Here is a 288,358-nt window from a genome sequence, read left to right as displayed (position 1 = left end):
AGGTGGGATTTTTCACTTCCTGCTCCACCGTTGACATAGAAGTAAAATGGATGAGGGTTCAAAGCACAGAAACACTGAATACACCAGTCTCTTACTGCACAGTTTGGTGTCTCCATTGGTGGATTGATGGGAAAACTGAGAGCATCAATTTACTGGACTGAACTGGAGATTGATAAAACACGGAGTGGAGTTTTCTTCTGTGCATTTTTGTGCCATAAATATATTGGAATCCAAATCTGGAAAGAGTTTGACTGGAAAGTAAAAACCAGATTTAATAGAACTCTATTAAAAAGTTTCATTTCCAGGATTCCAACCACAGATAGATGTTGGAGGAATTTGTGGAATGGTCGGTCATCACACACGTCTTCTGGGACTGACCACAAATAAAGACCTTCTGGGAGGAAATGAAACAGGAGATTGAGGACATTCTAAGGACAGATCTCCCCATGGAGCCTCTTCTATTTCTGCTGGACATAAACACCAAGGATTTACTCACTAAAGATCAATGTTACATATTGTTGCACCTTCTGCTACTAGTAGCAAGAAAGACAATTACACTAAACTGGATTAAATCCTGTTCACCAACTGTTGCTGAGTGGAGAAAAACTGGAACATGACAACATGATGGAGCGTCTGACTGAACAACTAGACATGAAGATAGATCATTAAATATGAAGTTTAGAAAATAAATATTGGATTTGAAAATTAAATGTTTAGTTTGCAAAATAAATATTTATTTTGAAGGTAAATATTTAGTTAAAGTTTTATTTCCACATTTTTATCAGAACTTCTCTCCTTCCTCATGAAGATTTTATCAACCTGCCTCTGATTTCACCTCAGAGCTTCTACTTCCTGGTTCTGTTGCTCTGAAGGAAAAAACTACAAACCAGGTGAGCTGTGATGTCATAAGTTATGCAACATCCATCACATTTACTTTCGGTTTGAATTTACCTGTTCAGGTGCGGCTCCAGACCGTTAGTTGGGTCTCAGTCTGTTGTTTAAATTTTCTTCTTTAACTCTTTGGATCGTTTGAACAAACTGTAAGTTTAATTTGTTTATTTCTTGAATTTTTCATCACTTTAACTTTTCCTGATTGTTTCTAATCTCTGACGTTTGGAGAAAAGTTTCACTTCTGATTTCAGCTGAAACTTTAATATCTCTGCTGTTTGAAGGCTAATCTACAGGATTATTAGATTATTGATGAACTGGAATCAAACAACATGATGAACAGCTGATGTTTCACTGTTTTCTTCTCCGAACTGATTCATGTTTTTATTTCCTGGTACCGAACTCTAGTCTCCACCATTAACGTCAGCAACAGTTTCCTGTTGCTTCCTTTCAAAATAAAATATTATTAAAATGGGTTTGATTCGGTCAGATGATTAAATAGTTCATCTTTAATGGAGCGAATAATCCACTTGTAGAAATTAATAATTGTGAACTATAAGACTTGTTCAGGTTGAATCAGTGAATGTAAATGTTGCTCCATGTCTCCATCTAGTGGACTGATAGTAGAAGTGCAGCAGCTGATGGCAGCTTCCTCTGCCTCTCTGCTGTCTGACTGCATTCACCTGACACTGATATGAAGCAGAGAAGAAGAGCCAATCAGAGGAGGAGCAGCTGATCTTTTTCCAGCTCTAATGATGTAAAGGATGATCAGAGTTGATGTGCAGATGAATGATGTGTGTTTCCTCTGCAGGTGAAGGTAGAAAGTGTGTGTGAGCTGATGTGAATTCAGCAGCATGGATCAGTGTGAGGACAGAGAGGAGGGAGTCCCTCCCTCTAAAACCACTCTGTGTGGGGAAGATGAGAGCCAGAGCAAAGGTCAGAGGTGAGGTCACCATCTCTAACTGTCCACAGCCCTTTTCACACAGCGTTCACTATATCAGGCCAGAACAGACGTGGTGATGAAGCTGCTGCTGCTCCTCTTTGCTGATTAAGTTTTAATCATCATGTTTCTGTCAGGATCCATCAGAGACTCAAACCAGAACCAGAACCAGAACCCAGCTGTGTGTCCTTTAAGAGCGACAGGTCAAAGGATGATTTCATTTTCTTTAAATCTCCTGGATCTCCACCATCAGAGAGGTGAGCTGTTTCTAACTGCTGCAACTGTTCTGTTTATATCTGTTATTATGACAGATACAAACACACATATGCAAATATGTGTGTTTGTGTGTTAAATATTAATTTAACAGGCAAACACAAAAGGCAGAAGTGAGTTTAATTTCTAGATTGATATTTGGATTGTCCTCTAAATCTAAATTTTATTTATTTTCTAGACAGAGTAATGCTGAAAGAAAAAGGCTTTTATGAATTAATTTTATGAATCCAGTTTCATCTCTGTGGTTCAAACATCATCCAACATAGTGGATTATTAACCATTTCCACAGTTAAGCTAAAATAAATATCTCATGTAGATATCTTTCAGAACCAGATGGTCTCTAACTGACCATCTGGTTCTGATTGAAGCTCCATCAGATCCTCCTTGGATGGTGTTGCTGCGCAACCCCCCCACCCCCCTTCTTTCTCTACTCTCTCACTCTCTACTTCCTCTTCTGAGAGGGGAGATGTGCTACCAGCTCTCCATCTAACGGGTGAATTGGTTTTCTAAATCTGCTGGGATTTACCCTGTGCAGAACTGAAGTAAACTCTGTTTAAGCTGGTTTCGAGAAACGATTCGCCTGGTTTCTGACGGCTTACATCCAGGTGTCCCAACCTTCTTCCCCCTGTGAATTAGCCAGACTGATCAGCCTGCAGCCAACTAGTTTCACAGAGCACACCTGTTAACGGTCGCTCATTCTCTATATTACAACTTGCATTTGTTATTGAACCAGGTAGGTTTTAGTGACTCGGCGAGTCCCAAGGATGATGTTGTACATATGGGCTACCAGCAACCTAAAAACATTTTCCACTTTTTCCTCTCCAGAATCAAACATCATAGCTATTTTACAACCATCAAAGAACTTTAAGGTGACTCATTAACTGAATGTCCACAACATCTTTTAGATTTTCTTTATGCTAAATATTTTATTAGTAAAGCATTTTTGCAAGGGTCAGTACAGCTTAATTCAGTAGCAGAAATAATCAAATAAGTAAAATTAATCATCTAGTCTGTCTTTCCCTACTGCTGACACTGAGAACTAAAAAGGGAACCTTTGAGAGAGACGGACGGAGTTTGACGTTTTAAACCCCAGACCTGGCCTGATGATGAAGAAGGTGCTGCAGCAGGAGGAGGAAGTTGATCGGCGAAGGCAGGAATCTCTGTAGGTCTGATGAGCTTCTTCTCCGCATGGATGGTGAGGTCACACAGGACTTGGGTGCTGGCAGGAAGGAAGACACCAGTTCTTCTTCTTTGCCTTGGTCTTTGTCTTTATCTTCATCTTTGTCTTTGGGGTCTGAACCCAGCTGATGAGAGAAGTGCGATTTGAAGCCACAGGTTGCGGGCCTGACGGGTTGGTCCCCATGCGCAGGACAGTCTTTGGCTCTGTCAGCTAGTTGAACCGTGAATCCAGATCTCATAACACATAAAGCAGATAAACTTCTAACTTTTTCTCCGCAGTGATAAAAACCACTGACTGTGGCCTCAATAACTTATAATAAATTAAATCAAACGACTTCACTGAAAATACCAGCAGTTCAGCTGCTGGGATCTGAACATGCAGCCTCACAAATTCCTCCTGGTCGCATCTGCAGAGAAATCTGCGCAAGTTCTTCAGTCATTTGGATCTGTCTGCAGGGGCGCCGCCAGGAATCTTGGGCCCCATGACAAAAAATTGAATTGGGGCCCCGTGAAGCTGCTGTTAAATTTTTTTGAGTCTATTGGACCCATAAAAAGTGTCACAATTTTAAAGGCTTGCTACTGCCTTGCTTTCTTTGGTCCAATACTGATACTAGCACAATATTTACTGCTCATGAATTTTACATGCAACAGTCCACATACAATATGCAAGTAGGTTGCTTAAATGTTTTCTGTTAGTTTTAGATACTGAAATGTCTCTCTCCACCAGCAACAGTGAAACACAATGTGCAAAATATACATAAAACAATCCAGACTTCTCAAAAAATGCTATGTAGTTGCATTTTACTCAAGCTGCAGTATATAACTTTAATATAAAATGTGTTTTCTCCATATTTATTAAAGTTGTCACCATGTCGTGACAGTTTGTTATGAAACAGATAATCTGTGAAAAAAGATCCATCTCCTCCCTGACCTGCTACTGTTAGCCGTTCTGACCAAAAACAACCAATCAGAACCAGGAGGAGGGTCTTAGTGCTGTCAATCAATCTCATTCATTCACTGCTAAATGTGCTAATGGTGGAGAAACATCTTATCGTTACCGGAAAAATGTTTTACTGCTGTCATTGGTAGCTATGCTAACTAGACTGAGCATTCACAACAGGCTATGCTAGCTGCAGCATAGCACAGAGCGAGAGGAGGGAGGATGAGCAGCACCACATGAGATTGTGATTGACAGCAATAAAACTCACCTGCCACTGATTGGTTGTTTCTAGATAGCAATGGGAAAAGTCAGAGGAAATAGATTTTTTGCAGATCATCTTTCATACATATTATTACCTAGGCCTGTCACGATAACAAATTTTGCTGAGCGATTAATTGTCTCAGAAATTATTGTGATAAACAATAATATTGTTTGAAGACCTTTTTACACTGATTTAATGGACATGACAAAATAATGCCTGTGATTTCCTGCCAAAGATAGATACACATTATTTTCTATAGAACACTTAACACGGGAACTGATAAACAAATTAAACAAAAAAAACAAAAACAAAAATAAAATGGATTCTCAGTCTCCATTAACAAACGCACTTGAAAAAAAAAACTAAACAGCATGAAGCCAAAATTGGAAATAAATACTGCATTCAACCAAAAAAGTGCAGATTATGAAGTCTGTATATTATGTTGCCCTTCAGTAATAATTAGATTTAAATAGAGAAGATGGGCACATCGACTACCTGATGCAATAGTTCACACTACACGATTTTTTGCTCCTATTTTTCCCCTTACGACAATCTTAGAACGTTGGTCGTTCTAAGATTGTGTCTCATTAGAAGACCATGATTTTTATGCAGGACAATGCTCTATTGTGTGCATCAAAGTACTCCACTGTGTCTAGCCAGTAAAGGCCTTAAAGATGAAAGAATAATGAAGTAGTCCCCTTCTTCACCAGACCTAAACACCATTGACAACACCTTCATATCGCCATGTTTGGGTGTTGATGATGATAATCTGCTGCTTCCTAGCTCCATGTCAGATTAACGGTGGACACATTTCCACAACCCACTGGGAAATACCTGGTAAAGCAGTCTGGTCCATCAGGACTTGGTTCCTGTGTGCATTGTGAGAGCAGTTCAGCAGGGAAGGAACGCTTCATGATGTGGTTGGTGAGATCTGCTGGAACTCAACCAAACTGAGCTGATGTGGACCATCAGAGGTTCTTCTAGTTCGTAGATCATCTTACTCTTTCTGACTTTAAATTGTGTTTATGTGATGCTGTTTTTCTATATTAAGGTCTTTTAATGTTAAACTCCTGGTGACTTCATCTGTGAATACTGCTGGATGAATATTTCCTGACTTCCTAATTGTTCCTGGTTCCTCCACAGAGTGGACCAGCAGAGCTCAGAGGTCCCCAGTGGTTCATCTGCCCAGCAGCATCAAACACAACTGGACTCCATATTTATGGTCTGTACATGAACAACAACTTTTCCATGGGTTCTGTTCAAAGTCACCTTCATGCTGCACTTTGTAGACCAGAGGACTGTCAGTCTGTCCAACATCCATCTGGTGTTTGGCTTATGATGTTTCCTTCATCTATTTTTCTGTTCCAGCTGCTGGAGGACAATATTGTCACTTTTGTGAAGAAAGAACTGAAGAATATCCAGAAAGCTCTGAGTCCAGATTGCCCAGAATGCTCAGAGACTCAGAGAGATGATGAGGTGTTGGAAGGTGAAGATGAAGAACAGAGGAGGAGCAGCAGAGAGGCAGTGATGAAGATCACACTGAACTTCCTGCGGAGGATGAAACAGGAAAAGCTGGCTGACCGTCTGGAGAACAGTAAGAGGATTTCTTCAGAGAATTGAAATGATAGATAAATTACATATTTGCTGAAGTGATGTAATGAAATTCAAAAGATGATTTTCTTTCATCTCTGATTTTTGTTATTGTGTTAATTTAGAACAATTTGCTCCAGTTTGTCAACCTCAACTTAAATCTGGTCTGAAGAAGAAGTTCCAGTCTGTGTTTGAGGGGATTGCTAAAGCAGGAAGTCCAACCCTTCTGAACCAGATCTACACAGAGCTCTACATCACAGAGGGAGGGACTGGAGAGGTCAATGATGAACATGAGGTCAGACAGATTGAAACAGCATCCAGGAAAACACACAGACCAGAAACAACAATCAGACAAGAAGACATCTTTAAAGTCCCACCTGGAAGAGATCAACCAATCAGAACAGTGATGACAAAGGGAGTGGCTGGCATTGGGAAAACAGTCCTAACACAGAAGTTCACTCTGGACTGGGCTGAAGACAAAGCCCACCAGAACATCCAGTTCATATTTCCATTTACCTTCAGAGAGCTGAATGTGCTGAAAATGAAAAAGTTCAGCTTGGTGGAACTTGTTCATTATTTCTTTAGTGAAGCCAAAGAAATCTGCAGCTTTGAACACTTCCAGGTTCTGTTCATTTTTGATGGACTGGATGAGAGTCGACTTCCTCTGGACTTCCACAACAAGGAGATCCTGACTGATGCTACAGAGTCCACCTCAGTGGACGTTCTGCTGACAAACCTCATCAGGGGGAAACTGCTTCCCACTGCTCTCCTCTGGATAACCACACGACCTGCAGCAGCCAATCAGATCCCTCCTCAGTGTGTTGGCATGGTAACAGAGGTCAGAGGGTTCAATGACCCACAGAAGGAGGAGTACTTCAGGAAGAGATTCAGAGATAAGGAGCAGGACAGCAGGATCATCTCCCACATGAAGACATCACGAAGCCTCCACATCATGTGCCACATCCCAGTCTTCTGCTGGATCACTGCTACAGTTCTGGAGGATGTGTTGGAGACCAGAGAGGGAGGAGAGCTGCCCAGAACCCTGACTGATATGTACATCCACTTCCTGGTGGTTCAGACCAAAGTGAAGAAGGTCAAGTATGATGGAGGAGCTGAAACAGATCCACACTGGAGTCCAGAGAGCAAGAAGATGATTGAGTCTCTGGGAAAACTAGCTTTTGATCAGCTGCAGAAAGGAAACCTGATCTTCTATGAATCAGACCTGACAGAGTGTGGCATCGATATCAGAGCAGCCTCAGTGTACTCAGGCGTGTTCACACAGATCTTTAAAGAGGAGAGAGGGCTGTACCAGGACAAGGTGTTCTGCTTCGTCCATCTGAGTGTTCAGGAGTTTCTGGCTGCTCTTCATGTTCATCTGACCTTCATCAAATCTGGTTCTGATGTGATGAAAGAAACACAAAGATCTAAGAAGTCTTCATTATTTTATAAATCTGACCTAAAATCTCTCCATCAGAGAGCTGTTGACCAGGCCTTACAGAGTCCAAATGGACACCTGGATTTGTTCCTCCGCTTCCTCCTGGGACTTTCACTGCAGACCAATCAGAGACTCCTAAAAGGTCTGCTCACGAAGACAGGAAGTAGCTCACAGACCAATCAGGAAACAGTTCAGTACATCAAGGAGAAGATCAATGAAAATGTGTCTGCAGAGAAAAGCATCAATCTGTTCCACTGTCTGAATGAACTGAATGATTGTTCTCTAGTGAAGGAGATCCAACAGTCTCTGAGTTCAGGAAGTCTCTCCACAGATAAACTGTCTCCTGCTCAATGGTCAGCTCTGGGTTTCATCTTAGTGTCATCAGGAAAAGATCTGGATGTGTTTGACCTGAAGAAATACTCTGCTTCAGAGGAGGCTCTTCTGAGGCTGCTGCCAGTGGTTAAAGCCTCCAACAAAGCTCTGTAAGGACACAGATTGTTTAGGCAGTTATTTTTGATAGAAATATGCTAATGATGAGGTAAATATATATATTAGTGTTTCAGTTTAGGGCTGCACATTGGTGCAGTTGGTAGCACTGTTGTCTTGCAGCAAGAAGGTCCTGCGTTCGATTCTCAGCCGGGGTCTTTCTGCACGGAGTTTGCATGTTCTCCCTGTGCATGTGTGGGTTCTTTCCGGGTTCTCCAGCTTCCTCCCACAGTCCAAAAACATGACTGTTAGGTTAATTGGTCTCTCCAATTTCTCCCTAGGTGTGTGTGTGTGTGAATGTTTGTTTGTCCTGTGTGTCTCTGTGTTGCCCTGCGACAGGCTGGCGACCTGTCCAGGGTGACCCCGCCTCTCGCCTGGAACGTTAGCTGGAGATAGACACCAGCACCTCCTGACCCCATTAGGGACAAGGGTGTAAGAAAATGGATGGATTGATGTTTCAGTTTATATATTGGTGCATTGTCTCTCCAAATTGTCTCACTGGGGGGGATGTGTAAAGGAGACAGAGACTTACTTCAGCACCTGAACATTAATATTACATATAAAAGCAGCAAAACTTCTCCTCTTTATGTTAAAATATAAATTGTACTAATTTAGCTAATTGTGGAATTTTATAATTCTATTTCTAGCCTCCTTGTTGCCTGTAGTTCTGTCCTTTAAGGCTGGAGGACTAAGTATAGAATGAACCATTTCACAACAAAAGGCAACGTAAATATGTGTAAAATAAGATAGTTCCTTCTCTGTCCAAGAAAAACATAGAAAAATACTATTTTTTAAGAATTGTTTAATAACAGATTTTCTCTCTGTCTCCTCAGACTGAGTGGCTGTAACCTCTCAGAGAGAAGCTGTGAAGCTCTGTCCTCAGTTCTCAGCTCCCAGTCCTCCAGTCTCAGAGAACTGGACCTGAGTAACAACAAACTGCAGGATTCAGGAGTGAAGCTTCTCTCTGCTGGACTGAAGAGTCCAAACTGCAACCTGGAAACTCTCAGGTAAAATGTTCTCAATCCTGGTGAAACCAGATTTCTGTCTACTAGCTCCTAGCAGCAGTGATGGCATAGTTACTTTGAAAAAGTAACTTTAATCGGATTACTGATTACTCCTTGAAAAAGTAGCTCAGTTAGATTACTGATTACTTGATTTGGAAAGTAACTAAGTTACATTAAAACTAACTTTTTTAGTTACTTTCAGCAGCTGCTAACAACAACGCTGTGAAAATTACATTGATCTTTACCAATACTTAATTGTAAGCTATTTTATAATGGTAACATCAACAATGTGTCTCCACTTATAAGGTTGAACTGAAGGGGAGATTTTTTAATGGTTATAGTACAAAAAAAACGTTAGTAATTTGTGCATGTTTTTGTGTGGTCCACTATTGTCTGGAAAACTCTAAGAAGGATTTTAACCCCCCTCCACCCCACCAGCCTCCAGGTTGTGCGTTACGGCCCTGAGTTTGGTGTCAGAGCACAGAGCTCCTCCTGCAACTCCACAACTCAGATGGCTCCTGCAAAGATTTGTGACACTTATCTTATTATTAATAATTATAATGGCGTTTAGTTGCACAACCCATTCATTCGTGGCTGTTTTCACGTTTATTGCGCTGTTCAGATTAGTCTCGATGTTTCCAATGTTCTGGATAGTTCAACGTGATTGACAGGTAATATATTAACTTGACATTAACAAAGACACAGCGGGACGGATCATCCAGGAAATGATGGACAGGGAGAGCCTGACTAAAACTAATTGGAGGTCGGACACATTCTGGGGTTTATTTCTGCTTATTTCCAAGCCCAAATGAGCAACTTCACGTTAAAAAATGAGCCCAAAAAGCGCAACCCACGACTCAATAAATTTCTATGCGACTTTAAAAAAAAAAGGCCACAGCCGCTTATAATAATTGGACTTGGCGACAGAAACTCAAAATAGTTCCTGTTTTTCTACCAACAAAATGCGCGTCTCCCTCTTCCCTCCATTGTTTACATTTCTGTCGCTGCTGATACTGTCGCATAAAAACGGCAATGACTTGACAAGACGCGTAGAGGAAATAAAATTAAATTCCAAAAGAAAATAGTAACACACAGTAACGCAAAGTGATTTCGATACATAACTGTAGTCTGACTACTGGATATGAAATAGCAACTCGTTAGATTACTCGCTACTGAAAAAAGTGGTCCGACGTCAGTAACACGTTACTGACATCACTGCCTAGCAGAGATACATTATACTGTCAAAAGTATTTGACCACCCATCCAGATGATCAGAATCAGATGCTCCAATAACCAGTGTTGTATAGTAACGAAGTAAAAATACTTTACTTAAGTATATTTTGGAGTACTTCATACTTTCCTCGAGTATGAAAATTTTTGATGACTTTCACTTTTACTTCACTATATTTCCGAACTTAATTGCGTACTTTTACTCCGATACATTTTCAATGTGTGGTTTAGTTACTCGTTACAAAAAAGCGAGAGAGAGAAACAAAGTGTTTTGATCCCACCTACTGATTAGCAAGTAGCAAGTAGCAAGTAGGCTACCGAACAAAGTCGGTAGCCTACTTGCCTGGGCTTGTTCATCACCTCCAATAGGATACACCTGTTTCGCTTCTCCCATTAAACACAAAGCAAGTCTCTCAATCAGCAGCAGCCACATGGAGGAGGAGACAGAGACCACAACACGGCTCCAGGGGAACCACCAGCTGGTGATGAGAGCCCATGGCCTTATTTAAACACAATATACTCTTTCATGGGTGTTAAAGATTCGTCGTACCGCATGCAGTTTATGTTATTCCTGCCCGAAGATGTGGAAATTCTATCTTACAAAAACTCCCCGTCCAACTTGAAGAAACACATCGAGGTAACTTCTTATGAAATGGTTATAATCCTCCTGTTTCAGTAACTATAGCTTGGTCACTAGGCACTATTGTGAAATCTTGAGCATAACGTTACCTGTATAAATGAACTTTGTTTGGCATTGTTTCAGTTCCACACATGGTGTATTTAGCTTAGGCTTAATGTTGACTGTAGCAGGCTACCTAGACTCCTCTGTTCAAGGGGGGACAGAAGCCATAGCGATAGCAATTTAGACTAAATTTAACAAATATAGGAAAGGCATGCAAGTTCAAAACCACAAACCATTAACATGTGCTACTCTTTAAAACTGGAACAATTTATTAGCAGGTTTAATTTTGCCTGCACTTGGTTGTGTACATTATTTTAAGTGTATTTGACAAGTTTACCAAAATATAAAAAATGTCATTCAAACTGCATTTGCCTTGTTTTACTTTTTACTTGTACTTTTCATTACATTACTTGAGTACATCCATTTTTACAGTAATTTCCATACTTAAGTACAAGAAGTTTCAGATACTTTAAGACTTTAACTCAAGTAACATTTCAGTCAGTGACTTGGACTTTTACCAAAGTCGTATTTTGGAGAGTTACTTATACTTTTACTTGACTCTGAGATTTCAGTACTTTATACAACACTGCCAATAACTTCCATGGCCTCTAGACATGCAGCCTATTTTTACAAACAATTGTGAAAGAATGGGTTACCCTCAGGAACTCAGTGAATACCATCAACAGGATGTGCAACAAGTGGCATCCTATCACTAACATGTGGCTAACAAATCTCTACACATAAACGTTGCTGGTTTTCATTTACTCCAGGCTGAAAGGACCAAGAAGAGAGGTATTTAGAAAGGCTGCGGTCATTCTTCCATTGATAGTGGAGCTCTGGATAGATGACAGATTGCTGCATCCTAGGTGCACAAATGAGCATTATTGCAGATCCTTCATCCTGCAGTTAGACTTTCTAACCAGAACTGCTCCTAACAAACTCAATAATTATTACATCCTGGCTGTTATATGGTATAACTTTAACTGTTGTAACTTTTTACATTTCTTTTAAATTGACTGATGGACAGGAAGTTAGACTGTTCAGATAAATTACATTAACAGATATTATTGGCATTGAAGAGATATGGCTGAGAGTCATTGTAGATTCTAGAATAAGTGGAAATGTTTCAGTAACAGGAAGAGGATGAGCAACATGTTAAAATAAACCTCTACTTGTTCAGAGAAACAAGTAGAGGAATTTATCTAGAATATATATAATATATAAAGTCAGAACCTTCTTGAAATTCACTGTTATACAGACCACAAGAGATCTTTTAAGCTAAACAGTCATTAATATCTAAAATAACCTGTTGTGTCTACCACTAGGTGGTGTACGAGAATAGGATAGAGAGGAGAGAAAAGAAGAAGAGATAAGATGGAGGAAAGGAATACTTGATGTTACTGTACTGCTGAGCGAGTTATGAATAAAAGCTGTTAAGGGTTCTTTGTCTACTTGAGCTTCTACCTCGTCCTAGCTTCCAAACATAACATAACCCTTTGAAGAATTTGAATTAATATGAGTCACAAGAAGATTTTATTTCCTTTTGGGATCAATAAGCTGTTTTTTAATTTAAATTTGAGTGTACAGCGAACCCTCGTCATTTGCGGGGATTGTGTTCCGAAAAGAACCCGTGATAGGCGAAATCCGTGAAGTAGTTATCTTTATTTTTTACAATTATTATACAGCATAATTAAATACTCTACTTTGAAACCAAGCCTACGCATTTTTTTAACAAATAGAACTCTTTCTTACTAATAAGTACAGTAAAATAATCATTTTAATCACCAATACGAAGTACAGTAATACAAATTGTGACTCGCGTATTTCACTGTTCCTCTGACTGTGACGCTGCGACCTGACTCCGCTCTCTAGTGTCTTTTTCTTCTAAAGCCTGCGGTGCAGGTGTGTTTTTTCAAGAGAAGAACATAGTTATCGGTACTTGTTGTCGCTCCTTTTTCTTCTGGGCAAAAACATTTGCCAATATTTCCCAAGCTGTATTACGTACATTTAAATGCCGTAACGTTATTAACGTTACAGGTAGAGAAGAAACGCGGAGACTGTTTAGCCAATCAGGACGCAGAACACAATGCAGTGTGAAAAAAAATAACTGCACAATAAACTCTGCGAAGCATCGAGGCCGTGAAAGGTGAACCACGTTATAGCGAGGGTTCACTGTATCAGTAGAAAGAACAATAAATAATTAGAAATGAAAGAAGAGATAACTATTATGAACGTTAGATTAGAATCAGTATGAGCCCCATCAGCGGCCTGAATCCGACGGCCAACTGCTGCCTTATTTGTTCGTTCTCTCACTCTTTTATTTTACCAAGACTGCCAGAACCACTTTGTGTCCAGACTTGGGTTTAATAAAACCTCTTTGTTAAAAACATCATCTGGTCTGGACTTTGTATTTTGTGAGTTCTGTGTGATGACATGAGGATCGTAACATATTGGTGGCCCATCCTATTCCAACAAAATGTTTAAAAATATTTGGAAGGCCGTTCAATGTTGTGATATTTATGAATGCAGTTTTAATTGTGGTGACTTCTGAAAGTGTGTTTTCTATGTGTTTAGTGACCTTTAGTGTCAGGTTGGTGGGGTGTTTTCAGAACTCTTTAATTTAAGTACTGGGTTAAATTTCCCTATATTTAATGTTTGGCTAGTGCTTGTTTTTGGATTGTTTTAGGAGCAAATTTGTTTCTATTTGTTTCTATTTTTTCCCACATTAGTTTTGTTGTAATTTTTTTCTCAAATAAAAAAAGGATTTTTTTTAATACAAACCTTTTATTCAGCAATTTGATTCTCAGGCTTCATTGGACTCTTTCTGTTAAAACTGATATGGGATTAATTTAGTTCATAGAGGAATTTAATATTTCTCTTGCCAGCCTCCTTGTTGCCTTTAGTTCAGTCCTTCATGGCTGGAGGCCCATCTATAGACTGAACCAGTTCACAACAAAAGGCAACATAATTATATATAAAACAGTCCCTTAGATCAGTAAAGAGGAACATTGTTGACTGGAAAAAAGACACATTTTGAAGAATTGTTTAATAACAGATTTTTCTCCCTGTCTCCTCAGACTGAGTGGCTGTAACCTCTCAGAGAGAAGCTGTGAAGCTCTGTCCTCAGTTCTCAGCTCCCAGTCCTCCAGTCTCAGAGAACTGGACCTGAGTAACAACAACCTGCAGGATTCAGGAGTGAAGCTTCTCTCTGCTGGACTGAAGAGTCCAAACTGCAACCTGGAAACTCTCAGGTAACTCTGGGCACTTGACAAATTGCTGCATCTTAGGAGCAAAAAGAAACATTATTACAGATCCCAGCAGTTGCTTGGCTTTCTTATTTATTCCACATGTTACAAATCCATCCATCCATCCATCCATCCATCCATCCATCCATCCATCCATCCATCCATCAGTTCATTCCTTGGGTTCTACCTCAATGTTCTCATCATTTGATGAATTGTGTGCCTGCAGCTTAGGTTTTTGTTTGTGCTGCAGAGCCACAGCTAACAGCTAGCTCCTCACTTCAGCGGCTCTAATGGAGCCTGTGATGTTCAGCTGCTGTTGCTCCTCCTACACTTTGGACTGAACCATTGTTCTAAGACTGGTGGGGGGGTTCCTTAAAATTAATTCTTGTTCTTTTCTTAGATGAATGGCAGATTTACTTCTTTCTTTGTTTCTATTACATTTTTATATTGATATTGTTTAAATGCAAAGGTTTCTTTCATGATTTATTTGGGGGGACAATTCCAAGATTGCAAGGGTCCGGACCCCCCGACCCACCTGGGATTTACGCCCATGTCCATACAGGTCAGCCTGTGTCCAGTTTGAGTGAAAAGAGGTGCAGGTGATCCAGGCTTCAGAGATCAAGCAGTGGCAGCACGAGGCAACATGTAGAGGCAACAGCTGTGTGATTGGTCCACTCTCCTGGTTTTAAATGCATCAACTATAAACCTATCTATAGAAATAAATCTGCTCCACCAGGCCAGTGAAACGCTCAGAGCAACAAAGACTCTTGCAATCCAGCTTTGTAAGAAAAAAGAGCATTATTGCAGATCCTTCCTCCTAGCAGTTGTTAGACTTTCTAACCAGAACTGCTCCCAAAAACTCTTACATATGATTATAAATTGCTCTACTCAGCTGCGCATTTTTTTAAACTGATTATGATGTTTTTATTAAATGTACAGCATTATTATTCCTCTATTATAAATGTGTCCTTACTCTACAGCCTCCTATTATTTTTTATTTTTATCTTTTCTTCAATGTTTTATTTTTCCATTTACCTTAAAATTATTGCTGGTAAACCTGAACTTCCTGCTGTGGAAAAATGAAGGATGTTTCTATTGTGATCCGTTCTATAAGTGACAATTGTTGATTTTTATTACTCATTTAACGGAATTAGAGTTTTATTATGATTTCATCTTATTGACAAGGTAATTTATTGACTTTTTTCCTCTTGTGAAAATGATCAGTTCAGACCTTGGGTTCTACCTCAATGTTCTCATCATGTGATGAATTGTGTGTCTGCAGCTTATCAGGCTGTTTGGTCTCAGAGGAAGGCTGTGCTTCTCTGGCCTCAGCTCTGACCTCCAACCCCTCCCATCTGAAAGAGTTGGACCTGAGCTACAATCATCCAGGAGACTCAGGAGTGAAGCTGCTGTCGGCTGGACTGAAGGATCCACACTGGAGACTGGAAGCTCTCAGGTATGGAGGAACCTGCTGCAGGAGCAGAGAAGGTCTGATAGAGGAGGAAGAGGGAGAAATGTCTTTAGTCAGTCTGCTGGGAAACATTTAGTTTGAAGCTGAATGTTTAATTTGATAATTAAATATTTAGACGCCTCATCTGGAGGCAGAGATCATTACCCAGTTTTCTGGAATATTCTCCAGACTAAGAACGGCTCACAAGGAAAATTAAAGAGTGGGATGGGTTTAATAGTTTAATAGGGACTCTGACTAAATTAATAAAAGAAGTTCAGTTAGATTTCCGTGATGATCTACTGATGGCAGAAAGGACTTTAAAACAATATTTGATGGAGCTCCAGACCAATCAGCCCCAAGAAGCAAAGATGAGAAGAAAAGTAACTCCATGTTGGTCAGATGGATGTTTAAAAGTTATGGGAGAGAAAAATAAAGAACTTTAGATTTTAAACAAAACTCAACTTTCAGGATTTAATAAAATATAAATTACATAAAAAGTGGAGAAAACTATTCATGAGGCAAAGAAAGAAAGTGAGAATTTTAACAGTTTCATCCATTTAGTAGTTTGATCTCCACCAGGGGGCGACATCTGGAAAATGATCCAAAGAATGAAAGGAATCAGGAGAGAATGGAAATCCCTTGTTTTCCAGAGGAAATGAAGAATTGCAGTGAATGATGGTGAAAAAGTAGAATTGTGCTCTGTTGACTGTGGTAGAAATGAAAAAACAATAATAAGACCTTTTAGACAGATCCAAGAAAAGACTAATGTGTTTAGGTTTTCAGTAGTTGGGAAAGCTTTTGGGATTGTTCAATAAAGTTTGGGAAAAATTCCCAACGTCTTGGAAAAAGGCAGAGACCCTTCATGTTGGAAAACCAGGGAAATAAAAATGGAGCTGCAGCTCTAAGATATTTCAGTCATCATGTTTTCTATCAATGAATCCACTGATTAAAGCAGGAATCTCATCTCCATGTTCTCCTCCAGAGGTTCCCAAGGTTTGTTCCTGGAAGCTGCTGCTGGTTCCTCCAATCCAGGCTCCGCCCCCTTTAGAGGAAATCTGTCCATATATGGCGCTAAGAGTCACCTTGATGATGCAAAGCTTTGTACAGGGATGAGATGTCAGGATGTTAGTGTCAGTCTGTCCCAGGCTTTAGTTGTTCTCCTCATGAGGAGCTGAAGTCTCTGACAGGAACGTAGAGCTGAACAGGAGAAGAACTTGAAGCTTCTTCTTGGCCTCTGATTGCAACAGCAGGACAATCCAACATTTTAGTCTGACTTCATCTGGAAATATTTCTTTGACCCTGAATCAGTTTGAAGGCAGGCCAGCTCCTCATCAGAGCTGAGATCTTCTCTGTCCTCCATGCTGGAAATGTACAAGTCCAGCAGCTCCTGATCAGTGACATCACAGCGTGACATCATCAGTAGAGTGATGATGTCATTTCCCTCTCAGAGCAGCTTGGAAATCTGAGAGGAAAGATGCAAACAAAGACTCTCTGGACTGTTGGATCTGCTGGTTCTGGTTCCAGATGCTCCTTGGACACTTTCACAAGCCATTACTGCAGCTGCTGGATTCAGGATGCTGCTTCTTCTTCTTGGTCTCATTGTAAATGTGTGCAGCAGCGCCACCTGGTGGTGTTGGTTGGTAGAGGAAGTGCTGAAAGGTTGGAGGTGTTTGTCAGAGGTGTGTGATGATGGAAGCCTCTCCCTGGTTTGTGAGTCTGAGCTCAGAGATCAAATCTTTGATTCTTGTTGAACTCTTTGTTGAATGTGATGCAGCTTCTCCTTTTTAATGTTTGTATTTCTGGATATTACAGTGAGGCCACAGCAGGTTTTCAGCAGCAGGGCTGTTTAGTGTTTCATTCCTTCAACTGTGTGTGGGAGTGTGGATGGAACAGGTATCCAGGTGTTGTGTCAGAGTTTAGATTGATTGTATTTTAATGCTGATTATTAAATCAGGTTGAGCTTCCAGAAATGTTTCCTTAGTTTCCTGATGTCCTTTTAGGCTTCAGTGAGTTTCTTCAGGTTGTTACTGAGGGATTTCCTTTCTCCTCTCTGTTGGAGCTTTTCCTGTGTTTGGAGAAATGAGTTGTGCTGCAGCAGCACCAACTGTCCTTCCTACATCCACTGCAGTTTGCAATCCAAATGTTGGACTGTTCCTGTCTCAGTGGAGGACAATGTGTGTCTGAGAGACATGTAATGTCCATGTTTGCTGCTGAAAGAGACTGATGGTCTGACCCCCCTCCTCCTTTCAGGGTGAAGCCTGCTGGAGTCCCATTCTTGACACCAGGTGTGAGGAAGTGTAAGTGTGTTTTTCATCTGATTCATGACAACAAAGCAGCTCACATTCAACCATCTTCAAACTGTCACATCACTCATTCAGGAGTCATCATCAAAGTGTCAATAAATGATCAATAACTGCAGCTGGATTGTGTTTGTTCTCTCCATCAGATTCCTGTCAACTCACCATCGACACAAACACAGTGAGCAGAAAACTCAAACTGTCTGAAGACAACAGGAAGGTGACACGTGTGGAGGAGCTTCAGTCATATCCTGATCATCCAGACAGATTTGATTTTCCTCAGCTGCTGTGTAGAACTGGTCTGACTGGTCGCTGTTACTGGGAGGTCGAGTGGAGAGGAGATGTTTATATATCAGTGAGTTACAGAAGAATCAGGAGGAAACGAGACAGTAGAGACTGTCGGTTTGGAGGGAATAATCATTCCTGGAGTCTGAGCTGCTCTGATGATGTTGGTTACTCTGTCTGGCACAATAACATAAAAACTCCTCTCTCCTCCTCCTCTGTCTCTAACAGAGTAGCAGTGTATGTGGACTGTCCTGCTGGCATTCTGTCCTTCTACAGAGTTTCCTCTGACTCACTGATCCTCCTCCACACCTTCAACACCACATTCACTGACCCTCTGATTCCTGGATTTACAGTCTGGCCCAGTTCTGGTTCCTCAGTGTTTCTGTGTTGAGTTGAGTCTAAAGAGTCTAAAGAGTCTAAAGATTTTCCTCCTGTCAGAGAAACTCTCTCACTGTTGAACAGATAGTTCAGTCTCTACAATCTATTTCTTGGTGAAACAATTCTGATTGAGTCCTTGGAAACTTTTTCTTCTTCCAGTCCTTTAAAGATGGAAGCTGGGATTATTCCAGGATTATTCCAGGATCCTCATGTCTTTCTGTTTGTTTCCAGTCAAAGCTTCACACTGAATATCAAGATGTTGTTTCTCTTATTTTTTCCTTTCATTCATCAGATTTCATTGAAATGTTGATCAGTTTTTCTCAATCACTGATCATTTTCTGTTTCTATTGGCTCCTATTTTTCTCAACATGTCAGATTTGAATATTAAATCTTCCTTTTGTAAATTTGCTGCAGTTTTTCTTCATGTGTTTTAAATAAAAACATTTTTCTTCTGCATTTGGTTCATTTGCTGCTCATTCTGTTCTTTTCCTGTTCAAATTTAAATATTTGCGTTAAAAAGATTTTTTCATCAACTCTGCCTTTCAGAAAGTCCTGATTTAAAGTAAAACATTCCCATCCCATGAAGGTCAGAGGTCAATGCTTTGAAGCCTAAAGTGGGAAAATCTTCATATTTTCTGTTTCATTCAGAACTTCTACCTGAAACTCAGAACCTGCAGAACACTTTGTAGTTCCAGAGCTTCCTCTGAAAATCCTTCATCATGACCCAGTCACCTGGTCTGATGGATGCAACAGGCCTTTGGCAGGAAATGGCAGGAAGGTTTTCACTGTCTGTGAGGCTCGACAAAGCCTAGTGGGCAGGTTTTAACAATAAGACAACACAGGAACAATCTACAATTGTTTTTTCATTTTCATTTTTAACTTAAGTTGGTGAAATTTGACAAAAATATAATATTAAGTGGTCAAAAGGTTTGTCAGGTAGAGAACGTGCAAAGGATTGAACCATCTTAACATCAGCAACTGTGAAAGAAGCGGCAGTTTACTGCCTGAGGTCTCTGGGCAGCTAGCTTAGCAGCAGCAGCAGCTCTTCTGTCGTCATTGGCAACCGAGTCATCAGAAGCATCAGAAACCAGCCATCTGCTAAGTAATATGTTTAATTTCAATGGTTTGTGTCGTATGAGCTCAGCAGTGTGGGCCTCACTTCCACACAGAGTCTTCAAATCTAATTTGAAGTTTGAATGTAGGTTGATTTATGTTTTTATCCTCGTCTAAAACTGTAAATTTAGTCTCATTAGGCTAAAATGTTGTATTCATACTTTTAAGGATTTGCAGCATTTTGGAAAATCCAATCATTTCAGCAAACAGAACCTCTATTCATTATTTTACCCATCTACACTGTAAATTATAACATACATGATACATCCACAGGGAGAGGCAGGCACCGGAGGTTCATCAGGAATCCCTGGACAGTTTGGACCTGGAGGCAAAACTGGAGCAGCAGGGGCCAAAGGGCAGAAGGGGACCCAGGGACAGGCTGTCAGTGTGATGATTTATGTTGTCAGAAACACTGAGAGAGAGAGAGAGCATTGCAAACCCTACTGTTACATTTAGCATGATCTGTCACAATGTAAAGCATAAATGCATGCTTGGTTGTGAAACAGCAGAGAATAATAACTAGAATAGAAAGCAGTCTCTTTCTAGAACTAAATTCAACTGAATTTAGTTTAACATCAACTAAATTCAGTTGATGTTGAATCAACTGAATTTAGTCAAGATTTATTTGTGTGTTAACTCTCCAATTAAAGGAAACCTAGTAAAGGTTTATGTTTATTGTAAAGTCCAATTTTAAGTTTAGTTTAAAAAAGTAAATGTTAAATCAGTTTTCAATTAATTTAATCAATCCAAAACATTGTGTAACATATTATGTGACATTGGGGATCAACCAGCAAAGCATCCCATGATGCATTTCATCAAAAGGTTCATACATTATATTGTGCATTATTTCATAACAGAAGCCATTAGCTATTTCCATTAAGTAATTCCCAAAGAAAGAATTTAAAGAGTTTCAGAAGCTTTGAGTTTGATTGTTTTGTTTTTTAAGTAAAGAGGAAGGAATGGAATCTAAAGCTGCTAAAATATTACATTGATTTTCTTAAAAGTGTTATATGTCATTATGAAAAGTTATTTATACAAATAAATCCCTTATTATTCTACAAAGTAAAGAAAATATTTAAAAACCATTTAAACTGTTTTATTAATCTTTAATATGTAAATACTAACTATATAATTTCATGCTCAGTTATTATATAAACATCCATTCATTCTATCAAGCATGGCAGGTTTTTTCTTTCTTCCTAAACTCTGTGAAACTCAAAGGGAGCGTTGCTATGGAAACTGAAGGCGGGAACAAATCCAGTAGGTGGGAGGAGCTAGGAGGGGTCAGTCTCAGACAGTTCAAAGGTCGACTGTAGGCAGTCCTACTTCCTCCTTACACTGTTAGAATTAACAGAGCAAAATATAATTTTGGTTGTCAAAGTATAAAAATAAAAATTACCATCCTGAAGACAAACTAAGATCTCAGATCATCTCATGCAATTTTCCTTTAGAAACTTAAGTTGCTTCATCAAACTCTAACTAATTTTAGTTTAGTAAACAATATTTATCAAACACAAAACACACAAACATTCAACATGAAACAGACAAACAGTCAGAATTTGGAATCAGTTAAATTTTCATCACAGTCAATAATTTCCAGTCAGTCCTCATTTTGTCTATTTTATCAAATTGTAATTATCAAATTTACTGAAGCTTCAAGATTCTCTAATTTTTCTCCTTTTAACATATTTTAATGTTTGAATTGAACTCTAATCTACAGGATCCTGTTTTAAGTTATGTGTTCACAGTCAAACAAGAAATCTCAATATAATTTAGGATCACAGCAACAAATTGATCAAGTTTCTGCTGAAGCTTCACTAATTTTAGGTTTTGTTATAACAAATATTTCCAGGAAAACAAAAAGTCTTTTTAACCTCTTAGTTCAAATGTATCACAGCTTTATTTTATAATAATTTCCTTCTATTCAATTTCAATACAGCAAATATTATATGGTATACCAAGATGTTCTAAACACTGCAGTATTAATGATCTCTAATTCTTAACCCTGAAAGATGTTTTGTTTATTCCCATACTAATATGTAACTACAGCATAGATCTTCAAAAAGGAGAACAAAATAAATCTCAACCATCTGAGTGTCAGAAGTTTTCAAAACATTTAGAATCCAGGAGAAACTTTGACTTTATTCCTATTCAACATTAAATTTACTGTCTTTGTCTAAAACTATTCAGTTTTTTATTTATTGATTTTAAAACATTTATTTCAAACCATTTTTTATTTAGAATGTTCTCTATCTGTTTTACTTGCTATAATTCAATGGCATAATTTTGTTAGTTCATTGCAGAACTAAAGTGATTGCAGTTTCCCTTCAGAGTTTCTCAATCTATGGTTCATGGACCCTTAGAGGGTCATTAGTGTTGGTCCTTCTGTTCAGGACTTAGAATTAACAGGAACAATTGAAAGAGTTTCTCTATTTATTGAGCATAAAAACTCTATTGAAGTCATTCTTTTCTTTCTAAAGAATTTCTAAGTATGAACAGGGTTAGTAAGCCAGCAGTCTTCGTTGTAGTGTGTGTGTGTGTGTGTGTGTGTGTGTTGGTGTGTGTGTGTGCGTGTGTGTGTGTGTGTGTATGTGTGTGTGTGTAACTCATCTTAAATGTCTCCTTTCTCTTCTCTCTCTCCCTCCTGCTGTCGGCGTCGCTGCAGTGAAATCCTCCCCGTCTCTCTCCTCCGGCTCCCTGTCAGTCCAACTGGTTCTGGTCTTGGATCTCTGGCTGGTCCAGATCGTCCCTCAGTCAATGTCCATGTTGTCCACAGATGAAACAAGCATCACCAGTTCAGAGTGGTGTCTTCTCCTCTCACAGCTTTGAATCATGTTTATCTTTTCTTTCTCTGCGCTGATACTGGACAGCAGACCAGCGGAGGTTGTTAAAGCTCAGTCACACACAGTTTCAGTCCAAATGTCCAACAGGAGACCTGACAGTCGTCCCCTGAATGGAAATGTTTCATCAGTTCTCTGGTGTCAAAAATAAAAATCAGGATCAACAGACACTTCAGTGGCTGGAGGTGATGAAGGTTTTCTTCATCTTCCTGATCTTCTTGATCCACTGGATCCACTGGATCTACTTTCATCAGCTGGTGGTGTGAGAGGGACATCATCTGGTCCATGGGAGGACAGGGTTGAGGAGTTGAGGTCAGAGGTCAGATGCACCTTATCAAGGCTCAGATAGAGGAAAAAAGAAGCAAATAGAAATCGATTTGGTTTATTTTGTTTTAGTCACTTATTATTCATCCTTTTAAGGAATAAAATCATTTGCTTATTCAAACACACAAAAACATAAAACATATTAAGGCCTGTAATTTATTGACAAAAGATTTATGTTCAGTAATAGAAGCATTTCCATTTGTTTATCATTTTTCTGTCTTTCTCTTCATTCTCTCTCTTTCATCCAAACTTTCCTCGTGTTTCTCCAGATGAACTAAACTCTTTGTTTCTGATTTCTTTGCCTCAGTTCACTTCCTCTGCTTCTAATTCTCTTTCTCTTCCTTTCAAAACGATCAGCTTCAATGAACCACCTGCAAGAAAAATGACACTTTTTATCCATTCATTCACACCATGCAGACTTTTTTCTGAATATTTCATTATTATATCGTGAAACAATTCACCCTGAGGAGGAGAAAAGACCCTGGAACCACTCAGGCCAATTCTTCTGAATAGGTGGGATTTCCTCTTTAGGCTGCAAACGTCTTCACAGAATCAAACCAATCAGCTTTGTGGTCGCTCTGCCTCTTAATCCTCTAAGAGGGTCTTTATTTCTGATAAACGTCTTTAGGATTCTCTAAAGATTTGGTTTCCTGAATTTAAAAACCAAAACTGTAGTAAATACCTGCCTTATTCTCCAATAAGGACTTTAACTAGGACCCATCCTAGAACCTGTGGTTCCATCAAAACTCTATCAAGGTTTTTTCTTCAGCTTTCCAAGAAAACCAATAAAATCTCTGTAAGTTCTCAATTTCTTAGACAGACACCCTTACAGGTAACTTCAAGAAAATAATCTTTCATTTTTACAAAGATCTGTCTTCTCTTCTTCTCTTACTTTTCTTCTTTTTTAAACTCTTTTCCTTTGTAATCTCTATTAATCTGGTTAATCTCAATCCTCAGGGAGAAAGGTTTATCAGATCCTTTACTATTTTAGATTCTGTAATTTAGAGTTTTTAAGTTAATTTATTACCTGAGTGAGAGTCTCACCAGATATCAGTGGATTGAGTTTGTTGATCTCAGCGTTGGAGCCGTGGAGCCGACCAGCAGCCCTCGTCTCTCTTTAATCCTAATCCAGGTTTGAGGCTGGAGCCGAGTGTCCAGGTTGGCACCAAGTTGTTGTGGAAGAAATTAATTTCCAAGCTCTGTTAGATGAAATCACTCAATCAGGTTTATCTGTATATTGTGCACAATACAGAGAGCTTGTAAGACAATCAATAATGAAGCAGTTCAGAGTGAAAAGCTCTAACAGGCAGAGTCAACATGCAGGTTTTATATCAAGGATAAGGATCCAAAACATGGAGAGACAGTCTGGTTCCCAAGCAGCTGCAGGAAAACAACTTCCTACCTTGTGTGTTTAACCCAAACAGGTTCTGTTGGTGAGATTCACAAGCATTTAATGTAACATGATCTGCAGATGTTAAAACTTAGAATAATATTCCCACCAAACAGACACTTACTTTGTAATTTTATTTGTATACTTTTCCTTAATGTGGCCCTAAAACTCTGTTATAGCAAATAAAACTGGACATAAATATATAATTTTCTATATATATTTAATCTAAAAATTACAATCTTTATATATGTATAATACAAGATGTTAGCTTTGTTAGCTTATGTGTTTATGGTGATAATTATGATATAAATGGTGATTATCTTGACTGAGGCATGTTTGTTCCTCCATATATCAGTTTAAGTTTATATTAGTTTGCCAATAACATAATCAATACATTAAACTAATGGTTGTTGCTTCAAAATAATAAGTCTAATCAATTTGATTTGTTAAAAAGAGAAACAATTTTTAAAATACAAGATGGCGACTTTACTAAATTAACAGCAGAAGTGTTTGGTTTTATTATTATCACTATTAGTGGACAAAATTCCTGATGTTTCCAATTGATTCTAGTTTTTAAAGTTCAGAACCTGAACATTACTGAATGGGAGGAGGGCAGATTTCCCAGCATTCAGTCTAAAGAAGCTCAGCTCTTCTCAGCTCTGAGACATTTTCTGAATAAATCCCAGTCAGTGGAATCTGCAGACCTGCTCAGATCCAAACATCCCATTTTTCAGGAGTCACTGGTTTCATCTGTGTCATTGTTCCAGCTGCTGAGGTCAGAATCCAGCTGTGAAACCTGGAGGCTGAATGTTCAGGTTCTCTCCTCCCAAACATCCCCCCTCCCTCCAGCTGTGGAGAACAGCTGGAAAACAGCTGCATGTGTAAATAATGAGTCTGGAACAAGCTGCCACCTCTCTGCTGCTTGATCTGACTCTGACTTTAAATTCAGGTTGATGATTGAAATGAAATCAGGGTTTCAACCTGGATCAGCAGAACCTCCTCAGCTGATCCTGGTTTTAAACAGAGACTGTCCTCACTCTGCTCACCACACTAACATAATGATCAATGATTATATAGGAGCTTTAGGAATAATCTACATTAAAACAATGTGTGGTTTTAGCTGCAGTACTGTGGTGATGTTAAGAATTATAGTTTAGTTTAATTTTTCTGATTATTTTCTGCTTGTAATTATATTCTGACCAGTTACAGCAGCAGCAGGAAGCAACCAGCTGTTCTTTTCTCTGGGCTCATTTCTCCTCATGACTCCATCATGAAACATTTTCATCAGAACTTCTCTCCTGTCTCATGAAGATTTATCAACCTGCCTCTGATTTCACTGCAGACCTTCTACTTCCTGGTTCTGCTGCTCTGAAAAAAGAAACTACAAACCAGGTGAGCTGTCATATAATCACTTATGCAACATTTATAACACTTTGACTTTGAACTCATGTTGTTTATGTCAGATAAAAGTCCAGTTCTGTTGTGTCTCTGTACAGGTGTGGCATTAGTCTGGTTCTCCTGCTGTTCTGTTGGGTTTCAGTCTGTTGTTCAGATGTTCGTCTTCAACTCTTTGGACAGTTTGAACAAACTGTAAGTCTGTTTTGTTTTCTACTTGAAGTTTATCTACAGAAACTTTCTGATTGTTTCAGTTCTATGACATTTAGATAAAATGTTCCCTTTTAAATTCAGCTCAAAGTTTCATCTCTGCTGTTTGAAAGCTAATCTACAGGATTATTAAATTAGTGATGAGTTGGAAGAAAAACATGATGAAAGTTGATGTTTCTTTATTTTATTCTCTAAACAAAATCATTCATCATTTTATTTCCAGGAATCAAACTCCAGTCTCAACCATTCATGTCAAACAAAAGAGTTTCGTTTCTGATCTGTTTCAAATTGAAATATTATTCTTAAAATGTCTTTGATTCAGTCAGATTATTAAAACTTTGATGGAGCAGATAATCCACTTGTTCAGGTCACACTTGTTGTAGAGATTACTAATTAACTAACTAAAATACTTCCTGTTCAGGTTGAATCAGTGAATGTAAATGTTGCTCCATGTCTCCATCTAGTGGACTGATAGTAGAAGTGCAGCAGCTGATGGCAGCTTCCTCTGCCTCTCTGCTGTCTGACTGCATTCACCTGACACTGATATGAAGCAGAGAAGAAGAGCCAATCAGAGGAGGAGCAGCTGATCTTTTTCCAGCTCTAATGATGTAAAAGATGATCAGAGTTGATGTGCAGATGAATGATGTGTGTTTCCTCTGCAGGTGAAGGTAGAAAGTGTGTGTGAGCTGATGTGAATTCAGCAGCATGGATCAGTGTGAGGACAGAGAGGAGGGAGTCCCTCCCTCTGAAACCACTCTGTGTGGGGAAGATGAGAGCCAGAGCAAAGGTCAGAGGTGAGGTCACCATCTCTAACTGTCCACAGCCCTTTTCACACAGCGTTCACTATATCAGGCCAGAACAGACGTGGTGATGAAGCTGCTGCTGCTCCTCTTTGCTGATTAAGTTTTAATCATCATGTTTCTGTCAGGATCCATCAGAGACTCAAACCAGAACCAGAACCAAAACCAGAACCCAGCTGTGTGTCCTTTAAGAGTGACTGGTCAAAGGATGAGAACATTAACTTTAAATCTCCTGGATCTCCACCATCAGAGAGGTGAGCTGTTTCTAACTGCTGTAACTGTTCAGTTTATATCTGTTATTGTGGCCATTGTGATGATGACAAGTTTTGTTGGGTTCTGTTGTCATGAAAATATTGGTCTAAATTTCAGGTTATTTTTCTTTTCATACGTATTACTTCAAAGATGTAATACGTATGATGTCTCCATGGCAACATGCTCCAATAAGGACCATGTTACTATGAACACAATAAAGTTCAACTGGCTCCTTTGTACAAAAATCAAACAGGTCCGTTTAGATCCACAGTCTCTACCCAGAGCTTCACTAGTTAACAGGAGTCTCAAAATCTGATCTGATGTTTACCTGACATCAATTTAACCATCATTCATTGGTCAGTTATTGACACCATACAGAAAGAAACTTAAAAATCCTCAGTCAGGACACACTCTTATAAACTATTATGCTGACATGACATTTGAACCAGAAACATTTAACTGTGTTTTACTCTGTTTTCTATAAGCCTAATTTTTCCAAATGAAACTCATTTATTTTGTCCGATATTAATATTAACACAAGAACAAATTGACAGAAGTGAATTTTATTTCTAGGTTGATATTTGCATCTTTCTCTAAAATCTGACAAAAGACAGATTCATTCTGAAATAAAATAAATTCTATGAATTATTTTAATTATTCCACCTCTGAAGTTCAAACATAATCCAACATGGCAGATTATCAACCATTTCTACAGTTAAACTAAATATGTTGTGGATCTGATTCAGCAGTGGGCTTCAGTGTCTCTAACGGACCATCTGGTTCTGATTGAAGCTCCATCAGATCCTCCTTGGATGGTCAGAGTGGAAATGATTCCTGGTTCTTCTCCATGTCAGAGCTCAACACTAAGATCACCAAACTTCTCTCAGTCATTTCAAACCAACATGTTGGTCTCAGAAACAAATCTTTCTGCTCTTTAAAGAAGGCTGGACATTATTCAGGAGGATCAATGATCAGGAACATGTTGGAGGATTGGACCGGTTCTGATAGGAATCATTTAGAACATCAGGTTGATGATCTGTCTGGTTCTGTTTTTGTCTCACAGCTCTTTATTTTATAATGAACCACATTAAAAATATCTTCAAAGCAAAACTCAAAGGAAAGATTTTAATGAGTTTCTTTTTTTAGCAAAATCCATCAGATTTTCACACAAGAAGAATCAGAACCCAGCTGTGTGTCGTTTAAGAGCGACAGTTCAATGGATCGTCCCATTGACTTTAAATCTCCTGGACCTCCATCATCAGAGAGGTGAGCTGTTTCTAACTGCTGTAACTATGGAAACTGAACCAGTAAGAACTCAGATGTTTCCAGTTATATTTACAGAGAGGTTTGATCCATTATCTACAGAAATCAGCTGATCTGTTCTCATGAAAACACCTTCATATCTTCATCTCTGGGATGTTGATGATGATGTTCTGTTGCTTCCTGGCTCCATGTCAGACTAACAGTGGAACACATTCCCACTGGGAAATACCTGGTAAAGCCAGTCTGGTCCATCAGGACTTGGTTCCTGTGTGCATTGTGAGAGCAGTTCAGCAGGGAAGGAAAGCTTCATGATGTGGTTGGTGAGATCTGCTGGATCTCAACCAAACTGAGCTGATGTGGACCATCAGAGGTTCTGCTGGTTCTTAGTGGGATAAGCAGGAACATTAAATTTTTATAACTACTTGGATCACCTGGTTCACTGCTCACATCCAGATATTACTTCATGGACCTTTACCTTCTGATAGTCTCTGTGTGGACAGATACAATGTGATCTCACTGGCTTCCAGGGATCTACAGGATCCATTTTAAAATCCTCTTTATAACATCCAGCAGAGGACCCCACATGGACACACACCCACATATCTCAAACCTCCTCCATGTCCACATCACCTCAGATCTAGTCATCAGAACCTGATGGATGTCCCACACTGTCCTGAAGACCTGTGTGGACAAAACCTTCACTTTCACTGTCCCCAAGCTCTGGGAAACTGTCTCCACCAGCATCAGATCTGCTGACAGTGTGGACTGTTAGAAGTCCAAGTTCAGCATCAACCTTTTAAAATGTCTTCTAGGTGATTTTGGTGTTACTGCTCTTCATCCTCGTAGTTCATCTTCCTCTTTTTAACTTCACTCCATTTTGTTCATATGATGCTCTGTTTTTCTGCCTCAAGTACATTTAATGTAAAAGTCTTGGTGATTTCATTTCTGAATACTGCTGGATGAATATTTTCTGACTTCCTAATTGTTCCTGGTTCCTCCACAGAGTGGACCAGCAGAGCTCAGAGGTTCCCAGTGTTTCATCTGCCCAGCAGCATCAAACACAGCTGGACTCCATATTTATGGTCTGTACATGAACAACAACTTTTCCAAGCGTTCCGTTCACAGTCATCTCCATGCTGCACTTTGTAGACCAGAGGACTGTCAGTCTGTCAAACATCCATCTGGTGTTTGGCTCCACGATTTCAGTCTGATGTTTCCTTCATCTATTATTCTATTCCAGACGCTGGAGGACAATATTGTCACTTTTCTGAAGAACGAACTTAAGAAGATCCATAAGATTCTGAGTCCAAATGACCCAGAACATTCAGAGGGTCAGAGAGATGATGAAGTGTTGGAAGGTGATGATGAAGAACAGAGGAGGAGCAGCAGAGAGGCAGTGATGAAGATCACACTGAACTTCCTGCGGAGGATGAAGCAGGAGGAGCTGGCTGACCATCTGGAGAGCAGTAAGAGGATTTCTACAAAGGTTTAACCTGATGGATAAATCACACATTTACTGAAATTTGAAGAGATGGAATCACATTTATGCAAAACATCTTCAGAAGTGATGTAATCAAATTCAGCAATGATTTTTTTCATATCTGATTTTTGTTATTGTATTAATTTAGGATATTTTGCTCCAGTTTCTCAACAACAACTCAAATCTGGTCTGAAGAAGAAGTTCCAGTCTGTGTTTGAGGGGATTGCTAAAGCAGGAAGTCCAACCCTTCTGAACCAGATCTACACAGAGCTCTACATCACAGAGGGAAGGACTGGAGAGGTCAATGATGAACATGAGGTCAGACAGATTGAAACAGCATCCAGGAAAACACACAGACCAGAAACAACAGTCAGACAAGAAGACATCTTTAAAGTCCCACCTGGAAGAGATCAACCAATCAGAACAGTGATGACAAAGGGAGTGGCTGGCATTGGGAAAACAGTCCTAACACAAAAGTTCACTCTGGACTGGGCTGAAGACAAAGCCCACCAGAACATCCAGTTCATATTTCCATTCACGTTCAGAGAGCTGAATGTGCTGAAAGAGAAAATGTTCAGCTTGGTGGAACTTGTTCATCACTTCTTTAGTGAAACCAAAGAAATCTGCAGCTTTGAACACTTCCAGGTTCTGTTCATCTTTGATGGTCTGGATGAGAGTCGACTTCCTCTGGACTTCCACAACAAGGAGATCCTGACTGATGCTACAGAGTCCACCTCAGTGGACGTTCTGCTGACAAACCTCATCAGGGGGAAACTGCTTCCCTCTGCTCTCCTCTGGATAACCACAAGACCTGCAGCAGCCAATCAGATCCCTCCTCAGTGTGTTGGCATGGTAACAGAGGTCAGAGGGTTCAATGACCCACAGAAGGAGGAGTACTTCAGGAAGAGATTCAGAGATAAAGAGCAGGCCAGCAGGATCATCTCCCACATGAAGACATCACGAAGCCTCCACATCATGTGCCACATCCCAGTCTTCTGCTGGATCACAGCTACAGTTCTGGAGGATGTGTTGGAGACCAGAGAGGGAGGAGAGCTGCCCAGAACCCTGACAGAGATGTACATCCACTTCCTGGTGGTTCAGACCAAAGTGAAGAAGGTCAAGTATGATGGAGGAGCTGAAACAGATCCACACTGGAGTCCAGAGAGCAGGAAGATGATCAAGTCTCTGGGAAAACTGGCTTTTGATCAGCTGCAGAAAGGAAACCTGATCTTCTATGAATCAGACCTGACAGAGTGTGGCATCGATATCAGAGCAGCCTCAGTGTACTCAGGAGTGTTCACACAGATCTTTAAAGAGGAGAGAGGTCTGTACCAGGACAAGGTGTTCTGCTTCGTCCATCTGAGTGTTCAGGAGTTTCTGGCTGCTTTTCATGTTCATCTGACCTTTATCAACTCTGGTGTCAACCTGATGGAAGAATCATTTACACTTCAGACAGCCTCGTTATTTAATAAACCTGAACTAAAATCTCTCCATCATAGAGCTGTTGACCAGGCCTTACAGAGTCCAAATGGACATCTGGACTTGTTCCTCCGCTTCCTCCTAGGACTTTCACTGCAGACCAATCAGAGACTCCTACAAGGTCTGCTGACAAAGACAAGAAGTAGCTCACAGACCAATCAGGAAACAGTTCAGTACATCAAGGAGAAGATCAGTGAGAATGTGTCTGCAGAGAAAAGCATCAATCTGTTCCACTGTCTGAATGAACTGAATGATCGTTCTCTAGTGGAGGAGATCCAACAGTCTCTGAGTTCAGGAGGTCTCTCCACAGATAAACTGTCTCCTGCTCAGTGGTTAGCTCTGGGTTTCATCTTAGTGTCATCAGGAAAAGATCTGGATGTGTTTGACCTGAAGAAATACTCTGCTTCAGAGGAGGTTCTTCTGAGGCTGCTGCCAGTGGTTAAAGCCTCCAACAAAGCTCTGTAAGGACACAGATTGTTACTGTATTTTTTATAGATGGGAATATGCTAATTATGAGGTAAACATAAAATCATGTTTCAGTTTATATATTGGTGCATTTTCTTTTCACAGTGTCCCAATGTGGGTGGACACGCAAAAGAGAAACAGACTTTCTTTAGCAGCTGGAAAGAATGTTGAAAATTACAGCAGCAAAATTCATCTTTGTTAAAATTGAAATTGGATTAAATTTGTTTGTTGTGTAATTTTATAATTATCTTTCCAATCACCTTGTTTCCTGTAATTCTGTCCTTTAAGGTTGCATGCCCAATTATAAAATTAATCAGTTCACACCAAACACATGAGCATGTGTAAAATAAGATAGTACCTTCCTTGTCTAAGAGAAACATTGTTGATTGGAAAAAAATGTAATTTTGTAGAATTCTTTAATAACAGATTTTTCTCTCTGTCTCCTCAGACTGAGTGGCTGTAACCTCTCAGAGAGAAGCTGTGAAGCTCTGTCCTCAGTTCTCAGCTCCCAGTCCTCCAGTCTCAGAGAACTGGACCTGAGTAACAACAAGCTGCAGGATTCAGGAGTGAAGCTTCTCTCTGCTGGACTGAAGAGTCCAAACTGCAACCTGGAAACTCTCAGGTAACTCTGGGCACTTCACAAATTGCTGCATCTTAGGTGCAAAAAGAAACATTATTACAGATCCCAGCAGTTGCTTGGCTTTCTTATTTATTCCACATGTTACAAATCCATCCATCCATCCATCCATCTGTTCAGACCTTGGGTTCTACCTCAATGTTCTCATATTCTCATCATGTGATAAATTGTGTGTCTGCAGCTTATCAGGCTGTTTGGTCTCAGAGGAAGGCTGTGCTTCTCTGGCCTCAGCTCTGACCTCCAACCCCTCCCATCTGAAAGAGTTGGACCTGAGCTACAATCATCCAGGAGACTCAGGAGTGAAGCTGCTGTCGGCTGGACTGAAGGATCCACACTGGAGACTGGAAGCTCTCAGGTATGGAGGAACCTGCTGCAGGAGCAGAGAAGGTCTGACAGAGGAGGAAGAGGGAGAAATGTCTTTAGTCAGTCTGCTGGGAAACATTTAGTTTGAAGCTGAATGTTTAATTTGATAATTAAATATTTAGACGCCTCATCTGGAGGCAGAGATCATTACCCAGTTTTCTGGAATATTCTCCAGACTAAGAACGGCTCACAAGGAAATTAAAGAGTGGGATGGGTTTAATAGTTTAATAGGGACTCTGACTAAATTAATAAAAGAAGTTCAGTTAGATTTCCATGATGATCTACTGATGGCAGAAAGGACTTTAAAACAATATTTGATGGAGCTCCAGACCAATCAGCCCCAAGAAGCAAAGATGAGAAGAAAAGTAACTCCATGTTGGTCAGATGGATGTTTAAAAGTTATGGGAGAGAAAAATAAAGAACATCATCAGTAGAATGATGATGTCATTTCTCTCTCAGAGCAGCTTGGAAATCTGAGAGGAAAGATGCAAACAAAGACTCTCTGGACTGTTGGATCTGCTGGTTCTGGTTCCAGATGCTCCTTGGACACTTTCACAAGCCTTTACTGCAGCTGCTGGATTCAGGATGCTTCTTCTTCTTCTTGGTCTCATTGTAAATGTGTGCAGCAGCGCCACCTGGTGGTGTTGGTTGGTAGAGGAAGTGCTGAAAGGTTGGAGGTGTTTGTCAGAGGTGTGTGATGATGGAAGCCTCTCCCTGGTTTGTCAGTCTGAGCTCAGAGATCAAATCTTTGATTCTTGTTGAACTCTTTGTTGAATGTGATGCAGCTTCTCCTTTTTAATGTTTGTATTTCTGGATATTACAGTGAGGCCACAGCAGGTTTTCAGCAGCAGGGCTGTTTAGTGTTTCATTCCTTCATCTGTGTGTGGGAGTGTGGATGGAACAGGTATCCAGGTGTTGTGTCAGAGTTTAGATTGATTGTATTTTAATGCTGATTATTAAATCAGATTGAGCTTCCAGAAATGTTTCCTTAGTTTCCTGATGTCCTTTTAGGCTTCAGTGAGTTTCTTCAGGTTGTTACTGAGGGATTTCCTTTCTCCTCTCTGTTGGAGCTTTTCCTGTGTTTGGAGAAATGAGTTGTGCTGCAGCAGCACCAACTGTCCTTCCTACATCCACTGCAGTTTGCAATCCAAATGTTGGACTGTTCCTGTCTCAGTGGAGGACAATGTGTGTCTGAGAGACATGTAATGTCCATGTTTGCTGCTGAAAGGGACTGATGGTCTGACCCCCCTCCTCCTTTCAGGGTGGAGCCTGCTGGAGGCCGATTCTTGACACCAGGTCTGAGGAAGTGTAAGTGTGTTTTTCATCTTATTCATGACAACAAAGCAGCTCACATTCAACCATCTTCAAACTGTCACATCACTCATTCAGGAGTCATCATCAAAGTGTCAATAAATGATCAATAACTGCAGCTGGATTGTGTTTGTTCTCTCCATCAGATTCCTGTCAACTCACCATCGACACAAACACAGTGAACAGAAACCTCAAACTGTCTGAAGACAACAGGAAGGTGACATGTGTGATGAAGCTTCAGTCATATCCTGATCATCCAGACAGATTTGATTTTCTTCAGCTGCTGTGTAGAACTGGTCTGACTGGTCGCTGTTACTGGGAGGTCGAGTGGAGAGGATATGTTTATATATCAGTGAGTTACAGAAGAATCAGGAGGAAAGGAAACAGTGAAGACTGTTGGTTTGGATGGAATGATCATTCCTGGAGTCTGAGATGCTATGATGATGGTTACTCTGTCTGTCACAATAAGATAGAAACTCGTCTCTCCTCCTCCTCTGTCTCTAACAGAGTAGCAGTGTATGTGGACTGTCCTGCTGGCATTCTGTCCTTCTACAGAGTTTCCTCTGACTCACTGATCCTCCTCCACACCTTCAACACCACATTCACTGAACCTCTGATTCCTGGGTTTTTGGTCCGTTTTTATGGTTCTTCAGTGTTTCTGTGCTGAGTTGAGTCTAAAGAGTCTAAAGATTTTCCTCCTGTCAGAGAAACTCTCTCACTGTTGGACAGATAGTTCAGTCTCTACAATCTATTTCTTGGTGAAACAATTCTGATTGAGTCCTTGGAAACTTTTTCTTCTTCCAGTCCTTTAAATATGGAAGCTGAGATTATTCCAGGGTTATTGCAGGATTATTCCATGATTATTCCAGGATTATTCCAGGATCCTCATGTTTTTCTGTCTGTTTCCAGTCAAAGCTTCACACTGAATATCAAGATGTTGTTTCTCTTATTTTTTCCTTTCATCCATCAGATTTCATTGAAATGTTGATCAGTTTTTCTCAATCACTGATCATTTTCTGTTTCTATCGGCTCCTATTTTTCTCAACATGTCAGATTTGAATATTAAATCTTCCTTTTGTAAATTTGCTGCAGTTTTTCTTCATGTGTTTTAAATAAAAACATTTTTCTTCTGCATTTGGTTTATTTGCTGCTCATTCTGTTCTTTTCCTGTTCAAATTTAAATATTTGCATTAAAAAGATTTTTTCATCAACTCTGCCTTTCAGAAAGTCCTGATTTAAAGTAAAACATTCCCATCCCATGAAGGTCAGAGGTCAATGCTTTGAAGCCTAAAGTGGGAAAATCTTCATATTTTCTGTTTCATTCAGAACTTCTACCTGAAACTCAGAACCTGCAGAACATTTTTCTCTTTGGAGGAAAAATCCCAGGAACTGGAAGATCAGAGCAGAATGAAAACTGGAGATCAGTGTTGGACAGAAAAGGTCTGATCGCTGCATCTCTGCTATATTTTACATTTAAACCTGATAACAGAAAGTAAACCTGTTTTTAGTGAATAAACCAACATGGATATGACCCGCCACAGCGCCAACGTGGGCCACACCTGATTCAACCCAAACCGGAAAATAAAGGATTTAACTGGAAAAAGCAAAACCCAGTAAAATCAGCAGCTGGTTGTGATTAAAATGCAGTTTGTTGCAGAGGTTCAAACTTCCTGATGGTGACCTCTCCTCCGTCCCTCACCTTGTCTGGCCGGTTTTAATCCTCACTGCAGTGTTAGACTGGAGCTCATCTCTCAGATTAACCAGATTAACACTGAGCTGCAACAGGAACCAAACGTCTCTCCTCCAACTTATTTCACTGATTAATAACAAGGTTGGATAAAAACATTGAGCTGAGCTTCTCATTCCTTAAAGAGTCATGAAGAAAGACTCACCCTGGAACTGCAGAAAAGAAGTTAGAAAGTTTAAAAATAGATGGAAAAAACTTTGTAAATATATTCTAACAAGTGATTTAATTATCTGGTTATTTTTGTATCTTTTAATGTATAAAACTGTATAAAAAAGGTGTAAATGGTTAAAAATCTTCAGAATGAGCCAATTTTTAACCTGATTAATCATCACAATAATTCTTTGTTGGACCATCACTACGCGGTACTGAGGAGGAAACTTTAAAAAAGTTTTAATGTAACTTTCTCTATGTCCTAACATGAGATAATCTGAGAGAACAAATGGAGTTCCTCTGCCTCCTCCCTGTGTTCTGCTGAATTACTCTACTGGGTCAGAAACAAGCCATCAGAACCAGAACAATTAGCCATGAGCCTGCAAGTATTGGACATGTTTTTGTCTAAATGAGGTGATTTTATGGCTCCATTTTGCCAGATCACATAGTAGCATTTCTACCTAAAGCCAAAAATTAACAGCCAATCCATGTGATCGGTATCTGTGATCGGCAGTGATCGGACCTCATGGTGATCAGAACCGGCAGGAAAAACCCTGATGGGAGCGTCTCTACCCAGGAGTAATATGATGGTTTAGAAGTTCATTGAAATCTTTTCCGTTTTGAAAGAAGCTCACATTTGGGGAACTTGTGAATGATTACATTATTTATCATACTTGGTTCTGATTAAAATAATTAAATTCAACTGAATTATTCTATTGTCATTATTGTTCTTACATTTGGGAGATTGAACATTTCTGATTTTATTCAGTTTTTAAAATAAAACTTTAAAAAGTTCAGAAAATAAAATCAATCTACTGAACTTTCTGATTTTATGAGGATCTGTTTGAAATGTTTGTTACAAAGTTGATTACTGCATTAATTTTGATGTGAATTAAATTGGTGTCTTTAATTTGTGTTTTTTGTAATGTACTGTTACTGGATGTAATACTATTTTTATTTTTTAAAGGATTTTGACCCGTTTACTGGCCGACATTTATTCTATAAATCATTTGGTGACCAATTAAAAAGTAAATGTATTGAACTAAAAATGGAATATCTAATTTCTGGAGCAGAAATATTAATCAATAATACAGTTTCCTCAAGTGACTGGAGATTATTTATTTTTAACACAGTTTGATGAAATGGTGAAGAAAAATATAAGACAATTATAAATGGAACTGGTTCATTTTTGGGGAAAAACTGTCATAATTGTCAGAAAAATACAAAGAAAATTAAAACCTTTGTTTTTAAACACCTTCAGTAAAATTAAACTTATAAAAAATGTTTAATAAATCATGGAAAAAACTTTATTTTAAGATAAATCACGGTCGCACCACATGACATTTTTTAAGACCACAGCTGAATCATATTGATAAAAAACCTGTGAAAACGTCTCATTTTAATTTTTAATTATAATTTCTGTGTGCACAACATTTCAAATGTTCTAATAATTGCAATAGATAAACATATTTTTAAATGTTTAATTTCCCCTGATGGAAATCCTGATACGTCAACGACCCTGAAACAGACGTTCCTCCAAAATCTCAGTGATTTCCTTTTCTTTCAGTCTTGCATCCACATCAGCAGAAAGAGGTTTTGAAAGCACTGAAATATCATCAGTAGCAATAATTTCAGCATTTAAAAGCTCAAATCTGACTTCATCTAGTTGAGTATCAAGTCCTTGAATGGGAGGTTTTAGACTCCTGGGTAGTTTGAGCAGTGAATGTAACAAACAGCCATTGATAGAAAAAGCTGCTGTTCCTGTAAATGAAGTCAACATGACAGTTTGATTTGATATGTCAGCCTCCTCTCCATCAGTAGAAGAGGCTACTGATGGATCTGATGATCCAGAGCAGTGCTTGCTTCAGAGTCAATACATTTAATCAGGTGGGATTTTCCACTTCCTGCTCCACCGTTGACATAGAAGTAAAATGGATGAGGGTTCAAAGCACAGAAACACTGAATACACCAGTCTCTTACTGCACAGTTTGGTGTCTCCATTGGTGGATTGATGGGAAAACTGAGAGCATCAATTTACTGGACTGAACTGGAGATTGATAAAACACGGAGTGGAGTTTTCTTCTGTGCATTTTTGTGCCATAAATGGATTGGAAACCAAATCTGGAAAGAGTTTGACTGGAAAGTAAAAACCAGTTTTAATTGAACTCCATTAAAAAGTTTCATTTCCAGGATTCCAACCACAGATAGATGTTGGAGGAATTTGTGGAATGGTCGGTCATCACACACGTCTTCTGGGACTGACCACAAATAAAGACCTTCTGGGAGGAAATGAAACAGGAGATTGAGGACATTCTAAGGACAGATCTCCCCATGGAGCCTCTTCTATTTCTGCTGGACATAAACACCAAGGATTTACTCACTAAAGATCAATGTTACATATTGTTGCACCTTCTGCTACTAGTAGCAAGAACGACAATTACACTAAACTGGATTAAATCCTGTTCACCAACTGTTGCTGAGTGGAGAAAAACTGGAACATGACAACATGATGGAGCGTCTGACTGAACAACTAGACATGAAAATAGATCATTAAATATGTAGAAAATAAATATTGGATTTGAAAATTAAATGTTCAGTTTGGAAAATAAATATTTATTTTGAAGGTAAATATTTAGTTAAAGTTTTATTTCCACATTTTTTTATCAGAACTTCTCTCTTTCCTCATGAAGATTTTATCAACCTGCCTCTGATTTCACCTAAGAGCTTCTACTTCCTGGTTCTGTTGCTCTGAAGGAAAAAACTACAAACCAGGTGAGCTGTGATGTCATAAGTTATGCAACATCCGTCACATTTACTTTCGGTTTTACCTGTTCAGTTGTGGCTTCAGACCGTTAGTTGGGTCATAGTAGTTTGTACAGCCACCAGCTTGAGAGATAGCAAACAGTGAAAAATGAATGAGAATGTGTGAGTGAGGGGAACAAAAAGAGAGCAGAATAGGTGTCAGACAGCAGACAGGAAGCCAGAAACAAAACCTTTTTAAATCCTCTTTAGTCCCAATGTGACTACAGATTCATATTTCCATTATTCTGCATTTCTGAAAACTCACTGCTGCTCCAGTGACTAATTAACTTGGCTGAAGCTTTTTTTTAAATAGACATGTTTTCCAGGTGGAGATTATAATCTGAATTTAAAATAAATCTCAAAATCTAATTTAAAACTAGAGATGCACAATATTGGATTTTTGGCCTAAATACTGATTTACTAAAACTCGTTTGGCAGGTAACCAATAACCAATAACTGATACCAATGCCGATATTTTGGTCCTATACCTACTTACTGAAACTATATGGTTTTCTCTACTGTGGAAATAAAATACTGCATTAATTTGATCAATTTAGCAAGCTACCAAATGCTAATGCTAAAATGATACACTTTCAACTTGCATTGTGTTTAATGTCACCTTTATTTGACATTTGCTCTCTCTAAGACGATGACAACACTCAAACACTCATTGTCACTGGTTCATCAAAACAATGGCTTTTATATCTGTGAGTTATATTAAATTTTACAGCTAATGTCAGCAGATACCGATACAATGCCGATAATCTGGTGCATCAATATTTAAAAGTACCAAATTGTAACTTCAAGATATTAATCTCCTCTGCACCACAATTAAATGCAAACTGAATTCGCATTGGATCAGCTTTTTACACCACAACAAACATCTGAGATTGCTGCATCTATGTCGGTAACTCCAGATAGCTGTAATTACTTTGACAAAGATTAATTAGGCCAGAATAAGCTGAATTAATGAGGTTAGCACAGACACCTCAGCCAGGCCTTAGAAACTGAAAACCACTTCTGTTGAGATTTCAAAGTGTGTGAATGACTGAATGATTGAGGCAAACTGACAAAAGAAGTAGTGGGGAAAAAGTTGCAGAAATCAGTATTCCTCCAACTTTATAGAAAGAAAAAACTAGAATCACACAAAAGGTGTGAACAGCAAACAAGATCTAATCAGAACCAAGTAAACATTCTCACTTATTTCTCCTGTTGCCTTGTGAATGGACTTAGAAAAGAAAATCCTCTGAAAAAAAACAAGTGCATAGTATCAGTCTGAGTATCACAGCACTCTGAATCATTCAAGCTTAATCCTATAGTGTATCGCACCGAATCTACAACGCAGCATAACACTCATGACTATTTATCACTCCACAAACAGTAAATAAAGCGACACACACATCAACTTTTCATTCCCCCATCATATATCTGCTCAGAGTGCTGCACCGTGGCTGATAGTTTCCCAAACCTGACAGTCGCAATGCTCTAAGTGCAGCAACAGTAACCAGAGACCCCATAAGATAAATGGCTCCGAGTTCAGTGTCAGGGAGTAGGCAACTAATGTGGTCCTGTTTTGACCAGATAACACACACTGCCGCTGTGTGTGTGTGTGTGTGTGTGTGTGTCAGCTCATCAACTTTCTAAATTTATACAGGACAGATTTATTTAGCTGGTTCTCATTGTAGAAAACAGGAGGCAAGGTCATGGCAGCCATGTTTTACCCTGGAACAACGCTACAGAAAAAGTCCGGATTCATTTTCCTACGACTGATTTTTTAAAAACAAAAATGTACAACAACATTTTAAGCTCCAACTTAGTAGTTTGTCATTGATTCCCATCTTTTACAAGCAGTTAATAGGAGTTGATTTAATTAACATTAGTTTATAGGAAACCCAGCAAATCATATATAATGTGCTTCCTGCACATTTAGAAGAAAATATTTTATAGCAAACCATTCAGAAGGTTAAGATTCATTATAGTCATTATGTTTTACTCGAATTCACTCTAATTATTCAAGCATTAATGACTAAAATCATAGCTTCAATAATCACAGCAAAAAGATAAAAAGAAACTAAATTTTTGTCAAATGTTCACCTAAAGTCAAGTGGAAAACATTCAACCGTTACAATTCAAAATACGGCCCAGAGTAAATTAACAATCCAGTATCTTAGATTCAAATCTGTATTTTAAAGCCACAAACTGAAATATATTTTATTGAAATATTGGACAGAGCTTTGCAAGACTAAGAAAAGAGGCAGCTAAAAACTTTAAACTGTCAACAAGGTTGCTGCACATTTTTCTAACAAAACAACATGAAAGAAAATCAGTGAAGGCACATAGGGAAGAAGAGAGGAAGAAAAGTTAAAATACAAACGAGAAAGAAGGGCAGACACTAGAATGAAAGGATGGACAGAAATAAAGAAAAAATATATTTTTGTATTTTTCCTTTGTTTTTCCATATTTATGCATGCCTGGAAACCATTTGAACTAAATGCACAACACACTTTTCAGATTATTTATACACAACAAAAACGAAATAATTAAAAAACAACCGCATTATTTTACTTTTCTTCCACCTCACAACAATTATGTGTTACTTTGTTTCTCTATCACATAAAATCCCAAGACAAACATTTCAGTTTGAGGTTAAAACATAACGTGAAAATGTTTCAAAGCATTCGTTATTTACATGCCTGTATTATAAAATCAAAGTACTTCGTTAAAAATCTGCTTTCAGCCATTTTAATCCCCTAAAATCAGCAAATACTTGCTCAGTTAGCATCACACGTCAACAACAGCAAAGACCAAAAACTACAGCCGACCCAAAACCACAAGTAAAATGTACAAATTAAACATTTCAGTGCAGTACAATAAACCAAGCTGTCTTACCTCAATGTATGTTTTCATTTGCTACACGGAAACCGTCGTACTGTAAGGAAAACAGTTAGCCATCATTAGCCAACATGGAGCTCAGGGGCCTCATGCATAAAGCGTGTGCTTAAAAACTTGGGTACAGATTATGTCTTTTACCTTGTAATGATCTATTCCTGGTTTAGCTCTCACTTCATCCCTAAAGTTAAAACTTCTCACAGAAAGTGAGCCAAAAAAACCAAGATGCCGCCGTCTGTTTGGACCAGTTGCAGAGAGGGCACAGGAAGAAAGAAGAGAAAAACAGAGCCAACAGTATGGGGGTGAGAATAAACACAGAAATGGCTGCAGTAAGGCACACTGAGAACACAGAGCAGCTTTGGGGAACAATTTTAGAGCAAAATTAGAAGCAAAGCTCATATCTTCCCATCTAAACTTGAAGCTGGTTCTATAAGAGGCAAAAACTTGAGGGTTCTGGTTCCAGTCCTGCTTTTGGGGATTTAATTCAATGTGCAGTGCTGAAATAAGATTGTATAAGATCTTTGGGACTGCGCGTACTGACGTCTTTCTAACTCCTGTCAGAAACTCTGCTGCAATATTTTAATCCTCATGGAGAGACTTACTGAAAGAAAAAATAGCAGAAATTCTTTAACTCTGAAGGAATATTCTTTATAATGGTAGCATCATGTTAAATGTACAAAATAAAGTGATTAATTCTGGTCTAAATAAATGTTTTTTTGTTTTTTTTGACATTCATTGAGACCAAATTTGATCTTTTCATGGCAGATTTTTCTGATCCACATCTTGAGTTATTTGGGTTTTTACTCACCCATAGATAATGTACAGTAGAAACCAGATATTTACAAACTGTATAAAAAGTTGTTGCCATTTTCAAACATTAAGTCATTAAGTTAGGATAACCAAAACAATTTCTGTTTGCTAAATGCAACATAAATATGTCATTTGGGGAATGAAACAACTTTACCAGAACATCTTAACATCTTCCTAGAGCAGGATTATGACTATAGGAACAATACAGATCAATAAAGACAAGCACAAGGTAGAACAACTAATATAGTTTAATCCTGAATAAATTACACTCATATAACCACCAGTAAACAGTATCAATATATATCAGGATAAAGATATATAGAAATATGATACATACTAAGAAAACTAACCAGAAAATTCAGACACCAATTTTAAAATGCACCTAATTATTACTTATTAATTTTGTACATCTCAAATGTAGCTTAAAAACAGACTCCTTGCAAGAATAAACAGTTACTATAGCAAGTTTAACGGTGTAAAAGTTACAGAAAGATTGTAACTTTCATTTCAAAGTGCTCTGAATAAGAAAAAGGTTAAAAATAGGCATAAAACATGGGATTCAGAGCTGACAAAGTGGTAGAAAACATTATAAAAGCACAGCATGAATCACAACTTCCTTATAAATTATAAATCACGTTTTTTTCCCCTGTATGAAACATTTACCTTTGATCCAAGCTCAAATGAACAAAAGCTTTCCAAGTACAGATCGTCTCCCTGGCTCTGGCTGGATGCAATTTTAAATGTTTTTAAATCATTAAAACTTCACCATACCATTTATTTTTAATGCGCGTCAAATTGCACCAAAAGTTTCATGCGTGCTGGTGGAGCTGAAGAGGCAGAATAAACTTATAGAAAACATGCTCCTGTAACACCAGCAACTCTCTTTAACATTAAGGCAGAAGTGGAAATTAAAGGCGAAACATAATTTATACTGAAGGTAAAGTTTAGAGATAAAACATGAAACATTTAGTTATTTATGCCTGTATGAAAAATTTAAAACCATTTCCAATCAAATACTTTTAATGACATGCAAGAAAAGTCAGAAAATTGCTTTGACACCAAGTTCCCAAAATAAAGAAATAAGTGATTAACATTTATTATTCACAGTTAAGATGCATGGATCATATATTTGTCATTTCCATACTGATACTTTCTCAATATGTATATATATTTTTAAAGATTCCTTTTTTAATTCTTCCAACTTGTTTTAGTGTTTAGGTTTAATTTGCTCACAAGCAGAGATGCATCTACTTGAATCAAATCCATTTCAGTTCAACTGTAAACTCAAAAATCGGATCTTTTTGCGATGCTCCATACATGACACCCATTTGATTGTGCTCACAACTCTCTGGAAGTTGTTACTGAAGGAAGCACTGATGTGCAGGAAGCCAGTTTGTACCTGCCTCTGTTACCCTGCAGCCTCGGATGGCTGAGGGTAATGTAGCAGATGATCTTCCCTCAACGTGATGCTGCGATATAGAAAAGACGAGACACACGTTGAGCTCCTTTTACCTTCAACAGGACGATTTATTCTCCTGGTGATGACCGTACTCCATATACAACACTACATATGCAATACTTCATATCAAATACTTCAGGTATCACTGTATAACTTCAACAAATAACCCTTAGATTCAGTACATTACAAATGACTGCAATATCCCTTTAAACTGAACGAGAATTATTTTAACATGCTCCATCATGAATTTTATTAAATGACAAAATATTTTAGATAGCTTTTAATTCTCCAAACCAATTAGTTTTGTTTCAACTCAAATATCTTGTCCCTTTTCCTCAGACCTTTTGTATTTTTAACTGTCAAAATAAAAATATATGGATTTGCTTTTAACTATTTTAATAGCTTTTACAATTTTTATTCTGCACAACATTTACTTTAATATTTAAGCAATGTAGCTTTTAACTGTATCCACTGTTTTAACAACATTACAGTATTTTATCTCTTACACAAAAAAACTACAAACTGCTCCGTTAATACTGTCTCTTCATGCAACCATTTACTCATTGAGTTTGACAACAACACTGTTTCTGTATTTTTTTAATAACCCATAAAGAAAAGACACCAGAAAAATGTCTTTTACCGTTTCAAAAGTGAAAAATACAATAAGTTCAGAATGAATTCAATCTCTAGCCCTTCAACTGTTTCTCAGCTCAACATGTACAATGTTCGCTAGCATTAGCATTAGTTAGCCTCCCGAAATACGTCCCGTTTTCTACACAATGTCCATCCAAAGCTGCACAAAGTGACCCACCAGTTGACTCTCGAGTCTATAACCTCTTAACTCTTAACGGACAAAACATTTATGCATCAAAATACATTTTTAATGACCTGCGATATAGAAAAGACGAGACACACGTTGAGCTCCTTTTACTTTCAACAGGAAGATTTATTCTTCTGGTGTGTTCAATCTTTACTTGGTCACTAACGCGTCAGCGCCCCTAGCGGCCATGTGTAGAATTGCACGGACTAACTGAAATAACACTACAGAACTTATTACGATGAGAAATTAAAGATTCAAAATGAAAAATTATGTTGGGGTGACTATATTCTTACTTCTTGGTTTTGTTTACTAACAACTTGTTTTTCACCCCTCTACGCCTCCAGGTAGCAAATTGATGCAAAGCAAACGTCAGTAGCAAAGTCGCTTTGTTCAATTCTTTCAAGAGTTTAATTTTTGTTTCTTCTGAAACTTGCTGGATTAGAAAATGTTGGCCAGCTAATGAAAATCTAAAAAAAAAAATCTAAAAAAGACACAGAGAATGGGGTTCACATTGTCAATGCTAAGCAGGCCAGCCATTGATTTAAGATGCTATTGTAGTTTTATTTTCAATTAGCCAAATCTTGCTTTGCTGCACCATTTCCACTCCCTGATACAAATGATAGAGAGAAATATTTAAAGAGAAATATAAATAAATCGGTTTTACAGAACCCTGAGTTTAGCAATCTGCCACAAATCTCTGGCTGGTGCATCTCTAACCACAACATTAAAGTCAAGTAGTACCAAAGAACTTGATAGGCTGGTGTTTACGGCAATACATTCCTGATAATGGCTCCTGTCTGACTGATAACGGTGAAGAGCGAACATGTAAACTTGCTCTTGCTGCTACACATTTTTCTGAATAGTAGTGATTTGTTATTGTGATTGTCGTTGTCCTGTCCTCATGCCCTCTTCAGGATGTAGAGGATACCGATGTTGTCGATGGTGACGAAGGTGGAGAAGTCGGGCGACACGTGGATCTTCTTGAGGGCGCTTCCTGTCGGATAAAACGTCTGCAGGGATTCACCTCTCGCCACGTTCCACCACTGGATGCAACACAGAGAAGAGAGAATCACTTCATTTTCAATATTTCTAAACTTTTACGGTGAAGTACATTGAAGTGATTCCTTTTTTCAGCTTTTTAGATATGGAAAAACTTGAATTAAACAAACATAACAGGTGACTGTGAGGTATTTCTTCCTCTACTAAATGTAACCAACAACGATGAATTCAAACATATGATTCCATATCTGCTACAACACATTTAATAATTGAAGAAAACTCCACATGAGAGCTTTAGGAGGTTTGCAAAACGGACCAGGATGGATTTCTAGCATCGGGCAGCACAAACGCACATGGAAAAGCTCTCAATCCCCCTCGGCTTCCCTCACCAATTCGGTTTAATCTGTGTTTAAAGCCGACATTTTCCAGAGCAGCTCAGTCTCACCGGGAAAAATCAAAGGCACATCAAGTCAATCATTGATGGCTTGGGATGAGTGTGTTTGCAGAGGCTCATCTTTGACAATATTTAGCGTGATAATGTCACATCAAAGCAGGGGACTGCAACCTCTTCCAAAAAAAAAACATGAGTCACATCAGTGGGTTGAAGCTTTTACTGGAGCGTTCTAGTTGTAAAGCCTGTGTGATGCCGTCTGTGTGAATCTATTTAACATGGGAGGCGAGCTCCTCCATTTCCACATACAGGAAAACAGCAACAGAAGAGAGGAAATAAATGTGGCTCCATCCATCGTCCAATCAAGTCTGACTATCTTCTGTCTCACTTCACAGAGCAGATGCAGTAGATCTACTAAATGTACCTCGATTAAATTACACACTGGGAGCTTTGTTTACTGCAACTATGGTTGTAAATTGAAGATATCATATTAAAGAGCCTGAATACAAAAATGCATAACACATTTTTTTATGTTTCCTTGTAAAAAAAAAAGTATAAAATCACCAACTTTAGTTGGTCTATCATATAAATTTCCAAATAAAATGCTATGAAGTTTGTGGTTTTATTGTAACAAAATGTGAAATAAAAAACACTTGACTATATTTCAGACATTTTAGTCCAGGCAACTTAATTGCTATAAAATATTATTAATTTCATATCATTTAATGGCTAGACAAATGTCTGTGAGTGAATGTTTAATCATCCATTTTGTATATTTTTGTATATTTTTAATGTTATTATTGCAGCTTTTGTAAACTTTATTTCTACTGAACACCTTGTTCAGTTCAGTTCATTCCCAGAGTCTCTCATCTCACCAGTAGCTCTCAGCTCTGGGTGATGTCACCACATGATTGGCCCAAACAGCAGCAGCATCCACTGCTACCAGCTGGAACATCAACCCACACACACAAGCACATGTCAGCTCCCACACATACGGCATCAGGAGTTATCTTCAAACATAAACCCTCATCGATCAGAAGTGCTCTCCCATGGGAATTACATCACTGCTCAGCAAATAGCCAATCAGAGGCGGGCTGAGATCAGCCACTCCGTGACCCCGTCTGTTATAAGAGTAAAGGCAGCAACAATCAGGCTCATGCTAACTCCAGTCACATCACAAGGTGATACTGAGGTCATGTTTGCAGTCAATCTCTAGATATATAACTGTAAAAAGATGCACTGCTTCATTACAGTGGCGATACAAAAGGAAAGCAGCTAAACTCAGCCTCATTTTCTTCTGATTGTTTGGTTAAAGTGCTATTTTAAGGCCTGCTAGATTGGCAGACAGCGATTGCCTTCCTCCATCTGCTCCCTTACGCCAACTCCAGCTCCAAGTGTCAGATGTTTAGTTATTTCTCTGCCTTCCTTAGCAATAATCGTCCTTGCAATAAATGCAGGCCTATCTGTGAACTGCTGGGAGGCTTACTGAATTGGCTGTGGCAGCCAGTCGAGCTGCCAGAGTGACTGCGAGCGTCGCCTCAAACGCAAGCCGGAAGTTCATGATTCAAAACGATCTAGTTGGTGTCATATCAGCCGAATAATAAAATCAACACTTCCAGAATGTGATGGTTTTTGCTATCATCAGATTCTCTAAATCATGATTTTTTATGTCATATTTTATCAATATTTTGAATGTCAGCAGTATTCTGCACAAATGAGTAGGAGACACTTCCAACAATGTGGATTCTTTGTCTCTCCTCTCGTCCTCCAGATTCTGTAACCTTGATTCCAAAATGAATTGCAAACTTTAATTTGAACAGATGACTTTGGACCACTGAGTTCTTTGTCTTCATATCCCAGATATGTTTGATTCTGAGTGCAGCGGCTCTTGATGAACCGATTCAAGTCTTAGTTCAGTTGTGAAGATCCCCAAAGTTCTTAGACGAATTTTACTTTAAAATCTTCTCAAGGCTGCATTAAACCCTGTTGCTGGTACACAATTTCCTATCACACTTTTTCCTTTCACTCAACCTTCTATGAACAGAGTTGAATATAACAACAATCTTTTGTGGCATCCCCTCCTTGTGAAGGGTGTCAATTACCATTTTCTGGTCATCTGTTCAGTCACCAGTCTTCCCCATGATTGTGTATCCTACTGAGCTATATTGTGTTTAACTAACGCCCACATGTTTAATAGGATAACTGAGAGAAACTGGATTTTCTGAGGAGAAAAATAAGTCTTTCCTTGTCGTTCTCTACTGTGAACTCCACATAAATCTTGCGTTTGCCTACCTTGATGTAGCCTCCGGTAGAAACGAGCACAGAGTTGTTTGGGGAGAAGTGCAGATCAGTCACCCAACCTCCATGTACAGAATCAGTGGCGTCTTTACTTTCCTGGGAACAAACCTTCAGTAAAGAGCCATCTTTAACACTCCAGATCTGTGGCAAAAAAGAAACAACTCCATCATACACCTGATGAAAATCCATTATCCACTATTGTAAGACAAGCAGTTCTCTCCATTATTGGCAGCTTGACTCAACACTTAGCAAGTGCAAAAAACATTTCAGTCAGATCCTGAGATTCTTGTTGACTTCTCATGTTTTTTAGGAGCATAAAACATCTTTATTACATACTGAAGAATCCATTTGTTCCCGTTTCAAACAGGTGGATCAGAAACATACAGATAACTAGTCATTGTTTCCCCACTTTTACTCCGCCAGATGAATTATTTTCCAATTGTTTACAATTATGTGAGCATGTGTTGCATTTAAATAGCTCATTGATCCCAAGCTGCAGGCAAACGGAGAATTGATCCTGATGGCACTTTTCCACGACTGTATTAACAGAACCTTCATCAGCAGTAACTAAACCTGACAAAAGTGCAGAGAATCAAACATCAGGAATGCAGGAAGTATCTAGGAATTTTTTTTTATTTTTTAATTTGCAACTTATGAGTTTTGATCTGACATGTGAATGTATATAAAATCTTCTTCTAATTTATTTTGATCCAAGGTTTCCCCCAGAAAACTTGCTAAGCCCGGTAGTTGGGTGTTAGGACAGTCATTCATCCAGCCGTCCGTCGTGTTTTTGAGTTAAAAAATGTTTAAAGTTGACAGGAAATTTGAACATATCACTTGATAATTATGTGCTATTGAAAGATTAATATCTGAACACCAACTATAAAGCCTTAAAAAGGCTAAGATTTTAAAAAGATTTTTTTTAAAAGCGCAATGCTAAGCCTGATGGGAGAACAAATAAAGCCTGGTGGCCCGCCAGGCTTATAATACACTGGGGGAAACCCTGTGATCATCTTAAAGGAAATTGGTTGCGTTTTTACTATTTTTCCCTAAACCAGAGTTTGATCCTTTTCAGAAGTATAATTGTTGAGGTGTAATGTATCTGCATGCATGAAGTCCTGGTTAAGTCCGTTCTTTTGGGCCTTAATTTCATAAACTAATTCCAACAATATAAGATATCAGTAAATTTAAGAATTTTATAACAATCCAAGTCCTGATTTAAAGTAAAACATTCCCATCTCATGAAGGTCAGAGGTCAATGCTTTGAAGCCTAAAGTGGGAAAATCTTCATATTTTCTGTTTTATTCAGAACTTCTACCTGAAATTTTTGTCACATCATTAATATTTGTAATTCTCCTTCCATTAAACTGTTGCTGCTCCAAACTGACCAGATCAAAATAATGTATCAGCAAATAAAGTAAATGTTAACAAATTAGATTCATTGCATAAATCATTTATGTAAAGTAAGAAAAGTTTAGGACCCAGTTCTGACCCTTGTGGTTTTCCACAGGTAACTTCTAGTCAATCAGAATTCATATTATTTGTACATTTTGATGTCTTGAGTAACTTTTACCCAGGAATGTGAAAAGCCTCATGATTCAGAAATAAGAAAGAGAATAATTATATAAAAATATATATTGGAGACAGTTTCATAACTTAATATTCAGAAGTTTGCTTCCATCTCCTCAGGTTTGGTCAGAATCTCCTTCAGTCTAATTTGGGTCAAATGTTCTGGTTTCCTTCCACAAGGTTCTCATGATACATTGCTGGAGTTCTGGTCCATTCCTTCTTACAGAACCGGTGACGGTCTTTACAAAAATATGAACATTTTATGACCAAATTGGTAATAAAATGCCGACCATCAGAAGTCCTGTTCTTCAGGTCAGAGAAGCAGAATATTTTCCTCTCTTCTTCCTCCAACATGGTGCAGACATGGCACATTAAACTGAGCCATGTCTGCTGTTGGCAACAGCAGCTAAAAAAGATTTGCAGAGAGGCAGAGGAAGCTGCCATCAGCTGCTGCACTTCTACTATCAGTCCACTAGATGGAGACATGGAGCAACATTTACATTCACTGATTCAACCTGAACAACAGGAAGTATTTTAGTTCACAATCATTAAACTCTACAAGTGGAGAAGATTAACTGTTTAATAATCTGACTGAATCAAACACATTTTAACAATATTTCTTTTATTTTGAAAGGGAGCAACAGGAAACTGTTGATTCTGACTTTAATGGTGGAGACAAGAATTTGATACCAGGGAACAAAAACATGAAGCAGTTTGTTCAGAGAAGAAAACAAAGAAACATCAGCTGTTCATCATGTTGTTTGATTCCAGTTCATCAGTAATCTAATAATCCTGTAGATTAACTTTCAAAAGGAAGAGAGATTAAACGTTGAGTTCAAATTATGGGGAACATTTTCTCCAAACTTTCCTGGTAGCAGGAAAATTATCCTAACTATTTCTATAACATAATGCATAAAGTTAAACATGTAGTTATTTAAGCTTTTTATCAAATCAGATTTCCATTTATTTCAGTGAAAATCTCCACATGCAGTTCATGTTGTTTATGTTAAAACCTTCACTTTTTGATTTTATGCACATTTTAATTTAGTTGTTTCAGCCTAAAGTTAGTATTATTAAGACTTTTGATATATTCATCTAATCTAAATCTTAGTCAAAGAACTAAAAATTATTATGATGTAGTTTTCCAATTTCATGTGTTTTCAAGAAAATCCCACATAAATCTTACATTTGCTCAGTGAAGGTATATTAAGTGTCTGTAGTGTAAATTATTGAAAAACCCAACAAGAAAATGTAGATTTTCCATCTGGAAGCAGGTAAAGTGTAGAAACAGGAACACTGACAGTTTATCTGCTCAGGAGGATTTGATGCCTCCTGTCAGATCAGTGATGGTTCAAATCTTCTCTCTCCACTTCGACCACTCGCCACTGGACCAGCAGTAGTTCTTTGGCTGGAGAGCCTTTAAGAAACATTTAAACTAACTGTTGAACTGGACGATGTTCTCTTTGGGGTCAGAGGTTGTAGTACTTGATACTTGGTAGAGTGAAGTTTTACTACTGACTCTGTTGTTTTGGATTTGGAGGTCTGATCTAGATGGACGTTACAGAGAGGTTCTGGTTCTCCTCACTGTGGCTGCTGGGGATTCAGGTTGTTCCTTCCTGGACTTTAGTGGTTGTGTTGGTCATGAGCAGCAGCTGGATTGGCCTCTGGATTGAACTAGGCCAGCATTTGTATTTCCAGAGCTTCCTCTGAAAATCCTTCATCACGACCCAGTCACCTGGTCTGATGGATGCAACAGGACTTTGGCAGGAAATGGCAGGAAGGTTTTCACTGTCTGTGAGGCTCGACAAAACCTAGTGGGCAGGTTTTAACAATAAGACAACACAGGAACAATCTACTATTGTTTTTTCATTTTCATTTTTAGCTTAAGTTCGTGAGATTTGACAAAATTCCAATATTAAGTGGTCAAAAGGTTTGTCAGGTAGAGAATGTGCAAAGGATTGAACCATCTTAACATCAGCAAGTGTGAAAGAAGGGGCAGTTTACTGCCTGAGGTCTCTGGGCAGCTAGCTTAGCAGCAGCAGCAGCTCTTCTGTCGTCATTGGCAACCGAGTCATCAGAAGCATCAGAAACCAGCCATCTGCTAAGTAATATGTTTAATTTCAATGGTTTGTGTCGTATGAGCTCAGCAGTGTGGGCCTCACTTCCACACAGAGTCTTCAAATCTAATTTGAAGTTTGAATGTAGGTTGATTTATGTTTTTATCCTCGTCTAAAACTGTAAATTTAGTCTCATTAGGCTAAAATGTTGTATTCATACTTTTAAAGATTTGAAGTATTTTGGAAAATCCAATCATTTCAGCAAACAGAACCTCTATTCATTATTTTACCCATCTACACTGTAAATCATAACATATTTACGTGAGAACGATGTTGAATCAACTGAATTTTGTCAAGATTTATTTGTGTGTTAACTTTCCAATTAAAGGAAGCCTAGTAAAGGTTTATGTTTATTGTAAAGTCCAATTTTAAGTTAAGTTTAAAAAGTAAATGTTAAATCAGTTTTCAATTAATTTAATCAATCCAAATCATTGTGTAACATATTATGTGACATTGGGGATCAACCAGCAAAGCATCCCATGATGCATTTCATCCAAAGGTTCATACATTATATTGTGCATTATTTCATAACAGAAGCCATTAGCTATTTCCATTAAGTAATTCCCAAAGAAAGAATTTAAAGAGTTTCAGAAGCTTTGAGTTTGATTGTTTTGTTTTTTAAGTAAAGAGGAAGGAATGGAATCTAAAGCTGCTAAAATGTTGCATTGATTTTCTTAAAAGTGTTATATGTCATTATGAAAAGTTATTTATACAAATAAATCCCTTATTATTCTACAAAGTAAAGAAAATATTTTAAAACCATTTAAACTGTTTTATTAATATTTAATATGTAAATACTAACTAGATAATTTCATGCTCAGTTATTATATAAACATCCATTCATTCTATCAAGCATGGCAGGTTTTTTCTTTCTTCCTAAACTCTGTGAAACTCAAAGGGAGCGTTGCTATGGAAACTGAAGGCGGGAACAAATCCAGTAGGTGGGAGGAGCTAGGAGGGGTCAGTATCAGACAGTTCAAAGGTCGACTGTAGGCAGTCCTACTTCCTCCTTACACTGTTAGAATAAACAGAGCAAAATATAATTTTGGTTGTCAAAGTATAAAAATAAAAATTACCATCCTGAAGACAAACTAAGATCTCAGATCATCTCATGCAATTTTCCTTTAGAAACTTAAGTTGCTTCATCAAACTCTAACTAATTTTAGTTTAGTAAACAATATTTATCAAACACAAAACACACAAACATTCAACATGAAACAGACAAACAGTCAGAATTTGGAATCAGTTAAATTTTCATCACAGTCAATAATTTCCAGTCAGTCCTCATTTTGTCTATTTTATCAAATTGTAATTATCAAATTTACTGAAGCTTCAAGATTCTCTAATTTTTCTCCTTTTAACATATTTAATTGTTTGAATTGAACTCTAATCTACAGGATCCTGTTTTAAGTTATGTGTTCACAGTCAAACAAGAAATCTCAATATAATTTAGGATCACAGCAACAAATTGATCAAGTTTCTGCTGAAGCTTCACTAATTTTAGGTTTTGTTATAACAAATATTTCCAGGAAAACAAAAAGTCTTTTTAACCTCTTAGTTCAAATGTATCACAGCTTTATTTTATAATAATTTCCTTCTATTCAATTTCAATACAACAAATATTATATGGTATACCAAAATGTTCTAAACACTGCAGTATTAATGATCTCTAATTCTTAACCCTGAAAGATGTTTTGTTTATTCCCATACTAATATGTAACTACAGCATAGATCTTCAAAAAGGAGAACAAAATAAATCTCAACCATCTGAGTGTCAGAAGTTTTCAAAACATTTAGAATCCAGGAGAAACTTTGACTTTATTCCTATTCAACATTAAATTTACTGTCTTTGTCTAAAACTATTCAGTTTTTTATTTATTGATTTTAAAACATTTATTTCAAAACCATTTTTTGTTTAGAATGTTCTCTATCTGTTTTACTTGCTATAATTCAATGGCATAATTTTGTTAGTTCATTGCAGAACTAAAGTGATTGCAGTTTCCATTCACAGTTTCTCAATCTATGGTTCATGGACCCTTAGAGGGTCATTAGTGTTGGTCCTTCTGTTCAGGACTTAGAAATAACAGGAACAATTGAAAGAGTTTCTCTATTTATTGAGCATAAAAACTCTATTGAAGTCATTCTTTTCTTTCTAAAGAATTTCTAAATATGAACGGGGTTAGTAAGCCAGCAGTCTTCAACGTAGTGTGTGTGTGTGTGTGTGTGTGTGTAACTAATCTTAAATCTCTCCTTTCTCTTCTCTCTCTCTCCTGCTGTCGGCGTCGCTGCAGTGAAATCCTCCCCATCTCTCTCCTCCGGCTCCCTGTCAGTCCAACTGGTTCTGGTCTTGGATCTCTGGCTGGTCCAGATCGTCCCTCAGTCAATGTCCATGTTGTCCACAGATGAAACAAGCATCACCAGTTCAGAGTGGTGTCTTCTCCTCTCACAGCTTTGAATCATGTTTATCTTTTCTTTCTCTACGCTGATACTGGACAGCAGACCAGCGCAGGTTGTTAAAGCTCAGTCACACACAGTTTCAGTCCAAATGTCCAACAGGAGACCTGACAGTTGTCCCCTGAATGGAAATGTTTCATCAGTTCTCTGGTGTCAAAAATAAAAATCAGGATCAACAGACACTTCAGTGGCTGGAGGTGATGAAGGTTTTCTTCATCTTCCTGATCTTCTTGATCCACTGGATCTCTTTCATCAGCTGGTGGTGTGAGAGGGACATCATCTGGTCCATGGGAGGACAGGGTTGAGGAGTTGAGGTCAGAGGTCAGATGCACCACAGCAAGGCTCAGACAGAGGAAAAAAAGAAGCAAATAGAAATCGATTTGGTTTATTTTGTTTTAGTCACTTATTATTCATCCTTTTAAGGAATAAAATCATTTGCTTATTCAAACACACAAAAACATAAAACATATTAAGGCCTGTAATTTATTGACTAAAGATTTATGTTCAGTAATAGAAGCATTTCCATTTGTTTATCATTTTTCTGTCTTTCTCTTCGTTCTCTCTCTTTCATCCAAACTTTCCTCGTGTTTCTCCAGATGAACTAAACTCTTTGTTTCTGATTTCTTTGCCTCAGTTCACTTCCTCTGCTTCTAATTCTCTTTCTCTTCCTTTCAAAACGATCAGCTTCAATGAACCACCTGCAAGAAAAATGACACTTTTTATCCATTCATTCACACCATGCAGACTTTTTTCTGACTATTTCATTATTATATAGTGAAACAATTCACCCTGAGGAGGAGAAAAGACCCTGGAACCACTCAGGCCAATTCTTCTGAATAGGTGGGATTTCCTCTTTAGGCTGCAAACGTCTTCACAGAATCAAACCAATCAGCTTTGTGGTCGCTCTGCCTCTTAATCCTCTAAGAGGGTTTTTATTTCTGATAAACGTCTTTAGGATTCTCTAAAGGTTTGGTTCCCTGAATTTAGAAACCAAAACTAGTAAATACCTGCCTTATTCTCCGATAAGGACTTTAACTAGGACTCATCCTAGAACCTGTGGTTCCATCAAAACTCTATCAAGGTTTTTTCTTCAGCTTTCCAAGAAAACCAATAAAATCTCTATAAGTTCTCAATTTCTTAGACAGACACCCTTACAGGTATCTTCAAGAAAATAATCTTTCACTTTTACAAAGATCTGTCTTCTCTTCTTCTCTTACTTTTCTTCTTTTATAAATTCTTTTCCTTTGTAATCTCTATTAATCTGGTCAATCTCAATCCTCAGGGAGAAAGGTTTATCAGATCCTTTACTATTTTAGATTCTGTCATTTAGAGTTTTTAAGTTAATTTATTACCTGAGTGAGAGTCTCACCAGATATCAGTGGATTGAGTTTGTTGATCTCAGCGTTGGAGCCGTGGAGCCGACCAGCAGCCCTCGTCTCTCTTTAATCCTAATCCAGGTTTGAGGCTGGAGCCGAGTGTCCAGGTTGGCACCAAGTTGTTGTGGAAGAAATTAATTTCCAAGCTCTGTTAGATGAAATCACTCAATCAGGTTTATCTGTATATTGTGCACAATACAGAGAGTTTGTAAGACAATCAATAATGAAGCAGTTCAGAGTGAAAAGCTCTAACAGGCAGAGTCAACATGCAGGTTTTATATCAAGGATAAGGATCCAAAACATGGAGAGACAGTCTGGTTCCCAAGCAGCTGCAGGAAAACAACTTCCTACCTTGTGTGTTTAACCCAAACAGGTTCTGTTGGTGAGATTCACAAGCATTTAATGTAACATGATCAGCAGATGTTAACTTAGAATAATATTCCCACCAAACAGACACTTACTTTGTAATTTTATTTGTATATTTTTCCTTAGTGTGGCCCTAAAACTCTGTTATAGCAAATAAAACTGGACATAAATATATGATTTCCTACATATTTTAATCTAAAATTTACAATCTTTATATATGTGGAATATAAGATGTTAGCTTTGTTAGCTTATGTTGTTATGGTGATGATTATGATATAAACGGTGATTATCTTGACTGGGGCATGTTTGTTCCTCCATACATTAGTTTAAGTTTATTTTAGTTTGCCAATAACATAATCAATAAATTAAACTAATGGTTGTTGCTTCAAAATAATAAGTCTAATCAGTTTGATTTGTTAAAAAGAGAAACAATTTTTAAAATACAAGATGGCGACTTTACTAAATTAACAGCAGAAGTGTTTGGTTTTATTATTACCACTATTAGTGGACAAAATTCCTGATGTTTCCAACTGATTTTAGTTTTTAAAGTTCAGAACCTGAACATCACTGAATGGGAGGAGGGCAGATTTCCCAGCATTCAGTCTAAAGAAGCTCAGCTCTTCTCAGCTCTGAGACATTTTCTGAATAAATCCCAGTCAGTGGAATCTGCAGACCTGCTCAGATCCAAACATCCCATTTTTCAGGAGTCACTGGTTTCATCTGTGTCATTGTTCCAGCTGCTGAGGTCAGAATCCAGCTGTGAAACCTGCAGGTTGAATGTTCAGGTTCTCTCCTCCCAAACATCCCCCCTCCCTCCAGCTGTTCTGCTGCTCTGAAAGAAGAAACTACAAACCAGGTGAGCTGTCATATAATCACTTATGCAACATTTATAACATTTGACTTTGAACTCATGTGGTTTATGTCAGGTAAAAGTCCAGTTCTGTTGTGTCTCTGTACAGGTGTGGCATTAGTCTGGTTCTCCTGTGGTTCTGTTGGGTCTCAGTCTGTTGTTCAGATGTTCGTCTTCAACTCTTTGGACAGTTTGAACAAACTGTAAGTCTGTTTTGTTTTCTACTTGAAGTTTATCTACAGAAACTTTCCTACTTGTTTCGGTTCTCTGACATTTAGAGAAAATGTTCCCTTTTAAATTCGGCTCAAAGTTTCATCTCTGCTGTTTGAAAGCTAATCTACAGGATTATTAAATTATTGATGAATTGGAAGAAAAACATGATGAAAGTTGATGTTTCTTTATTTTATTCTCTAAACAAATTCATTCATCAATTTATTTCCAGGAATCAAACTCCAGTCTCAGCCATTAATGTCAAACAAAAGAGTTTCGTTTCTGCTTTGTTTCAAATTGAAATATTATTCTTAAAATGTCTTTGATTCAGTCAGATTTGATGGAGCAGATAATCCACTTGTTCAGGTCACACTTGTTGTAGAGATTAATAATTAACTAACTAAAATACTTCCTGTTCAGGTTGAATCAGTGAATGTAAATGTTGTTCCATGTCTCCATCTAGTGGACTGATAGTAGAAGTGCAGCCTCTAATGGCAGCTTCCTCTGCCTCTCTGCTGTCTGACTGCATTCACCTGACACTGATATGAAGCAGAGAAGAAGAGCCAATCAGAGGAGGAGCAGCTGATCTTTTTCCAGCTCTAATGATGTAAAGGATGATCAGAGTTGATGTGCAGATGAATGATGTGTGTTTCCTCTGCAGGTGAAGGTAGAAAGTGTGTGTGAGCTGATGTGAATTCAGCAGCATGGATCAGTGTGAGGACAGAGAGGAGGGAGTCCCTCCCTCTAAAACCACTCTGTGTGGGGAAGATGAGAGCCAGAGCAAAGGTCAGAGGTGAGGTCACCATCTCTAACTGTCCACAGCCCTTTTCACACAGCGTTCACTATATCAGGCCAGAACAGACGTGGTGATGAAGCTGCTGCTGCTCCTCTTTACTGATTAAGTTTTAATCATCATGTTTCTGTCAGGATCCATCAGAGACTCAAACCAGAACCAGAACCAGAACCCAGCTGTGTGTCCTTTAAGAGTGACTGGTCAAAGGATCGTCCCATTGACTTTAAATCTCCTGGATCTCCACCATCAGAGAGGTGAGCTGTTTCTAACTGCTGTAACTGTTCAGTTTATATCTGTTATTATGACCATCCAATATTAATTTAACTCACAAACACAAAAGGCAGAAGTGAGTTTAATTTCTAGATTGATATTTGGATTGTTCTCTAAATCTAAATTTAATTTATTTTCCAGACAGAGTAATGCTGAAAGAAAAAGGCTTTTATGAATTAATTTTATGATTCCAGTTTCATCTCTGTGGTTCAAACATGATCCAACATAGTGGATTATTAACCATTTACACAGTTAAGATAAAAAAAAATCTCGTGGATATCTTTCAGAACCAGATGGTCTCTAATGGACCATCTGGTTCTGATTGAAGTTCCATCAGATCCTCCTTGGATGGTCAGAGTGGAAATGATTCCTGGTTCTTCTCCATGTCAGAGCTCAACACTAAGATCACCAAACTTCTCTCAGTCATTTCAGACCAACATGTTGGTCTCAGAAACAAATCTTTCTGCTCTTTAAAGAAGGCTGGACATTATTCAGGAGGATCAATGATCAGGAACATGTTGGAGGATTGGACCGGTTCTGATAAGAATCATTTAGAACATCAGGTTGATGATCTGTCTGGTTCTGTTGTGTCTCACAGCTCTTTATTTTACAAACAGTCACAATAAAATTAATCTTTAAAACACAACTCCACAGAAAGTTTTTAGAGTTTTTCTTTTTACCAGGATCCATCAGAGTTTCTCACAAGAAGAAGAACCAGAACCCAGCTGTGTGTCCTTTAAAAGCAACAATTCAATGAATCATAAGATTGACTTGAAATCTCCTGGACCCCCATCATCAGAGAGGTACGCCGTTACTAATTGTTGTAACTGTAGAAATAGAACCGGTAAGAACTCAGATGTTCCCAGTTATATTTACAGAGAGGTTTGATCTACTATCTACAAAAATCAGCTGCTCTGTTCTATTGAAATCACCATCTTATCTTCATCTCTGGGGTGTTGATGATGATGTTCTTCTGCTTCCTGGCTCCATGTCAGACTCTGGAAGACATTCCCATGACCTCCTCCATGTCCACATCACCTCAGATCTATTCATAGGAACCTGATGGATGTCCCACACAGTCCTGTAGATCTGTGTGGACAGAGCCTTCATTTCCGCTGTCCCCAACCTCTGGGAAACTGTCTCCACCAGCATCAGATTTGCTGACAGTGTGGACTGTTAGAAGTCCACTTTCAGTATCAACTTTTTGAAATGTCTACTGGGTGTTTCTGGTGTTATTGGTCTCCATTGTAGTTAATCTTCCTCCTAACTTCTTTGTATTATTTTTCTGTGATGGTCTGTTTTTCTGCTTTATGGAATTTTAATGTCAAACTCTTGGTGATTCCATCTGTGAATAGTGATGGATAAATATTTCCTGTCTTCCTAACTGTTCCTGGTTCCTCCACAGAGTGGACCAGCAGAGGTCAGAGGTTCCCAGTGGTCCGACTGCCCAGCAGAAACAAACAGAGCTTCATGATGTGTTTGACTCCATATTTATGGTCTGTACATGTACAAGAACTACTTTTCCATGAGTTCTGTTCAAAGTCACCTTCATGCTGCACTTTGTAGACCAGAGGACTGTCAGTCTGTCAAACATCCATCTGGTGTTTGGCTTATGATGTTTAATTCATCTATTATTCTGTTCCAGCTGCTAGAGGACAATATTGTCACTTTTGTGAAGAAAGAACTGAAGAAGATCCAGAAAGATTTGAGTCCAGATTACCCAGAACATTCAGAGACTCAGAGAGATGATGATGAGGGGTTGGAAGGTGATGATGAAGAACAGAGGAGGAGCAGCAGAGAGGCAGTGATGAAGATCACACTGAACTTCCTGAGGAGGATGAAGCAGGAAAAGCTGGCTGACTGTCTGCAGAACAGTAAGAGGATTTCTTCAGAGATTTGAAATGATAGATAAATTACACATTTACTGATGTTTGAAGAGACGGAATAACATTTATGCAAAACATCTTCAGAAGTGATGTAATCAAATTCAGCAATGATTTTTTTCATATCTGATTTTTGTTATTGTGTTAAATTAGGACATTTTGCTCCAGTTTGTCAACATCAACTTAAATCTGGTCTGAAGAAGAAGTTCCAGTCTGTGTTTGAGGGGATTGCTAAAGCAGGAAGTCCAACCCTTCTGAACCAGATCTACACAGAGCTCTACATCACAGAGGGAGGGACTGGAGAGGTCAATGATGAACATGAGGTCAGACAGATTGAAACAGCATCCAGGAAACCAGACAGACCAGAAACAACAATCAGACAAGAAGACATCTTTAAAGTTCCACCTGGAAGTGATCAACCAATCAGAACAGTGATGACAAAGGGAGTGGCTGGCATTGGGAAAACAGTCCTAACACAGAAGTTCACTCTGGACTGGGCTGAAGACAAAGCCCACCAGAACATCCAGTTCATATTTCCATTCACCTTCAGAGAGCTGAATGTGCTGAAAGAGAAAAAGTTCAGCTTGGTGGAACTTGTTCATCACTTCTTTAGTGAAACCAAAGAAATCTGCAGCTTTGAACACTTCCAGGTTCTGTTCATCTTTGATGGCCTGGATGAGAGTCGACTTCCTCTGGACTTCCACAACAAGGAGATCCTGACTGATGCTACAGAGTCCACCTCAGTGGACGTTCTGCTGACAAACCTCATCAGGGGGAAACTTCTTCCCTCTGCTCTCTTCTGGATAACCACACGACCTGCAGCAGCCAATCATATCCCTCCTCAGTGTGTTGACATGGTAACAGAGGTCAGAGGGTTCAATGACCCACAGAAGGAGGAGTACTTCAGGAAGAGATTCAGAGATAAGCAGCAGGCCAGCAGGATCATCTCCCACATGAAGACATCACGAAGCCTCCACATCATGTGCCACATCCCAGTCTTCTGCTGGATCACTGCTACAGTTCTGGAGGATGTGATGGAGATCAGAGAGGGAGGAGAGCTGCCCAGCACCCTGACTGAGATGTACATCCACTTCCTGGTGGTTCAGACCAAAGTGAAGAAGGTCAAGTATGATGGAGGAGCTGAAACAGATCCACACTGGAGTCCAGAGAGCAGGAAGATAATCAAGTCTCTGGGAAAACTGGCTTTTAATCAGCTGCAGAAAGGAAACTTGATCTTCTATGAATCAGACCTGACAGAGTGTGGCATTGATATCAGAGCAGCCTCTGTGTACTCAGGAGTGTTCACACAGATCTTTAAAGAGGAGAGAGGTCTGTACCAGGACAAGGTGTTCTGCTTCGTCCATCTGAGTGTTCAGGAGTTTCTGGCTGCTCTTCATGTTCATCAGACCTTCATCAACTCTGGGGTCAACCTGTTGGAAGATAATCCACCATCATTTTTTTCTAAATTTTATTACAAATCAAATATAAATAATCTCCATCAGAGAGCTGTTGACCAGGCCTTACAGAGTCCAAATGGACACCTGGACTTGTTCCTCCGCTTCCTCCTGGGACTTTCACTGCAGACCAATCAGAGACTCCTACAAGATCTGCTGACAACGACAGGAAGTAACTCACAGACCAATCAGAAAACAGTTCAGTACATCAAGGAGAAGATCAATGAGAATGTGTCTGCAGAGAAAAGCATCAATCTGTTCCACTGTCTGAATGAACTGAATGATCGTTCTCTAGTGGAGGAGATCCAACAGTCTCTGAGTTCAGGAAGTCTCTCCACAGATGAACTGTCTCCTGCTCAGTGGTCAGCTCTGGGTTTCATCTTAGTGTCATCAGGAAAAGATCTGGATGTGTTTGACCTGAAGAAATACTCTGCATCAGAGGAGGCTCTTCTGAGGCTGCTGCCAGTGGTTAAAGCCTCCAACAAAGCTCTGTAAGGACACAGATTGTTACTGTATTTTTTATAGATAGGAATGTGCTAATTATAAGGAAAAGATACATGTTTCAGTTTATATATTGGTGCATTGTCTCTTCAAAATGTTCCATTGGGGGTCGGGGGGTTGCGCAAAAAAAAGAAACAGACTTCCTTCAGCAGCTGGACATAATGTTACATATTAAAGCATCAAAACACCTCCACTGTTAAAATTGAAATTGGATTAATATAGTTAATTGTGAAAATTTATAATGCTATTTCCAACCTCCTTGTTACCTGTAGTTCAGTCCTTTAAGGCTGGAGGTCCAACTATAGAATGAACCAGTTTACAACAAATGCAAAGGTTGTGTAAAATAAGATAGTTCCTTCTCTGTCCAATAAGAACATTGTTGATTTGAAAGAACATAAATTTTGAGCAATTGTTTAATAACAAATTTTTCTGCCTGTCTCCTCAGACTGAGTGGCTGTAACCTCTCACAGAGAAGCTGTGAAGCTCTGTCCTCAGTTCTCAGCTCCCAGTCCTCCAGTCTCAGAGAACTGGACCTGAGTAACAACAACCTGCAGGATTCAGGAGTGAAGCTTCTCTCTGCTGGACTGAAGAGTCCAAACTGCAACCTGAAAACTCTCAGGTAAAATTTTTTCGATGCTAGTTATTTCTATCCACTAGATGCTAGCAGAGATTGAAAAAAGGATTTGACCAACCAACCAAATGATTGTAATCAGGTGTTCCAATAACTTCCATGGCCACAGGTCTATGAAAGTAAGCACCTAGAAATGTAGACTGTTTTTACAAACATTTGTGAAAGAATGTGTTGCTCTCAGGAACTCAGTGAATTCCATAGTGGAACTGTGATAGGATGTGCAACAAGTGTTTCTTTTTTTCATGTCCTGGACAACTGAGAACCTATAAATATGTAGAAATTAAATATTTGGGAAGTATCTTAACTTAAACTTAACGGTGAGCACCAGAGTTTCCTAGAAAAACTTTCAGAATTTATTTTGTGGTTTTAAAGGCTCTACATTGAAGATGATGAGAGTTAAACATAATTGAAATATTAGCAACATTCGACAGAAAAATGAGCTAAGTCTATGAAAGCAATGTAACCAGTTTTGCTACTTTTGATTTAAGGCATAATAATGCAGTTTATCATGATTCAGCTGAACTAATGAAATGAACAAACTGTGGTCTGATTTTTGTTAGTGTGTTTCTTCCTATTGAGCAGTGAAAGTAAATAAAATGTGTTACATGTCTTTTGCTTTAAGTATTTACTTACTGGAGGGTTTTTGTTTGTGCTGCAGAGCCACAGCTAACAGCTAGCTCCTCACTTCAGCGGCTCTAACGGAGCCTGTGCCGTTCAGCTGCTGTTGCTCCTCCTACACTTTGGACTGAACCATTGTTCTAAGAATGGTGGGGGGAATCTTAAAATTAATCCTTCTTCTTTTCTTAGATGAATGGCAGATTTACTTTGTTCTTTGTTTATATTACATTTTATATTGATATTGTTTAAATGCAAAGGTTTCTCTCATAATTTATTTGGGGGGACAATTCCAAGATTGCAGGGGTCCGGACCCCCTGACCCACCTGGGATTTACGCCCATGTCCATACAGGTCAGCCTGTGTCCAGTTTGAGTGAAAAGAGGTGCAGGTGATCCAGGCTTCAGAGATCAAGCAGTGGCAGCACGAGGCAACATGTAGAGGCACCAGCTGTGTGATTGGTCCACTCTCCTGGTTTTAAATGCATCAACTATAAACCTATCTATAGAAATAAATTTGCTCCACCAGGCCAGTGAAACGCTCAGAGCAACAAAGACTCTTGCAATCCAGCTTTGTAAGAAAGAAAGAGCATTATTGCAGATCCTTCCTCCCAGCAGTTGTTAGACTTTCTAACCAGAACTGCTCCCAAAAACTCTTACATATGATTATAAATTGCTCTACTCAGCTGTGCATTTTTTCAAACTGATTATGATGTTTTTATTAAAAGTACAGCATTATTATTCCTCTATTGTAAATGTGTCCTTACTCTACAGCCTCCTATTATTTTTTATTTTTTACCTTCAATATCTGATTCTTCCATTTACCTTAAACTTGTTGCTGGTAAGCCTGAACTCCCTGCTGTGTAAAAAGGAAGGATGTTTCTATTTTGATCCGTTCTATAAATAACAAATGGTGATTTTTATTACTCATGTAATGGAATTAAAGTGTTATTACTATTTCATTTTAGAGAACATTTAATTTATTGACGTTTATCCTCTTATGAAAATGACCAGTTCAGATCTTGGGTTCTACCTCAATGTTCTCATTTTCTCATCATGTGATGAATTGTGTGTCTGCAGCTTATCAGGCTGTTTGGTCTCAGAGGAAGGCTGTGCTTCTCTGGCCTCAGCTCTGACCTCCAACCCCTCCCATCTGAAAGAGTTGGACCTGAGCTACAATCATCCAGGAGACTCAGGAGTGAAGCTGCTGTCGGCTGGACTGAAGGATCCACACTGGAGACTGGAAGCTCTCAGGTATGGAGGAACCTGCTGCAGGAGCAGAGAAGGTCTGATAGAGGAGGAAGAGGGAGAAATGTCTTTAGTCAGTCTGCTGGGAAACATTTACTTTGAAGCTGAATGTTTAATTTGATAATTAAATATTTAGACGCCTCATCTGGAGGCAGAGATCATTACCCAGTTTTCTAGAATATTCTCCAGACTAAGAACGGCTCACAAGGAAAATTAAAGAGTGGGATGGGTTTAATAGTTTAATAGGGACTCTGACTAAATTAATAAAAGAAGTTCAGTTAGATTTCCATGATGATCTACTGATGACAGAAAGGACTTTAAAACAATATTTGATGGAGCTCCAGACCAATCAGCCCCAAGAAGCAAAGATGAGAAGAAAAGTAACTCCATGTTGGTCAGAAGGATGTTTAAAAGTTATGGGAGAGAAAAATAAAGAACTTTAGATTTTAAACAAAACTCACAACTTTCAGGATTTAATAAAATATAAATGACATAAAAAGTGAAGAAAACTATTCATGAGGCAAAGAAAGAAAGTGAGAATTTTAACAGTTTCATCCATTTAGTAGTTTGATCTCCACCAGGGGGCGACATCTGGAAAACTAGAAAATTTCGGAAGAAATTTAGCCGGGGCCTGCCAAGGCGTGCCCGTCGGTATGGGCCCGGCGTTGTCACGCTACAAATTGGCATCGAGGCTAAAGAACGCTGCAACGTAATCTATAGCATGTGGAGAATCACAAGAACGTTAAGTAAGGTGGACGTGCACCATTCAGTATGATTTAAAATGTTGTCAAGGCTTTTATTTTGGAAGTTTTGTTAAACTTCATTTCAAAGGGCCAAACTAATCCCATGCGTAATAGTCATTGGGTTAAAATAGTTATATAATGCTCAAAACACAAGTAGTTGATGTAAAAATATTAAAGGCTTTTATTTTGAAATGTTTGTTAAGCTTCATTTCAAAGCGCCAAACTAATCCTATGTTTATCAGTGCTTTGGATAAAAAAATCACATAATGCCCAAAAGAGCAAATACCCGATGTGAAATTGTCAAGGCTTTTAATTTGAAATTTTCAGTATGCTTCATTTCAAAGGGCCAAACTAATACCATGTGTAACAGTGCTTTGGATGAAAAAGTCAAATAAAGCCAAAAAAGAGCAATTACATGATGTAAAAATATTATAGGCTTTTATTTTGGAATTTTTGTTAAACTTCATTTCAAAGGGCCAAACTAATTAAATGTATAACAGTCATTGGGTTAAATCAGTTATGTAATGCTCAACAGAGCAATTATCTGATTTAAAAATATTCAAGGCTTTTATTTTGAAATTTTCAGTATGCTTCATTTTAAAGTTCCGAACTAATACCATGTGTAACAGTGCTTTGGATGAAAAAGTCAAATAAAGCCAAAAAGAGCAATTACATGATGTAAAAATATTCAAGGCTTTTATTTCGAAATTATTATTATGCTTCATTTTAAAGTTCCAAACTAATCCCATGTGTAACAGTTACTGAGTTAAATCAGTTATATACAGCCCATAGCAGCAAGTAGTTCTAAAGGCCAGTTCAGTCCTGATCTGTTTCAACTGAGCGTTCCACTATAGATAGAACTACAGTGATGCGTATTTGTAGTCCTAATCAGCAGCCAATAGCCTCTTGAGTTCCGTTGCTATGTTAAATAAGTTTCTCACCAAGGTGTGAACTGTTAGTGACAGAGCCTGAGACAGCCTAGAAAATCCTGTCGCATGACTTTGCTCTGAAGCACCGTGACAGAAAACCGTACGGTCTAGATAAATTTCGAAAACATTTTACCGGAGCAGACATGCGTATCAATGTGAGGACCGATTTTGATACCAATCGTGCGATATTTGTGGGCGTGATGGCGATTTCAAAATTATTTTGGGGTCAAAAAATCTCTTAATTTCTCACTCTAGCAGAGGGGCACTCAGACAGAGAGACACTCTAATTTTAGGAAAAATGAGAAACTTTGGGTCGCTTGGAGACAAATTGTGGACAAACCGTAACTGGTATCGACGAGCCGTCTTCACTTTCGAAGAGATCACAGACGTATCTACAAAATGAAATTTGAATGGCATTTCTACGTGAATTCGTGACGACACAGAAAATCCTCAAAAATAGGGTATTTCTAGGATTTTTCCCATTGACTTATAATGGGGTTTTTTTCGTAGTTTTTTGCGAATTATGTCGCCATGTTAACCCCGAATCCCACCAAAAGTAATAGCTCCAATGGCGTGAATTTTCTGCACGTTTTGATACCTCATTTGTAGGTGTGCACGCAGCGGTATGAGCCGCATTAACGGTTACGGATGAAAAATAAAGAATTGGGAGAATAGCAATAGGTTCCTGCCATTGCTTTGCATGGCAGGCCCCAATGATCCAAAGAATGAAAGGAATCAGGAGAGAATGGAAATCCCTTGTTTTCCAGAGGAAATGAAGAATTGCAGTGAATGATGGTGAAAAAGTAGAATTGTGCTCTGTTGACTGTGGTTGAAATTAAAAAAGAATAATAAGACCTTTTAGACAGATCCAAGAAAAGACTAATGTGTTTAGGTTTTCAGTAGTTGGGAAAGCTTTTGGGATTGTTCAATAAAGTTTGGGAAAAATTCCCAACGTCTTGGAAAAAGGCAGAGACCCTTCATGTTGGAAAACCAGGGAAATATCCATCCGACCAATCAGATTCCAGATCCACAGCTCTGACGTCACATTTAGGATAAATAATGGAATCGTAATAAGAGAAAGAAAAACATTTTATTGATAAAGTAGAGGGATGATATCAGCCCATCAGATGGTTTAGAAGAGGGAGAGGAAGCATCATGGGACTGCAGAGGTCCTTCACCTGATCCTGGTTGTTGGGACAAGAACTTTGTTACTGAACTTAAGGACATTTTTCATGTTTCTGTACGTAAGTAGATTTAATGGTGGGAACTTTTACTCCACTACATTTTACAGTATCTGTACTTTCTACTTCACTACATTTCTATAAAGCGTTGCGTTACAAGTTACATCCAAGTCGCTTTGTGCTTTTTGATTTGTTGGTTAGTTTGAAAGTAATCAATGATTCTGGTGCCGCCTTTGCCTCCCTGATATCATGAACTGCTAGCTTTCAAAAATTCACCATCAAATCTGAAAAACATATCGAGGAAAGTTAAGCTGCTAAACGCTGTCTGAGTTTTGGATGTTAAACTGATTTAGGTTAGAGAAGTTTTATGTAATATTACCAAGCTTCTAGTTTAAATCGACTGCAATAAATAAAACAATTAAATAGTTGTAAGCAGCTGAACTGGCAGTAACATTGATTACTGCGGTCGGGGCGCATGGAGCGCAGCGTCTCCTGCCATGAATGTCCCAGTAACGTTAAACTCCTCCACATCCTGGTTACTGAATTAATGTGAATAATCTCCATCTCATATTTACATTTACAGTCATATTCAATAAATTAGAATATTGGTTCCCATGAGGCTCGTTTGTCAGGTTTTAAAACAACTTCAGCAGATATTAAACATATTTTCATGCTTTCTTACATTTACTCAAGTAAAAATGTTAATGTGGTCCTTTTACTAGAGAATATTTTTGTCTGTTTATTTGTACTTTTACTTCAGTACATTGTTTGAGTTCTTTCTCCACCTCTGGTGAACAGCCAGTAGGTGGCGCTAGAGTCAGGAGGAGGCAGCCTGGAGAAAAGGCTGTTCCTCCCTGATCTGTTTCCAAGCAGTCAGAGTGTAGAAGTTGAGAGCTGGAGAAGTTTCCTCCTGTTGCTGCAGCAGCAGAGATGTTCTGCTTCATGGACTAAATCAGGTTGGAAAGAGGAGAGATCTTTACTGAGCTGCTGGATAAAAGCTTCTGAAACATTTCAACTCTTTCTGGAAACTAATGAGACATAAAAACAATGGATGTTTTTACCATCCAGACCTTTAGAACCAGTTCAGGTCAATAATTCAGTTGTTTCTGTGGAAGATGAACAGATTTGATGTGAAATTATGAAATTCTTCATTTCTATCTGATGTTCCAGCAGATCTGTAGAAAATGGAGCTGCAGCTCTCAGATATTTCAGTCGTCATGTCTTCTATCAATGAATCCACTGATTAAAGCAGGAATCTCATCTCCATGTTCTCCTCCAGAGGCTCCCAAGGTTTGTTCCTGGAAGCTGCAGCTGGTTCCTCCAATCCAGGCTCCGCCCCCTTTAGAGGAAATCTGTCCATATATGGCGCTAAGAGTCACCTTGATGCTGCAAAGCTTTGTTCAGGGATGAGATGTCAGGATGTTAGTGTCAGTCTGTTCCAGGTGTAACGGTCGTGAAACAGGAAGTCATCAGAATCAGGATTCAGGATAATTTTATTCCTTTTCAAAACAAGAACATTTTAAGCACAGCAGCTCCTGGGCTCCAGATTCTCCACAAACACCCTCTCCCCAGCGCAGCTTGGCGCGAACTGATAGAAATGCATTTAACAAAACTAAAATTCTCTGACATACAAAGCAATTAAAATAAAACCTAAACAGAAATAACCTGCCCTACAATTACAATTTTCCACCATAACATAGAAATATGCTAAATACATTAATTTAACATCAGAATAAAATCTGAAACAACCCACATACCTGTTCAAAACAAGAACATTTTAAGCACAGCAGCTCCTGGGCTCCAGATTCTCCACAAACACCCTAATCAACCAAAAGGAAAAAAAAAAATAACCACGTTGATACGGAAAACTTGATGGGTGTCACCAATGTGGGAGACAAATTCCCATCATAGTGCTGCGCTAAACATGAATATATATATATATATGTGAGTTTACAACATATTTTTAGAACGTTTTCAATATTTTAATACTCGAATGAAAGACAACTCTGTACACTTAACTCTCCTCAGCGCAGCTTGGCGTGAACTGAGGAGGGCAGCGGGAACACACAGGATGTAGCGCGCAAACAGGAAGTAAGAAAATAAAAGCTTCCCCACCAAAACAAAATACAATTAAAAAACAAAGGAAAACCAATATTCATAGATGAGGATGGCCTTTTACACACTAGGGACCAAAAATGAAAGCAAGATAAAACAGAAATAATATATTACAGACATGTCAATTCAAAGAAAATTAGTTTTCAGAAGGTTCATAAAGAAAAATAAAATAAATAAATAAAATTAATTCTGCTACATAATTACATTACATGCTACATACTCCCCCCTGAACTTCTCAAAACCGTCCCAACATTAATCAAGACTGGACACAGAATAACATTCTTGTCATCTGACAGACAACGACCACACACACTTGAGCGACATTAAAGGTCTTCCTCTAGGAAAGGAAAAGCGACATTGGAAAGTTGGCCAGACTCAACAATGCCTGCTTGCTAAAAGATCTCACAGTCAGTGGCTGTTACTCTCCCATGCAGTTTAGCTAATGGGTGTTGACTTATTTACAGAGGTGTAATACTACCATACTCCATTCACAAACAAAAGTTGTTTACTCCTACAAAAATAAACTCCTTGCAAATCCAGAGACTGCATTACGTGTCTGTGCGTTCCTTTGTGCCATGTGTTGTATCAGTCTGTTAACTGGTTTGATTATCCTGCCAGCCCTGGATCTGACAAGACTTACAGCACCAGTTGTTGGAGTTGTTGGCCTACCAGGACTTATAGCAACTGCTTCTTTGTCAGTTCCTGGCTGGTTATGCGGCGAGTCTGGGCACTTAGCCGTGTCGCTTCCGATCTCTCCAAGACTCTCAGCATCGCTTGCTCCTGGTTGGAGATTGCTGACACAACTTTCAGCATCCTGGAGGTCTTCAGGGTTTGAGGTGGTATTGGCCACCCAATCAGCAGTGCGGTCCAATCCATTACTCTCCGAATACACAACTGAGACATCCTGGCCACCACCATTAGCAGTACTTGGATCTGGGGTGATGTCAGAGGAAAACACCGACTCTTGCTCTGTGTCCAACTCAAGTGGCAGGAAGTTTGCTGCCAGAAGTAAGTTGCGATGGACTACTTTCTCTTGTCCAGTTGCTGCATCTCTGATGCGGTAAGTATGGCATCTGGGATCATGAGACACAACAATGTAGATGTTAGAAGGCCACTTGTCTGCAAGCTTCCTACGGCCACGTTCCCCCTTATTAGCCAAGAGTACTCGATCCCCGTCAACTATGTCCGTGCCCCTTGTTTTCAGATTGTACAACTGGGCCTGATGTTGCTGGCTGGAGTAGGCATTAGCCTGAGCAGCAGCTAAAGCCTCTTTAAGGTCCTCTCTGACTCTTTTTGTGTAGCTGTGGTAATCCGTGACTTCATTATCCCTTTCCACATTGTGGAACATGACATCGACTGGGAGGCGAGGAATCCGACCAAACATCAAATAGAAAGGCGCATAACCGGTTGACTCATGGACAGTACAATTGTAAGCAAAAATCAATGATTGTAACATCAGTGGCCACATGCACTTATCGCGGGGTGGCAAGGCTCTGATCATATTACCAAGGCTTCTATTAAACCTCTCGGTCTGGCCGTTGCCCATCGGATGATATGGAGTGGTCCTCGACTTCTTTACCCCTGCCACTTGCAGCAATTCTTGGATCAACTGACTCTCGAAATTTGCCCCCTGATCCGAATGGATTCTTTGAGGGAAACCATAAATACAGAAGTATCTGTCCCATAGCTTGCGGGCCACTTGTTTGGCGGTTTGATCCGGGCACTGGAAAGCGTGGGCCATCTTGGTAAAATGGTCGGTTACCACCAACACATCAACGGTTCGACCCCTTGCATCTTCTGCAGACCAGAAGTCGAGGCACACCAACTCCAGAGGGCTTGTGGTTTTTATGCTCTCTAGGGGGGCTCGACCCTCGGGTTCAGGAGTTTTGCTCACAACGCAACGTTTGCAGCATTTGACATATTCACAAACACTGTGCTCCATTCCGAGCCAAAAGAATCGTTGCCTGGCCAGGTGTAATGTCCGGTGTTGGCCTTGATGTCCAGCCTCATCGTGAACGCCATGAAGTGCTTGGTCAATCAGAGACAAGGGAGTCACAAACTGGTATCGTTTCTTGACAGTACTTAGATCTTTACACACCCTATATAGAATGTTGTCAAGCATCCTTAGTTTCTCCCACTGTTTCAGGAGCTTCACAGCTACTGGCAGCAAGCTAGATTTTCCTCTCCTGGATGGCCGCCTGCCTTGCATGACGAACGGGATGACCTGCGATAGTACAGGGTCATTTTGTTGTGCCTCCTGGAGGGCCTGAAGGGAGAGCACAGGTAGAGGCACCGAACCAGTCGGCACTAACCCCTCTACGTCTTGAGCCAGCCAAGTCAACACCCTTTGCTCGTGGCTGAGGTCTCACTTTGCATGTCCCAGAGAACTGCAGATACCTCTTCTTCACTCAGCGACTGATGTTCTGGGCGTTGAAGAGACTGGAGGTATTCATCCCCTTGATGGTCGGTACTGACCCGGAAGACCTCCTGAACTGCATCCTGCCTCACTTGTTGTGATTCTTCCAATAAAGCTTCATAGGACTCAGTCACCAACCTTTGGGAGACTTTATTCTTGATGAATGGTTGTCTGCTCAAAGCGTCAGCGACTACATTTTTACTTCCAGGTATGTATTTGATGCTGAAGCTGTAAGGGGATAACTTCGCCACCCATCTTTGCTCACATGCGTCGAGTTTAGGTTTAGTGAGGATATACGTCAAGGGATTGTTGTCCGTCCAAACGGTGAATGTGTGTCCTTTGAGCCAATGACTAAACTTATCGCAAACCGACCATTTGAGTGCAAGAAACTCTAATCAATGGGCAGGGTATTTGCTCTGGGCACGGGTCAGTGCTTTACTAGCAAATGCGACTGGTCGGGCTTTGCTCTCCCCTTCTTGAACCTGGGATAATACAGCCCCGAGTCCATCAGTGGAGGCATCAGTTGAGAGGATGAACGGTTTGTTAAAATCAGGATGTGCAAGAACAACAGATTTCAAAAGTGCAGACTTCAGCAGCTCAAATGAGTTTTCCTGTTCCTGCTTCCAGTCACTTGCATGTAGGTTTTTGAATGAAGCGACACCACGTGGGTTGCCTTTCCTCCCTCTCGGGGCAGCTGTAAGAGCAAAAAGGGGTTTAGCTAGCTTGGAACAGTCCTGAATGAACTGCTGATAGTACATTACCATGCCCAAGAATGATTTGACTTTCCTTTGAGAGGATGTCACCCCGTCCTCCATCATAAGGTCTGCAACCGTCATTGATGTTATAGCCCTAACCTTGTCTGGATCAGTCGAGACACCATTACTGTCCACAATGTGTCCGAGGAACTTTACGCTCCTTTTAAGAAACTGACATTTTTTAGGGGCTAACTTTAGCCCATGGTCTCTCAGTCTGCTGAAGACCATTTCCAACCTTCTCAGGGCCTCAGCCTCATTGGATGCATAGACTAGCACATCATCCAAGTAGCAAAGAAGGGTCAGGAAGTTTTGATCTCCAAATATACTCATCATTAGTCGCATAAAGCTAGCTGGACTATTGCACAATCCCTTGGGAAGACGGTTGAACTCATAAAGCCCCATGGGTGTTGTGAAGGCCGTCAACTTCCTGTCCTCTTCTGCCACAGCAACATTGTAGAAGCCGGAGGTGAGATCCATAGCACTGAATATAGTGCTACCACCCAAGGCTGCGAGACAGTCTGCTTGGTGTGGCAAAGGATGGGCAACCTTTATTGTGCGAGCATTTAACCATCGATAATCTACACAGATCCTAAGGTCCCCATTCTTTTTCCACACAAGGACCAGCGGTGATGCCCATTCACTCTTTGACTTGCGGATTATCTCGAGTTCTTCCATCTCCGAGAGCACCTGTCTGAGTTTATGGTAGTGCCCAGGTGGCACACGGCGGTATGGGAGCCTGAAGGGTCGGGAGTCAGACAGATGGATCCTGTGAACAACATCCTTTGCTGAGCTGCAGTCAAGCTTAGTTTTTGAGAAAACAGTCTCATACTTTCGGATGAGTTGCAACAGCTGGCCCTTCCAATAGTCTGACACCTCACAGGATTCAATGTCCAAACTCTCGAGTCCAAGTTTGGCTAAGGACTCTTGGTAGTCCGATGAGTGAAAGTCTTTTGCGTCATCAGTCGTTTCACTGTGCACTGCCTGGTTTTTTACCTCAAATGAGTTAGCTTCAGTCAGCTCAGAGGTTTCGTCCAGATCCTCCACAGCAATGCAAACCGACACCTGTGCCACCTTTGTATTGCGTCTCAGAGTTACTGGCTGACTTGAAGTATTTAGGACTCTGACTGGAACCAACCTCTCACCGTTCATAGTGGCAATGGATCTACAAACCATTATGTCATTCTTATGGGTCATTGCTTTGGCTGGTTCTATCAAGACAGCACTGCCTTCAGAACAGGATGAAGCTGCCGGCAACTTGCTCCAGATTAAATGTTCCTGCCCGGGCAGAAGAGTAACAGCCTGCATTAACTTGGCTGTCCCAATAACATCAGGGATAGTTTCTCCATTCCATCTCTCAATGCCAGACAGCATGTTGAGGAATTGCATTACTTCGGGTGCTTCTTCTGAATCAGGCTTACTCAGAACCTGCCAAAACTGTTTAGATTGTTTAAACTGCTTAAGGAGGTACTTGATAACATTTGTTCCTAGAATAATTTCATCTTGCTGCCCAGGAACAACCAGTACGGGGACCCTGAAGGTGCAGCCATACACTTTCATCTTTAGGTCATAAATGCATTTAGGCTTAATTTTCATCCCGCCACAACCAACAAGCGTGATGCCAGGGCAAACATCTCTGGACATGGAGACTGAATCTGAACAAATTAACATCTGTTCAGCTCCTTCGCTGATAGTACATGTCATCGAACCAGTGTCAAGCAGGGCTTTCAATGACACTTCATCCTCCACCTCAGCGTCTGTATAGAACAGACTGTCAACTTTGTCAAGCCTATTTATGTTCTGGAATAGAACAGTGGTGTTAGGCGGAAAGGAATTTACACACTCAGAATATACGGTCTGCACATCATCTTCAAGTTTGAGGGTTTTGTCTCTCCCACTCACATTATCCCCTCCCTCATGTGAGTGTTCTAGTTTCCCTGATGTGGTGAGGTGTTGCCTGGTCGATTTGAAGATCCCTTGGACAGTCCTTTCTTTGATGCCCAATCTCTAAGCATTCCAGACATCTTTTCTCCCTCATACAATGTGTACGTGTGGAATGTGAGGTCTGTCTGCAGACCCTGCAGGGGGAACCATGGCTGAATGTGACAGTCTCCGGTCGGACAACAGAAGGACTAGACTGGCTTGTACGCTCTAGTACTCTTTCTAGCATGCTAAGTACTCTCTCCAAAGCATTTGACTCTGAAACAACAGCTGTACTTGGTTTAACAGGGTCAGAGAACTTGGCTGTGTTTACATTGGTGTACTCTGCGTTATTTTCTAGGGGTTCACTGGCCGTTGCAGCAGCAGCTACACGAAGAGCATGTGTATTGGGCAGGGTTGTGGTTGGTTTTTTAGCTTGGTACTCCCTCTGATGCTCATCAATAGCTTCTTGCACATCAGCCAGGGACCATTTGCTTGTGGGCTTGCATTTAAAGACACTAGCAAGGTTGGGGTCTGGGCAATTTCTGACAAACATCATGGCAATTTCTGAGTCCATGTTGTCCATTTTACCCCCCTGGGACTTTAGATGCCTGTCTGCCACTTCTGCAGCAGTATTTAATCTGATCCAATAGTCAACATGCGTTTCCTTAGCTTTCGGCTGGGTGGTGTAGAAATCGGCCAAAGGTAGACACGAGCCAGGAGTATCACTGAAGTAGCGCCTCAGAATACTGTATATCGCCTCCGGTGCTACTGGGGTGTTGCCGGTTGAGCTACTCTTCAGGCCCACTTTGACAATACTTTTAGCTTTGCCACAGAGATGGTTTAAAACTTCCTCTGCTTGTTCACAAGGTGGGAGGTCTCGTTTCTGTAAGTACACTTCAACTGTCTATCCACTCATGAATGGAGTACTTGTCTGTGTCATCACCACGAAACATGGATGGGTTCTTAATATCAGGTCTGACTATCAGACTCAATTTGGAGGTGTCAGCAGTTGCTGTGAATGATTCAGCTCTAGATGATTTATTGAGAGGAGCCTGTGAGCTAAGAGCTGGCTGGCAGGCTAGGAGCCGGCTAGCTATGGATTCACCGATTTGACTTCCTAATTCTCCGATAAGTTCACGTAACTGATGTGTAGTGGTGCGCTCACTGGAATCAATGGGTGTTGAATACAATGGTTCATGTCTGTCTCTACCATCATCCGACGCAAACTGCGTTTTCGAGGTAGCTCCTGGAGTGTCATTAACAAAAGTTTTCTCTAGGCTAAGTAAACCTCTCCCTCTTCCAACAGGGGACGAAAATAGATCATATGTTTGATTATTTTTCTCTGCCATAGTATATAAAACAAAACACAGAAAACAATCTTGCTATAAAAACGTCCCTTAACAAAAAGTAAATATACAGGAGGCAGTAGATACTTCTTTTTCTTTTTGCTCAAAAACAGTTACATACAGTTGCAGAATAGCAACCAGCATGGAGCCTGACAGAAACCACTTGTCCACCAACTGAGCATTCGACATTCCAAGCACACGGCAGAACCTCGGTGATCGGCAGCGGCTGATCTGAGTATCCGGGTCACGGCACCAGATGTAACGGTCGTGAAACAGGAAGTCATCAGAATCAGGATTCAGGATAATTTTATTCCTGTTCAAAACAAGAACATTTTAAGCACAGCAGCTCCTGGGCTCCAGATTCTCCACAAACACCCTCTCCCCAGCGCAGCTTGGCGCGAACTGATAGAAATGCATTTAACAAAACTAAAATTCTCTGACATACAAAGCAATTAAAATAAAACCTAAACAGAAATAATCTGCCCTACAATTACAATTTTTTACCATAACATAGAAATATGCTAAATACATTAATTTAACATCAGAATAAAATCTGAAACAACCCACATACCTGTTCAAAACAAGAACATTTTAAGCACAGCAGCTCCTGGGCTCCAGATTCTCCACAAACACCCTAATCAACCAAAAGGAAAAAAAAAATAACCACGTTGATACGGAAAACTTGATGGGTGTCACCAATGTGGGAGACAAATTCCCATCATAGTGCTGCACTAAACATGAATATATATATATGTGAGTTTACAACATATTTTTAGAACGTTTTCAATATTTTAATACTCGAATGAAAGACAACTCTGTACACTTAACTCTCCCCAGCGCAGCTTGGCGCGAACTGAGGAGGGCAGCGGGAACACACAGGATGTAGCGCGCAAACAGGAAGTAAGAAAATAAAAGCTTCCCCACCAAAACAAAATACAATTAAAAAACAAAGGAAAACCAATATTCATAGATGAGGATGGCCTTTTACACACAAGGGACCAAAAATGAAAGCAAGATAAAACAGAAATAATATATTACAGACATGTCAATTCAAAGAAAATTAGTTTTCAGAAGGTTCATAAAGAAAAATAAAATAAATAAATAAAATTAATTCTCCTACATAATTACATTACATGCTACACAGGCTTTAGTTGTTCTCCTCATGAGGAGCTGAAGTCTCTGACAGGAACGTAGAGCTGAACAGGAGAAGAACTTTAAGCTTCTTCTTGGCCTCTGATTGCAACAGTAGGACAATCCAACATTTTAGTCTGACTTCATCTGGAAATATTTCTTTGACCCTGAATCAGTTTGAAGGCAGGCCAGCTCCTCATCAGAGCTGAGATCTTCTCTGTCCTCCATGCTGGAAATGTACAAGTCCAGCAGCTCCTGATCAGTGACATCAGAGCGTGACATCATCAGTAGAACGATGATGTCATTTCCCTCTCAGAGCAGCTTGGAAATCTGAGAGGAAAGATGCAAACAAAGACTCTCTGGACTGTTGGATCTGCTGGTTCTGGTTCCAGATGCTCCTTGGACACTTTCACAAGCCATTACTGCAGCTGCTGGATTCAGGATGCTGCTTCTTCTTCTTGGTCTCATTGTAAATGTGTGCAGCAGCGCCACCTGGTGGTGTTGGTTGGTAGAGGAAGTGCTGAAAGGTTGGAGGTGTTTGTCAGAGGTGTGTGATGATGGAAGCCTCTCCCTGGTTTGTGAGTCTGAGCTCAGAGATCAAATCTTTGATTCTTGTTGAACTCTTTGTTGAATGTGATGCAGCTTCTCCTTTTTAATGTTTGTATTTCTGGATATTACAGTGAGGCCACAGCAGGTTTTCAGCAGCAGGGCTGTTTAGTGTTTCATTCCTTCACCTGTGTGTGGGAGTGTGGATGGAACAGGTATCCAGGTGTTGTGTCAGAGTTTAGATTGATTGTTTTTTAATGCTGATTATTAAATCAGGTTGAGCTTCCAGAAATGTTTCCTTAGTTTCCTGATGTCCTTTTAGGCTTCAGTGAGTTTCTTCAGGTTGTTACTGAGGGATTTCCTTTCTCCTCTCTGTTGGAGCTTTTCCTGTGTTTGGAGAAATGAGTTGTGCTGCAGCAGCACCAACTGTCCTTCCTACATCCACTGCAGTTTGCAATCCAAATGTTGGACTGTTCCTGTCTCAGTGGAGGACAATGTGTGTCTGAGAGACATGTAATGTCCATGTTTGCTGCTGAAAGAGACTGATGGTCTGACCCCCCTCCTCCTTTCAGGGTGGAGCCTGCTGGAGTCCCATTCTTGACACCAGGTCTGAGGAAGTGTAAGTGTGTTTTTCATCTGATTCATGACAACAAAGCAGCTCACATTCAACCATCTTCAAACTGTCACATCACTCATTCAGGAGTCATCATCAAAGTGTCAATAAATGATCAATAACTGCAGCTGGATTGTGTTTGTTCTCTCCATCAGATTCCTGTCAACTCACCATCGACACAAACACAGCGAACAGAAAACTCAAACTGTCTGAAGACAACAGGAAGGTGACACTTGTGAAGGAGCTTCAGTCATATCCTGATCATCCAGACAGATTTGATTACTGGTATCAGCTGCTGTGTAGAACTGGTCTGACTGGTCGCTGTTACTGGGAGGTCGAGTGGAGAGGAAAAGTTCATATATCAGTGAGTTACAGAAGAATCAGGAGGAAAGGAAGCAGTGAATACTGTTGGTTTGGATATAATGATCATTCCTGGAGTCTGAGCTGCTCTGATGATGGTTACTCTGTCAGACACAATAACAGAGAAACTCGTCTCTCCTCCTCCTCTGTCTCTAACAGAGTAGCAGTGTATGTGGACTGTCCTGCTGGCATTCTGTCCTTCTACAGAGTTTCCTCTGACTCACTGATCCTCCTCCACACCTTCAACACCACATTCACTGAACCTCTGATTCCTGGATTTGGGGTCTGGTTCTGGCCCAGTTCTGGTTCTTCAGTGTTTCTGTGCTGAGTTGAGTCTAAAGAGTCTAAAGATTTTCCTCCTGTCAGAGAAACTCTCTCACTGTTGAACAGATAGTTCAGTCTCTACAATCTATTTCTTGGTGAAACAATTCTGATTGAGTCCTTGGAAACTTTTTCTTCTTCCAGTCCTTTAAATATGGAAGCTGGGATTATTCCAGGATTATTCCAGGATTATTCCAGGATCCTCATGTTTTCCTGTCTGTTTCCAGTCAAAGCTTCACACTGAATATCAAGATGTTGTTTCTCTTATTTTTTTTCCTTTCATTCATCAGATTTCATTGAAATGTTGATCAGTTTTTCTCAATCACTGATCATTTTCTGTTTCTATCGGCTCCTATTTTTCTCAACATGTCAGATTTGAATATTAAATCTTCCTTTTGTAAATTTGCTGCAGTTTTTCTTCATGTGTTTTAAATAAAAACATTTTTCTTCTGCATTTGGTTCATTTGCTGCTCATTCTGTTCTTTTCCTGTTCAAATTTAAATATTTGCATTTAAAAGATTTTTTCATCAACTCTGCCTTTCAGAAAGTCCTGATTTAAAGTAAAACATTCCCATCCCATGAAGGTCAGAGGTCAATGCTTTGAAGTCTAAAGTGGGAAAATCTTCATATTTTCTGTTTCATTCAGAACTTCTACCTGAAACTCAGAACCTGCAGAACATTTTTCTCTTTGGAGGAAAAATCCCAGGAACTGGAAGATCAGAGCAGAATGAAAACTGGAGATCAGTGTTGGACAGAAAAGGTCTGATCGCTGCATCTCTGCTATATTTTACATTTAAATCTGATAACAAAAAGTAAACCTGTTTTTAGTGAATAAATCAACATGGATATGACCCGCCACAGCGCCAACGTGGGCCACACCTGACTCAACCCAAACCGGAAAATAAAGGATTTAACTGGAAAAAGCAAAACCCAGTAAAATCAGCAGCTGGTTGTGATTAAAATGCAGTTTGTTGCAGAGGTTCAAACTTCCTGATGGTGACCTCTCCTCCGTCCCTCACCTTGTCTGGCCGGTTTTAATCCTCACTGCAGTGTTAGACTGGAGCTCATCTCTCAGATTAACCAGATTAACACTGAGCTGCAACAGGAACCAAACGTCTCTCCTCCAACTTATTTCACTGATTAATAACAAGGTTGGATAAAAACATTGAGCTGAGCTTCTCATTCCTTAAAGAGTCATGAAGAAAGACTCACCCTGGAACTGCAGAAAAGAAGTTAGAAAGTTTAAAAATAGATGGAAAAAACTTTGTAAATATATTCTAACAAGTGATGTAATTATTTATTTTTGTATCTTTTAATGTATAAAACTGTATAAAAAAGGTGTAAATGGTTAAAAATCTTCAGAATGAGCCAATTTTTAACCTGATTAATCATCACAATAATTCTTTGTTGGACCATCGCTACGCGGTACTGAGGAGGAAACTTTAAAAAAGTTTTAATGTAACTTTCTCTATGTCCTAACATGAGATAATCTGAGAGAACAAATGGAGTTCCTCTGCCTCCTCCCTGTGTTCTGCTGAATTACTCTACTGGGTCAGAAACAAGCCATCAGAACCAGAACAATCAGCCATGAGCCTGCAAGTATTGGACATGTTTTTGTCTAAATTAGGTGATTTTATGGCTCCATTTTGCCAGATCACATAGTAGCATTTCTACCTAAAGCCAAACATTAACAGCCAATCCATGTGATCGGTATCTGTGATCGGCAGTGATCGGACCTCATGGTGATCAGAACCGGCAGGAAAAACCCTGATGGGAGCGTCTCTACCCAGGAGTAATATGATGGTTTAGAAGTTCATTGAAATCTTTTCCGTTTTGAAAGAAGCTCACATTTGGGGAACTTGTGAATGATACCAGTTGCAGAGAGGGCACAGGAAGAAAGAAGAGAAAAACAGAGCCAACAATATGAGGGTGAGTATAAACACAGAAATGGCTGCAGTAAGGCACACTGAGAGAACACAGAGCAGCTTTGGGGAACAATTTTAGAGCAAAATTAGAAGCAAAGCTCATATCTTCCCATCTAAACTTGAAGCTGGTTCTATAAGAGGCAAAAACTTGAGGGTTCTGGTTCCAGTCCTGCTTTTGGGGATTTAATTCAATGTGCAGTGCTGAAATAAGATTGTATAAGATCTTTGGGACTGCGCGTACTGACGTCTTTCTAACTCCTGTCAGAAACTCTGCTGCAATATTTTAATCCTCATGGAGAGACTTACTGAAAGACAAAATAGCAGAAATTCTTTAACTCTGAAGGAATATTCTTTATAATGGTAGCATCATGTTAAATGTACAAAATAAAGTGATTAATTCTGGTCTAAATAAATGTTTTTTGGTTTTTTTGACATTCATTGAGACCAAATTTGATCTATTCATGGCAGATTTTTCTGATCCACATCTTGAGTTATTTGGGTTTTTACTCACCCATAGATAGTGTACAGTAGAAACCAGATATTTACAAAATGTATAAAAAGTTGTTGCCATTTTCAAACATTAAGTCATTAAGTTAGGATAACCAAAACAATTTCTGTTTGCTAAATGCAACATAAATATGTCATTTGGGGAATGAAACAACTTTACCAGAACATCTTAACATCTTCCTAGAGCAGGATTATGACTATAGGAACAATACAGATCAATAAAGACAAGCACAAGGTAGAACAACTAATATAGTTTAATCCTGAATAAATTACAGTCATATAACCACCAGTAAACAGTATCAATATATATCAGGATAAGGATATATAGAAATATGATACATACTAAGAAAACTAACCAGAAAATTCAGACACCAATTTTAAAATGCACCTAATTATTACTTATTAATTTTGTACATCTCAAATGCAGCTTAAAAACAGACTCCTTGCAAGAATAAACAGTTACTATAGCAAGTTTAACGGTGTAAAAGTTACAGAAAGATTGTAACTTTCATTTCAAAGTGCTCTGAATAAGAAAAAGGTTAAAAATAGGCATAAAACATGAGATTCAGAGCTGACAAAGTGGTAGAAAACATTATAAAAGCACAGCATGAATCACAACTTCCTTATAAATTATAAATCACGTTTTTTCCCCCTGTATGAAACATTTACCTTTGATCCAAGCTCAAATGAACAAAAGCTTTCCAAGTACAGATCGTCTCCCTGGCTCTGGCTGGATGCAATTTTAAATGTTTTTAAATCATTAAAACTTCACCATACCATTTATTTTTAATGCGCGTCAAATTGCACCAAAAGTTTCATGCGTACTGGTGGAGCTGAAGAGGCAGAATAAACTTATAGAAAACATGCTCCTGTAACACCAGCAACTCTCTTTAACATTAAGGCAGAAGTGGAAATTAAAGGCGAAACATAATTTATACTGAAGGTAAAGTTTAGAGATAAAACATGAAACATTTACTTATTTATGCCTGTATGAAAAATTTAAAACCATTTCCAATCAAATACTTTTAATGACATGCAAGAAAAGTCAGAAAATTGCTTTGACACCAAGTTCCCAAAATAAAGAAATAAGTGATTAACATTTATTATTCACAGTTAAGATGCATGGATCATATACGTATTAAAGAGCCTGAATACAAAAATGCATAACACATTTTTTTATGTTTCCTAGTAAAAAAAAGTATAAAATCACCAACTTTAGTTGGTCTATTATATAAATTTCCAAATAAAATGCTATGAAGTTTGTGGTTTTATTGTAACAAAATGTGAAATAAAAAACACTTGACTATATTTCAGACATTTTAGTCATTTAGTAAAAATAACAGGAACAGGTCAGTCCAACACTGTCAGCTGTACGAAACATACGACACCTGAAGGTAACTGGTGTTGCCTGGTAACGTGTACAGATGACAACATAGGTTTATTCCAATGTAAACGTCACTGGCATATTAAACAACGGCATATTTTCAGTATCAGAGTTCATGGCTCTCCAAGAGCTTATTGCTTATGTAAAGTATTAATATCAAAACCACTTTAGAAGTGTGTGTGAGATCATTGTCCTCTTAAAGCACCAATACATGTTTTAAAACATGCTGATTCCAGGTACAGTAAACCTTTTAAACTGTGATATAAACAAATAAAAAACATTAAGATTAAGTGAACATACAGAGAAACAAAATGAAACGTGCAAGGAAAAATACATTGGAGGTAAACCCGGACCTTTATTTATTTATTTAAACAGAACTGCTTTTGAAACATTGTGCACATATTTCTATTAGGTTTCAGGTAAGGATGCTTCTTCAAGCTTGACATCAGTAAGCTTTATGCAAAGGTTATGAGTGTTTTAAATCACAATTTGGGAACTTCGCTGAGGTAATATTAAAGAATATAAAAGCATCATCTTTTATTATTTCATCCACTTTATAAAAGTGGATGAAAGTGGCAGAAAAACAGACCCACAGAATGATGCTGCCACTGCCATGTTTGATATTTGGTACAGTGTTTGTAGATTTAACATCTTATCTTAGCTCCTCCAAATATCATCTTAGTCACTGTTTTTTGTTTCATTTAAACATAAAGAATAAACCTCACATTTTATTTATTTTTTGCAATACTTTAAATTAATTGTTTCACTTGGTTTCATATATTCAACAATTCAAGTTTTATTATAATAATTACGGTAACAGAGAAAATCAGTTTCCCACATGTTCCTGTAAACTGCTCTTCCTTGTGCATTTTAAGGTCTGCTGGAAATGTTTCCACATCAAAATTTCCTGCAAGTTCAGCACCTTTTTCCTCAACTTGTTCAAACAAACAAATTTAACAAGTGCAGAAAAACACACAGAAGTTTGCATTTTAAGTGTTCAGAAAAAAAAGAGCAAAACTATGTACAATCACTCCACTGGTAAAAACATAACCCATTGGCCAACGATAACGAACTCCAACACCAAGCTGCTAATGCAAACAAGTAACACAAACTCATACTTGGTTCCAAAGTAACAAAGAAATCCAGATAAATCTGAGCATTGAATGTGGCACTTACTCTGTACAGTACAATTTTACCAGAACTCACTCAAATATGCTTTTATTGTATTTATATATCAATAAACATCATGTATATGGAAGGAATCTGTAAAATTTCTCTGCTACATTTCAGAAAATACACATCTTCTGTATTGTTTTATAACTTTTTATATGTTGCAGATAGTAAGCTGTTGCTTTTATTGTCTTATTTACAGGACTGAGCATAAAGGGAGACTTGAAGAAATGAACTAGGATGTCAGGGTAACTTTGAGAAAACGGAGTACTGTAGCACTGAGTTTGGGTTCTGAAAGGCAGGTCAGAGTTGAGGTGGACAAATGTTTTACTGCAAGAATGTTGTAATAAATATCACAAACGGAGACAATCCAGGTGCAGGAAGAACATTTACCCATTTGTTCATTTTTTGATCTCATATTTAAGATTTCCTTTTATGTTCCTGTTAAATCATTGGCAGTTGGTCTAACGTTTTCTCATCTCACATTCCCATATTTCTCTCTACCTGGCAGAAAAACAAAAAAACTCTCGGTTATTCATGAGAGACATGACAGTTTGGTGCTTGTTGCCGATGAGCAGGGCCGTGCAGAGACCTATGGAGGGGCAGGGGCTCAAATTTAAAAAATGGCACATTGAACAAAAACTCCGTACAACAACATAGCAACAACCCATATTAATCAAGAATCTAATTGGATCCTACTGTATCATTGCCATCATGCAGGGAAATGCAAAGCAAATATAATCTATATTTTCCCCAACAGGTATAAAGTTTCTGTTTCTGCTGCTGACAGTCCTGGAGGGCTGAGCTGATCTGAGACTGTAGCTGTTAAACAGACCAGAGGAGAGAAGGTCAAAGGTTATGAAGTTATGAAATAATCAAATTTGCTGCCATTTTACTAATTAAGCCCTAATAATATCTATTTAACCTCTAGAACAACCTGGCTGCAGACTGATCCACCTGGAATCTACCTGGAATCCACCTGGAATCTACCTGGAATCCCCCGGTGGCCCCTGTCAGTCCCCCGATGCTTTGGGGACATTTTGATTCTTTTCATTGTGGCATGTTTGGCTTTTTGCTGCGGTTCTAATTATTGCTATAATATTTTCTCTGATGTTTATTTTGTGACTCTAAATGGGCCGAATCTTCCTTTAACACTTGAGGTTCTGCAGTAACTTCTATTCACAGTCCAGAACCTCCAGCCCAGATCCAGTCAGCAGCGGCTTTAACCCGCCTGGTAGAAACGTTAAGGAGAAGCAGAGCGAACAGAGAGCAGGTGGTACCGGGTGGTACCTGGTGGTACCGGGTGGTACCAGGTGGTACCAGGTGGTACCGGGGCTTTGATCTGCGTTGCGACTCGCGGTGACAGTCGGTACCGTGTCTTTATATCAGGATGTCTGATATAAAGACAGATATTCTTTCTATCTGTCTGTGGACCGACTCAAGCTGCCTGTAGTGAACCGGGCCTTTAGCAGAATGATGAAGTTAAAGTCAGAAGTTTCTCTGCAGCATTTCTGTGTTTAGTGGCGAGGCGGGTTTTGTCCCACTATTGCAAGGACGATTATGAAAATATAAATAGAAACAGCTTTTCTAACGTCAACATCAGACCTACGTTTTTATTCACAAACCAGTGTATGGAAAAATATTCTTGCCCATAACTTGATAGTTAGAGGACACAGATCCTCCTCCTCCTCACCATGGACCCGGAGTCTGAACAACATGGAGGCTCTGAGAGTCATTATTAGACTGAGGGCAGCCAGACTAGTTTATTTTTACTAAATTATTATATTTAGCTAAATATTATGGCTGAGGGGCACAAACAGGTCTTCTGACATACAGATTAAAAATAAAAATTTTTAAAAAAAGGATAAAATGGGCAGGGGCTCAGGCCCCCTTCTCCCCCCCCCCTCTGTACTTGCCTGCCTAAGACCTATTTATACGGTGAAACACCCACTTCCCAAACTGAAATTAATTAACTAATTAAGTGAATTACTAACCAAAGAACCTATTTAAAATAACAAATTAAACAAAAATTCTAAATATAAATCAACTAGAAAATAAACAAATAAAAATGAACAAAATAATCTAAATTTTAACTGAAAATAGATAAATAACTCCTACACATAGAAAAAAAAACAAAGTTCATTTTACTCAAACATTTATGTATAAAAAAGTAAAATCAGAGAAACTGGTCATTTTAAGAGGTTTCTTAATTTTTTCAAGAGCTGTATTTGGATCATTTAAAAATCACTTAATCTGTTATTAATAACCAGACAATACGCAGGGAAGAGTTTCACCAGCAGAGGGAGACAAACCCCCACTAATGAAGAGTTCAGTTGGTTCCAAGTTAAAAAAGGTTCTGATTCAGTTGGTGTTGAACAGAACCTGGATCAGCAGAATAACAGCGGATCCAGATTTATGAGAAGTGATCCTGTCTTCAGACGTCAACAGAATAACTTTTCTCTGACTCCCAGTCAGTCTGACCAGTCAGACCAGTCTGGGCTCATTTCTCCTCATAACACTTTCAGTTTAAACTAACCTGTTTATTTGTGGCACCACTCTGGATCTACCGTGGTTCTGTTGGGTCTCAGCTTGTTGTTCAGATATTCTTCATCAACTCTTTGGATAATTTGAACAAACTGTAAGTTTGCTTTGTTTCCTACTTGAACTTTGTCATCAATATATTCCTGCTTGTTTCTGCTCTCTGATGTTTGGAGAAAATGTTCACTTCTGATTTCAGCTAAAAAACTAAAATCTGCTGTTTGAAGTTCTCTGCTGAACAGCTGGTTTTATTTATTTTCTTCTCTGAACAAACTGCTTCTTGGTTTTATTTCCTGGAATCAAACTCTGGTCTCCACCATTAAAGTCAGAAAGTCCTGTTGCTTCCTTTCAAAAGAAAATAATGTTATTTTAAAATATGTTTAATTCAGTCGGATTATTAAATAGTTAATCTTTGATAGAGCAGATAATCCACTTGTAGAGTTTAGTAATTAACTAACTAAAATACTTCCTGTTCAGGTTGAATCAGTGAATGTAAATGTTGCTCCATGTCTCCATCTAGTGGACTGATAGTAGAAGTGCAGCAGCTGATGGCAGCTTCCTCTGCCTCTCTGCTGTCTGACTGCATTCACCTGACATTGATATGAAGCAGAGAAGAAGAGCCAATCAGAGGAGGAGCAGCTGATCTTTTTCCAGCTCTAATGATGTAAAGGATGATCAGAGTTGATGTGCAGATGAATGATGTGTGTTTCCTCTGCAGGTGAAGGTAGAAAGTGTGTGTGAGCTGATGTGAATTCAGCAGCATGGATCAGTGTGAGGACAGAGAGGAGGGAGTCCCTCCCTCTAAAACCACTCTGTGTGGGGAAGATGAGAGCCAGAGCAAAGGTCAGAGGTGAGGTCACCATCTCTAACTGTCCACAGCCCTTTTCACACAGCGTTCACTATATCAGGCCAGAACAGACGTGGTGATGAAGCTGCTGCTGCTCCTCTTTGCTGATTAAGTTTTAATCATCATGTTTCTGTCAGGATCCATCAGAGACTCAAACCAGAACCAGAACCAGAACCCAGCTGTGTGTCCTTTAAGAGTGACTGCTCAAAGGTTGAGCCCATTGACTTTAAATCTCCTGGATCTCCACCATCAGAGAGGTGAGCTGTTTCTAACTGCTGTAACTGTTCAGTTTATATCTGTTATTATGACCATCCAATATTATTTTGACACACAAACACAAAAGTCAGAAGTGAGTTTAATTTCTAGATTGATATTTGGATTGTTCTCTAAATCTAAATGTAATTTATTTTCCAGACAGAGTAATGCTGAAAGAAAAAGGCTTTTATGAATTAATTTTATGATTAAAGTTTCATCTCTGTGGTTCAAACATCATCCAACATAATGGATTATTAACCATTTCCACAGTTAAGATAAAAAATATCTCATGTGGATATCTTTCAGAACCAGATGGTCTCTAACTGACACCATCAATAAGCAACTGGGTCATTCTCTGAATTCGGTGCATTTTGTGTCTCACAGGTTTGTCTCAAATATTTTCATATAATTCAACCCACATTTTTAAAGAAAAATCAAGTATTGGAAATATCCATGTGTCTTGGTAATATAACATGCAAATATATTTTAAGAATTATATTTTGAAAGATTTAATGGGTTGTTGAAGCGTAGAGGTCAGCCAAATGAGCATGTCCCCACTGACCAATGTTAATTTTTCACTGAATATAAAACAAATGAAACTAACCAGTAACTGCAACTTATTTGTACCATTTTAAATATTTTTAGGTATACTTTAATCTAAATAAAAGAAATATGAGAAAAATACATGAATTATTTATAAAATATCACTTTTTAATCATGTCCCTCCAGTTTTGTTTAACCCTGTAACAGCAGACCAATCCCTCCTTTTTATAAATAATGGTTCAGTCCAATTTCCTCAGCATCCTGGAAGCGACATCACTCAAGTTTTTTCCCGCTCACACTGTAAAGATATTTAAGTGTTAATATAGTTTCTTACCTATATTTGATTATTTTTTATCCAAACATTGTCATTGTCAAGCTCAACCTTTCAACACCTTAAAGCATGTAAATGATAATTATTGTTGTTTGGGAAAAAGTAAAGAATGATCTTTGAAACATATTAATTCTTGTTTTCATCATATCATATGTTGCTCCATAACCTAGCTAATGTGGACTTATGGCAACTTTTAGTAAAAATCTTCAACCCCGTTACAGTCTGGTCAACTGTTACAATGGGTTCAACCGTTACTTGATACATTGTTATGATTTTTTCATAATAACAGCAAATATTAGACTAATATTTGTTGGACTGTATGCAAAGTTTAAAGAATGATTCAAAAACATTAAATAGCCTGATTTAATGTTTATTTTAAAGTATATTTTTACGATTTATGAAAAGAGCTTTTACATCAAGTTGCCATATTCTACTTATCAGTCTAATTATTATAATTCAGAATCAAATAAGATATACATTAATATCAAGGGACAGGTCATCTAAAAGGAACTGGAAGAATTAGATTAATTATGTTACAGTTTTACTCACAGAGGAATGAAATTGTCCTGTTATGGGGTTGAATTTAAAGCAACCTAAGTAACAAAGAAATTCTTAATACTGTTTGGGATTTCATGAATAAGGTGGGAAGACATATTTTCCTGGAGGTTTAAAGAGTCCTTCAATAGATGCAGTGATCAAAAACACAATTTTTTGTGGTATATTTTTAAATAATCTGAGACGCCAAAATGTACCAAATTCAGAGAATCACCCAATTACTGCTGATGAATAACGAGGACAAAAATGACCCATAATGAACTCACTTTTCAATCAAGACACAGAAACTATCATGTTGACATGACCTTTGATCCACAAACATTTAAATGCATTTTCATCAACTTAATTTTTCCAAATGAAACATATTCATTTATTTAACCAATTATTAATATTAACACAGAAACACAAAGGCAGAAGTAAATTTAATTTCTAAGTTTATATTTGGATCAGTCTCTAAGTCCGATTAAACACAGATTAATGCTGAAAGAAAAGTTTCTATGAATGAATTTTATGATTCCAGTTTCATCTCTGAGATTCAAACATCATCCAACACGGTGTATTATCAAACATTTCTACAGTAAAATTAAATAATGTCTCCAGTGAATCGCATTCAGAACGACATGTTCTCTAACTTAACATTCAGTTCTGATTGAAGCTCCATCAGATCCTCCTTGGATGGTCAGAGTGGAAATGATTCCTGGTTCTTCTCCATGTCAGAGCTCAACAATAAGATCACCAAACTTCTCTCAGTCATTTCAAACCAACATGTTTGTCTCAGAAACAGATTTTTCTGCTCTTTAAAGAAGGCTGGACATTATTCAGGAGGATCAATGATCAGGAACATGTTGGAGGATTGAACCGGCTCTGATAGGAATCATTTAGAATAGTGTTTCCCAACCCTGGTCCTCAAGGCACACTGTCCTACATGTTTTAGATTTCCCTGCTTTAATGTACCTGATTCAACTGATTGCAGTTCAACAAACACCTGTTAATCGGTCATCAATTGAAATCAGCTGGACTGAAGCAAGGAAATACCTAAAACTTGCAGGGCGGTGTGCCTTGAGGACCAGGGTTGGGAAACACTGATTTAGAACATCAAGTCGATGATCTGTCTGGTTCTGTTGTGTCTCACAGCTCTTTATTTTACAATGAACCACATTAAAATATCTTCAAAGCGAAACTCAAAGGAAAGATTTAAATGAGTTTCTTTTTTTAGCAGAATCCATCAGATTTTCACACAAGAAGAATCAGAACCCAGCTGTGTGTCGTTTAGGAGCGACGGTTCAATGGATCGTCCCATTCAATTTAAATCTCCTGGACCTCCATCATCAGAGAGGTGAGCTGTTTCTAATTGCTGTAACTATGGAAACTGAACTAGTAAGAACTCAGATGTTTCCAGTTATATTTACAGAGAGGTTTGATCCATTATTTACAGAAATCAGCTGATCTGTTCTCATGAAAACACCTTCATATCTTTATCTCTGGGATGTTGATGATGATGTTCTGCTGCTTCCTGGCTCCATGTCAGACTAACAGTGGAACACATTTCCACTGGGAAATACCTGGTAAAGCCAGTCTGGTCCATCAGGACTTGGTTCCTGTGTGCATTGTGAGAGAAGTTCAGCAGGGAAGGAAAGCTTCATGATGTGGTTGGTGAGATCTGCTGGAACTCAACCAAACTGAGCTGATGTGGACCATCAGAGGTTCTGCTGGTTCTTAGTGGGATCAGCAAGAACATTAAATCTTTACAACTACTTAAATCACCTGGTTCACTGCTCACATTCAGAATTTGCATCATGGGCCTTTAACTTCACATTGTCTCTGTGTGGACAGATACAATGTGATCTCACTGGCTTCCAGGGATCTACAGGATCCATTTTAAAATCCTCTCTATAACATCCAGGAGAGGACCCCACATGGACACACACCCACATATCTCACACCTCCTCCATGTCCACATCACCTCAGATCTAGTCATCAGAACCTGATGGATGTCCCACACTGTCCTGAAGACCTGTGTGGACAGAGCCTTCACTTCCACTGTCCCCAAGCTCTGGGAAACTGTCTCCACCAGCATCAGATCTGCTGACAGTTTGGACTGTTTGAAGTCCAACTTCAAAATCAACATTTTAAAATGGCTGCTGGGTTATTCTGGTGTTACTGGTATTCATCAGTGTAGATCATCTTCCTATTTCTAACTCTGAATTGTGTTCATGTGATGCTCTGTTGTTCTAAATTAAGGACTTTTAATGCAAAACTCCTGGTGAGTTCCTCTGTCATTACTGCTGGATGGATATTCTTTGACTTCCTAATTGTTCCTGGTTCCTCCACAGAGTGGACCAGCAGAGCTCAGAGCTTCCCAATGGTCCGTCTGCACAGCAGCAACAAACACAGCTGGACTCCATATTTATGGTCTGTATATGAACAACAACTTTCCATGAGTTCTGTTCACAGTCATCTCCATGCTGCACTTTGTAGACCAGAGGAGCATCAGTCTGTCAAACATCCATCTGGTGTTTGGCTCCTTGATTTCAGTCTCATGTTTCCTTCATCTATTATTCTGTTCCAGACACTGGAGGACAACATTGTCACTTTTCTGAAGAACGAGCTGAAGAAGATCCATAAGATTCTGAGTCCAAATGACCCAGAATGCTCAGAGAGTCAGAGAGATGCTGATGTGTTGGAAGGTGAGGATGAAGAGCAGAGGAGGAGCAGCAGAGAGGCAGTGATGAAGATCACACTGAACTTCCTGAGGAGGATGAAGCAGGACGAGCTGGCTGACCGTCTGCAGAGCAGTAAGAGGATTTCTACAAAGGTTTAACCTGATGGATAAATCACACATTTACTGATATCTGAAGAGATGGAATCACATTTATTCAAATCATCTTCAGAATATGACTTTATTTAGTTGCTGATTTTATTTTTTGTGTTCATTTAGAACGTCTTGCTACAGTAAGTTGTTGTCAACTTCAACTTAAATCTGGTCTGAAGAAAAAGTTCCAGTCTGTGTTTGAGGGGATTGCTAAAGCAGGAAGTCCAACCCTTCTGAACCAGATCTACACAGAGCTCTACATCACAGAGGGAGGGACTGGAGAGGTCAATGATGAACATGAGGTCAGACAGATTGAAACAGCATCCAGCAAACCACACAGAGCAGAAACAACAGTCAGACAAGAAGACATCTTTAAAGTCCCACCTGGAAGTGATCAACCAATCAGAACAGTGATGACAAAGGGAGTGGCTGGCATTGGGAAAACAGTCCTAACACAGAAGTTCACTCTGGACTGGGCTGAAGACAAAGCCCACCAGAACATCCAGTTCATATTTCCATTCACCTTCAGAGAGCTGAATGTGCTGAAGGAGAAAAAGTTCAGCTTGGTGGAACTTGTTCATCATTTTTTTAGTGAAACCAATGAAATCTGCAGCTTTGAACACTTCCAGGTTCTGTTCATCTTTGATGGTCTGGATGAGAGTCGACTTCCTCTGGACTTCAACAACAAGGAGATCCTGACTGATGCTACAGAGTCCACCTCAGTGGACGTTCTGCTGACAAACCTCATCAAGGGGGAACTGCTTCCCTCTGCTCTCCTCTGGATAACCACACGACCTGCAGCAGCCAATCAGATCCCTCCTCAGCGTGTTGGCATGGTGACAGAGGTCAGAGGGTTCAGTGACCCACAGAAGGAGGAGTACTTCAGGAAGAGATTCAGAGATGAGGAGCAGGCCAGCAGGATCATCTCCCACATGAAGACATCACGAAGCCTCCACATCATGTGCCACATCCCAGTCTTCTGCTGGATCACTGCTACAGTTCTGGAGGATGTGTTGGAGACCAGAGAGGGAGGAGAGCTGCCCAGAACCCTGACGGAGATGTATATCCACTTCCTGGTGGTTCAGACCAAAGTGAAGAAGGTCAAGTATGATGGAGGAGCTGAAACAGATCCACACTGGAGTCGAACCAGCAAGAAAATGATCAAGTCCCTAGGAAAACTGGCTTTCGGTCAGCTGCAGAAAGGAAACCTGATCTTCTATGAATCAGACCTGACAGAGTGTGGCATCGATATCAGAGCAGCCTCAGTGTACTCAGGAGTGTTCACACAGATCTTTAAAGAGGAGAGAGGTCTGTACCAGGACAAGGTGTTCTGCTTCGTCCATCTGAGTGTTCAGGAGTTTCTGGCTGCTCTTCATGTTCATCAGACCTTTATCAACTCTGGTGTCAACCTGTTGGAAGAAAATCCACCATCATTTTTTTCTAAATTTTGTTACAAATCAAATGTAAATAATCTCCATCAGAGAGCTGTTGACCAGGCCTTACAAAGTCCAAATGGACACCTGGACTTGTTCCTCCGCTTCCTCCTGGGACTTTCACTGCAGACCAATCAGAGACTCCTACAAGGTCTGCTGACAAAGACAGGAAGTAGCTCAAAGACCAATCAGAAAACAGTTCAGTACATCAAGGAGAAGATCAGTAAGAATGTGTCTGCAGAGAAAAGCATCAATCTGTTCCACTGTCTGAATGAACTGAATGATCGTTCTCTAGTGGAGGAGATCCAACAGTCTCTGAGTTCAGGAAGTCTCTCCACAGATAAACTGTCTCCTGCTCAGTGGTCAGCTCTTATCTTCATCTTAGTGTCATCAGGAAAAGATCTGGATGTGTTTGACCTGAAGAAATACTCTGCTTCAGAGGAGGCTCTTCTGAGGCTGCTGCCAGGGGTTAAAGCCTCCAACAAAGCTCTGTAAGGTCACAGATTGTTTATACAGTTATTTTTGATAGAAATATGCTACTGATGAGGTAAATATATATATTCATGTTTCAGCTTATATATTGGTGCATTGTCTCTTCAGTGTCTCACTGGGGGGGGGGGATGTGTAAAGGAGACAGACTTACTTCAGCAGCTGAGCATACTATTACATTTTAAAGCAGCAAAACTCCGCCTCTTTATGTTAAAATTTAAATTGTATTAATTTGTTTAATTGTGGAACTTCATAATTCTCTTTCCAACTTCTTTGTTGCCTGTAGTTCTAAACTTCAAGGCTGGAGTACTGACTATAGAATGAACCATTTCACAACAAAAGTCATCATAAATAAGTGTAAAATAAGATAGTTCATTCTCTGTCCAAGAAAAACATTGAAAAATATTATTTTTTAAGAAGTGATTAACAACAGATTTTTCTCTCTGTCTCCTCAGACTGAGTGGCTGTAACCTCTCAGAGAGAAGCTGTGAAGCTCTGTCCTCAGTTCTCAGCTCCCAGTCCTCCAGTCTCAGAGAACTGGACCTGAGTAACAACAACCTGCAGGATTCAGGAGTGAAGCTTCTCTCTGCTGGACTGGAGAGTCCAAACTGCAACCTGGAAACTCTCAGGTAAAATGTTCTCTATCCTGGTGAAACCAGATTTCTGTCCACTAGCTCCTAGCAGAGATGCACTATGCTGACAAAAGTATTTGACCACCCAATCAAATGATCAGAATCAGATGCTCCAATAAGCCTCCAGGCATGCAGTAAGTCTCTGCATGTCTAGAGGTTTACTTTCCCTTCTGTGGAAAGTAAGCCTCTAGACATGCAGACTGTTTTTAAAAACAATTGTGAAAGAATGGGTTCATCTCAGGAACTCAGTGAATACCATCAACAGGATGTGCAACAAGTGGCATCCTATCACTAACATGTGGCTAACAAATCTCTACACATAAACGTTGCTGGTTTTCATTTACTCCAGGCTGAAAGGACCAAGAAGAGAGGTATTTAGAAAGATGGCGGTCAGGCTTCCATTGATAGTGGAACTCTGGATAGATGACAGATTGCTGCATCCTAGGTGCACAAATGAGCATTATTGCAGATCCTTCATCCTGCAGGTGTTAGACTTTCTAACCAGAACTGCTCCTAACAAACTCAATAATTATATACATCCTGGCTGTTATATGGTATAATTTTAATTGTTATAACTTTTTAAATTTCTTTTAAATAGTCTATTGCTGTTTCAATACACAAATATACACATCTTATACATGATTATAAATTGCCCTACTCGGCTGCACATCTGTCAAACTGATTATACTGTTTTTATTAAATGCACAGCATTATTATTCCCCTGTTCTAAATGTGTCCTTACTCTACAGTCTCCTATTAGTTTTGAATATCCGATTCTTCCATTTACCTTAAACTTGTTTCTGGTAAACCTGAACTCCCTGCTGCGGAACAATGTAGGATGTTTCTGTTCTGATCCATTCTACATGCAACAAATGTTGATTTTTATTACTGAGAAAAAAAAATTAGAGCGTTATTACTCTTTCATCTTATTGACAGGTTAATTTATTGACTTTTTTCCTCCCAATGTCCAGTTCAGACCTTGGGTTCTACCTCAATGCTCTCATCATGTGATGAATTGTGTGTCTGCAGCTTATCAGGCTGTTTGGTCTCAGAGGAAGGCTGTGCTTCTCTGGCCTCAGCTCTGACCTCCAACCCCTCCCATCTGAAAGAGTTGGACCTGAGCTACAATCATCCAGGAGACTCAGGAGTGAAGCTGCTGTCGGCTGGACTGAAGGATCCACACTGGAGACTGGAAGCTCTCAGGTATGGAGGAACCTGCTGCAGGAGCAGAGAAGGTCTGATAGAGGAGGATGAGGGAGAAATGTCTTTAGTCTGCTGGGAAACATTTAGTTTGAAGCTGAATAGTTAGCTTGTTGCTCAAAGGAACAGCTTTTGTCAGTTGCTGCTCAGTTTTCCATTTCTGTATCCAAGTGCTGAGTGTGACACGAAAAATACACGGACCTAGCTGCCAACAGCAAAAGTAGCATAGCTCACATAAACATTAGCTCCCGCTAACAGAAACATATGAGGAGGGCAGAGTACCACACATATAAAACATAATTTGAAATTATTAATAATTACTCCATGTCTCATTATAATCGGAGAGCAAAGCCTGCAAGTTTAGCTAATGCTTACTTCAGAGGGCAGAACCGTCTTGCTTCCTGGTTCCGGCCAACGAACCATTCCGCCACCCAGTGGTCGTTTTTCAGAACACTTAGTCTCCTGTACCTGTAACTTCTTCTTCTGTTGCGTTTATGGCAGTTTACAGACTTTGTGCATTACCGCCATCAACTGGACGGAGATGTAACTTCAGAAATAATTTTTTTACTATACATCTTCAAATAATAAAAAATAAATAAGTAATTACTAAATTATATTCATACTTATAGACTCACACACCCATACATATGAAATCCTCTCAGCTAATTTTGTATCTTTTAAATATTTAATAAGTGCTTGAATTATGTAATGTGATCGATGCTTCCCTAATAAATTATCCATAATTACTGAATTCCCCATTACCCTTTCCAGTTCTTTCCTCTCTTTTATACATTTCCTACAATAAATCAACACATGTTCTACTCCTTCCGTTTCCCCGCAATAACAATCACCTTATGGATGTTTCCCTATTATATTTAAACCACTATTTAAACTAGTATGCCCAATCCTCAACCTGTTTATCCATGTTTCCTCTCTCCTATCCATTATGCTATTATTTCTTATGATCACCTCCTTCTGTATTTTATGTAAATGCCTTCCTCTTTCTTCTAAATTCCATCTCTCCTGCCATATATTATTTATTTTATCTTTAATAATTACTTTTATTTCTGCTCTACTTAGTGGGACATCATATTCAATTTCTCTTGCCTTAACTGCTTCTTTAGCCAACTTATCTACTTTTTCATTAACTACAATTCCTTTATGTGCTGGAATCCATTTGAATTGAATACTTATATTTTGTTGCTTTATACCATATATCAAATAACTAACTTCATCTAAAAGATCTTGACGGCTTTCAGATTTCCCACTTATAATACTGGTTAAGCAAGACATTGAATCTGAACAGATAACTACCTTACTGGGCTTCACCTCCAGCAGCCATTGCAATGCCAAAATAATTGGCAACATTTCTGCTGAAAAAATTGATAAATTATCCGTTGTTCTTCTTTTTATAAAAATGTTTTATTTCAGAACATAAACTGCTACTCCTGTTTTACCATTTTCCTCTTTTGATGCATCTGTATATATTTGTGTAATATCTTCATACATTGTTTCTAAATACTGCTGAATAATTTGATACAAACCTCCACAGGACTGTTCTATTTTTTTGGTTTCTAAATTTACTATTGACAATTCAAATAACCATGGAGCAATTTTAGATTTAATTACAGTTTTACAGCATGCTATATTATTTATCCCCAACTGATCTGCATAAATATTTCCTTCCCATCCAAAACTCCTAATGTTATGGCCATTCTCCCAACATTCTCTGAATACCTGTTTAGTAGGATGATTTTCCTCATTTCCTCGTAATTGTAACCAATAATTTGCTGACAGTTTCATCCGCCTTAAGTCCAGTGGCATTTCTCCAGTAATCACCTGAAGAGCAGGAATTGGAGACGTTCTAAAAGCACCACAACATATCCTAAGTGGCATGAAGGAGAAAGTCCCCACCAACTATTGCATGAAGGGGACATGTCCCAACTAACTATGGAATGAAGGGGACATGCCACCACCAATATTTCTTGCCACTTTTTTCTTTATGTACCTGCATCTATGTAACTTGACAGCAGCTGCACGTTGTATTCCAAGCATCAACAGCCAGGTAATGTTTTTTTTAAAGTTCCTTTGTAAAACGTAAATGGTAAGGGGACATTTCTCACTTGGCGATAAAGAAGAAGCAAATTTATCAAACTAAAATGAAGACACTGGGACATATACGTTGACATATTTATTAACATTTAAACATTGTGAAGTCAAATCAGAAAAAAAAGACATGCGCTCACTCAGTTCCACATGGACCTAAAAGAGGGACGGACAAGGGGAAAAAAAGCGGAAGAGAAAGCCAAACAAAGAGGACTGGAGTTTGGGGACTCTTGACCGGAGATCCTGGTCGACTTGTGCAGATCTGGATGAATTTGTAGATGGACGGAGAGACAGCCGGTAAGACAGAAGCTGTATTGTTAAGAGATCGGACTGCAAAGTTACTCACGTTCTTCCGGCGGGCCTCCAGCTTTACCGAGGAATTAACATCCATTAACCGCAACATGTGAACTGAAGCGGTGGATTGCGGTGGTGAAGTCTGGAGTTGATTGATTGATTTTAATGATCTAACTGATTGTTGTGTTGTTGAATAGTGGATTTGGGTGTTAAGTTTAACTATTAATTAATTTAGCATTAGATTAAGAAGAATAACAACGTGAAGCTATTTATATTTATAAAATAAATATTTATGACTAATTTTGAAAAGTAGATATTTGTACAGTACAGACCAAAAGTTTGGACACACCTTCTAATTCAATGGGTTTTCTTTATTTTCATGACTATTTATAAGGCAAGAAATCCCACTTATTAACCTGACAGGGCACACCTATGAAGTGAAAACCATTTCAGGTGACTACCTCTTGAAGCTCATCAAGAAAATGCAGAGTGTGTGTGTCAGGTCTAAATACCTATTAAAGAACAAACATAGGAAAGACAAGAGAGTTAGATTCTTTGTTCTCGCGAGGAGAGCAGAGGAGACGTGCTTTCAGTTACAAATCTCCAACCGCTCTGAAAACACATCTCTCGCTCCTCTGTTTTATTGATTTTAGGAACCCTTTCACACGGGGCGCTGCAACTCTCAAAGGGCGGAGGGGAAAACAATTCATCACATAGTTGCAGCGCTAATGACATTATTTAGACACATGTTATCTACACTCTAAATCCTTCTGCTCCAAGCACGATGTCGAGTACCAGGCTCGTTGTATATCTTCAAAGCAACGGCTTTGTAGCACAAAGAACAAAGCAGAGTTTATTGCAGGACTGTTAAACTCTGCTGGGAGCAACTAGCACCTCTATCTCTCAGGAAGTCCTTAGGAAGGAATCAAAGTTATTTAACACACAGAAACATTACTTAAAATAGGAGAAAAAGCATATATTTAAACATTATCTAATTGTAACTACAAAGCTACATGTTACAACGAATATTTGATAATTACTATAAATACAATTTATCCAACAGTGTGCAAACTTAGACTTAGACTTAGACTGACTTTATTGTCATTTTGCATGCACAGGGTGTATACAGAACGAAATTTCGTTGCATACTGCTCAGGACAGTGTTTTGAGCTTTCAATGTTGTGAGGTTACTCCAGAATAAAATAAAATACAGTATAAAATATGAATATAAATATAAATATAGAATATAAAGTGCAGGAATGACAGTAAAATATAAGTTATTTAGCTCTGTACATGTGCAAGGTATAAAGTGGAGACCAGATTTTAAGTGCAGTCCAGGTAAGAGTTCTGATGGCAAGTGGGAAAAAGCTGTTTCGGAACCTGGTGGTCCTGCACCGGATGCTGCGGAACCTCTTTCCAGAGGGCAGCAGGGAGAACAGTCTATGGTGGGGGTGTGAGGGGTCACTGATGATGTTTCGGCCTTGGGACACACAGCGCTGGGATAAAATGTCCTGAATGGAGGGAAGGGGGGCCCCGATGATCCTTTCTGCTGTCCACACCACTCTCCTCACATTCTTCCAGTCGGAGGCGCTGCAGCCTCCACACCACACAGAGAGGCAGCTGGTCAGAATGCTCTCTATGGTGCTTCTGTAGAACGCCTTGAGGATGGGCGGGGGCAGGTGGGCTCTTCTCATCCTCCGCAGGAAATACAAATGTTTCTGTGCCCTCTTGGCCAGAGACGTGGTGTTCACAGTCCAGGTGAGGTCGTTAGTGATGTGCACCCCCAGGAATTTGGTGCTGCTGACCACCTCCACAGCCGAGCTGTTGATGAGCAGTGGAGCGTGGTTGGGCCGGTTCTTCCTGAAGTCGACGATCATCTCCTTCGTCTTGTCGACGTTCAGGATCAGGCTGTTGTCTCTGCACCAGTCCACCAGCTGCTCCACCTCCTCTCTGAAGTCCAGGTCGTTGTCGTCTCTGATGAGGCCCACCACTGTTGTGTCGTCCGCGAACTTCACGATGTGGTTGGTGGCGAACCTGGGGACGCAGTCGTGTGTCATCAGAGTGAACAGCAGAGGGCTCTGGACGCAGCCCTGAGGGGAGCCTGTGCTGAGGGTGATGACATCGGAGGTGTGTTGTCCGATCCGGACTGACTGAGGTCTGTCGGTGAGGAAGTCTAGCAGCCAGTTGCACAGGGGGGTGCTGAAGCCCAGGTGTCCCAGTTTTCCTGCCAGATGCTGTGGGATGATTGTGTTGAACGCTGAGCTGAAGTCCAGGAACAACATCCGCACATGAGTGTTCTTCTCCTCCAGGTGAGCCAGGCTCAGGTGTAGGGTGGAGGAGATGGCGTCCTCAGTGGAGCGGTTTCGGCGGTAGGCAAACTGGAACGGGTCGAATGTGGAGGGGAGTCTGGAGATGATGTGTTCTTTTACCAGCCTTACAAAGCACTTCATCATGATGGGAGTCAGTGCCACAGGCCGGTAATCGTTGAAAGAGGTGACTTGAGGTTTCTTTGGCACCGGAATGATGGAGGCAGTTTTGAGACAGGCTGGCACTGTGGCTTGGTCCAGTGAGGTGTTAAAAATGTCTGTTAGGACACCAGCCAGCTGACCTGCGCATTCCCGGAACACCCGCCCAGGTATGTTGTCGGGGCCTGGGGCCTTCCGTGGGTTGACTCTTTTCAGAGTCTTCAACACATCGGCTGTGTCCAGGCAGAGTGCCTCCTCTTCCTGGTGGGGAACAGTTTTCTTTGCCGTAAAGCAGTAATCACAGCAAAAGGTAGCTACTTTGAAGGAACTAGAATATAAGGGGTATTTTCAGTTGTTTTACACTTTTTTGTTTAGTGCATATTTCCACATGTGTTATTCATAGTTTTGATGCCTTCAGTGTGAATCTACAATGTCAATAGTCATGAAAATAAAGGAAACTCATTGAATTAGAAGGTGTGTCCAAACTTTTGGTCTGTACTGTATATTTAAATAAATGTAGATATTATGTAAATGTAAATATTAATGTGAAATGTACTTTAAAGTTAGAGAACTTAAGTTTAGTTACTTGTTCATTTAACTTTAATTACTTTGTGGGTTTGATTCACAGTGGTTTGCTTAGTATTGTTTATATAGTTTGTCATCATTTGCTTTGTAGTTTGAGTGAAAGTAATTTATGTAAACTTACATGCAGATTAGTAATTATTTATTTTTCTTCTTTTGGGTTTGTTTAAAGGTTTTTACCTGCTTCTGGACAAGTTATGAAATGTCCTGACACACATTAAATAAATGGAGGATAAAATGGAGAAAACTGGTTGGTCCTTGAGTAAAACCCTGTTGACAAAAGTGTGCATTGATTTATCCATCCCTTTTCAAGTGGGGAAGCTGCACAAATTAGAAAAGAACTTGACAAACATTAAACATCAAATACAAAATCAGGAACGTGTCTCTCCACACAATGGTAATATTAATATTAATAAAGTACCATAATAGCAGCAATAGAAAATTAAAACTGGAAATATGGGGGGAAATTTGTACATAGTTTGTAAGTGACCATGAATATACATGAATAACATAGTTGGTTCCTCTGTTAATGAACAAAAAGCTACAATGGTAACAGAAGAAACTTGAAAGTGACAAAAATAGTAAAATATTGCTTACTGACAAACTGATGAAAGTCAGACACTGCTTTTAAATTGTGGCTCAATTAAAATGGTGGTAGTTAAAACTTATTAGCATGTTTGTGTCTGTGACCAAAGAGCTGATGCACCTTTTGTCTCATCTCTCCCAGAACCTGTGTGATAAATTCAGCTTCACTTTCTTATGATTTGCTTTCCTCCTTGGTCATTTCACATCAAGTCCACCTTGACCTCAGAGTTCACCTTTACTTTCTGGACTTGGTTGTTCTGGACTTTTAGTAACCATTCGTATCATAATTCTCTTGAATTTGTCAATGTTCTTCCTGCAGCCACAGCCAGGGAGATCGGCTCCAGTCCTGTGGACCTTAAGTTTCAGAATAATCTGTACAAGTGTAGTCATCTTGGTCTGTCATTTTCTTATTCTGTTTTACCTCAATTCAAAATAATGTCAGATTTTTATTGGTTAATTTTCAATAAATTTTCATTTATTACTTTTGTTGGTTTCAAGTTGTTTCAGTGCCACTGTGGGTTTTCCAGTCATTAACAGAAGATACCAACAACTTTGTCCATCTGTGAATGTTGTGCATGAATGGACACATAACTGTCCATAAATACATGAGTCTGTATTTATGGACAGTTATGTGTAAAGTTATGTAGCTGATATGTAAGGACACTGTGTGTGTTTGAGATGAGTGAACCCTGGTCAGGAAGTCCAACAACATGAGCTCATCTCTGGATCTGCAAACCCTCCTGGGTCTGAAGAGCCATCAGCCACATGATTATAGAGGTCTGGATAGAATAAGAGCAGAAAAGATTATGTGAAAAACTGAAAACACCACAGGTGATAGCAAAGAGAAACACTTAAAATGCAAGCTATGCCACAATGAAATAATATGTTTATATTTAATCTTTCTCTTCAGCTTTGTCAGTTTTTCTGTTTTCCTCATTCATTCAGTTTATCAGAATATTTTCCTCCTGTCTCATCTTTTATCAATCTGCCAGTATTCTAAAACAGAGACATAATATAATCTCAATTTCCCCAAAAAACATTAGAATGTACATATGACAAAATGAAAATGTACAATTTAAGAAATAAAATTAGATTTGTTTTCTTTTAGAATTTGGTTATTTTGAGATGAGGAGCTGGATTCTTCCTGGTAAAATTTTGTATAAATATTAACCTTTTTCATCAGCTGATGAAATGGCAAAAATTTCATACTTAGCAAAAAAAATAGTTTGGAGCTAAACGACCAGAAGAGATTATCTCTCCATCCTCATCAGTTCATGCTCTTCTTCATTCCGTTTTCCTGTCACTGAGTGACTCCATTTTTTGTGAGAAACTTTAATATGTCCAAACTCGTATCTAGCTTTGAAAATACTAGATTTACTGGTCACTAGTTAATTCTAAAACATCTTTCTTTACAATGAGTTTATTTTAACCATCCTGTACCATTTCTCTCTCTCACTCTGGCTAATTCTGTAGCTGTTCATTGTGCTCTCGTTTTATGTTTGTTAAGAAAATCTTAGTTTTATTTTACCGTGAACCAAAGCTTTATGACGGCCAGGATTAGTCCAGTTCAAACAAAACACGTTGGTTCACACATATCAGGTCAGCTGCTCAAAACTCCAGCTCTCCTCTTCCAGCTTGTTGTCCTTTCTGGCAGCGCGCGCTGCTCTTCTTGATTTTTATTGGCTGTTGGCTCTGCTGCTCTTCTTCTCTGTAACGTTAAGAGTAGCGCGAGCAGCTACCGTAACTGCTGTTGTTGCGCTCAACACGCTCACTCGCGCTTTCTACTCTCTGCCATATGAAGTCTCCGGCTACCGTAATAACAATCTATAGGAAACATTCATAAAATGTTAAAATCGGGGACTTTTCCGGGACAGGCAACATAAAACGGGGACTGTCCCCGGAAATCGTGGAGGTCTGGTCACCCTACGTTAACATGAACTCTTGCTGCGCAGTTCGGAGTATTTCGGTACAATTATCACTAAAACAAGGCGACCCACATACATTTCCTGACAGATAATCAGGACAGCAGGTATTTAAGTAGCTAATCAACCACCGCTAGTGTTCAGGATCACTTCCTAATGACGCAAAATGGAAATTCAAAAACATAAAACTGCAGCGGACAGAATGTTCTGTTTGGTGTTTGTACGTCCTTTTTTGTGTGGGAAATGTTTTTGTGGTTCTTTTAGTGTTAATTCCTGATGCACTTGAACGTAATCTTTGCTCTGTGCTCCTGAGGCTGCTGTTTATTGGTTGCCTTGGCAACGAGTCTGCGTGTGACGTTAAGATGACAGACTGAGAAAATTAATACAATCACCCGTTTTTCTACATTTTTCCCTGGACAAATTACATCATTTGTTTGTAGAACATGGCGATATTCAGAGCAATCATCAAATAGGATGAAATATTTCATAAAGCATAAAGAGGCAAAGTTTGTTAAATTTTAAATCATGGCTCCTATTAAGTAAAATTAAATTATGGGCCATTATAAAGAGAAATTTGTTTTGTTCTCTCTTGTTTCTAGAAGTGACAGAAACCAAATCCAAACATCAGCATCTCAGCTTTAAACCACATTTTATAGATTCCAGTAACATCGATGGTCACTTTACTCACCAACTGCTCCAACCAGAACCAAAAAGGTTTTGGGTCTTTAATATTTGCCGTATTAAAGACACATCATATCTCATCTGCTATGTGTAAGTCAGCAGGACAAAAGGTTTTGCCAACTGAGGAACAGCTGTGGAGTCAGAATCACATAATTGAAAAATACAAAGTTTGCACCAACAAGGATTCATTTGGTTTACACAGAAGTTACTTATTCTGCTTTTGAAATGTTTAATAACGTTTTGATTGTTACAGAATCTCATGTTGTTTGATGTTTTTAGCACTTGATAAAATCAGACAAATATTAAAGACATTATATAGATTAATTAGATTACATATATTTTAACATATTTATATTTTGTAGTATGTTTAATACCTCCTAAAAGATTATTTTTGAAAGGTTCTATTAATCTGACAAGCCTGATCAGGACGTATATCCTAATTTATTGAATAAGAGTGTCTGGCTTTCACGTGTAAGTTTTGTCTTTATTCTTAGCACTAAAGAAAACGTCTTCCAGTGACTGTAGGTGCATCTGAGCCCCAACCCTCCTCACCCACTGACCCCCGCTCCTCTTCATCACCAACGTGCAACTCAAAGTTACATCCTTGCCTGAACTGCTCAGAAATGCACAATATGTCTATAAATAATTTTGGGATATTATAAGGAAGTGCTGAGATTTACTGTTTTCCACCGAACTAAGATATTTGCCACAAGCACAGTGAGAAACGTTTAGAGGATAAAAACACTAGACTCAGAGTAAAACTCAGATGACCCAGCTTTCTACTAGCATGTAAACGCACCATCTACACACAAATCTGGGAGCTGCTGAAGCTGAAATGAGTCTCAAAAATACTGATGCACTCGGAACCGGATCTGTTCATAAATGCAGTTTTGTGTGTACCAGGTGACTTGTGCAACATTTGTAGGCGTAGGAGAAGGTTTATTTTATTTTTTATTTTTAAGGTTTACAAATCCAGTATTACACACGCACAAATACTTTGTGACTATTTTCACTCCATACATCTACTGGCACCACAATGACATGGTAGTCAGAGCAGCAGGGGGCCAAATATAGCTCCATGTGGAACCAAGAGGTTGGAGAGAGAAAATCAGTTTGAAACTGTTTCCTATCAGAGTTCAGTTTGTCTCTCTGTCTTCACAAACCAGGAGCATCATGGGCTGGGCGGGGCTTCCACTGATGGATCTACTGAGAAAATACAAGAAGCTGATTGGCTGATGAACAGGAAGTTAGACTGTTCAGATAAATTACATTAACAGATATTATTGGCATTGAAGAGATATGGCTGAGAGCAATTATAGATTCTAGAATAAGTGGAAATGTTTCAGTAACAGGAAGAGGATGAGCAACATGTTAAAATAATCATCTATATTCAGAGAAACAAGTAGAGGAATTTATCTAGAATATATATAATATAAAGTCAGAACCTTGTTGAAATTCACTGTTATACAGACCACAAGAGATCTTTTAAGCTAAACAGTCATTAATATCTAAAATAACCCTTTGAAGAATTTGAATTAATTTGAGTCACAAGATTTTATTTCCTTTTGTGATCAATAAGCTGTTTTTTAATTTGAATTTAAGTGTACCAGTAGAAATATTAATAAATAATTAGAAATGAAAGAAGAGATAACTATTATGAACGTTAGATTAGAATCAGTATGAGCCCCACAGCGGCCTGAATCCGACGGCCAACTGCTGCCTTATTTGTTCGTTCTCTCACTCTTTTATTTTACCAAGACTGCCAGAACCACTTTGTGTCCAGACTTGGGTTTAATAAAACCTCTTTGTTAAAAACATCATCTGGTCTGGACTTTGTATTTTGTGAGTTCTGTGTGATGACATGAGGATCGTAACATATTGGTGGCCCATCCTATTCCAACAAAATGTTTAAAACATATTTGGAGGGCCGTTCAATGTTGTGATATTTATGAATGCAGTTTTAATTGTGGTGACTTCTGAAAGTGTGTTTTCCATGTGTTTAGTGACCTTTAGTGTCAGGTTGGTGGGGTGTTTTCAGAACTCTTTAATTTAAATACTGGGTTAAATTTCCCTGTATTTAATGTTTGGCTAGTGCTTGTTTTTGGATTGTTTTAGGAGCAAATTTGTTTCTATTTTTCCCACATTAGTTTTGTCGTAATTCTTGTTCAAAAAATAGTTTTTGTCAGTTGCTGCTCAGTTTTCCATCTCTGTATCCAACAGTTAAAAAATGGAAAGATGAAATTCCAGATTTGCTCTGCTTTGATTCAAGCTGGTGTTTTCCCTCAAACCAGCTCTGATGCTGTTCTTCAGCGCAGCCTTGATTCTCAGGCTTCATTGGACTCTTTCTGTTAAAACTGACATGGGATTAATTTAGTTCATAGAGGAATTTAATATTTCTCTTGCCAGCCTCCTTGTTGCCTTTAGTTCAGTCCTTCATGGCTGGAGGCCCATCTACAGACTGAACCAGTTCACAACAAAAGGCAACATAATTATATATAAAACAGTCCCTTAAATCAGTAAAGAGGAACATTGATGACTGGAAAAAAGACACATTGTGAAGAATTGTTTAATAACAGATTTTTCTCTCTGTCTCCTCAGACTGAGTGGCTGTAACCTCTCAGAGAGAAGCTGTGATGCTCTGTCCTCAGTTCTCAGCTCCCAGTCCTCCAGTCTCAGAGAACTGGACCTGAGTAACAACAACCTGCAGGATTCAGGAGTGAAGCTTCTCTCTGCTGGACTGAAGAGTCCAAACTGCAACCTGGAAACTCTCAGGTAACTCTGGGCACTTGACAAATTGCTGCATCTTAGGTGCAAAAAGAAACATTATTACAGATCCCAGCAGTTGCTTGGCTTTCTTATTTATTCCACAAATTACAAATCCATCCATCCCTCCATTCATCCATCCATCCATCCATCCATCCATCCACCAGTTCAGATCTTGGGTTCTACCTCAATGTTCTCATATTCTCATCATGTGATGAATTGTGTGTCTGCAGCTTATCAGGCTGTTTGGTCTCAGAGGAAGGCTGTGCTTCTCTGGCCTCAGCTCTGACCTCCAACCCCTCCCATCTGAAAGAGTTGGACCTGAGCTACAATCATCCAGGAGACTCAGGAGTGAAGCTGCTGTCGGCTGGACTGAAGGATCCACACTGGAGACTGGAAGCTCTCAGGTATGGAGGAACCTGCTGCAGGAGCAGAGAAGGTCTGATAGAGGAGGAAGAGGGAGAAATGTCTTTAGTCAGTCTGCTGGGAAACATTTAGTTTGAAGCTGAATGTTTAATTTGATAATTAAATATTTAGACGCCTCATCTGGAGGCAGAGATCATTACCCAGTTTTCTGGAATATTCTCCAGACTAAGAACGGCTCACAAGGAAAATTAAAGAGTGGGATGGGTTTAATAGTTTAATAGGGACTCTGACTAAATTAATAAAAGAAGTTCAGTTAGATTTCCATGATGATCTACTGATGCATAGAATCACAAATCTAAATCTAAACTGTCAAAGAGAGTAATCACAATGAAACATGATTTATCTGCAGCATTGATCATTAAATGGCTCATTACTGATGTATTAAAATTAAATATGATCGGTACACTTAATGATATTGTATTAGCCATTAGGTAAAACATTCAGCAAGTACTTTTACTTTTAATACTATAAGTATTTAAATACGTCAGTACTTTCTTACTTTTACTCAAGTAAAAATGTTAATGCGGTTCTTTTACTAGAGAACATTTTTGTTTGTTTATTTGTACTTTTACTTCAGTACATTGTTTGAGTTCTTTCTCCACCTCTGGTGAACAGCCAGTAGGTGGCGCTAGAGTCAGGAGGAGGCAGCCTGGAGAAAAGGCTGTTCCTCCCTGGTCTGTTTCCAAGCAGTCAGAGTGTAGAAGTTGAGAGCTGGAGAAGTTTCCTCCTGTTGCTGCAGCAGCAGAGATGTTCTGCTTCATGGACTAAATCAGGTTGGAAAGAGGAGAGATCTTTACTGAGCTGCTGGATAAAAGCTTCTGAAACATTTCAACTCTTTCTGGAAACTAATGAGACATAAAAACAATGGATGTTTTTACCATCCAGACCTTTAGAACCAGTTCAGGTCAATAATTCAGTTGTTTCTGTGGAAGATGAACAGATTTGATGTGAAATGATGAAATTCTTCATTTCTATCTGATGTTCCAGCAGATCTGTAGAAAATGGAGCTGCAGCTCTCAGATATTTCAGTCATGTTTTCTATCAATGAATCCACTGATTAAAGCAGGAATCTCATCTCCATGTTCTCCTCCAGAGGTTCCCAAGGTTTGTTCCTGGAAGCTGCTGCTGGTTCCTCCAATCCAGGCTCCGCCCCCTTTAGAGGAAATCTGTCCATATATGGTGTTAAGAGTCACCTTGATGCTGCAAAGCTTTGTTCAGGGATGAGATGTCAGGATGTTAGTGTCAGTCTGTTCCAGGCTTTAGTTGTTCTCCTCATGAGGAGCTGAAGTCTCTGACAGGAACGTAGAGCTGAACAGGAGAAGAACTTGAAGCTTCTTCTTGGCCTCTGATTGCAACAGCAGGACAATCCAACATTTTAGTCTGACTTCATCTGGAAATATTTCTTTGACCCTGAATCAGTTTGAAGGCAGGCCAGCTCCTCATCAGAGCTGAGATCTTCTCTGTCCTCCATGCTGGAAATGTACAAGTCCAGCAGCTCCTGATCAGTGACATCAGAGCGTGACATCATCAATAGAATGATGATGTCATTTCCCTCTCAGAGCAGCTTGGAAATCTGAGAGGAAAGATGCAAACAAAGACTCTCTGGACTGTTGGATCTGCTGGTTCTGGTTCCAGATGCTCCTTGGACACTTTCACAAGCCATTACTGCAGCTGCTGGATTCAGGATGCTGCTGCTTCTTCTTCTTGGTCTCATTGTAAATGTGTGCAGCAGCGCCACCTGGTGGTGTTGGTTGGTAGAGGAAGTGCTGAAAGGTTGGAGGTGTTTGTCAGAGGTGTGTGATGATGGAAGCCTCTCCCTGGTTTGTGAGTCTGAGCTCAGAGATCAAATCTTTGATTCTTGTTGAACTCTTTGTTGAATGTGATGCAGCTTCTCCTTTTTAATGTTTGTATTTCTGGATATTACAGTGAGGCCACAGCAGGTTTTCAGCAGCAGGGCTGTTTAGTGTTTCATTCCTTCATCTGTGTGTGGGAGTGTGGATGGAACAGGTATCCAGGTGTTGTGTCAGAGTTTAGATTGATTGTATTTTAATGCTGATTATTAAATCAGGTTGAGCTTCCAGAAATGTTTCCTTAGTTTCCTGATGTCCTTTTAGGCTTCAGTGAGTTTCTTCAGGTTGTTACTGAGGGATTTCCTTTCTCCTCTCTGTTGGAGCTTTTCCTGTGTTTGGAGAAATGAGTTGTGCTGCAGCAGCACCAACTGTCCTTCCTACATCCACTGCAGTTTGCAATCCAAATGTTGGACTGTTCCTGTCTCAGTGGAGGACAATGTGTGTCTGAGAGACATGTAATGTCCATGTTTGCTGCTGAAAGAGACTGATGGTCTGACCCCCCTCCTCCTTTCAGGGTGGAGCCTGCTGGAGTCCCATTCTTGACACCAGGTCTGAGGAAGTGTAAGTGTGTTTTTCATCTGATACATGACAACAAAGCAGCTCACATTCAACCATCTTCAAACTGTCACATCACTCATTCAGGAGTCATCATCAAAGTGTCAATAAATGATCAATAACTGCAGCTGGATTGTGTTTGTTCTCTCCATCAGATTCCTGTCAACTCACCATCGACACAAACACAGTGAACAGAAAACTCAAACTGTCTGAAGACAACAGGAAGGTGACATATGTGAAGGAGCTTCAGTCATATCCTGATCATCCAGACAGATTTGATTACTGGAATCAGCTGCTGTGTAGAACTGGTCTGACTGGTCGCTGTTACTGGGAGGTCGAGTGGAGAGGATATGTTTATATATCAGTGAGTTACAGAAGAATCAGGAGGAAAGGAAAAAGTGTAGACTGTTGGTTTGGAGGGAATGATCATTCCTGGAGTCTGAGATGCTCTGATGTTGATGGTTACTCTGTCTGGCACAATAACATAGTAACTCATCTCTCCTCCTCCTCTGTCTCTAACAGAGTAGCAGTGTATGTGGACTGTCCTGCTGGCATTCTGTCCTTCTACAGAGTTTCCTCTGACTCACTGATCCTCCTCCACACCTTCAACACCACATTCACTGAACCTCTGATTCCTGGATTTAGGTTCTGGTTCAGTTCTGGTTCCTCTTCAGTGTTTCTGTGCTGAGTTGAGTCTAAAGAGTCTAAAGATTTTCCTCCTGTCAGAGAAACTCTCTCACTGTTGGACAGATAGTTCAGTCTCTACAATCTATTTCTTGGTGAAACAATTCTGATTGAGTCCTTGGAAACTTTTTCTTCTTCTGGTGCTTTAAAGATGGAAGCTGGGATTATTCCAGGATTATTCCAGGATTATTCCAGGATCCTCATGTTTTCCTGTCTGTTTCCAGTCAAAGCTTCACACTGAATATCAAGATGTTGTTTCTCTTATTTTTTCCTTTCATTCATCAGATTTCATTGAAATGTTGATCAGTTTTTCTCAATCACTGATCATTTTCTGTTTCTATCGGCTCCTATTTTTCTCAACATGTCAGATTTGAATATTAAATCTTCCTTTTGTAAATTTGCTGCAGTTTTTCTTCATGTGTTTTAAATAAAAACATTTTTCTTCTGCATTTGGTTCATTTGCTGCTCATTCTGTTCTTTTCCTGTTCAAATTTAAATATTTGCATTAAAAACATTTTTTCATCAACTCTGCCTTTCAGAAAGTCCTGATTTAAAGTAAAACATTCCCATCCCATGAAGGTCAGAGGTCAATGCTTGGAAGCCTAAAGTGCGAAAATCTTCATATTTTCTGTTTCATTCAGAACTTCTACCTGAAACTCAGAACCTGCAGAACATTTTTCTCTTTGGAGGAAAAATCCCAGGAACTGGAAGATCAGAGCAGAATGAAAACTGGAGATCAGTGTTGGACAGAAAAGGTCTGATCGCTGCATCTCTGCTATATTTTACATTTAAACCTGATAACAAAAAGTAAACCTGTTTTTAGTGAATAAACCAACATGGATATGACCCGCCACAGCGCCAACGTGGGCCACACCTGATTCAACCCAAACCGAAAAATAAAGGATTTAAGTGGAAAAAGCAAAACCCAGTAAAATCAGCAGCTGGTTGTTATTAAAATGCAGTTTGTTGCAGAGGTTCAAACTTCCTGATGGTGACCTCTCCTCCGTCCCTCACCTTGTCTGGCCGGTTTTAATCCTCACTGCAGTGTTAGACTGGAGCTCATCTCTCAGATTAACCAGATTAACACTGAGCTGCAACAGGAACCAAACGTCTCTCCTCCAACTTATTTCACTGATTAATAACAAGGTTGGATAAAAACATTGAGCTGAGCTTCTCATTCCTTAAAGAGTCATGAAGAAAGACTCACCCTGGAACTGCAGAAAAGAAGTTAGAAAGTTTAAAAATATACATATTTTGCATTTAAGATGGAAAAAATATAATCTACAACATTGGGTCATTTCAATACAGGTTTGTTTAACCAAATTTGTTCGAGAGCCAAGAGGTGGAGGACCGGCTGCTGGTGTCTCCGTCTCACGTTCTGATGTCTCTGACCAAACACTCCATCCTCAACATCAACATTTAAAAAATGATACAGGAATGCAGTTTTCCTACTTTCCAACTTGAAACAATCTAGTCTAAATACCAGATACAGGGATGCATCAATGTAAAAATTTGGACCAACGTATTGATTTTATGGCTGATAACAGAACTTTCCACTTTCAATGTTGGTCTCAGATCAACTGGAAACATGGAGAGACAGTCTGGTTCCCAAGCAGCTGCAGGAAAACAACTTCAGTCTTTGTGTTTAACCCAAACAGTTTCTTTTGGTGAGAGTTCACAAGCATTTAATATAACATGATCAGCAGATGTTAACTTATAATTTTCCCTCCAGAATTCTCCTCTTTTGATTATAAGAAAATATGTAATAATTACTATTAACCACACAACCAATGTTATTCCACCTTACTGATTATGCAAGAGGAAATTTCTGCAGGGTTTTATGGTGAAAAATGATCCATACATTTTGAGACATTACATATTAATTAATTCATTAAAGCATTATCCTGCAAGATATGAAAAACCTACCAGCTTCCATAGATTCATCCCTTTATTACTTTCACTGTGTTGTGTAGGAAAATGTACGTTGGATCCTCTCTTTGCCAGAGAGACGGTCATCTGGATGTTTTGTCATCTTTCAGGAAACTTTAAAAAAAAAGGAGAAATTTGAAATATCGTATTTGGAAATGAAACACCAGTGGAATACCAACCAGATCCAGAATCATTATCACCAACTGCTTGAATAATTTATTATTTTAGTTCTAAGTTAAAATTTAAAGTTAAAGTAATAGTAATTCATCCTCTTGTGAAAATCTAATTAAAATTTTATATAATCTCATCCTCTTTGATATTAATAAAACTCACGTAAAATTATAATCAAGTGAAATTTTAAAGTTGCCCCGTCTGATTCTAATACACCCACTTTAAAATAAAACAAAACAATTTCAAATTCATCTTCATCCTCTTTAATTCTAAATAAAACCAAGTTATAAACAACTAAAGTAACATTTGATTTCATCCTCTTTAGTCAAAATTAGACTTATGAAAAATCAAGTAATTAGAATTTGGTTTTCTTTTGAGTGTATATTTAAGGACAAACAGAAAGGACAGGCATGTTTTTGTTCTGAGCAAAGCATTGCAGTAGAAAATTATCCTAAATATTTCTGTAAAGTAATGCATAAAGTTAAACATGGAGTTATTTAAGCTTTTTATCAAATCAGATTTCCATTTATTTCAGTGAAATTCTCCACATGCAGTTCATGTTATTTATGTTAAAACCTTCACTTTTTGATTTTATGCACATTTTAGTTTAGTTGTTTCAGCCTAAAGTTAGTATTATTAAGACTTTTGATATATTCATCTAATCTACATCTTAGTCAAAGAACTAAAAATTATTATGATGTAGTTTCCCAATTTCATGTGTTTTCAAGAAAATCCCACATAAATCTTACATTTGCTCAGTGAAGGTATATTAAGTGTCTGTAGTGTCAATTATTCAAAAACCCAACAAGAAAATGTAGATTTTTCCATCTGGAAGCAGGTAAAGTGTAGAAACAGGAACACTGACAGTTTATCTGCTCAGGAGGATTTGATGCCTCCTGTCAGAACAGTGATGGTTCAAATCTTCTCTCTCCACTTCGACCACTCGCCACTGGACCAGCAGTAGTTCTTTGGCTGGAGAGCCTTTAAGAAACATTTAAACTAACTGTTGAACTGGACGATGTTCTCTTTGGGGTCAGAGGTTGTAGTACTTGATACTTGGTAGAGTGAAGTTTTACTACTGACTCTGTTGTTTTGGATTTGGAGGTCTGATCTAGATGGACGTTACAGAGAGGTTCTGGTTCTCCTCACTGTGGCTGCTGGGGATTCAGGTTGTTCCTTCCTGGACTTTAGTGGTTGTGTTGGTCATGAGCAGCAGCTGGATTGGCCTCTGGATTGAACTAGGCCAGCATTTGTATTTTCAGAGCTTCCTCTGAAAATCCTTCATCACGACCCAGTCACCTGGTCTGATGGATGCAACAGGCCTTTGGCAGGAAATGGCAGGAAGGTTTTCACTGTCTGTGAGGCTCGACAAAGCCTAGTGGGCAGGTTTTAACAATAAGACAACACAGGAACAATCTACTATTGTTTTTTCATTTTCATTTTTAGCTTAAGTTCGTGAGATTTGACAAAAATATAATATTAAGTAGTCAAAAGGGTTGTCAGGTAGAGAACTTGCAAGGGATTGAACCATCTTAACATCAGCAAGTGTGAAAGAAGGGGCAGTTTACTGCCTGAGGTCTCTGGGCAGCTAGCTTAGCAGCAGCAGCAGCTCTTCTGTCGCCATTGGCAACCGAGTCATCAGAAGCATCAGAAACCAGCCATCTGCTAAGTAATGTGTTTAATTTCAATGGTTTGTGTCGTATGAGCTCAGCAGTGTGGGCCTCACTTCCACACAGAGTCTTCAAATCTAATTTGAAGTTTGAATGTAGGTTGATTTATGTTTTTATCCTCGTCTAAAACTGTAAATTTAGTCTCATTAGGCTAAAATGTTGTATTCATACTTTTAAGGATTTGCAGCATTTTGGAAAATCCAATCATTTCAGCAAACAGAACCTCTATTCATTATTTTACCCATCTACACTGTAAATTATAACATATTTACGTGAGAACGATGTTGAATCAACTGAATTTGGTCAAGATTTATTTGTGTGTTAACTCTCCAATTAAAGGAAGCCTAGTAAAGGTTTATGTTTATTGTAAAGTCCAATTTTAAGTTTAGTTTAAAAAGTAAATGTTAAATCAGTTTTCAATTAATTTAATCAATCCAAAACATTGTGTAACATATTATGTGACATTGGGGATCAACCAGCAAAGCATCCCATGATGCATTTCATCAAAAGGTTCATACATTATATTGTGCATTATTTCATAACAGAAGCCATTAGCTATTTCCATTAAGTAATTCCCAAAGAAAGAATTTAAAGAGTTTCAGAAGCTTTGAGTTTGTTTTGTTTTTTAAGTAAAGAGGAAGGAATGGAATCTAAAGCAGCTAAAATATTACATTGATTTTCTTAAAAGTGTTATATGTCATTAAGAAAAGTTATTTATACAAATAAATCCCTTATTATTCTACAAAGTAAAAAAGAATATTTAAAACCATTTAAACTGTTTTATTAATCTTTAACATGTAAATACTAACTATATAATTTCATGCTCAGTTATTATATAAACATCCATTCATTCTATCAAGCATGGCAGGTTTTTTCTTTCTTCCTAAACTCTGTGAAACTCAAAGGGAGCGTTGCTATGGAAACTGAAGGCGGGAACAAATCCAGTAGGTGGGAGGAGCTAGGAGGGGTCAGTCTCAGACAGTTCAAAGGTCGACTGTAGGCAGTCCTACTTCCTCCTTACACTGTTAGAATTAACAGAGCAAAATATCATTTTGGTTGTCAAAGTATAAAAATAAAAATTACCATCCTGAAGACAAACTAAGATCTCAGATCATCTCATGCAATTTTCCTTTAGAAACTTAAGTTGCTTCATCAAACTCTAACTAATTTTAGTTTAGTAAACAATATTTATCAAACACAAAACACACAAACATTCAACATGAAACAGACAAACAGTCAGAATTTGGAATCAGTTAAATTTTCATCACAGTCAATAATTTCCAGTCAGTCCTCATTTTGTCTATTTTATCAAATTGTAATTATCAAATTTACTGAAGCTTCAAGATTCTCTAATTTTCCTCCTTTTAACATATTTTAATGTTTGAATTGAACTCTAATCTACAGGATCCTGTTTTAAGTTATGTGTTCACAGTCAAACAAGAAATCTCAATATAATTTAGGATCACAGCAACAAATTGATCAAGTTTCTGCTGAAGCTTCACTAATTTTAGGTTTTGTTATAACAAATATTTCCAGGAAAACAAAAAGTCTTTTTAACCTGTTAGTTCAAATGTATCACAGCTTTATTTTATAATAATTTCCTTCTATTCAATTTCAAAACAAATATTATATGGTATACCAAGATGTTCTAAACACTGCAGTATTAATGATCTCTAATTCTTAACCCTGAAAGATGTTTTGTTTATTCCCATACTAATATGTAACTACAGCATAGATCTTCAAAAAGGAGAACAAAATAAATCTCAACCATCTGAGTGTCAGAAGTTTTCAAAACATTTAGAATCCAGGAGAAACTTTGACTTTATTCCTATTCAACATTAAATTTACTGTCTTTGTCTAAAACTATTCAGTTTTTTATTTCTTTATTTTAAATCATTTATTTCAAAACCATTTTTTGTTTAGAATGTTATCTATCTGTTTTACTTGCTATAATTCAATGGCATAATTTTGTTATTTCATTGCAGAACTAAAGTGATTGCAGTTTCCCTTCACAGTTTCTCAATCTATGGTTCATGGACCCTTAGAGGGTCATTAGTGTTGGTCCTTCTGTTCAGGGCTTAGAATTAACAGGAACAATTGAAAGAGTTTCTCTATTTATTGAGCATAAAAACTCTATTGAAGTCATTCTTTTCTTTCTAAAGAATTTCTAAATATGAACAGGATTAGTAAGCCAGCAGTCTTCGTTGTAGTGTGTGTGTGTGTGTGTGTGTGTGTGTGTGTGTGTAACTCATCTTAAATGTCTCCTTTCTCTTCTCTCTCTCCCTCCTGCTGTCGGCGTCGCTGCAGTGAAATCCTCCCCGTCTCTCTCCTCCGGCTCCCTGTCAGTCCAACTGGTTCTGGTCTTGGATCTCTGGCTGGTCCAGATCGTCCCTCAGTCAATGTCCATGTTGTCCACAGATGAAACAAGCATCACCAGTTCAGAGTGGTGTCTTCTCCTCTCACAGCTTTGAATCATGTTTATCTTTTCTTTCTCTGCGCTGATACTGGACAGCAGACCAGCGGAGGTTGTGGTCCGGTGGTCGTCCGCGGCGCTGGAGGCGGGAACCACGGAGGCGGTCCGGCGGCCGTCCGCGGCGCTGGAGGCGGGAACCACGGAGGCGGTCCGGCGGCCGTCCGCGGCGCTGGAGGCGGGAACCACGGAGGCGGTCCGGCGGCCGTCCGCGGCGCTGGAGGCGGGAACCACGGAGGCGGTCCGGCGGCCGTCCGCGGCGCTGGAGGCGGGAACCACGGAGGCGGTCTGGCGGCAGTCCGCGGCGCTGGAGGCGGGAACCACGGAGGCGGTCCGGCGGCCGTCCGCGGCGCTGGAGGCGGGAATGATGAGTCCCGGGGGCCGCCCACAGACGGCGACGACAAGCCCCCCGAGGCAGGGTCTCTGGTGGAGCACAGGGGGTCTCAGTCGGAACACAGGGGGTCTGGGTCTCAGGTGGAACGCAGAGGGTCAGGGTCTCGGGTGGAACGCAGAGGGTCAGGGTCTCGGGTGGAACGCAGAGGGTCAGGGTCTCGGGTGGAACGCTGGAGGTCAGGGTCTCGGGTGGAACGCTGGAGGTCAGGGTCTCGGGTGGAACGCTGGGGGTCTCGGTCTCGGGTGGAACGCAGAGAGTCTGAGTCTCGGTAGGAACACAGGGAGTCTCTGGAGGAACACAGGGAGTCGGGGTCTCAGGAGTCGGGGTCTCTGGAGGAACACAGGGAGTCTCGGTCGGAACACAGGGAGTCTCAGTCTCTGGTGCGCCGGCTGGAACGCCGGCTGATTCGGCCTGGGGTGCGCCGGCTGGAACGCCGGCTGATTCGGCCTCGGGTGCGCCGGCTGGAACGCCGGCTGATTCGGCCTCGGGTGCGCCGGCTGGAGGTGAGCCGGAGCGGAGCCTCGGGGCCGGCTGCGGAGGCGAGCCGGAGCGAAGCCTGGGAACCGGCTGCGGAGGCGAGCCGGAGCGAAGCCTTGGAAACGGCTGCGGGGGCGAGCCGGAGCGAAGCCTGGGAAACGGCTGCGGGGGCGAGCCGGAGCGAAGCCTGGGAAACGGCTGCGGGGGCGAGCCGGAGCGAAGCCTGGGAAACGGCTACGGGGGCGAGCCGGAGCGAAGCCTGGGAAACGGCTGCGGGGGCGAGCCGCAGCGAAGCCTTGGAAACGGCTGCGGAGGTGACAGCTCCGGAAGACGACGAGGGGCCGGGTCCACCGGCGGCTCACGCCGCTGTCTCCGGGCAGACAGCGGAGGAAGGGGCTCCGGAAAGCGACGAGGGGCCGGGTCCACCGGCGGCTCACGTCGCTGACTTCCCGGACGGAGGAATCGACGGGGGCCGAATCCGGGGGGTGCCAACACCAGTCTTGTCCCCCGGAATAGCTCCCGCTGCAGGTCGGCGAGGGCTTCAGCTAGCTCCCTCTCCTCCCTGCCAGATCTCCGCCTCCCTCCGCTCTGCCTTTTTGGAGGGAACCGCACTCCAGCTGGGTCCATCTTTTAGCAGCCTCACCGTTCGGTATGGTCGGGTCCTTCTGTCATGAAGTGCGGGTGGTGAGGCAGATGCAGCGGACCCAGGTTAGATGAATATGATGATTTAATGATGAAATAAGTCCAGTAACGACGAACAGCAGGCACAAGGAAACACTGATGACACAGAAGCTAACATTGACGAATAATTGACGTTGACATTGACGAGGACCCGACGAGGAACAAGGAACACAGGTGGAGTTAAATACATGGGAGGGTAATGACAGAACGAGACACACCTGGGAACAATCAAGGGGAGGACAGGACAACGAAGAGACGCAAGGACACAAAAAACTCTAAATGAACACAGAAAACACAGATCCTGACATTATCATTTTTCTGTCTTTCTCTTTGTTCTCTCTCTTTCATCCAAACTTTCCTCGTGTTTCTCCAGATGAACTAAACTCTTTGTTTCTGATTTCTTTGCCTCAGTTCACTTCCTCTGCTTCTAATTCTCTTTCTCTTCCTTTCAAAACGATCAGCTTCAATGAACCACCTGCAAGAAAAATGACACTTTTTATCCATTCATTCACACCATGCAGACTTTTTTCTGACTATTTCATTATTATATAGTGAAACAATTCACCCTGAGGAGGAGAAAAGACCCTGGAACCACTCAGGCCAATTCTTCTGAATAGGTGGGATTTCCTCTTTAGGCTGCAAACGTCTTCACAGAATCAAACCAATCAGCTGTGTGGTCGCTCTGCCTCTTAATCCTCTAAGAGGGTCTTTATTTCTGATAAACGTCTTTAGGATTCTCTAAAGGTTTGGTTCCCTGAATTTAAAAACCAAAACTCTAGTAAATACCTGCCTTATTCTCCGATAAGGACTTTAACTAGGACTCATCCTAGAACCTGTGGTTCCATCAAAACTCTATCAAGGTTTTTTCTTCAGCTTTCCAAGAAAACCAATAAAATCTCTATAAGTTCTCAATTTCTTCGACATCAAGAAAATAATCTTTCACTTTTACAAAGATCTGTCTTCTCTTCTCTTACTTTTCTTCTTTTTTAAATTCTTTTCCTTTGTAATCTCTATTAATCTGGTCAATCTCAATCCTCAGGGAGAAAGGTTTATCAGATCCTTTACTATTTTAGATTCTGTCATTTAGAGTTTTTTAGTTCATTTATTACCTGAGTGAGAGTCTCACCAGATATCAGTGGATTGAGTTTGTTGATCTCAGCGTTGGAGCCGTGGAGCCGACCAGCAGCCCTCGTCTCTCTTTAATCCTAATCCAGGTTTGAGGCTGGAGCCGAGTGTCCAGGTTGGCACCAAGTTGTTGTGGAAGAAATTAATTTCCAAGCTCTGTTAGATGAAATCACTCAATCAGGTTTATCTGTATATTGTGCACAATACAGAGAGCTTGTAAGACAATCAATAATGAAGCAGTTCAGAGTGAAAAGCTCTAACAGGCAGAGTCAACATGCAGGTTTTATATCAAGGATAAGGATCCAAAACATGGAGAGACAGTCTGGTTCCCAAGCAGCTGCAGGAAAACAACTTCCTACCTTGTGTGTTGAACCCAAACAGGTTCTGTTGGTGAGATTCACAAGCATTTAATGTAACATGATCAGCAGATGTTAACTTAGAATAATATTCCCACCAAACAGACACACTTACTTTGTAATTTTATTTGTATATTTTTCCTTAGTGTGGCCCTAAAACTCTGTTATAGCAAATAAAACTGGACATAAATATATGATTTTCTATATATTTTAATCTAAAAATTACAATTTCTATATATGTGGAATACAAGATGTTAGCTTTGTTAGCTTATGTTGTTATGGTGATAATTATGATATAAATGGTGATTATCTTGACTGAGGCATGTTTGTTCCTCCATACATTAGTTTAAGTTTATATTAGTTTGCCAATAACATAATCAATAAATTAAACTAATGGTTGTTGCTTCAAAATAATAAGTCTAATCAGTTTGATTTGTTAAAAAGAGAAAAAAAATTTAAAAAACAAGATGGCGACTTTACTAAATTAACAGCAGAAGTGTTTGGTTTTATTATTATCACTATTAGTGGACAAAATTCCTGATGTTTCCAACTGATTTTAGTTTTTAAAGTTCAGAACCTGAACATCACTGAATGGGAGGAGGGCAGATTTCCCAGCATTCAGTCTAAAGAAGCTCAGCTCTTCTCAGCTCTGAGACATTTTCTGAATAAATCCCAGTCAGTGGAATCTGCAGACCTGCTCAGATCCAAACATCCCATTTTTCAGGAGTCACTGGTTTCATCTGTGTCATTGTTCCAGCTGCTGAGGTCAGAATCCAGCTGTGAAACCTGGAGGTTGAATGTTCAGGTTCTCTCCTCCCAAACATCCCCCCTCCCTCCAGCTGTGGAGAACAGCTGGAAAACAGCTGCATGTGTAAATAATGAGTCTGGAACAAGCTGCCACCTCTCTGCTGCTTGATCTGACTCTGACTTTAAATTCAGGTTGATGATTGAAATGAAATCAGGGTTTCAACCTGGATCAGCAGAACCTCCTCAGCTGATCCTGGTTTTAAACAGAGACTGTCCTCACTCTGCTCACCACACTAACATAATGATCAATGATTATATAGGAGCTTTAGGAATAATCTGCATTAGAACAATGTGTGATTTTAGCTGCAGTACTGTGGTGATGTTAAGAATTATAGTTTAGTTTAATTTTTCTGATTATTTTCTGCTTGTAATTATATTCTGACCAGTTACAGCAGCAGGAAGCAACCAGCTGTTCTTTTCTCTGGGCTCATTTCTCCTCATGACTCCATCATGAAACATTTTCATCAGAACTTCTCTCCTGTCTCATGAAGATTTATCAACCTGCCTCTGATTTCACTGCAGACCTTCTACTTCCTGGTTCTGCTGCTCTGACAGAAGAAACTACAAACCAGGTGAGCTGTCATATAATCACTTATGCAACATTTATAACACTTTGACTTTGAACTCATGTGGTTTATGTCAGATAAAAGTCCAGTTCTGTTGTGTCTCTGTACAAGTGTGCCATTAGTCTGGTTCTCCTGAGGTTCTGTTGGATTTCAGTCTGTTGTTCAGATGTTCGTCTTCAGCTAATTGGACAGTTTGAACAAACTGTAAGTATGTTTTGTTTTCTACTTGAAGTTTATCTACAGAAACTTTTCTACTTGTTTCAGTTCTATGACATTTAGATAAAATGTTCCCTTTTAAATTCAGCTCAAAGTTTCATTTCTGCTGTTTGAAAGCTAATCTACAGGATTATTAAATTAGTGATGAATTGGAAGAAAAACATGATCAAATTTGATGTTTCTTTATTTTATGCTCTAAAAAAACTCATTCATCATTTTATTTCCAGGAATCAAACTCCAGTCTCAACCATTAATGTCAAACAGAACAGATTCTTGCTGCTTCCTTTCAAATTGAAATATTATTCTTAAAATGTCTTTGATTCAGTAAATTACTAAACAGTTGAACTTTGATGGAGCAGATAATCCACTTGTTGTAGAGATTATTAACTAACTAAAATACTTCCTGTTCAGGTTGAATCAGTGAATGTAAATGTTGCTCCATGTCTCCATCTAGTGGACTGATAGTAGAAGTGCAGCAGCTGATGGCAGCTTCCTCTGCCTCTCTGCTGTCTGACTGCATTCACCTGACACTGATATGAAGCAGAGAAGAAGAGCCAATCAGAGGAGGAGCAGCTGATCTTTTTCCAGCTCTAATGATGTAAAGGATGATCAGAGTTGATGTGCAGATGAATGATGTGTGTTTCCTCTGCAGGTGAAGGTAGAAAGTGTGTGTGAGCTGATGTGAATTCAGCAGCATGGATCAGTGTGAGGACAGAGAGGAGGGAGTCCCTCCCTCTAAAACCACTCTGTGTGGGGAAGATGAGAGCCAGAGCAAAGGTCAGAGGTGAGGTCACCATATCTAACTGTCCACAGCCCTTTTCACACAGCGTTCACTATATCAGGCCAGAACAGACGTGGTGATGAAGCTGCTGCTGCTCCTCTTTGCTGATTAAGTTTTAATCATCATGTTTCTGTCAGGATCCATCAGAGACTCAAACCAGAACCAGAACCAGAACCCAGCTGTGTGTCCTTTAAGAGTGACAGGTCAATGGATGATCCCTATAACTTTAAATCTCCTGGATCTCCACCATCAGAGAGGTGAGCTGTTTCTAACTGCTGTAACTGTTCTGTTTATATCTGTTATTATGACCATCCAATATTAATTTAACACACAAACACAAAAGGCAGAAGTGAATTTAATTTCTAGATTGATATTTGGATTGTTCTCTAAATCTAAATTTAATTTATTTTCCAGACAGAGTAATGCTGAAAGAAAAAGGCTTTTATGAATTAATTTTATGATTAAAGTTTCATCTTTGTGGTTCAAACATCATCCAACATAGTGGATTATTAACCATTTCCACAGTTAAGATAAAAAATATCTCATGTGGATATCTTTCAGAACCAGATGATCTCTAACTGACACCATAAATAAGCAACTGGGTCATTCTCTGAATTCGGTGCATTTTGTGTCTCACAGATTTATCTCAAATATTTTCATATCATGCAACCAACATTTTTAAAGAAAACTCAAGTAATGGAAATATCCATGTGTCTTGGTAATATAACATACAAATATATTTTTTAAAATATTTTTTGAAAGATTTGATGGGTTGTTGAAGTGTAGAGGTCAGCCAAATGAGCATGTCCCCACTGACCAATGTTAATTTTTCACTGAATATAAAACAAATTAAACTAACCAGTAACTACAACTTATTTGTACAATTTTAAACATTTTATGGTATACTTTAATCTAAATAATAGAAATATGAGAAAAATCCAAGAATTATTTATAAAATATCACTTTTTAATCATGTCCCTCCAGTTTTGTTTAACCCTGTAACAGCAGACCAATCCATCCTTTTTATAAATAATGGTTCAGTCCAATTTCCTCAGCACCCTGGAAGTGACATCACTTAAGTTTTTTCCTTCTCACACTGTAAAGAGATTTAAGTGTTAATATAGTTTCTTACCGATATTTTATTATTTTTTATCCAAACATTGTCATTGTCAAGCTCAACCTTTCAACACCTTTAGGCATGTAAATGATAATTATTGTTGTCTGGGAAAAAATAAAGAATGGTCTTTGAAACATATTAATTCTTGTTTTCATCATATCATATGTTGCTCCATAACCTAGCTAATGTGGACTTATGGCAACTTTTAGTAAAAATCTTCAACCCCGTTACAGTCTGGTCAACTGTTACAATGGGTTCAACCGTTACTTGATACATTGTTATGATTTTTTATAATAACAGCAAATATTAGACTAATATTTGTTGGACTGTATGCAAAGTTTAAAGAATGATTCAGAAACATTAAAACCTGATTTAATGTTTATTTTAAAGTATATTTTTATGATTTATGAAAAGAGCTTTTACATCAAGTTGCCATATTCTACTTATCAGTCTAATTATTATGATTCTAAATCAAATAAGATATACATTAATATCAAGGGACAGGTCATCTAAAAGAAACTGGAAGAATTAGTTTAATTATGTTAGAGTTTTACTCATAGAGGAATGAAATTGTCCTGTTATGGGGTTGAATTTAAAGCAACCTAAGTAACAAATTCTTAATACTGTTTGGGATTTCATGAATAAGGTGGGGAGACATATTTTCCTGGAGGTTTAAAGAGTCCTTCATTAGATGCAGTGATCAAAAACATAATTTATTGTGGTATATTTTTAAATAATCTGAGACGCCAAAATGTACCAAATTCAGAGAATCACCCAATTACTGCTGATGAATAACGGGGACAGAAATGACCCATAATGAACTCACTTTTCAATCAAGACACATAAACTATCATGTTGACATGACCTTTGACCCACAAACATTTAACTGCATTTTCTTCTGTTTAGCATCAGCTTAATTTTTCCAAATGAAACAGACTCATTTATTTAATCAAATATTAATATTAACACAGAAACACAAAGGCAGAAGTAAATTTCTGATAGGTATTTTCTCGACTTACATAAAAGAGAACCACAAACAACGTTTTTAGTTTTCAACCAAGGTTTGCAAAAGGGGGAAGACACAGAAAACTGCTTCTTCAAGCCGCTCATTGTGCGTTCCCACACTCTGCTGCAGCGCTTGTCTTTTTATTAACACATGGAAGGAGTGAATGGGATGTGGGAGAGTGATCTTAACAGAAAAGGGCTATTCTGATAACAAGGAAGGAGGAACACAGAAACTACATTCTACACACAGGCAGTCTCACAAGTAAGGAGTATTTCAGTAGAAAGGGAAACAGCTGCAGAAAACATGTTCAAGGTTAAGGGAAAAATCAAGTTTTGTCTTTCACGCAGTTTAACAAATTCCTCCTCACTGGGCTGAGAACACTAAACCTTTAAAAGAAAAACAATTTAGTAAAACTACTAATGTAAGAGTGATAACAAAACATTATTGTACCAATTTCATTTCTAGGTTTATATTTGGATTAGTCTCTAAGTCTGATTAAACACAGATTAATGCTGAAAGACAAAGAGGACCCCACATGGACACACACCCACATATCTCACACCTCCTCCATGTCCACATCACCTCAGATCTAGTCATCAGAACCTGATGGATGTCCCACACTGTCCGGAAGACCTGTGTGGACAGAGCCTTCACTTCCACTGTCCCCAAGCACTGGGAAACTGTCTCCACCAGCATCAGATCTAATAACAGTTTGGACTGTTTGAAGTCCAAGTTCAGCATCAACCTTTTAAAATGTCTTCTAGGTAATTTTGGTGTTACTGCTCTTCATCCTTGTAGTTCATCTTCCTCTTTTTAACTTCACTCCATTTTGTTCATATGATGCTCTGTTTTTCTGCCTCAAGTACATTTAATGTGAAATTCTTGGTGATTTCATTACTGAATACTGCTGGATGAATATTTTCTGACTTCCTAATTGTTCCTGGTTCCTCCACAGAGTGGACCAGCAGAGCTCAGAGGTTCACAGTTGTCCGTCTGCCCAGCAGCATCAAACACAACTGGACTCCATATTTATGGTCTGTACATGAACAACAACTTTTCTATGAGTTCTGTTCACAGTCATCTCCATGCTGCACTTTGTAGACCTGAGGACTGTCAGTCTGTCAAACATCCATCTGGTGTTTGGCTCCATGATTTCAGTCTGATGTTTCCTTCATCTATTATTCTATTCCAGATGCTGGAGGACAACATTGTCGCTTTTCTGAAGAACGAGCTGAAGAAGATCCATAAGATTCTGAGTCTAAATGATCCTGAATGCTCAGAGAGTCAGAGAGATGATGAGGTGTTGGAAGGTGAGGATGAAGAGCAGAGGAGGAGCAGCAGAGAGGCAGTGATGAAGATCACACTGAACTTCCTGAGGAGGATGAAGCAGGAGGAGCTGGCTGACCATCTGGACAACAGTAAGAGGATTTCTACAAAGGTTTAACCTTATGGACTACATCTCGTTGCTTGTACTTGTGACAGTGCAATGACAGTAAAGTTGAATTCTAATTCTAATTCTAATTTATGCAAAACATCTTCAGAAAATGATTTTATCTAGTTCTTGAGTTTACTTTTTGTTTTTTTTAGAACGTCCTGCTGCAGTTTGTCAACATCAACTTAAATCTGGTCTGAAGAAGAAGTTCCAGTCTGTGTTTGAGGGGATTGCTAAAGCAGGAAGTCCAACCCTTCTGAACCAGATCTACACAGAGCTCTACATCACAGAGGGAGGGACTGGAGAGGTCAATGATGAACATGAGGTCAGACAGATTGAAACAGCATCCAGGAAACCACACAGACCAGAAACAACAATCAGACAAGAAGACATTTTTATAGTCCCACCTGGAAGAGATCAACCAATCAGAACAGTGATGACAAAGGGAGTGGCTGGCATTGGGAAAACAGTCCTAACACAAAAGTTCACTCTGGACTGGGCTGAAGACAAAGCCCACCAGAACATCCAGTTCATATTTCCATTCACGTTCAGAGAGCTGAATGTGCTGAAAGAGAAAAAGTTCAGCTTGGTGAAACTTGTTCATCACTTCTTTAGTGAAACCAAAGAAATCTGCAGCTTTGAACACTTCCAGGTTCTGTTCATCTTTGATGGTCTGGATGAGAGTCGACTTCCTCTGGACTTCCACAACAAGGAGATCCTGACTGATGCTACAGAGTCCACCTCAGTGGATGTTCTGCTGACAAACCTCATCAGGGGGAAACTGCTTCCCTCTGCTCTCCTCTGGATAACCACACGATCTGCAGCAGCCAATCAGATCCCTCCTCAGTGTGTTGACATGGTAACAGAGGTCAGAGGGTTCAATGACCCGCAGAAGGAGGAGTACTTCAGGAAGAGATTCAGAGATAAGCAGCAGGCCAAAAGGATCATCTCCCACATGAAGACATCACGAAGCCTCCACATCATGTGCCACATCCCAGTCTTCTGCTGGATCACTGCTACAGTTCTGGAGGATGTGTTGGAGACCAGAGAGGGAGGAGAGCTTCCCAGAACCCTGACTGAGATGTACATCCACTTCCTGGTAGTTCAGACCAAAGTGAAGAAGGTCAAGTATGATGGAGGAGCTGAAACAGATCCCCACTGGTGTCCAGAGAGCAGGACGATGATTGAGTCTCTGGGAAAACTGGCTTTTGATCAGCTGCAGAAAGGAAACCTGATCTTCTATCAATCAGACCTGACAGAGTGTGGCATCAATATCAGAGCAGCCTCAGTGTACTCAGGAGTGTTCACAGAGATCTTTAAAGAGGAGAGAGGGCTGTACCAGGACAAGGTGTTCTGCTTCATCCATCTGAGTGTTCAGGAGTTTTTGGCTGCTCTTCATGTTCACCTGACCTTTATAAACTCTGGTTCTGACATGATGAAAGAAACACAAAGATTTAAGAAATCTTCATTACTTAATAAATCTGACCTAAAATCTCTCCATCAGAAAGCTGTTGACCAGGCCTTACAGAGTCCAAATGGACACCTGGACTTGTTCCTCCGCTTCCTCCTCGGACTTTCACTGCAGACCAATCAGAGACTCTTAAAAGGTCTGCTAACACAGACAGGAAGTAGGTCACAGACCAATCAGGAAACATTTCAGTACATCAAGGAGAAGATCAATGAGAATGTGTCTGCGGAGAAAAGCATCAATCTGTTCCACTGTCTGAATGAACTGAATGATCGTTCTCTAGTGAAGGAGATCCAACAGTCTCTGAGTTCAGGAAGTCTCTCCACAGATAAACTGTCTCCTGCTCAGTGGTCAGCTCTGGGTTTCATCTTAGTGTCATCAGGAAAAGATCTGGATGTGTTTGACCTGAAGAAATACTCTGCTTCAGAGAATGTTCTTCTGAGGCTGCTGCCAGTGGTTAAAGACTCCAACAAAGCTCTGTAAGCACACAGATTGTTACTGTATTTTTCATAGATAGAAATCTGCTAATTATGAGGTAAATATTCATGTTGCAGTTTATATATTGGTGCATTTTCTCTTCATTGGGGGTGTTGCGCAAAATAGAAACAGACTTCCTTCAGCAGCTGGACATAGTGTTACATATTAAAGCAGCAAAACCTCTCCACTGTTAAAATTGAAATTGGATTAGTATAGTTAATTGTGAAAATGTATAATGCTATTTCCAACCTCCTTGTTACCTGTAGTTCAGTCCTTTGAGGCTGGATGTCCAACTATAGAATGAACCAGTTCACAACAAATACAAAGGTTGTGTAAAATAAGATAGTTCCTTCTCTGTCCAATAAAAACATTGATGATTTGAAAGAACATCAATTTTGAGGAATTTTTAAATAACAGATTTTCTCCCTGTCTCCTCAGACTGAGTGACTGTAACCTCTCAGAGAGAAGCTGTGAAGCTCTGTCCTCAGTTCTCAGCTCCCAGTCCTCCAGTCTCAGAGAACTGGACCTGAGTAACAACAACCTGCAGGATTCAGGAGTGAAGCTTCTCTCTGCTGGACTGAAGAGTCGAAACTGCAACCTGGAAACTCTCAGGTAAAATTTTCTCGATGCTAGTTATTTCTATCCACTAGCTGCTAGCAGAGATTGAAAAAGTATTTGACCATGCATTTAAATGATTGTAATCAGGTGTTCCAATAACTTCCATGGCCACAGGTGTATGAAAGTAAGCACCTAAGCATGTAAACTGTTTTTACAAACATTTGTGAAAGAATGTGTTGCTCTCAGAAACTCAGTGAATTCCAGAGTGGAACTGTGATAGGATGTGCAACAAGTGGTTTTTTTTAATGTCCTGGACAACTGAGAACCTATAAATATGTAGAAACTGAATATTTGGGAAGTATCATAACTTGAACTTAAAGCTGAGCACCAGAATTTCCTAGAAAAATATTCAGATTTTATTTTGTGGTTTTAAAGGCTCTACATTGAAGATGATGATAAATAAAGACATACTTTATTTTGTATTACTATCAGCTTCAATAGCCCCTCTGCTCTCGGCTCACATGTTGGCTAGTGGTAACACTCAGCCCCTCCAGTTTCAAACTCTTCTTATTAAAGTAAAAGTTAGTTAAAAATAATTGAAATATTGGCCACATTCGACAAAAAAGGAGCTAAGTCTATGAAAGCAACAGAGCCAGTTTTTGCTATTTTTGTTTTAAGGCATAACAATGCAGTTTATCATGATTCAGCCGAAGTAATGTGTTAGGTCTAAATTACCTAAACACCTCTCAAAGAAGAGACAAGATTCAGAATTTAGTTTTACCTGCAGGGAGAGCACAGTTGAAACCCAGTTACAGATTTCTGCCTATGCTCTGAAGCTTCAACTGAGTCTTGCCCTGCTTTTATTAGAATTAGGAACTCCCTAGTTACATGACAGTGTGCAGCCCTGGAGGGAGGAGGAGCAGAAAACAGCTGCATACTCACATGAATACAACTCATTCATACAATATTCAAAAGCATATTTCATAAGATAAGACTATAGGTTTGCAGTTCCTCCAACCAGACAAAGACCAAGAGCCACATCATATGCATGGGAACACATGAACATCAACCCATCCCTTCCTCATACTCATACTTTTGCTCAGCCAGATTTATTGTAAATTTCACACACTATTTTAACACTACAAAGACCACAGGCCAGACATTTTCAACAATGAACACTGTGCACTTTCTCATGCAAACAAACTCTGTTTAACCAAATAAACAAACAATAATAGAACAATTTACAATAAATTTTTTCTTTTATTATGTGCATTACATGTGTTATTTAATGGGACTTCTGGCATTCCTTGTCTCGAACAATCCTGTTCAGATCTGGCTTGTACTCCGTTGTTGTCACTCGAAGCAATTCTTAGACATGGATGTCGGTCAGAACAGACCGATGCTTCGATTTCACATGTTTCAGGGTAGAAAACACAGACTCGCAGACATATGTTGACCCAAACATTGACAGTATCTTAAGTGCAGCTTGTTTGACATTGGGATATTTTTTCCATTGGAACATGTTTCCAGAACTCAATGGTCCCTTCCTTTAAAGCAGGTTTCAGTTGGTCCTCCTCACGAAGATCAATCATCTCCAACTCAGCCGCACACTCATCTATGACTAGCGGGGCTTTGAAACAGTCTGTCTCAGCATTAAATGGGTCGACAAGGAATGTAATCTGGGGCCTTTTCAGTTGTAGACCACGGAACCGGGCCACAAAGCTTTCATGCAGGTTTTCAACCAGTGTTGCATATCTGGCTCTTTGCTTGTTCAGGGTGGCGCTGGTGACCTGCCCGCTGGCTTTTAGTAGAGTAGGAAAATGTGTTAAATTTCCCTTTTGAATGTGCGCCTTGAACAAATTCAGTTTGTTGACAAATGCAAACACACTTTGCACCAGGTCAGGCAGCATTTTTAATTTACCCTGCAAGGTCAGGTTCAGTTTGTCCAAGTGACACAGCATGTCAAACCAAAAAGGCTAGATCCATAACCCACTTGAGGTCTGAGTGCTCAGGATAGACCTTGTTCTTCTCTTCCATGAACACTTTCACAGCATCCAAAAGCTGGAAGAAGCGAGAGAATACCTGGCCTTTTGACAGCCACTTTACAGTGCAGTGTAGCGGCAGGTCACCTGGAAGCCCTTGTTCCAGCTCAGCGATGAAATTCTTGAATTGTCGGTGGTGAAGCGCATGTGTACGGATGTAGTTGACGATTTCCATCACAGGCTTCATGACACTGTCTAAATTCAATGATTTAGACACAAGTTGCTCCCTGTGTATGATGCAGTGGAAATTCCAAAACTCTGGAAATGTTTGGTCAGCTTTGCACAGCCCCAGAAGCCCATTCACAGATCCGATCATGGCTGGCGCCCCATCTGTGGCTATTGCAGTTAGTTTCGCTATGGGCAGATTTGCTTTCACAAATGCATCCATCATTGAATCTTTCACATCTATGCCACGGGTTCTGTCTTGTAATGGCATGATATCAAGGAGTTCCTCTGTGATCAAACAATCGTTTGACACAGACCGTACAAATATTGCCAACTGAGCCTTGTCTTGTATGTCACAACTCTCATCCAATGCAACACTAAAATACTCACAAGCTTGAAGATCAGAGTGCAACTGTGACTGAATAGCCATGTTAATGTCTGATATTCTGTGCTCAACAGTGTGGCGGGACAGTTGGACATCTGATACCATTCATTTTAGTTTAACGTTTTCAGGAGACAAAATTTCACGTCACAGAGGCCTTTTTTAATGAACTCCCCTTCATTGTATGGCTTTTTGGCCCGTGCAATGTTCCAAGCCAGTTGATATGATGCAAGTGTACAGTCTCTGAGTGCTTTATAAATTTTTGGAAAAACTTTGCCTGCTTTTCTGTCTGACTTTTCAAGGTAACCAACTTGTGCTTGCGAAGTTCAGCCCCCTTTGGAAATTCCTGGTCGATGTTAGCATGTAGTGGGCTGAGGTGGCGCTGAAGGTTTGAACCCTTAAAATGCGACAAGGACACCTGACATATAAGGCAGAATGGCTTTCCACTACGTTCAACAAAAAAATATAAATTCTCCCACTCTGTCAAAAACGTCCTGTGTTCATCTTCATATTTTCGTTTTCCTGTGCATTTTTTCCCTGTCATTTTGAGCGCGAAAGGTTTACTCAAATGATTTTACTCTTACTGAAAAACTGAGCACATGCACATTTGAAGAAAATACCGTATTGCACTCAAACAAAGCGAAACATGGATATTATAGCGACCCTACAGTATGTGCTAAATGTTACTGGATGTTACGCTGTTTAGAGATTAAAATTAGAGTGTATGATTTCCCACTGTCCGCGAATATATCAGGATGGATGAGAGAGCGAGGGGGCGGGGGAGTGAGAGTGAGGGGTGAGCGGAGGTTTGTGTGAGAGCAGATGGCGAATGACTGGAAAGAGTAAGGCTGCAAGAGAAACAAAGACTGTTTTTTGTTTGTGTTGTTTTTGCGTGGTTACGGCCAACAGTAATGGCGTGCTGCTGGTCAATAATTGACAGTTCATTGACTACTTTTCGTCATTGTTGCACGTCTGGTGGAATGCGACTATATAAACGTAAGAGCCGCATGGAACCGGTCAAGGAGCCGCATGCGGCTTGCGAGCCGTGGGTTGGCCATCCCTGATCTAGGCAATCAACACCGGAATGTCTCGTTCATGGTATCCTCCTTTTTCACTCCTCAGCAGGCCGCTTCCAGAGTTTCTGCAAACACTTCAAAACACTCAAAGTGTCAAGAAACGGTGGTGAGGCAGACGCTTGAGACTCGGGTTGAAATGAGAAGATGATAGTTTAATGGTGATATCCAGAAAGTAACAGTCCAAAAACAAAGTCCACAAAACCTGGCAGCACGACTGAGCGGAGTCCTGGGCTCAACGTCGGTAGCGACAGGATAAACGAGGGACATAAAGACAAACTGGTGCGACAACAACGCAGAACTGACAAGGACCCAACGAGGAACAAGGAACACAGGTGGGGTTAAATACACAGGGAGTAATCACAGAAACGAGACACACCTGGGAACAATCAAGGGGAAGACAGGACAACACAAAGACTCGGGGACACAGAAAACTCTAATTAAATACACAGACAACACAGAACATGACAGTACCCCCCCCCCCCCCCCCCCCTCAAGGGCGGCTACCAGATGCCCAAAAAAAACAAAACAAAAAACACAACAAGGGTGGGTGGAGGGGCGCTGGACGGCGGGCCAGAGTCCAAAATAACAAAAAACAACCCAACGGAGTGGGCGGAGGCACAGAAAGGGCCAAGAGTCCAAAAACAAACAAAAAACTACCCACAGGGTGGGCGGAGGCAAAGGAGGCGGGAACCACGGAGGTGGTCCAGCGGTTGTCCGTGGCGCTGGAGGCGGGAACCACGGAGGCGGTCCGGCGGTCGTCCGGCGGTCGTCCGTGGCGCTGGAGGCGGGAACCACGGAGGCGGTCCGGTGGCCGTCCGCAGCGCTGGAGGCAGGAACCACGGAGGCGGTCCGGCGGCCGTCCGCGGCGCTGGAAGCGGGAACCACGGAGGCGGTCCGGCGGCCGTCCACGGTGCTGGAGGCGGGAACCACGGAGGCGGGAACCACGGAGGCGGGAACCACGGAGGCGGTCCGGAGGCGGTCCAGAGGCGGTCGCCCGCGGCCCTGGAGGTGGCGACTAGGAGTCCTGGGGGCCACCCACAGTCGGTGACGACGAGCACCCAGAGGCAGGGTCTCGGGAGGAGCACCGAGAGTTGGGGTCTCGGGAGGAACAGAGAGAGTCGGGGTCTCAGGAGGAACAGAGAGGGTCTTGGTCGGAATGCAGAGGGTCTCAGGGGTCGGGGTCTCGGGAGGAACGCACAGGGTCTCGGGAGGAACGCAGAGGGTCTCGGTCTCGTGAGGAACGTAGGGGGTCTCGGTCTCGTGAGGAACACTGGGAGTCTCGGTCGGAACACTGGGAGTCTCGGTCGAAACACTGGGAGTCTCGGTCGGAACACTGGGAGCCTCGGAAGGAACACTGGGAGTCTCGGGAGGAACACTGGGAGTCTCGGGAGGAACACTGGGAGTCTCAGTCTCGGGAGGAACACTGGGAGTCTCGGTCTCTGGTGAGCCGGCTGAAACGGGGTCGGAGGCTGGAACGGGGTCAGAGGCTGGAACGGAGGCTGGAACGGCCTCGGGTGCGCCGGCTGGAACGCCGGCTGAAACGGCCTCGGGTGCGCCAGCTGGAACGCCGGCTGCAACGGCCTGGGGTGCGCCGGCTGCAACGGCCTCGGGTGCGCCGGCTGCAACGGCCTCGGGTGCGCCGACTGCAACGGCTGGTCCCGGGGATGGAGCTGGGTCTGGGCTGGCGGAGAAACTGTGCGGCTTGGGAGGCAGAGTGTTGCCTTTCAAAACAGCAACCGCCGTCAGGCGCTCCCGCTCTGCCTCCTCCTGCAACTCCACCAGCCCCAGGTGTGGAAGTCGCAGGATCCAGGAGTCCAGCATGAGGACCATGCGCGTGGCTATATTCAAGCCGTGACGGGCGGAGTATGGCCTTGCCACCTCCTCGACATAGTCCTTTTTGGTTTTCATTAAACCTGCTGGGTCCATGATGGTAGCAGGAAATAAAAAGCGCGCCTGACCGTACTTTCTGGTCGGGTCCTTCTGTCAAGAAACGGTGCGGCGAGGTGGTGAGGCAGACGCTTGAGACTCGGGTTGAAATGAGAAGATGATGGTTTAATGGTGATAATCCAGAAAGTAACAGTCCAAAAACAAAGTCCACAAAACCTGGCAGCACGACTGAGCGGGGTCCTGGGCTCAACGTCGGTAGCGACAGGATAAACGAGGGACATAAAGACAAACTGGTGCGACAACAACGCAGAACTGACAAGGACCTGACGAGGAACAAGGAACACAGGTGGGGTAAAATACACAGGGAGTAATCACAGAAACGAGACACACTTGGGAACAATCAAGGGGAAGACAGGACAACACAAAGACTCGGGGACACAGAAAACTCTAATTAAATACATAGACAACACAGAACATGACACAAAGCACCTCAAGACACTCAAAGCATATTATTAAAATGTAAATGCAGAGGTAAATAAAATGGATGATATAAAATAAAGGTAAAGCAAATAAATGATAATTAACTATAAAATCCTTCCAACATAATGAAATGAACAAACTTTGGTCTGATTTTTATTAGTGTGTTTCTTCCTCTTAAGCAGTGAAAGTAAATGAAATGTGTTACATGTCTTCTGCTTTAAGTATTTACTTACTGGAGGGTTTTTTGTTTGTGCTGCAGAGCCACAGCTAACAGCTAGCTCCTCAATTCAGCGGCTCTAACGGAGCCTGTGCCGTTTAGCTGCTGTTGCTCCTCCTACACTTTGGACTGAACCATTGTTCTAAGAATGGTGGTGGGGTTCCTTAAAATTAATTCTTGTTCTTTTCTTAGATGAATGGCAAATTTACTTTGTTTTGAAATTATTGCATTTTTATAATGATATTGTTTAAATACAAAGGTTTCTTTCATGATTTATTTGGGGGGACAATTCAAAGATTGCGGGGGTCCGGACCCCCGACCCACCTGGGATTTACGCCCATGTCCATACAGGTCAGCCTGTGTCCAGTTTGAGTGAAAAGAGGTGCAGGTGATCCAGGCTTCAGAGATCAAGCAGCGGCAGCACGAGGCAACATGTAGAGGCACCAGCTGTGTGATTGGTCCACTCTCCTGGTTTTAAATGCATCAACTATAAACCTATCTATAGAAATAAATCTGCTCCATCAGGCCAGTGAAACGCTCAGAGCAACAAACACTCTTGCAATCCAGCTTTGTAAGAAAAAAGAGCATTATTGCAGATCCTTCCTCCCAGGAGTTGTTAGACTTTCTAACCAGAACTGCTCCCAAAAACTCTTACATATGATTATAAATTGCTCTATTCAGCTGCACATTTTTTCAAACTGATTATGATGTTTTTATTAAATGTACAGCATTATTATCCGTCTATTGTAAATGTGTCCTTACTCTACAGCCTCCTATTATTTTTTATTTTTACCTTTTCTTCAATGTTTTATTTTTCCATTTACCTTAAACTTGTTGCTGGTAAACCTGAACTCCCTGCTGTGGAAAAATGAAGGATGTTTCTATTCTGATCTGTTCAATAGGGGACAAATGTTGATTTTTATTACTCATGTAATGGAATTAAAGTGTTAATTACTATTTCAGTTTAGAGAAAATTTAATTTATTGACTTTTTTCCTCTTGTGAAAATGATCAGTTCAGACCTTGGGTTCTACCTCAATGTTCTCATCATGTGATGAATTGTGTGTCTGCAGCTTATCAGGCTGTTTGGTCTCAGAGGAAGGCTGTGCTTCTCTGGCCTCAGCTCTGACCTCCAACCCCTCCCATCTGAAAGAGTTGGACCTGAGCTACAATCATCCAGGAGACTCAGGAGTGAAGCTGCTGTTGGCTGGACTGAAGGATCCACACTGGAGACTGGAAGCTCTCAGGTATGGAGGAACCTGCTGCAGGAGCAGAGAAGGTCTGATAGAGGAGGAAGAGGGAGAAATGTCTTTAGTCAGTCTGCTGGGAAACATTTAGTTTGAAGCTGAATGTTTAATTTGATGATTAAATATTTAGAACTTTCAGGATTAAATAAAATATAAATTACATAAAAAGTGAAAAAAACTATTCATGAGGCAAAGAAAGAAAGTGAGAATTTTAAGTTTCATCCATTTAGTAGTTTGATCTCCACCAGGGGGCGACATCTGGAAAATGATCCAAAGAATGAAAGGAATCAGGAGAGAATGGAAATCCCTTGTTTTCCAGAGGAAATGAAGAATTGCAGTGAATGATGGTGAAAAAGTAGAATTGTGCTCTGTTGACTGTGGTAGAAATGAAAAAACAATAATAAGACCTTTTAGACAGATCCAAGAAAAGACTAATGTGTTTAGGTTTTCAGTAGTTGGGAAAGCTATTGGGATTGTTCAAAAAAGTTTAGGAAAAATTCCCAACGTCTTGGAAAAAGGCAGAGACCCTTCATGTTGGAAAACCAGGGAAATATCCATCCGACCAATCAGATTCCAGATCCACAGCTCTGACGTCACATTTAGGATAAATAATGGAATCGTAATAAGAGAAAGAAAAACATTTTATTGATAAAGTAGAGGGATGATATCAGCCCATCAGATGGTTTAGAAGAGGGAGAGGAAGCATCATGGGACTGCAGAGGTCCTTCACCTGATCCTGGTTGTTGGGACAAGAACTTTGTTACTGAACTTAAGGACATTTTTCATGTTTCTGTACGTAAGTAGATTTAATGGTGGGAACCTTTACTCCACTACATTTTACAGTATCTGTACTTTCTACTTCACTACATTTCTATAAAGCGTTGCGTTACAAGTGTTGAGAAAAAATGATTATTTTTAGTGCTTAATACAGTTAATCTTATGGCATGTGTAAGAGGTATATTGAACACTCTTATTTTGAACAAATTTCTTTATTTTGAACAGCTTTGTGTTAAGGATTCACAATTAAACCAGATGACCAAGCATTCAGACAACAGGGGCCAAATGTAGATCTCTCAATGGGGTCTCCTGCTGTGTTGCCAGAGCACAGGAGGCCATAAAATTAGCATATCCTGCAGGGCAGAATCACTGGAGCTTGGGGGAGAGAAGCCTGTTCTGTTCACAGCAGATCAAAAGCCTGCCAGAAACCAACATCTTGGATGGTGTGAAACTTAATACAACATAGAAGGTTGAAACCACTAACATTTAATTTCTAAGACATTTTTCTAAGTATTAATACCATGTTTTTACTGAAGATTGTATTATCTCATTTTAAAACTAGTAATCTAGCAAATGATGAATGTATTTGAAAATTGTACTATCTGTGACTATATCGGAATCAAATGGAAATTGTTTGAATGAAAATGTTTTGTTTAGTATTAGAAAATTGCTCAGGAATTATACCTCATTTTGTTCTGTTGATTTTATGTGTTATTTTTGGCAGGACTCAGTCTTTTGAGGTGCTGACTGTAGAGGAGCAAAACTGGGGTTTATAAAGATAACCTTTCCTTGAACCAAAATTGCTGGATGCAAGTCTCTTTGAGAATTTATGTAAGGAGAGATAATGGGAGAAACTTCGGATTTCACAGGTATCTGTGAAATCTTATCTCATGCTTCTCTGTACCCAAAATGATCGTAGAACGACAGGGGGTAAGGACGCAGCTGTTGGCTCTTTTGTTTTTACCAGAGAGCAAATGGTCTTTGATCTTTGCCGTAAAATTAGGGGGAATTTCTAAGTTTCTCTGAGTGTCCAAGGTAGCTTCCAGTTGGCCGACAATAGCTACGCCTTAAGTGAATATATTAAAAAGACAAGACACACCTTTAGTATAAGACTTTGTGTATAGGAGAAAAATTCAGAAAGCTGCCACTATTTTGCTTTTTTGCATCAGCTATCTCCAAAGACGCGTCTTTGCCTTTTCTTTGTTTTTTCTTTCTCTATTTTTCCTGTCTCAAGGTAAAAATGTATATGTCTGTCCCTCTGCAGTTCTGTTGTTAATTAATGCGTTGTATGGGATTAAACTCTGTGATTCTGTGACGTCAACGCGCAGTGTTGTTTTCCCTGTGGCTGCACGTCGCCCGCTGAGAGGACCCGGAAGATTAAGGAAGAGAGAGCCAAACGTTTTGTCCAAAGTTAATTTTAAATTATTCTTACTTAATACAAGTTACATCCAAGTCGCTTTGCGCTTTTTGATTTGTTGGTTAGTTTGAAAGTAATCAATGATTCTGGTGCCGCCTTTGCCTCCCTGATATCATGAACTGCTAGCTTTCAAAAATTCACCATCAAATCTGAAAAATATATCGAGGAAAGTTAAGCTGCTAAATGCTGTCTGAGTTTTGGGTGTTAAACTGATTTAGGTTAGAGAAGTTTTATGTAATCTTACCAAGCTTCTAGTTTAAATCGACTGCAATAAATAAAACAATTAAATAGTTGTAAGCAGCTGAACTGGCAGTAACATTGATTACTGCGGTCGGGGCGCATGGAGCGCAGCGTCTCCTGCCATGAATGTCCCAGTAACGTTAAACTCCTCCACATCCTGGTTACTGAATTAATGTGAATAATCTCCATTTCATATTTACATTTACAGTCATATTCAATAAATTAGAATATTGGTTCCCATGAGGCTCGTTTGTCAGGTTTTAAAACAACTTCAGCAGATATTAAACATGTTTTTCATGCTTTCTTACTTTTACTCAAGTAAAAATGTTAATGTGGTTCTTTTACTAGAGAACATTTTTGTCTGTTACTTTGTACTTTTACTTCAGTACATTGTTTGAGTTCTTTCTCCACCTCTGGTGAATAGCCAGTAGGTGGTGCTAGAGTCAGGAGGAGGCAGCCTGGAGAAAAGGCTGTTCCTCCCTGATCTGTTTCCAAGCAGTCAGAGTGTAGAAGTTGAGAGCTGGAGAAGTTTCCTCCTGTTGCTGCAGCAGCAGAGATGTTCTGCTTCATGGACTAAATCAGGTTGGAAAGAGGAGAGATCTTTACTGAGCTGCTGGATAAAAGCTTCTGAAACATTCCAACTCTTTCTGGAAACTAATGAGACATAAAAACAATGGATGTTTTTACCATCCAGACCTTTAGAACCAGTTCAGGTCAATAATTCAGTTGTTTCTGTGGAAGATGAACAGATTTGATGTGAAATGATGAAATTCTTCATTTCTATCTGATGTTCCAGCAGATCTGTAGAAAATGGAGCTGCAGCTCTCAGATATTTCAGTCGTCATGTTTTCTATCAATGAATCCACTGATTAAAGCAGGAATCTCATCTCCATGTTCTCCTCCAGAGGTTCCCAAGGTTTGTTCCTGGAAGCTGCTGCTTGTTCCTCCAATCCAGGCTCCGCCCCCTTTAGAGGAAATCTGTCCATATATGGCGCTAAGAGTCACCTTGATGCTGCAAAGCTTTGTTCAGGGATGAGATGTCAGGATGTTAGTGTCAGTCTGTTCGAGGCTTTAGTTGTTCTCCTCATGAGGAGCTGAAGTCTCTGACAGGAACGTAGAGCTGAACAGGAGAAGAACTTGAAGCTTCTTCTTGGCCTCTGATTGCAACAGCAGGACAATCCAACATTTTAGTCTGGCTTCATCTGGAAATATTTCTTTGACCCTGAATCAGTTTGAAGGCAGGTCAGCTCCTCATCAGAGCTGAGATCTTCTCTGTCCTCCATGCTGGAAATGTACAAGTCCAGCAGCTCCTGATCAGTGACATCAGAGCGTGACATCATCAGTAGAATGATGATGTCATTTCCCTCTCAGAGCAGCTTGGAAATCTGAGAGGAAAGATGCAAACAAAGACTCTCTGGACTGTTGGATCTGCTGGTTCTGGTTCCAGATGCTCCTTGGACACTTTCACAAGCCATTACTGCAGCTGCTGGATTCAGGATGCTGCTTCTTCTTCTTGGTCTCATTGTAAATGTGTGCAGCAGTGCCACCTGGTGGTGTTGGTTGGTAGAGGAAGTGCTGAAAGGTTGGAGGTGTTTGTCAGAGGTGTTTGTCAGAGGTGTGTGATGATGGAAGCCTCTCCCTGGTTTGTGAGTCTGAGCTCAGAGATCAAATCTTTGATTCTTGTTGAACTCTTTGTTGAATGTGATGAAGCTTCTCCTTTTTAATGTTTGTATTTCTGGATATTACAGTGAGGCCACAGCAGGTTTTCAGCAGCAGGGCTGTTTAGTGTTACATTCCTTCATCTGTGTGTGGGAGTGTGGATGGAACAGGTATCCAGGTGTTGTGTCAGAGTTTAGATTGATTGTGATAGGTATTTTTCTTTCGAACCTAAATAAAAGAAAGAACCACAGACAACGTATATGAATTTTATGTAGAGCTTTTGCAAAAGGAGAAGTCTCTGAGAATTCTTCCTCCGAAGAATTCTACAGAGCATTCTGGTCTGCCCTCACAACAGCTCCTGTTTTTATTGTCAAAGAAGAACAGGCAAGGGGGCTATAGAGGCTAAGCCAAAGCTTTAAGCCCCTGAGGTGGTACACCGGGGTAAAGTTGACACGCCGATCACTTATCCGCTGATTGAAATGAGAGCCGTCCTTGATGTTAGTCCAGTTAATCCATTTATTTCCATGACTCGGCAATCATCATCTTATTTCCTTTGTACAACAAGTCATTCCTCTAACATGTTGTCAATAACACCTCTAACATAGTTCCAGCGATCCACACAGCATTAATTCAATAGCATTGCGTCACGTTAATATTGCGTTGCGTTGTGTTGCGGTCAAAAATTGTTTCCCCCTTTCGGGTGGAACACACCTGTCTTCATTAACACCGCATGCTACCTAAATAGACAGCTGACAGATCATGTGACCCAAACCATTTAGAATACAGAAAGGCATAATCTGCTCCTACACACCGGCCCCTAATTGTTATGGCAGGCATACATAACAATTATACAATAACAATAGGAGCAAGTGAATACATATCTGTTGATTTACACCCCTTGTATCAAACAAAGTTTGGTAACAGGTCTTTCAATAATATTGTTCTTTGTCTGCAGTTTTACAGATCACACCATGCCTTTTTTATTTAATGATGTTCCTTGATAAGTGGCTCCACAATCAAACACCACTCTTAACGAACCCTTTTTTGGGTGAAAAACACCATGGTGAGGAATGTACCATACTTTCCCAACTGTACCTTTCAACTGTTGATCTGGTACTTGCTCGGCATAACCTTTTTCAATAACATCCTGGAGGCAACTTGAATATTCCTTATGAAGTCGAGGGTCATTTACGAACCTCCTTCTTAATCCGAGTATCCTCTGCTTGGCTACAGAGTAGCTATTTGGTAGCGTAGCATCTGTGTTCTTAAAGGGTAGTTTCAGACAATATCTCTTATCCTGTAAAATTGAAGAGGATTCCATGATTTCCATAAAACGAATGTCTTCCCTTGACATTTCAGTTTTCTCTGAGGTTTTCTCATTGAAGTCATGGTCATACTGTTTGTTGAGCAGGAACTCCAAGTTGGATACAGAGATCTTGTTTACTAGAGCAGAACGTGGCTTCACTTCAGTACTGCTGTTATTTCCATCTTCATTCAATAGACCATTGATCACCCAGCCCAACACTGTCCTTGTAGCATATGGGCCATCTCCACAGCTGTTGACCACTTCCCAAGGCTCTAGTATCTTGGGAGCGTTGGTTCCTATCAACAAGTCAACATTAGCTTTTATGGTGGGGATTTGAACCTTTGACAAATAAGGCCATCTTTCTATTTCTGCAGCAGTAACAATATTATCTGAAGTAACTGGCATTTGCTTCTGTGTAAGGACTTCTGGCAGAGGATGAAAGTTGTTTCCATTCAACCCTGATACCTCAATGCCAGACAATGAATAAGCAGTAACAACCCTTTCCTGCCCCATTGTTTTTAAGAGAAAGTTAGTCCTTTTCCCTGAAATGTCTAATCTTTGCATAAGATGTTCTGAACAAAATGTAGCTGTACTACCAGGATCTAAAAAAGCGTATGTCTGTATGACATCCACTCCCTTGGTAGATTTTACTTGTACTGGAATAATGGACAGAATACAGCGACTCTTTCCGGCCCCTGTATGTCCACATGTCTGGGGAAGAGATGATGGTTTAACTCCTGTTGGCTCTTTTACCGGTTCAGGTTCAGAATTTGCCTTTGGAATATGCAACACAGTTGGGTGTCGTTGATCACAAATTTCACAGATTAAACGTTTATTACAATCTCTGCTGATGTGACCAGTACACAAGCATCCAAAACAAATCCCTTTGTCCTTCAAAAGACGGATTTTTTCTCTGCGTTTCTTGTTTTTAAACTGTTGGCATTTATCCATAAAGTGAGCACATGAACAACAATGACAGTATGGCCTTTGTGTCTTTGATCCATCTTCAGAGTAATCCACTGATGTTGCTGTGGTAGCAAAACTACTCCCTTTACTTCTGATTCTTGACTGTAGCTTGAAGCTGCTGGAAGACCTCAGGCCAGCTGTATGTTGTGGTGCATACACTTCAATGTCACCAAAAATTGGATCAGACAAGATCCTCACATGTTTCTCCAGAAATACAACCAAATCAATAAAATGAGCTCTGTGGTCGTATGACTCCAAAATATCATGAGCAACAGCCCTCCATCTCTCTCTGAGTTTGTATGGTAGCTTAGAAATGACCATTTTCATGTTACTTGGCATATCCAACTCCTGCATATAATGAAGTTCTTCCATCACATTGCAACATCCTCGTAGAAACAAAGCATAAGCTTGTAGAGCTTTAACGTCCTCTGGTTTTATTGATGGCCAGTTCAGAGCTTTGTTTATATAAGCAGTTACTATTTTGTATTCATTTCCAAAATGTTCCTGCAGAAGACCCTTTGCTACAATGTAGCCACGTTCAGGATCCATATGCTGGCAGCTGCGGACCAGTTCCTTAGGCTGTCCTGCAGTGAACTGCTCCAAATAATACAGACAGTCAGCTTTACTGGCTTTGTTTTCCACTCCTTGTTCAAACGTTTTAATGAAAGCTTTATATTGAAATGGATCTCCTTCAAACACAGGAATGTCTCGTGGTGGTAAAGACAGTAGACGCTGTTGATGCACAAGTGCAGCAGTTATTTCATTTTGCTTATGCATAATAGTGACAACATCTCCATTTTGAACTTGATCAGTTTGATGATTTATCCTTTGTCTGGTTTGATTTCCACAAACAGTTGTTACATCATGTTGCAAAACATGTGATTTTTGTAAGTCCATTTGATCATGTGCATCAAAATACTGCTTGCTCATAGAACTTTTCATTTCAGTCTGTTTTGGTCGCACATCCATTGTTTGCAGTTTGGTTTGTGTTGGTACTGCATTTCTTTGCTGCGTTACTTTACATGCTGCAGGATAGTAATCCTTTGCCATGACATTAAGAGTTTTATCTGATGTCAGTTTCCTTTTTTCCCCTTCAAAATAAGAGTTCATTCCGTCAGTTGGTGCACGGGAAAGACACTGTTCATCAGAAGCCTGCAGAACTGCCAACTTTGCAGTAGACGCAGCTAGCTCAGTTTCTAGCTCAAGCTGTTCCTTTTTCCTTTTTATCAGTTGCTCCTGTTCCTCCAGTGCATGACGTTCCTTCAAGACAGCTATTCTTGCAACCAGTGCAGCTCGCTCTGCTGCAGCTTTTATTTGTGCAGAGGAAGTTGTACTTGACCGATTGCTGGTAACACTTTTGTTGTAATGTTTACTCACATTGGAAACACTATCATTAGGCCTAATATCATCGTTATCCAACCCATGATTAATATCAGCACCACTAATTAAATGACCAGCACTTTCATTTTTAGGTTCATCGTTTTCTTTTGATTTAACCCACCTTTTCACATTTTCAGCAAATTCATCAGTGAACAACATTTTTGCTTTAAACCATATTTCATGTTTTTCTTTCTCCTCAACCGGCAATAAATTCATTAATGAATCATGCATACATCTTATTTCAACACACAAGTCAATGTACCCATCAAGAGACGTTTGAACTTCTGAAACCAAACCATTTTGCATCAACTCTTGTATCTTTTTCTTTAAACTGCTAGCTTTATTTAGCTTAGCCTTTCTACCAGCTTGCAATCGATCTAACCGATCAGCAATTGCTTTAGCAGAAAGTTTAACCACTCGTTTGCCCGTTTGTGTGTCACAACTGCTGGTCAGAAAGTCCTGGTTGTCAGCAGTAGATGGCGCACTAGCACCCGCTGGTAAATCCACGTCCGCTATGCAATCTTCCATAATAAAAGTCCGTCAGTCAATAGATTGCAACCAGTTAATTGATACAAAGTTAATTGTTCCTCCACTTCAGCAACCAATGCATTGGATTTATGCCATTATGTGTGCACACGTTTAGATTTAGATTCAGATGGCCATCTTACTAAGTGTAGCTCTACACATACCTATTCGATGCATGCATTTCAAATCCAGCAACAAGGAAATCCAGGTGTCCTCCTGAACGCCGATCCTGTCCGACGTCACCCCAGGCTGCAGATGAGCTGATGCCAATCAGCTGACGCTCCGTTCCCAACAAACAGGCTCCGTCTGCGTCCCTCGTCGTAGACAAACGCCATCCAAAGTTCCTTTCCCACGATCAGTTCTTGTCATAAACAATTTTTGACTTTTATATAGAGGCTAAGCCAAAGCTTTAAGCCCCTGAGGTGGTACACCGGGGTAAAGTTGACACGCCGATCACTTATCCGCTGATTGAAATGAGAGCCGTCCTTGATGTTAGTCCAGTTAATCCATTTATTTCCATGACTCGGCAATCATCATCTTATTTCCTTTGTACAACAAGTCATTCCTCTAACATGTTGTCAATAACACCTCTAACATAGTTCCAGCGATCCACACAGCATTAATTCAATAGCATTGCGTCACGTTAATATTGCGTTGCGTTGTGTTGCGGTCAAAAATTGTTTCCCCCTTTCGGGTGGAACACACCTGTCTTCATTAACACCGCATGCTACCTAAATAGACAGCTGACAGATCATGTGACCCAAACCATTTAGAATACAGAAAGGCATAATCTGCTCCTACAGGGGCAGTCAGGAAACACAACAGAGGTCGTAAAGCTTCTAACCCAAACATCTAACAACCCAGGTCCAGATGTGATATCTGATCAAAGGTCTGAGCCCGGTTCAAATCTCGGTCAGTACTGTCAAGAAAACAAAATACGACTGCTCACAGGTGGTTACTAAATTAGGAGGTGTTCTTGCAAAAGGGTTTAAGGTCTGAGAAACTTAGTGTTAACTATTTCTCGTAAAGTTGAACAGACAGTAGTGACCTCCAGGTCATTTAAAGAAGAGAACACTTTAAACAGAAAATCACAAAGATCTATAGACTTAATGTGAACTAAAGTAAGAATAAAATGATAATAAATAAAAATCTCTAACATTCCCCCTTTTTATCATTTCATTATGTGCGTAAACCTTATGCAAAAGCTAAGCATAGAAAAGAAAAGAAAAGAACCACTAAATGCAAGATTTTTTTTTTTTTCTAAGCTAAACACAGAAAATACACAATGAATAATTGGAATATAATGCAATAAATGAAAAAAAATAAAAGAAACAGCAAAAAATCTAAAGCAGTTTTCTCATCCTTAACACCACGTGTTTAACATTTTCAGTGTAGGAATCATTCAGCAAATGAATTTTTCTGTTTATTTATTACAGGACTTCATCATTGTTCAGAAAATCGTCAGAAACTTGAAACAAGTCATCTTCAGTTGTCTCATATGATGCCTTTGCCAACTGATAGTTGATAACAGTTGTGTTAATTGTTTTAAACATCATTTTTTGTAGACAAGGAATAATGCAACCCGTAAAAAGGCAGAACAGAACTAAAACAACCAGAAAAGGTGTCACGAGCTTTAACAGCAAATTCCACCATGGTCCAGATGTAAGCCATGAAAGCAAATCAAAAGAGGTTGAGCCGCGTGTTCCACTTTCTACATATTGTTTTAGATCTTCCAGCTCATATAGAGCATCAGAAATAGTTCCTCCAGTACCTTTTTCATCAGGTACAAAAGTACAGCACGTTGGGCCAATGATTTTACAGACCCCTCCCTGAGGGGCCGTGAGGAAATCCAGGACAACACGATTTTGCATAACCATGTTTCTCAGTTCAGTCAGTTCTTTCATGGTGCCATTGGCCAGCTGGTATGTGATGTTGATTAATCGCAGTAATCCGTACCTGTTTATCTCAACGTGGTCCCGAATCTCACCTATTCCAACCCACGGAAACAGGCTTTGCATAAATTTTTCTCCGCCGTTCCAAATCCTGAATTCCCATGGAACTCCAGTATGTGTTGTGAGGCCTCCCCATCTTTTGACCTCCGACATAACTGTTCGTTTGGAGCGGGTGTGTGAATCATCCTGTGCTTTCCTGATGAATGCAATCGGGTTGATCAAAGGAACCACAGCACACAGTCCTCCCCAATTTTTCGGCAAGAACATGTACGCTTCATTCCCGCATATAAAGTACCAATCTGTTAACATCCTTGAGCCATAATCTCCTGGCACTATGGCGCTGCACAGTGTTGTCTCCTGTCTCCTCTTTATCTTATGCGTGATGTTGAAACTCCTCTCCTGAAGCAAGTTGTCACAGTCTGGGTTTTCCTTCCAGCCTTTGCAGTGTGGAGCCATCCTTTGACCCCTGCAGGCTACGCAGGTGATGTAATCCTGTGTCGGTTCGCAGTAGGTGTAAACTCTGTTACACAAGTTCCAGGGCAATGTCCCTAGAAAAACATTTCCATTATTATAAACACAGTTCCCCAGAGATCCTGGTTTAGCTCCTGCTAACGAAATGATCTCTGGTATTTTCCATACAGTTTGTTGAGATGACGAAAAAGGAAGTACATCATCTGCAAGTGAATAATTCAAAAATTGAAACAGTTCTTGCACAGCCTCACCCATCCGGAGGTCAGCTGAATAATCCTTCTCACGTGGTCTGTCTCCCCTTAGGGGCGGGACGCGCCGTGGTCTGGTGCTTAGGACATAGAGACACATCTGTTTGTCGTCTGTAATGTTACCTGGTCGGAGACCTGAGTTGTGTATGGAAACCGGCAGCTGCGCACACACGTAGCAGTTCACAGCATGTCCTTCATAAGCAGTTCTATTCATCAGTTTCCACCACAGGTTGGTACTGTAGTCATGTGGGTGGAACTCAGGCTCACTTCCTTCTCCAAACATCAAACATACAGCAGTCACAGCACAGTAGAAGATCCATCTTGCATATGGAGTCCCCATTACTGCTCGGCGTGCAGAGATGTCAGAACCCCCAAACTAAAAGAGTGAGAATCTTAGCAGTTCTTCGCTGGGTTTGAGACAAACTAATACTAAAAATTAGAATGCCTGTGTAGCCCAGAGGCTAAAAGCCCACCTTCCTCTCTACTCCGAATTAGGGGTCCAACACTCTCTGCCGCTTACAGTGACTAAGATGTATTCAGCTGGGTCTTTCAGCAATCTTTACAGCTGTTGGTGTGGTCATCAGCACTTGGAACGGTCCTTCCCACCGTGGACTCGCCCAGTTCTTTCGTTTGATGACCTTTATGTAGACCCAGTCACCTGGCTCAAGTGAAATGGCTTCCTGTATAGGAGGAGAATCAGAAGGCAGTAAATTCGCACTGGACACTTCCTTCAGTTTAAGAGTCCTGATCATATAATCTGCTAATGTCTGTTCTTCATCAGCTTTTTGTATGTCTGGAGCAAACAGAGGCAATCTGTAAGCTCTCCCATGAATTATTTCAAAAGGTGTTAGACCATCAGCTGTTGAGGTGATTCTCATATAGAGCTTCACCAAGTCTAAGCACTCTGGCCAAGATCGGCCAGTGTCTGCCATGCACTTTCTTAATCTACTTTTCACAGTAGCATTTGTTCTTTCCACCAGCCCTGCACTCTGTGGCCGATAGGCACAGTGATTCTTTAATGTCATTCCCAAGTGTGTAGCCATGTTTTGTATCACTCGGTTTACAAAATGTGGTCCATTGTCACTATAAACAGTCTGTGGGATGCCATGTGTTGGGATGATAGTTTTACAAATAGCCTTAGCTACTGTCAAAGCATCTGCATGCTTTGCTGGAACTATTTCAACCCATTTAGAAAAAGCATCAATCATCACCAGACAATATTTATATGGCCCACTTTGTGAAAGTTCAATAAAATCCATATGCATAGTTTGAAAGGGATAAGATGATTTTGGGAACCTGCCTCGTTTTGGCCTTATGTTTTTATTATGGATTCCATCCCCCCTGTTGACACATGGCAGCGCCCATGTGACACAATTGCTGCTGCTTTAAATAAAGACTTAGGAAGCACTGGTTTGTCATTAACCTCAAAAATGTTCCCGACATTCATTTTTGCACCCTTTTTTTTTTTTATAGTTTGGAAGAATCAAAGTTGTTGCCTGCATTAATGCTTGTTTTAAGAGCAACAAATCTTTTTTCAGCTTCTGGATTCCAAGTTATTTTGTCAGTCATGGCCATTGGGGTGCCATGAATCAAATCCTGTAAAGCCTGTGTTTTTTCAGCATAGTGTGGAATCCAGGCTCTGCAGTAATTGCAAAGTCCGAGAAATGACTTCATTTGCTTCTTAATTTCTGGTTTAGGAACTTCAGAAACTGTCCCTTTTCTTGCTTTTTGTATCTGCTTCCCCTCAGCAGAAAGTGTGTGTCCCAAATAATTTACTACTTCCCTGACCCACTGCAGCTTATCTGTGTTTACTTTGTTCCCTGTCTGACAGAGATGGTGCAGCAGAGCGAGTGAATTTGCTCTGCATGCTTCCTCGCTTTCAGATGCTATCAACAGGTCATTAACATAAATTAAGAGTTGACTTTTTTTTTTTTTTCTCTGGGCAATGTCTAGCTCAGTGGTCAGGATGGCCACAATTCCAACATCCATCTGGACGTTGTGGTTTTTGAGGGGTATAGTTTCGGGGTGGCTGCTCATAGCGACCTCCTCTGCTGCTGTTTTTCCCTCGGCCTCTTGAGGAGCCGCGGAAAAAGACAGAGGTATCTACTTCTCCAAAATCCTCCAGATGAAAAACATCTGATCCTGTTTTTGGTTTTTTAACTACTTTTTCTGCATGACATGCCCACGTCATCAGCTGTGGGACTGAGGCAGCATCATATTCAACTAGGTGTTTTTTTAATCCAGCCCTCAATTTCAGGGCAGAAACTTGACATTAAAGCGTTTTTTAACTGTTGTTGATATACACCCTCTGCTCCTGCGTCTTAATAAGTGATCCCACTGTGAACTTTGAACTCCTTCTCAAACCGCAGACGAAAATCATCTACGTCTTCTCCAATTTTTTTTTTAATTCCTGATAAATGACTGTAATTCGCCCTTTTACAGAAATTTACTCTAACTCTCTCACACAACGGGTCCCATTGTGCTTTAAATGCATCAGAGAGAGCAGGGTTAGCTCCTGGAGGGTATGAAATTGGAACTAACATATTATTATTATTAGTTTCTTTCCCTGTATAATTTCCCCTCACTTTTGCCCAATCTTTTCCTAATGAGGACATGGCTGCTTCTCCTGCTTCCACTCCATTTAGTCTATATGAATGGATTAATCCAGTCATGTCTTCTATCCACTTATCGGGGTCCTCTGATGCAGGTGTTATTCCTTCTACCGCCTTTCTGGCCTCTTTCAAGGTCCAGGGTCTGAAAACATAAATATGTGGCGACTGGGCATCTCTAGGATTAGGATTTGGGACCTGGATCATTGGATATTGTTCTGCCCCTTCAGAACTGTACATAACTCGAGGAGTTCTGTACTTTCTCAGATCATATGAATGTCCCAGACCACTTGAACCTGCATTTTCTTCATTATATAATGGGGGTGGAGAGACTGGACGAGGAGGGTAAATTTTGGTAGGTGTGAGAACTGACACTGGGTCTGTGGTCAGTTTGGTACTTGGGGCGCGTGCTGGAGTGAGAGTTGGAGGAGCTGAGGGTGGTGGGGGCTGCATATTTGGAGGAGGGGTTTGAACTGCACTAAATATGGGCTCATTATCTTCTGGTCTTACAAATAAGATAGTGGCTTCCTCACTGATATTAAAAGGTGCACTCGGCTGTCTATCCACCGAGCTTGGTGACACTGAGACAAGGGCAGACGAATCTGTCGCAGCGGTTGGGGGAGGAGCAGTCGGCCGTACCTGCTCTCCCCGTCCCACCGAGGCATTCCGCCTGTCAATATCTGCTGGCCTTTTGTCTTTAACCTTTTTAATTTGTTCTTTCCGGTCTATGGCTGCTTTTAACCATAATTTAGCACAGCTTAGTTCATCTTCCTTTTTAACCCTTTTTATCCCCTTTTTTCTTGCTACACTACTCTCCAAAATTCCCACAATTGCTTGCCATTGATCAATTTTTAGCTTCCCATCTATTTTATATTTCTTTTTCCATTTTTTTATATGTACAATGCTGCCAGGAAATCTGGACATCATGTACTTTTCATCCCCTTCGGGGCCCTCAACGAGTGAGGAATTACAGGAATTTGTGTTTCCCATTGTTTAAATCACTTGCAGTTGTAGCTTAAAAATACTAGTATCGCGTGCTCTCTCAGAGAAAGTGCTGTAAGTCAGCGCTTAGTGCCTCCTGAAGAACAGGCTTCTACTCGGAGCCGAGCTCCAAGCGGTTCTTCACTTTGGATTCTAATTCCGAAGGCAGAGAGTTTTACTCCCAGAGAGAGAAACACCATTCATTCCTTCATGCACACACAGCAACAAAACAGCAAACAAAACACCAATAGCAGCACAGCAAATAACAAACTTTCTATCTACGTGAGGACTTTCCCTTAAGAGGCGTCCTCTAATTAAGGAAGCTCAAAGAGCCTATCCTTTTGCCTTTAGTTGAAACTCTCTGTCAACTGGGACTCTAACCCTTCATTATTCTTTAGTCAAATTAAAATGTTAATATTTGACAAGGACTCAAACCTATATTTCTTTAGTCAAATTAATATTTGACAAGGACTCAAACCTATATGACTTAAAATTCACCTACGTTTCTGTAGTTTTCGGGTTGTCCAGTCGGATCTCGTCACTCCGCCGTTGGCAGACAAAGTCGGATACGTCGCTTGCCCAGCAAAGAATTTGCTTCCTGGGTTTTCCTTTCCAGGTCCAATTGACTCTGGCCGTGCACGGATTCAACGGGTCTTCCTCTGCCTGACAGCGGGGGAGGTGAGAGATCCCGGGTTTCGGCACCAAATAATGATAGGTATTTTCCTTTCGAACCTAAATAAAAGAAAGAACCACAGACAACGTATATGAATTTTATGTAGAGCTTTTGCAAAAGGAGAAGTCTCTGAGAATTCTTCCTCCGAAGAATTCTACAGAGCATTCTGGTCTGCCCTCACAACAGCTCCTGTTTTTATTGTCAAAGAAGAACAGGCAAGGGGGCAGTCAGGAAACACAACAGAGGTCGTAAAGCTTCTAACCCAAACATCTAACAACCCAGGTCCAGATGTGATATCTGATCAGAGGTCTGAGCCCGGTTCAAATCTCAGACAGTACTGTCAAGAAAACAAAATACGACTGCTCACAGGTGGTTACTAAATTAGGAGGTGTTCTTGCAAAAGGGTTTAAGGTCTGAGAAACTTAGTATTAACTATTTCTCGTAAAGTTGAACAGACAGTAGTGACCTCCAGGTCATTTAAAGAAGAGAACACTTTAAACAGAAAATCACAAAGATCTATAGACTTAATGTGAACTAAAGTAAGAATAAAATGATAATACATAAAAATCTCTAACAGATTGTATTTTAATGCTGATTATTAAATCAGGTTGAGCTTCCAGAAATGTTTCCTTAGTTTCCTGATGTCCTTTTAGGCTTCAGTGAGTTTCTTCAGGTTGTTACTGAGGGATTTCCTTTCTCCTCTCTGTTGGAGCTTTTCCTGTGTTTGGAGAAATGAGTTGTGCTGCAGCAGCACCAACTGTCCTTCCTACATCCACTGCAGTTTGCAATCCAAATGTTGGACTGTTCCTGTCTCAGTGGAGGACAATGTGTGTCTGAGAGACATGTAATGTCCATGTTTGCTGCTGAAAGAGACTGATGGTCTGACCCCCCTCCTCCTTTCAGGGTGGAGCCTGCTGGAGTCCCATTCTTGACACCAGGTCTGAGGAAGTGTAAGTGTGTTTTTCATCTGATTCATGACAACAAAGCAGCTCACATTCAACCATCTTCAAACTGTCACATTACTCATTCAGGAGTCATCATCAAAGTGTCAATAAATGATCAATAACTGCAGCTGGATTGTGTTTGTTCTCTCCATCAGATTCCTGTCAACTCACCATCGACACAAACACAGTGTACAGAAAACTCAAACTGTCTAAAGACAACAGGAAGGTGACATATGAAGAGCTTCAGTCATATCCTGATCATCCAGACAGATTTGATTACTGGTCTCAGCTGCTGTGTAAAACTGGTCTGACTGGTCGCTGTTACTGGGAGGTCGAGTGGAGAGGAGAAGTTTATATATCAGTGAGTTACAGAAGAATCAGGAGGAAAGGATACAGTGGAGACTGTTTGTTTGGATGGAATAATCATTCCTGGAGTCTGAGATGCTCTGTTTATGGTTACTCTGTCTGGCACAATAACAGAGAAACTCGTCTCTCCTCCTCCTCTGTCTCTAACAGAGTAGCAGTGTATGTGGACTGTCCTGCTGGCATTCTGTCCTTCTACAGAGTTTCCTCTGACTCACTGATCCTCCTCCACACCTTCAACACCACATTCACTGAACCTCTTATTCCTGGATTTAGGTTCTGGTGGTACAGTTCTGGTTCCTCAGTGTTTCTGTGCTGAGTTGAGTCTAAAGAGTCTAAAGATTTTCCTCCTGTCAGAGAAACTCTCTCACTGTTGAACAGATAGTTCAGTCTCTACAATCTATTTCTTGGTGAAACAATTCTGATTGAGTCCTTGGAAACTTTTTCTTCTTCCAGTCCTTTAAATATGGAAGCTGGGATTACTCCAGGATTATCCCAGGATTATTCCAGGATCCTCATGTTTTCCTGTCTGTTTCCAGTCAAAGCTTCACACTGAATATCAAGATGTTGTTTCTCTTATTTCTTCCTTTCATTCATCAGATTTCATTGAAATGTTGATCAGTTTTTCTCAATCACTGATCATTTTCTGTTTCTATTGTGTCGTGGAAAAATACTATTTCCAAGCACTGTTCAGGTAAAATTACTCAATCAGGTTTATTCATGAATTGTGCACAAGTCAGAGAGCTCACAGGACAATCAATAATGAAGCAAGTCTGAAACGGAAAGCTCTGCCAGGCAGAGACAACACATGAGTTTTGTACAAAGGGATAAGGGATCCAAAGCATGGGAATCATACTGGTTCCCATGCAGCTGGGGAAAAACAACGTCCAACCTTGTACATGTAACCCAAACAACTTTAACTTGGTGGAAATATACAGAACTTAGAATAAACATATAGCAATACAACTAGCAGGTGTAACCTAACTGTAATTTTTCCACAGCAATCGGCTCCTATTTTTCTCAACATGTCAGATTTGAATATTAAATCTTCCTTTTGTAAATTTGCTGCAGTTTTTCTTCATGTGTTTTAAATAAAACCATTTTTCTTCTGCATTTGGTTCATTTGCTGCTCATTCTGTTCTTTTCCTGTTCAAATTTAAATATTTGCATTAAAAAGATTTTTTCATCAACTCTGCCTTTCAGGAAGTCCTGATTTAAAGTAAAACATTCCCATCCCATGAAGGTCAGAGGTCAATGCTTTGAAGCCTAAAGTGGGAAAATCTTCATATTTTCTGTTTCATTCAGAACTTCTACCTGAAACTCAGAACCTGCAGAACATTTTTCTCTTTGGAGGAAAAATCCCAGGAACTGGAAGATCAGAGCAGAATGAAAACTGATAAGATAAGATAAGATAAGATAAGATAAGATAAGATAAGATAAGATTTATTTGTCATTGTCATCAACAGATTACAACGAGATTGATATTTGCTCGACTCGAGTTAAGATGCAGGTTATGTGTATATACATAATATACAAAGATAAAGAAATAAATAGTACAAAAGGAGAAATAAATTTTAACAAAGTGGTGTCAAGAGCAGAAGTTCTTATGCCTTTGAATTTAGTGCCATGATTGCCATCGGGTAAAAACTGTTTTTTAGGCGATTTGTCCTGGTTTTTATTGCTCTGTATCTCTTGCCTGATGGCAGCAGCTGGAAGAGACCATGGCCAGGGTGTGAAGAGTCATTTGAAATGTCCAAAACTTTCTTGTGGAGCCTGGAAGTGTAAATCTGTTCCATAGTGGGGAGAGGGCAGCCTATGGTTCTCTCTGCTGCCCTAACAACCCTCTGGAGCGCCTTCTTGTCCGCGGATGTGCTGCTGCCGTACCAGACACACAGACCGTACGTGAGCACACTCTCTATGGAGCAGTAATAGAAGGCCTGCAGCAGGTCTGAGGGGAGACGGTTCTTCTTGAGTATTCTCAGAAAGTACAGTCTCTGCTGTGCCTTCTTCAACAGCTCCTTGGTGTTGGTGCTCCAGGTTAGCTTGTCCTCCAACTCCATGCCCAGAAACCTGAACACTGGGACCCTCTCCACACAGGTCCCACTGATGGTGAGAGGCTGGATGTCAGTTTTGTTCTTCCTGAAGTCGATCACCAGCTCCTTTGTTTTGGAGGTGTTGAGGAGCAGGTATTGACTTTGCACCACTCTGACAGCCGCTTCACCTCATCCCTGTACTCCAGTTCCCCCTTCCCGCCTGAGATGAGACCAACAACAGTCGTGTCATCTGCAAACTTTATGATCTTGTTGCTGAGGTGGTTGGAGACACAGTCATGAGTGTAGAGGGTGTAGAGAAGTGGGCTGAGCATGCAACCCTGTGGCGATCCGGTGTTCAGGCTCAGAGCAGTGGAGGTGTGGGGGCCCAGTCTGACCCTCTGGGAGCGACCTGTTAGGAAGTCCAGGATCCAACTGCAGGTGGCTGATGGGAGCCCAAGGTTTGCTAGCTTGGACACCAGACGTTGGGGAAGTATAGTATTAAATGCTGAGCTGAAGTCCACAAAGAGCATTCTGACGTAGCTCCCCTGCTTCTCTAAGTGGGTCAGGGCAGCATGAAGTGCTGTGGATACAGCGTCCTCTGTGGACCTCTTTGCTTTGTAGGCAAATTGGAGAGGGTCCAGCTCAGCAGGCAGGCCAGCGAGGATGTGACTCCGCACCAGTCTCTCGAAGCACTTCATGATGATTGGTGTGAGTGCCACTGAACGGTAGTCGTTCAGGGTGTTGATGTTGGTTATTTGCGGCAGGGGGACAATGGTAGAGGACTTTAGGCAGGGAGGGACAGTGGCTTGAGACAGGGACTGGTTAAAAATCTTTGTGAAGATTCCAGCCAGTTGGCCTGCACAGTCTTTAATCACCCGTCCTGACACACCGTCAGGTCCTGCAGCCTTCCTTGGGTTCACCTTCCTCATCACCTGCCTCCCCTCACACTCCTCTACTGGAGATCAGTGTTGGACAGAAAAGGTCTGATCGCTGCATCTCTGCTATATTTTACATTTAAATCTGATAACACAAAGTAAACCTGTTTTTAGTGAATAAACCAACATGGATATGACCCGCCACAGCGCCAACGTGGGCCACACCTGATTCAACCCAAACCGGAAAATAAAGGATTTAACTGGAAAAAGCAAAACCCAGTAAAATCAGCAGCTGGTTGTGATTAAAATGCAGTTTGTTGCAGAGGTTCAAACTTCCTGATGGTGACCTCTCCTCCGTCCCTCACCTTGTCTGGCCGGTTTTAATCCTCACTGCAGTGTTAGACTGGAGCTCATCTCTCAGATTAACCAGATTAACACTGAGCTGCAACAGGAACCAAACGTCTCTCCTCCAACTTATTTCACTGATTAATAACAAGGTTGGATAAAAACATTGAGCTGAGCTTCTCATTCCTTAAAGAGTCATGAAGAAAGACTCACCCTGGAACTGCAGAAAAGAAGTTAGAAAGTTTAAAAATAGATGGAAAAAACATTGTAAATATATTCTAACAAGTGATTTAATTATCTGTTTTTTTATCTTTTAATGTATAAAACTGTATAAAAAAGGTGTAAATGGTTAAAAATCTTCAGAATGAGCCAATTTTTAACCTGATTAATCATCACAATAATTCTTTGTTGGACCATCGCTACGCGGTACTGAGGAGGAAACTTTAAAAAAGTTTTAATGTAACTTTCTCTATGTCCTAACATGAGATAATCTGAGAGAACAAATGGAGTTCCTCTGCCTCCTCCCTGTGTTCTTCTGAATTACTCTACTGGGTCAGAAACAAGCCATCAGAACCAGAACAATTAGCCATGAGCCTGCAAGTATTGGACATGTTTTTGTCTAAATGAGGTGATTTTATGGCTCCATTTTGCCAGATCACATAGTAGCATTTCTACCTAAAGCCAAACATTAACAGCCAATCCATGTGATCGGTATCTGTGATCGGCAGTGATCGGACCTCATGGTGATCAGAACCGGCAGGAAAAACCCTGATGGGAGCGTCTCTACCCAGGAGTAATATGATGGTTTAGAAGTTCATTGAAATCTTTTCCGTTTTGAAAGAAGCTCACATTTGGGGAACTTGTGAATGATTACATTATTTATCATACTTGGTTCTGCTTAAAATAATTCAATTCAACTCAATTATTCTATTGTCATTATTGTTCTTACATTTGGGAGATTGAACATTTCTGTTTTTATTAAGTTTTTTAAATAAAACTTTCAAAAGTTCAGAAAATAAAATCAATCTACTGAACATTCTGATTTTATGAGGATCTGTTTGAAATGTTTGTTACAAAGTTGATTACTGCATTAATTTTGATGTGAATTAAATTGGTGTTTAATTTGTGTTTTTTGTAATGTACTGTTACTGGATGTAATACTATTTTTATTTTTTAAAGGATTTTGACCCGTTTACTGGCCGACATTTATTCTATAAATCATTTGGTGACCAATTAAAAAGTAAATGTATTGAACTAAAAATGGAATATCTAATTTCTGGAGCAGAAATATTAATCAATAATACAGTTTCCTCAAGTGACTGGAGTTTATTTATTTTTAACACAGTTTGATGAAATGGTGAAGAAAAATATAAGACAATTATAAATGGAACTGGTTCATTTTTGGGGAAAAACTGTCATAATTGTCAGAAAAATAAAAAGAAAATTAAAAACTTTGTTTTTAAACACCTTCAGTAAAATTAAACTTATAAAAAAATGTTTAATAAATGATGGAAAATACTTTATTTCACGATAAATCACGGTCGCACCACATGACATTTTTTAAGACCACAGCCGAATCATATTGATAAAAAACCTCTGAAAACGTCTCATTTTAATTTTTAATTATAATTTCTGTGTGCACAACATTTCAAATGTTCTAATAATTGCAATGGATAAACATATTTTTAAATGTTTAATTTCCCCTGATGGAAATCCTGATACGTCAACGACCCTGAAACAGACGTTCCTCCAAAATCTCAGTGATTTCCTTTTCTTTCAGTCTTGCATCCACATCAGCAGAAAGAGGTTTTGAAAGCACTGAAATATCATCAGTAGCAATAATTTCAGCATTTAAAAGCTCAAATCTGACTTCATCTAGTTGAGTATCAAGTCCTTGAATGGGAGGTTTTAGACTCCTGGGTAGTTTGAGCAGTGAATGTAACAAACAGCCATTGATAGAAAAAGCTGCTGTTCCTGTAAATGAAGTCAACATGACAGTTTGATTTGATATGTCAGCCTCCTCTCCATCAGTAGAAGAGGCTACTGATGGATCTGATGATCCAGAGCAGTGCTTGCTTCAGAGTCAATACATTTAATCAGGTGGGATTTTTCACTTCCTGCTCCACCGTTGACATAGAAGTAAAATGGATGAGGGTTCAAAGCACAGAAACACTGAATACACCAGTCTCTTACTGCACAGTTTGGTGTCTCCATTGGTGGATTGATGGGAAAACTGAGAGCATCAATTTACTGGACTGAACTGGAGATTGATAAAACACGGAGTGGAGTTTTCTTCTGTGCATTTTTGTGCCATAAATATATTGGAAACCAAATCTGGAAAAGTTTGACTGGAAAGTAAAAACCAGATTTAATAAAACTCCATTAAAAAGTTTCATTTCCAGGATTCCAACCACAGATAGATGTTGGAGGAATTTGTGGAATGGTCGGTCATCACACACGTCTTCTGGGACTGACCACAAATAAAGACCTTCTGGGAGGAAATGAAACAGGAGATTGAGGACATTCTAAGGACAGATCTCCCCATGGAGCCTCTTCTATTTCTGCTGGACATAAACACCAAGGATTTACTCACTAAAGATCAATGTTACATATTGTTGCACCTTCTGCTACTAGTAGCAAGAAAGACAATTACACTAAACTGGATTAAATCCTGTTCACCAACTGTTGCTGAGTGGAGAAAAACTGGAACATGACAACATGATGGAGCGTCTGACTGAACAACTAGACATGAAAATAGATAATTAAATATGTAGTTTAGAAAATAAATATTGGATTTGAAAATTAAATGTTTAGTTTGCAAAATAAATATTTATTTTGAAGGTAAATATTTAGTTAAAGTTTTATTTCCACATTTTTATCAGAACTTCTCTCCTTCCTCATGAAGATTTTATCAACCTGCCTCTGATTTCACCTCAGAGCTTCTACTTCCTGGTTCTGTTGCTCTGAAGGAAAAAACTACAAACCAGGTGAGCTGTGATGTCATCAGTTATGCAACATCCATCACATTTACTTTCGGTTTGAATTTACCTGTTCATGTGCGGCTCCAGTCCGTTAGTTGGGTCTCAGTCTGTTGTTTAAATTTTCTTCTTTAACTCTTTGGATCGTTTGAACAAACTGTAAGTTTAATTTGTTTATTTCTTGAATTTTTCATCACTTTAACTTTTTCCTGATTGTTTCTAATCTCTGACGTTTGGAGAAAAGTTTCACTTCTGATTTCAGCTGAAACTTTAATATCTCTGCTGTTTGAAGGCTAATCTACAGGATTATTAGATTATTGATGAACTGGAATCAAACAACATGATGAACAGCTGATGTTTCACTGTTTTCTTCTCCGAACTGATTCATGTTTTTATTTCCTGGTACCGAACTCTAGTCTCCACCATTAACGTCAGCAACAGTTTCCTGTTGCTTCCTTTCAAAATAAAATATTATTAAAATGGGTTTGATTCAGTCAGATGATTAAATAGTTCATCTTTAATGGAGCGAATAATCCACTTGTAGAAATTAATAATTGTGAACTATAAGACTTGTTCAGGTTGAATCAGTGAATGTAAATGTTGCTCCATGTCTCCATCTAGTGGACTGATAGTAGAAGTGCAGCAGCTGATGGCAGCTTCCTCTGCCTCTCTGCTGTCTGACTGCATTCACCTGACACTGATATGAAGCAGAGAAGAAGAGCCAATCAGAGGAGGAGCAGCTGATCTTTTTCCAGCTCTAATGATGTAAAGGATGATCAGAGTTGATGTGCAGATGAATGATGTGTGTTTCCTCTGCAGGTGAAGGTAGAAAGTGTGTGTGAGCTGATGTGAATTCAGCAGCATGGATCAGTGTGAGGACAGAGAGGAGGGAGTCCCTCCCTCTAAAACCACTCTGTGTGGGGAAGATGAGAGCCAGAGCAAAGGTCAGAGGTGAGGTCACCATCTCTAACTGTCCACAGCCCTTTTCACACAGCGTTCACTATATCAGGCCAGAACAGACGTGGTGATGAAGCTGCTGCTGCTCCTCTTTGCTGATTAAGTTTTAATCATCATGTTTCTGTCAGGATCCATCAGAGACTCAAACCAGAACCAGAACCAGAACCCAGCTGTGTGTCCTTTAAGAGCGACAGGTCAAAGGATGATTTCATTTTCTTTAAATCTCCTGGATCTCCACCATCAGAGAGGTGAGCTGTTTCTAACTGCTGCAACTGTTCTGTTTATATCTGTTATTATGACAGATACAAACACACATATGCAAATATGTGTGTTTGTATGTTAAATATTAATTTAACAGGCAAACACAAAAGGCAGAAGTGAGTTTAATCTCTAGATTGATATTTGGATTGTCCTCTAAATCTAAATTTTATTCATTTTCTAGACAGAGTAATGCTGAAAGAAAAAGGCTTTTATGAATTAATTTTATGAATCCAGTTTCATCTCTGTGGTTCAAACATCATCCAACATAGTGGATTATTAACCATTTCCACAGTTAAGCTAAAATAAATATCTCATGTAGATATCTTTCAGAACCAGATGGTCTCTAACTGACCATCTGGTTCTGATTGAAGCTCCATCAGATCCTCCTTGGATGGTGTTGCTGCGCAACTCCCCCAGCCCCCTTCTTTCTCTACTCTCTCACTCTCTACTTCCTCTTCTGAGAGGGGAGATGTGCTACCAGCTCTCCATCTAACGGGTGAATTGGTTTTCTAAATCTGCTGGGATTTACCCTGTGCAGAACTGAAGTAAACTCTGTTTAAGCTGGTTTCGAGAAACGATTCGCCTGGTTTCTGACGGCCTACATCCAGGTGTCCCAACCTTCTTCCCCCTGTGAATTAGCCAGACTGATCAGCCTGCAGCCAACTAGTTTCACAGAGCACACCTGTTAACGGTCGCTCATTCTCTATATTACAACTTGCATTTGTTATTGAACCAGGTAGGTTTTAGTGACTCGGCGAGTCCCAAGGATGATGTTGTACATATGGGCTACCAGCAACCTAAAAACATTTTCCACTTTTTCCTCTCCAGAATCAAACATCATAGCTATTTTACAACCATCAAAGAACTTTAAGGTGACTCATTAACTGAATGTCCACAACATCTTTTAGATTTTCTTTATGCTAAATATTTTATTAGTAAAGCATTTTTGCAAGGGTCAGTACAGCTTAATTCAGTAGCAGAAATAATCAAATAAGTAAAATTAATCATCTAGTCTGTCTTTCCCTACTGCTGACACTGAGAACTAAAAAGGGAACCTTTGAGAGAGATGGACGGAGTTTGACGTTTTAAACCCCAGACCTGGCCTGATGATGAAGAAGGTGCTGCAGCAGGAGGAGGAAGTTGATCGGCGAAGGCAGGAATCTCTGTAGGTCTGATGAGCTTCTTCTCCGCATGGATGGTGAGGTCACACAGGACTTGGGTGCTGGCAGGAAGGAAGACACCAGTTCTTCTTCTTTGCCTTGGTCTTTGTCTTTATCTTCATCTTTGTCTTTGGGGTCTGAACCCAGCTGATGAGAGAAGTGCGATTTGAAGCCACAGGTTGCGGGCCTGACGGGTTGGTCCCCATGCGCAGGACAGTCTTTGGCTCTGTCAGCTAGTTGAACCGTGAATCCAGATCTCATAACACATAAAGCAGATAAACTTCTAACTTTTTCTCCGCAGTGATAAAAACCACTGACTGTGGCCTCAATAACTTATAATAAATTAAATCAAACGACTTCACTGAAAATACCAGCAGTTCAGCTGCTGGGATCTGAACATGCAGCCTCACAAATTCCTCCTGGTCGCATCTGCAGAGAAATCTGCGCAAGTTCTTCAGTCATTTGGATCTGTCTGCAGGGGCGCCGCCAGGAATCTTGGGCCCCATGACAAAAAATTGAATTGGGGCCCCGTGAAGCTGCTGTTAAATTTTTTTGAGTCTATTGGACCCATAAAAAGTGTCACAATTTTAAAGGCTTGCTACTGCCTTGCTTTCTTTGGTCCAATACTGATACTAGCACAATATTTACTGCTCATGAATTTTACATGCAACAGTCCACATACAATATGCAAGTAGGTTGCTTAAATGTTTTCTGTTAGTTTTAGATACTGAAATGTCTCTCCCCACCAGCAACAGTGAAACACAATGTGCAAAATATACATAAAACAATCCAGACTTCTCAAAAAATGCTATGTAGTTGCATTTTACTCAAGCTGCAGTATATAACTTTAATATAAAATGTGTTTTCTCCATATTTATTAAAGTTGTCACCATGTCGTGACAGTTTGTTATGAAACAGATAATCTGTGAAAAAAGATCCATCTCCTCCCTGACCTGCTACTGTTAGCCGTTCTGACCAAAAACAACCAATCAGAACCAGGAGGAGGGTCTTAGTGCTGTCAATCAATCTCATTCATTCACTGCTAAATGTGCTAATGGTGGAGAAACATCTTATCGTTACCGGAAAAATGTTTTACTGCTGTCATTGGTAGCTATGCTAACTAGACTGAGCATTCACAACAGGCTATGCTAGCTGCAGCATAGCACAGAGCGAGAGGAGGGAGGATGAGCAGCATCACATGAGATTGTGATTGACAGCAATAAAACTCACCTGCCACTGATTGGTTGTTTCTAGATAGCAATGGGAAAAGTCAGAGGAAATAGATTTTTTGCAGATCATCTTTCATACATATTATTACCTAGGCCTGTCACGATAAAAAATTTTGCTGAGCGATTAATTGTCTCAGAAATTATTGTGATAAACAATAATATTGTTTGAAGACCTTTTTACACTGATTTAATGGACATGACAAAATAATGCCTGCGATTTCCTGCCAAAGATAGATACACATTATTTTCTATAGAACACTTAACACGGGAACTGATAAACAAATTAAACAAAAAAAACAAAAACAAAAATAAAATGGATTCTCAGTCTCCATTAACAAACGCACTTGAAAAAAAAACTAAACAGCATGAAGCCAAAATTGGAAATAAATACTGCATTCAACCAAAAAAGTGCAGATTATGAAGTCTGTATATTATGTTGCCCTTCAGTAATAATTAGATTTAAATAGAGAAGATGGGCACATCGACTACCTGATGCAATAGTTCACACTACACGATTTTTTGCTCCTATTTTTCCCCTTACGACAATCTTAGAACGTTGGTCGTTCTAAGATTGTGTCTCATTAGAAGACCATGATTTTTATGCAGGACAATGCTCTATTGTGTGCATCAAAGTACTCCACTGTGTCTAGCCAGTAAAGGCCTTAAAGATGAAAGAATAATGAAGTGGTCCCCTTCTTCACCAGACCTAAACACCATTGACAACACCTTCATATCGCCATGTTTGGGTGTTGATGATGATAATCTGCTGCTTCCTGGCTCCATGTCAGATTAACGGTGGACACATTTCCACAACCCACTGGGAAATACCTGGTAAAGCAGTCTGGTCCATCAGGACTTGGTTCCTGTGTGCATTGTGAGAGCAGTTCAGCAGGGAAGGAACGCTTCATGATGTGGTTGGTGAGATCTGCTGGAACTCAACCAAACTGAGCTGATGTGGACCATCAGAGGTTCTTCTAGTTCGTAGATCATCTTACTCTTTCTGACTTTAAATTGTGTTTATGTGATGCTGTTTTTCTATATTAAGGTCTTTTAATGTTAAACTCCTGGTGACTTCATCTGTGAATACTGCTGGATGAATATTTCCTGACTTCCTAATTGTTCCTGGTTCCTCCACAGAGTGGACCAGCAGAGCTCAGAGGTTCCCAGTTGTCCATCTGCCCAGCAGCATCAAACACAACTGGACTCCATATTTATGGTCTGTACATGAACAACAACTTTTCCATGGGTTCTGTTCAAAGTCACCTTCATGCTGCACTTTGTAGACCAGAGGACTGTCAGTCTGTCCAACATCCATCTGGTGTTTGGCTTATGATGTTTCCTTCATCTATTTTTCTGTTCCAGCTGCTGGAGGACAATATTGTCACTTTTGTGAAGAAAGAACTGAAGAATATCCAGAAAGCTCTGAGTCCAGATTGCCCAGAATGCTCAGAGACTCAGAGAGATGATGAGGTGTTGGAAGGTGAAGATGAAGAACAGAGGAGGAGCAGCAGAGAGGCAGTGATGAAGATCACACTGAACTTCCTGCGGAGGATGAAACAGGAAAAGCTGGCTGACCGTCTGGAGAACAGTAAGAGGATTTCTTCAGAGAATTGAAATGATAGATAAATTACATATTTGCTGAAGTGATGTAATGAAATTCAAAAGATGATTTTCTTTCATCTCTGATTTTTGTTATTGTGTTAATTTAGAACAATTTGCTCCAGTTTGTCAACCTCAACTTAAATCTGGTCTGAAGAAGAAGTTCCAGTCTGTGTTTGAGGGGATTGCTAAAGCAGGAAGTCCAACCCTTCTGAACCAGATCTACACAGAGCTCTACATCACAGAGGGAGGGACTGGAGAGGTCAATGATGAACATGAGGTCAGACAGATTGAAACAGCATCCAGGAAACCACACAGACCAGAAACAACAATCAGACAAGAAGACATCTTTAAAGTCCCACCTGGAAGAGATCAACCAATCAGAACAGTGATGACAAAGGGAGTGGCTGGCATTGGGAAAACAGTCCTAACACAGAAGTTCACTCTGGACTGGGCTGAAGACAAAGCCCACCAGAACATCCAGTTCATATTTCCATTTACCTTCAGAGAGCTGAATGTGCTGAAAATGAAAAAGTTCAGCTTGGTGGAACTTGTTCATCATTTCTTTAGTGAAGCCAAAGAAATCTGCAGCTTCGAACACTTCCAGGTTCTGTTCATTTTTGATGGACTGGATGAGAGTCGACTTCCTCTGGACTTCCACAACAAGGAGATCCTGACTGATGCTACAGAGTCCACCTCAGTGGACGTTCTGCTGACAAACCTCATCAGGGGGAAACTGCTTCCCTCTGCTCTCCTCTGGATAACCACACGACCTGCAGCAGCCAATCAGATCCCTCCTCAGTGTGTTGGCATGGTAACAGAGGTCAGAGGGTTCAATGACCCACAGAAGGAGGAGTACTTCAGGAAGAGATTCAGAGATAAGGAGCAGGACAGCAGGATCATCTCCCACATGAAGACATCACGAAGCCTCCACATCATGTGCCACATCCCAGTCTTCTGCTGGATCACTGCTACAGTTCTGGAGGATGTGTTGGAGACCAGAGAGGGAGGAGAGCTGCCCAGAACCCTGACTGATATGTACATCCACTTCCTGGTGGTTCAGACCAAAGTGAAGAAGGTCAAGTATGATGGAGGAGCTGAAACAGATCCACACTGGAGTCCAGAGAGCAAGAAGATGATTGAGTCTCTGGGAAAACTAGCTTTTGATCAGCTGCAGAAAGGAAACCTGATCTTCTATGAATCAGACCTGACAGAGTGTGGCATCGATATCAGAGCAGCCTCAGTGTACTCAGGAGTGTTCACACAGATCTTTAAAGAGGAGAGAGGTCTGTACCAGGACAAGGTGTTCTGCTTCGTCCATCTGAGTGTTCAGGAGTTTCTGGCTGCTCTTCATGTTCATCTGACCTTCATCAAATCTGGTTCTGATGTGATGAAAGAAACACAAAGATCTAAGAAGTCTTCATTATTTAATAAATCTGACCTAAAATCTCTCCATCAGAGAGCTGTTGACCAGGCCTTACAGAGTCCAAATGGACACCTGGATTTGTTCCTCCGCTTCCTCCTGGGACTTTCACTGCAGACCAATCAGAGACTCCTAAAAGGTCTGCTCACGAAGACAGGAAGTAGCTCACAGACCAATCAGGAAACAGTTCAGTACATCAAGGAGAAGATCAATGAAAATGTGTCTGCAGAGAAAAGCATCAATCTGTTCCACTGTCTGAATGAACTGAATGATTGTTCTCTAGTGAAGGAGATCCAACAGTCTCTGAGTTCAGGAAGTCTCTCCACAGATAAACTGTCTCCTGCTCAGTGGTCAGCTCTGGGTTTCATCTTAGTGTCATCAGGAAAAGATCTGGATGTGTTTGACCTGAAGAAATACTCTGCTTCAGAGGAGGTTCTTCTGAGGCTGCTGCCAGTGGTTAAAGCCTCCAACAAAGCTCTGTAAGGACACAGATTGTTTAGGCAGTTATTTTTGATAGAAATATGCTAATGATGAGGTAAATATATATATTAGTGTTTCAGTTTAGGGCTGCACATTGGTGCAGTTGGTAGCACTGTTGTCTTGCAGCAAGAAGGTCCTGCGTTCGATTCTCAGCCGGGGTCTTTCTGCACGGAGTTTGCATGTTCTCCCTGTGCATGTGTGGGTTCTTTCCGGGTTCTCCAGCTTCCTCCCACAGTCCAAAAACATGACTGTTAGGTTAATTGGTCTCTCCAATTTCTCCCTAGGTGTGTGTGTGTGTGAATGTTTGTTTGTCCTGTGTGTCTCTGTGTTGCCCTGCGACAGGCTGGCGACCTGTCCAGGGTGACCTCGCCTCTCGCCTGGAACGTTAGCTGGAGATAGACACCAGCACCTCCTGACCCCATTAGGGACAAGGGTGTAAGAAAATGGATGGATTGATGTTTCAGTTTATATATTGGTGCATTGTCTCTCCAAATTGTCTCACTGGGGGGGATGTGTAAAGGAGACAGAGACTTACTTCAGCACCTGAACATTAATATTACATATAAAAGCAGCAAAACTACTCCTCTTTATGTTAAAATATAAATTGTACTAATTTAGCTAATTGTGGAATTTTATAATTCTATTTCTAGCCTCCTTGTTGCCTGTAGTTCTGTCCTTTAAGGCTGGAGGACTAAGTATAGAATGAACCATTTCACAACAAAAGGCAACGTAAATATGTGTAAAATAAGATAGTTCCTTCTCTGTCCAAGAAAAACATAGAAAAATACTATTTTTTAAGAATTGTTTAATAACAGATTTTCTCTCTGTCTCCTCAGACTGAGTGGCTGTAACCTCTCAGAGAGAAGCTGTGAAGCTCTGTCCTCAGTTCTCAGCTCCCAGTCCTCCAGTCTCAGAGAACTGGACCTGAGTAACAACAAGCTGCAGGATTCAGGAGTGAAGCTTCTCTCTGCTGGACTGAAGAGTCCAAACTGCAACCTGGAAACTCTCAGGTAAAATGTTCTCAATCCTGGTGAAACCAGATTTCTGTCTACTAGCTCCTAGCAGCAGTGATGGCATAGTTACTTTGAAAAAGTAACTTTAATCGGATTACTGATTACTCCTTGAAAAAGTAGCTCAGTTAGATTACTGATTACTTGATTTGGAAAGTAACTAAGTTACATTAAAACTAACTTTTTTAGTTACTTTCAGCAGCTGCTAACAACAACGCTGTGAAAATTACATTGATCTTTACCAATACTTAATTGTAAGCTATTTTATAATGGTAACATCAACAATGTGTCTCCACTTATAAGGTTGAACTGAAGGGGAGATTTTTTAATGGTTATAGTACAAAAAAAACGTTAGTAATTTGTGCATGTTTTTGTGTGTTCCACTATTGTCTGGAAAACTCTAAGAAGGATTTTAACCCCCCTCCACCCCACCAGCCTCCAGGTTGTGAGTTACAGCCCTGAGTTTGGTGTCAGAGCGCAGCGCTCCTCCTGCAGCTCCACAATTCAGATGGCTCCTGCAAAGATTTGTGACACTTATCTTATTATTAATAATTATAATGGCGTTTAGTTGCACAACCCATTCATTCGTGGCTGTTTTCACGTTTATTGGGCTGTTCAGATTAGTCTCGATGTTTCCAATGTTCTGGATTGCTCAACGTGATTGACAGGTAATATATTAACTTGACATTAACAAAGACACAGCGGGACGGATCATCCAGGAAATGATGGACAGGGAGAGCCTGACTAAAACTAATTGGAGGTCGGACACATTCTGGGGTTTATTTCTGCTTATTTCCAAGCCCAAATGAGCAACTTCACGTTAAAAAATGAGCCCAAAAAGCGCAACCCACGACTCAATAAATTTCTATGCGACTTTAAAAAAAAAAGGCCACAGCCGCTTATAATAATTGGACTTGGCGACAGAAACTCAAAATAGTTCCTGTTTTTCTACCAACAAAATGCGCGTCTCCCTCTTCCCTCCATTGTTTACATTTCTGTCGCTGCTGATACTGTCGCATAAAAACGGCAATGACTTGACAAGACGCGTAGAGGAAATAAAATTAAATTCCAAAAGAAAATAGTAACACACAGTAACGCAAAGTGATTTCGATACATAACTGTAGTCTGACTACTGGATATGAAATAGCAACTCGTTAGATTACTCGCTACTGAAAAAAGTGGTCCGACGTCAGTAACACGTTACTGACATCACTGCCTAGCAGAGATACATTATACTGTCAAAAGTATTTGACCACCCATCCAGATGATCAGAATCAGATGCTCCAATAACCAGTGTTGTATAGTAACGAAGTAAAAATACTTTACTTAAGTATATTTTGGAGTACTTCATACTTTCCTCGAGTATGAAAATTTTTGATGACTTTCACTTTTACTTCACTATATTTCCGAACTTAATTGCGTACTTTTACTCCGATACATTTTCAATGTGTGGTTTAGTTACTCGTTACAAAAAAGCGAGAGAGAGAAACAAAGTGTTTTGATCCCACCTACTGATTAGCAAGTAGCAAGTAGCAAGTAGGCTACCGAACAAAGTCGGTAGCCTACTTGCCTGGGCTTGTTCATCACCTCCAATAGGATACACCTGTTTCGCTTCTCCCATTAAACACAAAGCAAGTCTCTCAATCAGCAGCAGCCACATGGAGGAGGAGACGGAGACCACAACACGGCTCCAGGGGAACCACCAGCTGGTGATGAGAGCCCATGGCCTTATTTAAACACAATATACTCTTTCGTGGGTGTTAAAGATTCGTCGTACCGCATGCAGTTTATGTTATTCCTGCCCGAAGATGTGGAAATTCTATCTTACAAAAACTCCCCGTCCAACTTGAAGAAACACATCGAGGTAACTTCTTATGAAATGGTTATAATCCTCCTGTTTCAGTAACTATAGCTTGGTCACTAGGCACTATTGTGAAATCTTGAGCATAACGTTACCTGTATAAATGAACTTTGTTTGGCATTGTTTCAGTTCCACACATGGTGTATTTAGCTTAGGCTTAATGTTGACTGTAGCAGGCTACCTAGACTCCTCTGTTCAAGGGGGGACAGAAGCCATAGCGATAGCAATTTAGACTAAATTTAACAAATATAGGAAAGGCATGCAAGTTCAAAACCACAAACCATTAACATGTGCTACTCTTTAAAACTGGAACAATTTATTAGCAGGTTTAATTTTGCCTGCACTTGGTTGGGTACATTATTTTAAGTGTATTTGACAAGTTTACCAAAATATAAAAAATGTCATTCAAACTGCATTTGCCTTGTTTTACTTTTTACTTGTACTTTTCATTACATTACTTGAGTACATCCATTTTTACAGTAATTTCCATACTTAAGTACAAGAAGTTTCAGATACTTTAAGACTTTAACTCAAGTAACATTTCAGTCAGTGACTTGGACTTTTACCAAAGTCGTATTTTGGAGAGTTACTTATACTTTTACTTGACTCTGAGATTTCAGTACTTTATACAACACTGCCAATAACTTCCATGGCCTCTAGACATGCAGCCTATTTTTACAAACAATTGTGAAAGAATGGGTTACCCTCAGGAACTCAGTGAATACCATCAACAGGATGTGCAACAAGTGGCATCCTATCACTAACATGTGGCTAACAAATCTCTACACATAAACGTTGCTGGTTTTCATTTACTCCAGGCTGAAAGGACCAAGAAGAGAGGTATTTAGAAAGGCTGCGGTCATTCTTCCATTGATAGTGGAGCTCTGGATAGATGACAGATTGCTGCATCCTAGGTGCACAAATGAGCATTATTGCAGATCCTTCATCCTGCAGTTAGACTTTCTAACCAGAACTGCTCCTAACAAACTCAATAATTATTACATTCTGGCTGTTAGATGGTATAACTTTAACTGTTGTAACTTTTTACATTTCTTTTAAATTGACTGATGGACAGGAAGTTAGACTGTTCAGATAAATTACATTAACAGATATTATTGGCATTGAAGAGATATGGCTGAGAGTCATTGTAGATTCTAGAATAAGTGGAAATGTTTCAGTAACAGGAAGAGGATGAGCAACATGTTAAAATAATCATCTATATTCAGAGAAACAAGTAGAGGAATTTATCTAGAATATATATAATATATAAAGTCAGAACCTTCTTGAAATTCACTGTTATACAAACCACAAGAGATCTTTTAAGCTAAACAGTCATTAATATCTAAAATAACCTGTTGTGTCTACCACTAGGTGGTGTACGAGAATAGGATAGAGAGGAGAGAAAAGAAGAAGAGATAAGATGGAGGAAAGGAATACTTGATGTTACTGTACTGCTGAGCGAGTTATGAATAAAAGCTGTTAAGGGTTCTTTGTCTACTTGAGCTTCTACCTCGTCCTAGCTTCCAAACATAACATAACCCTTTGAAGAATTTGAATTAATATGAGTCACAAGAAGATTTTATTTCCTTTTGGGATCAATAAGCTGTTTTTTAATTTAAATTTGAGTGTACAGCGAACCCTCGTCATTTGCGGGGATTGTGTTCCGAAAAGAACCCGTGATAGGCGAAATCCGTGAAGTAGTTATCTTTATTTTTTACAATTATTATACAGCATAATTAAATACTCTACTTTGAAACCAAGCCTACGCATTTTTTTAACAAATAGAACTCTTTCTTACTAATAAGTACAGTAAAATAATCATTTTAATCACCAATACGAAGTACAGTAAGACAAATTGTGACTCGCGTATTTCACTGTTCCTCTGACTGTGACGCTGCGACCTGACTCCGCTCTCTAGTGTCTTTTTCTTCTAAAGCCTGCGGTGCAGGTGTGTTTTTTCAAGAGAAGAACATAGTCATCGGTACTTGTTGTCGCTCCTTTTTCTTCTGGGCAAAAACATTTGCCAATATTTCCCAAGCTGTATTACGTACATTTAAATGCCGTAACGTTATTAACGTTACAGGTAGAGAAGAAACGCGGAGACTGTTTAGCCAATCAGGACGCAGAACACAATGCAGTGTGAAAAAAAATAACTGCACAATAAACTCTGCGAAGCATCGAGGCCGTGAAAGGTGAACCACGTTATAGCGAGGGTTCACTGTATCAGTAGAAAGAACAATAAATAATTAGAAATGAAAGAAGAGATAACTATTATGAACGTTAGATTAGAATCAGTATGAGCCCCACAGCGGCCTGAATCCAACAGCCAACTGCTGCCTTATTTGTTCGTTCTCTCACTCTTTTATTTTACCAAGACTGCCAGAACCACTTTGTGTCCAGACTTGGGTTTAATAAAACCTCTTTGTTAAAAACATCATCTGGTCTGGACTTTGTATTTTGTGAGTTCTGTGTGATGACATGAGGATCGTAACATATTGGTGGCCCATCCTATTCCAACAAAATGTTTAAAAATATTTGGAAGGCCGTTCAATGTTGTGATATTTATGAATGCAGTTTTAATTGTGGTGACTTCTGAAAGTGTGTTTTCTATGTGTTTAGTGACCTTTAGTGTCAGGTTGGTGGGGTGTTTTCAGAACTCTTTAATTTAAGTACTGGGTTAAATTTCCCTATATTTAATGTTTGGCTAGTGCTTGTTTTTGGATTGTTTTAGGAGCAAATTTGTTTCTATTTGTTTCTATTTTTTCCCACATTAGTTTTGTTGTAATTTTTTTCTCAAATAAAAAAAGGATTTTTTTTAATACAAACCTTTTATTCAGCAATTTGATTCTCAGGCTTCATTGGACTCTTTCTGTTAAAACTGATATGGGATTAATTTAGTTCATAGAGGAATTTAATATTTCTCTTGCCAGCCTCCTTGTTGCCTTTAGTCCAGTCCTTCATGGCTGGAGGCCCATCTATAGACTGAACCAGTTCACAACAAAAGGCAACATAATTATATATAAAACAGTCCCTTAAATCAGTAAAGAGGAACATTGTTGACTGGAAAAGAGACACATTTTGAAGGATTGTTTAATAACAGGTTTTTCTCTCTGTCTCCTCAGACTGAGTTACTGTAACCTCTCAGAGAGAAGCTGTGAAGCTCTGTCCTCAGTTCTCAGCTCCCAGTCCTCCAGTCTCAGAGAACTGGACCTGAGTAACAACAACCTGCAGGATTCAGGAGTGAAGCTTCTCTCTGCTGGACTGAAGAGTCCAAACTGCAACCTGGAAACTCTCAGGTAACTCTGGGCACTTGACAAATTGCTGCATCTTAGGAGCAAAAAGAAACATTATTACAGATCCCAGCAGTTGCTTGGCTTTCTTATTTATTCCACATGTTACAAATCCATCCATCCATCCATCCATCCATCCATCCATCCATCCATCCATCCATCCATCCATCCATCCATCCATCCATCCATCAGTTCATTCCTTGGGTTCTACCTCAATGTTCTCATCATTTGATGAATTGTGTGCCTGCAGCTTAGGTTTTTTGTTTGTGCTGCAGAGCCACAGCTAACAGCTAGCTCCTCACTTCAGCGGCTCTAATGGAGCCTGTGATGTTCAGCTGCTGTTGCTCCTCCTACACTTTGGACTGAACCATTGTTCTAAGACTGGTGGGGGGGTTCCTTAAAATTAATTCTTGTTCTTTTCTTAGATGAATGGCAGATTTACTTCTTTCTTTGTTTCTATTACATTTTTATATTGATATTGTTTAAATGCAAAGGTTTCTTTCATGATTTATTTGGGGGGACAATTCCAAGATTGCGGGGGTCCGGACCCCCCGACCCACCTGGGATTTACGCCCATGTCCATACAGGTCAGCCTGTGTCCAGTTTGAGTGAAAAGAGGTGCAGGTGATCCAGGCTTCAGAGATCAAGCAGTGGCAGCACGAGGCAACATGTAGAGGCACCAGCTGTGTGATTGGTCCACTCTCCTGGTTTTAAATGCATCAACTATAAACCTATCTATAGAAATAAATCTGCTCCACCAGGCCAGTGAAACGATCAGAGCAACAAAGACTCTTGCAATCCAGCTTTGTAAGAAAAAAGAGCATTATTGCAGATCCTTCCTCCTAGCAGTTGTTAGACTTTCTAACCAGAACTGCTCCCAAAAACTCTTACATATGATTATAAATTGCTCTACTCAGCTGCGCATTTTTTTAAACTGATTATGATGTTTTTATTAAATGTACAGCATTATTATTCCTCTATTATAAATGTGTCCTTACTCTACAGCCTCCTATTATTTTTTATTTTTATCTTTTCTTCAATGTTTTATTTTTCCATTTACCTTAAAATTATTGCTGGTAAACCTGAACTTCCTGCTGTGGAAAAATGAAGGATGTTTCTATTGTGATCCGTTCTATAAGTGACAATTGTTGATTTTTATTACTCATTTAACGGAATTAGAGTTTTATTATGATTTCATCTTATTGACAAGGTAATTTATTGACTTTTTTCCTCTTGTGAAAATGATCAGTTCAGACCTTGGGTTCTACCTCAATGTTCTCATCATGTGATGAATTGTGTGTCTGCAGCTTATCAGGCTGTTTGGTCTCAGAGGAAGGCTGTGCTTCTCTGGCCTCAGCTCTGACCTCCAACCCCTCCCATCTGAAAAAGTTGGACCTGAGCTACAATCATCCAGGAGACTCAGGAGTGAAGCTGCTGTCGGCTGGACTGAAGGATCCACACTGGAGACTGGAAGCTCTCAGGTATGGAGGAACCTGCTGCAGGAGCAGAGAAGGTCTGATAGAGGAGGAAGAGGGAGAAATGTCTTTAGTCAGTCTGCTGGGAAACATTTAGTTTGAAGCTGAATGTTTAATTTGATAATTAAATATTTAGACGCCTCATCTGGAGGCAGAGATCATTACCCAGTTTTCTGGAATATTCTCCAGACTAAGAACGGCTCACAAGGAAAATTAAAGAGTGGGATGGGTTTAATAGTTTAATAGGGACTCTGACTAAATTAATAAAAGAAGTTCAGTTAGATTTCCGTGATGATCTACTGATGGCAGAAAGGACTTTAAAACAATATTTGATGGAGCTCCAGACCAATCAGCCCCAAGAAGCAAAGATGAGAAGAAAAGTAACTCCATGTTGGTCAGATGGATGTTTAAAAGTTATGGGAGAGAAAAATAAAGAACTTTAGATTTTAAACAAAACTCAACTTTCAGGATTTAATAAAATATAAATTACATAAAAAGTGGAGAAAACTATTCATGAGGCAAAGAAAGAAAGTGAGAATTTTAACAGTTTCATCCATTTAGTAGTTTGATCTCCACCAGGGGGCGACATCTGGAAAATGATCCAAAGAATGAAAGGAATCAGGAGAGAATGGAAATCCCTTGTTTTCCAGAGGAAATGAAGAATTGCAGTGAATGATGGTGAAAAAGTAGAATTGTGCTCTGTTGACTGTGGTAGAAATGAAAAAACAATAATAAGACCTTTTAGACAGATCCAAGAAAAGACTAATGTGTTTAGGTTTTCAGTAGTTGGGAAAGCTTTTGGGATTGTTCAATAAAGTTTGGGAAAAATTCCCAACGTCTTGGAAAAAGGCAGAGACCCTTCATGTTGGAAAACCAGGGAAATAAAAATGGAGCTGCAGCTCTCAGATATTTCAGTCATCATGTTTTCTATCAATGAATCCACTGATTAAAGCAGGAATCTCATCTCCATGTTCTCCTCCAGAGGTTCCCAAGGTTTGTTCCTGGAAGCTGCTGCTGGTTCCTCCAATCCAGGCTCCGCCCCCTTTAGAGGAAATCTGTCCATATATGGCGCTAAGAGTCACCTTGATGATGCAAAGCTTTGTACAGGGATGAGATGTCAGGATGTTAGTGTCAGTCTGTCCCAGGCTTTAGTTGTTATCCTCATGAGGAGCTGAAGTCTCTGACAGGAACGTAGAGCTGAACAGGAGAAGAACTTGAAGCTTCTTCTTGGCCTCTGATTGCAACAGCAGGACAATCCAACATTTTAGTCTGACTTCATCTGGAAATATTTCTTTGACCCTGAATCAGTTTGAAGGCAGGCCAGCTCCTCATCAGAGCTGAGATCTTCTCTGTCCTCCATGCTGGAAATGTACAAGTCCAGCAGCTCCTGATCAGTGACATCACAGCGTGACATCATCAGTAGAGTGATGATGTCATTTCCCTCTCAGAGCAGCTTGGAAATCTGAGAGGAAAGATGCAAACAAAGACTCTCTGGACTGTTGGATCTGCTGGTTCTGGTTCCAGATGCTCCTTGGACACTTTCACAAGCAATTACTGCAGCTGCTGGATTCAGGATGCTGCTTCTTCTTCTTGGTCTCATTGTAAATGTGTGCAGCAGCGCCACCTGGTGGTGTTGGTTGGTAGAGGAAGTGCTGAAAGGTTGGAGGTGTTTGTCAGAGGTGTGTGATGATGGAAGCCTCTCCCTGGTTTGTGAGTCTGAGCTCAGAGATCAAATCTTTGATTCTTGTTGAACTCTTTGTTGAATGTGATGCAGCTTCTCCTTTTTAATGTTTGTATTTCTGGATATTACAGTGAGGCCACAGCAGGTTTTCAGCAGCAGGGCTGTTTAGTGTTTCATTCCTTCATCTGTGTGTGGGAGTGTGGATGGAACAGGTATCCAGGTGTTGTGTCAGAGTTTAGATTGATTGTATTTTAATGCTGATTATTAAATCAGGTTGAGCTTCCAGAAATGTTTCCTTAGTTTCCTGATGTCCTTTTAGGCTTCAGTGAGTTTCTTCAGGTTGTTACTGAGGGATTTCCTTTCTCCTCTCTGTTGGAGCTTTTCCTGTGTTTGGAGAAATGAGTTGTGCTGCAGCAGCACCAACTGTCCTTCCTACATCCACTGCAGTTTGCAATCCAAATGTTGGACTGTTCCTGTCTCAGTGGAGGACAATGTGTGTCTGAGAGACATGTAATGTCCATGTTTGCTGCTGAAAGAGACTGATGGTCTGACCCCCCTCCTCCTTTCAGGGTGGAGCCTGCTGGAGTCCCATTCTTGACACCAGGTGTGAGGAAGTGTAAGTGTGTTTTTCATCTGATTCATGACAACAAAGCAGCTCACATTCAACCATCTTCAAACTGTCACATCACTCATTCAGGAGTCATCATCAAAGTGTCAATAAATGATCAATAACTGCAGCTGGATTGTGTTTGTTCTCTCCATCAGATTCCTGTCAACTCACCATCGACACAAACACAGTGAGCAGAAAACTCAAACTGTCTGAAGACAACAGGAAGGTGACACGTGTGGAGGAGCTTCAGTCATATCCTGATCATCCAGACAGATTTGATTTTCCTCAGCTGCTGTGTAGAACTGGTCTGACTGGTCGCTGTTACTGGGAGGTCGAGTGGAGAGGAGATGTTTATATATCAGTGAGTTACAGAAGAATCAGGAGGAAACGAGACAGTAGAGACTGTCGGTTTGGAGGGAATAATCATTCCTGGAGTCTGAGCTGCTCTGATGATGGTTACTCTGTCTGGCACAATAACATAAAAACTCCTCTCTCCTCCTCCTCTGTCTCTAACAGAGTAGCAGTGTATGTGGACTGTCCTGCTGGCATTCTGTCCTTCTACAGAGTTTCCTCTGACTCACTGATCCTCCTCCACACCTTCAACACCACATTCACTGACCCTCTGATTCCTGGATTTACAGTCTGGCCCAGTTCTGGTTCCTCAGTGTTTCTGTGTTGAGTTGAGTCTAAAGAGTCTAAAGAGTCTAAAGATTTTCCTCCTGTCAGAGAAACTCTCTCACTGTTGAACAGATAGTTCAGTCTCTACAATCTATTTCTTGGTGAAACAATTCTGATTGAGTCCTTGGAAACTTTTTCTTCTTCCAGTCCTTTAAAGATGGAAGCTGGGATTATTCCAGGATTATTCCAGGATCCTCATGTCTTTCTGTTTGTTTCCAGTCAAAGCTTCACACTGAATATCAAGATATTGTTTCTCTTATTTTTTCCTTTCATTCATCAGATTTCATTGAAATGTTGATCAGTTTTTCTCAATCACTGATCATTTTCTGTTTCTATCGGCTCCTATTTTTCTCAACATGTCAGATTTGAATATTAAATCTTCCTTTTGTAAATTTGCTGCAGTTTTTCTTCATGTGTTTTTAATAAAAACATTTTTCTTCTGCATTTGGTTCATTTGCTGCTCATTCTGTTCTTTTCCTGTTCAAATTTAAATATTTGCGTTAAAAAGATTTTTTCATCAACTCTGCCTTTCAGAAAGTCCTGATTTAAAGTAAAACATTCCCATCCCATGAAGGTCAGAGGTCAATGCTTTGAAGCCTAAAGTGGGAAAATCTTCATATTTTCTGTTTCATTCAGAACTTCTACCTGAAACTCAGAACCTGCAGAACACTTTGTAGTTCCAGAGCTTCCTCTGAAAATCCTTCATCACGACCCAGTCACCTGGTCTGATGGATGCAACAGGCCTTTGGCAGGAAATGGCAGGAAGGTTTTCACTGTCTGTGAGGCTCGACAAAACCTAGTGGGCAGGTTTTAACAATAAGACAACACAGGAACAATCTACAATTGTTTTTTCATTTTCATTTTTAACTTAAGTTGGTGAGATTTGACAAAAATATAATATTAAGTGGTCAAAAGGTTTGTCAGGTAGAGAACGTGCAAAGGATTGAACCATCTTAACATCAGCAACTGTGAAAGAAGCGGCAGTTTACTGCCTGAGGTCTCTGGGCAGCTAGCTTAGCAGCAGCAGCAGCTCTTGCATCGCCATTGGCAACCGAGTCATCAGAAGCATCAGAAACCAGCCATCTGCTAAGTAATATGTTTAATTTCAATGGTTTGTGTCGTATGAGCTCAGCAGTGTGGGCCTCACTTCCACACAGAGTCTTCAAATCTAATTTGAAGTTTGAATGTAGGTTGATTTATGTTTTTATCCTCGTCTAAAACTGTAAATTTAGTCTCATTAGGCTAAAATGTTGTATTCATACTTTTAAGGATTTGCAGCATTTTGGAAAATCCAATCATTTCAGCAAACAGAACCTCTATTCATTATTTTACCCATCTACACTGTAAATTATAACATACATGATACATCCACAGGGAGAGGCAGGCACCGGAGGTTCATCAGGAATCCCTGGACAGTTTGGACCTGAAGGCAAAACTGGAGCAGCAGGGGCCAAAGGGCAGAAGGGGACCCAGGGACAGGCTGTCAGTGTGATGATTTATGTTGTCAGAAACACTGAGAGAGAGAGAGAGCATTGCAAACCCTACTGTTACATTTAGCATGATCTGTCACAATGTAAAGCATAAATGCATGCTTGGTTGTGAAACAGCAGAGAATAATAGCAGTCTCTTTCTATTCTAGAAAGAGACTGCTTTCTAGAATAGAAAGCAGTCTCTTTCTAGAACTAAATTCAACTGAATTTAGTTTAACATCAACTAAATTCAGTTGATGTTGAATCAACTGAATTTAGTCAAGATTTATTTGTGTGTTAACTCTCCAATTAAAGGAAGCCTAGTAAAGGTTTATGTTTATTGTAAAGTCCAATTTTAAGTTTAGTTTAAAAAAGTAAATGTTAAATCAGTTTTCAATTAATTTAATCAATCCAAAACATTGTGTAACATATTATGTGACATTGGGGATCAACCAGCAAAGCATCCCATGATGCATTTCATCAAAAGGTTCATACATTATATTGTGCATTATTTCATAACAGAAGCCATTAGCTATTTCCATTAAGTAATTCCCAAAGAAAGAATTTAAAGAGTTTCAGAAGCTTTGAGTTTGATTATTTTGTTTTTTAAGTAAAGAGGAAGGAATGGAATCTAAAGCTGCTAAAATGTTGCATTGATTTTCTTAAATGTGTTATATGTCATTATGAAAAGTTATTTATACAAATAAATCCCTTATTATTCTACAAAGTAAAGAAAATATTTAAAAACCATTTAAACTGTTTTATTAATCTTTAATATGTAAATACTAACTATATAATTTCATGCTCAGTTATTATATAAACATCCATTCATTCTATCAAGCATGGCAGGTTTTTTCTTTCTTCCTAAACTCTGTGAAACTCAAAGGGAGCGTTGCTATGGAAACTGAAGGCGGGAACAAATCCAGTAGGTGGGAGGAGCTAGGAGGGGTCAGTCTCAGACAGTTCAAAGGTCGACTGTAGGCGGTCCTACTTCCTCCTTACACTGTTAGAATTAACAGAGCAAAATATAATTTTGGTTGTCAAAGTATAAAAATAAAAATTACCATCCTGAAGACAAACTAAGATCTCAGATCATCTCATGCAATTTTCCTTTAGAAACTTAAGTTGCTTCATCAAACTCTAACTAATTTTAGTTTAGTAAACAATATTTATCAAACACAAAACACACAAACATTCAACATGAAACAGACAAACAGTCAGAATTTGGAATCAGTTAAATTTTCATCACAGTCAATAATTTCCAGTCAGTCCTCATTTTGTCTATTTTATCAAATTGTAATTATCAAATTTACTGAAGCTTCAAGATTCTCTAATTTTTCTCCTTTTAACATATTTTAATGTTTGAATTGAACTCTAATCTACAGGATCCTGTTTTAAGTTATGTGTTCACAGTCAAACAAGAAATCTCAATATAATTTAGGATCACAGCAACAAATTGATCAAGTTTCTGCTGAAGCTTCACTAATTTTAGGTTTTGTTATAACAAATATTTCCAGGAAAACAAAAAGTCTTTTTAACCTCTTAGTTCAAATGTATCACAGCTTTATTTTATAATAATTTCCTTCTATTCAATTTCAATACAACAAATATTATATGGTTTACCAAAATGTTCTAAACACTGCAGTATTAATGATCTCTAATTCTTAACCCTGAAAGATGTTTTGTTTATTCCCATACTAATATGTAACTACAGCATAGATCTTCAAAAAGGAGAACAAAATAAATCTCAACCATCTGAGTGTCAGAAGTTTTCAAAACATTTAGAATCCAGGAGAAACTTTGACTTTATTCCTATTCAACATTAAATTTACTGTCTTTGTCTAAAACTATTCAGTTTTTTATTTATTGATTTTAAAACATTTATTTCAAAACCATTTTTTTGTTTAGAATGTTCTCTATCTGTTTTACTTGCTATAATTCAATGACATAATTTTGTTAGTTCATTGCAGAACTAAAGTGATTGCAGTTTCCCTTCACAGTTTCTCAATCTATGGTTCATGGACCCTTAGAGGGTCATTAGTGTTGGTCCTTCTGTTCAGGACTTAGAATTAACAGGAACAATTGAAAGAGTTTCTCTATTTATTGAGCATAAAAACTCTATTGAAGTCATTCTTTTCTCACTAAAGAATTTCTAAATATGAACGGGGTTAGTAAGCCAGCAGTCTTCGTTGTAGTGTGTGTGTGTGTGTGTGTGTGTGGGTGGGTGTGTGTGTGTGTGCGTGTGTGTGCGTGTGTGTGTGTGTGTGTGCGTGTGCGTGTGTGTGTAACTTATCTTAAATGTCTCCTTTCTCTTCTCTCTCTCCCTCCTGCTGTCGGCGTCGCTGCAGTGAAATCCTCCCCGTCTCTCTCCTCCGGCTCCCTGTCAGTCCAACTGGTTCTGGTCTTGGATCTTTGGCTGGTCCAGATCGTCCCTCAGTCAATGTCCATGTTGTCCACAGATGAAACAAGCATCACCAGTTCAGAGTGGTGTCTTCTCCTCTCACAGCTTTGAATCATGTTTATCTTTTCTTTCTCTGCGCTGATACTGGACAGCAGACCAGCGGAGGTTGTTAAAGCTCAGTCACACACAGTTTCAGTCCAAATGTCCAACAGGAGACCTGACAGTCGTCCCCTGAATGGAAATGTTTCATCAGTTCTCTGGTGTCAAAAATAAAAATCAGGATCAACAGACACTTCAGTGGCTGGAGGTGATGAAGGTTTTCTTCATCTTCCTGATCTTCTTGATCCACTGGATCCACTGGATCTCTTTCATCAGCTGGTGGTGTGAGAGGGACATCATCTGGTCCATGGGAGGACAGGGTTGAGGAGTTGAGGTCAGAGGTCAGATGCACCGCAGCAAGGCTCAGATAGAGGAAAATAGAAGCAAATAGAAATCGATTTGGTTTATTTTGTTTTAGTCACTTATTATTCATCCTTTTAAGGAATAAAATCATTTGCTTATTCAAACACACAAAAACATAAAACATATTAAGGCCTGTAATTTATTGACTAAAGATTTATGTTCAGTAATAGAAGCATTTCCATTTGTTTATCATTTTTCTGTCTTTCTCTTCATTCTCTCTCTTTCATCCAAACTTTCCTCGTGTTTCTCCAGATAAACTAAACTCTTTGTTTCTGATTTCTTTGCCTCAGTTCACTTCCTCTGCTTCTAATTCTCTTTCTCTTCCTTTCAAAACGATCAGCTTCAAAGAACCACCTGCAAGAAAAATGACACTTTTTATCCATTCATTCACACCATGCAGACTGTTTACTGACTATTTCATTATTATGTAGTGAAACAATTCACCCTGAGGAGGAGAAAAGACCCTGGAACCACTCAGGCCAATTCTTCTGAATAGGTGGGATTTCCTCTTTAGGCTGCAAACGTCTTCACAGAATCAAACCAATCAGCTTTGTGGTCGCTCTGCCTCTTAATCCTCTAAGAGGATCTTTATTTCTGATAAACATCTTTAGGATTCTCTAAAGGTTTGGTTCCCTGAATTTAAAAACCAAAACTCTAGTAAATACCTGCCTTATTCTCTGATAAGGACTTTAACTAGGACTCATCCTAGAACCTGTGGTTCCATCAAAACTCTATCAAGGTTTTTTCTTCAGCTTTCCAAGAAAACCAATAAAATCTCTGTAAGTTCTCAATTTCTTAGACAGACACCCTTACAGGTATCTTCAAGAAAATAATCTTTCACTTCTACAAAGATCTGTCTTCTCTTCTTCTCTTACTTTTCTTTTTTTTAAATTATTTTCCTTTGTAATCTCTATTAATCTGGTCAATCTCAATCCTCAGGGAGAAAGGTTTATCAGATCCTTTACTATTTTAGATTCTGTCATTTAGAGTTTTTAAGTTAATTTATTACCTGAGTGAGAGTCTCACCAGATATCAGTGGATTGTGTTTGTTGATCTCAGCGTTGGAGCCGTGGAGCCGACCAGCAGCCCTCGTCTCTCTTTAATCCTAATCCAGGTTTGAGGCTGGAGCCGAGTGTCCAGGTTGGCACCAAGTTGTTGTGGAAGAAATTAATTTCCAAGCTCTGTTAGATGAAATCACTCAATCAGGTTTATCTGTATATTGTGCACAATACAGAGAGCTTGTAAGACAATCAATAATGAAGCAGTTCAGAGTGAAAAGCTCTAACAGGCAGAGTCAACATGCAGGTTTCATATCAAGGATAAGGATCCAAAACATGGAGAGACAGTCTGGTTCCCAAGCAGCTGCAGGAAAACAACTTCCTACCTTGTGTGTTTAACCCAAACAGGTTCTGTTGGTGAGATTCACAAGCATTTAATGTAACATGATCAGCAGATGTTAATTTAGAATAATATTCCCACCAAACAGACACACTTACTTTGTAATTTTATTTGTATATTTGTCCTTAGTGTGGCCCTAAAACTCTGTTATAGAAAATAAAACTGGACATAAATATATAATTTTCTATATATTTTTAATCTAAAAATTACAATCTTTATATATGTGGAATACAAGATGTTAGCTTTGTTAGCTTATGTTATGGTGATAATTATGATATAAATGGTGATTATCTTGACTGAGGCATGTTTGTTCCTCCATACATTAGTTTAAGTTTATATTAGTTTGCTAATAACATAATCAATAAATTAAACTAATGGTTGTTGCTTCAAAATAATAAGTCTAATCAGTTTGATTTGTTAAAAAGAGAAACAATTTTTTAAAATACAAGATGGCGACTTTACTAAATTAACAGCAGAAGTGTTTGGTTTTATTATTATCACTATTAGTGGACAAAATTCCTGATGTTTCCAACTGATTTTAGTTTTTAAAGTTCAGAACCTGAACATCACTGAATGGGAGGAGGGCAGATTTCCCAGCATTCAGTCTAAAGAAGCTCAGCTCTTCTCAGCTCTGAGACATTTTCTGAATAAATCCCAGTCAGTGGAATCTGCAGACCTGCTCAGATCCAAACATCCCATTTTTCAGGAGTCACTGGTTTCATCTGTGTCATTGTTCCAGCTGCTGAGGTCAGAATCCAGCTGTGAAACCTGGAGGTTGAATGTTCAGGTTCTCTCCTCCCAAACATCCCCCCTCCCTCCAGCTGTGGAGAACAGCTGGAAAACAGCTGCATGTGTAAATAATGAGTCTGGAACAAGCTGCCACCTCTCTGCTGCTTGATCTGACTCTGACTTTAAATTCAGGTTGATGATTGAAATGAAATCAGGGTTTCAACCTGGATCAGCAGAACCTCCTCAGCTGATCCTGGTTTTAAACAGAGACTGTCCTCACTCTGCTCACCACACTAACATAATGATCAATGATTATATAGGAGCTTTAGGAATAATCTGCATTAGAACAATGTGTGGTTTTAGCTGCAGTACTGTGGTGATGTTAAGAATTATAGTTTAGTTTAATGTTTCTGATTATTTTCTGCTTGTAATTATATTCTGACCAGTTACAGCAGCAGGAAGCAACCAGCTGTTCTTTTCTCTGGGCTCATTTCTCCTCATGACTCCATCATGAAACATTTTCATCAGAACTTCTCTCCTGTCTCATGAAGATTTATCAACCTGCCTCTGATTTCACTGCAGACCTTCTACTTCCTGGTTCTGCTGCTCTGAAAGAAGAAACTACAAACCAGGTGAGCTGTCATATAATCACTTATGCAACATTTATAACACTTTGACTTTGAACTCATGTGATTTATGTCAGGTAAAAGTCCAGTTCTGTTGTGTCTCTGTACAGGTGTGGCATTAGTCTGGTTCTCCTGCGGTTCTGTTGGGTTTCAGTCTGTTGTTCAAATGTTCGTCTTCAACTCTTTGGACAGTTTGAACAAACTGTAAGTCTGTTTTGTTTTCTACTTGAAGTTTATATACAGAAACCTACTTGTTTCAGTTCTATGACATTTAGATAAAATGTTCCCTTTTAAATTCAGCTCAAAGTTTCATCTCTGCTGTTTGAAAGCTAATCTACAGGATTATTAAATTAGTGATGAATTGGAAGAAAAACATGATGAACAGCTTGATGTTTCTTTATTTTATTCTCTAAAGAAAATCATTCATCATTTTATTTCCAGGAATCAAACTCCAGTCTCAACCATTAATTGTCATAATGCGAGGTTTCTAGGACTCTTAAGGCAAGCAACAACTACGGACACCCAAACAGTTTTAACAGATTTATTTAGCAACTGAATGTGCTGGAGAGTGTGTGGAGGGGCGTCGATCTGCGACAGCAGGGAGGAACTGGGCCAGCGGAGAAACTGCAAAGGGCGAGCGGTTAAAGCGGGAAGTAATGAAGGGAATGACGGAGTAACCTGATGGTGACTTACGGTCTGCGGGTAGGTAAGCAGAGGAGAGTACATGGGGGTCCAACAGTAGGTGTGGTGGTTTTCCAGATGGGGGAAGTTCCAGCAGGCGATTGAGGGCGGACAGGCAGCAGCTGAGTGGCGGGCGTGACGCACCCAGGTGCAAGGCCAAACAGAGCAGCTAGGATCCGATTTTTCAGGTGGGTCCGGTTCAGAGAGTATTCAGCTCGGGTTCACTGCAGAGGAAGGAGCAGATGAAAAGGAGTCAGAACAAGGAGGACACTGGGAATGCAACACTGACAGCTAGAAAGTACCACTGTAGAAGCGGAACCATCTGGCATCTGATGCTGGGAAGCCGCTCCCCTTTAAGAACCTTGCAGATTGGTGGTGATGAGCAACAGCTGGATCCCATCAGCCTGCCACCCTGTGAAGGAGAAGGAAACCACTCCCTGCAGAACCCAACATTAATGTAAAAGAAAATAGTTTCGTTTCTGCTTTGTTTCAAATTGAGATATTATTCTTAAAATGTCTTTGATTCAGTCAGATTATTAAATAGTTGAACTTTGATGGAGCAGATAATCCACTTGTTCAGGTCACACTTGTTGTAGAGATTACTAATTAACTAACTAAAATACTTCCTGTTGTTCAGGTTGAATCAGTGAATATAAATGTTGCTCCATGTCACCATCTAGTGGACTGATAGTAGAAGTGCAGCAGCTGATGGCAGCTTCCTCTGCCTCTCTGCTGTCTGACTGCATTCACCTGACACTGATATGAAGCAGAGAAGAAGAGCCAATCAGAGGAGGAGCAGCTGATCTTTTTCCAGCTCTAATGATGTAAAGGATGATCAGAGTTGATGTGCAGATGAATGATGTGTGTTTCCTCTGCAGGTGAAGGTAGAAAGTGTGTGTGAGCTGATGTGAATTCAGCAGCATGGATCAGTGTGAGGACAGAGAGGAGGGAGTCCCTCCCTCTAAAACCACTCTGTGTGGGGAAGATGAGAGCCAGAGCAAAGGTCAGAGGTGAGGTCACCATCTCTAACTGTCCACAGCCCTTTTCACACAGCGTTCACTATATCAGGCCAGAACAGACGTGGTGATGAAGCTGCTGCTGCTCCTCTTTGCTGATTAAGTTTTAATCATCATGTTTCTGTCAGGATCCATCAGAGACTCAAACCAGAACCAGAACCCAGCTGTGTGTCATTTAAGAGTGACAGGTCAAAGGATAAATTCATTAACTTTAAATCTCCTGGATCTCCACCATCAGAGAGGTGAGCTGTTTCTAACTGCTGTAACTGTGGAAGAAGATTCAGATGTTTCCAGTTATATTTACAGTGGTTTGATCCATTATCTACAGAAATCAGCTGATCTGTTCTCATGAAAACACCTTCATATCTTCATCTCTGGGATGTTGATGATGATGTTCTGTTGCTTCCTGGCTCCATGTCAGACTAACAGTGGAAAACATTTCCACTGGGAAATACCTGGTAAAGCCAGTCTGGTCCATCAGGACTTGGTTCCTGTGTGCATTGTGAGAGCAGTTCAGCAGGGAAGGAAAGCTTCATGATGTGGTTGGTGAGATCTGCTGGATCTCAACCAAACTGAGCTGATGTGGACCATCAGAGGTTCTGCTGGTTCAGGGCGAACAGATTATTTCAGGCAGCTGAAATATCCATTCTCTCCTCTCCCATAACTTTGGGGAATAAAGAGCAACTGTTTCCCAAATTCTCAAAAATTGTTATGTGTGATAGCATGTAGTAAACTAGAAATTTCCTTAATCCAGTAATCTGTCATATTTTACATTAGAACAGGATTTACCAGAAAGTCTACACTCTCATCTTTCAGGAAGTCTTAATTTTTGTACCCTGCTGTCAGCAGCTTCCATCCTCTTATATCAGCAATAAAAAATTATAACTACACACTAAATGTTGGAAAACTGTGTTTGGTGACTGACTTTTATTTGTCAGGCTTAAGTGACAAAAGTTGGAAAAAGACCGATTCTGTTGGAGTTTAAAATAACACAAAAAAGCGTCGGAAGACCTACTTTATTTATTTATTTTACAATTTTTTAAACAACAGCTGCCGATTAAACTGAATGTTAAAACTTTGACATGATTATATGAGTTGTGAAAATGGTCAGATCCGCCTCTCTGGCTGCAATGCGCCTCCCGAAACAGTGGAAAAGAATTTCACAGTGGGAAAAGAATTTCACAGTGGGAAAAGAATTTCGCAGTGGGAACAGTATTTATCAGAAGACCCCTCCCCTCTCCCGTCCTCTGCGTTTCCTGCTCCAGCACAGCAGCTTCACTTGTTCCAGGACCGGTTCTGGTGACGTAACGACCCGCACAGCCTGGCCTCTGCTGGACATTTCCTCCACCACCGTGTTGTAAATCTTCATTTCATCTGCATGTTTCACCCTCAGTCGGGCTGGAAAGAGGCTCTGAAAAGGATCTGCTGCTCCTTCAGAAACTTGAGCACGTCTGCGTTTTATTTTTATTTTTTCAAGATCAGAGTCATGATCCAAACTTACTTGCTTGCTGTTCCAGGTAAAACTTTTTTCTGCCATGGCTTGTGAAGGAGAAGTTCTTTGGTTTTAAAACTGAGGAATTTCGCAACAACAGATCGCGGTGGAGGGCCTAGAGAGGGGTCCGCCCGTTTAATGTGTTTATGTGGAGCTCAGCGCCAAGCCTGATGTCATGGAGCAACTTCTCCACAAAGTCACCCGAGTCTCTTTCTGCCGCCATAAATCCGTTTGTTCTCTCTTCGTGTTCGGCTCTCTGGGTCCATTAGTTTATCCTCCAGCTTTATTATTTCAGTGACAGCGTCCTCTGCGGTGTTGCGGGTCAAATTGACGCGTTTTAAAGTTTTTAAATAGTTTAAAATAGTTGGAAGTATATTTTTATTTTGCATTAAACTTTTTCTATTTGTATTAATAAGTGTATATATCAATTGAAAATGTATTCATTTTACACATTTGTTTTATGTCCAAATGAGTAAATCAGTAGGTTGTCGTCATTAATCCTTAATTTCTGAGAAATAAAGAAACGTCATTGCCCAAATATTGATTGAATTGGTTAGTATTGGAGTTAATAATCAGATGCAAAAATGTTTTGGAGGAATTTTTTGGTTTCTGACACTATTGCATGATTAATATTATTGCATAAATGTGACACTCCCTGGGTCTAATGGACCCACGAACATTATTGTTCCTCAGAAACAAAAATAACAGGAGGGTTAAAATCTTCTCCTCATCTTTTTCAATCCGACCATCGTCTAGTCTGCCGTTCATATTTTGAATTTCTTTGATTTCCCCCAAATGCGCATTATTTTCCTCTTACTTCCTGCAGCAGCGCCTCCCATTCAGAAATATTTCCACTGTTGGTTCCTGAGTTTCAGTCAAAAGTTGCAGCAGAACTTCTTCAATTAGAGGCTCGAGATGAACAGCAGTTAGCATTAGAAGAAATACTAGCAATATTTTCTCGGCTTTAAACGTCTATTTGGCGCTACAAAGCATCGGTTTTGAAGAATTTTACTCACCCCAGTTCATTTTCACCTTTATGGAGGTTTTCGTCATTTTAGTGAAGTTAGGTTTTCAATTTCTTAGGTTGACAGCGAGGCCATCATGGTGATGTTCAAACCTGAAGTCCTTGATGAACTTTTTAAGAGATTTTTCTCCATGTCTCCTCAGACTGAGTGGCTGTAACCTCTCAGAGAGAAACTGTGAAGTTCTGTCCTCAGTTCTCAGCTCCCAGTCCTCCAGTCTCAGAGAACTGGACCTGAGTAACAACAACCTGCAGGATTCAGGAGTGAAGCTTCTCTCTGCTGGACTGAAGAGTCCAAACTGCAACCTCGAAACTCTCAGGTAACTCTGGGCACTTGACAAATTGCTGCATCTTAGGAGCAAAAAGAAACATTATTACAGATCCCAGCAGTTGCTTGGCTTTCTTATTTATTCCACATGTTACAAATCCATCCATCCATCCATCCATCCATCCATCAGTTCAGACCTTGGGTTCTACCTCAATGTTCTCATATTCTCATCATGTGATGAATTGTGTGTCTGCAGCTTATCAGGCTGTTTGGTCTCAGAGGAAGGCTGTGCTTCTCTGGCCTCAGCTCTGACCTCCAACCCCTCCCATCTGAAAGAGTTGGACCTGAGCTACAATCATCCAGGAGACTCAGGACTGAAGCTGCTGTCGGCTGGACTGAAGGATCCACACTGGAGACTGGAAGCTCTCAGGTATGGAGGAACCTGCTGCAGGAGCAGAGAAGGTCTGATAGAGGAGGAAGAGGGAGAAATGTCTTTAGTCAGTCTGCTGGGAAACATTTAGTTTGAAGCTGAATGTTTAGTTCCAGACCAATCAGCCCCAAGAAGCAAAGATGAGAAGAAAAGTAACTCCATGTTGGTCAGATGGATGTTTAAAAGTTATGGGAGAGAAAAATAAAGAACTTTAGATTTTAAACAAAACTCACAACTTTCAGGATTTAAAAAAATATAAATTACATAAAAAGTGAAGAAAACTATTCATGAGGCAAAGAAAGAAAGTGAGAATTTTAACAGTTTCATCCATTTAGTAGTTTGATCTCCACCAGGGGGCGACATCTGGAAAATGATCGAAAGAATGAAAGGAATCAGGAGAGAATGGAAATCCCTTGTTTTCCAGAGGAAATGAAGAATTGCAGTGAATGATGGTGAAAAAGTAGAATTGTGCTCTGTTGACTGTGGTAGAAATTAAAAAACAATAATAAGACCTTTTAGACAGATCCAAGAAAAGACTAATGTGTTTAGGTTTTCAGTAGTTGGGAAAGCTTTTGGGATTGTTCAATAAAGTTTGGGAAAAATTCCCAACGTCTTGGAAAAAGGCAGAGACCCTTCATGTTGGAAAACCAGGGAAATATCCATCCGACCAATCAGATTCCAGATCCACAGCTCTGACGTCACATTTAGGATAAATAATGGAATCGTAATAAGAGAAAGAAAAACATTTTATTGATAAAGTAGAGGGATGATATCAGCCCATCAGATGGTTTAGAAGAGGGAGAGGAAGCATCATGGGACTGCAGAGGTCCTTCACCTGATCCTGGTTGTTGGGACAAGAACTTTGTTACTGAACTTAAGGACATTTTTCACTTTTTGATTTGTTGGTTAGTTTGAAAGTAATCAATGATTCTGGTGCCGCCTTTGCCTCCCTGATATCATGAACTGCTAGCTTTCAAAAATTCACCATCAAATCTGAAAAACATATCAAGGAAAGTTAAGCTGCTAAACGCTGTCTGAGTTTTGGGTGTTAAACTAATTTAGGTTAGAGAAGTTTTATGTAATCTTACCAAGCTTCTAGTTTAAATCGACTGCAATAAATAAAACAATTAAATAGTTGTAAGCAGCTGAACTGGCAGTAACATTGATTACTGCGGTCGGGGCGCATGGAGCGCAGCGTCTCCTGCCATGAATGTCCCAGTAACGTTAAACTCCTCCACATCCTGGTTACTGAATTAATGTGAATAATCTCCATCTCATATTTACATTTACAGTCATATTCAATAAATTAGAATATTTGTTCCCATGAGGCTCGTTTGTCAGGTTTTAAAACAACTTCAGCAGATATTAAACATGTTTTTCATGCTTTCTTACTTTTACTCAAGTAAAAATGTTAATCTGGTTCTTTTACTAGAGAACATTTTTGTCTGTTTATTTGTACTTTTACTTCAGTACATTGTTTGAGTTCTTTCTCCACCTCTGGTGAACAGCCAGTAGGTGGCGCTAGAGTCAGGAGGAGGCAGCCTGGAGAAAAGGCTGTTCCTCCCTGATCTGTTTCCAAGCAGTCAGAGTGTAGAAGTTGAGAGCTGGAGAAGTTTCCTCCTGTTGCTGCAGCAGCAGAGATGTTCTGCTTCATGGACTAAATCAGGTTGGAAAGAGGAGAGATCTTTACTGAGCTGCTGGATAAAAGCTTCTGAAACATTTCAACTCTTTCTGGAAACTAATGAGACATAAAAACAATGGATGTTTTTACCATCCAGACCTTTAGAACCAGTTCAGGTCAATAATTCAGTTGTATCTGTGGAAGATGAACAGATTTGATGTGAAATGATGAAATTCTTCATTTCTATCTGATGTTCCAGCAGATCTGTAGAAAATGGAGCTGCAGCTCTCAGATATTTCAGTCGTCATGTTTTCTATCAATGAATCCACTGATTAAAGCAGGAATCTCATCTCCATGTTCTCCTCCAGAGGTTCCCAAGGTTTGTTCCTGGAAGCTGCTGCTGGTTCCTCCAATCCAGGCTCCGCCCCCTTTAGAGGAAATCTGTCCATATATGGCGCTAAGAGTCACCTTGATGCTGCAAAGCTTTGTTCAGGGATGAGATGTCAGGATGTTAGTGTCAGTCTGTTCCAGGCTTTAGTTGTTCTCCTCATGAGGAGCTGAAGTCTCTGACAGGAACGTAGAGCTGAACAGGAGAAGAACTTGAAGCTTCTTCTTGGCCTCTGATTGCAACAGCAGGACAATCCAACATTTTAGTCTGACTTCATCTGGAAATATTTCTTTCACCCTGAATCAGTTTGAAGGCAGGCCAGCTCCTCATCAGAGCTGAGATCTTCTCTGTCCTTCATGCTGGAAATGTACAAGTCCAGCAGCTCCTGATCAGTGACATCAGAGCGTGACATCATCACTAGAGTGATGATGTCATTTCCCTCTCAGAGCAGCTTGGAAACCTGAGAGGAAAGATGCAAACAAAGACTCTCTGGACTGTTGGATCTGCTGGTTCTGGTTCCAGATGCTCCTTGGACACTTTCACAAGCCATTACTGCAGCTGCTGGATTCAGGATGCTGCTTCTTCTTCTTGGTCTCATTGTAAATGTGTGCAGCAGCACCACCTGGTGGTGTTGGTTGGTAGAGGAAGTGCTGAAAGGTTGGAGGTGTTTGTCAGAGGTGTGTGATGATGGAAGCCGGTTGGAAGCTAGGACGGTCCAGGCAGCAGCAGAACCTCTGGATGTGGAATCTACCTGGATCAACATGATCACATTGGCTTCTGGAAGAGACGCCATCAGCAGTTTAGTGTCTCCATTGGTGGATTGATGGGAAAACTGAGAGCATCAATTTACTGGACTGAACTGGAGATTGATAAAACACGGAGTGGAGTTTTCTTCTGTGCATTTTTGTGCCATAAATGGATTGGAAACCAAATCTGGAAAGAGTTTGACTGGAAAGTAAAAACCAGATTTAGTAAAGCTCCATTAAAAAGTTTAATTTCCAGGATTCCAACCACAGATAGATGTTGGAGGAATTTGTGGAATGGTCGGTCATCACACACGTCTTCTGGGACTGACCACAAATAAAGACCTTCTGGGAGGAAATGAAACAGGAGATTGAGGACATTCTAAGGACAGATCTCCCCATGGAGCCTCTTCTATTTCTGCTGGACATAAACACCAAGGATTTACTCACTAAAGATCAATGTTACATATTGTTGCACCTTCTGCTACTAGTAGCAAGAAAGACAATTACACTAAACTGGATTAAATCCTGTTCACCAACTGTTGCTGAGTGGAGAAAAACTGGAACATGACAACATGATGGAGCGTCTGACTGAACAACTAGACATGAAAATAGATCATTAAATATGAAGTTTAGAAAATAAATATTGGATTTGAAAATTAAATGTTTAGTTTGGAAAATACATTTTCATTTTGAAGCTAAATATTTAGCTCAGTTTTTATTTCCAAAATTTAGTTTTCAAAGTAAATATTTAGCTTGTGAATTAAATATTTAGTTTAGAATGAACGTATGGATGACATGGTGAAAATATTTGTTTGAAAAATGCATTTTCACATTTTTTCTCTATGACATGATGAATAAACTAAAATACTGTTCTTCATTTTTTGTCACTATCAATCATCACTACAGTCATGATCAAAAGTAAGTACACCCTCATTTTTATCAGAACTTCTCTCCTTCCTCATGAAGATTTTATCAACCTGCCTCTGATTTCACCTCAGAGCTTCTACTTCCTGGTTCTGTTGCTCTGAAGGAAAAAACTGCAAGCCAAGTGGACTGTGACGTCATCAGTTGTGCAACATCCGTCACATTTATTTGAGTTTATTTGATAGGGACAGACACACATCGACATAAACAAACTGAACAAAACAGCAGTCCCATGTTTGCGTCATAGCGCTATAGCAACAGCTAATTCGCAGCACTTGTCCCTAGATGGGCTTTTAAAAAGTACCTCTAAAGTTAAAATGATGATCATTTAAAATAGCACAGCTTGATGTTGACGACATCTACAAACAAACAGTGAAACATGAAACATCAAAAATGGGTACAGTTCTGTTTTTGACATAACCAGAGTTTAGTTTGTTTCTTTAGCGTTACTTAGTGTAACGTGTTACTGATGCGTTACACTAAGTAACACGGACCACTTTTTTCAGTAGCGAGTAATCTAACGCGTTGCTACTTCAAATCCAGTATTCAGAGTACAGTTACTTATCGAAATCACTTTGCGTTACTGTGTGTTATTATTATCTTTTGTAATTTTATTTTATTTCCTCTACGCGTCTTGGGGCGTTACTACGGAGCCCTCTAGGGGACATGGGGAATTTTTTTTCTTTTGCGTTACCTCGCAAAACTTTTGCGTTACCTCGCAAAACTTTTGCGTTCCCTCGCAATACTTTTGCGTTACCTCGCAAAACTTTTGCGTTACCTCGCAAAACTTTTGCGTTACCTCGCAATACTGTACTGGTCAGTTATGCAGCATAATTGAATACTGAAAGCCTTTCCTACGGTGGGCGCCGTACTTTCTGCTTTAATATAAGGTTATGTGAGGTATTTCCATGAATTTTAGTATCTTTTTGTGAAATATCTGAAGTTTTATATCTTTCTTTAGGATAGAAAGGCACCACAAACCTACGATATAAACAGAAACCTTCCGTAAGTAGGAAAGAAATAAAAATACATTATAATTTGGACTATTTCTGAGTAATTATCGCGGGTAAATAAATCATCTGACAGTTTTGATTGTGTCTCTGTTGTGTTCATAGTCTGAATGGTTTAAAGAGCTGCTTTCAGTGCCGCTCCATCTTAACCTTAACAGACATAAACATACAGTAAAAAATAAATCGATTTTCAATCAGTGTTTTGCACCAAACAGTTAATAATAATAAACAAGTTTTCACTGAGGCTCTGTAAGAGCCATATGAATGAAATAAGTAATTATTGATATGACAGGAGCAGCGGCTTTGACACTTAGGTGTGTCGACGTGGGAGTGACGTCACCAGGTATGAATGGGAAGGATACTGGCTTTGTGTGTATTAGGAAGCGGTGAGCAGGGCGGTCAGTCCTTGCAAAGTTTGGAACCTGATCATCAAAATGGAATAAATCGATAATTGTGACAGAACAAAGAAATGGTTTGGAGCTGATTGATACACGGTCAGATGAGATTCCCCAAGTTAACCCAGTGCGGCCCTTTACCATCATTAGTTTGTCGTGTGTTTAATAATAAAAACTTGTTAACAGTAAAAACTGTTTGGTGCAAAACACTGATTGAAAATCGATTTATTTTTTATTGAATGTTTATATCTGTTAAGGCGAAGATGGAGCGGCACTGAAAGCAGCTCTTTAAACCATTCAGACTACGAACACAACAGAGACACAATCAAAACTGTCAGATGATTTATTAACCGCGATAATTACTCAGAAATAGTCCAAATTATAATGTATTTTTATTTCTTTCCTACTTACGGAAGGTTTCTCTTTATATCGTAGGTTTGTGGTGCCTTTCTATCCTAAAGAAAGATATAAAACTTCAGATATTTCACAAAAAGATACTAAAATTCATGGAAATACCTCACATAACCTTATATTAAAGCAGAAAGTACGGCGCCCACCGTAGGAAAGGCTTTCAGTATTCAATTATGCTGCATAACTGACCAGTACAGTATTGCGAGGTAACGCAAAAGTTTTGCGAGGGAACGCAAAAGTTTTGCGAGGTAACGCAAAAGGTTTTGCGAGGGAACGCAAAAGTTTTGCGAGGGAACGCAAAAGTATTGCGAGGTAACGCAAAAGTTTTGCGAGGTAACGCAAAAGAAAAAAAATTCCCCATGTCCCCTAGAGGGCTCCGTACGTTACCGACGTTTCTGTGCGACATCAGCAGCAGCGACAGAAATGTAAACAATGGAGGGAGAGGCGCATTTTGTTGCTGGAAAAACAGAAACTAATTTGAGTTTCTGTAGCCAAGTCTGATTATTATAAGCGGCTTTGGGCTTGCAAATTTAACGAGTCGCACGCCGCGGTTTTTGGGCTAGGAAATAAACAGACATAAACGCCAGAATTTGTCTGACATGCAGTTAGTTTTAGTCAGGCTCTCCCTGTCCATCATTTCCCGGATGATCCGTCCCGCTGTGTCTTTGTTAATGTCAAGTTAATATGACATCGAGCTTCGCGTTGCGCTACAACAAACTGCAAACATCGAGACTAATCTGAACAGCGCAATAAACGTGAAAACAACCATGAATGAACGTGTCCGTAAAGTTGCGAAACTAAACGGCATTATAATTATTAATAATAAGATAAGTGTCACAAATCTGTGCAGGAGCCATCTGAGTTGTGGAGCCGCAGGAGGAGCTCTGTGCTCTGACACCAAACTCAGGGCCGTAACGCAGAACCTGGAGGCTGGTGGGGTGGAGGGCTCTATTTATAGTTTACCAGAAAACATGGAACACACAATAATAAGCACAAATTACTAAAGTTTTTTTTGTACTGTTGTAACCATTAAAAAATGTCCCCTTCAGTTCAAGCTTATATGGGGAGACACATTGTTGATGTTACCATTATAAAATAACTTGCAATTAAGTATTGGTAAAGATCAATGTAATTTTCACAGGTGGCGAAGCGTTGTTGTTGACAACTGCTGAAAGTAACTTAAAAGTTACTTTTAATTTAACTTAGTTACTTTCTGATAGGTATTTTCCTTTCGAACCTAAATAAAAGAAAGAACCACAGACAACGTATATGAATTTTACGTGGAGCTTTTGCAAAAGGGAAGGCTCTATCAAACTTCTCCTCCGAGCAGTTCTACAGAGCGTTCTGATCTGCCCTCACAAAAACTCCTGTTTTTATTGTCAAAGAAGAACAGGCAAGGGGGCAGTCAGGAAAAACAACAGAGGTCGTAAAGCTTCTAACCCAAACATCTAACAACCCAGTTCCAGATGTGATATCTGATCAAAGGTCTGAGCCCGGTTCAAATCTTGGTCAATACTGTCAAGAAAACAAAATATGACTGCTCACAGGTGGTTACTAAATTAGGAGGTGTTCTTGCAAAAGGATTTAAGGTCTGAGAAACTTAGTGTTATCTATTTCTCGTAAAGTTGAACAGACAGTAGTGACCTCCAGGTCATTTAAAGAAGAGAACACTTTAAACAGAAAATCACAAAGATCTATAGACTTAATGTGAACTAAAGTAAGAATAAAATGATAATACCAAAAAATCTCTAACACTATCCAAATCAAGTAATCAGTAATCTAACTAAGTTACTTTTTCAAGGAGTAATCGGTAATCCAATTAAAGTTACTTTTTCAAAGTAACTATACCATCACTGGATATGAAGCAGAGAAGAAGAGCCAATCAGAGGAGGAGCAGCTGATCTTTTTCCAGCTCTAATGATGTAAAGGATGATCAGAGTTGATGTGCAGATGAATGATGTGTGTTTCCTCTGCAGGTGAAGGTAGAAAGTGTGTGTGAGCTGATGTGAATTCAGCAGCATGGATCAGTGTGAGGACAGAGAGGAGGGAGTCCCTCCCTCTAAAACCACTCTGTGTGGGGAAGATGAGAGCCAGAGCAAAGGTCAGAGGTGAGGTCACCATCTCTAACTGTCCACAGCCCTTTTCACACAGCGTTCACTATATCAGGCCAGAACAGACGTGGTGATGAAGCTGCTGCTGCTCCTCTTTGCTGATTAAGTTTTAATCATCATGTTTCTGTCAGGATCCATCAGAGACTCAAACCAGAACCAGAACCAGAACCCAGCTGTGTGTCCTTTAAGAGTGACAGGTCAAAGGATGATCCCCCTGACTTTAAATCTCCTGGATCTCCACCATCAGAGAGGTGAGCTGTTTCTAACTGCTGTAACTGTTCAGTTTATATCTGTTATTATGACCATCCAATATTAATTTAACACACAAGCACAAAAGGCAGAAGTGAGTTTAATTTCTAGATTGATATTTGGATTGTTCTCTAAATCTAAATGTAATTTATTTTCCAGACAGAGTAATGCTGAAAGAAAAAGGCTTTTATGAATTAATTTTATGATTAAAGTTTCATCTCTGTGGTTCAAACATCATCCAACATAGTGGATTATTAACCATTTCCACAGTTAAGATAAATAAATATCTCATGTGGATATCTTTCAGAACCAGATGATCTCTAACTGACACCATAAATAAGCAACTGGGTCATTCTCTGAATTCGGTGCATTTTGTGTCTCACAGGTTTATCTCAAATATTTTCATATAATTCAACCCACATTGTTTGACAAAAATCAAGTATTGTAAATATCCATGTGTCTTGGTAATATAACATACAAATATATTTTAATAATTATGTTTTGAAAGATTTGATGGTTTGTTGAAGCGTAGAGGTCAGCCAAATGAGCATGTCCCCACTGACCAATGTTAATTTTTCACTGAATATAAAACAAATGAAACTAACCAGTAACTGCAACTTATTTGTACCATTTTAAACATTTAAGGTATACTTTAATCTAAATTTAAAAAATATGAGAAAAATATATGAATTATTTATAAAATATCACTTTTTAATCATGTCCCTCCAGTTTTGTTTAACCCTGTAACAGCAGACCAATCCCTCCTTTTTATAAATAATGGTTCAGTCCAATTTCCTCAGCACCCTGGAAGTGACATCACTTAAGTTTTTTCCCGCTCACACTGTAAAGAGATTTAAATGTTAATATAGTTTCTTACCTATATTTTATTATTTTTATCCAAACATTGTCATTGTCAAGCTCAACCTTTCAACACCTTTAGGCATGTAAATGATAATTATTGTTGTTTGGGAAAAAGTAAAGAATGGTCTTTAAAACATATTAATTCTTGTTTTCATCATATCATATGTTGCTCCATAACCTAGCTCAAGTGGACTTATGGCAACTTTTAGTAAAAATCTTCAACCCCGTTACAGTCTGGTCAACTGTTACAATGGGTTCAACCGTTACTTGATACATTGTTATGATTTTTTCATAATAACAGCAAATATTAGACTAATATTTGTTGGACTGTTTGCAAAGTTTAAAGAATGATTCAGAAACATAAAAAGCCTGATTTAATGTTTATTTTAAAGTATATTTTTATGATTTATGAAAAGACCTTTTACATCATGTTGCCATATTTTACTTATCAGTCTAATTATTATGATTCAAAATCAAATAAGATATACATTAATATCAAGGGACAGGTCATCTAAAAGGAACTGGAAGAATTAGTTTAATCATGTTAGAGTTTTACTCATAGAGGAATGAAATTGTCCCGTTATGGGGTTGAATTTAAAGCAACCTAAGTAACAAAGAAATTCTTAATACTGTTTGGGATTTCATGAATAAGGTGGGGAGACATATTTTCCTGGAGGTTTAAAGAGTCCTTCAATAGATGCAGTGATCAAAAACACAATTTATTGTGGTATATTTTTAAATAATCTGAGATGCCAAAATGTACCGAATTCAGAGAATCACCCAATTACTGCTGATGAATAACGGGGACAAAAATGACCCATAATGAACTCACTTTTCAATCAAGACACAGAAACTATCATGTTGACATGACCTTTGACCCACAAACATTTAAATGCATTTTTATCAACTTAATTTTTCCAAATGAAACAGATTCTCTCAGGTCTTCCGGTTCTGGTCTGCTCTGCATCCCCAGAACCAGAACCAAACGAGGAGAAGCTTTCAGCATCTATGCACCACAAATTTGGAACAAACTTCCAGAAAACTGTAAAACAGCTGAAACACTGACTTCTTTTAAATCTCAACTGAAAACCCACCTGTTTAGGATTGTATTTGAAACGTAATCAATTACAAATTTAACCTGACTTAATGCTGTGTTTTGATTATTGATTCTATATTGCATTGTGTTTCTGTGTTTGTAATGATGTAAAGCGCTTTGAAATGCCTTGCTGCTGAAATACAAATAAAATTTGATTGATTGACTCACTTATTTAATCAAATATTAATATTAACACAGAAACACAAATGCAGAAGTAAATTTCTGATAGGTATTTTCTCGACCTACATAAAAGAAAACCACAAACAACGTTTATTAGTTTTCAACCAAGCTTTTGCAAAAGGGGGAAGACACAGAAAACTGCTTCTTCAAGCCGCTCATCGTGCGTTCCCACACTCTGCTGCAGCGCTTGTCTTTTTATTAACACAGGGAAGGAGTGAATCGGATGTGGGAGAGTGATCTTAACAGAAAGGGCTATTCTTGTCATAATGGGTTTTAAGAGCTTAGCCCACATGCAGAACAAGCACAGGAGAATAGTAATCAGTTAAATAATTTTATATGCACAAAATGATAAGATAGTTGAGAGAGAATAAATCCGGGAACAGGCTCACGGAGTCGTCGACTCATTTGTGAGATGGTAGGTTCAGTCTGGGAGAGAGTAACTGCCAGTTCGGGTCTTGGTCCACTTGGTTGTGGTGAAGGGCGGACAGGTAAGTTCTGAGCGTGGAGGAAGGAAAAAGGAGCGGTCGGACTGGAAGCTGGAGAAAACTCCGATAACTGTTGGTGATCTGGTTGGAGATGACTGTTGGGCTCGGGCAACCAGTGGGTAATTTCCACGGCATCACAAGGAGTGGTAATCCAGAAGGCCAGAGCTGGGTCTTCACAACGAGAGTACTCAGTGTCTCAAGGAAAACACCTGAGAGAGGAAAAGGAGAAATTACTCTAGGTATCTCTCGGAGAACCAAATCACAGAGAGTCAACTCAGAGAGGCTCGAGGTACCATCACTGGCAAACACTCAGGCGCTGAAGTGCAGGCAGTCCACTCCTCTTAAGCTTCGGGATGATTAGAAGATGAACAACAGGTGCGCTGAATCATGGGCACACCCATCCTTAGTGCTGCCTCTGGCGCCCTCAGGTGGATGAAATGAGGAACCACCAATAAACAGGGAGAACAGAAGAAAAACCACAAACAGGGACCAAAAACGCCGGTTCCCAACAATTCTGATAACAAGGAAGGAGGAACACAGAAACTACATTCTACCCACAGGCAGTTTCACAAGTAAGGAGTATTTCAGTAGATAGAGAAAACGCTGCAGAAAACATGTTCAGGATTAAAGGAAAAAGTTTCAATAAGTTTTGTCTTTCACACAGTTTAACAAATTCCTCCTCTCTGAGTGAGAACACTAAACCTTTAAATGAGAAACAGTTTAGTAAAACTACTAATGTAAGAGTGATAACAAAACATAATTGTACCAATTTCATTTCTAGATTTAAAGAGGACCCCACATGGACACATACCCAGTGGCGCAAAAAGTGGGTATGCAGGGTATGCAACGCATAGGGGCGCTGCACTAGAGGGGGCGCCAAAACCCCGTCTCGAAAAATGTTTTTTTCTTGTTGGCATTTTCTACAATTAACAGAATGAAATGCTCAATAACAGGGGAACAGCACTGATTAGGCGCCCCTCTGCTCCTTCACCTCCCCTCCTGTCGCTCTCCCTTCCCATACAGGTGGCTGTGCACGCGCCCCTAAGAGTACGCAGGCGCGTTTTTTTTTTAAATTTTAGACTACCACTCGTAGCGCACTTCACAAAATGGAGCGGCAGGAAAAAAAGCTGTCCGGGGCGCAAAACAGAAAAAGGAAAAGGGAGAAGGATAAAGATGTTGGCGGGAATGAAAAAAGCCTTTCAATGTGATTGAAAGTTAGTAGGTAAGTACCGTCAGTGTATTAGCACAGTGGTTCTCAAACTTTTCTCAGTGATGTACCCCCTTAAAAATATAATTTTAGTCAAGTACCCCCTGACACGGGCAAAACATTTTTGGAATAAAAAAGAGGTACAGTGCTGTAAATACCCTGTAAATACTGAATATAAAATTCAGTGTATGAACACACATTTATTATTTATCGAACTTTTTACAAAATAATTTTTCCCAAGACTTATTATGAGGAGGCTACTGATTTTTTAAAGATATTTTTAAAAGCTTCACGTACCCCCTGCAGTACCGCCGCGTACCCCCAGGGGTACGCGTACCCCCATTTGAGAACCACTGTATTAGCAGGACAGGAGGGTTGTAAATAATTAAGTTAGCTAAAGCTAGCAGCTAGCCTAATACGGAATCGTCCCATATTTGGCTTTTAAAAGTTGCCTCCCCTATTAAACCATTAAGGGACGCGATTTGTTTTGTATTTCTATGAATATCTGATACATAAACCTGTCACAGACACATAACCGCGCACTATGTAAGAATGATCGAAATAAAACTCAGGAAATATTAACACAGGAAAGCTAAAGCTGCTGTGGCGGCAGTGCCCAGCTATGGTCCAACACTTAGCCCTCCTGGGTGCATTTCTTTCACTCATATGTATTATGGATTCTTTAATTAAAGATGAGTTGTTCAAGTTCATGTGTGTATCAGACAAATTAGTCATCAGAGTCACTAAAGCCCTTAAACTCAAAAAGGTTGGTGACCTATTTTACCAACCTTTTTGGCAGGGGGACACTTGAGTTTAAATGTCTTATTCAATACCACTACAGTGGTGTTGTGATGTATCTGATAAGTCAGATCAGATGTAATGTCCAATCAGTAACTGTTATCCAACAAGGAGATGATTTAAATTAAACTTTAATTTCTATTGTAGTTTGACTGCTGTATTTTTTAAGCCTATTTAACACAAAATTTATGTCATTCAGCTGTGATGGTGGAGAGAAAGAAGAGAAGATGATGAAAGAGGAAGAATCAGGACAGACAGGGGAAGGCAACAGGTTGGTCTAATGCAGGTGGAAGTGAGGGAGCAACTAGTCCATCTCAAGCACAAATTTTTAAACATTATTTTTAAAAACGGTAAGATCTGTAATTTTTACAACTAATAATGCTTTTTTGACCACATGACTTAGTGGAGAACACCACAGACAAGGGATGAAGGAGACAGACATGAGGTCAGTGATAGAGGAGACAAGTGATGAGATCAGGTAGGCATTAGGAAAGCAACAAAAACCTATATAGTGTAAAAAAGAGGATAATTTAACGTTAACTTTGGACAAAACGTTTGGCTCTTTCCTCTTTAATTTCCCCGGATCCTCAGCGAGTGGCGGCGTGCTGCTAAAGTGAAAACAACAACAAAGCGTGTTGACGTCACAGATCACAGAGTTTAATCCCATACAAAGAAACACATGAATCAATTAACAAAGCTGCAGAGGAACAGAGATATGCATTTTTCTCATAAAAATAAAGACAGACACGGGGAAGACAGACAAACACGAAACAAAGACAAAAAGGCAAAAAATAGTGGCCGCTCTCTCTCAATTTTAGCGCTGACCCGAAATTTTATACTGAGTGGGTGTTTCTTCAATTTAATATATGCAGTCAAGGCGTTCCGTTCTTTGACCAATTAGAAACTCCGTAGGGACTCAGAGAAACTTAAGAACCTCCCTGATTTACGGCAAAGATTGAAGGCCGTCTGGTTTTCGTCTCAGTAAAAGGGCGGACCACTTAGTGCTAATCCCTGTCTGGTACGGACGCCGAAAAGTCCTGAGATGAGATTTCGCAGATACCTCTGAAGTCTCTTCCCCCAAACTCCCTTACTTCTGCCCCATAGGAATGTTAATTTTATTGCTCTGTGTGACAGCGGGGGGCCCCTGCTTGTCTGAATGCCTGCTATTTGGCTCAATTCCCAAATGCTCAACAGAAAACTGTTCCAAATAAGAGTGCTGAATATACCTTTTACACATATCATAGATTAACTGTATTAAGCACTAAAAATAATCATTTTTTCCTTAACAGTCCCCCTTTTGAGGTCTTAATAAAAGACCTCAATAAAACCTGATTAAGCCTTCTAATACAGAACCAAACTATATATTAAACTAATAAAAAACCCCGAAAAAACCAAAAAAAAAAAAAAAAAGAGTGACGTACCCTAATTATATACAGTCCCCCTTTTTAACAAAACCCAAGGGTAAGAAAGACTTATCCTTACAAAATTATCACAATACAACCAAAAACACAGGAGAAACAAAAACCCAAAGTATAAAATGAAAAAATAAAACAGGGACATACATATAAAATTAGTAAGAAATGGTCTGCAACTTAAAAGACAACATTCACCACAAAATTACAATCTGTCAAAAATGAGAAGCACACAAAATTACAACCTGCTGCTCATCTTTTTTCTGTTTTTTTTTTTTTTTTTTTCAATGTCCGTCGACAGTCTCTCAAAAAACAAAATATGAAGTCTTGTCAGGAAATGTTCAAAAATACGCGCAAAAAACGAAACAAAAGTCCTTTTCAGAGTTCGCAACGAACGAAAACACGCAATAAAAAGTTAATGTCGATCCTCTTGTAGCCTGATCTTCTTCGGTCGCAAACCTCAGGTTTCCACCTTAGCAGCCGTTGCTCACTGAAAATTGGATTATTATGCCAATATAACAGTGAGTTTTAAGGAGAAAGTGAAATCTCCTCGTGAGGAAACTAGATCTTGTGAAATGACCTGTCACAGGTTTTTAAAACAGACAGTTTGTTTCAACATGAGTTTCATTAGCATCCGAAACACAATTACAACATTCTTTAATATCATCTTCATTAATGTCAGCATAATCAAACAATGGTTTCACCTAAAAAATAAATTTGCTTTGTCATTTTCCATCAGGGGAATTACTTTAATCGTTTTTATCAAAAAACGCATACTTTGAATGAGACCACATCCACAGGGCACCAGGAAAACTGCTGCAAAGCTGTAATGACAAAACAGAGTTCAGATTTTCCAAAGGCATCATTCCTTAGTGTTTCCAACACAAATATCTTCAATTCACTCCGTGTCCGAGTGAATCCTCCACCTGCTTGTTTGACTCTGTGACTGCTATCGTTGAAATAAATGTGAAACTGCTTCTCCAAGCAGTCGCACTCCTCCTCGAAGACAACAGCTTGTGTTGCAGAGTCCAGAGTCCTGCCTGGAGCTCGGAACTCCAGGCCAGTCTGTGTGTAGGAAGCCATGAGCAACTCATCATGCAAAGCACATCTCCTAGTTGTCCAGTTCTGCTCATTAAACGGTGGATGTGATCCATTCAATCTACGCTTCAATTATTATATACCATACCTCCAACCGATGGAAAACACCAAAACCTTGTAATCACTAGCTTCAAAAGACATGTTTCCAAATTAATGTTTTCCCAGAATGTTAAACATATGCAGATCTTCCTCTTAAACCAATCTTGTAAAATAAAATTAAACAAAAACAAAATAATAACAAAAGCTTAAAAATGTAGTTGTAAAGCTTACATTTACCATCAAAACAATGAATATCAGTGTGAATTAAACAGTCCAGTTTAAATTATTTTTATAGAACAAACTAAATCTTACTGGTTATTTTTGTCTAAAACATTCAACATGCGTTCCTTAAACAAAAATTCAAAAGAGTTGGACCTGGAGAAATCATAATGTCAATGTATAACTTAACAAATCCAGACATTTTCAAAATATACAAATTTTTCCTAGGTCTTTTAGTTGTAAAGTCATTTTAAATGGATGTAAATCAAAACAAAAATCAAGTTTAGAAAAATCATTATAATCCCACATCTCAGACCCACCTGAGTACTCTTAGTGATAACTTAATCAATAACAGATTCTTCAAAACATTTCTTAACACATTCTTAATCCATTAAATGAATGCTCTGAAAATGGCTAGCACAATAATACTTTAATTTTTATAATTATTTCCCAAGTTAATTTACCAAACTATGCTTCATTATCACTATAAATTTGTTATCTATTGGTTTCAAATGCTTTAGCCCATTGTCAGAACATCTTTCAATGGAGAACAACTCAAATCCATTCAAAATGAGCATATATCAGACATATTCTTCAAAAAAAAATTATTTTAGTAATATGAATTTCAGTAATCTACTTAAGTAATATAAAAGATAACCCCATAACATATTCGTCCCCCTGATGATACATTACTTGCTAATGTATCACAATTTCTACTATGTTAAATAACGATGTTGATGAAACAGGTTTATTATTTTACCCGAGAAATTTTACCCCATTCAATGCTGCCTTTTTCCCAAAAGGTAAACTTTCAAAACAAACAGAACAATTTATTTTAGCATGCTTTAAACCTTCAAGATTACTATTTTCCCAAAATATTTCACATTACAGTTGTAAAGCTCATTATTTCATGTTACTGTTATGATTTTCAAATAATTCATTTTACAAACTCCTCAAAAATTTTCACTAGCGTGTGACAAAGCATGTTTACCAATTAAGACTCTGTGAAGGTTTTGCATAAACCAGCCAGAGACACGTTGAAGAAAAAATTCAAAATATAGTCTTAATTAAGAAAATCCAAAAATGATAAAGAATATTACCAAATCTACAAATGAAAGAAATTAAACTAAAGACCAAATTTCCCCCTCCCCTGGTGAACGGGTCCAGAGGAAACTGGTAACTCAAAAGAAAGAAATTAATTTGTTATATTTAACAAAATATACAAAGAACTGACACATAAAGTTAACTAAATGAGTGCACAACAAATAGCCAACTAAAGAGTCAGACTAATGAAAACAAATTTAAAGATAAAAATCTAAACTACTCACTACTCAATATATAAAGTAATATGAAAGGAAAACAGAAACTCATTACCAAGAGTATCTGTGTGTGACAGTCAGGACAGCTGACACAGACTCAGTGTTTGGATGCTAAAAACTTATATTTAACATTTTCCACATTATTCCTTGCTCACTATGTATTTGCTTGTTTAAACTATCTACTCTAAAGAGAAAATGTTTCACTAAATCTAGGAAACCAAACTGCATCAAAATCCTGCCTAATGTAATGATAAAGACTCTAAAATTAATTAAATCCTTATATTTTTAGATTTCACAATTTATATTTTAAAGTCACTACACTAGTCTGAGCAACCTCTATTGTCAGATCACAAAACAAATCCTTAAGCCTACCATAAAACCCCTCCCTCACCTCTGGAGGGACCGACTTTATGGCAGGAAAGAGAGCCAATAAGGATTTTCAGGAGGAACTCCCAATTTTTACTACTTTATTTGGCACTTAAATCATCAGATATGTTTTAGTTTCATCTAATTTTAATTTGAACTTAAAACTTTTTTGGGGTACCTTTTGTTGTTCCACTACTAAAATTGTAAATTATAGTCTGAAGTTTTGTCAAGGGGTACTTTTAGATGATGGGAGAGAAAGTGATTTGCATCACACCTTCCCATTTTGTCCTGCTGAGCTGCTGCAAGTGGGAGTTGCTTCGCACTTAAAAAATAGTGGTATGCAAAGAGGCTTCACATGTTAATTAGTTGAATCTAGTGGAGTAGAAGTTACAGCCCAGCTCTGTGGCTCTCCTGCTGAGCTGCTGCAAGTGGGGGCTGCAAGTCCTCCTGATCTACATTATTCTCCACAAAAGTTCCACCAGATCCTCTTTCATTAACCCATAAGTTATTTCTAAGTTAATATTATCCTTCAACAACAAATTTGTACAGTTTAGCAAACTTTTTCTATATTTAATCAATTTCTAGTCAACAAAAGAGTTACTTCTATTTTATTCTGTCTTAATTATCAATAAGTCCTATAGATTTAATAATATTTTATCTATCCTTAAGTTTTGGTCAGTTTAAAAAGACTGATTGTGAAACTATCTAGAATCGGTTGGATACTGCAGTTTGTTGTTATCTGAGCAATTCCTCTTACAGTTAGAGCCTATTTCTCTAAAGATCTTTGTTTTTTCTTTATCCTCGACTCATTAAAAAAGTCCTATTTTACTCATTGTATTTTATTCTGTTTTCCTCCTACCTTTTCAGCCTAGAAGGAATGATTAACATTTTTATCTAATATTTTAGTTCTCAATTCTATATACTGTTTTATTTTATTTATTTCTCTACCTAATCATTTATGTATTTATCTATTTGTTTATTCACTTACTTTATTTTTCATTTAGTCATCTATTAATTTGCCAATACATCATTTCCACAATCCTCTGTGATCACAAGTTTTATTTTATTTATTTATTTATTTAACCTTAGAACCCATAATTTATTTTCAATTTGTTCAGATGATTTATTTTATCAAGATTCTATCCTTTAATCACCTTCCAATCCTAACACTGCAGGTCGTTGTATTTATATGACATAAAATACCAAGTGGTATTTTATCTCCAATCACACACTCTTTCACACCAACATGAATTGCAACACAATACAAAAACACAAAGCACATTACAAAAAACACAAAACACAACACATCTGGCCAGGTTTGTAGTCAGTCAAAGTTTCAGTCACCAATTTTCAGTCTGTCCTCATTATTTTATCAAATTTTACTGAAATTCCATCAAATTTTACTGAAATTTGTATCAAATTTTACTGAAGTTTTATCAAATTTTACTGAAGCTCCAGGAATTTTCCAATGTTTTATTAACATTTTTTCATGGTTCAATTTAATTAATTTTAAACTCTACTCTTCAGGAACCTGTTTTAAAAACCGTGCACGTTCAAAAAGAGACATCTCAAAGTTATGTTAAAATCAAACAACAACCAATAATTTCTGTTTTCTGGTACCAGTGTTACTTAACCCTTATTTTAAAACTAAAACACCACTTTTCGCCTTCATTCAACTTTCGACACGCCTTCTAAACCGTGCTTTTCCTTAGTCAGGTACTGTAAGTTTCCTGGCTCCCTCTGACACATTAACTTCTCATCCCCTTTAAGACTCTTCCACGAACCCCGACCATAAAAGTAGCGTATAGCACATTTCGCAACTCAGTGTCCATAATAACTTCACAATAAAACGCAGCAAAAGCAACGCAAATACACACAAACAGCGCTTTTCAAACACAGCGTTCCGCACAGACACACACAGACACACACTCCTCCGCAGCTTCACACCTCTGCAAATTCACACCTCATGGTCCACAGCAGCAAGCTCACACAGAGAAATACAGAGAACACAAACACGGTTTCAGACAAACGTAAGAGACAGAGGGGGAAAAAATCAAAATAAGGCGCCGGCCCAAAAAATGACCAATCGTAAAGCCTACCCCAGGCTACTTTAAAACCTCCCAAAGGTTATTTTACTTGGTTCCTTAACAGTCTACCTCAGACTATTTCTCAAAATCTTCTCAAAACCTACCGCAGGCTATTGTTAAAGTCCAATTATAAGTCCACTGGAGATGAGTCAGTCTCCGGGCTGATTCAAGCCCACACTAAATTTAATACACTAAATTCCTGTTTTTAAGAAGCACAGTAACGAATCTTCAGGGCAAAAGAACATAAATTAAGAAAACCCAGCATTTACGGCAGAGTTAGCGCAAACTCCTCTGTCTGAATCCGCCACGATTCCCTGTACTGTGTATTCTTCCGTCCAATTGCTAAACAACAGACTCTTTCAGGAACAAATCTATCCTCCCCTGCAGCTTCGAAACTCACAACAATCAAGCTCCCCCCTTTTCTGAGCACATGGCGCTGCAGATAACAAAGGAATAATCAAAAAGTGTCTTACCGCACCGAGCCAAACGGATCGATCGGGGAGAGACCGCCACCCGCCAAGATTCTGCACGGACGAGCCCCCAATTGTAAAAAAGAGGATAATTTAACGTTAACTTTGGACAAAACGTTTGGCTCTTTCCTCTTTTATTTCCCCAGATCCTCAGCGAGTGGCGGCGTGCTGCTAAAGTGAAAACAACAACAAAGCGTGTTGACGTCACAGATCACAGAGTTTAATCCCATACAAAGAAACGCATGAATCAATTAACAAAGCTGCAGAGGAACAGAGATATGCATTTTTCTCATAAAAATAAAGACAGACACGGGGAAGACAGACAAACACAAAACAAAGACAAAAAGGCAAAAAATAGTGGCCGCTCTCTCTCAATTTTAGCGCTGACCCGAAATTTTATACTGAGTGGGTGTTTCTTCAATTTAATATATGCAGTCAAGGCGTTCCGTTCTTTGACCAATTAGAAACTCCGTAGGGACTCAGAGAAACTTAAGAACCTCCCTGATTTACGGCAAAGATTGAAGGCCGTCTGGTTTTCGTCTCAGTAAAAGGGCGGACCACTTAGTGCTAATCCCTGTCTGGTACGGGCGCCGAAAAGTCCTGAGATGAGATTTCGCAGATACCTCTGAAGTCTCTTCCCCCAAACTCCCTTACTTCTGCCCCATCGGAATGTTAATTTTATTGCTCTGTGTGACAGCGGGGGGGGGCCCTGCTTGTCTGAATGCCTGCTATTCGGCTCAATTCCCAAATGCTCAACAGAAAACTGTTCCAAATAAGAGTGCTGAATATACCTTTTACACATATCATAGATTAACTGTATTAAGCACTAAAAATAATAATTTTTCATTAACAATACCATGATGGTTTGAGTTTCTGATGACCATCTTTGATTGTGTTCTTTTTTGGGGGAAATTAGTGCAGGCAGTCATGGTGAGTCAACCACGAGAAAGGAGAATGAGAAACAGAAAGGTGCAGATGAGGGAGAGGAAGAGCAGAGAGGACTAGATGATGAAGAGAGAGAGAAGCACAGAGCTGCGGAGGAGAGAGCCGAGACAAGGCTTTATTCAGAAGAACCATCTGAATGGCCTTTACCACACAAAATGGGGGACACATTTAGGCAGTACATGGTTGTAAATGGCCCACAGAAAGTTTCTGATGGTCCATATCCAAGATCAGAGAAGAATAAGAGGTGTTTTTCCAAAGCATACTGTTTTCGTTTACTGTCTAATGGAGAGAAAGTTGAATGAGATTGGTTACTGTATTCTAAAAATACTAACAGAGTCTATTGTTTTGCATGTAAGCTTTTTGGTGAAGCTAAAGTTCTTGACACATGCCTTGTGGAGGGGTATAATAACTGGTGATGTCTTTCAAAAACACTGAAGCACCATGAAACCAGTAGTTCTCACATAAATGCGTATCTGACGTGGAAAGAAATGGCATCTCGCTTACGCCTAGGTAAGACTATTGATAGTGAACTGCAGAAAATCATGGCAGCTGAAAAAGCACACTGGAGAAGTGTGTTGACTAGAGTTATCGACTGCATACTTTTCCTTGCAGAGAGAAACTTGCCACTAAGGGGGAAAAATTCTCAGTTAGGAAATCCTAAAAATGGAAATTTTCTGGGAATCCTTGAGCTCATAGCACGATATGATGTAACACTGGCAGAGCATCTTAGAAAGGCTGCCTCCAAACAAACCACTGAATATCTGACATGGTGCACTCAGAATGAATTTTTAGATTCAATATCAGAGTGTGTTTTGAGTAAAATATCTGCCAAGATCAAGTCCTCTAAGTACTTTGCAGTGGAACTGGACTGCACACCTGATATTTCAAAGCAAGAGCAGGCCTCAGTCATCATTCGATATATTGATACAGATGAGAAGAAAAAAGTCACTATTGCAGAGTCATTTGTGGGGTTCACTGCTGTGAAGGACACAACTGGGAAAGGCCTCACACATACACTAACAGAAGTATTGGAGAGTCTGGAGTTGGATTTGGCTAATTGTAGAGGGCAAAGTTACGACAATGGCTCCAAAATGAGGGGAATAAACAAGGGTGTTCAAGCTTTAATACAACAGAGATGTCCAGAGGCCCTATTAATCCCCTGCTGTAGCCACAGCCTGAACTTTTTGTTATGTGATGCAGCCTCATCCAGCAGAGAGTGTCTAACTTTCTTTGGCACTGTTCAAAGATTGTACACAATATTTTCATCTTCTGTGAAGAGGTGGGACATTCTCACAGTTTGTCGACATCACATTGAAGCCTCTGAGTGACACCCGGTGGGAAGCAAAGATAGACTCTTTCAAAGCTATATGTTTCCAGATGGGGGGAATTTTAGATGCACTTCAAAAGCTTGAAGAAGTGGTAGGAGACAGCAAAATTGTGTCAGAGGCAAAGTCACTATCTAATGAGATTGTTAGTATGGAGTTCCTTGTGTGCCTCATAGTTTGGTATGACTTGTTATGTGAGATCAACTTTGCAAGCAAGGCACTACAAGCAGCAGATGTGTCAATGGACACAGCCATTAGGCTAATCGAGTCTCTAAAAGAGTTTTTGCTCAAGTATAGAGAAGAGGGCTTTCAGAAGTCACTCGACATTGCAGGCAAGATAGCCATTGAAATGGATGCTTCTCCTGAGTTCAAACAGAAACGACATAGGAAGCAAAAGAAGTTCCCAGATGACAATTCATGCCCTGGTCATCATGAAAAGGAACCCACAAGGCACTTCAGGTGCATGGTTTTCAATGTTATTGTTGACACACTCCTGCAAGAGCTTTCTGAGAGGTTTTCCAATTTTCAACTTGTGTCTGAGAAATTTAAATTCATCACTAAAATGGAACACATGACAAGCTGACCTGGAGGAATCAGTGACCACATATGCCCTGACCACCTGTGATGTTTCCAGAGATATCACTCAAGAAATATACCCAGCAAGCCGTCTACTGAAGGGTTACAAGGCTCTAGAAAAGTTAAATTTCCTCATTCAAGAAAACCTTGATTTGGTATTCCCAAATTTGACAGTAGCCCTTAGAATATTTTTAACCATGCCTCTCACAGTTGCATCTGCAGAGAGATCATTTAGCAAGATGAAGCTCATCAAAACATACCTCCGTTCAAATATGAGCAATGATCGTTTGTCCCAGTTAGCAGTGATCTCTATCGAAAACAATGTGGCACGGTCTATTTCATTTGATGCATCTCGCGAAGATATGTTCGCATCCACCTCAAAAATATGGAGTCGCGCCCCTGCACATACCCACATATCTCAAACCTCCTCCATGTCCACATCACCTCAGATCTAGTCATCAGAACCTGATGGATGTCCCACATTGTCCTGAAGACCTTTGTGGACAGAGCCTTCACTTCCACTGTCCCCAAGCTCTGGGAAACTGTCTCCACCAGCATCAGATCTAATGACAGTTTGGACTGTGAAGTCAAAGTTCAGCATCAACATTTTAAAATGTCTTCTATGTGATTTTGGTGTTACTGCTCTTCATCCTTGTAGTTCATCTTCCTCTTTTTAACTTCACTCCATTTTGTTCATATGATGCTCTGTTTTTCTGCATCAAGTAGATTTAATGTGAAAGTCTTGGTGATTTCATTTCTGAATACTGCTGGATGAATATTTCCTGACTTCCTAATTGTTCCTGGTTCCTCCACAGAGTGGACCAGCAGAGCTCAGAGGTTCTCAGTGGTCCGTCTGCCCAGCAGCATCAAACACAGCTGGACTCCATATTTATGGTCTGTATAAGAACAACAACTTTTCCATGAGTTCTGTTCACAGTCATCTCCATGCTGCACTTCGTAGACCAGAGGAGTGTCAGTCTGTCAAACATCCATCTGGTGTTTGGCTCTTTGATTTCAGTCTGATGTTTCCTTCATCTATTATTCTATTCTAGACGCTGGAGGACAACATTGTCACTTTTCTGAAGAACGAATTGAAGAAGATCCATAAGATTCTGAGTCCAGATGACCCAGAATGCTCAGAGAGTCAGAGAGAAGATGAGGTGTTGGAAGGTGAGGATGAAGAGCAGGGGAGGAGCAGTAGAGAGGCAGTGATGAAGATCACACTGAACTTCCTGCGGAGGATGAAGCAGGAGGAGCTGGCTGACTGTCTGGAGAGCAGTAAGAGGATTTCTACAAAGATTTAACCTGATGGATAAATCACACATTTACTGAGATTTGAAGAGATGGAATCACATTTATGCAAAACATCTTGAGAATCTGATTTTATTTAGTTCCTGATTTTACTTTTTGTCTTATTTTAGAACGTCTTGCTGCAGTTTGTCAACATCAACTTAAATCTGGTTTGAAGAAGAAGTTCCAGTCTGTGTTTGAGGGGATTGCTAAAGCAGGAAGTCCAACCCTTCTGAACCAGATCTACACAGAGCTCTACATTACAGAGGGAGGGACTGGAGAGGTCAATGATGAACATGAGGTCAGACAGATTGAAACAGCATCCAGGAAACCACACAGACCAGAAACAACAATCAGACAAGAAGACCTCTTTAAAGTCCAACCTGGAAGAGATCAACTAATCAGAACAGTGATGACAAAGGGAGTGGCTGGCATTGGGAAAACAGTCCTAACACAAAAGTTCACTCTGGACTGGGCTGAAGACAAAGCCCACCAGAACATCCAGTTCATATTTCCATTCACGTTCAGAGAGCTGAATGTGCTGAAAGAGAAAAAGTTCAGCTTGGTGGAACTTGTTCATCACTTCTTTACTGAAACCAAAGAAATCTGCAGCTTTGAACACTTCCAGGTTCTGTTCATCTTTGATGGTCTGGATGAGAGTCGACTTCCTCTGGACTTCCACAACAAGGAGATCCTGACTGATGCTACAGAGTCCACCTCAGTGGACGTTCTGCTGACAAACCTGATCAGGGGGAAACTGCTTCCCTCTGCTCTCCTCTGGATAACCACACGACCTGCAGCAGCCAGTCAGATCCCTCCTCAGTGTGTTGGCATGGTAACAGAGGTCAGAGGTTTCAATGATCCACAGAAGGAGGAGTACTTCAGGAAGAGATGCAGAGATAAGCAGCAGGCCAACAATATCATCTCCCACATGAAGACATCACGAAGCCTCCACATCATGTGCCACATCCCAGTCTTCTGCTGGATCACTGCTACAGTTCTGGAGGATGTGTTGGACACCAGAGAGGGAGGAGAGCTGCCCAAAACCCTGACGGAGATGTACATCCACTTCCTGGTGGTTCAGACCAAAGTGAAGAAGGTCAAGTATGATGGAGGAGCTGAAACAGATCCACACTGGAGTCCAGAGAGCAGGAAGATAATCAACTCTCTGGGAAAACTGGCTTTTGATCAGTTGCAGAAAGGAAACCTGATCTTCTATGAATCAGACCTGACAGAGTGTGGCATCGATATCAGAGCAGCCTCAGTGTACTCAGGAGTGTTCACACAGATCTTTAAAGAGGAGAGAGGTCTCTACCAGGACAAGGTGTTCTGCTTCGTCCATCTGAGTGTTCAGGAGTTTCTTGCTGCTCTTTATGCTCATCGAACCTTCATCAAATCTGGGGTCAACCTGATGAACGAAACATCTCAGAAGTCTTTATTATTTAATAAACCTAAACTAAAGGTTCTCCATCACATAGCTGTTGACCAGGCCTTACAGAGTCCAAATGGTTACCTGGACTTGTTCCTCCGCTTCCTCCTGGGACTTTCACTGCAGACCAATGAGAGACTCTTAAAAGGTCTGCTAACACAGACAAGAAGTAGCTCACAGACCAATCAGAAAACAGTTCAGTACATCAAGGAGAAGATCAATGAAAATGTGTCTGCAGAGAAAAGCATCAATCTGTTCCACTGTCTGAATGAACTGAATGATCGTTCTCTAGTGGAGGAGATCCAACAGTCTCTGAGTTCAGGAAGTCTCTCCACAGATGAACTGTCCCCTGCTCAGTGGTCAGCTCTGGGTTTCATCTTAGTGTCATCAGGAAAAGATCTGGATGTGTTTGACCTGAAGAAATACTCTGCTTCAGAGGAGGTCCTTCTGAGGCTGCTGCCAGTGGTTAAAGCCTCCAACAGAGCTCTGTAAGGACACAGATTGTTACTGTATTTATTGTTGATCAAGTAAAAACTTTTAATGATGTGCTAGATGTTGATTGATGTTGTTTTATTGTATTTATTGATGCATTGTCTCCCAGATGTTGCCCACAGGGATACATGGGGGAGAATGTCTATTAATATGTAACATCATCATCATAACAACACCATCATCATTATGCATTATTAAAAAAGCAAAACTCTTTCTGTTAAAACTGAGAATTTAGTTTTATTGAGGAATTCAAAACTTTTGCTGCCAGTCTCCTTGTTCTTTTTAGATCAGTCCTTTAAAGATGGCGACCCAACTATTGACCAAACCAATTCACAACAAAAGGCAACATAAATATGTGCAAAATAAGATACTTCCTTCAATCTTTCAAAAAAGAACATAAATGACTGGAAAGTAAAATATAATTTTATGAATTGTTTAATAACAGATTTTTCTCTCTGTCTCCTCAGACTGAGTGGCTGTAACCTCTCAGAGAGAAGCTGTGAAGCTCTGTCCTCAGTTCTCAGCTCCCAGTCCTCCAGTCTCAGAGAACTGGACCTGAGTAACAACAACCTGCAGGATTCAGGAGTGAAGCTTCTCTCTGCTGGACTGAAGAGTCCAAACTGCAACCTGGAAACTCTCAGGTAACTCTGGGCACTTGACAAATTGCTGCATCTTAGGTGCAAAAAGAAACATTATTACAGATCCCAGCAGTTGCTTGGCTTTCTTATTTATTCCACATGTTACAAATCAATCAATCCATCCATCCGCCCATCGGCCAGCGATCCATTCAGACCTTGGGTTCTACCTCAATGTTCTCATGTTCTCATCGTGTGATGAATTGTGTGTCTGCAGCTTATCAGGCTGTTTGGTCTCAGAGGAAGGCTGTGCTTCTCTGGCCTCAGCTCTGACCTCCAACCCCTCCCATCTGAAAGAGTTGGACCTGAGCTACAATCATCCAGGAGACTCAGGAGTGAAGCTGCTGTCGGCTGGACTGAAGGATCCACACTGGAGACTGGAAGCTCTCAGGTATGGAGGAACCTGCTGCAGGAGCAGAGAAGGTCTGATAGAGGAGGAAGAGGGAGAAATGTCTTTAGTCAGTCTGCTGGGAAACATTTAGTTTGAAGCTGAAACTGTAAGCAACAAATCATCATCATTAACAAATAAAAGCTTTAAAAGCTAAGCTGCTAAACGGTGTCTGAGTTTTGGATGTTAAACTGATTTAGGTTAGAGAAGTTTTATGTAATCTTACCAAGCTTCTAGTTTAAATCGACTGCAATAAATAAAACAATTAAATAGTTGTAAGCAGCTGAACTGGCAGTAACATTGATTACTGCGGTCGGGGCGCATGGAGCACAGCGTCTCCTGCCATGAATGTCCCAGTAACGTTAAACTCCTCCACATCCTGGTTACTGAATTAATGTGAATAATCTCCATCTCATATTTACATTTACAGTCATATTCAATAAATTAGAATATTGGTTCCCATGAGGCTCGTTTGTCAGGTTTTAAAACAACTTCAGCAGATATTAAACATCTTTTTCATGCTTTCTTACTTTTACTCAAGTAAAAATGTTAATGTGGTTCTTTTACTAGAGAACATTTTTGTCTGTTTATTTGTACTTTTACTTCAGTATATTGTTTGAGTTCTTTCTCCACCTCTGGTGAACAGCCAGTAGGTGGCGCTAGAGTCAGGAGGAGGCAGCCTGGAGAAAAGGCTGTTCCTCCCTGATCTGTTTCCAAGCAGTCAGAGTGTAGAAGTTGAGAGCTGGAGAAGTTTCCTCCTGTTGCTGCAGCAGCAGAGATGTTCTGCTTCATGGACTAAATCAGGTTGGAAAGAGGAGAGATCTTTACTGAGCTGCTGGATAAAAGCTTCTGAAACATTTCAACTCTTTCTGGAAACTAATGAGACATAAAAACAATGGATGTTTTTACCATCCAGACCTTTAGAACCAGTTCAGGTCAATAATTCAGTTGTTTCTGTGGAAGATGAACAGATTTGATGTGAAATGATGAAATTCTTAATTTCTATCTGATGTTCCAGCAGATCTGTAGAAAATGGAGCTGCAGCTCTCAGATATTTCAGTCGTCATGTTTTCTATCAATGAATCCACTGATTAAAGCAGGAATCTCATCTCCATGTTCTCCTCCAGAGGTTCCCAAGGTTTGTTCCTGGAAGCTGCTGCTAGTTCCTCCAATCCAGGCTCCGCCCCCTTTAGAGGAAATCTGTCCATATATGGCACTAAGAGTCACCTTGATGCTGCAAAGCTTTGTTCAGGGATGAGATGTCAGGATGTTAGTGTCAGTCTGTTCCAGGCTTTAGTTGTTCTCCTCATGAGGAGCTGAAGTCTCTGACAGGAACGTAGAGCTGAACAGGAGAAGAACTTGAAGCTTCTTCTTGGCCTCTGATTGCAACAGCAGGACAATCCAACATTTTAGTCTGACTTCATCTGGAAATATTTCTTTGACCCTGAATCAGTTTGAAGGCAGGCCAGCTCCTCATCAGAGCTGAGATCTTCTCTGTCCTCCATGCTGGAAATGTACAAGTCCAGCAGCTCCTGATCAGTGACATCAGAGCGTGACATCATCAGTAGAGTGATGATGTCATTTCCCTCTCAGAGCAGCTTGGAAATCTGAGAGGAAAGATGCAAACAAAGACTCTCTGGACTGTTGGATCTGCTGGTTCTGGCTCCAGATGCTCCTTGGACACTTTCACAAGCAATTACTGCAGCTGCTGGATTCAGGATGCTGGTTCTTCTTCTTGGTCTCATTGTAAATGTGTGCAGCAGCGCCACCTGGTGGTGTTAGTTGGTAGAGGAAGTGCTGAAAGGTTGGAGGTGTTTGTCAGAGGTGTGTGATGATGGAAGCCTCTCCCTGGTTTGTGAGTCTGAGCTCAGAGATCAAATCTTTGATTCTTGTTGAACTCTTTGTTGAATGTGATGCAGCTTCTCCTTTTTAATGTTTGTATTTCTGGATATTACAGTGAGGCCACAGCAGGTTTTCAGCAGCAGGGTTGTTTAGTGTTTCATTCCTTCATCTGTGTGTGGGAGTGTGGATGGAACAGGTATCCAGGTGTTGTGTCAGAGTTTAGATTGATTGTATTTTAATGCTGATTATTAAATCAGGTTGAGCTTCCAGAAATGTTTCCTTAGTTTCCTGATGTCCTTTTAGGCTTCAGTGAGTTTCTTCAGGTTGTTACTGAGGGATTTCCTTTCTCCTCTCTGTTGGAGCTTTTCCTGTGTTTGGAGAAATGAGTTGTGCAGCAGCAGCACCAACTGTCCTTCCTACATCCACTGCAGTTTGCAATCCAAATGTTGGACTGTTCCTGTCTCAGTGGAGGACAATGTGTGTCTGAGAGACATGTAATGTCCATGTTTGCTGCTGAAAGAGACTGATGGTCTGACCCCCCTCCTCCTTTCAGGGTGGAGCCTGCTGGAGTCCCATTCTTGACACCAGGTCTGAGGAAGTGTAAGTGTGTTTTTCATCTGATTCATGACAACAAAGCAGCTCACATTCAACCATCTTCAAACTGTCACATCACTCATTCAGGAGTCATCATCAAAGTGTCAATAAATGATCAATAACTGCAGCTGGATTGTGTTTGTTCTCTCCATCAGATTCCTGTCAACTCACCATCGACACAAACACAGTGAGCAGATTCCTCAAACTGTCTGAAGACAACAGGAAGGTGACACATGTGAAGGAGATTCAGTCATATCCTGATCATCCAGACAGATTTGATTACTGGCCTCAGCTGCTGTGTAGAACTGGTCTGACTGGTCGCTGTTACTGGGAGGTCGAGTGGAGAGGAGGAGTTAATATATCAGTGAGTTACAGAAGAATCTGGAGGGAAGGAAACAGTGGAGACTGTTTGTTTGGAGAGAATGATCATTCCTGGAGGCTGAGCTGCTCTGATGATGATGGTTACTCTGTGTGTCACAATAACAGAGAAACTCATCTCTCCTCCTCCTCTAACTCTAACAGAGTAGCAGTGTATGTGGACTGTCCTGCTGGCATTCTGTCCTTCTACACAGTTTCCTCTGACTCACTGATCCTCCTCCACACCTTCAACACCACATTCACTGAACCTCTGATTCCTGGATTTGGGGTCTGGTGGTTCAGTTCTGGTTCCTCTGTGTTTCTGTGCTGAGTTGACTCTAATGAGTCTAATGAGTCTAAAGAGTCTAAAGAGTGTTACGTTGCACAAAATTTGAGACCAAACTTCAGCTTTAGGAAAAAACAAACACAGCTTTAATTAACATTTGCAAATGGAGAAATCATACAAAGCTCACATCTAAGTGAGAATCGGATGAGTTCTGACTTGGGGCTGAACGTCCCCTCATCTACATAGGATACATCACACATTACTTAGTCACACCCCCTGACTCAAGTGTCAGGCAAAAATCTATAAGTTACTTATCTGTAAGTTTAAGTTGAGCAGGGTTGCATACACATTCACAGCTCAAGTTTGGACATATTCTCTTTGTTTTTTGTGGATAAGACACCCTTTTAGGTTTATCTAACGAAACGTAATAGATAACTTCTACTTTCTTTCTGTGTCCAAACATGTATTTCTCCAAAAAGGCCTCTCTGCAGAAGGCTGATACTGATACTAGTAACTGAACTTTTACAAAATAGGCTTATCACTTTAGCCATGTCTAACATCTCTAACCGCTGAACACCCTGTTCTTAACTTATTTGCGGAGGGTCATAAGAGAATATGTCCTGCTGAACTGCAACTGAGTGCAAACCTTTAATGAAAACATCATGAAGTCTGCGTTCAAAGTAATTAAACATTGTTAATTAATTTTTCCTTCACTGAGTCTAAAGATTTTCTTCCTGTCAGAGAAACTCTCTCACTGTTGAACAGATAGTTCAGTCTCTACAATCTATTTCTTGGTGAAACAATTCTGATTGAGTCCTTGGAAACATTTTCTTCTTCCAGTCCTTTAAATATGGAAGCTGGGATTATTCCAGGATTATTCCAGGATCCACATGTTTTCCTGTTTGTTTCCAGTAAAAGCTTCACACTGAATATCAAGATGTTGTTTCTCTTATTTTTCCTTTCATTCATCAGATTTCATTGAAATGTTGATCAGTTTTTCTCAATCACTGATCATTTTCTGTTTCTATCGGCTCCTATTTTTCTCAACATGTCAGATTTGAATATTAAATCTTCCTTTTGTAAATTTGCTGCAGTTTTTCTTCATGTGTTTTAAATAAAAACATTTTTCTTCTGCATTTGGTTCATTTTCTGCTCATTCTGTTCTTTTCCTGTTCAAATTTAAATATTTGCATTAAAAATATTTTTTCATCAACTCTGCCTTTCAGAAAGTCCTGATTTAAAGTAAAACATCCCCATCTCATGAAGGTCAGAGGTCAATGCTTTGAAGCCTAAAGTGGGAAAATCTTCATATTTTCTGTTTCATTCAGAACTTCTACCTGAAACTCAGAACCTGCAGAACATTTTTCTCTTTGGAGGAAAAATCCCAGGAACTGGAAGATCAGAGCAGAATGAAAACTGGAGATCAGTGTTGGACAGAAAAGGTCTGATCGCTGCATCTCTGCTATATTTTACATTTCAATCTGATAACAAAAAGTAAACCTGTTTTTAGTGAATAAACCAACATGGATATGACCCGCCACAGCGCCAACGTGGGCCACACCTGATTCAACCCAAACCGGAAAATAAAGGATTTAAGTGGAAAAAGCAAAACCCAGTAAAATCAGCAGCTGGTTGTGATTAAAATGCAGTTTGTTGCAGAGGTTCAAACTTCCTGATGGTGACCTCTCCTCCGTCCCTCACCTTGTCTGGCCGGTTTTAATCCTCACTGCAGTGTTAGACTGGAGCTCATCTCTCAGATTAACCAGATTAACACTGAGCTGCAACAGGAACCAAACGTCTCTCCTCCAACTTATTTCACTGATTAATAAAAAGGTTGGATAAAAACATTGAGCTGAGCTTCTCATTCCTTAAAGAGTCATGAAGAAAGACTCACCCTGGAACTGCAGAAAAGAAGTTAGAAAGTTTAAAAATAGATGGAAAAAACTTTGTAAATATATTCTAACAAGTGATTTAATTATCTGTTTTTTGTATTTTTTAATGTATAAAACTGTATAAAAAGGTGTAAATGGTTAAAAATCTTCAGAATGAGCCAATTTTTAACCTGATTAATCATCACAATAATTCTTTGTTGGACCATCGCTACGCGGTACTGAGGAGGAAACTTTAAAAAAGTTTTAATGTAACTTTCTCTATGTCCTAACATGAGATAATCTGAGAGAACAAATGGAGTTCCTCTGCCTCCTCCCTGTGTTCTGCTGAATTACTCTACTGGGTCAGAAACAAGCCATCAGAACCAGAACAATTAGCCATGAGCCTGCAAGTATTGGACATGTTTTTGTCTAAATGAGGTGATTTTATGGCTCCATTTTGCCAGATCACATAGTAGCATTTCTACCTAAAGCCAAACATTAACAGCCGATCCATGTGATCGGTATCTGTGATCGGCAGTGATCGGACCTCATGGTGATCAGAACCGGCAGGAAAAACCCTGATGGGAGCGTCTCTACCCAGGAGTAATATGATGGTTTAGAAGTTCATTGAAATCTTTTCCGTTTTGAAAGAAGCTCACATTTGGGGAACTTGTGAATGATTACATTATTTATCATACTTGGTTCTGCTTAAAATAATTCAATTCAACTGAATTATTCTATTGTCATTATTGTTCTTACATTTGGGAGATTGAACATTTCTGTTTTTATTAAGTTTTTAAAATAAAACATTAAAAAGTTCAGAAAATAAAATCAATTTACTGAACATTCTGATTTTATGAGGATCTGTTTGAAATGTTTGTTACAAAGTTGATTACTGCATTAATTTTGATGTGAATTAAATTGGTGTGTTTAATTTGTGTTTTTTGTAATGTACTGTTACTGGATGTAATACTATTTTTATTTTTTAAAGGATTTTGACCCGTTTACTGGCCGACATTTATTCTGTAAATCATTTGGTGACCAATTAAAAAGTAAATGTATTGAACTAAAAATGGAATATCTAATTTCTGGAGCAGAAATATTAATCACTAATACAGTTTCCTCAAGTGACTGGAGTTTATTTATTTTTAACACAGTTTGATGAAATGGTGAAGAAAAATATAAGACAATAATAAATGGAACTGGTTCATTTTTGGGGAAAAACTGTCATAATTGTCAGAAAAATACAAAGAAAATTAAAAACTTTGTTTTTAAACACCTTCAGTAAAATTAAACTTATAAAAAAATGTTTAATAAATGATGGAAAATATTTTATTTTAAGATAAATCACGGTCGCACCACATGACATTTTTTAAGACCACAGCTGAATCATATTGATAAAAAACCTCTGAAAACGTCTCATTTTAATTTTTAATGATAATTTCTGTGTGCACAACATTTCAAATGTTCTAATAATTGCAATGGATAAACATATTTTTACATGTTTAATTTCCCCTGATGGAAATCCTGATACGTCAACGACCCTGAAACAGACGTTCCTCCAAAATCTCAGTGATTTCCTTTTCTTTCAGTCTTGCATCCACATCAGCAGAAAGAGGTTTTGAAAGCACTGAAATATCATCAGTAGCAATAATTTCAGCATTTAAAAGCTCAAATCTGACTTCATCTAGTTGAGTATCAAGTCCTTGAATGGGAGGTTTTAGACTCCTGGGTAGTTTGAGCAGTGAATGTAACAAACAGCCATTGATAGAAAAAGCTGCTGTTCCTGTAAATGAAGTCAACATGACAGTTTGATTTGATATGTCAGCCTCCTCTCCATCAGTAGAAGAGGCTACTGATGGATCTGATGATCCAGAGCAGTGCTTGCTTCAGAGTCAATACATCTAATCAGGTGGGATTTTCCACTTCCTGCTCCACCGTTGACATAGAAGTAAAATGGATGAGGGTTCAAAGCACAGAAACACTGAATACACCAGTCTCTTACTGCATAGAACACACAGGCCTGGTTCTGGTTCTGGTTCAGGTTCTGATCAATTGTGCATAACACAGCTGGATCAATTGAAGGCTGTTCCCTGATGACTCTGACTTCTGTTCCAGCATCAGACTGATGACTGTAGTCGGGGGCAATATCCTGTTCTTTGTCCTCATCAGAATATCTCTCAGATTCTCATCACACTGTAATCTTACAGCTTCAGATTCAGGAGCAAGAATCCACCATTCATCAATCACATTGTCTCTGTTTTGTTCTCCTTCTTCCACTGCACTCTGAATCTCCTCACAAAAGTTTCTCATATTTGTCTGTCTGTCTTAATGCTTTTCACAGACTCAATGTCCTCAGAACAAGGAAGTTGTATGCAGCCAGAATAGTAGAAGAACTGATAGGTTTGGGACCATCATAATGTTGAAATAATAATAGTGCTGACTGAATACCAAAATGAATTAGCGGCATTTTAATGCTGGCTGAAAAAAAGAGCCAAACAGGCAGACAAGAAGGTGAAATCAGTGACAAACAGGTTCTCCAGAGCAGAGAGATGGATTACGGTACTCTTCCTCCTCCTCCTCCTCCTCCTCTTCCTCCTCCTCCTCGCCGCGCCCCATCCTCATCTTCCACCAACTGAGTTCTGATGGGTCGGTTCAGATGGTCTCTGAAGATCAGACACCAGAACAGAGGCGGATCAGAACCAAACCCAGCAGCTCTGCTGAAGCTCCGGAGAACTCTGAGTCCAGATGTGGACCCTGGTCTCCTCCAGAACCTCCTCTGTTCTGCTGTGGAGGAACTGTGTGGCTTCAGTTCTGCAGCAGGACCTTCTCAGCTGCAGCAGAAGAAGAAAGGACTTCCTGTGTTCAGGTTGGATAGAAACCTGGATATTTTTCTAGCTTGTGGCTCTGCTTCCAGCGTAGATGTTCTCCAGGGTTCTGATCTGGATCTAGTGGACTGTAGAGCTCATCAGGTTTCCTCTCATCCACTTTGAGATCTTCAGCCTCCTTTAGATTCAACCTGAAGCTTCTTCTGACGGAGCTGCAGCTAATATTTAGCATGATGTTTATTATTCTAGCCTCAGCGTTCTGTTCTTCATGTGACTCCACTGAATCCAACTCTGATGTCGTCCACTTCAGAAGTGATGAAGATCCATTTTTCTTTCTCTTCCTGCTCATTTCTTTCCAAAGCTCCCATTTTTTTCCAGGAGGATCTTCAATGTTCTCCAGCTCTCTTTAGATGATGAAGGAACTCAGACTGACTCCACCCGGCTGGTGCTCCAGGTGAGCAGAAACAAACAAACCCTAAAGTCGTCCCTGCAGACCAGCTTTAGATTTGGATCAACTGAACATCAAGCTTCAGTAACGTCTCAGTTAAAGTTTGTTTTCCAGATCTGAGGTCAGAAAGTTCTGGTTTCCATCATGTCCCAGTTCTTAGTTCTGCTTTTTTCTGCTTCTTTTTCTCCACTGTCCACCTAACAGAGACAAGAGGATTAAAATGCTTCATAGAAACGTTCTCAGATCTCAGATCCTCATTGAACCTGATGTCTGTAGTTTTAGTCAGAAGCTCTCCCAGATGTTCCAGATGAGAAGATCTGAGCATCTGGTTTGGTTGATCCAGAAGGTTCTGGACTCATCCAGAAACCCAGAACAACTGGACTCCAGTCACACCTTAAACAGAACATTCTGCTTCTAAATCCAGACTGGACCGCTTGATTTCTTTGGACCTGAAACATAAAGTGCTGTGAAAAGTATTTGCTCCTTTACAGATTTCTTCTGTTTTGCCTTTTTGTCCACCTGAAATGTTTCAGATCATCAAACTGATTTTAATATTTGATGAAGAAAAACTTGATTAAATTCAATAAACAGTTTTCAAATGATGATTTTATTCATTAAAGGAAAAGAGCTGAAAACCAACAAACACAAAACCAAGAAAAAACACAAAGCTGGAAAAACAAGACAAGAATAGAAATAATTAAACAAAGTTTAAATTACTGTCAATGGCAAGAATACAAAGTTTAAACTGAAAAACGTTTAGATAGAAAAACAAACATATAAAACTTTCACTCTGTTCTACATAAATCATCATCAAAATCAAAGCAGCAAAATATTTCCTGTATATTTTTATAAAACATCTTCAAGGATTTCCAGCTAAGTTTGTAGACAAACTCACAAAAAACATCATAAACCTTATTTTATTTGTTTAGCAAATATTTTAAAGAGAGAAAAACACTTTTATCTCCTCACTAAATTATTGCAAACTAGAAATCCCTCTAAATTACCTACAATTGTTTTTAATATTCATCCTAAATAAATCATTTTCTATTAGTTTATAGTTTGTTTCTTTCATTTCTAACAATGTTTCTTTACACCATGAAAGGAGTTTATTATAGACTTTGTAAATAATCAATGTTGTTCTGATCTCTACTAAATCATAACATTTTAAAGTATGCACTTTCATTTTTTATTTTCTTGTTACTAAATATTACAAATGTTTCCATAATTTAGTGTTAATCTATTTTTGTCACATCATTAATATTTGTAATTCTCCTTCCATTAAACTGTTGCTGCTCCAAACTGACCAGATCAAAATAATGTATCAGCAAATAAAGAAAATGTTAACAAATTAGATTCATTGCATAAATCATTTATGTAAAGTAAGAAAAGTTTAGGACCCAGTTCTGACCCTTGTGGTTTTCCACAGGTAACTTCTAGTCAATCAGAATTCATATTATTTGTACATTTTGATGTCTTGAGTAACTTTTACCCAGGAATGTGAAAAGCCTCATGATTCAGAAATAAGAAAGAGAATAATTATATAAAAATATATATTGGAGACAGTTTCATAACTTAATATTCAGAAGTTTGCTTCCATCTCCTCAGGTTTTGTCAGAATCTCCTTCAGTCTAATTTGGGTCAAATGTTCTGGTTTCCTTCCACAAGGTTCTCATGATACATTGCTGGAGTTCTGGTCCATTCCTTCTTACAGAACCAGTGACGGTCTTTACAAAAATATTAACGTTTTTATGACCAAATTGGTAATAAAATGCCGACCATCAGAAGGCCTGTTCTTCAGGTCAGAGAAGCAGAATATTTTCCTCTCTTCTTCCTCCAACATGGTGCAGACATGGCACATTAAACTGAGCCATGTCTGCTGTTGGCAACAGCAGCTAAAAAAGATTTGCAGAGAGGCAGAGGAAGCTGCCATCAGCTGCTGCACTTCTACTATCAGTCCACTAGATGGAGACATGGAGCAACATTTACATTCACTGATTCAACCTGAACAACAGGAAGTATTTTAGTTCACAATTATTAAACTCTACAAGTGGAGAAGATTAACTGATTAATAATCTGACTGAATCAAACACATTTTAAGAATAATATTTCATTTTGAATCGAACCAGCAAGAAACTGTTGGGTTTGACGTTACTGGTTGAGACTGGAGTTTGATTTATGGAAATAAAATCATGAAGCAGTTTGTTTAGAGAAGAAAATAAAGGAACATTATCTGTTCATCATGTTTCTTTTCTTCCACTTTATCAATAATTGAATGATCCTGTAGATTAGCTTCCCAACAGCAGGGAGAAAATCTTTGAGCTGAATTTAGAAGTGAACATTTTCTCCAAACATCAGTGAACAGAAAGAAGTCGGAAAGTTCCTATAGACAAACTTCAAGTAGAAAACAAAGCAAATTTACAGTTTGTTCAAACTGTCCAAAGAGTTGAAGAAAAACATCTGAACAACAGACTGAAACCCAACAGAACCACAGGAGAACCAGACTAATGCCACACCTGTACAGAGACACAACAGAACTGGACTTTTACCTGACATAAACAACATGAGTTCAAAGTCAAAGTGTTATAAATGTTGCATAAGTGATTATATGACAGCTCACCTGGTTTGTAGTTTCTTCTTTCAGAGCAGTAGAACCAGGAAGTAGAAGGTCTGCAGTGAAATCAGAGGCAGGTTGATAAATCTTCATGAGACAGGAGAGAAGTTCTGATGAAAATGTTTCATGATGGAGTCATGAGGAGAAATGAGCCCAGAGAAAAGAACAGCTGGTTGCTTCCTGCTGCTGTAACTGGTCAGAATATAATTACAAGCAGAAAATAATCAGAAACATTAAACTAAACTATAATTCTTAACATCACCACAGTACTGCAGCTAAAACCACACATTGTTCTAATGCAGATTATTCCTAAAGCTCCTATATAATCATTGATCATTATGTTAGTGTGGTGAGCAGAGTGAGGACAGTCTCTGTTTAAAACCAGGATCAGCTGAGGAGGTTCTGCTGATCCAGGTTGAAACCCTGATTTCATTTCAATCATCAACCTGAATTTAAAGTCAGAGTCAGATCAAGCAGCAGAGAGGTGGCAGCTTGTTCCAGACTCATTATTTACACATGCAGCTGTTTTCCAGCTGTTCTCCACAGCTGGAGGGAGGGGGGATGTTTGGGAGGAGAGAACCTGAACATTCAACCTCCAGGTTTCACAGCTGGATTCTGACCTCAGCAGCTGGAACAATGACACAGATGAAACCAGTGACTCCTGAAAAATGGGATGTTTGGATCTGAGCAGGTCTGCAGATTCCACTGACTGGGATTTATTCAGAAAATGTCTCAGAGCTGAGAAGAGCTGAGCTTCTTTAGACTGAATGCTGGGAAATCTGCCCTCCTCCCATTCAGTGATGTTCAGGTTCTGAACTTTAAAAAGTCATCCAACATTAATTGGAAACATTTTGAAATTTGGCCAAATATCTTGTATCCACATTTGTAAAGACTGTAATTTTTAGACTAAAAATATGTAGAAAATTATATTTTCATGTCCAATTTTATTGGCTACGACAGAGTATCAAGGCCACACTAAGAAAGAAAATATAAAGATAAAAATACAAAATAATTGTACCTGCCATTATGTGTGACATAATATTGGCAAGTCCAATTAAAATAAGAGATAATAAGAGATAAAATAAGCATTCTGAGACAACCTGCCTGAAAACCAAACCTAGATATGAGAAGAAAGTCGACATGGAGCAGGAACCAAATCAGCTCATCAAAATGAGCCACTATCTAAAGTGCAGTGAACCAGCAGGTGGAGGATTTAATGGACAGACCCAAGATCCATTATGAAGATGGACGGAACCACAACTGGTGAAATCCAGGATGGAGAAAAGTTCCAAGTTTTCCAGCAGTTTTTTTAAAGAGCTCTAGTCAGTTGTACAGTGAATGGAAACACATGAAATGGTGGAACTTGGCTCTCAAAAGTCAGGAATTGCTGCCTTACAAAAACTAAAGCAAGAACTGAATAAATTTCAGTGGCTGCAGGCAGAAGATCGACGCCTCCTGGAGGAGAAGATTGGAGCTTCGGGTGTAAAGGTGAGCAGCATGATAGTCATCAGTGACAGAAAAGCAAATCCACCTGGAAGCCTCAGAATAACTGAAGTCACATTAAGAAAGACTTTAAAATATGGAACCAGACTGGAGAAACAGGACAGACAGACAAGCTTTCTGTCATCAGTCTCAGTAACCAGATGGAGTCAGGAATAAAGAAGAGATATTCTGAGGATGAAATCATTGAAGCCGTCATCAAAGCTGTCAGCCCCAACCTTCATCTCAGAGATCTGCTGGAAGTGAAGTCTGACCTCACACTCCCTGCTCTACAATTATATTAAAATACAAAGTTAACTCATCATCTGACCTGCTGCACAGGATCATGAACATCCCAAGACAGTCTGACAATTATTTTCCCTCTCTGTGCCAAAACAAGCTCATCAGTCTCATTGGAAGAAGATGTGTTGTCCAGAACCATCTTGATAATGTAGCAGAGTTTCATGGAGAAACATACAGAAAATCAGTCAGACATTCTTAGTGTCGATTGAAACAGCTAAGTCCATGCTCATGATCTTGAATACACACAAAGACAAAATGTTGGAACAGTTCGAACGGGTAAGAAGATTTTCCTGCCTCTTCACATAAACACCACCTTATTCTGGATTGTCCTGCTGTTGCAATCAGAGGCCAAGAAGAAGCTTCAAGTTCTTCTCCTGTTCAGCTCTACGTTCCTGTCAGAGACTTCAGCTCCTCATGAGGAGAACAACTAAAGCCTGGAACAGACCGACACTAACATCCTGACATCTCATCCCTGAACAAAGCTTTGCAGCATCAAGGTGACTCTTAGCGCCATATATGGACAGATTTCCTCTAAAGGGGGCGGAGCCTGGATTGGAGGAACCAGCAGCAGCTTCCAGGAACAAACCTTGGGAACCTCTGGAGGAGAACATGGAGATGAGATTCCTGCTTTAATCAGTGGATTCATTGATAGAAAACATGACGACTGAAATATCTGGGAGCTGCAGCTCCATTTTCTACAGATCTGCTGGAACATCAGATAGAAATGAAGAATTTCATCATTTCACATCAAATCTGTTCATCTTCCACAGAAACAACTGAATAATTGACCTGAACTGGTTCTAAAGGTCTGGATGGTAAAAACATCCATTGTTTTTATGTCTCATTAGTTTCCAGAAAGAGTTGAAATGTTTCAGAAGCTTTTATCCAGCAGCTCAGTAAAGATCTCTCCTCTTTCCAACCTGATTTAGTCCATGAAGCAGAACATCTCTGCTGCTGCATCAACAGGAGGAAACTTCTCCAGCTCTCAACTTCTACACTCTGACTGCTTGGAAACAGATCAGGGAGGAACAGCCTTTTCTCCAGGCTGCCTCCTCCTGACTCTAGCGCCGCCTACTGGCTGTTCACCAGACATGACAGCTGACGAGAAAAGAAGAAACAAGGAAATAAATGTAAAAACAGCAACTGGTTCATCCAGTCTGAATGTCGAAGTTATGACACAGAGACATTTTGTTCCAGTCTGTGGGGGAATTTTTCAGCTATAATTTTCAGTTTGAAAGCAGGAAGTCATGTCTTTCCTCTGAAAACTTTTAATCTTTGCACTCAAAACTTCTGCTCTCTATCAAATATTCATTGTTCTTCCTCAAACCTTTTTTCTGACGCTCAAAACTTTTCTCTCCTTGGATCAAATCTCTCCTTGTAAAACTCTCTTCCTGCCTGCGAATCATTTTCTGCTCAAGTTTGGAACAGAATATTTGCAATGGGTTTAGATTTCAGAGGTTAGTTAAACTTTAAAGAGTCACAGTATTCTATCAAAAGAATGGATGTTGATTTTTATCAGCTTTATGGGTTTTCTAACGTCTGTCTATCTAGATTGTTCCTATATTGTTAGAATAGACAGACATCTCTCTGTCTAGACAGACACAGAACCACACAGACACCCACTAGAAGGAAACAATGAGTTTCCTTCTAACCATCTATAACATTTATATAATCCAAGTCTTATAAAACCCAATATAACACTTGGATTCTATTGGCTGAGAGGTTGCTAGGCGACGGTACTTTTCTGTGTGGATTCAGCAGCAGTAGTGTGGTGATATTAAGGACTACAGTTGAGGTTGTTGCTTTGTTTCATTTTTCAGATTATTTCCTGTTAGTTTGTAGTTTTAATAGATTCTTGTTTTTTATTTTTGTTTTGATATGTTTTATGTCATAATTGCAATAAACTTTAAACTTTTTGTTATTTAGTGTCAAAGGGATAAAAATAGTTAAAGATTTCCATCTGGCCAGCAGCTCCTTGAAGCTGATGACCTTTGACCTGCTGTGGAAGCAGAAAGGATGGACTTAGTTTTTCTCTCAATGCTTCAGCACTTTGGTTCTGATTCATTTCAATACATTATGATTCAATATAATTTTTACTGCTGTTGCATTGAGCTCATTTCAAGAGCTGCTGAGGAACAGATGATCCTTTATTCACATCCTGATGATTGAAATCTTAGAACTGGTTCTGGTTCTGATCTATTTTTACCATCACTGACATGTTTGGATCATTTAAAAAAGCTGCTTCTGTGTTTAATAATCAGACATCATGCAGGTTATACTTTCTCCCACCAGGGAAGATAAATTCCCCTCCATTGAAGAGTCCAGTTGGTTCCAAATTAAAACAGGTTCTGGTTCCATTAGAGCTGAACAGAACCTGGATCAGCAAAATGAAAGGAGCAAAGTCTTTATGTTCAAACTGGGAGTTCTGAGAAGAATTCATGTCTTCAGAAGTCAGCAGGTAAACATTCCTCTGAGTCCCAGTCAGTCCCAGTTAAACCAGTTTGGGTTCATTTCTCCTCATAAAACTTTCAGTTTAAATTGACCTGTTCAGTTGTGGTACCAGTCTGGTTCTACTGCGGTTCTGTTGGGTCTCCATTTGTTGTTCAGATGTTCTTCTTCAGCTGTTTCGATCATTTGAACAAACTGTAAGTTTCTTTGTTTTCTACTTGAACTTTGTCTTCAGGATCTTTCCTGTTAGATTCTTATTTTTCTCTCTGATGTTTGGAGAACAAAAATCTACTGACTAGAACTCAAAGTTTCATCTCTGCTGTTTATAATAATCCCTTAATAATCTAAGGGATTATTAGATTACTGATAAACTGGAGTCCAACAGCTCTTGATGAAGAGCTGATGTTCTTCTCTGAACAAACTGCTTTATGTTTTAATTTCCTGGAGTCAAATTCTGGTTTTCACCATTAAAGTTAAACACAACAGTTTCAAAGTAAAACATTATTCTTAAAATTTGTTTAATTCAGTCAGATTATTAAATAGTTAATATTTGATAGAGCTGGTAGTTCAATAAATGTGAACTAAAATACTTCCTGTTGTTCATGTTGAATCAGTGAATGTAAATGTTGCTCCATGTCTCCATCTAGTGGACTGATAGTAGAAGTGCAGCAGCTGATGGCAGCTTCCTCTGCCTCTCTGCTGTCTGACTGCATTCACCTGACACTGATATGAAGCAGAGAAGAAGAGCCAATCAGAGGAGGAGCAGCTGATCTTTTTCCAGCTCTAATGATGTAAAGGATGATCAGAGTTGATGTGCAGATGAATGATGTGTGTTTCCTCTGCAGGTGAAGGTAGAAAGTGTGTGTGAGCTGATGTGAATTCAGCAGCATGGATCAGTGTGAGGACAGAGAGGAGGGAGTCCCTCCCTCTAAAACCACTCAGTGTGGGGAAGATGAGAGCCAGAGCAAAGGTCAGAGGTGAGGTCACCATCTCTAACTGTCCACAGCCCTTTTCACACAGCGTTCACTATATCAGGCCAGAACAGACGTGGTGATGAAGCTGCTGCTGCTCCTCTTTGCTGATTAAGTTTTAATCATCATGTTTCTGTCAGGATCCATCAGAGACTCAAACCAGAACCAGAACCAGAACCCAGCTGTGTGTCCTTTAAGAGCGACATGTCAATGCTTGATCCTATTAACTTTAAATCTCCTGGATCTCCACCATCAGAGAGGTGAGCTGTTTCTAACTGCTGTAACTGTTCTGTTTATATCTGTTATTATGACCATCCAATATTAATTTAACACACAAACACAAAAGGCAGAAGTGAGTTTAATTTCTAGATTGATATTTGGATTGTTCTCTAAATCTAAATGTAATTTATTTTCCAGACAGAGTAATGCTGAAAGAAAAAGGCTTTTATGAATTAATTTTATGATTCCAGTTTCATCTCTGTGGTTCAAACATCATCCAACATAGTGGATTATTAACCATTTCCACAGTTAAGCTAAATAAATATCTCATGTGGATATCTCTCAGAACCAGATGGTCTCTAATGGACCATCTGGTTCTGATTGAAGCTCCATCAGATCCTCCTTGGATGGTCAGAGTGGAAATGATTCCTGGTTCTTCTCCATGTCAGAGCTCAACACTAAGATCACCAAACTTCTCAGTCATTTCAAACCAACATGTTTGTCTCAGAAACAGATTTTTCTGCTCTTTAAACAAGTCTGGACGTTATTCAGGAGGATCAATGATCAGAATCATGTCATTTACTATTTTTACCTGTCAAATTATAATCATATTAACATAGGCTATTCAGCCACATGGTTTAGTTATTATTCACCTAGTTAAACCGTGAATCCAGATCTCATCACACATAACGCAGATAAACTTCTAACTTTTTCTCCGCAGTGATAAAAATCACTGACTGTGGCCTCAATAACTTACAATAAATTAAATCAAACGACTTCACTGAAAATACCAGCAGTTCAGCTGCTGGGATCTGAACATGCAGCCTCACAAATTCCTCCTGGTTGCATCTGCAGAGAAATCTGCGCAAGTTCATCAGTCATTTGGATCTGTCTGCAGGGTGCCGCCAGGAATCTTGGGCCCCATGACAAAAAATTAAATTGGGCCCCATGCAGCTGCTGTTACAATATTTTGAGTCTATTTGACCCATAAAAAGCATCACAATTTTAAAGGCTTTAAAAGCCTTTTATATATATATATATATATATATATATATATATATATATATATATATATATATATATATATATATATATATATATATATATATAAAAATTCCCTTCTCACCCACCGCGGGTGGTTCTTATCCTCTGAGCTCGGGTCCTCTACCAGAGGCCTGGGAGCTTGAGGGTTCTGCGCAGTATCTTGGCTGTGCCAAGGACTGCACATTTCTGGACTGAGATGTCTGATGTTGTTCCTGGGATCTGTTGTAGCCATTGGTCCAGTTTGGGGGTGACTGCCCCGAGGGCCCCGATGACCACAGGCACCACTGTGGTCTTCACCTTCCAGGCCCTCTCCAGTTCCTCCCTGAGGCCCTGGTATTTCTCTAGTTTCTCGTGCTCCTTTTTCCTGATGTTGCAGTCGCTTGGTATTGCTACATCTACCACAACGGCTTTCCTCTGTTGTTTATCCACTACGACAATGTCTGGTTGGTTCGCCATTACCATTTTGTCTGTCTGGATCTGAAAGTCCCACAGGATCTTAGCTCTGGCGTTCTCCGCCACCTTTGGGGGTGTTTCCCACTTTGATCTCGGGGTTTCCAGTCCATATTCTGCACAGATGTTTCTGTACACTATGCCTGCAACTTGGTTATGTCGTTCCATGTACGCTTTCCCTGCCAGTATCTTGCACCCTGCTGTTATGTGCTGGACTGTCTCAGGGGCCTCCTTGCACAACCTACACCTTGGGTCTTGTCTGGTGTGGTAGATCTGGGCCTCTATTGCTCTGGCGTTTAGGGCCTGTTCCTGGGCGGCCAGGATGAGGGCCTCTGTGCTGTCCTTGAGTCCAGCTTTTTCCAGCCATTGGTAGGATTTACTGATATCAGCCACTTGGGTTATTTGCTGGTGGTACATCCCATGTAGGGGCTTGTCCTCCCATGATGGTATCTCTGGCACCTCAACCTCCGTTCCCTGTTGTCTGAGATATTCACTGAGCACATTGTCTGTTGAGGCTTTGTCCCTGATGTATTTATGGATCTTAGTTGTTTCGTCCTGGATTGTGGTTCTCACACTCATTAGTCCTCTGCCTCCTTCCTTGCGGCTCGTGTACAGTCTCAGGGTGCTGGATTTGGGATGGAATCCTCCATGCATTGTTAGTAGTTTTCTAGTCTTAATATCAGTGGCTTTTATCTCCTCCTTTGGCCAGCTAATTATTTCAGCAGGGTATCTGATTACTGGCAGGGCATAGCTGTTTATCGCACGGATTTTGTTCTTGCCATTGAGCTGGCTTCTCAGGACTTGCCTTATTCGTTGGAAGTATTAAGCTGTGGCTCCTTTCCTTGTGACCTCATCGAGGTTGCCATTTGCTTGTGGTATACCTAGGTACTTGTAACTGTCCTCTATGTCTGCTATTGTTCCTTTTGGGAGTGAGACCCCTTCTGTGCGGATGACCTTCCCCCTCTTTGTGATCAGCCGACCACACTTCTTTAGTCCGAATGACATCCCAATGTCCGTGCTGTAGATCCTGGTGGTGTGGATCAGTGAGTCAATGTCTCGCTCACTCTTGGCATACAGCTTGATGTCATCCATGTAGAGAAGGTGACTGATGTTGGCCCCATTTTTGAGTCGGTATCCGTAGCCAGTCTTGTTGATAATTTGGCTGAGGGGGTTCAGGCCTATGCAGAACAGTAGCAGGGACAGAGCATCTCCTTGGTATATGCCACATTTGATGGACACTTGTGCAAGTGGTTTGCAGTTGGCTTCAAGGGTGGTTTTCCACAGCTTCATCGAGTTTGCAATGAAGGCTCTCAGAGTCCTGTTGATGTTATACATCTCTAAGCATTCAATGATCCAAGTATGCGGCATTGAGTCATAGGCTTTCTTGTAATCAATCCAAGCCATGCACAGGTTGGTGTGTCGGGTTTTGCAGTCTCGGGCAACTGTGCGGTCTACCAGGAGTTGGTGTTTGGCTCCTCTGCTATTTACACCAATACCTTTCTGTGCCGTGCTCATGTGTTTATCCATGTGTTTGCTTATCTTGGCCGCTATGATGCCTGACATGAGCTTCCATGTTGTGGAGAGGCAGGTTATTGGTCGGTAGTTGGGTGGGACTGGACCCTTTGATGGATCCTTCTGGATTAGGATTGTCTGCCCTTCAGTTAACCATATATATATATATATATATGGTCAGAGCTCAACACTCTCTCTCTATATATATATATATATATATATACTTTGTATTGCCTGGTTGCTGAAAATATGCAATATATAATTTATAAGCTCCACTGAGGGGGGCCCCTTGGGCCACTAAGCAGCTGCTTAGTTTGCTTATGCCTTGGGCCAGCCCTGACTGTAGGCAAGTATTGAGCAAACATACAGATTCATCCCATAGATTAGACTGAAAAGTTCCTTTGTTAGTAATTCCATCACCAGGTGACATTATAAGTTTAATACCTGCTAAGAGGTTATTTTCCAAAGGTATTACTAATCTGACAAGCCACATCAGGAAGTGATAGGTATTTTGTTTACCTAAATAAAAAGGAAGAACCACAGACAACGCTTATGAGTTTTCAGCCAAGCTTCTGCAGAAGAAGACACAGAAAGCTGTTTCTTCAAGCAGCTCACCATGTGTTCTGAAACTCTGCAGTAGAGCTTGACTTTTATTAACACAAAACAAAAGCAAGGGGGCTGGTGATGATTAGATTAGGAGCCAACAGGAACTAACACAAACAAACACAGTTTTACGACTAAGGAAACTCCCAGAAGACCATCTTCAAAGAACATGTTTTAAGGTCAGCTATGTCTCACACACTTTAACAAATTCCTTCTCTCTTGGGTGTTAATACTAAACCTTTAAATGAAAAGCAAACTGGTAACTACTTATGTAAGAATGATAACAACACATAATTATTCCAACAGGAAGTGTGTCCTAATTTTTTGAATAAGACTGTATAGCATTCACATGTAAGTTCTGGCTTTATTCTTGGCACAAAAAAGGAAAAGATCTTCTAGTAACTGTAGGTACATTAGCGCCACTCACTTCACCTCGTTCCCACCAACTTGCATACAGTTACACCCTTGTGGGCGTGTGTGTGTGTGTGTGTGTGTGTGTGTGTGTGTGTATGGGTGTATGTATAGGCCTGTTACAACAACAAACTTTGCTGAGCAATTAATTGACATAATGAGGCAAGCACATCCTGCCAAAAATAAATTATTATTATTACCTCATTACTTTATTTTCGAAATAACACTTAACACTGGAACTGGTAAACAAAATGAACAAAACAACCAAAAATAAAATGGACTCTCAGTCTGCGTTAACAAAAAATGCTCTTGAATAAAAATTAAACACAACATAAAACCAAAGTGGGAGTAAAAACTACATTCAACCAAAATAGTACAGATTACTTAGTCTGAATAGTGTATTGCCCTTCGATAATTATTAGATTTAGAGTAGATGGACATATCTGACTACCTGATGCAGTAGTTCACTCCTCCCTTACACTAAGGAAATGAGGAAGGGAGGAGTCAGTGGAGAGCACTGGAGTTGAGCCTTTTTTCATCCAGTCATCAGTAGAAAGAGAAAAATGCAGGAAGAAATGATAAAGGCAAAAAATCTAAATGCGGTCGATAATTTTAATTTATCATACGAGTAATTGATTTGTTGTTTATTGCAACAGGGCTATGTATGTAGGGGTGTGCAGTGTTGTATAAAGTACTGAAATCTCAGAGTCAAGTAAAAGTACAAGTACCTCTCCAAAATATGACTTTGGTAAAAGTCGAAGTCACTGACTGAAATGTTACTTGAGTAAAAGTCTTAAAGTATTTGAAACTTCTTGTACTTAAGTATGGAAATTACTGTAAAAATGGATGTACTCAAGTAATGTAATGAAAAGTACAAGTAAAAAGTAAAACAAAGCAAATGCAGTTTGAATGACATTTTTTATATTTTGGTAAACTTGTCAAATACACTTAAAATAATGTACCCAACCAAGTGCAGGCAAAATTAAACCTGCTAATAGATATACCTGCAGGCATCATTTAGTTAAGAAAATTAGGTGCTTTACCTATAGCACAAGGTTAACTTAACCTGCTTTACAACTGAACCAGCTTCTTAGTATACCCTCCAGGACAGAAAATACAAAGTTTTTGTAAGCCTTAAGTTTTCCCTTCAAGTAAGGTCAGTGCTGAAAATGAGAAAAATAAATAGTACAGAAAATGCGGCCAACATGAAGAAAAAGAGCTGCTACGATTACTCTACTTCACAAATCAGTGAATCAGTCAATGCTACAGTCAGTAGGTGGTGCACACAACTGGTCATTATGCAAAAGAAAAAAAGAATTGGGAGGGAAATGCAGCTTATTGGCATCTGTAAACCTGGTTTTGAACTTGCTTGCCTTTCCTATATTCGTTAAATTTAGTCTAAATTGCTATCGCTATGGCTTCTGTCCCCCCTTGAACAGAGGAGTCTAGGTAGCCTGCTACAGTCAACATTAGGCCTAAGCTAAATACACCACGTGTGGAACTGAAACAATGCCAAACAAAGTTCAATTATGGTCAAGATTTCACAATACAGTAGTGCCTAGTGACCAAGCTATAGTTACTGAAACACGAGGATTATAACCATTTCATAAGAAGTTACCTCGATGTGTTTCTTCAAGTTGGACGGGGAGTTTTTGTAAGATAGAATTTCCATGTGACTGCTACTGATTGCGAGACTTGCTTTGTGTTTAATGGGAGAAGCGAAACAGGTGTATCCTAATTAAAAGTAAAGAAATCAAGAAATGGCAAAAAATGTGGAATGAAGATAAGAAAGGAAGAAGATTATATGAAGTACAAAAGTCAGTTTGAATTCGAAGCATTAATGAACGAAACAGAAGAGAAGAAATAATAATTAGTAGATTAAGAGTAGGTCATACCTACTTAAATGACATGCTTTATAAAATAGGGAGGAAAAATAATGATAAATGTGAGAGATGTGGAGAGAAAGAAAATGTAGAACACATATTGATGAACTGTAAGTCAAATGAACTCAAAAGGGAAGAATTAAAGAGAATAGTTAGAAATATGGGGCATGAATGGAATCTTAAAGGTATATTAGGAAATGAAGGAAACATAACAGATATTCACAAATTAAGGAAAGCATTGTTTATTTATCTTAAGAATACAAAATTAAAAAGTAGAATTTAATAGATATGAAGTAATGCTTCTACACACTCATGTACAGTAGGTGGCGGTATGCACCTTAAAGTTGCTTGTGATCCGCCATAATAGAAAAGAAGAAGAAGAAGAAGTATCCTATTGGTGGTGATGAACAAGCCCAGGCACTTTGTTCGGTAGCCTACTTGCTACTTGCTAATTAGTAGGTGGGGTCAAAACACTTGCGTTTCTCTCTCTGGCTTTTTTGTAACGAGTAACTAAACCACACATTGAAAATGTATCGGAGTAAAAGTACGCAATTAAGTTCGGAAATATAGTGAAGTAAAAGTGAAAGTCATCAAAAATTTTCATACTCCAGGAAAGTATGAAGTACTCCAAAATATACTTAAGTAAAGTAGTGAAGTATTTTTACTTCGTTACTATACAACACTGGGGGTGTGTGTATGTGTGTGTGTATGACAACAGTTAAAGAAATCAGCAACACTTTATTTGACGGGTTGTGAATAAGACTGTCATAAACATGACATAACATCTGTCATGAACATGAGTAAGTCTTCATGAATATTTATGGCTGTTTTCATAAAGTGTAATTCGGTAAATCATGACACTTTTAATACAAAGTTTTAATCATGCATCATGTTTAACAGATATGATCAGGTTGCATTGGGCCTCCTTGATTAGTTGCCATCACTAAACACTTTCCTCTTCTTGAGGCGAAATAATTAGTCTGGACTGTGCGATTCTTCTCATTCATAGTGATTTAATCTTATTTCACATGGAACCAGTTGGACATTCTTTCTTTGTTCCTAACTTGTTCGGTCGTCTTATCTGAAAGTCTTTCTCAGTTCTACTGATGAAGAGTTTCAGTTATTCTCAGCTGTAGTTTGAACAATCACACGTACTTAACCAGTGACTTGGGGTTGTTTTATTACATGAGTTTAAAGGTGCAGCATTTTCCTCTTAAATATATAATTGGATTCAAAACATCTAATTTGAGCTTCAGACAACATTGCAGAACTGAACAAACTAATGACAACAAGTTTAGAAACTCTCTGGTCTGAATGCTTCACTTTTTGTTGCATACTTAGTGATTAATCAGTGTGGTTTTTGCAGATTGTTTTATTTGATGAAAACTGTTAACAAACAAGAGCGAAAGTGACCACCTCCGCTGACCAGCCATTACTGCGCTAAATTGCCATTGGCTCGCTGAGTCAGAAATGCTCACCATGCTCTATGTGCCAACTAGTGGCAAACTGCTGTAACTCCAGTTTAATGCATCTCAGTTCAAGTAGGAGAAGTGCAGCTTAAGAGTATAGTCTACAGTCTATAAAGAAAGTAAGAAAAGGGGAGGGGGTGTAATTATTTCTAATGTCCATTTTGTCACATACATCTACACAGTGCACAATTACTAAACAAGTTTTCGTTTTGACCATATCATTTTTATGCACATTATTCAACTCCTAGCAGTAAACATGGAATGCTTATTGAATATCAGCTAATGTGTATTTGTTTAATGAGGAAAGGTGGGGCCTAAAGACACCCTATATCAGTGTTTCTCAATTCTGGTCCTAAGGCCCCCCTGCCTTGCATTTTTGGCCGTTTTCCCTTCAGCCACACACCTGGATTGAATCTGTGGGTGAATAACAGCCTTCTGTGGTATTTGATGGCTACAGAAGAAGGAATACAATCATCTGAATCAGCTGTTCTGAAATAGAGCTGATCATACTAACACATGTAGAGCAGGAAGGCCTGAGGACTGGAATTGAGAAGAACAGCCCTATATCAAGGTGTCCATTATTGTTAGAAAGCTTCTTTTTCTCAAGCAAAATAGGCCAAAAAATAGATTTATGTTACTCTGAAAAGTCAAAAATTGCAAAAAGTCTTTCAGACGGATGCAACAGTCTTGAAATTGCTCAGATATTGGGGCATTTTCACAGAATCATCAAATGTTTTGCTGTAAATAGTAAACATGGTTGCAAGAACCATGTTGAGAAAGAAAGATGTAAATTAGCTGCAATTTGTTTTTAGAAGAATCAGACATGACGCTACCATGTCACGCTACCATATAATAGCACCTTCCAGTGCTATTATATTCCAGAACTCTAACCTTGAGTGCCCAGAAGTACAAGATGTTCAGAACCAAGAGACATAGCCAAGGTAAGGAAGCCTGAAACCCGACCACTACTGAACAAGACACATACGTTGGAACATCAGGACGGGCCACAACATATCTGAAGGCAGATTTTTCAAAGGTTTTATGAACTGATGATATGAGAGTGACTTGATGGCCCAGATAGATGGATGGGCCTGTAGCTGGATCAGTAATGGTCACAGAGCTCCACCTCGCATCAGACACCAGCAAGGTGCAGGTGGGTTACTAGTATGGGCTGGTATTATTAAACATGAGCTAGTTGGACAATTTTGGTCTGAAGATGGACTCAAAGTCAACTCCCAAACCTACTGCCAGATTTTAGAAGACAGTTTCTTCAAGCAGTGGTGCAGGAACAAGTTTGCATCTTTCAAGAAGGCCATGATTTTTATGCAGGACAATGATCCATTGCATGCATCAAAGTACTCCACTATGTGTCAAGCCAGGAATCAGGAGAGAATGGAAATCCCTTGTTTTCCAGAGGAAATGAAGAATTGCAGTGAATGATGGTGAAAAAGTAGAATTGTGCTCTGTTGACTGTGGTAGAAATTAAAAACAATAATAAGACCTTTTAGACAGATCCAAGAAAAGACTAATGTGTTTAGGTTTTCAGTAGTTGGGAAAGCTTTTGGGATTGTTCAATAAAGTTTGGGAAAAATTCCCAACGTCTTGGAAAAAGGCAGAGACCCTTCATGTTGGAAAACCAGGGAAATATCCATCCGACCAATCAGATTCCAGATCCACAGCTCTGACGTCACATTTAGGATAAGTAATGGAATCGTAATAAGAGAAAGAAAAACATTTTATTGATAAAGTAGAGGGATGATATCAGCCCATCAGATGGTTTAGAAGAGGGAGAGGAAGCATCATGGGACTGCAGAGGTCCTTCACCTGATCCTGGTTGTTGGGACAAGAACTTTGTTACTGAACTTAAGGACATTTTTCATGTTTCTGTACGTAAGTAGATTTAATGGTGGGAACTTTTACTCCACTACATTTTACAGTATCTGTACTTTCTACTTCACTACATTTCTATAAAGCGTTGCGTTACAAGTTACATCCAAGTCGCTTTGTGCTTTTTGATTTGTTGGTTAGTTTGAAAGTAATCAATGATTCTGGTGCCGCCTTTGCCTCCCTGATATCATGAACTGCTAGCTTTCAAAAATTCACCATCAAATCTGAGAAACATATGGAGGAAAGTTAAGCTGCTAAACGCTGTCTGAGTTTTGGGTGTTAAATTGATTTAGGTTAGAGAAGTTTTATGTAATCTTACCAAGCTTCTAGTTTAAATCGACTGCAATGAATAAAACAATTAAATAGTTGTAAGCAGCTGAACTGGCAGTAACATTGATTACTGCGGTCGGGGCGCATGGAGCGCAGCGTCTCCTGCCATGAATGTCCCAGTAACGTTAAACTCCTCCACATCCTGGTTACTGAATTAATGTGAATAATCTCCATCTCATATTTACATTTACAGTCATATTTCATTGTAAATGTGTGCTGGATTTAGGATGCTGCTTCTTCTTCTTGGTCTCATTGTAAATGTGTGCAGCAGCGCCACCTGGTGGTGTTGGTTGGTAGAGGAAGTGCTGAAAGGTTGGAGGTGTTTGTCAGAGGTGTGTGATGATGGAAGCCTCTCCCTGGTTTGTGAGTCTGAGCTCAGAGATCAAATCTTTGATTCTTGTTGAACTCTTTGTTGAATGTGATGCAGCTTCTCCTTTTTAATGTTTGTATTTCTGGATATTACAGTGAGGCCACAGCAGGTTTTCAGCAGCAGGGCTGTTTAGTGTTTCATTCCTTCATCTGTGTGTGGGAGTGTGGATGGAACAGGTATCCAGGTGTTGTGTCAGAGTTTAGATTGATTGTATTTTAATGCTGATTATTAAATCAGGCTGAGCTTCCAGAAATGTTTCCTTAGTTTCCTGATGTCCTTTTAGGCTTCAGTGAGTTTCTTCAGGTTGTTACTGAGGGATTTCCTTTCTCCTCTCTGTTGGAGCTTTTCCTGTGTTTGGAGAAATGAGTTGTGCTGCAGCAGCACCAACTGTCCTTCCTACATCCACTGCAGTTTGCAATCCAAATGTTGGACTGTTCCTGTCTCAGTGGAGGACAATGTGTGTCTGAGAGACATGTAATGTCCATGTTTGCTGCTGAAAGAGACTGATGGTCTGACCCCCCTCCTCCTTTCAGGGTGGAGCCTGCTGGAGTCCCATTCTTGACACCAGGTCTGAGGAAGTGTAAGTGTGTTTTTCATCTGATTCATGACAACAAAGCAGCTCACATTCAACCATCTTCAAACTGTCACATCAATCATTCAGGAGTCATCATCAGAGTGTCAATAAATGATCAATAACTGCAGCTGGATTGTGTTTGTTCTCTCCATCAGATTCCTGTCAACTCACCATCGACACAAACACAGTGAGCAGAAAACTCAAACTGTCTGAAGACAACAGGAAGGTTACATTTGTGAAGGAGCTTCAGTCATATCCTGATCATCCAGACAGATTTGATTATTGGCCTCAGCTGCTGTGTAGAACTGGTCTGACTGGTCGCTGTTACTGGGAGGTTGAGTGGAGAGGAAAAGTTTATATATCAGTGAGTTACAGAAGAGTCAGTAGGAAAGGAGACAGTAGAGACTGTTTGTTTGGAGGGAATTATCATTCCTGGAATCTGAGCTGCTCTGATCTTGTTGGTTACTCTGTCTGGCACAATAACAGAGAAACTCGTCTCTCCTCCTCCTCTGTCTCTAACAGAGTAGCTGTGTATGTGGACTGTCCTGCTGGCATTCTGTCATTCTACAGAGTTTCCTCTGACTCACTGATCCTCCTCCACACCTTCAACACCACATTCACTGAACCTCTGATTCCTGGATTTTGGTTCTGGTCTTATGGTTCCTCAGTGTTTCTGTGCTGAGTTGAGTCTAAAGAGTCTAAAGATTTTCCTCCTGTCAGAGAAACTCTCTCACTGTTGAACAGATAGTTCAGTCTCTACAATCTATTTCTTGGTGAAACAATTCTGATTGAGTCCTTGGAAACTTTTTCTTCTTCCAGTCCTTTAAATATGGAAGCTGGAATTATTCCAGGATTATTCCAGGATTCTCATGTTTTTCTGTCTGTTTCCAGTCAAAGCTTCACACTGAATATCAAGATGTTGTTTCTCTTATTTTTTCCTTTCATTCATCAGATTTCATTGAAATGTTGATCAGTTTTTCTCAATCACTGATCATTTTCTGTTTCTATCGGCTAGTATTTTTCTCAACATGTCAGATTTGAATATTAAATCTTCCTTTTGTAAATTTGCTGCAGTTTTTCTTCGTGTTTTAAATAAAAACATTTTTCTTCTGCATTTGGTTCATTTGCTGCTCATTCTGTTCTTTTCCTGTTCAAATTTAAATATTTGCATTAAAAATATTTTTTCATCAACTCTGCCTTTCAGAAAGTCCTGATTTAAAGTAAAACATCCCCATCTCATGAAGGTCAGAGGTCAATGCTTTGAAGCCTAAAGTGGGAAAATCTTCATATTTTCTGTTTCATTCAGAACTTCTACCTGAAACTCAGAACCTGCAGAACATTTTTCTCTTTGGAGGAAAAATCCCAGGAACTGGAAGATCAGAGCAGAATGAAAACTGGAGATCAGTGTTGGACAGAAAAGGTCTGATCGCTGCATCTCTGCTATATTTTGCATTTAAACCTGATAACGAAAAGTAAACTTGTTTCTAGTGAATAAATCAACATGGATATGACCCGCCACAGCGCCAACGTGGGCCACACCTGATTCAACCCAAACTGGAAAATAAAGAATTTAACTGGAAAAGCAAAACCCAGTAAAATCAGCAGCTGGTTGTGATTAAAATGCAGTTTGTTGCAGAGGTTTAAACTTCCTGATGGTGACCTCTCCTCCGTCCCTCACCTTGTCTGGCCGGTTTTAATCCTCACTGCAGTGTTAGACTGGAGCTCATCTCTCAGATTAACCAGATTAACACTGAGCTGCAACAGGAACCAAACGTCTCTCCTCCAACTTATTTCACTGATTAATAACAAGGTTGGATAAAAACATTGAGCTGAGCTTCTCATTCCTTAAAGAGTCATGAAGAAAGACTCACCCTGGAACTGCAGAAAAGAAGTTAGAAAGTTTAAAAATAAATGGAAAAAACTTTGTAAATATATTCTAACAAGTGATTTAATTATCTGTTTATTATATCTTTTAATGTATAAAACAGTGTAAAAAAGGTGTAAATGGTTAAAAATCTTCAGAATGAGCCAATTTTAACCTGATTAATCATCACAATAATTCTTTGTTGGACCATCGCTACGCGGTACTGAGGAGGAAACTTTCAAAAAGGTTTTAATGTAACTTTCTCTATGTCCTAACATGAGATAATCTGAGAGAACAAATGGAGTTCCTCTGCCTCCTCCCTGTGTTCTGCTGAATTACTCTACTGGGTCAGAAACAAGCCATCAGAACCAGAACAATTAGCCATGAGCCTGCAAGTATTGGACATGTTTTTGTCTAAATGAGGTGATTTTATGGCTCCATATTTAGCCAGATCACATAGTAGCATTTCTACCTGATGCCAAACATTAACTATTCGCAGCACTTTAACCTTTTTGGAAGAGGTGGACGCAATCTTAATAAACATGGGATAAAGCTACTCACTGCAAATCTTTTTCATTTTATCAACAAGGACAGCAATTTGAACATCGCTTCAGAAGAACAGGCTCAAAGATGTCTGGCTAGGATGGAACCCTCCGCTTATCAGGATCAACAAGTTCCAAAACAAGCTGATACAACATCGACTGGAGACGGAGCGACTAGTTCCCTTCCTCCTTCTTCCCTCCCTCTCTGCTCACCCACTAATTCACAGGATTCACAAGATACACATGAAGAAATGTCTTCTGGACCGGAGTTTCTTAAATTTACAGATGGAATGAATCAACAGGTTTTACTTGGGACGTCTCTCCTTAGCGCTCACGTAGCAGACCTCACTTCATTTAAGCCACCTGACTCTAACGTCCCAGAGGATCCATCACTCTGTGTTTCTGAGGTCTGAGGCTGGGATCCAGACTTTATCTTTATACCCGTCTTACTCCAGAATGTGTCTGGCCCCCCGGCACTGCAGAACAGGACATTACCTGTCTGGATCACTACAAGAAAATTTTCAAAAAATAGAAACATAAAATGCAGCTGTTTTAATTCAAACCTCAGACTGAAGATTTCTTGGCCTCCAAGTCACTTAAACTAGCTCGTTTAAACACAAGATCTCTCTGTGCTAAAGCTCTATTAATTAATGATTTAATCACTGAGCATAATATCAATGTTATGTTTCTGACAGAAACATGGTTGAATGACAATAATGAACCGATCGTACTAATTGAATCTGCGCCTCCTAACTACAATTTCTTCAGTGAGAATGGAAAACATAAAAAAGGAGGAGGCGTGGCTTCAATATTTAAGAATACCATAAATTGTAGTAAAATCTCTTTGGGTCACTTCACCTCTTTTGAGTATCTTGGAATTGAGGTTAAAGGCCACAAATGAACTTTGACAGTAACTCTATACAAAACTCCAACTTTTGTGAAAAATTTCTTTTCTGACTTGAATGAGTTTCTATCTCTTAAATGTATTTATTATGATTGTTTAATAATTGTTGGTGATTTCAACATTCATGTTGACAACCCCCAAGACAGAGGGGCAAAAAAGCTCGCTAATATTTTAGAGACTTTTGGTCTAACACAACATGTCAAACAAGCAACACACACTCAAGGACACACACTGGACCTGGTTATCAGTAAGGGTGTGATTATTTCCAATGTCTCTGTAACTGATGTCGCCCTGTCGGATCACTTCCTGTTATCTTTGAAAGTTCTTTATCTTTTAACCCACTTGGACAAACAGCAACCATCACAAAACGTTCTCTCACTGGAAACACAGCAGAAACTTTTAATCAAATCTACTCTTCTTCCTCACCCTTAAGCTGTAATGACGTAGATAAGTTGGTAAATGATTTTCAGTCTAAAGTCTCAGATATTATTGATTCCATTGCCCCAATTAAAATGAAGGTTGTGTCTGGCAGGAAGAAATCTCCATGGAGAAATACACAAACAGTTAGATCTGCAATACAACTCTGCCGTAGGGCAGAACGAAAATGGCGTAAAACTCAACTTCACGTTCATTATGACATCTATGATGAAAGACTACGTAACTATCATTTAACACTAAAACATGCCAGAGAGCCTTTCTTTGCAGATGTCATAAACAAAAACATTAACAATGCTCGAGCTTTATTTGCAACAGTTGACAGAATCACAAACCCTCCTGTGATGTTACCGCCTGAATTCCAATGTATTGCCGCCTGCAACCAGTTTTCCAGCTTCTTTTCAGAGAAAATTTAAAAAATCAGAGGATTAATCTTTACATCCACTATACAGTCAGTACCAATGCTGTGCCCAAACAAAGCAAATACAAGAAAAATGACCCAATTTCAACTACTTAATTATAAAACACTACAGGAAATTATAAGTCAACTAAGCTCCAGTTCCTGCTGTCTGGATGTTTTACCCTTACATTTCTTTAAGAAAGTCCTGCCTGTTATTGCTGCTGATCTGATCCAAATAGTAAACTCATTGCTCTCATCAGGCGTTTCCCCCCAGGTTTTGAAAACAGCAGTAATCAAACCACTTATAAAAAGAACAATCTGGACAAATCACTAATGCAGAATTACCGGCCGACCTTTGACCTCCCATTCATCAGCAAAGTTATTGAAAAAGCTGTGTGTAAACAATTAACTAGCTTCCTAACTATAACCAAACTCTTTGACTCCTTCCAGTCTGGTTTTCGTGCTCACCACAGCACAGAGACCGCCCTCGTAAAAGTGTTCAATGACATCCATATAAATACGGACTGTGGCAGAACCACAGTGCTGGTTCTGTTGGACCTCAGTGCAGCTTTTGACACTGTTGACCATGACATATTACTGAATCGACTGGAGAGTTGGGTCGGACTCTCCGGTCCAGTGCTTAACTGGTTTGAATCCTACATAAAAAACAGCGATTTCTTTGTTTCAATTGGAAACTTCTCATCAAAGAGGTCAAAGGTCACATGTGGGGTACCCCAAGGTTCCATCCTAGGACCCCTTTTATTCAATATTTATATGCTCCCACTAGCTCAGGTTATAACAGGAAATAATATTAGCTACCATAACTATGCAGATGACACACAGCTCTACATTACGATGTCACCAGGTGATCTTTGACCCCATCCAATCACTGAACAGATGCTTAGAGCAGATAAATGTGTGGATGTGCCAAAACTTTCTCCAGCTGAACAGAAACAAAACTGAAGTTATTATTTTTGGACCTAAAGAGGAACAATCTAGAGTTATAGATCTAGAATCAATGCACAGCTTCAGTTATTACAACTAAAAACCAGCGATCAGGCCCGAAACCTGGGAGTAGTGATGGACTCTGACCTGAACCTCCATAGCCACATAAAGACAGTTACAAAGTCGGCCTTCTATCACCTGAAGAACATTTCCAGGATTAAAGGACTAATGTCTCAGCCAGATCTAGAGAAACTCATCCATGCGTTCATCTTCAGTCGTATTGATTATTGCAACAGCGTCTTCACAGGTCGGTCCAACAAATCAATCAAACAGCTGCAGCTGATCCAGAATGCTGCTGCAGGTGTTCTCACTAAAACCAGGAAGATAGAGCACATAACACCAGTTTTAAAGTCCCTCCACTGGCTCCCTGTAGCTCAAAGAATAGACTTTAAAATACTGTTGTTAGTTTATAAATCACTGAACGGCTTAGCAGCACAATACATTAAAGATCTGCTTTTATTGTATCAACCTTCCAGACCTCTCAGGTCTTCCGGTTCTGGTCTGCTCTGCATCCCCAGAACCAGAACCAAACGAGGAGAAGCAGCTTTCAGCATCTATGCACCACAAATTTGGAACAAACTTCCAGAAAACTGTAAAACAGCTGAAACACTGACTTCTTTTAAATCTCAACTAAAAACCCACCTGTTTAGGATTGAATTTGAAATGTAACTAATTACAAATTTATTGATGGAACTTGACTTAATGCTTGATTCTATATTGCATCGTGATTCTGTGTTTGTAATGATGTAAAGCACTTTGAAATGTCTTGCTGCTGAAATGTGCTATACAAATATAATTTGATTGATTGATTGATTGATTGATTGATTGATTGATTGATTGATTGATTGATTGATTGATTGATTGATTGATTGATTGATTAACAGCCAATCCATGTGATCGGTATCTGTGATCGGCAGTGATCGGACCTCATGGTGATCAGAACCGGCAGGAAAAACCCTGATGGGAGCGTCTCTACCCAGGAGTAATATGATGGTTTAGAAGTTCATTGAAATCTTTTCCGTTTTGAAAGAAGCTCACATTTGGGGAACTTGTGAATGATTACATTATTTATCATACTTGGTTCTGCTTAAAATAATTAAATTAAACTGAATTATTCTATTGTCATTATTGTTCTTACATTTGGGAGATTGAACATTTCTGTTTTTATTCAGTTTTTAAAATAAAACTTTAAAAAGTTCAGAAAATAAAATCAATCTACTGAACATTCTGATTTTATGAGGATCTGTTTGAAATGTTTGTTACAAAGTTGATTACTGCATTAATTTTGATGTGAATTAAATTGGTGTGTTTAATTTGTGTTTTTTGTAATGTACTGTTACTGGATGTAATACTATTTTTATTTTTTAAAGGATTTTGACCCGTTTACTGGCTGACATTTATTCTATAAATCATTTGGTGACCAATTAAAAAGTAAATGTATTGAACTAAAAATGGAATATCTAATTTCTGGAGCAGAAATATTAATCACTAATACAGTTTCCTCAAGTGACTGGAGTTTATCTATTTTTAACACAGTTTGATGAAATGGTGAAGAAAAATATAAGACAATTATAAATGGAACTGGTTCATTTTTGGGGAAAAACTGTCATAATTGTCAGAAAAATACAAAGAAAATTAAAAACTTTGTTTTTAAACACCTTCAGTAAAATTTTACTTATAAAAAATGTTTAATAAATGATGGAAAATACTTTATTTTAAGATAAATCACAGTCGCACCACATGACATTTTTTAAGACCACAGCCGAATCATATTGATAAAAAACCTCTGAAAACATCTCATTTTAATTTTTAATTATAATTTCTGTGTGCACAACATTTCAAATGTTCTAATAATTGCAATGGATAAACATATTTTGAAATGTTTAATTTCCCCTGATGGAAATCCTGACACGTCAACGACCCTGAAACAGACGTTCCTCCAAAATCTCAGTGATTTCCTTTTCTTTCAGTCTTGCATCCACATCAGCAGAAAGAGGTTTTGAAAGCACTGAAATATCATCAGTAGCAATAATTTCAGCATTTAAAAGCTCAAATCTGACTTCATCTAGTTGAGTATCAAGTCCTTGAATGGGAGGTTTTAGACTCCTGGGTAGTTTGAGCAGTGAATGTAACAAACAGCCATTGATAGAAAAAGCTGCTGTTCCTGTAAATGAAGTCAACATGACAGTTTGATTTGATATGTCAGCCTCCTCTCCATCAGTAGAAGAGGCTACTGATGGATCTGATGATCCAGAGCAGTGCTTGCTTCAGAGTCAATACATTTAATCAGGTGGGATTTTCCACTTCCTGCTCCACCGTTGACATAGAAGTAAAATGGATGAGGGTTCAAAGCACAGAAACACTGAATACACCAGTCTCTTACTGCATAGAACACACAGGCCTGGTTCTGGTTCTGGTTCAGGTTCTGATCAATTGTGCGTAACACAGCTGGATCAATTGAAGGCTGTTCCCTGATGACTCTGACTTCTGTTCCAGCATCAGACTGATGACTGTAGTCGGGGGCAATATCCTGTTCTTTGTCCTCATCAGAATATCTCTCAGATTCTCATCACACTGTAATCTTACAGCTTCAGATTCAGGAGCAAGAATCCACCGTTCATCAATCACATTGTCTCTGTTTTGTTCTCCTTCTTCCACTGCACTCTGAATCTCCTCACAAAAGTTTCTCATATTTGTCTGTCTGTCTTAATGCTTTTCACAGACTCAATGTCCTCAGAACAAGGAAGTTGTATGCAGCCAGAATAGTAGAAGAACTGATAGGTTTGGGACCATCATAATGTTGAAATAATAATAGTGCTGACTGAATACCAAAATGAATTAGCGGCATTTTAATGCTGGCTGAAAAAAAGAGCCAAACAGGCAGACAAGAAGGTGAAATCAGTGACAAACAGGTCTCCACAGCAGAGAGATGGATTACGGCACTCTTCCTCTTCCTCCTCCTCCTCCTCGCCGCGCCCCATCCTCATCCTCCACCACCTCAACTGAGTTCTGATGGGTCGGTTCAGATGCTCTCTGAAGATCAGACACCAGAACAGAGGCGGATCAGAACCAAAGCCAGCAGCTCTGCTGAAGCTCAGGAGAACTCTGAGTCCAGATGTGGACCCTGGTCTCCTCCAGAACCTCCTCTGTTCTGCTGTGGAGGAACTGTGTGGCTTCAGTTCTGCAGCAGGACCTTCTCAGCTGCAGCAGAAGAAGAAAGGACTTCCTGTGTTCAGGTTGGATAGAAACCTGGATATTTTTCTAGCTTGTGGCTCTGCTTCCAGCGTAGATGTTCTCCAGGGTTCTGATCTGGATCTAGTGGACTGTAGAGCTCATCAGGTTTCCTCTCATCCACTTTGAGATCTTCAGCCTCCTTTAGATTCAACCTGAAGCTTCTTCTGACGGAGCTGCAGCTAATATTTAGCATGATGTTTATTATTCTAGCCTCAGTGTTCTGTTCTTCATGTGACTCCACTGAATCCAACTCTGATGTCGTCCACTTCACAAGTGATGAAGATCCATTTTTCTTTCTCTTCCTGCTCATTTCTTTCCAAAGCTCCCATTTTTTCCAGGAGGATCTTCAATGTTCTCCAGCTCTCTTTAGATGATGAAGGAACTCAGACTGACTCCACCCGGCTGGTGCTCCAGGTGAGCAGAAACAAACAAACCCTAAAGTCGTCCCTGCAGACCAGCTTTAGATTTGGATCAACTGAACATCAAGCTTCAGTAACGTCTCAGTTAAAGTTTGTTTTCCAGATCTGAGGTCAGAAAGTTCTGGTTTCCATCATGTCCCAGTTCTTAGTTCTGCTTTTTTCTGCTTCTTTTTCTCCACTGTCCACCTAACAGAGACAAGAGGATTAAAATGCTTCATAGAAACGTTCTCAGATCTCAGATCCTCATTGAACCTGATGTCTGTAGTTTTAGTCAGAAGCTCTCCCAGATGTTCCAGATGAGAAGATCTGAGCATCTGGTTTGGTTGATCCAGAAGGTTCTGGACTCATCCAGAAACCCAGAACAACTGGACTCCAGTCACACCTTAAACAGAACATTCTGCTTCTAAATCCAGACTGGACCGCTTGATTTCTTTGGACCTGAAACATAAAGTGCTGTGAAAAGTATTTGCTCCTTTACAGATTTCTTCTGTTTTGCCTTTTTGTCCACCTGAAATGTTTCAGATCATCAAACTGATTTTAATATTTGATGGATAAAAACTGATTAAATTCAATAAACAGTTTTCAAATGATGATTTTATTCATTAAAGGAAAAGAGCTGAAAACCAACAAACACAAAACCAAGAAAAAACACAAAGCTGGAAAAACAAGACAAGAATAGAAATAATTAAACAAAGTTTAAATTACTGTCAATGTCAAGAATACAAAGTTTAAACTGAACAAAGTTTAGATAGAAAAACAAACATATAAAACTTTCACTCTGTTCTACATAAATCATCATCAAAACCAAAGCAGCAAAATATTTCCTGTATATTTTTATAAAACATCTTCAAGGATTTCCAGCTAAGTTTGTAGACAAACTCACAAAAAACATCATAAACATTATTTTATTTGTTTAGCAAATATTTTAAAGAGAGAAAAACACTTTTATCTCCTCACTAAATTATTGCAAACTAGAAATCCCTCTAAATTACCTACAATTGTTTTTAATATTCATCCTAAATAAATCATTTTCTATTAGTTTATAGTTTGTTTCTTTCATTTCTAACAATGTTTCTTTACACCATGAAAGGAGTTTATTATAGACTTTGTAAATAATCATTGTTGTTCTGATCTCTACTAAATCATAACATTTTAAAGTATGCACTTTCATTTTTTTATTTTCTTGTTACTAAATATTACAAATGTTTCCATAATTTAGTGTTAATCTATTTTTGTCTCATCATTAATATTTGTAATTCTCCTTCCATTAAACTGTTGCTGCTCCAAACTGACCAGATCAAAATAATGTATCAGCAAATAAAGTAAATGTTAACAAATTAGATTCATTGCATAAATCATTTATGTAAAGTAAGAAAAGTTTAGGACCCAGTTCTGACCCTTGTGGTTTTCCACAGGTAACTTCTAGTAAATCAGAATTCATATTATTTGTACATTTTGATGTCTTGAGTAACTTTTACCCAGGAATGTGAAAAGCCTCATGATTCAGAAATAAGAAAGAGAATAATTATATAAAAATATCTATTGGAGACAGTTTCATAACTTAATATTCAGAAGTTTGCTTCCATCTCCTCAGGTTTTGTCAGAATCTCCTTCAGTCTAATTTGGGTCAAATGTTCTGGTTTCCTTCCACAAGGTTCTCATGATACATTGCTGGAGTTCTGGTCCATTCCTTCTTACAGAACTGGTGACGGTCTTTACAAAAATATGAACGTTTTTATGACCAAATTGGTAATAAAGTGGCGACCATCAGAAGGCCTGTTCTTCAGGTCAGAGAAGCAGAATATTTTCCTCTCTTCTTCCTCCAACATGGTGCAGACATGGCACATTAAACTGAGCCATGTCTGCTGTTGGCAACAGCAGCTAAAAAAGATTTGCAGAGAGGCAGAGGAAGCTGCCATCAGCTGCTGCACTTCTACTATCAGTCCACTAGATGGAGACATGGAGCAACATTTACATTCACTGATTCAACCTGAACAACAGGAAGTATTTTAGTTCACAATCATTAAACTCCACAAGTGGAGAAGATTAACTGTTTAATAATCTGACTGAATCAAACACATTTTAACAATATTTATTTTATTTTGAAAGGGAGCAACAGGAAACTGTTTATTCTGACTTTAATGGTGGAGACAAGAATTTGATACCAGGGGAAAAAAAGATGAAGCAGTTTGTTCAGAGAAGAAAACAAAGAAACATCAGCTGTTCATCATGTTGTTTGATTCCAGTTCATCAGTAATCTAATAATCCTGTAGATTAACTTTCAAAAGGAAGAGAGATTAAACGTTGAGTTCAAATCATGGGGAACATTTTCTCCAAACATCAGAGAGAAGAAACAAGCAGGAAAGTTCCTGAAGAAAAAGTTCAACGAGGAAATAAAAAAACTTACAGTTTGTTCAAACGATGCAAACAGATGAAGAAAAGGATTAATCTTTCTCTGATCACTAAACAGAGTCTCACTTTTTGTTAAAGATCATTTCCACCACACAGCCATTGCACAGAGCATTCAGAGATAAAACCAGCTGACCAAATGTGCTGTAGCTAAAGTGGAAGACTTCTCATGTCAGGCCGTAGCAGCACCGGTACTGTGGGTCCAATCAGCTGATTGTTTCTGCTACAGGCTGAACTTTATGTGCTGCTGTGAACAGTTTGGTGTCTCCATTGGTGGATTGATGGGAAAACTGAGAGCATCAATTTACTGGACTGAACTGGAGATTGATAAAACACGGAGTGGAGTTTTCTTCTGTGCATTTTTGTGCCATAAATGGATTGGAAACCAAATCTGGAAAGAGTTTGACTGGAAAGTAAAAACCAGATTTAATAAAACTCCATTAAAAAGTTTCATTTCCAGGATTCCAACCACAGATAGATGTTGGAGGAATTTGTGGAATGGTCGGTCATCACACACGTCTTCTGGGACTGACCACAAATAAAGACCTTCTGGGAGGAAATGAAACAGGAGATTGAGGACATTCTAAGGACAGATCTCCCCATGGAGCCTCTTCTATTTCTGCTGGACATAAACACCAAGGATTTACTCACTAAAGATCAATGTTACATATTGTTGCACCTTCTGCTACTAGTAGCAAGAAAGACAATTACACTAAACTGGATTAAATCCTGTTCACCAACTGTTGCTGAGTGGAGAAAAACTGGAACATGACAACATGATGGAGCGTCTGACTGAACAACTAGACATGAAAATAGATTATTAAATATGTAGTTTAGAAAATAAATATTGGATTTGAAAATTAAATGTTTAGTTTGGAAAACACATTTTCACATTTTTTCTCTATGACATGATGAATAAACTAAAATAATGTTCTTATTTAAGAATAATTAATTAATATTGTTTTTACATACTTACCAGTTTTTAGTGTTTTTCTTTTATTTTTAAAGGTTAATCTTTTTTAAATATGTTTTGTACACCAATGTTAAATTTCTGGAAAGTCTAATATTTATTATAAACTAACAGCTGCCATCATAGGTGGGTTTAGTACCCAGATGTGATTCTCTAATGACGTATCACATATAATATTTCAATATATTGAAATATAGTTCAATATATTTTTAGTAAGTAACTGTGCAATAAACTACACAAGTAAAAGTAACAAAGTATTTGGTGAAATGGCTTTTATTAACTACTGTTTTACTGATCATAATGTGCAATGTAATATTACCCATTTATTTCAGCAGACATGAATAAAAATGAAGTTATGTGCACTGTTAGGTATTTTAAAACCAAAAATGAAAAATATTAATACAAGACAACAAATGAAGGTTTGAAGAAACCAAACATAAACATTTATCTGTGTATCATGTTTTATTTTATATGGATTAAAATGTGTTCTTCATTCAGTTAAGTTACTCGCATTAGGTTGCATATCAACAAAATTTGCTCAAGAGTTTTACATATGGAAAAATAGTCGTAATTTGTTTTTTGTCAACAGTTACAGAGTAATTGAGTAAATATTTAATTAGTTAATACCTGCCCTTGGCTGTTTGAGCAATATCACTTTTACAGTTTCTAATAATTTTTTGCAGAATATATATTTGTTATGTGTAAGCCATTGTGACTTGTATAATTAATTGTTAAATCCTACAAAACAGTAACAATAATGTTAAAAAATCTACAGTGATTAATTTCAAACATGCATTTTTTTCTACCAATCATTTGTATATTTCCTGATGTGTAATAACCTTTTTTTAATGTTAGTAGTTATTACGTTGTGTCCTCGCTCTATTTTGAGTGGGAATTAACCATGTCTCGTTTAAACTTATCTGCAAAGTATAAAGATGTTGTTTTTTAATTGTATTAATTTCTTTGTGTTCCTGCAGAATTCCATATATTCAGATGTGGCCTACCCTGGAGAGACACATCTCACTTTCATTGCCCGAACTGTTTTTCAGCCATTGACAGAAGGGACAGGTTTGTTAATCATTTGGTTAACCAGGCAATGACTTTCAATATGGTGTCCAGCTGTGCATCAGCCCAGCCACCTGTCCAGCCAGCAGCTACCAACAGGAAACAGGAAACAGTCATGTAGTCCACACCTGGTTTCTACCTCTTTCCCTTGACCCAGCACTACACCTACCAGTACATATTTTTGCTTTGGATGTCAGATTCACCACAATATATTAATTTTGTGATTTAATTGGAAGCTGCAGGCACAAGATCTGGACTGGGTTCTGATTCCTGTGTGGCGTCCTGGACATTGGACACTATGTGTTAGTACAATACTTATTTACATATTTACTGCATTTCTTGACACTTGTCTAATTCATTTATTACTCTGCGGTAGTGTTCATCATCAGTATGACATATTTTTTCAGATTCTGAAACCTAAGCAAAGGGAGATTTTCTTCCTTGATTCTATCAGTGGCTTCACAGATGAAAACCACATCAAAACATTAAGGTTTTATAGGAATGAGTTTGAAAGTGGCATGTGTTCAGCATGTTGTTCCGTTGTTCCACGGAGGCAAAGGTTCAGCATTAATCTTCATATTTATGTAAGAGTAAATATCCAAATTGAATTTGTGGATAACGTTTTAATGCCTGAAATCCAATAGGACATACATTTTCTAAGCAGTCTTGTTTCTTTTTAAACAAGACATGGGTTAAAGCTGGACCATCAAGAGACCGTTCTGTCTCACATCTGTCTTTCATTCTCATACATGTTTATAATTTTTATGTTGTGAAATATACCCTTGCTAATTTTTAACTTAAAAACTTTGTATCATCAGAGAAGTCTGTCTTCAGATGTCATCTGGACCATGGACAGAATTTGTTGGCAATGATGTTAAGGTGAGATGTTCTAATGGGACACTTGTGGTTCTTTAGAGCTACAAGATGCTTATTTCCAACCATTCCTGCTTTAAATGTTTATAATCAATACTGTGGGTAAGGCTGTTGTCCTTTACCTCAATCTGATTGTTATAGTAATGACACATTAATTTTCTTCCCCCTTCTTGAATTTTCTCTTAAACACCACAGGGATTGCCTAAACAAGGACTGTCCAACAACTGTGTAATGTTTGTAGTGATGGTAACATCCGCCTCCACCCACCATATTGTTGTATGGTTTGTATAGACGTAATAATCACATTTTTCTCAACAGTATGCACTACTTTGTGATGGGAGCATCATTTGGTTTCAGCGAGGTAAGGAAACAGATGAGTGTCTCTGCTTTCTGTTGGAGATTTCATTAAATGTGAAGCTGTGACGTCCACAGAATGATATGATGACAATACAAAGATGGTGGTCTCTCACTCTCTGGAGAAACTTCCCTGTGAAGTAAGAACAATAATGGTGCACTGTACCACGTCATGTTACACATATGGCAGATTTTTAAAGAAAACCTTCAATTTGTCCTTTTAAAACAGGGGCCCCCAAAGTCGGCCCTCGAGGGCCGGCATCCTGCACGTTTTAGTTCTCTCCCTGGTGGAACCAACAACCTTTTCAGCGTGTCAGTTTTCTTCTTAGGCCGTCTAACGAGCCGTCATTGTATCCAGGTGCATTAAACTAGGGAGAATTAAAACATGCAGGATGCCGGCCCTCCAGGACCGACTTTGGGGCCCCTGGTCTGACTGAACAACTAGACATGAAAATAGATAATTAAATATGTAGTTTTGAAAATAAATACTGAATTTGAAAATTGAATGTTTGTAAACTACATTTTTAGTTTGCAAAATAAATATTTATTTTGAAGCTAAATATTTAGCTAAATTTTTATTTTCAAAAATTTTGTTTTCAAAGTAAATATTTAGCTTGTGAATTTAATATTTAGTTTAGAATGAACGTATGGATGACATGGTGAAAATATTAGTTTGGAAAATGCATTTTCACATTTTTTCTCTGACATGATGAATAAACTAAAATACTGTTCTTCATTTTTTGTTACTATCAATCATCACTACAGCCATGATCAAAAGTAAGTACACCCTCATTTTTATCAGAACTTCTCTCCTTCCTCATGAAGATTTTATCAACCTGCCTCTGATTTCACCTCAGAGCTTCTACTTCCTGGTTCTGTTGCTCTGAAGGAAAAAACTACAAGCCAAGTGGACTGTGACGTCATCACTTATGCAACATCCGTCACATTTACTTTCGGTTTGAATTTACCTGTTCAGGTGCGGCTCCAGTCCGTTTGTTGGGTCTCAGTCTGTTGTTTAAATTTTCCTCTTTAACTCTTTGAACAGTTTGAACAAACTGTAAGTTTGATTTGTTTATTTCTTGAATTTTTTCATCACTTTAACTTTTTCCTCATTGTTTTTAATCTCTGACGTTTGAAGAAAAGTTTCACTTCTGATTTCAGCTGAAACTTTAATATCTCTGCTGTTTGAAGGCTAATCTACAGGATTATTAGATTATTGATGAACTGGAATCAAACAACATAATGAACAGCTGATGTTTCACTGTTTTCTTCTCCGAACTGATTCATGTTTTTATTTCCTGGTACCGAACTCTAGTCTCCACCATTAACGTCAGCAACAGTTTCCTGTTGCTTCCTTTCAAAATAAAATATTATTAAAATGGGTTTGATTCACTTAGATGATTAAATAGTTCATCTTTAATGGAGCCAAAAATCCACTTGTAGAAATTAATAATTGTGAACTATAAGACTTGTTCAGGTTGAATCAGTGAATGTAAATGTTGCTCCATGTCTCCATCTAGTGGACTGATAGTAGAAGTGCAGCAGCTGATGGCAGTTTCCTCTGCCTCTCTGCTGTCTGACTGCATTCACCTGACACTGATATGAAGCAGAGAAGAAGAGCCAATCAGAGGAGGAGCAGCTGATCTTTTTCCAGCTCTAATGATAAAGGATGATCAGAGTTGATGTGCAGATGAATGATGTGTGTTTCCTCTGCAGGTGAAGGTAGAAAGTGTGTGTGAGCTGATGTGAATTCAGCAGCATGGATCAGTGTGAGGACAGAGAGGAGGGAGTCCCTCCCTCTAAAACCACTCTGTGTGGGGAAGATGAGAACCAGAGCAAAGGTCAGAGGTGAGGTCACCATCTCTAACTGTCCACAGCCCTTTTCACACAGCGTTCACTATATCAGGCCAGAACAGACGTGGTGATGAAGCTGCTGCTGCTCCTCTTTGCTGATTAAGTTTTAATCATCATGTTTCTGTCAGGATCCATCAGAGACTCAAACCAGAACCAGAACCAGAACCCAGCTGTGTGTCCTTTAAGAGTGACTGGTCAAAGGGTCTCCCCTTAAACTTTAAATCTCCTGGATCTCCACCATCAGAGAGGTGAGCTGTTTCTAACTGCTGTAACTGTTCAGTTTATGTCTGTTATTATGACCATCCAATATTTATTTAACACACAAACACAAAAGTCAGAAGTGAGTTTAATTTCTAGATTGATATTTGGATTGTTCTCTAAATCTAAATTTAATTTATTTTCCAGACAGAGTAATGCTGAAAGAAAAAGGCTTTTATGAATTAATTTTATGATTCCAGTTTCATCTCTGTGGTTCAAACATCATCCAACATAGTGAAATATTAACCATTTCCACATGAGATAAAAAATATCTCATGTGGATATCTTTCAGAATCTGTGCATGCGTGGGTTCTCTCCAGGTACTCCGGCTTCCTCCCACAGTCCAAAAACATGACTGTCAGGTTAATTGGTCTCTCTCTAGATTCTCCCTAGGTGTGTGTGTGTGTGACTGCATGGTTGTTTGTCCTGTATGTCTCTGTGTTGCCCTGCGACAGACTGGCGACCTGTCCAGGGTGTACCCCGCCTCTCGCCCGGAACGTAGCTGGAGATAGGCACCAGCAACACTCCCGACCCCATTAGGGACAAAGGGTGAACAGAAAATGGATGAAATGGATATCTTTCAGAACCAGATGATCTCTAACTGACACCATACATAAGCAACTGGGTCATTCTCTGAATTTGGTGCATTTTGTGTCTCTCAGGTTTATCTCTAATATTTTCATATAATTCAACCCACATTTTTGACAAAAATCAAGTATTGGAAATATCCATGTGTCTTGGTAATATAACATACAAATATATTTTAATAATTATGTTTCAAAAGATTTGATGGGTTGTTGAAGCGTAGAGGTCAGCCAAATGAGCATGTCCCCACTGACCAATGTTAATTTTTCACTGAATATTAAACAAATTAAACTAACCAGTAACTGCAACTTATTTGTACCATTTTAAACATTTTTAGATATACTTTAATCTAAATAAAAGAAATATGAGAAAAATACATGAATTATTTATAAAATATCACTTTTTAATCATGTCCCTCCAGTTTTGTTTAACCCTGTAACAGCAGACCAATCCCTCCTTTTTGGGGCCTGCCATGCAAAGCAATGGCAGGAACCTATTGTTATTGTCGGAGAAAGTGTTTCTTTATTGGGGCCTGCCATGCAAAGCAATGGCAGGAACCTATTACTATTGTCGGAGAGAAGCGTCTCTTTAATATTATTATTATTATTATAGAACTTTATTTTTCTTCCGTAACCGTTAATGCGGCTCGTACCGCTGGGTGCACACCTACAAATGAGGTATCAAATCGTGCAGAAAATTCACGCCATTGGAGCTATTACTTCTGGTGGGATTTGGGGTAAACGTGGCGACATAATTCGCAAAAAACTACGAAAAAAACCCCATTATAACTCAATGGGAAAAATCCTAGAAATACCCTATTTTTGAGGATTTGCTGTGTCGTCACAAATTCACCTAGAAATGCCATTCAAATTTCATTTTGTAGATACGTCTGTGATCTCTTCGAAAGTGAAGACGGCTCGTCGATACCAGTTACGGTTTGTCCACAATTTGCCTCTAAGCGACCCAAAGTTTCTCATTTTTCTTCAAATTAGAGGGACAGCCCATCTCGGTTCATATCTGGGCACAACATTTCTTTCTCTCATCACTGTAAATGCTCTGAGTGAGGTACAGATATGAATCTCGGGACTATCGCAGAAGACACATTGAACTGTCATACGCTTAAAACGCTTTTCGAATATGTATTACGGTTCCCGAACAAGAAGGATTTGTTTCCAATGCTTTTTTTCAGTAAAGTGTGTTTGCTCAAACACACTTGTGTGTTTGAGAGCTCACAGCTCACAGCTCACACCTGCTGAGACCATTATTTACCATAGCAACGGAACTCAAGAGGCTATTGGCTGCTCATTAGGACTACAAAAACGCATCACTGTAGTTCTATCTACCCTCAGTTGAAACAGATCAGGACTGAGAACTGGCCTTTAGAACTACCTGCTGCTATCGGCTGTATATAACTGATTTAACTCAGTAACTGTTACACATGGGATTAGTTTTAAACTTTAAAATTAAGCATACTGAAAATTTCAAAATAAAAGCCTTGAATATTTTACATGACGTAATTGCTCTTTTTGGCCGTATATGACTTTTTCATCCAAAGCAATGTTACACATGGGATTAGTTCGGAACTTTAAAATGGAGCATAATAATAATTTCAAAATAAAAGCCTTGAATATTTTTACATCAGGTAATTGCTGTTTTTGGCCGTATATGACTTTTTCATCCAAAGCACTGTTACACATGGGATTAGTTTGGAACTTTAAAATGGAGCATAATAATAATTTCAAAATAAAAGCCCTGAATATTTTTACATCATGTAATTGCTCTTTTTGGCTTTATCTGACTTTTCCATCCAAAGCACTGTTACACATGGGATTAGTTTGGAACTTTAAAATTAAGCATACTGAAAATTTCAAAATAAAAGCCTTGAATATTTTACATGACGTAATTGCTCTTTTTGGCCGTATATGACTTTTTCATCCAAAGCACTGTTACACGTGGTATTAGTTTGGCCCTCTGAAATGAAGCATACTGAAAATTTCAAAATAAAAGCCTTGAATATTTTTACATCAGGTAATTGCTTTTTTTGGCCGTATATGACTTTTTCATCCAAAGCACTGTTACACATGGGATTAGTTTGGAACTTTAAAATGGAGCATAATAATAATTTCAAAATAAAAGCCTTGAATATTTTTACATGAGGTAATAGCTCTTTTTGGCTTTTTTTGACTTTTTCATCCAAAGCACTCTTACACGTGGTATTAGTTCGGAGCTTAAAAATGAAGCATACTGAAAATTTCAAAATAAAAGCCTTGCATTTTTTTACATCAGCTACTTGTGTTTTGAGCATTATATAACTATTTTAACCCAAGGACTATTACGCATGGGATTAGTTTGGCCCTTTGAAATGAAGTTTAACAAAACTTCCAAAATAAAAGCCTTGACAACATTTTAAATCGTACCGAATGGTGCACGTCCACCTCACTTAACGTTCTTGCGGTTCTCCGCGTGCCACTGATTACGTCACGGCGTTCTTTAGCGTCGACGACGATTTGTGGCGTGACGACGCCGGGCCCGAACCCCACGGCCGCGCCTTGGCAGGCCCCGGCTAAATTTCTTCCGAAATTTTCTAGTTGGGGCCTGCCATGCAAAGCAATGGCAGGAACCTATTACTATTGTCGGAGAGAAGCGTCTCTTTAATATTATTATTATTATTATTATTATAGAACTTTATTTTTCTTCCGTAACCGTTAATGCGGCTCATACCGCTGGGTGCACACCTACAAATGAGGTATCAAAACGTGCAGAAAATTCACGCCATTGGAGCTATTACTTGTGGTGGGATTTGGGCTTAACGTGGCGACATAATTCGCAAAAAACTACGAAAAAAACCCCATTATAACTCAATGGGAAAAATCCTAGAAATACCCTATTTTTGAGGATTTGCTGTGTCGTCACAAATTCACCTAGAAATGCCATTCAAATTTCATTTTGTAGATACGTCTGTGATCTCTTCGAAAGTGAAGACGGCTCGTCGATACCAGTTACGGTTTGTCCACAATTTGCCTCTAAGCGACCCAAAGTTTCTCATTTTTCTTCAAATTAGAGTGACAGCCCATCTCGGTTCATATCTGGGCACAACATTTCTTTCTCTCATCACTGTAAATGCTCTGAGTGAGGTACAGATATGAATCTCGGGACTATCGCAGAAGACACATTGAACTGTCATACGCTTAAAACGCTTTTCGAATATGTATTACGGTTCCCGAACAAGAAGGATTTGTTTCCAATGCTTTTTTTCAGTAAAGTGTGTTTGCTCAAACACACTTGTGTGTTTGAGAGCTCAGAGCTCAGAGCTCACACCTGCTGAGACCATTATTTGCCATAGCAACGGATCTCAAGAGGCTATTGGCTGCTGATTTGGACTACGAATACGCATCACTGTAGTTCTATCTATCCTCAGTTGAAACAGATCAGGACTGAGAACTGGCCTTTACAACTACTTGCTGCCATGGGCTGTATATAACTGATTTAACTCAGTAACTGTTACACATGGTATTAGTTCAGAACTTTAAAATGAAGCATACTGAAAATTTCAAAATAAAAGCCTTGAATATTTTTACATCATGCAATTGCTGTTTTTGACTTTGTATGACTTTTTCATCCAAAGCACTGTTACACATGGTATTAGTTTGGCCCTTTGAAATGAAGCATACTGAAAATTTCAAAATAAAAGCCTTGAATATTTTTACATCATGTAATTGCTCTTTTTGGCTTTATTTGACTTTTTCATTGAAAGCACTGTTACACATGGTATTAGTTTGGCCCTTTGAAATGAAGCTTAACAAAAATTTCAAAATAAAAGCCTTGAATATTTTTACATGACGTAATTGCTCTTTTTGGCTTTATTTGACTTTTTCATCCAAAGCACTGTTACACATGGAATTAGTTCGGAACTTTAAAATGGAGCATAATAATAATTTCAAAATAAAAGCCTTGAATGTTGTTACATCAGGTATTTGCTGTTTTTGACTTTGTATGACTTTTTCATCCAAAGCACTGTTACACATGGTATTAGTTTGGCCCTTTGAAATGAAGCATACTGAAAATTTCAAAATAAAAGCCTTGAATATTTTTACATCATGTAATTGCTCTTTTTGGCTTTATTTGACTTTTTCATTGAAAGCACTGTTACACATGGTATTAGTTTGGCCCTTTGAAATGAAGCTTAACAAAAATTTCAAAATAAAAGCCTTGAATATTTTTACATGACGTAATTGCTCTTTTTGGCTTTATTTGACTTTTTCATCCAAAGCACTGTTACACATGGGATTAGTTTGGCCCTTTGAAATGAAGCATACTGAAAATTCCAAAATAAAAGCCTTGAATATTTTTACATCAGCTACTTGTGTTTTGAGCATTATATAACTATTTTAACCCAAGGACTATTACGCATGGGATTAGTTTGGCCCTTTGAAATGAAGCATACTGAAACTTCCAAAATAAAAGCCTTGACAACATTTTAAATCGTACCGAACGGTGCACGTCCGCCTCGCTTAACGTTCTTGCGGTTCTCCGCGTGCCACTGATCACGTCGCAGCATTCTTTAGCGTCGACGCCGATTTGTGGCGTGACGACGCCGGGCCCATGCCCGACGGGCGCGCCTTGGCAGGCCCCGGCTAAATTTCTTCCGAAATTTTCTAGTTGGGGCCTGCCATGCAAAGCAATGGCAGGAACCTATTACTCTACACCCAACAAGCGTCTCTTTATTATTATACTTCTTTATTTTTCTTCCGTAACCGTTAATGCGGCTCATACCGCTGGGTGCACACCTACAAATGAGGTATCAAAACGTGCAGAAAATTCACGCCATTGGAGCTATTACTTGTGGTGGGATTTGGGCTTAACGTGGCGACATAATTCGCAAAAAACTACGAAAAAAACCCCATTATAACTCAATGGGAAAAATCCTAGAAATACCCTATTTTTGAGGATTTGCTGTGTCGTCACAAATTCACCTAGAAATGCCATTCAAATTTCATTTTGTAGATACGTCTGTGATCTCTTCGAAAGTGAAGACGGCTCGTCGATACCAGTTACGGTTTGTCCACAATTTGCCTCTAAGCGACCCAAAGTTTCTCATTTTTCCTAAAGTTAGAGTGCTTCTCTCGCTGATTAGAGTGAGAGATCAAGACAACTTTTTCAACCCAAATCATTTTTGAAATCGCCATCACGCCCACAAATATCGCACGATTAGTATCAAAATCGCTCCTGACATTGATACGCCTGTCTGCTCCGGTAAAATGTTTTCGAAATTTATCTAGACCGTACGGTTTTCTGTCACGGTGCTTCAGAGCAAAGTGATGCGACAGGATTTTCTGAGGCTCTCAGGCTCTGTCAGTAACAGTTCACACCTTGGTGTGAAACTTATTTAACATAGCAACGGATCTCAAGAGGCTATTGGCTGCTGATTTGGACTACAAAAACGCATCATTGTAGTTCTATCTATCCTCAGTTGAAACAGATCAGGACTGAGAACTGGCCTTTAGAACTACTGCTGCTATGGGCTGTATATAACTGATTTAACTCAGTAACTGTTACACATGGGATTAGTTTGGAACTTTAAAATTAAGCATATTGAAAATTTCAAAATAAAAGCCCTGAATATTTTTACATGACGTAATTGCTCTTTTTGGCTTTATTTGACTTTTCCATCCAAAGCACTGTTACACATGGGATTACTTTGGAACTTTAAAATGGAGCATAATAATAATTTCAAAATAAAAGCCTTGAATATTTTTACATCATGTAATTGCTCTTTTTGGCCGTATATGACTTTTTCATCCAAAGCAATGTTACACATGGGATTAGTTCGGAACTTTAAAATGGAGAATAATAATAATTTCAAAATAAAAGCCTTGAATGTTGTTACATCAGGTAATTGCTGTTTTTGGCTTTATGTGACTTTTTCATCCAAAGCAATGTTACACATGGGATTAGTTCGGAACTTTAAAATGGAGCATAATAATAATTTCAAAATAAAAGCCTTGAATGTTGTTACATCAGGTAATTGCTGTTTTTGGCTTTATGTGACTTTTTCATCCAAAGCACTGTTACACATGGTATTAGTTCGGAACTTTAAAATGGAGCATAATAATAATTACAAAATAAAAGCCTTGAATATTTTTACATGACGTAATTGCTCTTTTTGGCCGTATATGACTTTTTCATCCAAAGCACTGTTACACATGGGATTAGTTCGGAACTTTAAAATGGAGCATAATAATAATTTCAAAATAAAAGCCTTGAATATTTTACATGACGTAATTGCTCTTTTTGGCTGTATATGACTTTTTCATCCAAAGCAATGTTACACATGGGATTAGTTTGGAACTTTAAAATTAAGCATATTGAAAATTTCAAAATAAAAGCCTTGAATATTTTTACATGACGTAATTGCTCTTTTTGGCTTTATTTGACTTTTTCATCCAAAGCACTGTTACACATGGTATTAGTTTGGCCCTTTAAAATGAAGCTTAACAAAAATTTCAAAATAAAAGCCTTGAATATTTTTACATCATGCAATTGCTGTTTTTGGCTTTGTATGACTTTTTCATCCAAAGCACTGTTACACATGGTATTAGTTTGGCCCTTTGAAATGAAGATTAACAAAAATTTCAAAATAAAAGCCTTGAATATTTTGACATCATGTAATTGCTCTTTTTGGCTTTATTTGACTTTTTCATCCAAAGCACTGTTACACATGGTATTAGTTTGGCCCTTTGAAATGAAGCATACTGAAAATTTCAAAATAAAAGCCTTGAATATTTTTACATGACGTAATTGCTCTTTTTGGCTTTATTTGACTTTTTCATCCAAAGCACTCTTACACGTGGTATTAGTTCAGAACTTTAAAATGAAGCATACTGAAAATTTCAAAATAAAAGCCTTGAATACTTTTACATCAGCTACTTGTGTTTTGAGCATTATATAACTATTTTAACCCAAGGACTATTACGCTTGGGATTAGTTTGGCCCTTGGAAATGAAGTTTAACAAAACTTCCAAAATAAAAGCCTCGACAACATTTTAAATCGTACCGAACGGTGCACGTCCGCCTCGCTTAACGTTCTTGCGGTTCTCCGCGTGCCACTGATCACGTCGCGGCGTTCTTTGGCGTCGACGCCGATTTGTGGCGCGACGACGCCGGGCCCGAACCCCACGGGCGCGCCTTGGCAGGCCCCGTCTAAATTTCTTCCGAAATTTTCTAGTTGGGGCCTGCCATGCAAAGCAATGGCAGGAACCTATTACTATTGTCGGAGAGAAGCGTCTCTTTAAGTATTATTATTATAATTCTTTATAACCGTTAATGCGGCTCGTACCGCTGGGTGCACACCTACAAATGAGGTATCAAAACGTGCAGAAAATTCACGCCATTGGAGCTATTATTTTTGGTGGGATTTGGGGTTAACGTGGCGACATAATTCGCAAAAAACTACGAAAAAAACCCCATTGTAAGTCAATGGGAAAAATCCTGGAAATACCCTATTTTTGAGGATTTTCTGTGTCGTCACAAATTCACCTAGAAATGCCATTCAAATTTCATTTTGTAGATACGTCTGTGATCTCTTCGAAAGTGAAGACGGCTCGTCGATACCAGTTACGGTTTGTCCACAATTTGCCTCTAAGCGACCCAAAGTTTCTCATTTTTCCGAAAATTACAGTGCTTCTCTCGCTGATTAGAGTGAGAGATGAAGACAACTTTTTCAACCCAAATCATTTTTGAAATCGCCATCACGCCCACAAATATCGCACGATTAGTATCAAAATCGGTCCTGACATTGATACGCCTGTCTGCTCCGGTAAAATGTTTTCGAAATTTATCTAGACCATACGGTTTTCTGTCACGGTGCTTCAGAGCAAAGTCATGCGACAGGATTTTCTGAGGCTGTCTGAGGCTCTCTCCCATGTATTTGAATAGAATTTCAGATCTGGGCACAACATTTCTTTCTCTCATCGCTGTAAATGTTCTGAGTGAGGTACAGATATGAATCTCGGGACTATCGCAGAAGACACATTGAACTGTCATACGCTCGAAACGCTTTTCGAATATGTATTACGGTTCCCGAACAAGAAGGATTTGTTTCCAATGCTTTTTTTCAGTAAAACGTGTTGGCTCAAACACACAATTGTGTGTTTGACAGCTCAGAGCTCAGAGCTCACACCCTGCTGAGACCATTATTTGCCATAGCAACGGATCTCAAGAGGCTATTGGCTGCTGATTTGGACTACAGATACGCATCATTGTAGTTCTATCTATAGTGGAATACTCAGTTGAAACAGATCAGGACTGAACTGGCCTTTACAACTACTTGCTGCCATGGGCTGTATATAACTGATTTAACTCAGTAACTGTTACACATGGGATTAGTTTTAAACTTTAAAATTAAGCATATTGAAAATTTCACAATAAAAGCCCTGAATATTTTTACATGACGTAATTGCTCTTTTTTGGCTTTATTTGACTTTTTCATCCAAAGCACTCTTACACATGGTATTAGTTTGGCCCTTTAAAATGAAGCTTAACAAAAATTTCAAAATAAAAGCCTTGAATATTTTTACATGACGTAATTGCTCTTTTTGGCTTTATTTGACTTTTTCATCCAAAGCACTGTTACACATGTGATTAGTTCGGAACTTTAAAATGGAGCATAATAATAATTTCAAAATAAAAGCCTTGAATATTTTTACATCAGGTAATTGCACTTTTTGGCTTTATATGAATTTTCATGCAAAGCACTGTTACACATGGGATTAGTTCGGAACTTTAAAATTAAGCATACTGAAAATTTCAAAATAAAAGCCTTGAATATTTTTACATCATGCAATTGCTGTTTTTGGCTTTATTTGACTTTTTCATCCAAAGCACTGTTATACATGGGATTAGTTTTGAACTTTAAAATTAAGCATATTGAAAATTTCACAATAAAAGCCCTGAATATTTTTACATGACGTAATTGCTTTTTTTGGCTTTATTTGACTTTTTCATCCAAAGCACTCTTACACATGGTATTAGTTTGGCCCTTTAAAATGAAGCTTAACAAAAATTTCAAAATAAAAGCCTTGAATATTTTTACATGACGTAATTGCTCTTTTTGGCTTTATTTGACTTTTTCATCCAAAGCACTGTTACACATGGTATTAGTTTACCCCTTTGAAATGAATATTAACAAAAATTTCAAAATAAAAGCCTTGAATATTTTTACATCATGTAATTGCTCTTTTTGGCTTTATTTGACTTTTTCATCCAAAGCACTGTTACACGTGGTATTAGTTTGGCCCTTTGAAATGAAGCATACTGAAAATTTCAAAATAAAAGCCTTGAATATTTTTACATCAGCTACTTGTGTTTTGAGCATTATATAACTATTTTAACCCAAGGACTATTACGCATGGGATTAGTTTGGCCCTTTGAAATGAAGTTTAACAAAACTTCCAAAATAAAAGCCTCGACAACATTTTAAATCGTACCGAACGGTGCACGTCCGCCTCGCTTAACGTTCTTGCGGTTCTCCGCGTGCCACTGCTTACGTCGCGGCGTTCTTTGGCGTCGACGCCGATTTGTGGCGCGACGACGCCGGGCCCGAACCCCACGGCCGCGCCTTGGCAGGCCCCGGCTAAATTTCTTCCGAAATTTTCTAGTTGGGGCCTGCCATGCAAAGCAATGGCAGGAACCTATTGCTATTCTCCCAAGAAAAGTTTCTTTATTATTATTATTCTTTATTTTTCATCCGTAACCGTTAATGCGGCTCATACCGCTGCGTGCACACCTACAAAAGAGGTATCAAAACGTGCAGAAAATTCACGCCATTCCAGCTATTACTTTTGGTGGGATTCGGGATTAACATGGCGACATAATTCGCAAAAAACTACGAAAAAAACCCCATTATAACTCAATGGGAAAAATCCTAGAAATACCCTATTTTTGAGGATTTGCTGTGTCGTCACAAATTCACCTAGAAATGCCATTCAAATTTCATTTTGTAGATACGTCTGTGATCTCTTCGAAAGTGAAGACGGCTCGTCGATACCAGTTATGGTTTGTCCACAATTTGCCTCTAAGCGACCCAAAGTTTCTCATTTTTGCTCATATTAGAGTGACAGCCGACCTCGGTTCATATCTGGGCACAACATTTCTTTCTCTCATCACTGTAAATGCTCTGAGTGAGGTACAGATATGAATCTCGGGACTATCGCAGAAGACACATTGAACTGTCATACGCTTAAAACGCTTTTCGAATATGTATTACGGTTCCCGAACAAGAAGGATTTGTTTCCAATGCTTTTTTTCAGTAAAGTGTGTTTGCTCAAACACACTTGTGTGTTTGAGAGCTCACAGCTCAGAGCTCACACCTGCTGAGACCATTATTTGCCATAGCAACGGAACTCAAGAGGCTATTGGCTGCTGGTTAGGACTACGAATACGCATCGTTGTAGTTCTATCTATCCTCAGTTGAAACAGATCAGGACTGAGAACTGGCCTTTACAACTACTTGCTGCTTTGGGCTGTATATAACTGATTTAACTCAGTAACTGTTACACATGGGATTAGTTTTACACTTTAAAATTAAGCATATTGAAAATTTCACAATAAAAGCCCTGAATATTTTTACATGACGTAATTGCTCTTTTTTGGCTTTATTTGACTTTTTCATCCAAAGCACTGTTACACATGGTATTAGTTTGGCCCTTTAAAATGAAGCTTAACAAAAATTTCAAAATAAAAGCCTTGAATATTTTTACATCAGCTACTTGTGTTTTGAGCATTATATAACTATTTTAACCGAAGGACTATTACGCATGGGATTAGTTTGGCCCTTTGAAATGAAGCATCCTGCAAATTTCAAAATAAAAGCCTTGAATATTTTTACATGACGTAATTGCTCTTTTTGGCTTTATTTGACTTTTTCATCCAAAGCACTGTTACACATGGTATTAGTTTGGCCCTTTGAAATGAATATTAACAAAAATTTCAAAATTAAAGCCTTGAATATTTTTACATCATGTAATTGCTCTTTTTGGCTTTATTTGACTTTTTCATCCAAAGCACTGTTACACGTGGTATTAGTTTGGCCCTTTGAAATGAAGCTTAACAAAAGTTTCAAAATAAAAGCCTTGAATATTTTTACATGACGTAATTGCTCTTTTTGGCTTTATTTGACTTTTTCATCCAAAGCACTCTTACACGTGGTATTAGTTCAGAACTTTAAAATGAAGCATACTGAAAATTTCAAAATAAAAGCCTTGAATATTTTACATGAAGTAATTGCTCTTTTTGGCCGTATATGACTTTTTCATCCAAAGCAATGTTACACATGGGATTAGTTCGGAACTTTAAAATGGAGCATAATAATAATTTCAAAATAAAAGCCTTGAATATTTTTACATCAGGTAATTGCTGTTTTTGGCTTTATTTGACGTTTTCATCCAAAGCACTGTTACACATGGGATTACTTTGGAACTTTGAAATGAAGCATTCTGAAAATTTCAAAATAAAAGCCTTGAATAATTTTACATGACGTAATTGCTCTTTTTGGCTTTATTTGACTTTTTCATCCAAAGCACTGTTACACGTGGTATTAGTTTGGCCCTTTGAAATGAAGCATACTGAAAATTTCAAAATAAAAGCCTTGAATATTTTTACATCAGCTACTTGTGTTTTGAGCATTATATAACTATTTTAACCCAAGGACTATTACGCATGGGATTAGTTTGGCCCTTTGAAATGAAGGTTAACAAAACTTCCAAAATAAAAGCCTTGACAACATTTTAAATCGTACCGAACGGTGCACGTCCGCCTCGCTTAACGTTCTTGCGGTTCTCCGCGTGCCACTGATCACGTCGCGGCGTCCTTTGGCGTCGACGCCGATTTGTGGCGCGACGACGCCGGGCCCATGCCCGACGGGCGCGCCTTGGCAGGCCCCGGCTAAATTTCTTCCGAAATTTTCTAGTTCTTCTTTATTTTTCTTCCGTAACCGTTAATGCGGCTCATACCGCTTGGTGCACACCTACAAATGAGGTATCAAAACCTGCAGAAAATTCACGCCATTCCAGCTATTACTTCTGGTGGGATTTGGGCTTAACGTGGCGACATAATTCGCAAAAAACTACGAAAAAAACCCCATTATAAGTCAATGGGAAAAATCCTAGAAATACCCTATTTTTGAGGGTTTGCTGTGTCGTCACAAATTCACCTAGAAATGCCATTCAAATTTCATTTTGTAGATACGTCTGTGATCTCTTCGAAAGTGAAGACGGCTCGTCGATACCAGTTACGGTTTGTCCACAATTTGCCTCTAAGCGACCCAAAGTTTCTCATTTTTCTTCAAATTAGAGTGGCAGCCCATCTCGGTTCATATCTGGGCACAACATTTCTTTCTCTCATCGCTGTAAATGCTCTGAGTGAGGTACAGATATGAATCTCGGGACTATCGCAGAAGACACATTGAACTGTCATACGCTCGAAACGCTTTTCGAATATGTATTACGGTTCCCGAACAAGAAGGATTTGTTTCCAATGCTTTTTTTCAGTAAAGTGTGTTTGCTCAAACACACTTGTGTGTTTGAGAGCTCAGAGCTCACAGCTCACACCTGCTGAGACCATTATTTGCCATAGCAACGGAACTCAAGAGGCTATTGGCTGCTGATTTGGACTACGAATACGCATCGCTGTAGTTCTATCTACCCTCAGTTGAAACAGATCAGGACTGAGAACTGGCCTTTAGAACTACTGCTGCTTTGGGCTGTATATAACTGATTTAACTCAGTAACTGTTACACATGGGATTAGTTTTACACTTTAAAATTAAGCATATTGAAAATTTCACAATAAAAGCCCTGAATATTTTTACATGACGTAATTGCTCTTTTTTGGCTTTATTTGACTTTTTCATCCAAAGCACTGTTACACATGGTATTAGTTTGGCCCTTTAAAATGAAGCTTAACAAAAATTTCAAAATAAAAGCCTTGAATATTTTTACATGACATAATTGCTCTTTTTGGCTTTATTTGACTTTTTCATCCAAAGCACTGTTACACATGGTATTAGTTCAGAACTTTAAAATGAAGCATACTGAAAATTTCAAAATAAAAGCCTTGAATATTTTTACATCATGTAATTGCTCTTTTTGGCTTTATATGACTTTTTCATCCAAAGCACTGTTACACATGGGATTAGTTTGGAACTTTAAAATGAAGCATACTGAAAATTTCAAAATAAAAGCCTTGAATATTTTTACATGACGTAATTGCTCTTTTTGGCCGTATATGACTTTTTCATCCAAAGCAATGTTACACATGGGATTAGTTCGGAACTTTAAAATGGAGCATAATAATAATTTCAAAATAAAAGCCTTGAATATTTTTACATCAGGTAATTGCTGTTTTTGGCTTTATGTGACTTTTTCATCCAAAGCACTGTTACACATGGGATTAGTTTGGAACTTTAAAATTAAGCATACTGAAAATTTCAAAATAAAAGCCTTGAATATTTTACATGACGTAATTGCTTTTTTTGGCCGTATATGACTTTTTCATCCAAAGCACTGTTACACATGGTATTAGTTTGGCCCTTTGAAATGAAGCATACTGAAAATTTCAAAATAAAAGCCTTGACATATTTTAGATCAGATAATTGCTCTTTTGAGCAATAAATAACTGATTTAACCCAATGACTATTACACATGGGATTAGTTTGGACCTTTGAAATTAAGCTTAACAAAAATTTCAAAATAAAAGCCTCAACATGCCCCTGAGGTTAGTGCACCGCCGCAGGCAGTGCAATAATATTATTCTGCATTATCTGTTTCTCTCAGGTTAGGGAACTGCCTTGCACAGCAAGGCAGTTCATTAGCATTAGCATTTTGGCTTAAATAAGCTATTAGCTATTTATTGGACTTATTAGCCATGTTTAGTATACTGAATGGAGTAAGTCCATTATAGAGAACATCCTAGTGATGTCCCACATGCTAGTGACAGCAATGATGCTAACATTAGCATTTTGCTAACTACTTGCGTTTTCAGCATTATATAACTGATTTAACCCAATGATTGTTATACATGGAATTAGTTTGGACCTTTGAATTGAAGTTTAACAAAAATTCCAAAATAAAAGCCTTGACATATTTTACATCAGATAATTGCTCTTTTGAGCAATAAATAACTGATTTAACCCAATGACTATTACACATGGGATTAGGTTGGCCCTTTGAAATGAAGTTTAACAAAAATTCCAAAATAAAAGCCTTTAATATTTTTACATCAACTACTTGCGTTTTCAGCATTATATAACTGATTTAACCCAATGACTGTTATACATGGAATTAGTTTGGACCTTTGAATTGAAGTTTAACAAAAATTCCAAAATAAAAGCCTTGAATATTTTTACACCAGCCACTTGTGTTTTGAGCATTATATAACTATTTTAACCCAAGGACTATTACGCATGGGATTAGTTTGGCCCTTTGAAATGAAGTTTAACAAAACTTCCAAAATAAAAGCCTTGAGAAAATTTTAAATCGTACCGAATGGTGCACGTCCGCCTCGCTTAACGTTCTTGCGGTTCTCCGCGTGCCACTGATTACGTTGCGGCGTCCTTTGGCGTCGACGCCAATTTGTGGCGTGACGACGCCGGGCCCAAGCCCGACGGGCGCGCCTTGGCAGGCCCCGGCTAAATTTCTTCAGAAATTTTGTTTTTCTAGTTATAAATAATGGTTCAGTCCAATTTCCTCAGCACCCTGGAAGTGACATCACTTAAGTTTTTTCCCACTCACACTGTAAAGAGATTTTAGTGTTAATATAGTTTCTTACCGATATTTTATTATTTTTTTATCCAAACATTGTCATTGTCAAGCTCAAACTTTCAACACCTTTAAGCATGTAAATGATAATTATTGTTGTTTGGGAAAAAGTAAAGAATGGTCTTTGAAACATATTAATTCTTGTTTTCATCATATCATATGTTGCTCCATAACCTAGCTAATGTTGACTTATGGCAACTTTTAGTAAAAATCTTCAACCCCGTTACAGTTTGGTCAACTGTTACAATGGGTTCAACCGTTACTTGATACATTGTTATGATTTTTTTTATAATAACAGCAAATATTAGACCAATATTTGTTGGACTGTATGCAAAGTTTAAAGGATGATTTAGAAACATAAAAAAAAGCCTGATTTAATGTTTATTTTAAAGTATATTGTTATGATTTATGAAAAGAGCTTTTACATCAAACACATTTCACTGGGAAATGCCTGGTAAAGCCAGTCTGGTCCATCAGGACTTGGTTCCTGTGTGCATTGTGAGAGCAGTTCAGCGGGGAAGGAAAGCTTCATGATGTGGTTGGTGACATCTGCTGGAACTCAACCAAACTGAGCTGATGTGGACCATCAGAGGTTCTGCTGGTTCTTAGTGGGATCAGCAGGAACATAAAATTTTTATAACTACTTGGATCACCTGGTACACTGCTCACATCCAGATATTACATCATGGACCTTTACCTTCTGATTGTCTCTGTGTGGACAGATACAATATGAGCTCACTGGTTTCTAAGGATCTACAGCACAGGTGTCAAACTCCAGTCCTCGAGGGCCGCTGTCCTGCAGTTTTTAAATGTGCCACAGGTACAAAACACTGGAATGAAATGGCTTAATTACCTCCTCCTTGTGTAGATCAGTTCTCCAGAGCCTTGCTAATGACCTAATTATTCTATTCAGCTGTGGTGCAGCAGAGGCACATCTAAACGTTGCAGGACAGTGGCCCTTGAGGACTGGAGTTTGACACCCTTGATCTACAGGATCCATTTTAAAATCCTCTCTATAACATCCAGGAGAGGACCCCACATGGACACACACCCACATATCTCAAACCTCCTCCATGTCCACATCACCTCAGATCTAGTCATCAGAACCTGATGGATGTCCCACACTGTCCTGAAGACCTGTGTGGACAGAGCCTTCACTTCCACTGTCCCCAAGCTCTGGGAAACTGTCTCCACCAGCATCAGATCTAATGACAGTTTGGATTGTTTGAAGTCCAAGTTCAGCATCAACCTTTTAAAATGTCTTCTAGGTGATTTTGGTGTTACTGCTCTTCATCCTTGTAGTTCATCTTCCTCTTTTTAACTTCACTCCATTTTGTTCATATGATGCTCTGTTTTTCTGCTTCAAGTACATTTAATGTGAAAGTCTTGGTGATTTCATTTCTGAATACTGCTGGATGAATATTTGTTGACTTCCTAATTGTTCCTGGTTCCTCCACAGAGTGGACCAGCAGAGCTCAGAGGTTCACAGTTGTCCGTCTGCCCAGCAGCATCAAATACAGCTGGACTCCATATTTATGGTCTGTATATGAACAACAACTTTTCCAAGCTTTCTGTCCACATTCATCTCCATGCTGCACTTTGTAGACCAGAGGAGTGTCAGTCTGTCAAACATCCATCTGGTGTTTGGCTCCATGATTTCAGTCTGATGTTTCCTTCATCTATTATTCTGTTCCAGACACTGGAGGACAACATTGTCACTTTTCTGAAGAACGAACTGAAGAAGATCCATAAGATTCTGAGTCCAAATGACCCAGAATGCTCAGAGAGTCAGAGAGATGATGATGAGGTGTTGGAAGGTGAGGATGAAGAGCAGAGGAGGAGCAGCAGAGAGGCAGTGATGAAGATCACACTGAACTTCCTGAGGAGGATGAAGCAGGAGGAGCTGGCTGACCGTCTGCAGATCAGTAAGAGGATTTCTACAAAGATTTAACCTTATGGATAAATCACACATTTACTGAAATGTGAAGAGATGGAATCACATTTATGCAAAACATCTTGAGAATAAAATTTTATCTAGTTCTTGATTTTACTTTTTGGCTTATTTTAGAACGTCTTGCTGCAGTTTGTCAACATAAACTTAAATCTGGTCTGAAGAAGAAGTTCCAGTCTGTGTTTGAGGGGATTGCTAAAGCAGGAAGTCCAACCCTTCTGAACCAGATCTACACAGAGCTCTACATCACAGAGGGAGGGACTGGAGAGGTCAATGATGAACATGAGGTCAGACAGATTGAAACAGCATCCAGGAAAACACACAGACCAGAAACAACAATCAGACAAGAAGACATCTTTAAAGTCCAACCTGGAAGAGATCAACCAATCAGAACATTGATGACAAAGGGAGTGGCTGGCATTGGGAAAACAGTGCTAACACAAAAGTTCACTCTGGACTGGGCTGAAGACCAAGCCCACCAGAACATCCAGTTCATATTTCCATTCACGTTCAGAGAGCTGAATGTGCTGAAGGAGAAAAAGTTCAGTTTGGTGGAACTTGTTCATCATTTCTTTACTGAAACCAAAGAAATCTGCAGCTTTGAACACTTCCAGGTTCTGTTCATCTTTGATGGTCTGGATGAGAGTCGACTTCCTCTGGACTTCCACAACAAGGAGATCCTGACTGATGCTACAGAGTCCACCTCAGTGGACGTGCTGCTGACAAACCTCATCAGGGGGAAACTGCTTCCATCTGCTCTCCTCTGGATAACCACACGACCTGCAGCAGCCAATCAGATCCCTCCTCAGTGTGTTGGCATGGTAACAGAGGTCAGAGGGTTCAATGACCCACAGAAGGAGGAGTACTTTAGGAAGAGATTCAGAGATAAGCAGCAGGCCAGCAGGATCATCTCCCACATGAAGACATCACGAAGCCTCCACATCATGTGCCACATCCCAGTCTTCTGCTGGATCACTGCTACAGTTCTGGAGGATGTGTTGGAGACCAGAGAGGGAGTAGAGCTGCCCAGAACCCTGACTGAGATGTACATCCACTTCCTGGTGGTTCAGACCAAAGTGAAGAAGGTCAAGTATGATGGAGGAGCTGAAACAGATCCACACTGGAGTCCAGAGAGCAGGAAGATGATCAAGTCTCTGGGAAAATTGGCTTTTGATCAGCTGCAGAAAGGAAACCTGATCTTCTATGAATCAGACCTGACAGAGTGTGACATCGATATCAGAGCAGCCTCAGTGTACTCAGGAGTGTTCACACAGATCTTTAAAGAGGAGAGAGGTCTGTACCAGGACAAGGTGTTCTGCTTCATCCATCTGAGTGTTCAGGAGTTTCTGGCTGCTCTTCATGTTCATCTAACCTTCATCAAATCTGGGGTCAACCTGTTGGAAGAAAGAACTCAGAAATCTTCATTATTTAATAAATCTAAACTAAAGTCTCTCCATCAGAGAGCTGTTGACCAGGCCTTACAGAGTCCAAATGGACACCTGGACTTGTTCCTCCGCTTCCTCCTGGGACTTTCACTGCAGACCAATCAGAGACTCCTAAAAGGTCTGCTGACACAGACAGGAAGTAGCTCACAGACCAATCAGGAAACGTTTCAGTACATCAAGGAGAAGATCAATGAGAATGTGTCTGCAGAGAAAAGCATCAATCTGTTCCACTGTCTGAATGAACTGAATGATCGTTCTCTAGTGGAGGAGATCCAACAGTCTCTGAGTTCAGGAAGTCTCTCCACAGATAAACTGTCTCCTGCTCAGTGGTCAGCTCTGGGTTTCATCTTAGTGTCATCAGGAAAAGATCTGGATGTGTTTGACCTGAAGAAATACTCTGCTTCAGAGAAGGCTCTTCTGAGGCTGCTACCAGTGGTCAAAGCCTCCAACAAAGCTCTGTAAGGACACAGATTGTTAATGCATTAATTGCTGAACAAGTGGAAACTTCTAATAATTTGCTAAATATTGTTTCATGTTGTTTTATTTTATTTATTGATGCATTGTCTCCCAGATGTCGCCCACAGGGATACATCGGGGAGAATGTCTATTAATATTCAACATCATCACCATAACAACATCATCATCATTATGAATTATTAAAGAAGCAAAACTCGTTCTGCTAAAACTGAGACTGGATGAATTTAGTTTTATTTTGGAATTCAAAACTTTTGCTGCCAGCCTCCTTGTTCTTTTTACATCAGTCCTTTAAAGATGGCGACCCAACTATTGACCGAACCAATTCACAACAAAAGGCAACATAAATATGTGCAAAATAAGATAGTTCCTTCAATCTTTCAAAAAAGAACATGAATGACTGGAAAGTAAAATATTTTTTTATTAATTCTTTAATAACAGATTTTTCTCTCTGTCTCCTCAGACTGAGTGGCTGTAACCTCTCAGAGAGAAGCTGTGAAGCTCTGTCCTCAGTTCTCAGCTCCCAGTCCTCCAGTCTCAGAGAACTGGACCTGAGTAACAACAACCTGCAGGATTCAGGAGTGAAGCTTCTCTCTGCTGGACTGAAGAGTCCAAACTGCAACCTGGAAACTCTCAGGTAAAATTTTCTCAATCCAAGTGATACCAAATTTCTGTCCATTAGCTGCTCTCAGATATGATGTAAATGTTATTTCAATAATAATAATAATAATAATAATAATCTATGCCTGACTGAGACGTGGCTAACTATGCTACGCCGCAACATATAAATGTTGTTGGTTTTCATTAATTCCAGGCTTAAATAACCAAGATGAGAGGTTATTTAGAATGGTGGGCATCAGATGTCAACTGATAGTAAAACTCTGAAAACTGGAAACTTGACTGATTGCTGCATCCTAAGTACAAAAAGATCCTTCCTTCCAGCAGTTGTTGAACATGTGACTAATGTTTATATTTATTACCTAAAAAATTGGAAGCTCTCAGGTATGGAGGAACCTGCTGCATGAGCAGAGAAGGTCTGATAGAGGAGGAAGAGGGAGAAATGTCTTTAGTCAATCTGCTGGGAAACATTTAGTATAAAGTTAAGTTTTTAGTTTGATAATTAAATATTTAGTGTACAACCATGGCAAATATAACTACATGTGGAAGCAAGAGGTTGGATAGAGATTAGAAAATACGAGACAAAAAGAGGATGAGCAACATGTTAAAATAATCTTCAAAATTCAAAAAAAGAATATCATATATACAGTATACATACAGTACAGACCAAAAGTTTGGACACACCTTCTAATTCAATGGGTTTTCTTTATTTTCATGACTATTTATAAGGCAAGAAATCCCACTTATTAACCTGACAGGGCAAACCTATGAAGTGAAAACCATTTCAGGTGACTACCTCTTGAAGCTCATCAAGAAAATGCAGAGTGTGTGCAACGCAGTAATCACAGCAAAAGGTCACTACTTTGAATAAACTAGAATATAAGGGGTATTTTCAGTTGGTTTACACTTTTTTGTTTAGTGCATATTTCCATTCATAAAAATAAAGGAAACTCATTGAATTAAAAGGTGTGTCCAAACTTTTGGTCTGTATTGTATATATTCATTGCTATACAGACTACAGTAGATATTTTAAGCTAACAGCCATCACTGTCTAAAATAGCCCTTTGAAGAATTGGAATTTATATGAGTTGAAAGAAGATTTAATTTTGTGTTTGGCTCAATAAGCATTTTTAAGTTGAATTTAAATATAGCAACTGAAAGAATAAGAAATTATTTGAAATTAACGAGATAAATATAAAAGTTGTATTAGAATCAGTATGAGCCCCACAGCGGCCTGAATCCGACGGCCAACTGCTGCCTTATTTGTTCGTTCTCTCACTCTTTTATTTTACCAAGACTGCCAGAACCACTTTGTGTCCAGACTTGGGTTTAATAAAACCTCTTTGTTAAAAACATCATCTGGTCTGGACTTTGTATTTTGTGAGTTCTGTGTGATGACATGAGGATCGTAACATATTGGTGGCCCATCCTATTCCAACAAAATGTTTAAAACATATTTGGAGGGCCGTTCAATGTTGTGATATTTATGAATGCAGTTTTAATTGTGGTGACTTCTGAAAGTGTGTTTTCTATGTGTTTAGTAACATTTAGTGTCAGGTTGGTGGGGTGTTTTCAGAACTCTTTCATTTAAATACTGGGTTAAATTTCCCTATATTTATCATTGGCTGGTGCTTCTTTGTGGATTGTGTTTACGATCATTTTTGTGTTCCCGCCCCCCTACATTAGTTTTCAAATTTTTTTTTATCAAACAACATGAGTTTAGTTTGGAGGAGTTTTTTATACAATTGTTTTATTGAACAATTAGATTTTTGTTCAAAATAATGTTTTTTGTGAGTTGCTGCTCAGTTTTCCATCTCCTGTATCCAACAGTTAAAATATGTAAAGATGAAATTCCAGATTTGCTCTGCTTTGATTCAAGCTGGTGTTTTCCCTCAAACCAGCTCTGATGCTGATCCTCAAACTAAGCCTGATGCTGTTCTTCAGCCCAGCCTTGATTCTCAGGCTTCATTGGACTCTTTCTGTTAAAACTGACATGGGATTAATTTAGTTCATAGAGGAATTTAATATTTCTCTTGCCAGCCTCCTTGTTGCCTTTAGTTCAGTCCTTCATGGCTGGAGGCCCATCTATAGACTGAACCAGTTCACAACAAAAGGCAACATAATTATATATAAAACAGTCCCTTAAATCAGTAAAGAGGAACATTGTTGACTGGAAAAAGACACATTTTGAAGAATTGTTTAACAAAAGACTTTTCTCCCTGTCTCCTCAGACTGAGTGGCTGTAACCTCTCAGAGAGAAGCTGTGAAGCTCTGTCCTCAGTTCTCAGCTCCCAGTCCTCCAGTCTCAGAGAACTGGACCTGAGTAACAACAACCTGCAGGATTCAGGACTGAAGCTTCTCTCTGCTGGACTGAAGAGTCCAAACTGTAACCTGGAAACTCTCAGGTAACTCTGGGCACTTGACAAATTGCTGCATCTTAGGAGCAAAAAGAAACATTATTACAGATCCCAGCAGTTGTTTGAGTTTCTTATTTATTCCACATGTTACAAATCCATCCATCCATCCATCCATCCGCCAGCAATCAGTTCAGACCTTGGGTTCTACCTCAATGTTCTCATTTTCTCATCATGTGATGAATTGTGTGTCTGCAGATTATCAGGCTGTTTGGTCTCAGAGGAAGGCTGTGCTTCTCTGGCCTCAGCTCTGACCTCCAACCCCTCCCATCTGAAAGAGTTGGACGTGAGCTACAATCATCCAGGAGACTCAGGAGTGAAGCTGCTGTCGGCTGGACTGAAGGATCCACACTGGAGACTGGAAGCTCTCAGGTATGGAGGAACCTGCTGCAGGAGCAGAGAAGGTCTGATAGAGGAGGAAGAGGGAGAAATGTCTTTAGTCAGTCTGCTGGGAAACATTTAGTTTGAAGCTGAATGTTTAATTTGATAATTAAATATTTAGACGCCTCATCTGGAGGCAGAGATCATTACCCAGTTTTCTGGAATATTCTCCAGACTAAGAACGGCTCACAAGGAAAATTAAAGAGTGGGATGGGTTTAATAGTTTAATAGGGACTCTGACTAAATTAATTAAAGAAGTTCAGTTAGATTTCCATGATAATCTACTGATGACAGAAAGGATTTTAAAACAATATTTGATGGAGCTCCAGACCAATCAGCCCCAAGAAGCAAAGAGGAGAAGAAAAGTAACTCCATGTTGGTCAGATGGATGTTTAAAAGTTATGGGAGAGAAAAATAAAGAACTTTAGATTTTAAACAAAACTCACAACTTTCAGGATTTAATAAAATATAAGTTACATAAAAAGTGAAGAAAACTATTCATGAGGCAAAGAAAGAAAGTGAGAATTTTAACAGTTTCATCCATTTAGTAGTTTGATCTCCACCAGGGGGCGACATCTGGAAAATGATCCAAAGAATGAAAGGAATCAGGAGAGAATGGAAATCCCTTGTTTTCCAGAGGAAATGAAGAATTGCAGTGAATGATGGTGAAAAAGTAGAATTGTGCTCTGTTGACTGTGGTAGAAATGAAAAACAATAATAAGACCTTTTAGACAGATCCAAGAAAAGACTAATGTGTTTAGGTTTTCAGTAGTTGGGAAAGCTTTTGGGATTGTTCAATAAAGTTTGGAAAAAATTCCCAACGTCTTGGAAAAAGGCAGAGACCCTTCATGTTGGAAAACCAGGGAAATATCCATCCGACCAATCAGATTCCAGATCCACAGCTCTGACGTCACATTTAGGATAAATAATGGAATCGTAATAAGAGAAAGAAAAACATTTTATTGATAAAGTAGAGGGATGATATCAGCCCATCAGATGGTTTAGAAGAGGGAGAGGAAGCATCATGGGACTGCAGAGGTCCTTCACCTGATCCTGGTTGTTGGGACAAGAACTTTGTTACTGAACTTAAGGACATTTTTCATGTTTCTGTACATAAGTAGATTTAATGGTGGGAACTTTTACTCCACTACATTTTACAGTATATGTACTTTCTACTTCACTACATTTCTATAAAGCGTTGCGTTACAAGTTACATCCAAGTCGCTTTGCGCTTTTTGATTTGTTGGTTAGTTTGAAAGTAATCAATGATTCTGGTGCCGCCTTTGCCTCCCTGATATCATGAACTGCTAGCTTTCAAAAATTCACCATCAAATCTGAAAAACATATCGAGGAAAGTTAAGCTGCTAAACGCTGTCTGAGTTTTGGGTGTTAAACTGATTTAGGTTAGAGAAGTTTTATGTAATCTTACCAAGCTTCTAGTTTAAATCGACTGCAATAAATAAAACAATTAAATAGTTGTAAGCAGCTGAACTGGCAGTAACATTGATTACTGCGGTCGGGGCGCATGGAGCGCAGCGTCTCCTGCCATGAATGTCCCAGTAACGTTAAACTCCTCCACATCCTGGTTACTGAATTAATGTGAATAATCTCCATCTCATATTTACATTTACAGTCATATTCAATAAATTAGAATATTGGTTCCCATGAGGCTCGTTTGTCAGGTTTTAAAACAACTTCAGCAGATATTAAACATATTTTTCATGCTTTCTTACTTTTACTCAAGTAAAAATGTTAATGTGGTTCTTTTACTAGAGAACATTTTTGTCTGTTTTTTGTACTTTTACTTCAGTACATTGTTTGAGTTCTTTCTCCACCTCTGGTGAACAGCCAGTAGGTGGCGCTAGAGTCAGGAGGAGGCAGCCTGGAGAAAAGGCTGTTCCTCCCTGATCTGTTTCCAAGCAGTCAGAGTGTAGAAGTTGAGAGCTGGAGAAGTTTCCTCCTGTTGCTGCAGCAGCAGAGATGTTCTGCTTCATGGACTAAATCAGGTTGGAAAGAGGAGAGATCTTTACTGAGCTGCTGGATAAAAGCTTCTGAAACATTTCAACTCTTTCTGGAAACTAATGAGACATAAAAACAATGGATGTTTTTACCATCCAGACCTTTAGAACCAGTTCAGGTCAATAATTCAGTTGTTTCTGTGGAAGATGAACAGATTTGATGTGAAATGATGAAATTCTTCATTTCTATCTGATGTTCCAGCAGATCTGTAGAAAATGGAGCTGCAGCTCTCAGATATTTCAGTCGTCATGTTTTCTATCAATGAATCCACTGATTAAAGCAGGAATCTCATCTCCATGTTCTCCTCCAGAGGTTCCCAAGGTTTGTTCCTGGAAGCTGCTGCTGGTTCCTCCCATCCAGGCTCCGCCCCCTTTAGAGGAAATCTGTCCATATATGGCGCTAAGAGTCACCTTGATGCTGCAAAGCTTTGTTCAGGGATGAGATGTCAGGATGTTAGTGTCAGTCTGTTCCAGGCTTTAGTTGTTCTCCTCATGAGGAGCTGAAGTCTCTGACAGGAACGTAGAGCTGAACAGGAGAAGAACTTGAAGCTTCTTCTTGGCCTCTGATTGCAACAGCAGGACAATCCAACATTTTAGTCTGACTTCATCTGGAAATATTTCTTTGACCCTGAATCAGTTTGAAGGCAGGCCAGCTCCTCATCAGAGCTGAGATCTTCTCTGTCCTCCATGCTGGAAATGTACAAGTCCAGCAGCTCCTGATCAGTGACATCAGAGCGTGACATCATCAGTAGAATGATGATGTCATTTCCCTCTCAGAGCAGCTTGGAAATCTGAGAGGAAAGATGCAAACAAAGACTCTCTGGACTGTTGGATCTGCTGGTTCTGGTTCCAGATGCTCCTTGGACACTTTCACAAGCCATTACTGCAGCTGCTGGATTCAGGATGCTGCTTCTTCTTCTTGGTCTCATTGTAAATGTGTGCAGCAGCGCCACCTGGTGGTGTTGGTTGGTAGAGGAAGTGCTGAAAGGTTGGAGGTGTTTGTCAGAGGTGTGTGATGATGGAAGCCTCTCCCTGGTTTGTGAGTCTGAGCTCAGAGATCAAATCTTTGATTCTTGTTGAACTCTTTGTTGAATGTGATGCAGCTTCTCCTTTTTAATGTTTGTATTTCTGGATATTACAGTGAGGCCACAGCAGGTTTTCAGCAGCAGGGCTGTTTAGTGTTTCATTCCTTCATCTGTGTGTGGGAGTGTGGATGGAACAGGTATCCAGGTGTTGTGTCAGAGTTTAGATTGATTGTATTTTAATGCTGATTATTAAATCAGGTTGAGCTTCCAGAAATGTTTCCTTAGTTTCCTGATGTCCTTTTAGGCTTCAGTGAGTTTCTTCAGGTTGTTACTGAGGGATTTCCTTTCTCCTCTCTGTTGGAGCTTTTCCTGTGTTTGGAGAAATGAGTTGTGCTGCAGCAGCACCAACTGTCCTTCCTACATCCACTGCAGTTTGCAATCCAAATGTTGGACTGTTCCTGTCTCAGTGGAGGACAATGTGTGTCTGAGAGACATGTAATGTCCATGTTTGCTGCTGAAAGAGACTGATGGTCTGACCCCCCTCCTCCTTTCAGGGTGGAGCCTGCTGGAGTCCCATTCTTGACACCAGGTCCATGGAGATGTAAGTGTGTTTTTCATCTGATTCATGACAACAAAGCAGCTCACATTCAACCATCTTCAAACTGTCATATCACTCATTCAGGAGTCATCATCAAAGTGTCAATAAATGATCAATAACTGCAGCTGGATTGTGTTTGTTCTCTCCATCAGATTCCTGTCAACTCACCATCAACACAAACACAGTGAGCAGAAAACTCAAACTGTCTGAAGACAACAGGAAGGTGACATGTGTGGAGGAGCTTCAGTCATATCCTGATCATCCAGACAGATTTGATAGTTATCCTCAGCTGCTGTGTAGAACTGGTCTGACTGGTCGCTGTTACTGGGAGGTCAAGTGGAGAGGAGGAGTTTATATATCAGTGAGTTACAGAAGAATCAGGAGGAAAGGAGGCTGTAGAGACTGTGTGTTTGGATGGAATGATCATTCCTGGAGTCTGAGCTGCTCTGATGTTAATGGTTACTCTGTCTGTCACAATAACATTGAATCTGGTCTCTCCTCCTCCTCTGTCTCTGACAGAGTAGCAGTGTATGTGGACTGTCCTGCTGGCATTCTGTCCTTCTACAGAGTTTCCTCTGACTCACTGATCCTCCTCCACACCTTCAACACCACATTCACTGAACCTCTGATTCCTGGATTTACAGTCTGGCCCATTTCTGGTTCCTCAGTGTGTCTGTGCTGAGTTGAGTCTAAAGAGTCTAAAGATTTTCCTCCTGTCAGAGAAACTCTCTCACTGTTGAACAGATAGTTCAGTCTCTACAATCTATTTCTTGGTGAAACAATTCTGATTGAGTCCTTGAAAACTTTTTCTTCTTCCAGTCCTTTAAAGATGGAAGTTGGGAATATTCCAGGATTATTCCAGGATTATTTCAGGATCCTCATGTTTTCCTGTTTGTTTCCAGTCAAAGCTTCACACTGAATATCAAGATGTTGTTTCTCTTATTTTTTCCTTCATTCATCAGATTTCATTGAAATGTTGATCAGTTTTTCTCAATCACTGATCATTTTCTGTTTCTATCGGCTCCTATTTTTCTCAACATGTCAGATTTGAATATTAAATCTTCCTTTTGTAAATTTGCTGCAGTTTTTCTTCATGTGTTTTAAATAAAAGCATTTTTCTTCTGCATTTGGTTCATTTGCTGCTCATTCTGTTCTTTTCCTGGTCAAATTTAAATATTTGCATTAAAAACATTTTTTCATCAACTCTGCCTTTCAGAAAGTCCTGATTTAAAGTCAAACATTCCCATCCCATGAAGGTCAGAGGTCAATGCTTTGAAGCCTAAAGTGGGAAAATCTTCATATTTTCTGTTTCATTCAGAACTTCTACCTGAAACTCAGAACCTGCAGAACATTTTTCTCTTTGGAGGAAAAATCCCAGGAACTGGAAGATCAGAGCAGAATGAAAACTGGAGATCAGTGTTGGACAGAAAAGGTCTGATCGCTGCATCTCTGCTATATTTTACATTTAAATCTGATAACAAAAAGTAAACCTGTTTTTAGTGAATAAACCAACATGGATATGACCCGCCACAGCGCCAACGTGGGCCACACCTGATTCAACCCAAACCGGAAAATAAAGGATTTAACTGGAAAAAGCAAAACCCAGTAAAATCAGCAGCTGGTTGTGATTAAAATGCAGTTTGTTGCAGAGGTTCAAACTTCCTGATGGTGACCTCTCCTCCATCCCTCACCTTGTCTGGCCGGTTTTAATCCTCACTGCAGTGTTAGACTGGAGCTCATCTCTCAGATTAACCAGATTAACACTGAGCTGCAACAGGAACCAAACGTCTCTCCTCCAACTTATTTCACTGATTAATAACAAGGTTGGATAAAAACATTGAGCTGAGCTTCTCATTCCTTAAAGAGTCATGAAGAAAGACTCACTCTGGAACTGCAGAAAAGAAGTTAGAAAGTTTAAAAATAGATGGAAAAAGCTTTGTAAATATATTCTAACAAGTGATTTAATTATCTGTTTATTTTTGTATCTTTTAATGTATAAAACTGTATAAAAAAGGTGTAAATGGTTAAAAATCTTCAGAATGAGCCAATTTTTAACCTGATTAATCATCACAATAATTCTTTGTTGGACCATCGCTACGCGGTACTGAGGAGGAAACTTTAAAACAGTTTTAATGTAACTTTCTCTATGTCCTAACATGAGATAATCTGAGAGAACAAATGGAGTTCCTCTGCCTCCTCCCTGTGTTCTGCTGAATTACTCTACTGGGTCAGAAACAAGCCATCAGAACCAGAACAATTAGCCATGAGCCTGCAAGTATTGGACATGTTTTTGTCTAAATGAGGTGATTTTATGGCTCCATTTTGCCAGATCACATAGTAGCATTTCTACCTAAAGCCAAACATTAACAGCCAATCCATGTGATCGGTATCTGTGATCGGCAGTGATCGGACCTCATGGTGATCAGAACCGGCAGGAAAAACCCTGATGGGAGCGTCTCTACCCAGGAGTAATATGATGGTTTAGAAGTTCATTGAAATCTTTTCCGTTTTGAAAGAAGCTCACATTTGGGGAACTTGTGAATGATTACATTATTTATCATACTTGGTTCTGCTTAAAATAATTCAATTCAACTGAATTATTCTATTGTCATTATTGTTCTTACATTTGGGAGATTGAACATTTCTGTTTTTATTAAGTTTTTAAAATAAAACTTTAAAATGTTCAGAAAATAAAATCAATCTACTGAACATTCGGATTTTATGAGGATCTGTTTGAAATGTTTGTTACAAAGTTGATTACTGCATTAATTTTGATGTGAATTAAATTGGTGTGTTTAATTTGTGTTTTTTGTAATGTACTGTTACTGGATGTAATACTATTTTTATTTTTTAAAGGATTTTGACCCGTTTACTGGCCGACATTTATTCTATAAATCATTTAGTGACCAATTAAAAAGTAAATGTATTGAACTAAAAATGGAATATCTAATTTCTGGAGCAGAAATATTAATCACTAATACAGTTTCCTCAAGTGACTGGAGTTTATTTATTTTTAACAGTTTGATGAAATGGTGAAGAAAAATATAAGACAATTATAAATGGAACTGGTTCATTTTTGGGGAAAAACTGTCATAATTGTCAGAAAAATACAAAGAAAATTAAAAACTTTGTTTTTAAACACCTTTAGTAAAATTAAATTTATAAAAATGTTTAATAAATGATGGAAAATACTTTATTTTAAGATAAATCACGGTCGCACCACATGACATTTTTTAAGACCACAGCCGAATCATATTGATAAAAAACCTCTGAAAACGTCTCATTTTAATTTTTAATTATAATTTCTGTGTGCACAACATTTCAAATGTTCTAATAATTGCAATGGATAAACATATTTTTAAATGTTTAATTTCCCCTGATGGAAATCCTGATACGTCAACGACCCTGAAACAGACGTTCCTCCAAAATCTCAGTGATTTCCTTTTCTTTCAGTCTTGCATCCACATCAGCAGAAAGAGGTTTTGAAAGCACTGAAATATCATCAGTAGCAATAATTTCAGCATTTAAAAGCTCAAATCTGACTTCATCTAGTTGAGTATCAAGTCCTTGAATGGGAGGTTTTAGACTCCTGGGTAGTTTGAGCAGTGAATGTAACAAACAGCCATTGATAGAAAAAGCTGCTGTTCCTGTAAACGAAGTCAACATGACAGTTTGATTTGATATGTCAGCCTCCTCTCCATCAGTAGAAGAGGCTACTGATGGATCTGATGATCCAGAGCAGTGCTTGCTTCAGAGTCAATACATTTAATCAGGTGGGATTTTCCACTTCCTGCTCCACCGTTGACATAGAAGTAAAATGGATGAGGGTTCAAAGCACAGAAACACTGAATACACCAGTCTCTTACTGCACAGTTTGGTGTCTCCATTGGTGGATTGATGGGAAAACTGAGAGCATCAATTTACTGGACTGAACTGGAGATTGATAAA

The 288,358-nt window shown here is 39.3% G+C and overlaps 6 protein-coding genes and 3 long non-coding RNA genes across 9 annotated transcripts; all 9 read left to right on the top strand.

Moving 5' to 3' along the window:
- The first annotated feature begins 3,255 nt into the window (after positions 1-3,255).
- LOC111609509 lies at positions 3,256-5,860 on the top strand. Its single transcript, XR_002753154.1, has 3 exons — positions 3,256-3,296; positions 5,626-5,704; positions 5,851-5,860. It is a non-coding gene; the product is annotated as an uncharacterized LOC111609509 (long non-coding RNA).
- Positions 5,861-26,615: 20,755 nt separating this feature from the next.
- LOC106700393 (NLR family CARD domain-containing protein 3-like) lies at positions 26,616-79,026 on the top strand. The gene is made up of 12 exons (XM_023338235.1): positions 26,616-26,630; positions 26,765-26,890; positions 28,035-28,154; positions 29,155-29,233; positions 29,392-29,617; positions 29,780-31,571; positions 32,024-32,197; positions 32,394-32,567; positions 62,540-62,713; positions 64,419-64,592; positions 78,241-78,287; positions 78,437-79,026. Exons 3-12 carry the CDS (start codon positions 28,105-28,107, stop codon positions 78,967-78,969), a joined length of 3,423 nt encoding a protein of 1,140 aa, XP_023194003.1. The 5' UTR covers positions 26,616-26,630; positions 26,765-26,890; positions 28,035-28,104; the 3' UTR covers positions 78,970-79,026.
- Positions 79,027-87,316: 8,290 nt separating this feature from the next.
- Positions 87,317-108,115, top strand: LOC111609557 (NACHT, LRR and PYD domains-containing protein 12-like). The gene is made up of 10 exons (XM_023338690.1): positions 87,317-87,336; positions 87,471-87,590; positions 90,237-90,353; positions 91,351-91,429; positions 91,587-91,812; positions 91,956-93,753; positions 94,207-94,380; positions 95,413-95,586; positions 106,817-106,934; positions 108,023-108,115. The coding sequence occupies exons 3-10, from the start codon at positions 90,304-90,306 to the stop codon at positions 108,113-108,115; spliced, it is 2,712 nt and encodes a 903-aa protein (XP_023194458.1). The 5' UTR covers positions 87,317-87,336; positions 87,471-87,590; positions 90,237-90,303.
- A 228-nt stretch (positions 108,116-108,343) lies between these two features.
- On the top strand, positions 108,344-110,188 carry LOC111609510. Its single transcript, XR_002753155.1, has 3 exons — positions 108,344-108,354; positions 109,533-109,541; positions 110,105-110,188. It is a non-coding gene; the product is annotated as an uncharacterized LOC111609510 (long non-coding RNA).
- Positions 110,189-122,123: 11,935 nt separating this feature from the next.
- On the top strand, positions 122,124-152,777 carry LOC111609496 (NACHT, LRR and PYD domains-containing protein 12-like). The gene is made up of 9 exons (XM_023338245.1): positions 122,124-122,142; positions 122,277-122,396; positions 125,218-125,296; positions 125,455-125,680; positions 125,850-127,641; positions 128,078-128,251; positions 135,519-135,692; positions 151,800-151,846; positions 151,996-152,777. The coding sequence occupies exons 2-9, from the start codon at positions 122,347-122,349 to the stop codon at positions 152,520-152,522; spliced, it is 3,069 nt and encodes a 1,022-aa protein (XP_023194013.1). The 5' UTR covers positions 122,124-122,142; positions 122,277-122,346; the 3' UTR covers positions 152,523-152,777.
- A 6,519-nt stretch (positions 152,778-159,296) lies between these two features.
- LOC111609493 (NACHT, LRR and PYD domains-containing protein 12-like) lies at positions 159,297-176,499 on the top strand. Its single transcript, XM_023338241.1, has 9 exons — positions 159,297-159,385; positions 159,520-159,639; positions 163,179-163,257; positions 163,404-163,629; positions 163,751-165,542; positions 166,380-166,553; positions 173,012-173,185; positions 175,430-175,476; positions 175,626-176,499. Exons 1-9 carry the CDS (start codon positions 159,297-159,299, stop codon positions 176,147-176,149), a joined length of 3,225 nt encoding a protein of 1,074 aa, XP_023194009.1. The 3' UTR covers positions 176,150-176,499.
- A 6,833-nt stretch (positions 176,500-183,332) lies between these two features.
- LOC111609507 lies at positions 183,333-184,836 on the top strand. Its single transcript, XR_002753152.1, has 3 exons — positions 183,333-183,437; positions 183,675-184,371; positions 184,793-184,836. It is a non-coding gene; the product is annotated as an uncharacterized LOC111609507 (long non-coding RNA).
- A 15,333-nt stretch (positions 184,837-200,169) lies between these two features.
- LOC106700325 (NLR family CARD domain-containing protein 3-like) lies at positions 200,170-218,553 on the top strand. The gene is made up of 8 exons (XM_023338244.1): positions 200,170-200,894; positions 211,295-211,373; positions 211,532-211,754; positions 211,901-213,686; positions 214,158-214,331; positions 214,543-214,716; positions 217,109-217,155; positions 217,305-218,553. Exons 1-8 carry the CDS (start codon positions 200,812-200,814, stop codon positions 217,835-217,837), a joined length of 3,099 nt encoding a protein of 1,032 aa, XP_023194012.1. The 5' UTR covers positions 200,170-200,811; the 3' UTR covers positions 217,838-218,553.
- A 39,252-nt stretch (positions 218,554-257,805) lies between these two features.
- LOC111609497 (NLR family CARD domain-containing protein 3-like) lies at positions 257,806-285,332 on the top strand (the record flags this gene model as incomplete). Its single annotated transcript, XM_023338246.1, has 10 exons — positions 257,806-257,825; positions 257,960-258,079; positions 274,946-275,024; positions 275,183-275,411; positions 275,555-277,340; positions 277,820-277,993; positions 280,206-280,379; positions 280,587-280,760; positions 284,367-284,413; positions 284,563-285,332. Coding segments are annotated over 10 exons (3,333 nt in total), but the record flags the coding sequence as incomplete, so codon positions are not given.
- Positions 285,333-288,358: the final 3,026 nt, after the last annotated feature.

This window comes from Xiphophorus maculatus, chromosome 8, assembly GCF_002775205.1.
Source record: "Xiphophorus maculatus strain JP 163 A chromosome 8, X_maculatus-5.0-male, whole genome shotgun sequence".
NCBI classification, from domain to species: Eukaryota; Metazoa; Chordata; class Actinopteri; order Cyprinodontiformes; family Poeciliidae; genus Xiphophorus; species Xiphophorus maculatus.
Note: the sequence above shows the minus strand (reverse complement) of the source record. Positions and strands in the feature narration are given on the sequence as shown.

What these genes read in the sequence shown, in the direction of transcription:
- LOC106700393 (XM_023338235.1), top strand. Translation starts at nt 28,105, where the DNA reads ATGGATCGTCCCATTGACTTTAAATCTCCTGGACCTCCATCATCAGAG. An exon ending in AAAGCCTCCAACAAAGCTCT is followed by an intron (nt 31,572 to 32,023) that starts GTAAGGACACAG and finishes CTGTCTCCTCAG; the next exon opens with ACTGAGTGGCTGTAACCTCT. An exon ending in TGCAACCTGGAAACTCTCAG is followed by an intron (nt 32,198 to 32,393) that starts GTAACTCTGGGC and finishes GTGTGTCTGCAG; the next exon opens with CTTATCAGGCTGTTTGGTCT.
- LOC111609557 (XM_023338690.1), top strand. Translation starts at nt 90,304, where the DNA reads ATGGATCGTCCCATTCAATTTAAATCTCCTGGACCTCCATCATCAGAG. An exon ending in GGACCTCCATCATCAGAGAG is followed by an intron (nt 90,354 to 91,350) that starts GTGAGCTGTTTC and finishes GTTCCTCCACAG; the next exon opens with AGTGGACCAGCAGAGCTCAG. An exon ending in AAAGCCTCCAACAAAGCTCT is followed by an intron (nt 93,754 to 94,206) that starts GTAAGGTCACAG and finishes CTGTCTCCTCAG; the next exon opens with ACTGAGTGGCTGTAACCTCT.
- LOC111609496 (XM_023338245.1), top strand. Translation starts at nt 122,347, where the DNA reads ATGGATGATCCCTATAACTTTAAATCTCCTGGATCTCCACCATCAGAG. An exon ending in GGCTGACCATCTGGACAACA is followed by an intron (nt 125,681 to 125,849) that starts GTAAGAGGATTT and finishes TGTTTTTTTTAG; the next exon opens with AACGTCCTGCTGCAGTTTGT. An exon ending in TGGAGACTGGAAGCTCTCAG is followed by an intron (nt 135,693 to 151,799) that starts GTATGGAGGAAC and finishes TCCTCCTTTCAG; the next exon opens with GGTGGAGCCTGCTGGAGTCC.
- LOC111609493 (XM_023338241.1), top strand. Translation starts at nt 159,297, where the DNA reads ATGGATCAGTGTGAGGACAGAGAGGAGGGAGTCCCTCCCTCTAAAACC. An exon ending in TGCAACCTGGAAACTCTCAG is followed by an intron (nt 166,554 to 173,011) that starts GTAAAATGTTCT and finishes GTGTGTCTGCAG; the next exon opens with CTTATCAGGCTGTTTGGTCT. An exon ending in GACACCAGGTGTGAGGAAGT is followed by an intron (nt 175,477 to 175,625) that starts GTAAGTGTGTTT and finishes TCTCTCCATCAG; the next exon opens with ATTCCTGTCAACTCACCATC.
- LOC106700325 (XM_023338244.1), top strand. Translation starts at nt 200,812, where the DNA reads ATGTCATTCAGCTGTGATGGTGGAGAGAAAGAAGAGAAGATGATGAAA. An exon ending in AAAGCCTCCAACAGAGCTCT is followed by an intron (nt 213,687 to 214,157) that starts GTAAGGACACAG and finishes CTGTCTCCTCAG; the next exon opens with ACTGAGTGGCTGTAACCTCT. An exon ending in TGGAGACTGGAAGCTCTCAG is followed by an intron (nt 214,717 to 217,108) that starts GTATGGAGGAAC and finishes TCCTCCTTTCAG; the next exon opens with GGTGGAGCCTGCTGGAGTCC.